The sequence below is a fragment of the Choloepus didactylus genome, chromosome 4, assembly GCF_015220235.1.
Source record: "Choloepus didactylus isolate mChoDid1 chromosome 4, mChoDid1.pri, whole genome shotgun sequence".
Lineage (NCBI taxonomy): Eukaryota > Metazoa > Chordata > Mammalia > Pilosa > Megalonychidae > Choloepus > Choloepus didactylus.
The window spans coordinates 70,200,697-70,489,054 of NC_051310.1; the positions used below are offsets into that span (position 1 = coordinate 70,200,697).

Consider the following 288,358-nt stretch of genomic DNA (forward strand, 5'->3'; position numbering starts at 1 on the left):
CCTTCATAGTCACAATTGCTTAGGAAACCTGAAATATCAATTCTCCCCTGTTGGATGAACAAAAGTAAATGGATGGAGAGTATCTAGGATGTGGCAAAATTTGCCCACCCCACTGAAGTAGTACAGCATTTTGGAAGAGCTGTCCTACCCAAACTTAAATGCACATTTCTTTTTTCTTTCCTTTTTTTTTTTTTTTTTTTTTGTCTTTGGAGTTCCTTTATTATTTTTTTAATTCAATTTTATTGAGATATATTCACATACCATGCAGTCATACAAAGCGTATATTCAATTGTTCACAGTACCATTATATAATTGTGCATTCATCACCAAAATTAATTCTTGAACATTTTCATTACCACACACACAAAAATAATAAGAATAAAAATTAAAATGAAAAAGAACAATTAAGGTAAAAAAGAACACTGGGCACCCTTTCTCCCCCCATTTTTCTACTCATCCATTCATACACTGGACAAAGGGGAGTGTGGTCCATATGGCTTTCCCAATCACATTGTCACCCCTCATAAGCTACATTTTTATACAATTGTCTTCAAGAGTCAAGGGTTCTGGGTTGTAGTTTGATAGTTTCAGGTATTTACTGCTAGCTATTCCAATTCATTAGAACCTAAAAAGGGTTGTCTATATTGTGCGTAGGAGTGTCCACCAGAGTGACCTCTTGGCTCCTTTTGGAATCTCTCAGCCACTGAAGCTTATTTCATTTCCTTTTATTTCCCCCTTTTGCTCAAGAAGATGTTCTCCATCCCACGATGCCAGATCTAGATTCCTCACCAGGAGTCATATTCCACATTGTCAGAAAGATTTACTCCCCTGGGTCAGATCCCACGTAGTGGGGAGGGCAGTGATTTCACCTTTCAAGTTGGCTTAGCTAGAGAGAGAGGGCCACATCTGAGCAACAAAGAGGAAATGCACATTACTTTTGACTGAGAATCCTGTTCCTAGGAATGTAACCTATATAAATAGGTCAATCTGTGCAAAAAGATATATGTGTAATGTCTCCTTATTGTTACATTGTTTGCTGTAAGAAACTGGTGAAGATTATCCAAATACTTATCAACATGTAAATGGTTAAATATGTTTCAGGAACTTCTTGCTAGAGCACACAATGGAGCTACTACAAAGGATAAGACGTATCACATGTCCTATGGAGATGGAACTTCCATAGCACTCTCATGTTGTTATTTGATAAGTGAAGACACAGGATAAATAACCTGACCACCATTTATGTAAGAAGACCTGACATCCTTATGGGGAAGGGCAAACCTTATAAATTCCTTTTATTGGTAGCAAACACTGAAACAATTAAGATACTTCTTCCCTTTATGTCCCGGCCCGCGGGACGATCAACCGAGGCTCCAGCTCCTGCAAGGGAAGAATGGTATGGGACAAGAGACACGAGGAATGACAGCAAGACAGGTTTCTGATCAAGCTGCAAAATTTTATTGAAGAGGCAGGGTATATATACTCTAAGGTAGAGGGAGTGGCTAGTAACAACAAGTGGCGGTCTGGGATTGGTGGCTGCTGTTGCTGGGGTGGATGGCCAATGGGCAGCTACTGTTTAGGCGCGAACTAGCTACTGCTTAGGCGGGAACTACTGTTACTTCCTTGAAGAAGGCTAATTATAGCTTAAGCTGTTCTTGCATCAGCCCTGGCGGCCATGTTGCATGTCACCGGTATCATGAAGGTGAATATTATATATGCTACCTTAATTGTCCCCAACATCTCCTCCCTTTGTTTTTCAAAAGGATGGAGGAAGAATGCTGATTGAGCATTCCTTTGGCATTAACCTGCTGGGGGAAATAGAGGCCTCATTCCCCAAGTTGTTTGTGGCTCTGTTTTTCTGGGGAGGGGAGCTTTTGCAGAGCGAACCCCTATGCAAATGAGGCATACTTCTCAAGGAGCTCAAAAACGGCCTTGATTGTTTTGGCCCTCCTTTGCAGTGCTTTGCCTTGCACCCAGCGGTACCAATCATAGCATAAGCTAGAAGCATACTTTTGAGTTATATGCTGCTCCCGTAGGAGGGGGATTCTTACCCGTCAGGGTTGGTAGCATTCAAGCAGTCTGGATTTACACCTTGGTCAGCGAGGTGGAGCCGGTGATAATGCACTTGAATCGGCTTGCCTAGGGCAGAATCAACTTGGTCCTTTACTAGCTGTATTATTCTTTTTATGGCCCAAGGAGCAAAAGATATTATAAGGATTAGGGTTATCAAGGGGCCTAATATAGGGAGGAGGTAAGGGAGGATTCCATTGAACCCCCAGGAGGGACCTCCTTGGGCCTCCCGTTCATGCTTGCAGTCTGCAATTCCTTCTCTAAGCTTGGTCATGGAATCTCTAACTAAGCCAGAATGGTCAGCGTAAAAGCAACATTCTTCACCTAGTGCAGCACAAAGCCCTCCTTGCTTAAGGAAAAGTAGATCTAAGCCTCTCCTATTTTGGAGAACAACCTCCGATAAAGATGTAAGGGATTTCTCAAGATGGGTGATGGAGGTTTCAATGCGGGCTAAATCTTCGTCTATAGCAGCTCTTAGGTGGGAGAAGCCTTGGTGTTGGGGAATGATAGAGGCGGTTCCGGTGCCTAGGCCAGCAATACCTAAAAGAGAAGCAATAGTAACAGCCGTGATAATTTCTCTTTTGTTTCTTAGCATGGTTGGAGGCTGCGCGTCCCAGAGTAGATAAAGGTCCTTTTCTTCATGGAAGAGGACACGGGGTAGCACAGCCACTAAGAGGCACATTTCCTTTGTTTCAGTGAGGGCTCTTGCTGATATGCAAGGAGTAAGCCCCGTGGAAGAGCACAGCCATTTTGCCCCTGTTGGGGGAATATAGAATTTACCTTGCGATGGAAAGGACGACTGTGCACAGACCCTTTTTAAGGAGGGGGAAACGTTACCAATACAATGCCCAGAGTGGATAACGGATTGCATAGTGAGGCCGATTTTTGTTGTATTCCAAGGACATTGGGGAGGATTGTCTTCGTCAGAAATATTAAATGAGGTATTAAGGGCTACAGCATCATAAAAAGGGGGATTAACAGAGAAACATAGCCAGCAACTACGAGTAAGGTTAAGCTGGGAGGAGTTTAGGGAGAGAAAGGTGGCTTGGAGTATTGACCAAAGTGAGTTATAGATTGGCTCTATGAAAGAGCTTGAGGGTGACAATGTTGGGTTGGTAGTGGAGGAATAACTGGCAGTTTTGCGAGGAGGAGATGTTGGGGACGGGGGAGCTAGCACTACATTTGGCCCAATGGCGAACGGCTTTTGTTGTACTGCTTCTTTTTTTATTTGGATAAGGCTCCCAGGTCGACTCCACTCTTATAGATTCTGAAGCCCCATGTTCGACCGATAAGCCAAGAGGGATCAGTAGGGAACTGCACGGTGAGATTTAGATGTATGCAGCTTCCAGCGGTTTTTCTGGCGAGCCAGTCAACAGTAGAGACTGTGCAGCCATAAGGGGCCCATTTTAGAGTTAGGTAATGATCAGTGGTGTAAGGCTTCCAAGCAGTGGCTAATGTCTCACACCCCCAATATGCACAGTAGTATTCATTGGGAGCATTGTAGTACAGCTTTCCGGGGTTTGAGGCTGGGCACATGTAATATTGGCCTTGGTCAAGGTTTAGGCGTACTCCAGCTCGGCCTCCCCTTCTAGAACTGCCAGAGCCGCTATTGGCGGGGGCAAAGGTGTCGGGGAGAAACAGATTAGTGGCGTTAACGACAAAAGAAGGCCGTCCTGCTGTAACATGGGTTTGCACAATTTTGGAATCTTCCCATCGTATTAGGGTCCATTTCCAAGGTTGGTGTGGATTTGAATTATGAAAGATAGTACTCACACTTGATAAGATAAGGTATAAAGTGGCTATTGTAGATGGCAGTAGGGTTAACAAGGCCATACCGATAGGGCTATTTAAGGATAGCAAGCTAGCAGAGTGATGCACCCTACAACGCACAAGTACGTTGTAGCAAGCAGGATTCTTTCTAACAGGTTCCAATGTTCTGGGGCAACGGCTGCCAATCCGGCTGCAAACAGTAAGGCCAGAGAGCCAATTAGTAAGAGCCAATAGTTCATGTGGCTTTAGCGATGGGGCAAACCTGTAAGTTGGGCTTCTTCTGGTTGCTGGCTGTACGCAGGTTGGGCGTATTCTGGGCAGGATACAGCAAAGTTGGCGACGTGCTGGAAGAGAAAAAGAAAGAATTTTTCTCAGGGAGGGATTTGTTCCCTGGAAAGGTTATTGTTAGAGGGAAGGGGGGATTTTGGGGCTTGTTTTGATAGTGGAGGATTAACATGTCTTATTAGTCTTTCTGGAAGCCAGCGAGGATCCTCTTTTTCTTGGTCATATATGCAAGCAGAACCTCGCCCCCAGATGATAACGGGGTCGGGCCCGTTCCAGTTTGATGTTGAGGGGTCGCGCCACATAACAGTGGCTTGCTGCGTTTGTGTTTTGGGATGCCAGTGTCTATCAGCTGCAGAGTGTCCTTCATCATCCAGAGTTAGGAAATTAAGAACAAAAAGAGCATGATGTAAAAGATCTCGAGGGCATTGTTTTGTGAGATTGACAGTGCTGTTAGCTAGACGGCACAGGGCATTTTTTAGGGTGCGATGTGCTCGTTCTACTACTCCTTGCCCCTGGGGGTTATATGGTATTCCTGTAGTATGCTTGATTTGTAATTGCTGACAGAAGGTTTGAAAATTTTTGCCAGTGTATCCAGGTCCATTGTCTGTTTTAATGATTTTAGGCTGCCCTAAAATGGTGAAGCAATGTAGCAGGTGAGAGATAACATGCTTTGAAGCTTCTCCTGATTGTAGGCTAGCTTGAATGAATCCACTATATGTGTCAACACAAACATGAATATATTTGAGTTGCCCAAAACTGGCAAAGTGGGTGACACCCATTTGCCAGATTTCATTTGGGATGAATCCTTTTGGGTTGACTCCCAAGTGAGGGACTGGCAATTGGGTTACACAATTTTTGCAGGTTTTAACAATTTCCCTTGCTTGTTCTCTTGTAATATTGAATTTTAGGCGGAGAGTGTTTGCATTTAGGTGGTGTTGAGCATGGGCTTGGGAAGCTAAGGTTAGAGAATCGCAGAGATTGGGGCATATTAACTGAGTGGCAGCGTCTGCTAGCGCATTGCCTTTTGCAAGAGGACCCGGAAGATTTTGATGGGCACGGAGGTGCCCCACGAAGAAGGGGTGCTGTCATTTGAGAATTAGTTTTTGTAGCTGTGAGAATAAGGGGACTGCATTGGAGGAAGGTTTGATAAATGGAGTTGTCTCTAATAGCGGTATAGACTGGGCTATGTATGCGCTATCAGTGTATAAATTAAAAGGTTGGTTTTGAAGGTGGGAAAAAACCTGCAGGACTGCATAGAGCTCGACAAGTTGAGCTGAAGTATAGGGAGAGCGCACGGAAAATGCTTGACCCTGGATGACGTATGCTGCGGTCCCATTTGCTGAACCGTCAGTAAAGACTAAGGTAGCAGAGTCTATGGGTTTTGCTTTAGTGACTTTTGGGAAGGTAAATTGATGGATTTTGGCGAACTGAATTAATGGATCGCCGGGGTAATGGTTATCAATATCGCCTGGAAACGAAGAGCATGCGATAGCCCACTCGTCGTCGGTTTGGGAGAGCCAATGGATTTGATCTTGAGTGTATGGGACGATAAGGGAATCGGGGTCTTTTCCAAACAATTGGCGACTAGTTTGTCGGCCTTTAATTATGAGGGCAGCTATAAGAGAAATGTATGGCGAGAGCACTTTTGATGGAGTAGTGGGGAGGTGAACCCAGAGCAAGGGTGGCCTCGCCCATTTGGCTGTTTTAAATTGGATTGCCAGAAAACCCCTGTAGGTGTGTGAGTTGTAGCAAGAATTATAAAGATTAAAGGTTGGTGGTAATTTATTTGATAGCAAGTTTGACTTTGGATAGCTTGATTTATGATGGTAAGCGCTTGCATTGCCTCTGGAGTTACGCTTCGGGGAGAGGAGGGGTTTGCGTCTCCCTTTAAGATATTATTGAGCGGCAGAAGAGTTTCAGTGGGCAGTTTTAGGTAGGGGCGAAGCCATTGAATGTCTCCCAAAAGTTTTTGGAAGTCATTTAGCGTTAATAGATGGGAGGGTCGCAGTTGAATGCGGGGTGTTAAAACTTGCTGGTGCCAAAGCTCGAACCCCAGATAGGAAAAGAGGTCCGAAGTTTGCACCTTGTCAGGAGCTATTTGAAGACCTCTTGCTGTTAAATTTTTTAGAAGGTCTTGAAAACAAGAGTGTAGGTTGGACATGTTTGGACCTGCTAATACGATATCATCCATGTAATGAAGGATGTAGATTTGTGGCCATAGGTGCCTGATGGGGTTAACAGCGTCTGCAACAAACTTTTGGCATAAAGTTGGACTATTGGCCATACCTTGTGGCAGGACCTTCCATTGAAATCGGGGCATAGGGCCTTGAAAGTTGATCTGAGGAACACTAAAGGCGAAATGTTGCCTGTCTTCCGGGTGAAGTGGTATGGAGAAAAAACAATCCTTTAAATCTATAACTATTTTGTGAAAACCAATAGGGATAGCAACTGGCGAAGGGAGACCAGGTTGTAGCGCCCCCATGGGCACCATTGCCTTGTTCACAGCTCGTAAATCCTGTAACAGTCTCCATTTGCCTGACCTTTTCTTTATGACAAAAATGGGAGTGTTCCAAGGGGACTGAGTAGGCTCAATATGTTCAGCGTTAAGTTGTTCCTGTACTAACTCTATCGCCGCTAGGGTTTTTTCCTGAGTCAGGGGCCATTGATCAACCCATACTGGTTCTACGGATTTCTAAGAGATTTTTTCAGCATGGGGTACAGGGATGTCAATGGCCACTAGGCTAAATTTTGAGAGAGCCCGAGTCCTGTTTTAGCTGTATTGGGTGTTATAGAGATGGGCTGTCTTATTCCTTGATTAGCTTTGCCTAGGCCTTTGCCAGGGAGAAAGTTCATTTTGAGCATTTGAGCAGTAACTGTATCACTAGGGCTGCACATAAAAACTTTCATTTGAGTTAGGATATCTCTACCCCAGAGATTAACGGGGAGATGGGGGATAATATATGGTATAACTGTACCAGCGTTTCCTTCCTCATCCTCCCATTTTAGGGCTTGTGAACTTTGTAGAGGATTGGTGGTTTTGCCTATTCCTTGTAAATGGGTGGCAGCGGCTGTGAGGGGCCAGGATTTTGGCCAGTGGTTTGAGGATATAACTGTGGAATCGGCCCCTGTGTCTAAGATTCCTTCAAATAGCTTGCCATTAAGTTTTAGTTTTAAGGTGGGCCGATTATGGGATATTGGTTGTGCCCAAAAAATGTCAGAGGATCCAGGGCCCTCTGTGGGGCGCTGGAGTTTTTTGAAGTTGGAGTTGATATGCTGAATGGGGAGTATTATAAGTTGTGCTATTCGAGTGCCAGAGGGAATAGGGATAAGATTGTTTGAGGTGGCTGCGATTATTTGTATTTCACCTTTAAAGTCATTATCTAGTACACCTGGGATGACTTGGACTCCACGCAGGGTGACACTAGCTCTCCCTAGAATGAGGCCAAAGGTATTTGGGGGTAAAGTTCCATAGACTCCTGTAGGTATGAGGAGAGGGCTGGTTTCTGGGGTTAATATTGATTCAGAGGTGGTACAGAGGTCCATTCCTGCGCTACCTGCTGTGGCTCTCCATAAGTCTGCGACATGGCAGCATGGTTTGTGGTTGGGAGCGCTACGACTGGAGATGGTTGAACAAACCATATTGCCCCTGGGTTCGTTCTGGTTGGGGCCTGGGGCCGGCCCCATTGGGAGTTTCCCTGGGGCTTAGGCTTAAGGGGTTGGCCATTAATGTCTGCGCGAGAGTGGCACTCAGATGCCCAATGGAACCCTTTTTTACAGTGAGGACAAATAGAGGGTGGCAATGGGGGTTTTTTAAAGATGGGTGAAGAGGAACTGGTTCTTGGCACGGGGCAATTTTTTGAAAAATGGCCAGGTTGCTGACAATTACAGCATGTCGGAGGCCTAGTTTGTGCTGCAAAATTTTGAAGGGTGGCGCCAATGGCTATTCCGAGAGTTTGAGTGGGCCCGATGCCAGAACAGAGTTTTATGTAATTATTAAGATTGGTATTGCGAAAGGGGCGGATTGCTGCTTGGCAGGCAGCGTTGGCATTTTCATAGGCCAGGTGTTTAATGAAATCACTCTCGCTTTCACTGGCCCCAAATAGACGCTCAGCCATATTTTGCAGGCGGCTGAGGAAATCGGTATATGGTTCATCGGGTCCCTGTCTTAATTTAGCGAGAGAGGCAGTGGCAGCACCCTTTCGTGGAAGTTTTTTCCATGCTCTAAGCGCGGCCGTTTGTATTTGTGCTAGGAGGCCTGGGGGGAATTGAGCTTGCTTATCATTTTGATGGTAGGGGCTTTGACCTAAAAATTTGTTTAATGTCCATTTTTTAGAGGTGGCTTTACGGGCATTACGGGTGGCATACCTTTTGCAGTGCTCTTCATAATCGGATTTCCATAACAAGAAATCACCGCCGGACAAGGCAGCTCTGGCTAATTGGGACCAATCGTTAGGAGTGAGTTCCTTTCCACTGAGGCTTTCTAATAAGGTGAGCGTGAAGGGGGCAGTAGCACCATAATCACTCACTGCCTTTTTTAATTTTTCTAAATATTTTAAACTGAGTTTTTTATATTTAGCTGTTGAGGTAGTACTAGCTTCCTGTTGCTCCTCTTCGTCAGAACTGGGGGGGTTTGATTGTTCCTCTTCCTCGCTTTCGCTACTAGAAGTGCCATTTTGGGAGCTAGCGGCACCATTTTGGGAGCTAGCGGTGCCATTTTGGGAGCCCTGACTGCGTGTGACCGGAAAGGCATAAGTGTGAGGAGTGCAATGAAGACGTGACGAGTGAGTATTCTCTGGGAGCGCAAGGGCCGCAATGCTTTGAGTTGCCGACCGGAGGCCAGCGAGCAAATTGGCGGTTCGCAGCCGCTCTTGATTAAAGGTTTCTTTAAAGTTATCGGCGTGTAGCCGGAGATTTTCTGTGGCCTCTTCTAAAGCGTGGAACTGAGGCAGAGACGTGACTGGATAAAAACGAGGCCATGGATTGGGAAAATCAGGATTATAAGGGGGTGGCTGAAACGGGGGAAGGGAATTGGTTTTAAAAGAGGAAGAGATTTTAGCCTCCGGTTTAGCCTCTGGGTTTTTCAAAAGGGGAAAGATTTTAGCCTCTGGTTCGGCTTTGGGCTGATCGGGCGATAGACTGGCCTGACTGGTTGGGGTATTTGGCCTACTTTTGTTGGGGTCTTTGTTTAAGGGGTTTTCAGGCATATTAATAATTACTGAGCTGCATGCTGAAGCGGGACGAGAGCGTTCCCTTAAAGCTTCCTCTCCTCTTTTGCAGAGTGTTTGAATGTCTGGGGCGGAAGAATGGACTTTTAAAATTTCATGAATTAAATTCCAATAAGTGAAAGCAGTGACCGGGACCTTTTCAGGACCGAAGGTTCGGTAGTAGTCTTTTAAGCAATCACCGACCCTTTGCCAGCATTGCTGGTCTATGGTACCTTCCTGGGGGAACCAAGGACAGGTTTTTAGTAGAAAATTGAAGATGTGTGTGAGATCCTTTTTCTTAACTCTAGTTCCTCATGCCTTGAGCGATTCTTTGACCTGACTAACATATAATTCGTGTTGGGAAGTTGCTTGTCCCATGATGGGGATGGGGGGCTTACCTTTCATTGTCTTCTTTCTTTTTCTCTTCTTTTTTCCTTCTTTCGCCGACACTGATGAACTGCTGAACGATCTGTCTCGCGAGCGAGTTACTTCGCGGCGATCACGGGTCTGGGTGCGGTGAGAGCGCTCTCTCCTTGAGTGCGGCGTTCTGTCCCTCACAAAGCTCGAGCCCCACGTTGGGCGCCAGTTGTCCCGGCCCGCGGGACGATCAACTGAGGCTCTGACTCCTGCGAGGGAAGAATGGTATGGGACAAGAGACACGAGGAATGACAGCAAGACAGGTTTCTGATCAAGCTGCAAAATTTTATTGAAGAGGCAGGGTATATATACTCTAAGGTAGAGGGAGTGGCTAGTAACAACAAGTGGGGGTCTGGGATTGGTGGCTGCTGTTGCTGGGGTGGATGGCCAATGGGCGGCTACTGTTTAGGCGCGAACTAGCTACTGCTTAGGCGGGAACCACTGTTACTTCCTTGAAGAAGGCTAATTATAGCTTAAGCTGTTCTTGCATCAGCCCTGGCGGCCATGTTGCATGTCACCGGTATTGCTGAAGGTGAATATTATATATGCTACCTTAATTGTCCCCAACACCTTTATATAATAATAAATTTAAAAACCCATAAAATAACTGTAAGGAAAACTCAAAAGAGTTCTTATTTTCCTTTCACCCAGAAAATTCTTGCTTTTTAACTGGAGCACTAACCATGTGCTTTGCCTTCTCACTGCTGACCCAGCACCTGGAGAAAGGGTGGCATTTCCGTGGAGCTCTAAAGTTTTCTGTAATTTTCTGTCTTGTTGGAATGCTTACGATACGCCTATGGCAATATACTTCTTTTGTAATTCAACGATATGTATTTCCATGTGTCCTGCATCCCAGCCCTGCTCTTATCTCCATCACTCCCCCACCCCAGTCTTCCCCTACCATGCTTTCATCACACACAATTCCTCACCAGCCTCAGTCTGAGTGGTGCCAGGCTGTGTCCCAACCTGTTGCCTCTGCCCATGAGCTCTCTCTTTAGAACTCCTTCTCACTCCAAGGAATCTAGAAGATGCTAAGAGGCTATGTCAGAAAAGGAAAAGTTATACACCAAGGCCAAAAAAAAAAAAGTTTAAGATATAGTTGCATTTTTGTTTTGTTTTGTTTTGTTTTTTAATTTCCAAGTATCCTCTGGCATTCAAATTGATTTCCCCTTGGTGGAAAATCACTGCTCAGTTCTGATTATGGCAAAGGACTGTTCCAATTTTTCCTCCAGTATAATTATTTTTAGTTTTATGTATACGGACTCCAAATCCACCAAACATATACTCTCTCTCCCCATTCCATCGACTGGTAAATGCTAATCTGTTTTCAGTCTCTGCAAATTTACTACTTCTAGATCTCTTATAAGAGACAGCATACAAATTTGTCCTTACACGTATGGCTTATTTCACTGATAAAAAGGTATAGATTTCAAAAACAAAAATGCAGCGGATTAAAGTTCAAATATGTCAGGCATTGGGAATGCCAAATGGCCACAATGGCAAGAAATCAAAAGAGTGATAAAAAGAGAGCCCAGGTTTCTAAAAATAAAGACAATCATTAAGAATCTTCTAACTCAGTTTAGAAAATGGGAATTTAAGAAGGGAAATTTTAGGTTGTAAATATGTTAATAGAATAAACAAAGATTATATGAAAACCACAAAAAAGGTGACAAATCTGAGTAAACACATTAAAAAATGATTAAGAGCCAATTTTAAAACCTCAACAGAAAGAAGTTTGCTTAAGGATCAGTTGTAGGCAAAGCCTGAGAACAGCCAGTACATACAAGAACAGCAAACAGACATTTGGAAAAATGACTTCAAGTAATGAGAAATGCAAATGAAGGCAACAAAGTACAAGTTTATACCCACTAAATTAGCAACTATATAATGACAAATTTCTTGGGCTAGTGAGCTCCGTAGAGGCTGGCATGCTAGTGTGTACCTGCATGGCTCCTGTGCCGTCCCCCCCTACCACAAACACTTCCCCAAGCTGGGATCCCAGGTCTTCTGGCACGGAAGAGAGAGGTTGTGCAAGACCAAGTGGGAAGGGAACAAGCCCTGGGAGGACAGGCGTGGAGGGGCTTGATCCAGAAATTGTGCCGTTGCTTCTCAGTACTCACTGACATTCTTTAACACCAACCCAACCATCCCTCCCTCCATGTGTCCCTCTAGGTTCTCTGTCTTTCCTGCTGGGTTGGGTAGAGCAAACACATTTATGACATGATATTTTGATATGAACCCAGGTATCTGCCATTCCATCTTTCCCCATGAGTGTTCTTCCATTTCAGCAATAGCACGGAAAGTCCTGGCTGGGCATCTCAGGGAAAGTTGGCTTGAAGGACAGGAAAGATCTGATGCTGAGTTCTCAGTATTTGCATCTCAAACCAGATTTCTTAAACTCTGTGGCAGAGAAAATGGGTTAAAAGAGATCCTGGAGAAGGTCATGAGAAAGAGCCATTCATCCCACCCACTCTACCCCAGACTCAACAAAGGAGCTGGAGTCCAGAGGGAGAGGACAGCGGTGGAGGATAAGCAAAGGCATCAGACGGTTGTGGGAGCAGCACCCCATCCAGGCCCCGGGGGCCAGGGCAAGGGAGAGAGGAGGGGAGAGAACCAATCCTCTTTGCATTTTCTTCTCCCTCTCCCCTAATCCCTTCTTGGCTTCTTCCTACTCTGGACTGTTTTCATTTTATTCAACACTGTGTCACATTTGTATTTTTCAGCCATCCTTTGGTCCTAGCCTACAGCTTCTCCAGTCATCTTCCTCTCTAATTCATAATAACATTATTATTATTACCCTGTTATGCTCACACAGCACACATGTGTTTATCTGCTTCTCAGTTTCACAGCCCCCTTCTCCAACTCTCCTTTACACGTTCTTCAAATATTTGAACACCTACTACGGGACCCACATTGTCCTAGGCACTGGAGCTATAGGAGTGAACAAAACAAATGCAACTTTTACTTTTACCCTCCTTTTCTCATGGGTTTGGGAGGCAGGTAGGAAAGCCCTACTGTCTTCGTTGCCCAGGGCCACCCTAAGAAAGCACCACAGACAAGGTGGCTTCCAACAGCAGAAAGTTACTGTCTCACAGTTCTGGAGGACAGAAGTCTGGAATCATGGTGTCAGCAGGGCTGTGCTCTCTCTAAGGGCTCTAGGGAAGAATCTGTTCCTTCCCTCTCTCCTGGCTTCTGGTGGTAGCAGGCGATCCCTGGTTTCCTTTGGCTATGGAAGCATAAAATCCAGTCTTCACCTCCATCATCATATGACCATTTTCTCTCTGGGCATCTGGGTCTCTCCTCCCCTCCTTTAATAGGGCACCAGTTATATTGAACTATGGCCCACCCTAATCCAGTTTGGCTTCATCTTGACTCAACATCTTCCAAGATGCTATTTCCAAATAAGGACACATTAACATTCATGTTAAAATGTGAACATGCCTTGTGGGGAGACAAAATTCAACACATAATACCTACAAGAAACAAAATCAACATATAAGCATATACCATATCAGGTGGTACTAAGTGCTTTGATGATAAGTACATCAGGGAGAGTAACCAGAGAGACAGAGAAGAAGGCACAGAGGAGTGAGCAAAAGAAGGGGGCAGAAGTGGCAAGAAATCAAAGGGCAAAAGACTTTGGACTTTGTAGACCACAGGAATGACTGTGGGTGGTCAAATGCATATCTAATAAGATCATTCTGGCTGCTGTGGAGACTCTAGTGGTGGACTCCAAGAGGAGAGTTGAAGTGGGAAGACAAAGAAGCACTATTGCAATGCTTGACGTGAAAGGTGATAGTGGCCAGGATCAATGGAGTAGTAGTAGAGATGGCAAAAAGTGGGAAGTGGTGGGTTCAGGTATATTTTGTAGGATTTGTTTATATTTTGGATGTGGGAGAAAGCAAGACATAAACTTTTCCTCTCTCTAAGTTCTTCTTACCTCTGTTTTACTTTCTCTGAGTTTTTCTTTTCTTCTTTTACTTAATAAATCATAATATGGAATTGAATTAAATGTTATGCTGTTTGCTAGTCTTTCTGATAAACTTCATACCTTCTTAATTTTAAATGCCTCCTTTGAACATATTGTAACTCACTCAGAATAAACTATAACAAATTTACTTCTGTTTGTGGTAGGATTGCTTTTTTATTTATATGTGTTGCTCAATCAGTTTTCTCAGTGTGCCAGGAAACATTTTTTTTTTCTTATTTTTAATCCTGAATAAAAAGACCTTTTTTCCTGCATGTAAATATGAAAGTCACTTTTATATCTGCATATTTAGGGAGTAAAAGCAATGGTTTCCCTAGTAGCAATGAACACCCTATCACCCAGACTGTAGTTTCTAAATACCATTTCCTACACGAAGGGATCAGGGCTTTTTGGAGAAATGGTTCATTCCAGGGCTGAGGTAGGAAACACACAAGATGAGCCTGGATCTTCATGTTATCCAAGAGATTTAAGGAAGCTGTCAAGGACAACTGGAATAGCGCCCTGAGGACACAGGACCCAGCTTAGAGACTCTCACTAGCCAACAATGGGAATGATTGGATCATCAAAACAATATCTGCTTTATATTTGTTGAAATCCATGAGTTCATTATGATACTAAAAAACAAATGCTCACCGTTGGACTTCCTATGAAACCAACTCATTATTCTGCAAACTAGTAAATAAAGGGAAATAGCAATTAAAAAAGAAATTGACTTGATTGTCAAAACACTAAGAGAGGTCGTTGGAAATTTTGATCTAGTCTGGTACACTAAAAGTAGCAGTTAAACAGAGCTATGAAGACTCACAGGACCCAAAATGGCAATGTTTACAGATCTACAGGTTATTATAGGGAAAGGAGACAAAGCATTTCATAAAGCAATGGCCTTAAAGTAAGGATATGCATCATAGCCAAAGGCCCTCTTGCAGCAAGGGGTCCAGAGAGATGAGATGCAGGCTCCTTTGTCTTCCCTCTCAAAGGTCTGTGGCCAGATGCACTTTCCCTTTCAGATCAGGAACTACACAACTGAAGAGACTCATCAGGCTGATAGATAAATGAGGAGCCAAGGTGCAGAGCCAAATTTGGGAGGTGAGGTGCAGAGAACCACAGAAACTTAAGGGAGCTGAAGCCAGCGGGAGCTAATCCTGCTGAATTCCATAAATGGTGCCAAGAGTTAATGGGCCTTTAGTGTGACTCTTAGTTTACCCTGGTGTGTCCATATGTAGTAGTGTAGCTAGAACAAGTTGGTCATTTCCACTTGGTAGTCAGAAAGTAAGATAAATAATGCCATGTTCTTACAAAGAAAATAGAGCTGAATGAGACGTTCTTGGCTTCCTTAAGCCAGTTAGACCAGTTCCTCCCCAGAAAAGCCACAACAGGGCTTACTTTTTAAGAGAATTCAAGTCAACATGTTGCAGTTTTGCCTGACAGTATTTAGCTTCGGGGAGAATTTGATCAGGAGTAGAAGACAGGCTTCAAGAGTGGCCAAAGAAATTGTCTGAACCTTACCATGCAAATTCCCCCACTGAACTACACCATCGAAAGGCAACATTAATGGGCAATAGGTCATTTAAAGAGATTTCTGATTTTAACTTATTTTAAAAATGTAATGTACATTTAGGAAAAGTGAACAAATCATAAATTTACAGTTGAAAGATTATCACAAAGTAAAATGCCCCTCGCGTCTCTTCACAATCACTGCACACCTCTCCTTCCCAAGGTAAACAAGTTAATGACATATGCAAAAAAAAAAAAAAAAAGTCACACACATTCTATCCAATTATAGAATATTTATAAAACCCTACAAAGTTCCCGTGATGTTTTCCAATCAATCCCATCACTTCAGAGGCAACTCCAGCATATTTTTTTCAAGCTGCATTACTTTTGCCTATTCTTGAACTTCATCTAAATAGAATCATGCATTATGTAGTCTTTTATATCTCACTTCTTTCAATCAACGTAGTGTTTTGACATGTTGTTGAAAATATCTTTTATAGATATAGTATCCCATAGTATCCATATACCACATTTTGCTTATTCATTCATTTTTTGATAGGCATTAGGGTGGCTTCCAGTTTTTAGCTATTTTGAACAAAGCTACAGTGGGCAAGACTTTTTGGGTCCATATATTTACATTTCCTTGGAGGAAATGCCTAGGATTAGAATTGCTGATCATAGAATAGTTGTGTTTCATTAAATAAAAAACACTACCAAATCTATTTCCAACGTGGTTTTACCATCTTTACATGCGCACCAGCAATGCATGAGAGTTTTATTTGGTCTATGTCCTTGGCAACATTGGATGTTGTCACTGTTTTTCATTTTAGCCATTTTAATGGGTTTGTAGTTGTATCTCACTGTGGCTTTAATTTGAAATTCCCTAATGACTAATGATGTGGAACATTTTGTTTTTCAGGTGTTTTTTGTCTATCTTCCTTTGTGAAGTGTTAATTCAAATCTTTTGCCCATTTTCAAAAATTGAGCTATATTTCTCTTTACCACTGACTTGCAGGAGTCCTATATAGTTTCTTGATATTAGTCTTTTGCCAGATGAAAGTTTTCCAAATATTTTCTCCCAGTTTGTTATTTTGTTACTCATTTTCTTAATGTTGTCTCTTGATGAAATGAAATTTTAAATTTTGATAAAGTATTATTTATCGATATTTTCTTTTATGGTTATTGCTTTCTTTGACTTGTCTAAGCAATCTACCTAAACCATGGTTGTGAAGATACTATATATTTTCCCCTAGAAGATTTATAGTTTTTGCTTTTATATTTAAAGTTTATGACAAATCTCTACAAATCTAATTTTTTTGTAAGGGGAGAGGTTCTTACTGCCCACTCCAACATACTGTTTAAGTACAACTTGTTGAAAGAATCTCCTTTCCTCATTGAATTCCTTTGGCCCCTTTATCAAAAATCAATCCATTGTTTAAGTATGGGTCTGGTTTGGGACTCTCCACCTGTTACATTTTTCCATTTGTCCATCCTAATATCAATAACACAATGTTTGAATGTACAGCTTTGTAATGCATTAGGTAACTTTGTTCTTCTTTTTAAAGATTGTTTTAGGCCTTCTAGTTGATTTGTATTTCCATATAAATTTTTAAATCTGCTTGCCTATTTCCATGGAAAACTTGCTGGGACTATGATGGAGATTGCATTAAATCTAGCCATCTACTTGGGGAGAAATGACATTTTATCAAATTAAGTCTTCCAGTCAATGAACATAGTATATCTGTTTATTTAAATCTTTTATAATTTCTCTTAGCAATGTTTTACAGATTTCAGCTTAAAATTTTTTAATTTTTTTAAAATTTATTCCTAAGTATTTTGACACTTTCATAAATGGAGTTGTTTTTTCATTTTATTTTCTAATTGTCTGTTGCTAGCTAAGAAAAACAACTGATTATTGTATATTGATCTTGTGTTTGCAATCTTGCTAAATTCACTTATTCAGTTATATTAATTTTTAAAATAAATGCATTAGTTTTTCCACATAAACAATCATAGTGTCATCATATGAAGACAATTATACTTCTCCTTTTCCAAACAATACGCTTTTTATTTCTTTTCCTTGCTTTATTGCAACATGCTAGGGCCTCCTGTATAATGCTGAATAGAAGAGATAAAAGAAGATATTCTTTATTTATTACTGATCTTGGGGAAATACATTCAATGTTACACCGTTATGTATGAAGTTAGCTACAGGTTTATCACAGATAACTCTTTCACATTGAGGAAGTTCCCCTGTATATCTAGTTTGTGGAGAGATTTTATTATGATTGGCTATTTAATTTTTTCAAAGTTTTTTCTATTTCTTCAGATAATCATGTGTTTTTTCTCCTCTATTTTGTTAATATGGTAAATTAAATTTATTTTTTGATGTTAAATAACTTTTTCTTTTCTTTTCTTTAAGAGTTTATAAAGATCCCTAAACATTCCAGAGAACTCACGATTGAAACGCTTGGAATTTCCTTTATGGGAAGAATCATGATCATGAATTTAATTTCTTTAATTGCTGGAAGGCTATTCATATTTACTATTTCATTAATTTAGGATAAGCTGAATTTTTCAAGGAAAGTGTCCATTCATATTATTTCTTGGATGTATTGGCGTAAAGTTATTCACAACATTTCCTCATTGTCCTTTTTATATCTGTAGGTTGTAATAATAGCTTCATTCCATTTAACTCATTTTTTGTGCTGCTGTTATCATATATTTTAAATTCACATAAGTTATAAACTTCACAATACTTTGGTATACTTTTTGCTTAAAAGTCATTTGCCTTTTAAAGATGTTAAGAAATAAAAGATAATAAAGAGTCTCATATTTTATATTTACCTTATCCAGTATTCTTCATTTCTTTCTGTTTATCTGAGTTTCCATTTGATGTCATTTCCTTCAGCTTGAAAAACTTCTTTTAGTTTTTTTATAATGCAGATCTGCTGGTGATGAATGTCTCTGTTTCTGTTTATCTATAACTGTCTTCATTTCACATTCATTTTTGCTGGATATTTTTTCTGTATATTGAATTCTAGGCAGTTTTTTTTTTCCTTTCAGTGCCTTAAAGATGCCATTCCTTTGCCTTCTGGCCTCCATTATTTCTGTACTTACTTTTCATTCTTTTTTCTCTGTATTCTTCAGATTGTATAATTTATATTTATTTATCTGCATGTTTACTGACTTCAATCTTCTATTAAGCCCATTGACTAAAACTTCCATTTCATATATTATACTTTGTTCTAGAATTTCCATATTTTTATGGTTTCTGTTTTTCTGCTGATATCCCTGTTTTTAAATTCATCATGACCATGTATGTTTCCTTCAAATCTTTGTACACATTCTTAAATAGCTAATTTAATGTCCTCATCTTCAAATTTCAATCTGGGTCATAAGGTTGGCTGCTACTGACTTTTCAATTTTTTATTGCTTGTATGTCACATTTTCCTGTCCATCTCATATTTCTCAAGGACATTGGATAGGCTGGGTTGCTGAGAGTCTTTTTTAATTTGTCTTCCTTTAGAGACTGCAGTGTTTTATTCTGGGAGGAAGTTAATTTACTGGTGGCTCAGCTTGATGGAGTAGAGACTTGATCTTAGATTTGATAATGATATTATCTACAATTACCCTCACTATTTGATGTAGATCTGCCCTTGAGGTGTGGCCTTCCTGAGGTCTCATTGGAGAGTTCAGGGGTTCAGAATAGTCTCTTTGGACACAGGAAATTCTGGTGGGTTGGAACTCTTACGACCCAAGCACTGGAATTTCTGTCCAACCTTGCAGTATTCTCTGCCAGGTCTTTTGGAGTATTGACCTACCTATGCATAACGTAATATTCAGACAAAGAACTAAGTGGACAGACACTGTGTATAGTCTGGAAAATCCTCTGCTCAGTTCCTCTTGCTTTCTGACACTCTGCCCTGCACACTACAGCTGCCCCAGAAGGCCTGAACTTCAAGCAAAGCCTCAACTACTCAGTGGAGGTCACTGCCGTGTGTGGAATCCGACTGCCTTTGTCTCCAGCTGCAGCTTGGAAATTGTCCTTAGGTAGCAAGTGAGGTGATCTTGGAGTTCACCTACGCATTCCCCAAGCCTTAGATTGCCAGGATTGCTATGACAGATAGCACCAATTGGAATTTATTGTCTCACAGTCTGGAGGTGGGGGGGAGCTGGAAGTCCAACTTCCATCAAGGTACTGGCAGGGTTTGCTTTCCCCAGTGGCTGTTGCATGCTCAGACTCTCCGTCACAGGCTCTCTCCTTGTGTCCGATCCTCTGTGTCTGCTGACTCTGCTTCTGCTTCCAGGTCTGGTTTCCTTTGCTTAGAAGGACCTCAACCATGTCAAATTAAGGCTTACCTGCATTCAGTTTGTCCTCACCTTAACTAATAATAACATCTTCAAAGGGCCTATTTACAGTGGGCTCACACCCACAGGAATGTGGCTCACAGCTTGACTATGTTTTTATAGGAACATAGCTCCAATACTCCTTTTTCAGGGGTCATAGTGTTCTGTTGTCCAGGGTTGGGAAACAGTTGCCTCCCCTTTTGTCCAGATTTATAGTTGTTTAGAATGAAAGAGCTAGCCTGGTGCCAGTTATTCCATCATGGATAGAAGTGGAAGTTGCCAAGAGATTTCTGTCTCATGCTTTTTTTGTAGTTTACATTTAATGATTTACAAACATCATCATACACACGTTAAACTTTTAAAAATTTCCCCTATACTTTAAAACAAGAAAAAATGTTTAAACAAATTTAAAGTATGAAAGCAGGCTTTGAAATAGCCTGATTTTCAAAAAATTCACTCCTAGGAAATCAGAGCAATTGAAAGGCCTTCTGCTGACTGTACTTTGAGTGCTACTTTCTGCCATGTTGGCACATGTACTCCTTGATGCTGGAATTTAGAACACAATCAGCAGACCCATATAAGAAATAGATATATAGTGTGAATGAAACCAGCTATCCATCTAATGTAATATTAAAAAAGGGCTTACCCAACTCGGCAGGTGAACTCACTGCCCTCCCCCCTACATGGGACCTGACTCCCAGGGGTGTAAATCTCCCTGGCAACATGGGATATGATTCCCGGGGATGAATCTGGACCCGGCATTGTGGGATTGAGAACATCTTCTTGTCCAAAAGGGGGATGTGCAATGAAACAAAATAAAGCTTCAGTGGCTGAGACGTTTCAAATGGAGTTGAGAGGTCACTCTGGTGGAGATTCTTACACACTATATAGATAACCCTTTTTGGGTTTTAATGCATTGGAATAGCTAGAAGTAAATACCTGAAACTATCAAAATGCAACCCAGTAGCCTTGACTCTTGAAAACGATTGTATAACAATGTAGCTTACAAGGGGTGACTGTGTGATTGTGAAAACCTTGTGGATCGCACTCCCTTTATCCAGTGTATGGATGGATGAGTATAAAAATGGGGACAAAAACTAAATGAAAAATAGGGTGGGATGGGGAAGATGATTTGGGTGTTCTTTTTTACTTTAATATATGAATGGTACTATGAACACTTGATTGCACACCATGGATGATTGTGTGGTATTTGAATATATCTCAATAAAACTGAATTTAATTAAAAAATTATGAAGCAGTATCTGGTAACTCCATTTTGTGCATGATTTTTCTGAAAACCTACAACTTCTCTAATAAAAAAAAATTTTTTTAGACAGGGTTTACAACTCAGCAGGTGAACTCACTGCCCTCCCCTCTACGTGGGACATGACTCCCAGGGGTGTAAATCTCCCTGGCAATGTGGAACGTGACTCCTGAGAATGAGCGTGGACCCTGCATTGTGTGATTGAGAAAGCCCTCTGAGCCAAAAGGGGGAAGAGAAATGAACCAAATCTCTCAGTGGCTAAGAGATTTCAAATGGAGTCAAGAGGTCATTCTGGAGGTAACTCTTACGTGTTATACAGATATCCCTTTTTACTTTTTAGTTTATTAGACTAGTTAGAAGCAAATATCTGAAACTGTTGAACTGCAATCCAGTATCCTTGATTCTTGAAGGCAATTGTATAACTATATAGCTTATATAGCGTGGCCGTGTGACTGTGAAAACCTTGTGGCTCACACTCCCTTTATCCAGTGTATGGACAAATGAGTAGAAAAATGGGGACAAAAAAAATGAATAATATGGAGGAGGGAGGTATGGGATTTTTGGGTGTTCTTTTTACTTTTATTTTTATTGTTATTTTTATTTTTTAGAGTAATGAAAATGTTCAAAAATGACTGTGGTGTTGAATGCACAACTATATGATGATACTGTGAACAACTGTTTTACACTTTGGATGATTGTATGGTATGTAAATATATTTCAATAAAATTACATTAAAAAGGGCTTAAAAATGCCTGCTTTTGTCCCATCTACACATGCATTTTTACATTGTTTGCTCCTCTCCACTATTTCCTTTGAGCTTATAAACTATTGAACTTTGCATTGTCATAATTCTGATACCAATACCAGCAGGATCTAATTGAAATTGACTGAGTTTTATTTCAAGGAAGGGAAAAGTTCAAGAAAGCCAGAAGGCAAAGACTATAGACAAAAGAAAAGAAGCACTAAATGTTCTGTTTTCACAGGTAGTTGAAGTATAAGCATGAGGACATTTGCAAACCTGGTTTTACTCAGAGTTGATTCTGTTCCATGGAAGCTGTTTCCCTTTACTTTGTTCCCTTTGCTTTATTATTCTCGTTATTTCAGTCTCTTTATTCCCTTTACTATTACTGTCTGTAACAAGGGAAGAATTTTTGATATCCAAGTTTTCTGCAGCAGAATTGTCTGCGTTTAGGATCCATATAAATCCAGTCAGAGAATAAGAGTAAAGTTGTGTTTGGGTAGCTACAGAGTAAAATAAGTTGCTAGAATCATGTTACTCTTGATCAAATACTAACAAACATGCTAATGTGACTCAAACAAGACCCTCTTTACATATGCAACTACCCCTGTCCTTGTTTCTCACCTCATCTCCCACCCCAAATTCCTGATGTGCTGAAGTTCTCACAGAGGCCCAAACACACCTGGGGATTTTACCGTTTACTTACACCACTCTTTATGCTGTCTTATTTTTAGTTTTGCTTGCAAAACTCCTACTCTCCTTTTAGGACCCAGTTCAAGGATCATATCTATGGTGGTTTCAAGCTGTATGTACCCCAGAAAACATGTTCTTAAATGTAATCCATTCCTGTGGGTGTGAACCCATTGTAAGTAGAACCTTTTGAGGAGGTGTGGGTGGCCCAGCCCCATCAGGATGGGTCTTAACCCTATTACTGGAGTCCTGTATAGACAGAATGAATGAGGTGGGGGTGCCACAGAGGGAACAGCCAGAAGCTAAAACTGGTGGAACCTGGAAGAGAGGGGAAGGACCAGGACACTGTGCCATGTCCCTCACCATGTGACAGATGAGCCAAGGATCACCAGCAGCCAGCCCCAGAACCCTGGTCTTCAGGAAGAAAGAATCGCTGCTATGACTTCTTGATTTGGACATTTTCCCTGCCCCAAAACCATCAGCCAATAAAGTCCCACTTTTTAACCTGACCCATTTCATGGTATTTGCTTACGCAGCCTAGGAAAATAAAACAGTATGTCTCTGAAGCTTTTCTCAACTACCTCTCTCCAGTAATGTTAACTTTTCTCTGGCAGAACACTATAAAGGTTTCTGTCACAGCGCTGATAACACCTTGGGACGCCTGAGTGTTTACAAGTAGAAGAGTGTAGGATCTAGAGTTATTGATTGTGGGGATTTTTTTTTCTTTTTTTTTTCTTTTTGGTCTTTTCACATATGGAAACTTCCCCTGGAATCATTTAGGAGTAGAACTGACATAGGAGGCATAAAATGAGAAAATATATTTTTCAGTTTCCTTTTTTGTTTTCACTTCCAGAACTTGCTCTTGAGAATCAAACCAGAAGGCCTGAGGTGTCATCTAATGACAGACATGGAAACGTAGTGGAGGGACAGTGAGAGCACCTGTTGCCGGGAGATGGGAGGAGGCACTTGTGCTGGGCTGGGAGGTGAGTGTGAGCTGGTGGGCCTTGGTGGAGGACCACGGTTGGCACTTGGAGCTGCCTGGCCTCATCCTGCCTACAGACAGGCTTCCCATTTGTCAGCAGCCTCGAATGCTGCCCTGGCGTTTTGTTCTTGGCACTGTAGTATGGGCTCCCCATCAATAGTTGTCATCCACGAATTTTCCAGCAGCGTTCCTTTCCCACGTCCCGATAATTAGAGCTTCCAGGGAGGCATCCCTTCTTGTTCAATGGCCCAGGGCATGGCTGCATCCTTTTAAAACAGAGTTGGGGTCCTTGACACGCAAAGGGGCAGCAGTGGGTGTGGAAGGGAAAACTTCAGTCTTGGCATTTGAGAGTGGCTGACCAGTGATAATTTATGGTCACAATATGTGTGTGTTGTCCCTCCGTCAACCATGGGTTCCTGAAGGTAGATTCAATGCCTTATATCAGTGCTACTCAAAGGAACGTGTTTGTTTTTGGTCTGTGACAAGTTAAGGAATTTACACCAAAATGTAAACCAGTGTACTGCTTCTTTCACCTAGAACTTGTCCTTGAACTTGTCCACAGATCACAATTTTAAGTAGCATTCTATGCATCCTTGCAATCCTGTTGGTTGTTACAATGCGTGACACACAGTGTGTGCGTAATGACTGTTTATTCACTTGGTGAATATTTGTTCACATAGATGGGTTGATCTTTAGCCAATCACAGGAGGACTTGGCCTTCTTGGGAAAGCAGCTCTTCTCTCTCCTCAGTGGATAAACCCTCTCCTTTCTTAATGGTTTCTTCTTCATCAGTGAAACATCACATTATCTGTCTATCCGCTTAATCTATGTCAAAAATGATTATATATTCCTTGTCAAAACATGAATTCGGTTATTCTGTGAAAGAAAATTGGATGTCTCATCTCCCCTCCACGCTGGCTCATCCTCCTACAGCTGACGACAGCCAGTATTTACTCTATACCTCATTTAATTAATTAATTAATCTCACCTATTAAGGTTGTATAGCGATACTCTGTTCATATCCCACATGTGGGATATAACACATATGATTACTACACATATGGTTTCTCCCAGCTTCCTTTCTTCACTCAGCAATGTCAGTGCACTCAGTTCTGTAGAATGGACTTATCTTTTCTCTATTGATTCTCTATTGATATGCTATTTTACCTTTAATATGTTAATGTTAGGCTTCCCAGGCACAGAAATTTAAATTTTTACGGTTGATTTTGTCCTTTTGAGCTTCTAGTGTTTGTACTTGTTTAGAAAGTTCTTCAAAACACCATTATAAAAACAGTCTGTATTTCTATGATGCTTTTTTCCTTTTTCAAAAATTTTTTCCTTTTCTAAATAGTTAATCCACCTGAAATTTATATTGCTTTCTAGTGTGAGATAATGAGTTGACTCCCCCCCACAAAGAGTCTATTTTCCCAGTACTATATATTGAACAGTATTTCCTTTCCCCTGGTGACATAAAATATCATATTTGTAGCCAACTAAATATCTGGATATATAGAAATGTTTTACTAGACTCTATTTTTGCCTCAGTTATTCATTCTTGCATGAGAACCACCAGCAATAATGGGTTTAATTGACATGCAGTGGGATATATCCCTATTGTGATTATATTTTGGTAGTGGTATTTAATGTTTTTTTTTTCATGGCCCATCTTTTAAATACATCATATGATATGCACAATCATTAAATACTAGATATATGTTAGTCATAAAGCAAAATAATAGACTTGAATTAGTTATCCATTGTTGCAAACCAAACTACCCATAAGCTTATTGGCTTAAAACAATAGCAGACATTTATTATCTCACAATTTCTGTGGGATGGCACTTTGGGAGCCACTTAGCTGGGTGGTTCTGACTTGAAGTCTTTCATGAGTTGGCATGAAGATGTCAGCCAACGTTACCATCTCCAAATGCTTGACTGGGGCTGGTGGAACAACTCTTACGTGGCTGGCCGTTGGCAGACCTCACCTTCTCACCCCATGCACCTCACACAGGGCTGCGTGAGGACCCTCACAACACAGCAGCTGGCAGGTCCCAAGGCAAGTGACGCTTGAAGAGGAGAGGCAAAACCACAATGTCTGTCATGACTAAGCCTTGGAAGGCACACACAGTCATTTCCTCAGCAGCCCAGTGCTTGCACAGATCATCTCTGTCCAGTATAGGTGGGGATGACCCATGGGCACAAACACCAGGAGATGAGGACCTTTGGGTGCCATCTTGGAAGCTGATGACCATGTTGAACACTCATGAACCCACCACCTCGGCCAAGAAATGGTACATTACCGATAACTCGTGTGTACCCATGTGCTCCGTCCTTACTCCAGGCACTTGCATCCTTCCTCTCAGAAGAAACCACTATACTAGATTTTGTGTTTATCATTCTACTGTTTTGTTAATGTATGATTTTTAAAAAATCTTTTTGCTTTGATATAATCATGGATTCATATGCAGTAGTAAGACATGATACAGAGAGAAATTCTATATGCTCTTCTCCCAGCTCTTGCCAATGGTAAAATCTTGCGTAACTAGAATACAATATTAATATTAATACTGTCCATTGACTTTAATCAGATTTCACCAAGCTCTCCTGTCTTATATGCACTCATAGGTGTGCTTAGTTCTATGAAATTTTATCACAGGTGTAGATTCTGGTGTTCAACACCACAATCAAGACAGAATATTCCATCCCCAAACTCCTCAAGCTACACTTTTATAGCCATAGCCTCCTCCCTCCCTCTCCTCTTCCTAATCATTGGCAACCACTATTCTGCACTTTATCTCTATTATTTTGTCATCTTAAGAATGTTGTATCAATGAAATCATACAGCATGTAGCCGTTTGAGATTGGCTTTTTCCTACACAGCATAATTGTATTGAGATCAATCCAAGTCATTGCTTGTATTGGCTGATAAAATAGTCCACCTTGTTCACAAAATGGTGCAACTTGTTCCTCCGTTGGCTGGATACTGTGATATAGTTGCAAAATGAAATTATTATACAGCCATGAAACTGAACAGCAACATGAACATGCAAAAACATGGAGAAAGCTTGGAAGCTGATGCTGGGTGAAAAACTAAGTCCCAGGAGACTGTGTTCAATACAAATGCTAGCAAGATTAAACAAAATATTGCTAAGTATTCATATATCTGTGATAAAGCAGTTTCATACAAAATTAAACATGTGCTTACCATGCAACTCAGTAATTGCACTCTTAGGCATTTATCCCAGAGAAATTAAAATGTATGCTCGCATAAAACCTGTACATGAATATTCAAAGCAGCTTTATTTGCAACAGCCAGAAACTGCAAATAAGCCAAATGCCTTTGACAGATGAACAGTTGAACACACTGTGGCACATCCATACCATGGAACACTATTCAGCAATAAAAATAAATTGTGTCAATAAAGGAATTCACTATTTTGAAGTTTCAACAGACTTTGTCTATACAAGGTTCTTTTGGAAAATGGGTTTCTGAGGAGGATGCTTTCCAGATCTTCTGGGGATTGTTAGTCTATTCAAAATGTTTACTTATACCTGAGACATTTGTACTTATATTTTTCCAATTGTAGAAATTAGAAAACTGATATGCATACATATATGTACCACTGATATATAAAAAGAATTTTGTTCATTGTGTAAATACACCAACACAAATAATAAGATAAATATTTTTTTCTTTCGGAAGGCAAGCATAGACCATTGACTTTCTGAGTTCTTGCATATCTGAAAATGCATTTAATTGCCATCATAGTTGCATATAGATTTGGCTAATGTAGGAGTCTACATTCAAAATTTATTTCTCTCAGAGTAATGAAGATATTTTTCCATCATGTATATACAGCCAACTTCTTTGCTTGGAGATGCAGCAGACACCAAAGCACACACAAAGCTGCCTTGTGGGGTTGGTGCTCCAGCCCCAAGGGAGAAGGGCTGATGCACAAACAAATACGTAAAATACATGGCACTTCAGATGCCTGTGTGTGCCTAGTAAAATAGAGCCCGTGAGGTGTGGTAGGTTGAATTACGTGCCCCATGTAGACATGTCCTTAATCTTACTCTGCAGTCCTGCAAGTGTGAACCCAATGTAAAAGGGATCTGTTGAAGATGTTATTTTAAGTTAAGGAGTGGCTCAGCTGAATGATGTTGGGCTTTAGTCCGGATTATTGGAGGCCTTATAAAGAGAAAGAAACTGAAGTTAGAGTGAGAGAAAGCCACAGGAAGGAGCTGGAATCTGGGTCCTGGAAGAGAAAGGAGAGGCCCTCACCATGTGACATGGGGCAGGGTAGCCAAGGAACCCCAAGGATCACCAGAACCAGAGTGTAACAGATTTGGGGGAGAAAACATCGCCTTGCTGACACCTTGATTTTGGCCTTCTCCTGGCCTCAAAACTGTGAACCAATACATTTCCGTTGTTCAAGCCAAAGCACTGTGTGGTATGTGTCATGGTAGCCTGGCACACTAAGCAGAAGGGACAGGGAGAGCTGGGTGGGGGGCGTGGTGCCTTTGGGGAATGGGCAGAGGTGCTGGGGAGTGGCAGCCCCAAGAGCTGGGCTCCTCTCTCTGGGTTTTCTCCTTCTGTGTCTTGGCCTCATCATCTTCACTGTCCCATTAGCTCCCTGATACTTTCAAATAGATTTTCTTTTCTAGAAGTCTTGGCTGCAAAGTTGGTCTGATTTACTTTGTCTCCCATTAGCACAATCTGCCCCCTTCAGAGCATGTGGATTTTAAGAGAATTTTCTATATTCATCTTCCACATTTCTAGACTCTTTGATTATATTTTCATTTCTTCATATTTATTCTCTGCATTCTCAAAGAATCTCTAAATTCATCACCAGATCACTTTTGACCTCTCTTGCATTTTTTTTTTAAAAAGTGTTACCTATCACGCTTTTTACTTCCAAGAATTCTGAAGTTTGCCTTGTTTGCATCTTTTCCAGCAATTTTACAAATGTGCTGGTCATTTGGATCTAAGGATAATAATTAGGATTTTTAAATGCTATTTTCTGTGTTCTACATTAGCTCTGTTTTTTTGTTTGTTTGTTTGTTTGTTTTTTTCCAGAGAGGAACAACTCATCTCTGTGGAGTTTGCTTTCTTTCATACTGCTAGTTCTATTAAAAAATGTGATGACTCTAACTGTAAGATCATGTTGATAATTGCAGATGTGGATCTGAAGTTCCTAACCCTGGCTGCACATTAGAGTCATCCACCTGAGAAGGTTTAAAAACCCTTGTGCTCAGGCCTCATCTCCATATATAACTGGTCTGTAAGGAGGCTTGAGCATCAGTGTGGCTTTCGAAGCTCACCACGCAGCCTAATGGGTGGCTAGGGTTGAGAGCAAAGAGTCAGAAACCTCATTGCTGGCCCTGGGGTCCCCTTCCTGGATCTGGAGAAGCAGCAGCCCCATTATTTCTCCAGCTGTCTAAACATTTCTCTACAAAGCCTGCACCTCAGATTTTGGGCTTTCTCAAGGAATTTGTTTGGAAAACTCACTTTTTTTTTCTTTAACATTCTTGCTGACTTGCTATGTAATGAGCGTCCCAATATTTGTTAGACTTCCCCATTAATCCACTTTCATTTGCTTTTTGTCTTCCAGACACCCCCTCAACACCTTCTTACCATATCTTCCTTTGTCTTTTGAAGATACTTTCCAGCACAATTATACATTTATCCTTAAATAAAAGCCTTGTTTTTTTGAGGGGAATTTGGTTTGGTGAAAAGGAAAACAAATATGCTCAGGCAGACATCCTAAAACATAAATCTTTGCTTTAATCTCTAGAATTTTACATTCTGGGATTTGGAAAATTATCATCAATTCAGCTTATTAGGATCATTAGCCAATTAATTTTACCTAATTTTTCCAGGTCCTATACTTTGGTAGTTTGGGGATGAGTTTTAAGCTCAGTTGTTAATTAATGGATGGCATCTGTGCTTAACTTTCCATATTACAAATATCAGAACCCCTCGTGCCTTTTCTAGGGACAATCACAAGAGTAAATATTAAACAGACACCACCAGTTTCCAAAGTTGTAGGCTGTGATTTTTACTCATTCCGCAGGTGTTTTTTAAGCAAGCATCATCAAAGGTGCTGAATCTTGGCATCTGGAAGCTGGAAGCAATCTTGATCATCTCATCCAATTCCCTGCATTTTTTCAGAGAGAAAAGTAAAACCCAGAGTCTCCTCTATCTACTCCATGTAATCTCCATCTCTCGGGGGAGATCTTCTCAACCCACAGCCTAAAATCCCAGGCATCTCCCAATGGCACCCCAATCTGTCTCTAGTCCTGGTTTCTCCTGTAACTGCAGACGTCCGTTATCTCACTACCTTTTTGCCACTTCCACTTGGATGACAAATAAACATCTCATATTTAACACGGCTTAAGCTGAGCTTTGTACTTTCTCCCCTGAACCTGCTCTTGCCCAAGTCATTGACTGAACTCTTGGGTGTTGAACTTGCTTCATCTCTTTTCTTCATCCAAGCATCCAATCCACTAGCCAATCAATCACAATGGCTGTACCTGGAAAGCAGAATTCCAATTTGTCCACTCCTGTCTATCCCACTACCCATGTCTAACCACCTGGATGACAGCAATAACCTCTCAGTCCATCTCCTTACCTGCTGCCACCGTGCCCCAGAATCCATCTTCTGTGTAATTAGCCAGTGTCATTTTTTAAAAGGGAAAATTGGATCATCTTACCCTCTTCCTTTGCTTGGAGCAGTACATTGCTTCCAGTTGCATTTAGAACAAAATGCCAAGGCCCGTCCTTTCCCAAAGTACTGTGAAGCCCTACATGGCTGGCCCTTCCACCATCAGCTTCACCTTGTGACAGCCCTCTGCCCACTCATGGCCATGGTCTTCTCCAGTCAAACCAGCTCTCTTAACTCCCAGACAGACACCTCCAGTTGGGCCTCTTCCCTGGACTCACACTCTGACCCCCTGCATCCCTGACTTCTGCTGTCTGAGGCCTGCTCTCCACCTCCAAATCTGCCTTACCCACTGTGTCCCTATTTCAGTCCATGGCCACTTGAGTTCTCAGATGTTCAACCATCCAACCCAACAGTAAATCCTAGCTCTAAGTGGACCACTTCTCACCACCTCCGCCATGCCCATGGTGGCCTCAGCCCACATCACCTCTCTCCAGGACAACTACAATGGCCTTTTATCAAGCATTTGCTCTGCTTTGGTGTCCACCTCTTTGCAATCCATCTTCTATGCAGTAGCTAGAGTGATCTTCAACAACCATCAGCTCAGAAGACTTCTCTGCTCAAAACCCTCCCGAGGCCTCCCTCCTCACTCATCCAAACAGCCAAAATCCTTTCCATGATCTTCAAGGACTTTGTTCATTTTGTTCAAGCCATGGTAGACTCCTTGCCTAGCCTTGAGCTCCCCAACTCTCCCTTCCCTCTCGGTAGCACCTGCTATTCTTTCTCCAGATATCCACATGGCCTGTTTCCTGGAACTTCGTAGAGATCACCTGGGAAGGCTTCCTCTGATGAAGCCCACACCTCCCTGCCCTGCCATTTCTTAAAACCCTTTAGTTCCTTGTAACTTTGTCAGTTATCTTGCACTAGAACTTGGATTTCCTGAGAGCAGGGACTTGCAGTTCTCCCTACCATATCCAGTCTCTGAGCATACTGCCTAGAAAAACACAAGCAGAAGGTATAAAGGCTTCTGGAAGAATCCAGGCCACTTGCCCCGTCTCTTAAGCATACCCTGCCTTCTCTTGCTTTGAAGACTGACAAATACCAAGAAAATAGTACATGCTGTCTTAGTTTGCCAGGGCTGCTACACCAAATACCACAGCCTGGTTGGCTTAAACACCAGGAATTTACTATTTTACAGTTTTGGAGGCTAAACGTCCAACATCAAGGTATTGGCTGGCCGTGTTTTCTCCAAAGTCTGAAGCATTCTGGTGGTGGATCAATCCCTGCCTCTATCATACAGGAATCCATCCCATCTGTCTCCTCCTCTTTGTTCTGCTTTGGTGCCCAATTTCCTTTGTTCATAAGGACTTCAGCCATATTGGATTAAGGCCCACACTCATTCAGTTTGGGCACCTTAATTAATCACACCTTCAAAGGTCTTACTTACAAAAAGGTTCACATCCACAGGACAGGAGATTAGCACTTGAAGGTCTTTTACGGGGGACATGAGTTAATCCTCAACACAGGCCATAAATCAATCCTCTTCACCCCAGTCAGAGTGGTACAGTTTTGAGGTGTGGAGGCTCAGATCAGAGAAAGGTCTGGCATTTCAGGGAAAGAAATTGGGACGAGTGACATCCCTGAGTATTAACAGTGAGTCAGGAGTATTAACAGTGAGTGAGAAACAGTACACCTGGTTTCCCGTGCTGAACATCTTGTAATTATCTTTGGTTCTGTGTTCTGGAAGGCTCTTCCAGAAGATATTGCCTCCTTCAGGTTTTAACTCATGTCCTTTCCCCGGAGAGGCCCTCCCCCACCTCTCCAGTTTCCCCCCTGGTCTCCACTCGTGGCTCTCTGAGCTATCTCGTTTACTTCTTCAGTTGCTGCCTCTTTCTGCTGGAACATGAAAACCACGAGACTGTCTGCTGCAGGTGATGATTCTCCACTGTGTTCCCAGTGCCTGGAACCGTGCCTGGCTCATGGTGGGTAATGAATAAGTACCTGCTGCACAAGGACAAGCAAAGCAATATTTCAAGATCCAGCAGCACAGAAGCCATGAGAAACCAACTGTCCAGGCTGCCAGCCCAGTCTGCAGGACCATATGAAAATATCACCCTTGTCTTGGCAGTCAAGGGTTTGAGAGTTTAGCCGGCAGAAGACATGCAAGGTCAAAACCTCTGAAGAGCAAACTGAGGGAGTTCTACACGTGATCATATGTACATAAGAAAGGAAGTCATCCAACTTAGTGTGGAATCCTTGAAGGAGGCCAGATGAGCTAAGCCCCAAAGGAAATACTGAGCTTAGATTGGCGGAGAGTGGGTGGGAAGAGATTCCAGACTTAAGGAACCGTGTGACTCACAGAATCTTGGAATCTTAGAGCGGAATGTGGATGGGGATGAACAAGGCCTGTTCTGAGAAGGGTAAGGAGACCCCGTCGCCCGGGGCTGGGCAGGGCGCAGGGAGGGGAAATTAAATCAGCAAATTGGGGCCCAGCTTTCCTCAGGGCCTTAAGGGACCTCTGTCTGAGGAGTCAGAACCTGACTTTATAAGCAACAGGGGACTTCTGTGAGCCCTAGGGTAAGGAAACATGAAGTGGTCGGGTAATTACTTTGGCAGCCCATGTGGAATGGCTGAAGTAAGGGGACTGGGAGGCTGGGGTGGCTGGGGGGCACTTGAGGCTGTCCTGGGAGGATTACAGGGACTGGGGAGGCAGCTAGCTGTGCAGATGACCAAGCTGGCAGGCCCCGAGTTTGTTGACTATACTTTTCGGTCCCAACCACCCTGGCTGGCTGCGGTCACTTCTCATTTGCTGTTAATAGTCACTTAATAGTCACTTTGGGATGATGTCACTGGTCCTGAGAGATTTGATTTCTTTCTCTGAAAATGCAGGCCCTTCAGCAGAACCCTTCTCAGATCTGGACCTCCAAACCTCAAAATTGTACCACTCTGACTGGGGGTGGGGAGCTCAACTAATGGCAGATATGACTTTTTTAGTAACTGTCACTCTGCCCTCCTTACCCTGGGTTCTGGTAAATGTCAGTTGCAGCAAGGCTCCCTGCAAAGACATGAGACTGGCCTGGCTGAGCCAGGTGCAGAGTCAGGGTGCAGGAGAGGAGGGACGTCCAGAGGGAGAAAAGGGCTTTGGTAGGTGATTGGAGCAGGGCTAGAGGAACGCCTTGTCTATAAGTTCCAGGCAGGCCCCCAGGAGGTGAGAGAGGTCCCACTGTGGGAAGTGAGACGAAGGGCTGGGTTGCAGGAGGAGGAGGAGGCCACAGCTCCCCAAATCCAGACAGGCAGGAGCCAAAAACACCCTTCTTGCCAAACACTCCCTAAGAACCTCTGTGCTTCTCAGTTGATCGGGCAAACCAGCAAGAAGCCAGCGGTTTCCATCACAGCTGTGGGACATCTGGGGGAGTCTTGATGCAGAAGTGGGGGCTCCCTAACTCACTCTGCCAGGACAAGCAGGTGCTCTCCGCTGCCTGCCTTTAACACCCCTCTTTCGCCCTCCACTCTCCACTCCACCCCCAACAACCATCCTCATCTCCCCTGCCACTTGTCTGATAAATAAGTAAACTGAACTCTCTCCCTTTGGCTCTGACTGCAGGACTGAAAAGTCTGGCCCCCCTGGGGAGGCACTTCTCTACCCAGACTTAACTAAATTAAAAATGGCCTAGGGGTTGGGCCAGGGTCTCCACCCACCCCCAGGGCCTGGATCACAGACTGCACCTCTAACAGAGCAGACAAAGGATGTTTGGGCCCTCAGGGTTTACTGGGGAGGGAAAAAGAGACTGAAATCAAAGCTTGCCTTTGATACTGAAAAACACCCCTTCCCCAATTCAAAAATTCCTATCTGGGGGCTTAAGGGAAGGGAGCAAAGACCATGGAAAAGATAAAAAGTCCGGTCCATCCAAAATTGAATCCGAAAACCGGTGGAGGCTGAGCGGGAACAGGGAAGGTTGTGGAGATCAATGCATGTGCTTTCTGGAGACCTCCAGGAAGCAGTTGTCCTGAGGAAGTAAAATGTAAAAATCCAAGCACGTGTATGCCAGGGGCTTATTTGGAATTGGGTTCCAGGTGATTCACGAGGAGGCTTCTAATTCTGGGCCCCCCAAGACCATTTCCTGGTCCCAGGGCGCCACGGGTCTGGGAAGAGCCCCCAAGCTGAACTTTTCACTGTTGAGTGTTTGCAGTGTTTTCCTCCTCCCGTCGGAGGCCGGGCGCTTCTGCAGCGCTCCGGGGCTGCACCGGCGCTTCAGGGAAACAAAACCAAAGCGGCCTCGACTCCCCAGCTCCGGCCCTTTGTGTCTCGCGCCGGCCCGGCTCGGGGGAGGGCGCAGGGCGAGGGCGTCCCCGGGGCCCGTGCGCGGAGGCGGGGCGCTGACCGCCGTCTCCGTGCGCCTTGCAGGCGGGGAGTCCGCGCCGCGGCGCCGGCCGCCGACATGATCACCTAGAGGCCGGCGCGGGCGCGGCGACACGCGGCCATGCAGCGGGAGCCGGCGGCGGCCGAGGAGCCCGAGGCGCCGGGACAGGCGCGGCGGCGGCGGCGGCGGCGGCGCCGGGAGGGCCGGACGCGCACGGTGCGCTCCAACCTGCTGCCGCCCCCCGGCCCCGAGGATCCCGCGGCGGGCGCGGCCAGGGGCGCGCGGCACCTGGCCGACAACCGCCTCAAGACCACCAAGTACACGCTGCTGTCCTTCCTGCCCAAGAACCTGTTCGAGCAGTTCCACCGCCTGGCCAACGTGTACTTCGTCTTCATCGCGCTGCTCAACTTCGTGCCGGCGGTGAACGCCTTCCAGCCCGGCCTGGCGCTGGCGCCCGTGCTCTTCATCCTGGCCGTCACGGCCTTCAAGGACCTGTGGGAGGACTACAGCCGCCACCGCTCGGACCACGAGATCAACCACCTGGGCTGCCTCGTCTTCAGCAGGTGAGCCGGCCCGGAGGGCGCGCTGACGGGCGCGGGGCGAGTGGCCCTGGGGTGGAGGTGGGGGCCTGGAGACCGGCTCCGCTTGGGGCTCGAGGAGGGCGTCGGCCTCGACTCTGCGCGGGGACCGTGGCAGCACGGGGGTCCCCAGGCCGGGGCGCCTTCCCCGGATCGTCCCTCAGACCCCCGCGTTCCAGCCGGGAGGGAGGACGCCCGAGCTGGAATCCGGCGGCCGCTGGGTCTCCTCCTCATCCCCAGGCGCTCTGTGCCTTAGGAGTGAAAAAGGAGGGAAATCCTTCCCGGGCACCCTGGCCAGGCCCCACGGGCTGGGATGTTGAGTAACCCATCCGGGACTCTAAACCCTGGCTTTAGGATGCCGGTGTCTGGGGACCACAGAGGGAAGCTGCCACCACGTTTGGAAGATAACATCTCTGAGAGGGAGTGCTGAGCCAGGAGCTGGTCTGTGGTTTCCTATTTATTTTTCTTAAAACTGACCCTTGTTTCCAGATGGAAAGTCTGAGGCTTTGAGGAGTTTGCAGACAGAGCTCACAGTTAGTAGCCAAGAGTGTGGTTGTGTGGGTCCCTCCTCCTCCCTCTGCTGCCACTTCTCCCTTGCTCTTGGCTGGAGATCCACCTGGGAGCGGGTCAGGTAGCCAAGATCACCTCAGGGACTGGTGCTGGGGAAAGCTGAGGGTTTTACCTTCCATCTCAGCTCAGCCCATTTTTCACCTTCCTTAGCTCCTGGAGTAGCAGCTGAGATAGAGCTGCAGGTGGGAAGACGATAGCCAAGTCCTACCTCCCTCTCACACGAGGGCCCCCGGGAAAGCCCCTTGTACTCAGTGGAAGATGGTTTGCCAAAAAGATGGGGGTCATGATTGCTCCTGCCTCCTAGGATGGCTAATATGGGGTCCTCAAAGGTGCATACCTGTGCTTGGAGGGCCTCTGAGCGACACTGCAATGGTTGTGTTTCCATACTTTTTGTACAGCTGAGTAAACAGAGGTTCAGCAAGGTTGAGGCACTGGCCCCAGGTCACACAGCAGCTGGGCGGTAGTGCTGGGATGTGTCCAGGTCATCTGACTCCAGTCCTTTCCTCCGTTCCTGTACTTGTGCTTCTCAAACTTAGAATCACTTGTTAAAAATAAAGTTCTCAAGCCCCAAACCCGAAGTTTCTGACTTGGCCGGTCTGGGATTGGGCCCAGGAGTCTGAATACTTGTTGAGCAGGGATGCAGTTCTTCTGTAATGCTCCACACTTCGAGTAGGGCTGCCCCATTGGCTGGGCAGCAAGCATGGTGTCCGTGGACAGGACTGAGGGCTTCCCAGCTCGTGTTCATCAGGAGCCTGTGCAGAAGTGAGGGTTAGGGGATGCCCCTTACTCAGACACCCCGGTGTCCCCACAGTGAGGCTCTAGGCGTCCATACGTCCACCCTCAACACTCGGTATGCCCCAGTGGGCCTCCAGAGGGTTGAAGGCACATATGCCACCCCCTGTTATTACTGATCCCACAGCTTCTTTAGACTCCTTTATAGAGATGATGAGGCCTCGAGGAGGAGTTATTTTCAGTTGGCAAAGTGCTTTCATTATTCCATTTGATCCTTGTAACAAGCACATGGTGGAGGGATTAGTATCTTCCACAACTTGTTGAGAAAACTGGGGTTGTGACCCTCACTCAGTCCTCCTGGCTGCAGAGCCCAGCACCTCACAAGACATCATGGGACTGGGACACATTCGGCTTCTGTCTGGACCACACTTGCCAGGGTCCTCCTCCCTTCTCCTCTTGCCCCAGCTGGGGTCCTGAAGGCTCAGTGCAGCCCTGAGATGGGTCCAGAGTTTCTTGGGATGGGAGAAGGTTGCTTTGGAGAGCAGCTCCCTGAGTCAGCCTCCTTGAATGCGTTCCTCTGTCCAGGAAGGGTCTGTGGGTTTATCTTCCTGGTGGTGGGTGTGGGGTGGGAACCCTATGTGGAGAGAGCCAGGGCCTTGACCTCACAGCTTCTTAGTGCACCCTCAGGCCTGCATCTTCTTCCTCCTTGGAGACATTGTCAGCATTTTTTCATTCCTTGACCACCCAGGTGGAGGACAGTTGTCCCCATGTCCCACTTCTACTCAGAGATCCCCAGGAAGCCAGGTCAAATTCTTGCAGCCCCAGAAAGCTTGAGATTGATGTTTCTAGGACTGTGCTATGACCGGTGTGGATTTCCTAGCCCACCCTCTCTTCCCCCACCTCCTCTGCACCTACCCTCACCTGGTGTTCCTGGTGAAACATGAGGGCCTCACGCACCACCTGTGTTCCAGGCTTTGTGTACCAGCCCCACTGGGCTCTGTACATTGGCTCAAACCCATGTCGGGCGCTGCTCCTTATTAACTCAGGCCTGGAGATGGGAAGTGGAGGAAACTGGATCCCACCTTGAGCTGACAGTGGGCATAGATGGCACCGTGGAGTATGTCCTTCTGGGCGAGGCATGGGCAGGCTCCTGGCCCAGGACTGGCTGTGATGCAGGACCTGGGAGGGTGGGTCCAGATCCTAGGGTGTGCGGTTGGGAAACCCGACCTCCTGCGTTGGAGCAGCCTTGGGGGGCTCGCTGGACAGGCCTGCAAGAGAAGCCCAGGAAGGATGGCCTTTGTGTTGGGCCACTTTATTCCGTGCCTTTGGTTACCTCGGAGAACATGGGAAGCCAAATTGTGAGCCGTGTAGGAATCTGCTGGTGGTGGGACAAGCCTCCTCCTGGGACAGTTGTCCTAGGTGATGGGCAAATGGGGCGTTCCAAGAAAAGGTCTTGGTGCACAGTCAGAGGGCGCTGTAGCCGTATAACTCTGGCTGTGGAAGTGTGACTGTCACTGTCCCTGGGCTGTGGCTTCCTAGCAGGGAGGGGATCCCTCTCAGAAGTGCCTCTGGGTTCTGACATGTGACCTGAAGCAGTTGATTATTTATAGCCTTCTTTATTTGGTGTTTCTCAATAAAATGGTCCGCCGGCCCTTTCTCCATCAGAGTCACTTATCGTGCTTGTTAGAAAACGCAGCTTCTGTTCCCCGCACAGCCCAGTCAGAGGGTCTGGAGATGGGAGAGCTGGGGTGAGGGGGAGTGGGGTTGTGACCCAATAATGACTCTCCTTCCAGAAGTTTGAGAAACAGTCCTCTGTCTCCATGTCCTGAACCCATTGTATCATCTCATGGTTTGCAGACTGTATTTCAGAAAATCCTTCCCAAATGTGCTCAGCCAGACAGAGGGAGACAGAGGGAGAGAGGTGGTGTTGGGCCTCCGGTGCAGCCCAGTGGGCCACCCCCAGTCCCTGCACCCCTGCCCCATGGGAAGGCTTCGGGTCTGAGCCTCACTCCTGCAGGGCAGGCTCCAGGAGGGTGGAGAGAGGGTAGCCACTGGTCTTAGTCTTGCTTTGTCAGTCCCTGGGAATTCCTCTCCCTCTGGACCATGGGGTGGAAAGACAAGGGGGGAGCTGGGCCTGGTCTTAGGGCTGTGCAACATGTGCATCGTGGGTCTAGGGTACCCAGTCCCAGGGGTCTCCGTCTGAGAGGCTGGACTTCGCGTTAGCTCCAGTGGAAAAGCTCCAGAGGAAAGTGAAGAGGAAACATTTCTAGAAAGTGGACGTGGCTGGGATGTTGTTCAAGAAAGGCAGATGGGAGGAGCCAGGGAACGGACCTACCGTAAAGCACCATCCCCGACCCCTGAAAAAAGAGGGTGAGTGGGGAACACTGTGCAAAGAGCAAACCTCAGCAGTGGGCCCCCAGAAGTGGAGTGAGCAGTGGGCATCCCGGGCTTGAGGTGGGCACCTTGGGCCAGATGCTCTCTGTTGGCCGTGGGACGTGGGCAGCTCACTTCCCTCGCCCACACGCTGTTCCCTGCTTTGTAAATGGAGCACCGTGTCCCAATTCCACATACCCTTTGGCTCTGATCCCGTGGCCTCGGGAAAAGGCCAGAGCTCTTGGCCAAAACCCTAGCCTGGATTAAAATACATACTTCTCTATTTTCTTCTTCCCTTTTGCTTCCACATACTTTGCAATGTTGCAGATATAATCCTTTCGTCACCTTTCAGTGTCTGTCTCTAGGATGGTGTTGGAAATAGTAGCAGTTTTGGATGAACCCGATGTAACTTTTCTCCTGAATTCTTTGGACTCCACATTTGGATTGGAGAGTGGTGTCTTCGTGTCTTTCCATCATCTTTTGGGAAAACAGGTAGTCAGGGAGTGCTTTAATGTTTATCTTGGAATTACCCTAAGTTTTGTTTCTTCCCTTTTCTTTGATTCCCATTTCATTTTTCCCAGCCAGCTAGGGTTATCTGTCTAATCTGTCTTATCTGTGCTTCATGATGTGTTGTTTCAGAAGAGCTTTGCAAGTGGCAAGGTGATGTTCTCACGAGCAAAATTCTCCTCTTGTTTTCTTTTCTCATCATGGGTCTGTTTTTCCGGTTATCTTGTCTCTGCTCTCCCTTTCCTGCCTTTGTGCTTTTTCCCTCCCTTTCCTGATAAGCCACACCCAGCTGCTTCTTGCAGGCATGGTCCTCCCCTGTCAATTCAACAGAGACCAGTGACAGAGACACCTTTCCCCTGGGAAGCACAACATCGTTTTCTTATTTGGAGTAAAAGATTTGCAAAAGCAGAGACACCAAGACAACACCCAGGAGACACTAACACGTGAGGATAATGCAAGTTTCTTTTAAGCAGGTTTGAAGTAACTTCAAATATCCTAGACCATTGGGCATTTTTTTTTTTTTTGGGAATAGTATTCCAACATTGGCACTCACATGTTTTTTTGGAAATAATTTTTCCTTTGATAACAGTTAGATATCATGTATTACTGGGTTCACGGTGTCGAGTTCTAACAGAAAAAGAATCTCTTCTTTCCTGAAAAACTTGACATCAGAGCAGTCTTGTTTGTGGGTGGTAATAGTGGTTCTTTTTTAATGTGTTAATGTGAGCCTGGTGTTTTATATGAAGTCCAGCTTCTCCTGACAGGCATATCACTTTCACATCCCATTTCACAGATAAGTAAACTGAGACTTCACGACTAAAGAAGCAGATGGCAATGCTACAATTTTAGCCCTTGTCCATTCTGCCCTGAGCCTGTTTGTAGTTATTCCCCTACTTTGCACCCTGCCCCCTCAAGAGCAGGGGGCCTCATTAAAAAAAAACAAAACGAAACAACAACAAACCAACAAACTTTTATTATAGAAAATTTCAAACACAGAAGTATACAAATAATGAACCTTTTTGTATCCATCATCCATTTTCAGTTAGCAGCTCAAGGCTAATCTGTTTTATCTGTACTGTCACCTACTCCCACCTCCCATGTCATTTTGAAGCAAATCCAGTCAACATTTCACGTCAATGTACTTCAATATTTGTCTTTAAGGAAACAGTGACTCTTTTTTAAAAGTAAACTACAATGCCATTATCATATCTAAAAAATTAATAATTCCTTCATATTATTAAATACCCAGTCTGTGTTCAAAGTGTCAGTTGACGTTACAGGTTATTTTTTTTCCAGTTTGTGTTTGAATCAGGATCCAAACACGGTCTACCTGTTGTGATTGGCTGATGTATCTTTTAGACCGCTTTTACTCAATAGATTTCCTCCTCTAAATCCCTTTCTTTCTCTTCTATTTGTCCTTGCAATTTATTTTGAAGAAACTGGATTTTTTTTGGTCCTGTAGGCTTGATTCCTTCCCTATGGGATCATTTAGCGTGTTCCTCTCTACTGTAATTCCTGTAAAGTGGTTGGTGGTAGTGCCTAGATTCAGATTTGAAATTTTTGATCAAAACTGCATTCATAAGTGGTGTTCTGCACTTTAATCAGGAAACACATAATATTCACCTCTTTTTGTGATGTTAGCAGCTGTTGATGATAATTGCCTAGATATCTTAATTTAGTAGAGTTTGCAAAAGGATTATTTTCTACATCTTTCATTTCTTTTTCATTTATTATTGCGATTACTTTTATAAAGAGACATATCCCCTCAGCTGCCATCTAGTTCCCAATGATGCAATTCATATCAGAAAAGAGGGATAAGTGCTTTGATGTTGGATTCACTAGAATCCTCCAATGAAAATCAACTGGCTTTTAATTTTTTGAAACTTTTATTCCAAGATAATTTGTCCTATGGGAAAGTTGCAAAAATAAGACAGAGTTCTCATTTAACTCCTCACTCACCTTCTTCTAATGTCAATGTTTTACTTAACTCTCCTACAATGATCCAAGCTAAGAAATTAACACTAGTACAAAACTATTAATGAAACCATACTCTTTATTCATATTTTATTAGTTTTCCATTGTGCCCTTTTTCTGTTCAATTTATTTTGTCATCACGTGTCCTTAGTCTCCTCCAATCTGTGACAGGTTCTCAGTTCTTTGTCTTTCATGACCCTGATACTTTTGAAAAGTATTGATCAGTTAATTTGTGTATTGATTTTATAGCCTGCCATCTTGTTGAACACATTCATTAGTTCAAATATTTGCTTTGCGGATTCCTTTAGGATTTTCTGTATACATGATCATGTCATTTTTAAGTAGAGGTAGTTTTACTTCTTTCTTTCCAATTTGGATGACTTTTATTTCTTTTTTTTTTTTTTTTTTTTCCCCTATTAATTTCCCTGGCTAGAATTTCCAGTATAATGTTGAATAGAAATGGTGAGAACGCATCTTGGCTTTGTTCCTGATTGTCTTAGTGTGCCAGGGCTGCCTTGATAAATACCACACAATGGGTTGGCTTAAACAATAAGAATTATTGTCTTGTGGGTTGGAGGCTAGAAGTCCCAACTCTAGGTCTCAACTGGCCATGGTTTCTTCTGGAGTCTGTAGATCTCTGGTGCTGGTTGCCATAGTCCTTGGGGTTCCTTGACTTGCATCGTTGCCTCCATCACATGACAATGTCCTTGTCCGCCTGTGGCTTTCTCTGACTTCTGGCTTCTACTGATGGATTGTGTCTGAATTTTCTCTCTTTTTAAAGCTTCCAGTAATACAGATTAAAACTCACCTTGGTGAAATTCAGCTACCCTTAAACTACAATAACATCTTCAAAAGTCCTATTTACAAATAGGTTCATGCCCACAGGAATGCAGATTAAGATTAAGAACATGTGTTTTATTGGGGTACATGATTCTGCCTCCCACACCCTGATTTTTGAGGGAAAGCATTCAGTCTTTCACCATTAAGTATGTAAGGCTCTGGGATTTTCATGGATGCCGTTTATCAGGTTGAGGACATTTCCTTTTTATTCCTAGTTCGTTGAGGGTTTTTATCAGGTACGGGTGTTGGATTTTGTCAAATGCTTTTTATGCATCAGTTGAGATGATCTTTCAGTTTTTTTCCCTTATTCATTTAATATAGTGTTATATTGATTGATTTCTGGATGTTGAACCAATCTTGCATTTGTGGGGTATATCACATTTGTTTATGGTGTAGAGTCCTTTTTATATGTTGCTAGATTCAGTTTGCTAGTATTTTGTTGAGCATATTTGCATCTGTGTTCATATGGGATATTGGTCCCTCCTTTTTTGTGTGTGTGATGTCTTTGTGTGGTTTTGTTATCAGGAAAATATAGGTTCACTGGATAGGTTGAAAGGTAGTTCTACTATTCTGTTTTTTTTTTAAGGGGTTGTGAATAATTGGTATTAATTCTTCTTTAACTCTTTGGTAGAATTCTCCAGTGAATCTCTCTGGGCTTGGGATTTTCTCCATGGGAAGGTTTTTTTAGATATAGGTCTTTTTAGATTTACTGTATTTTCCTGAGTTTTTTTGTAGATAATAGTTCTTTTTAGATTTTCTGTTTTATCCTGAGTCAGTTTTGGTAGTTGGTGTCTTTCTAGGAAATAGCCCATTTCAACTTGTTGCATACAGTTGTTCATGGTAATCTCTTATAATCCTTTTCATTTCTGTAATATTGGTAGTGATGCTCCTCTTTCACTGCTAATTGTAATTATTCGAGTCGTCTCTCTTTTGTGCTTGATGAAACTAGCTAAAAGTTTACAAATTTTGCTGGTCTCGTAAAGAAGCAACTCTTCGTTTTGATTTTTCTGTATTAATTTTCAGTTCTGTAATTTATTTATTTCTACTCTAATTTTTATTATTTCTTTCCTTCTGTTTGCTTTGCATTTAGGTTCTTCTTTTTCTTGTTTCTCAAGGTGGATTTTGAGAGATGAGGTTTTTTCCTTCTTTTTTTTTAAAGACGGATATTTACAGCTATAAATTTCCCTCTAAGAATGCTTTAGTTGCATCCCATACGTTTGAGTGTGTTATGTTTCATTCTCATTCATCTCTATTTTCTAGCTTCCTTTATGATTTCTTCTTTGACCCATAGGTTATTTATTATTGTACTTTTTAATCCCATTGTTATCTGAAAACGTGTTGCATGACTTCAATTCTTGAGTTTTATTAAGGCCCGTTTTATAGTCTGTTCTGCAGATTGTGCCATGTGGGCTTGGGAGTAGTGTGCATTCTGCTGTTGGTGGAGTATTTTACAATTGTCTGCTCTATAGATGTCTTGAGAAGGAAAGAGGTACCCAAAATACGTTTATACTGTCTTTTATGTTTTCTTATTTATCTTTTCATGTGGATTCAGTATATTGCTTAGTGTACTTTCATTTTAGCCTGAAGGACTCTCTAAAGGTAGGTCTGCTAGCAACAAATCTCTTTGTTTTAACTGGGATGTCTTAATTTCTTCTTCATTTTTTGATAGATACTTTTTCTGGATACAGAATATTTGGTTGACAATCTTTTTGTTTCAGCACTTTGAGTAAGTCATACCACTGCCTTTTGGCTTCAGTGGATTCTGATGAGAAGTGAGCTGTTAATCTTGTTGAGCACTCATTATACACATGAGTCACTTTTCTCATTTTGGATTCAAGTGTGTGTCTTTATATTTCAACAATTTCACTAAGATGTAGCTAAGTGTGGATCTCCTTGAGTTTATCTTACTTTGAATCATTCAGCTTCTTGCATATCTAGATTAATATTTTCTTGGGTTGTTACAAATATTCTTGCATACGTAGATTAGTATTTTCTTGGGTTGTCAAAATTGGGTTGTTTTCAGCCAGTATTTCTTTAAATATCCATCCTGTCTCTTTCTCTCTCTCCTCTCCTTCTGGTACCCCCATTATGTAAGTGCTGATGCATTTGATGGTGTTGCACAAATCTCAGAGGCTCTGATCAAACTTATTCATTCTTTTTTTCTTTCTTTCCTCACATTAGATAGTCTTAATTGATTTATCTTCAAATTAGCTGATTCTTTCTTCTGCCAGCTCATATCTGCTGCTGAGCCCCTTTAGTGAAATTTTCATTTCAGGCATTATACATTTCAACCCCAGAAATTCTATTTGGTTCTTTTATTTATAGTTTTTATTTTTTACTAATGCTCTTCATTGGATGAGACGTTGCCACATTTCAATTCTTTAGACATGCTTTCCTTTAGTTCTTTGAACATATTTATAATAGCTTTATTATATAAAGCCTTTATTATATTAAGTCTTTTTTCTCATAATTTTAACACCTGGCTCCCTTACAGACAGTTTCTGTTGTCTGTGCATGGGCCACACTTTACTCCTTTGCAGGTTCATAATTTTGGACATTTTATATAATGTGGCAACTCTTGGAATTAGCTCACCCCCCCTCCCCCCCAATGGTGGTGGTTGTTGCTGTTTTTGTTTATTTCTTTATTTAGTGTCTTTCCTAGATGAATCCTTTTAAGTCTATATTCCTTGTAGTATGTGGCCGCTGGAGACTGTTCACTTAACTTAGTAGTAAGCTAATGATTTGGCAGAGATTTCTTTGAATGCCTTGAAGTCTTCCACCCTTTGCTGAGGGGCTCTGTGTATAGGGGGGACAATTCTTTTTTGTTCTAGCAGTTTCCAACTCTCCCTTAGCCTTCATGTCTTGGTCATGCAGGGCCTCTTGGTCCTTCCTGGGCATGTGTGCAGCCCTACCCATGTGCATGGCCTTCTAAATCCCCAAGAATATATCAGAGCTTTTCAAAGCCCCTATGGACACTTATTTCAATAGCTTCATTCTAAGACTTTCTTTTTTTTTGGCTAGATCTAGTTTATTCCCACTGGTATTGCAGGCTCTGGTAGTTATAATGTCAAACAATTGATGCTTATTGTTTTTGGTGCACACCCTGGAGATATAACTTTTGTCACAGAGTGAGCTCCAAGTCAGGTCCCATAATGACACTGGTCTGAGGATGGGATTTTTTGAAGAACTCCTTCTTGTGGCTGAAAGTCTGCTAATTTTCACAGCTATCATGGTTGTGAATGTGCCGGTTTTCCAGGCTACCACAGAGCTCGTGAAAAGGATATGGGATTAGGTCAAGTTAAAGTGCCACACAGCCTACTGCTCACACCAAGGTTCAATAATTTTTTTTGAATAAACTCTTCTTGGATTGTTTCAAGCCTTTGGTTAATATCCAGAGTTCTGAATAAGGTGGCTTTGAAAATTTTTGCCAGTGTATTTGTTGCTTTTATGGAGGGTGGGATTGCAAAGGACCTAACTTTACCCCTCTGGCATTCTTGCCTCCTGGTCAGTTATTTTGTAGAACGTCTCTCAATTTGGGTTTGTCTGATGTTTCTCAGGATTATATTGGGGTTTTGGATTTTGGGCAGGAATACTACAGAAGTGATATGACCTTCGTAGTTCATGATTTCAGGGGGTGCATGATATCAACACATCTTCTCACTGAGATGTTAACCTCCATCATCTGGTTAAGATGGTGTCACCTCTGTATAAATGCTATTTTTTACCTTTGTAATTAATAAATATCTTGGTGTGAGATACTCTTAGACTAGGGGAATATCTTGTTTCTTCTCAAACTTTTGCCCACTAATGATAGCATCCGTTGATGGATCTTGCCTGCAGTAGTTATTGTTGTAGTGTTATAACGGTGCTTTTCTATTTCTCTCATTCCTTCTGTACATATTAATTGGAATTCTTTTGCAAGGAAGAGCTGTTCCTTCTCATTTACTTATTTATTTATCCAATTGTTTATGCATATGGACTTATGGGTATTTATTTTATCTGGTAGGTTATAACTCAGTAGTATCGTAATTTATTTTGTTGCTCACATCGTTCCAGCTTTGGTGCTGGGAACCCTTTCGAATTGTTCCTTGTGTCTCTTTGATATATTCCAATTCTTTCTCAAGCTCTTCCGTACTTTCTGGCTCCAAAAGATTCTCCAGGCTCATCTGGTATTTTCCCTGCCTCAGCTCTGGAATCAATTACTTCTGTTGGGAGCTAATTATCTTTTTTTTTTAAAGTATCATTATAAATTCATGGATTTATATATAATTGATTGGTTTTAATTCATTGTAGTTCTTATCGTTAATTGATGTTCTTAGCCAGTAGGAGACAACTGGAGTCCTCTAGGCATGACCTTTCATCATTTTCTCTGGTACATATCCAAACTCATCTTCTATACTTCCTGCCCCACTCTGGAGCCAAAAGAGGCTTCGTTATTTTTAATGAGATTCTTCTGTAGCGCTCAGTGGCCCTGAAGCCAATGTGACTTGTCCAGGTTTATGGTACGGTGACTAGCTAACACTCACCTGAGTGTCGTTCAGTAGGTCATTCTACAGCCCCTCCCCTGTACCTGGAAGAGGCCGTGGGGTCTTTTTGGGGGGAGCAGCACTGCCTCCAGGCATGTACCCCAGTGACTTCTGCTGTGTCTGGCATTTGGTGGTGTTGGAACTGGAGTGCTCAGTGGTCTGAGATGACTTTGCCCTGCTCTGGATAGCCCCACCCTGTATAGAACTGCCCTGTCCAAAGGCCAGTGAGGCCCTTGTTGGAAAGCTCTATCAGAAGAACATTTAAAGACAAGTGAATCCGCATTCCTGATTCCTTGGCTGGAGACAATTGAGAATGGACTGTTGGGCTCAAGCCCAGATAACATGGTGGCCCAGCGTTTTGTTCAGTTCCCATCATGTGGAGCCCAATGTACTTATTTGTACAAGACATTCCTTACTATATTTAGTGCATTGAGAGAACCCACAGGAAAAATGAAGAGGTTATTTTCATTTGTACTTTTTTAGGATACTCTTAGCTTGCCTCTGTTTGCTTCTTTTGCATTTTTCCAGAGTACGGTTCATATGCATTGCCCTCCCAGACCCTCTGTTTATTTTTCCACTGTGGGTACTGCATTTTGACGTACTTGGCCTACCAGACTACTTTCGTTAGGTAAGGATGAATTCTGTTACTTATTTTTCATTAATCAAAGGCATTTAAAACCCCCATCAATGAGGTTAAACCTTTGCCTGCAGTGTTATGCTGGGTAGGTTGCTTTCCTCTTTCAGGACAATTTCCTCATCTAAATACCAAGGGAGGAGAGATCCAGAAAAAGGGTGGAGTGCAATGCCCAGCAGGTAAATGTTTGACAAGGTTACTGACAACTCATTACTATTATTACTATAATCACTATTACTTTAATTATTATTGTTGTTTTTAGTATCTTTTGATCAAAACATTTGCTAACATTGTTCCTACACTGCAGTAGCTATAATTCCAGCCCAAACAAAGGGGTTTTGGTGTCATTTAACCTCTGTGGTTTTATCATGGGTAAATGAATATTTTTTTGAAAAGCGTTTTGAAATAGTGAAGATAGCTCACAAACTCGCACTGCTGACTTTATTGATCCACTGGAAGTCTGGTGGTAACTTCAATTGAATTGAGTATCTTCTTAGACATACACCTTGCTGGAGAGGAGCACTATGGGGGAAATGGTAATGTTAAGACATTATTTGCTTAAATTAATAATTTGCAAAGCCCTGCAATGTACATTATAAATCCAATTGGATTTGGTCATAACCGCTTTTTCTTTGTTTTCAAAACTTCGCAAAATGAGTTTAATTCATTGACCCATTTAATAGTGTCTTTGAAATTCTCACTTGCTTATCGACAGTTATCAAAATGGAAACCTCAGGTCAGTCTTTGGCTTTCAGAAGGACAGTCAGCCTGGGCCAGCACTGGTGGGCTTCCTCGCGGAGACACACAGGGGGAAACTTATTGGAAGGGTGCTCTCTGGGTACTTAGGAGACCTGTGATCTCAGAAGAGGGGAGAGCTTCACAGTCAGTTTTGGGATCTGCTTTATTTTTCCTTCCACACCAGTTCTGACTCTTGAGGAACTGTAAGGCCTTCCTAGAAGGGCTCTGGGTGTGAACAGTTGTTGGGGGGTGGGCCGCGTCTGACTTCACAAGGCCACTCCTTCCAGAGCTCTGCAGAGCCTCTGAGGCTCCTGCAACCCCAAGCCTCTCTCCCTGCAATTCTGTTTCCCCCCAGTACTCTTCTGAGTGGGAATTTGCACTTCCAAAGGAGCCCGGCACTAGAGGGGTTAATGAACTGGAAGGAAAACCCCAGCTGCCCCCAGACATTTGAGCTGAGTCATTGGTAGGATTTTAAGACAGTTGGATCACTCTTTTATCCTGTTGTTTAGTTGTTTTTATGAACTTCCAATAATTAAAAAAAAAATCAGTTATGTTTTCATTCCACGTTCTATCCTTGGTCAAAATATGAGCCTGCTGATCATCGTGATACTTCCAGGACATGTCTGCTGTGGATCCGAGAGGGGAATGTGGCAAATATTAGGGAGCACCCCATTTATGTTTATAAGGCCTTGTCTCCTCTTCCCATGAGCTCCCTGCACAGCTGCCCAGACTTGGAGTGGGATCCCTGGGTGAGTCACGGGCTCCTGGGTGGCGACGTAAGAACCAGCAGATGGGTCGTGTCCACGGTGCTGGGTGGGGTAGCTCAGACACTGCATCTTCCACTGCAGTTCCTGTTCTCCAGAGCTGATGAGCACTTGGAGTGTGCCAAGGAGACCGCTGTCATCCAATAGCCCCGTCCCTTCTCGGCTCTTCTGGGCACAGCAGAGACCCCAACGCACAGATGTTGGGGACTTTCCTTGCTCTTTGGGAAACTGAAAAGCATTTTTGTTTCAGTTGCAAAATCCATCCTCTCTCCATATCTTGGTCATCTTGGGTGTTGCCTCAGAGAATTCAGAACGAGCTGAATTAAAAAGACAATGCAGGAAGAGAGCAAATCAAAGTTTACTGTTCCTCTTGAGATGCCTTCTACTTTTGTTTCTCTCTGAACAAGCTATTATTTTTCCTTATACTCTTTATTTTGAAATCATTTTGAACTTCCAGGCAGTTGCAAAAATAATACAAAACCCATGCAGTGAACTCTGACATACCCCCTGCTGCCATTTTTAAACATAAATCAGAGTGACGTTTCTCAGGATGTTTCATATAGACAAACTGTTCACCATAAAAGTTCACCTCTGTGGAAACGTCTCAAGATATACGTGGCATTTATTTATCTCCTAAAAAGATAGTACTTTTATTAAACCACATGATATTTTATTATGTCTGTATTTCCTCATGACTAATTAATTGGTAAAAACCTGGGCAGTCACATTTTCTATTCTATTTGTTCTCATTGTCACTGCTTTATTTGCTTTCTTTATTCATTCTGCCCTGGTGTACTTCAGTCAAATCAGACCTGTGGTATTTTTCCTGATACTGAGTTGGCATTTTGACTTGCATTGTAACATTTTCCACTTTGAGTCATTTTTTTTTTTTTTGGAAAGAAAGCATAGCTTTTAAGGAGAACGGAAAGTTTGATTCATTCAGTCAAAATTTAGTTACTGCCGTGCATGCAGCCACCTTGGCAGCCGTGTGGGGGGCTGTGAGCCAGGACGTGTGCCCCCACGGGCCCAGCCACTGCTGGCTGCATCCAGGAGAAGCTGAGAGCGGGGTTTGCCCGCTTACAGGGCTTACTTTGGTGAGCTGTCGAGGCTCACCCCTGACCACTGCTCGCCATCCTGCTTCTGGTCTAATTTTCTTCCTTTTCACATTTTGGTCTCCCTTTCTGTCAGCTCATCAGCTGTGAAGTGTCTGGAGGGACTTTATGGGATTTCCTTTGTCAGGTGCCCCTTGGGGTGAGTGGGGAGCAGAGGTGCATCAATCTTGGCTCCCTTCCCTCCTGCTGTCTGCAGTGACATCAGAGATCAGTCCCTGCCTCGTGGTCCCCGGGGCTGCCTCAGCCCTCTTCAGCCTCCCCTGAGTCACTGACTTCACCCCTAACGTATCCTCCCACCCCTGTCAGCTCCTCGCCTCTCGTCCACCCTCCACGTCACCACCAGAGCTGTCGTTTCAGTTCAGAAATACGTCATGTCTTTCTTCTTCTTTGAATCTGGAACCTTCTAGCGAGTGTGGACTTTATCCGCACCCTGAACCCTGAGCGGCAGCCCAGGCCTCCATGCAACCCCGGGGCTGTGCCCACACCCGTAGCTCCCCTGTCCATCCCTGCTCTGCCACCCCAAGTGTGAGTGCCCTGCCCTCCCCTGGCTCCCTCCACGGGTGGCCTGTCTCTTCCTGGCTCTCTGAGGCCACCTGAGGGAGCAGCGGCCTTTCCTGGCCTAGAACAGAGGCTCAGTATCTCTGATGAACAAATAGACAAAGGAGTGAACTCGTCCTTGCTGTATCTGAGCCGCATCACAGTGAACCCCAGTTCTCCAAAGATGGCCACATCCTCATCCCGGGAGCTGTGACGATGTTGCCTTAAGGGCAAGAGGAAAGTAAAGTTGCTAATCCACTGACCTTGAGATGGAGAGAGTGTCCTGGATTCTCCAGGTGAGTGCAGTCTAGTCACCTGAATCCTTGAAAGGAGGGAGAGAGGTGCACTGAGAAAGGACTCCATCCGCTCTTGCTGGCTTGGACAGTGGAGGGAGGTGCCACAAGCCAAGGAATTCAGGCAAGCTCTAGAAGCTGGAAAAGGCAGGGAGGGGTGCTCCCCTCAGCTTCCAGAAAGAGACACAGCCCTGCTGGCACCTTGGCTTTAGCCCCGTAAGACCCATGTTGGACGTCTAACCTCCAGGACTGCAAGATAATACATTCACGTTGTTCTAGCCAATAAGATGGAGTAATTTGTTAGAGCACCCATAGGAAACGAATACATCCCTGTTTGTGGGAAGATCTAACACACAAATACCAGGTTCTGGAATGATGGCTTGGCTTTTCATGTGTTGATACTGATTGAGACAATTTCACTTGAAAACTGCTGTAGTCATATGAATTTGCTGAGAGTAAATGTAATAGCCTTAAGGAGCTGAGTGGAATCATGAAGATGTGTTGTGGTGGAAAAGAGTCTTTTTTTTTCTTTCGTGTGATTGATGTATTTAATAATAAAATATCCTGTTATTTCTCTGGCATTGTAAGCTCTTCATCAGGACTTTTACTAACTTTTAGTCATCAGGAGCTGTAGCCTGCCTCCTTTTGATCTTGGGCCTGCTCTTAGATGGGATCAAGCGGTTTAAATGTTTCTGGCTTTTGAGAAAGTGTCTAGAAGCAGACAGTCATCCCCGCTAACGCCAGGGCCCAGAATTCAACAAGGATATTGACAGAGTGGCCTTATGGTTGGCTTTCAAAAAAAAACTTAATTGCTGTGATGGCTGTGGTTTTCAGGGTCGTTGGTAGTCTTCAGACTTTTCAAAATCCCGCAACTCTCTGATTGAAAAGTATTTGTGTATGCACACCCAATGTGTATTTATTTATTTGTAAAATGTATGCATGCACTGCACAGACATATTATACCCCTTAAAACATATGCAGAATCTCAATAAGAGAGAAAGAGAAATAGAACTGCAAACACACGTTTTGGTATTTTTTGGGCAGTTTTCTCTTGGTGAACACATCCCTCTGAGGAGGCCTCGTTTGGTGCTGTGCTCTCTTGGTGAAGCCGGCACAGGGAGCCTGGGCCTATCAGCCTCTAATCATCTCATGTGCCTGTGGAGTTGTCCCATGTGCTCCCCCCACCCCCATTTTGCACCTGAGGGCCCAGGCTGTCCCTGCGAGGGTGCGGCTGGCTGCGGTGGGTGCAGCCTGGCCACGCTGTAGCAGGGAGAGTGGAGTCTGCCCCTCCTCTCTGCAGTGACTCTTGACGCCCTTGAGGGTCTCTGCCTCTAGGGATGGCCAGGTGTGGGCTTACTTGGGCACCTCCTGTGCCCTCCTGTGCTCCAGGTATGTGGGACTGGGTGAGGGGAGCTCTGTGTGGGAGCTCCAGGGGTGGAGACGCCATCTCCTTCTTCACCCTTCTCTCCCTCTGAAAGAGGCCCTTTAAACCGCAGGCATCCACGTGTGCTTACTCTGCTTACAGTTTAAAAGCGAGCAGGAAAACAGAAATTATTTTGAAAGGAAAGCAACTTCAATTATTTAATTCACTTTTGGTTACCTGAGGAATTCATCTATCCCTTTATTTAAAAATATGACATCGTAAAATGAATAAGTAGGAATGTGGTGATAGGTAGAAAAAAACATCTCTTAAGTTTCATTACTCAAAACAGGACCCATGGTTTAGAAAGGTCCATAAAACTGCCTTTTATTTGAATCGTAATTCAACTTGAGATGGGCAATTTATTAATCTTTCCTTTTGTAGAGGTTCCCGCTGACCCAAAGATATAACGTGGAGAGAAACCTAAGACTTGTTATCTCAAGATCATTTCCACTGAATGGCAAATTGTCTACACCCTTCACTAAAACTTTCAAATTGAAATGGTATGATATACAACCAATTTTAAATAGTAAAGATGTTATTAAAATACATGTTGTTAAAGTATTACAGTAGTGTAAAGGAACCCAGGCCCATTAGCTCCTGCCCACCCCTCCCATGTAGCAGAGGGGGCCCGGGAAACTGCCTTCTGCCCCACGCTGCATTAACCGGGATCCGATGGGAGCCCCAGCAGGGCCGAGGAATGAAGCACACCAGAATAGAATTGCATGGGGCAGAAAACTAAACTGTCATTGGAGCCACAGTCCACAGAAGTAGGCCAGAACCTGTGTGCTTAAGCTAAACAGGCTGGCTGCCTGCTAAAAGGGAAGATTTAAATAGAAGCCAGAGACTTCCAGTGTCCCAACCAAAATGTTCAGAATGTGAACAAAAGGATTTCAGCCAATGATGTGGGAGGAATCAAGCATCCATGGGCAAAAAAGAACCTAGACTTAAATCTTATACCTTATATAAAAATTAAGTCTAAAAGGATCATAGATTTAAATGTAAAATGTAAAACTATGAACCATCTAGGAAAAGAAAGCATAAAAAGTCTTGGGTACTGAGGATGAGGCGGAGTTCTTAGCTTTGACTCCAAAACTCAATCCAGGAAAAGAAAATTGATAAATTGGACCTCATCAAAATTAAAAATTTTTGCTCCATGAATGACCCTGTTAAAAGGATGAAAAGACAAATTACAGACTGGGAGGAATTTTTCCAACCACATATCCGACGGAACGTTTGTGTCGATAATATGTAAAGAGCACTCAAAATTGAACATTAATGAAACAATCTAGTTTGAAAACTGGCCAAGAATATGAGGACACATTTCATACAAGAGGAAATGACAACCACAAATAAGCACATGGAAAGGTGCTAGACATCATTAGCCATTAGGGAAATGCAAATTAAAACCACAATGAGACATCATTACTTATCTAAATAGCTAAAATAAAAGTAGTGATAACACCAGCTGCTGCTGAGGGTATGCAGAAACTGGATTTCCCATGCATTGCTGTTGGGGTTGTAAAACACACACCTTCTCTAAAAAGAGTTTGGAGGTTCCTTTTAAAACTAAAAGTAGACTTACTATATGATTCACCAATTGCACTCTTGGGCATTTATCGTGGAGAAATGAAAATTTATTTTCACCCAGAAATATATACATGTATGTATATAGCTTTATTTTTAATAGCTAAAAACTGGAAACCACCGTGTGCAATTCCAGTTGATGAATGGATAAACAAAATGTGACACGCACAGACAATGGAATATTATTCAGCCATAAGAAGGAATGACATTCTGAGGCTGGCTGCAATGTGAGTGAACCTTGAGAACATGATGTGCTCATTCTGTGAAATAAGAAGGCACATGCCACGTGTCCCTCAGTGAGCGAATGGTTAGACAAATCCATATTGTGGAATAGTACGCAGCACTGAAAAGGATTGTGTGATTGATACACTTAACAACTTGGATGGGCCTCAAGGAAATTTTGCTGAATGAAAAATCCCAATTCCAAAAGGATACATGCTGCGTGATTCCATTTATTTAACATTGGTAAAATAACAATTATAGAGATGGAGAACATCTCTATAACAAGGTAGCACCTAAGAGCCTTGTCCTGATGGTACAGTTACATATCTTGATTATTACTGTGTCTACATGAAGTTACACGAGATAAAAATGCATAGAAGCACAAACACAGAGATGCACATCAGTGCATGTATAACTTGTGAAATCTGAATAAGCTCTGCGATTGTACCAGTGTCAGTTTCCTGGTTGTGCTAATGTGCTCTTGTCATTTAGAATTTTAACATTGGGGGTGACTGGCAAAAGGGTACCTTGAACCTCCCTGTACATTTCTTTGCAATTTGCTGTGAATCTTTACAGGCATACTTCGCTTTATTGTGCTTCATTTTATCATGCCTCACAGGTACTGCATTTTTTTTTTTTTTTTTTTTTTTTTACAAATTGAAGGTTTGTGGTGACCCTGTGTTGAGCAGGTCTTTCGGTGCCATTTTTTTCAACAGCGTGTGCTCATTTCATGTCTCTGTATCCCATTTTAATTAATGTGCACACTTTGCTTTTTAGACATAATGCTATTACATACTTAATAGAGTACACTGTGGTGTAAACATAACTTTTATATGTACTGCAAAACCAAAGAATTGGTGTGACTTGCTTTATTGTGATATTTGCTTTACTGTGGTGGTCTGGAACTGACCCCAGGATATCTCTGAGGTTTGCCTGTAATGATTTCAAAATAAAAGTTAAAAATGTTCATTTTAACAAGTGTTGGAGAGAATGCAGAGGAATTGGAACACTGTGCCTTGTTGATGGGAATATAGAATGGCACAGCTGCTGTGGTAAGCAGTGTGGCGGCCACTCAAAAATTTAAATATGGAATTATCATCTGACTCAGCAATTCCACTCCTGGATATACCCACAGTAAACAGTGACCGGAACAGATACTTATACAACAGTGTTGGTAGCAGAGTTATTCACAGCAGCCAAAAGGAGGTGACAACCCAAGTATCCAAAAGTTGAGGAATAGATAAACAAAATGCAGTACATACACTCAATGGAATATTACTTAGCTATAAGAAGGAATGAAGTTCTGAAACTTGCTGCAACATGGGTGAGCCTTGAGAACATTGTGCTCTGTGAAATAAGCACGGTACATAAGGACAAATATTTTATGGTTCCACTTATATGAATTATCTAGAAATAGCAAATTTGTAGAGAGAAAAAGTAGATTAGAAGTACCAAGGGATGGGGTGAAGAGGAAGGGAGAGTGGTGGTTTGGTGAGTATTGTGTTGGCATATTTGGGAAATTTTTGAATTAAAAAAAGGTCACTTTGTCACTAAGTATCATAATTATTAACTACTAAAAAGAGAAGAAGTTTGGTGTGCCTATGCACCCATCCAGTGGAAGAGCCTGAAAGGGGTGACCTGATGTGGGAGTGGAAGGCTGCCCAGACTACTCAACAGCCATCACAAGCAAGATCAGGAGGAAGTAGCATCAGAGATTTACACTCTTCCAGTAGAGATGAAGGCTTTGGGTAGCATCATCTCTTATGGATGTGGACATAAGAATATAAGATATGTGCATAACTGTATTTAAGGGCAAACAGACATGACATTTATAGAGACTTGGTTCACTGGTTATGAGTGATAGATAAAATCCTCGAGAATGTTAGCTTATGTCAGTGCCTGTAATCTCTGCCTATACTTCATTTTAAAGCACATTTATTTTATTTTTATGAGTGTACAGATCATTATGACCAGAAGGGATGCACTAACCTAATGCATGCACCTTGCAGTTATTTATTCCCTCTCCCTGTCTTAAATCCAGGGAGTGTCACAGTTCTTCGCCATCAAAATAGGAATTGTAACGGATGCTAAGGGCTAGCCAGTGTCTTCTAGAAAGAATGAGTATTGGATGAAAATACATTTTTAAGTAATAGTTGATACATGGGTGAATGTTTTAGTATACCAGGTCTGCAATAATAAAATTATGCATACTTATTGGCTTAAACAAGAGGAATTTATTGTCTCTCAGCTTTGAAGGCTCAAAGTCCAAAAGTATTGGCTGGCCATGTTTTCTCCAAAGCCTGTAGAGTTCCGGAGGTGGCTTGCTAGCAATCTATAGCTCAATTTCTGCCTCCGTCATGTGGCCACATGTCTTCTTTTGTATTTCCTATTCCTTCTACTCCTCCCATTCTGTGGACTCCATGTCTGTCGAGATTTCCTCTGCTTATAAGGACTCTAGTCATACTGGGTTATGGCACCCCCAATTCAATTTGGCCTCATCCAAATAGGATCTTTGAAGATCCTATTTATAAATGAGTACTCACCTGCAGGACAGGGAGTTAGGACTTGAACATGACTGTGGGGACGTGACTCATCTACCACAGTGAATACGCATTTTCAAGAGCTTTATAAGTGAATACTGCAGAGAAAGGCTGCGTTGCTCCTGCATGCCCCTGAAATAAATAAGTTGGGTTGAGACAAATTTATGGACAGGAGACCAGTGCACACTGAGCAGGGTGTAGGTGTTTTGCAACTACATAGAAAGGTGAGGGTTTTCTTAATGGGAAAGGCCCCTGAAAACATGCAGTTTGCTAACCGTAAAGAAAGGATGCTCCTATAAATGAGTTGTGCCTGCCCTTTCCCCTTTCCCTCAAGGGAAACAGGCTTCAAGGAAATGCCCAATGTGATATTGTTGAGAGCCTTAACTCTCAAATTGATGCTTCATTTAAAAAGCAACTAGGGAGTCCATTGAAGAGTCAGTTTAAGAGTGCAGAAAATCGAAACTTGACCTGCATTTGAGTAATAAAGCCCAATTGTTGCATTAATTAAATATTCTCCCTCCTTGAATAGAGAAATGCAAGGGTAACGTTCAAGCCTCTGAGGTTGTAAATTGGATGCTGTCCCAAAGCTTTCACACTAGCAGTGTGGATGGGAAGTCTACATCAAGTGGGTGACTTTCCTTAGGTGGTAATTTGCCAATGTCACCCTTTCTGGGGGAGCAAGACATGTCACTTCACAGGCTGGTTTGGAACTACCCATTTCGGTGCTTTCAGCCCTGCCTCTCTGAAGGAAACAAACGCAGGGTGGGCCATGAGCCTACGCTGCTTCCTGTCTTAAGCCTGCCTTCTGCAGACAGATAACCTGAACTGAGAAGTTCATTTTGAAGTGTGAGGTTTCCCAAGTTCCTGCTTCTGGGTAATAAGAACTTTGTGTCTTCTTTGAATGTGCTGGTTTCACATTGAAAATCATAGGACCACAGTTTGTCTTAGGTTTGAGTCAGATCAAACACGTGCCCTCTGAACCTCAGGGACACTCTGTATCTCGACGGAGTATTCTTCTCTGAAGGGGCTGCCCACGTCGTTGGCTCTTCTGCTCTGTGGGACACTGATTTCCATTAGGCACAGATGTGCATATCTCCCGTGTGTGCATTCAGAATGGGATGCGTTGTCTGTCCTGCCTCCCTTCCGTTCACTGGCTACCGTCCGTCCTGTGGCATCTCCACCCAGCAGATTCTCACGTAGCTGAAGGGTACCCTTATGACAAAATACATCTGCTCTACAATCACTGTTTCTCTAAAAGTTGAAGACTGTTTCATAGTGAAACATATTAACATTAAAATTCCAGTATGTCTGAGTTTTTAGTAAATCAATGAGTCTTACAATCATATGAGTCCATTAATCTATTCAAATTAGAAAGGTTGATTTTGCTTTCCTAGGGAGACCAGATCAGAATTGCATGGGGGTGCTGGGTGGGGTGTGTACTTTTTCAAAGTGTATTTGTTTTCCTGTGTGAGTACTCCCTCAAATCCTATCTGCCCTCCACCCCCCCAGCACTTTGCCTCAGTTGGCAACCATTGCAAGGGTAGCACTGTTGGACAGATTCACAATGGGATGGACAACGTGCTTGCTTCCTGCGGGTTCATTCTTCCACCAACAGAGTAGAACAGGGCCTATCCCAGAAGGCAGGCAGGCAACAACAGGGAGCGTGCATCTTCTTTGGAAATCAGTGGAAGCTGTTGCTCTCTGTTTTCGGAAACCCAAGCAGACCCTATTATAACCAGCCTAGATTGGGGTGGGCTGTCCGGGGAGCTTCGCAGTAACCAGAGCACGGATTCTGCCAACGTCACAACCAGAGCTGCTAAGGGTGGGGGATCAGAATCAGTGGCGTCAGACTCACCTGGACCTTTGTCAGAAATGCACGTCCTGAAGCCCCATATCGGGAAGTGGCGTGGTGCAGCAGGCTGTCTGAGCAGGCTGATCCCAGCTAGAGGTGGAGACCCCAGCCCAAGAGCACAGCGCCACTGGGTCTTTTCTTTTTCCTCCCCAGCCAGGGTGTTCCTTCCGAGGGTGTTTTCCCTTGTTCAGCCTCCCCCCCATCTGCCCCTGGCCGGTTTCCCTTTTATCCTAGTCTGCCCATCTTCCCCATGAAGTTGACTGAAAGCCAGCCCACATCCTCACTCTTTCCTGGGGCCCTTCTAGTAGCAGGTAGGTGGGTGATTTGCTCTTAGTTTGTGCTATGTAAATGAGCATGTTTTTTGGTCTCTTTCCCATTGACACTTATTTGTGTTAGATAGCAAGTGCTTAGAGCTGAAAGACTTTGGTTTTGTACATTTAAGAGTGTGCCGGCTACTTTCAAAGTGCTGGATGCCTTGTGGGCATGAAGGTGAAACCCTGGGCTGTGCCTTCAGGAGCTCACAGCCCAGTGGGAGGGATGGTCACTCACACGGATGGCCTAAAATGGGCACCTTGCTTTGCTTCCTTGGGAAATGAGGATCGGAGGGTACCCCTGTGGTGGTTTGAAGCTGTTATGTACCCTAGAAAAGGCCATGTTCTTTTAATCCATCCCTGTGGGTGCAGACCTGTTGTGGGTGGGACCTTTAGATTTGGTTATTTCAATTGAGATGTGACCCAGCCCAGTAAAGGTGGGTCTTCATCCCTTACTGGAGTCCTTTACGAGAGGAATAAAGGACATGCAGAAAAGCCCAGAGAGCTTAAGGAAAAGCGCCGGAGAAGCTAACAGAAGACCCACAGATGCTCGGAGAGGAGGCCACTGGAACCAGAAGCCGAAAGCTATGAAACCAGGGAGCAAAGGATCAGCAGACGCCGGGCACACGCCTTCCCATGTGACAGAGGAGTCCGTATGCCAGCAGCCTGCCTTCAGTGTCCAGGATTGTCCTATTGATGTATTGAGTTGGTCATTTTCATGGCCTGAGAACTGTATATTTGTGCTGGTTTTAATGTATTATGTCCCCCAAAATGCCATTATGTTTGATACAATCTTGTGTGGGCAGATGTATTGGTGTTGATTAGATTGTAATTCTTTGAGTGTTTCCATGGAGATGTGCCCCACCCAACTGTGGGTGATAACTCTAATTAGATAATTTCCATGGAGGTGTGGCTCCGCCCATTCAGCGTGGGCCTTGATGAGTTTACTGGAGCACTATAGAAGTTCAGACAGAAGGAATGAGCTTGCTACAGCCAAGAGGGACACTTTGAAGAATGCACAGGAGATGAGAGAGGAGCTTCAGCTTACAGAGACATTTTGGAGATGGCCTTTGAAAGCAGTCTTTTGCTCCAGAAAAGCTGAGAAAGGACAAATGCCCCAAGAGCAACTAAGAGTGAGATTTTGAAGAGGATCTGTGGCTTAGAGAGGAACATCCTGGAAGAAAGCCATTTTGAAACCAGAACTCCGGAACAGACACCAGCCATGTGTCTTCCCAGCTAACAGAGGTTTTCTGGATGCCATTGGCCATCCTCCAGTGAAGACACCTGATTGTTGATAACTTACCTTGGACACTTTATGGCCTCAAGACTGTAACTGTGTAACCAAATAAACACCCTTTTATAAAAGCCAATCTGTTTCTGGTGTTTTGCAAAAAGGCAGTGTTGGCAAACCGGAACAGTATTGCAAGTTCATAAATCCCCATTGTAAAAGCCAATCCATTTCTGGTATATTGCATTTTGTCAGCTTTACCAAACCGAAACAGCCACCTTCCTAAAGGCGATGTGAGGGCCAGGGCACAAAAGAATCCAGTAGTGCCCATGTCCTAGGGGGCCTGCAGGGACCAAAGCACAGGAGCCAGTCCCTGTGAAATACTTAGAATGTTTCCTGGCATTATGTGCTTTTTCTGGCATTATGTGCTTTTTGTTGAATTAAAGTAGTGGAAGAGATAATGCTCAAGGAGAGAACAGGGAGGATGGTCAGTTTGGGCTGTGCCTATCCGGGAAGGCTTCCTGGAGGAGGTGAGGTTTATGCTGGGCCTTGACAAAGTCTTAGTGTTTGAGTTAAATACATTAAATCAGCATGTACCTGCAGCCTTGTTGCCTACAGCAAGTCATGTCCATCTGTGAGGCTTAAATACTTCTTACTGCGATGTTGGCACTGCCGCTTCCTTCTTCAGGGAATGCTTCTTTTGCCAGCCCAGCCTTATAGAGTATTTGGCCCAGACACCTGGAGGATAGCAAGTACGAAAGGGAAGAGAGTTAACAAAGAGATAGGTATAAAGAAAAAGAAAGCAATGAGGAGGTATACCTGGAAAATGTGGAGCAGCAGCAGTGTAAGGCCTGAGGGAAGAGAAAGTGGGATAAAGATTGGGAAGTTGTATCCCCCGAGAGTACATTATGGCTAAATGAATAACAGCCAATAGGCCCAGTGGAGCGACTTGCAGGGCTGGTGCCGCATGTCACTGGGATGTTTGCAACCCTCACCAGGGGCTTTCATCAGCCAGGGCAACCTCGGCATAAGTGCATCTTTCAGAAACCTTGAAGTACAGTTTCCCCTACAAGAATAGCTTTCAACTTACTTACTGAACACCGGTATAATAGAAGGGAAGACTCCCCGAACTTTGAGAGCTGTCCCGGGGCCGGGCTGTCAGTGCCCACGGCACCAGCTGTGCCTTCTGCTGCTCTCGTAAGAACACTGCTTGAGCAAACCTGCCCAAGCATGGGACAGTGCCTGGGCCTCATCTCCGACGCGGATCAAACTCACAGGAAGCATCACCTTGGAGACTCGGCCACCTGAGTGTCCCTAACACGACAGTGCTTCAGCCCAGTGGCACAGCTCCCTGTGGCCTGGCGTCTGGAAGGCTGTGCCCTGATCTCCGCATGACAGGCAGTGACACCCGGGGCCTAGAAAGCAGCCGCCAGTGCCTCTGCCTGCAGTGGGTAGGGGGTCACTTCGGTGGGAGATTTCCCCTGTGGCCATCAGATTATTATTTTTTTATTTTTGACTTCAAAGTGTAGGGCATTGTTTGGTAGCAGTACTCAACTGTTAAAGGACTCTTTAAAAATAAAAATGATGGTTACCAAAAGATATTCAGCATGAACTGGCCTCAAACAGAGCAGATTTGGCTCTGCAGAACTAGGTTTCACTTCTGCTGGTTGGTTCCTTAGTGATATTAATATTAAAGAATTTTGGTGAGGTCTTCTGGGTGCCTGACCAATGTGCATATATGGCTTTTACTCTTTTAATTTCCTCTTTTTAGCCAGAAAGCTCCCTGCCTCCTTTTTTTGTTTGTTTTTTTTAGCTAGGGTGACCGTGAAATTTATTATTCAATTCAGCACAGTTTTGAGTGCGAAAGGGTGTGTAGTAATGATTGCACTAACACAACAATCATAAAATGGGAGTGTTATGACTATAAAACATGGTAAAAATATTTCACAGTTTTACTATGAAAATCTACATTTTATCCCTTTGTCTATTTTTTTATAATTCATATTTATTGAGATATATTCACATACCATGCAGTCATACAAAACAAAGCATACATTCAGTTGTTCACAGTACCATTATATAGTTGTACATTCATCACCAAAATTAATTTTTGACATTTTCATTACCACACATACAAAAATAATAAGAATAAAAATTAAAGTGAAAAAGAACAATTAAGGTAAAAAAGAACACTGGGTGCCCTTTTTATTTTTGCCCGCATTTTTCTACTCATCCATCCATACACTGGACAAAGGGGAGTGTGGTCCATATGGCTTTCCCAATCACATTGTCACCCCTCATGAGCTACATTTTTATACAATCGTCTTCAAGATTCATGAGTTCTGGGTTGTAGTTTGATATTTTCTACCTGCCTCCTTTTTATAAAAAAATTTCTACTTTGTATATAGTGCAGGAGGGTAGTGTATCATCATCATATGCACAGGAAATATGTTTGAAAAACAAAGAAGCAAGTTTTAAATAGGACCCATAATCATAAAACAAAAATGGAATGTGCTCATTGGCAACCTTGGATGTAAACCTTGGAAGTAAAGATGGTAGTTTGGAATTCCTGTTATGTGTCCAGAACATCAGCAATCTTAGAGATGAGCCTTGAACAGAACACCTTGCGGCAACTCAAATGAGGCCTGTGTCTGCACAAGAAAAAGTAGCAGTTGTGTTCTCTATGCACTGCTGTTGCCACTTATTGCCCCTTAAAAGCCTTGATGGGGAGGTGGCTTCTTTTTTTTTGAAGGATTCCTTTTTTTTTTATTAGAAAAGTTTTGGGTTTACAGAACAACCATGCATACAATACTGGATTCCCATATGCTGTCCCACCACCAACACCTTGCTTGGTGTGGAACATTTGTTACGATTGATGATCGCACTTTTTTAAAATAGTTGTGCTATATCTTTTCTAACAGTTGATACTTTGTTACAGTTGATGAAAGATTATTAAAATAGTACTATTAACTATCGTCCATAATTTACATTAGGTGTGTTTTTTCCCATTTACCACCCTATTATTAATACCTTGTATTAGTATTATACATTTGTTATAATTCATGAAAGAACATTCTTATGCTATTAACTATCGTCATCTATAATAGGGTTTACTGTATTGTACAGTCCTATATTTTAAAAATCTTCAATTTTTATTCTAGTAACATAATCTAAAATTTTCCCCTTTAACCACATTCACATATATAATTCAGCACTGTTAATTACACTCACAATAATGTGCTACCATTATCACCATCTATTTCCAAAACTTTATGATTAACCTAAATAGAAATTCTTTACAACTTAAACATCAACTCCACATTCTCTACCCCAATCTATCCCCTGGTAACCTATATTCTAGATTCCAACTCTGTGAATTTGCTTCTTATAATTAGTTCATATCTGTGAGATCATACAATATTTGTCCTTTTGTATCTGGCTTATTTCACTCAGTATAATGTCCTCCAGTTCATCCATGTTATTGCATGCTGAAAGACTTCATTCCTTTCCATGGTTGAATAATATTCCATTATATGTATGTACTGTGTTTTGTTTATCCATTCTTCGGTTGATGGGCACTTGAGTTGCTTCCGTCTTTTGGCAATTGTGACTAATGTCACTATGAATGTCGGTGTGCACATATTTGTTTGAGTCCCTACTTATAGTTCTGGGATTATCAGTGGGATTGCTGGATCGTATGGTTAATTCTATATCTAGCTTTCTGAGGAACCACTAAACTGTCTTCCATAGCAGTTGCACCATTTTACATTCTCACCAGCAGTGAATGAGTGTTCCCTTTTCTCCACATCCTCTCCAACACTTGTAGTTTTCTTCAACAGCTGCCATTCTAGTGGGTGCTAAATGATACCTCATTGTGGTTTTGATTTGCATTTTCCTAATAGCTAGTGATGTTGAGGATCTTTTCAGGTGCTCTTTAGCCATTTGTATATCCTCTTTGGAGAAATGTCTGTTCAAGTCTTTTGCCTATTTTTTTTTTTTTTATCTTCATTTTATTGAGATATATTCACATACCACGCAGTCATACAAAACAAATAGTACTTTTGATTGTTCACAGTACCATTACATAGTTGTACATTCATCACCTAAATCAATCCCTGACACCTTCATTAGCACACACACAAAAATAACAAGAATAATAATTAGAGTGAAAAAGAGCAATTGAAGTAAAAAAGAACACTGGGTACCTTTGTCTGTTTGTTTCCTTCCCCTATTTTTCTACTGATCCATCCATAAACTAGACAAAGTGGAGTGTGGTCCTTATGGCTTTCCCAATCCCATTGTCACCCCTCATAAGCTACATTTTTATACAATTGTCTTCGAGATTCATGGGTTCTGGGTTGTAGTTTGATAGTTTCAGGTATCCACCACCAGCTACCCCAATTCTTTAGAACCTAAAAAGGGTTGTCTAAAGTGTGCATAAGAGTGCCCACCAGAGTGACCTCTCGGCTCCTTTTGGAATCCCTCTGCCACTGAAGCTTATTTCATTTCCTTTCACATCCCCCTTTTGGTCAAGAAGATGTTCTCCGTCCCATGATGCCAGGTCTACATTCCTCCCCGGGAGTCATATTCCACGTTGCCAGGGAGATTCACTCCCCTGGGTGTCTGATCCCACGTAGGGGAGAGGGCAGTGATTTCACCTTTCAAGTTGGCTTAGCCAGAGAGAGAGGGCCACATCTGAGCAACAAAGAGGCATTCGGGAGGAGGCTCTTAGGCACAACCATATGGAGGCCTAGCCTCTCCTTTGCAGCAACCGTCTTCCCAAGGGTAAAACCTATGGTAGAGGGCTCAACCCATCAAACCACCAGTCCCCTATGTCTGTGGTCATGTTAGCAACCATCGAGGTGGGGTAGGCCAATACCCCTGCATTCTCCACAGGCTCCTCAAGGGGGCACTACATTTTTTTTCCCTTGTTTTTCTTTTTTTTTTTTTTTTTAACTTTCCCTTCTTTTTTAAATCAACTGTATGAAAAAAAAGTTAAAAAGAAAACAAACATACAATAAAAGAACATTTCAAAGAGACCATAACAAGGGAGTAAGAAAAAGACAACTAACCTAAGATAACTGCTTAACTTCCAACATGTTCCTACTTTACCCCAAGAAAGTTACCTAATATAGCAACATTTCTGTGAACTTCTTCCTACTATATCCATCAGAAATTAACAGACCATAGTCATTCCTGGGCATCCCCAGAACGTTAAATGGCTTATCTGTTCTTCTTGGATTATTGTTCCCCCTTCCTTAATTGCTCTCTATTGCTAGTTCCCCTACATTCTACATTATAAACCATTTGTTTTACATTTTTCAAAGTTCACATTAGTGGTAGCATATAATATTTCTCTTTTTGTGACTGGCTTATTTCGCTCAGCGTTATGTCTTCAAGGTTCATCTATGTTGTCATATGTTTCACGAGATCGTTCCTTCTTACTGCCGTGTAGTATTCCATCGTGTGTATATACCACATTTTATTTATCCACTCATCTGTTGAAGGACATTTGGGTTGTTTCCATCTCTTGGCAATTGTGAATAATGCTGCTATGAACATTGGCGTGCAGATATCTGTTCGTGTCACTGCTTTCTGATCTTCCAGGTATATACCGAGAAGTGCAATCGCTGGATCGAATGGTAACTCTATATCTAGTTTTCTAAGGAACTGCCAGACTGACTTCCAGAGTGGCTGAACCATTATACAGTCCCACCAACAATGAATAAGAGTTCCAATTTCTCCACATCCCCTCCAGCATTTGTAGTTTCCTGTTTGTTTAATGGCAGCCATTCTAACCGGTGTTAGATGGTATCTCATTGTGTTCTTAATTTGCATCTCTCTAATAGCTAGTGAAGCTGAACATTTTTTCATGTGTTTCTTGGCCATTTGTATTTCCTCTTCAGAGAACTGTCTTTTCATATCTTTTGCCCATTTTATAATTGGGCTGTCTGTACTATTGTCATTGAGTTGTAGGATTTCTTTATATATGCAAGATATCAGTCTTTTGTCAGATACATGGTTTCCAAAAATTTTTTCCCATTGAGTTGGCTGCCTCTTTACCTTTTTGAGAAATTCCTTTGAGGTGCAGAAACTTCTAAGCTTGAGGAGTTCCCATTTATCTATTTTTTCTTTTGTTGCTTGTGCTTTGGGTGTAAAGTCTAGGAAGTGGCCGCCTAATACAAGGTCTTGAAGATGTTTTCCTACATTATCTTCTAGGAGTTTTATGGTACTTTCTTTTATATTGAGATCTTTGGTCCATTTTGAGTTAATTTTTGTGTAGGGGGTGAGATAGGGGTCCTCTTTCATTCTTTTGGATATGGATATCCAACTCTCCCAGCCCCATTTGTTGAAAAGACCATTATGACTGAGTTCAGTGACTTTGGGGGCCTTATCAAAGATCAGTCGGCCATAGATCTGAGGATCTATCTCTGAATTCTCAATTCGATTCCATTGATCTATATGTCTATCTTTGTGCCAGTACCATGCTGTTTTGGCAACTGTGGCTTTATAATAAGCTTCAAAGTCAGGGAGTGTAAGTCCTCCCACTTCGTTTTTCTTTTTTAGAGTGTCTTTAGCAATTCGAGGCATCTTCCCTTTCCAAATAAATTTGATAAGTAGCTTTTCCAAGTCTGCAAAGTAGGTTGTTGGAATTTTGATTGGGATTGCATTGAATCTGTAGATGAGTTTGGGTAGAATTGACATCTTAATGACATTTAGTCTTCCTATCCATGAACATGGAATATTTTTCCATCTTTTAAGGTCCCCTTCTATTTCTTTTAGTAGAGTTATGTAGTTTTCTTTGTATAGGTCTTTTACATCTTTGGTTAAGTTTATTCCTAGGTACTTGATTTTTTTAGTTGCTATTGAAAATGGTATCTTTTTCTTGAGTGTCTCTTCAGTTTGTTCATTTCTAGCATATAGAAACATTACTGACTTATGTGCATTAATCTTGTATCCTGCTACTTTGCTAAATTTGTTTATTAGCTCTAGTAGCTGTATTGTCGATTTCTCAGGGTTTTCTAGATATAAGATCATATCATCTGCAAACAATGACAGTTTTAATTCCTCTTTTCCAATTTGGATGCCTTTTATTTCTTTGTCTTGCTGGATTGCCCTGGCTAGCACTTCCAGCACAATGTTGAATAACAGTGGTGATAGCGGGCGTCCTTGTCTTGTTCCTGATCTTAGAGGGAAGGCTTTCAGTCTCTCACCATTGAGTACTATGCTGGCTGTGGGGTTTTCATATATGCTCTTTATCATGTTGAGGAAGTTTCCTTCAATTCCTACCTTTTGAAGTGTTTTTATCAAAAACGGATGTTGGATTTTGTCAAATGCTTTTTCAGCATCTATTGAGATGATCAATTGATTTTTCCCTTTTGACTTGTTAATGTGTTGTAATACATTGATTGATTTTCTTATGTTGAACCATCCTTGCATGCCTGGAATGAACCCCACTTGGTCATGGTGTATGATTTTTTTAATGTGTCTTTGGATTCGATTTGCAAGTATTTTGTCGAGGATTTTTGCATCTATATTCATTAGGGAGATTGGCCGGTAGTTTTCCTTTTTTGTAGCATCTTTGCCTGGTTTTGGTATTAGATTGATGTTAGCTTCATAAAATGAGTTAGGTAGTGTTCCATTTTCTTCAATGTTTTGAAAGAGTTTGAGTAAGATTGGTGTCAGTTCTTTCTGGAAAGTTTGGTAGAATTCCCCTGTGAAGCCATCTGGCCCTGGGCATTTATTTGTGGGAAGATTTTTGATGACTGATTGGATCTCTTTGCTTGTGATGGGTTGGTTGAGGTCTTCTATTTCTTCTCTGGTCAGTCTAGGTTGTTCATATGTTTCCAGGAAATTGTCCATTTCCTCTACATTATCCAGTTTGTTGCCATACAGTTGTTCATAGTATCCTCTTATAATTTTTTTAATTTCTTCAGGATCTGCAGTTATGTCACCTTTTTCATTCATTATTTTGTTTATATGGGTCTTCTCTCTTTTTGATTTTGTCAGTCTAGCTAGGGGCTTGTCAATCTTGTTGATCTTCTCAAAGAACCAACTTTTGGTGATATTTATCCTCTCTATTGTTTTTTTGTTCTCTATGTCATTTATTTCTGCTTTAATCCTTGTTATTTCTTTTGTTCTACTTGGTTTAGGATTGGTTTGCTGTTCATTTTCTAGCTTCTTCAGTTGATCCGTTAGTTCTTTGATTTTGGCTCTTTCTTCCTTTTTAATATATGCATTTAGTGCTATAAATTTCCCCCTTAGCACTGCTTTTGCTGCATCCCATAGGTTTTGGTATGTTGTGTTCTCATTTTCATTCGTCTCTATATATTTAGCAATTTCTCTTGCTATTTCTTCTTTAACCCACTGATTGTTTAGGAGTGTGTTGTTTAACCTCCAGGTATTTGTGAATTTTCTAAGTCTCTGATGGTTATTGACTTCTAATTGTATTCCATTGTGGTCAGAGAATGTGCTTTGAATAATTTCAATCTTTTTAAATTTATTGAGGCTTGTTTTATGTCCCAGCGTATGATCTATTCTGGAGAAAGTTCCGTGAGCACTAGAAAAGTATGTGTATCCTGGTGATTTGGGATGTAATGTCGTGTATATGTCTGTTAAATCTAATTTATTTATCAGATTGTTTAGGTTTTCAATTTCCTTATTGGTCTTCTGTCTGGTTGATCTATCTATAGGAGAGAGTGATGTGTTGAAGTCTCCCACAATTATTGTGGAAACATCAGTTGCTTCCTTTAGTTTTGCCAGTGTTTCTCTCATGTATTTTGTGGCACCTTGATTGGGTGCATAGACATTTACGATTGTTATTTCTTCTTGTTGAAGTGCCCCTTTTATTAGTATGTAGTGGCCTTCTTTGTGTCTCAAAACATCCCTGCATTTGAAGTCTATTTTATCTGAGATTAATATTGCTACACCTGCTGTCTTTTGGCTGTAGCTTGCATGAAATATTTTTTTCCATCCTTTCACTTTCAGTTTCTTTGTGTCCCTGTGTCTAAGATGAGTGTCTTGTATGCAACATATTGATGGTTCATTTTTTTTGATCCATTCTGCGAATCTATATCTTTTAATTGGGGAGTTTAATCCATTTACATTCAACATTATAACCGTGAAGGCATTTCTTGAATCAGCCATCTTATCCTTTGGTTTATGTTTGTCATATTTTTCCCCTCTGTCTATTATTATCCTTTATTGTACCCATACCGAATCTCTTTAGTACTGAACCTTTCTCCAAGTCTCTCTGTCCTTTCTTTGTTTCTCTGTGTGTAGGGCTCCCTTTAGTATCTCCAGTAGGGCAGGTCTCTTGTTAGCAAATTCTCTCAGCATTTGTTTGTCTGTGAAAAATTTCAGCTCTCCCTCAAATTTGAAGGAGAGCTTTGCTGGATAAAGTATTCTTGGCTGGAAATTTTTCTCACTCAGAATTTTAAATATATCGTGCCACTGCCTTCTTGCCTCCATGGTGGCTGCTGAGTAGTCGCTACTTAGTCTTATGCTGTTTCCTTTGTATGTGGTGAATTGCTTTTCTCTTGCTGCTCCTTCTCTTCTGTGTTTGACAGTGTGATCAGAATATGTCTCGGAGTGGGTTTATTTGGATTTATTCTATTTGGAGTTCGCTGAGCATTTATGATTTGTGTATTTATGTTGTTTAGAAGATTTGGGAAGTTTTCCCCAACAATTTCTTTGAATATTCTTCCTAGACCTTTACCCTTTTCTTCCCCTTCTGGAACACCAGTGAGTCTTATATTCGGACGTTTCATATTATCTATCATATCCCTGAGGTCCATTTCGATTTTTTCAATTTTTTTCCCCATTCTTTCTTTTATGCTTTCATTTTCCATTCTGTCATCTTCCAGGTCACTGATTCGTTGTTCAACTTCCTCTAGTCTTGTACTATGAGTGTCCAGAATCTTTTTAATTTGGTCCACAGTTTCTTTAATTTCCATAAGATCATCCATTTTTTTTATTTAGTCTTGCAATGTCTTCTTTATGCTCTTCTAGGGTCTTCTTGATATCCTTTGTATCCCGTACTATGGTCTCATTGTTCATCTTTAGTTCTTTGAGTAGCTGCTCTAGGTGCTGTGTCTCTTCTGATCGTTTGATTTGGGTGCTTGGGCTTGGGTTATCCATACCGTCTGGTTTTTTCATATGCTTTATAATTTTCTGTTGTTTTTGGCCTCTTGGCATTTGCTGAACTTGATAGGGTTCTTTTAGGATTTGTAGACCAATTGAAGTCCTTATCTCTAATTTATCAGATCTACAGCTTCATGGAGTACACTTTCTCTAACTAACCAGCAGGTGGCGTCCACGAGCCACCTGTTCTCCACAAGCCAGTTCTCCCCTGCTTAGCCTTTTTGGTGAGTGGGGGAGTGAGTCTTGTGGGGTCCAATTGGTGTACCAAGCTTGCGTGTGTAGTTGGTGTTACCCACCCTGTATATGGGGCGTGTTTCTGGGCAGTCAGGGAGGGGGGGTGGCTCTAACAATCAAATCTCCCTGGTGATCCTAGAGTTTTAAAGCTGCTGCAATAGTCTAATCCTTCAGTTCAGTCCTGCCACAGTTTGTCTCTGCCACTGACCCACAAGTCCTTGGTATTGGCGTATGGCTCCTGAGACTTGCAAGTGGGCCCCTCTTCCAGGCTGTGCACCCTGGGTCCTCTGTTGAGGGATGACTGTGCTATGTCACAGGTGAGTGCCGTCCCCCCAGGGCAGTTCTGGGCTGCTGGGCTGTGTAGGGAGGCTCCCAGTCTGCTGAAATGATGACTGAATGGGGCTTTGTTAATTCACACTGCTCCACGTTCCCAGCTCTGGGACAATCAGCTGAGGTTGCAGGGAAGGCTAATGTCCACGCCCAGTTTTGTGGTTTGTGCCTGTTATTTGAAGCGCTTCTGTCACACTGGGTTGTGTGGGGGAGCTCTGGGCTATGGGGCTGGCGATGGGCAGGAGTGTTTCCTGTCCACCAGGATGATGGCTGTGAGCAGACACCCCCCTTTTCTTGGGAAGTTGTGGTGTTTAGTGAATTTTCTCGGCCACTGGATTATTGCCTTTTGTCTCAGAGCTCCCTTAGTTCTGCTGTTGTCTTGACCTGCCCAAATTGCAAGTCTTTGAAGCTTTCTGTATTGGGCTTCTTAGAGTAAGTGTTTTAGAAAAAGAAAAAGGGATTAAAAAAAAAAGGGCCCTCCTCAGAGATCTAATGGGCTATTGAAATGCTAAGAGACAAAGCAATTAGGGCCATTAAGGAAAGGTCCACAGGGCAGAGAGATCAGCTTTTCTTCGGGATTTGCATATGAGCCTCAGGGCCTGAGCTCTGCCCTTCCCCTTTCTATGTTCACCAGAACTCCAAAAATCCTCCGCTTTTATTTTGGAGTCTTTCATGTTGTTTTTTTCTATGCCTGTCTCCTCTCTGCTGGGCTGGCTGCTCTCAGATTCTCTGGTGTCTGGTCTCCGTCTATCTATGGTTGGAGTTTGGATCAGCAGAATGAGTTTCCGATAAGGGCTGCCACTGCAGTTCTCCCTTCTTCTTCCCGGAGCTGACAGCTCCTCCTCCCACGGGACTGAGCCTGGCAGGGAGGGGTGCGGGTCCCCTGGCCACAAAAACTTACAGATTTCGCTGATCTCAGCAGTTCCACGTTTTCATGAGTGTTGTATGAAGTATGCCCAAAGTCAGATTGCTCTGTGGTGTCCAGTCCACGCAGTTCCTGGCTTTCTACCTACTTTCCTGGAGGAGTAACTAAAACATACAGCTCACCAGTCCGCCATCTTGCCCCACCCTCGACCTTGCCTATTTTTAAATTGAGTTGTTTGCTTTTTATTGTTGAGTTGTAGAATTTCTTTGTATATACTATATTAAACCCTTATTGGATATGTGCTTTCCAAATATTTTCTCCCATTGAGTTGGTTATCTTTTTACTTTCATGACAAAGTCCTTTGATGTGCAAAAGTTTTTAATTTGAGGAGGTTCCGTTTATCTATTTTTTTCTTCCATTGTTTGTGCTTTGGGTGTAAAGTCTAAGAAACCATTGCCTGCCACAAGATCCTCAAGATTCTTCTGTACTATTTTTTTCTAGGAGTTGTATGTTTTATAGTCCTGGTTCCTATGTTTAGGTCTCTGATATATTTCAATTTAATTTTTGTATATGGTGTGAGAGAGGGTCCTCTTTCATTCTTTTGCATATGTACATCCAATTCTCCCAGCATGATTTGTTGAAGAGACTATTCTTTCTCAATTAAGTGGATTTGGCAGCCTTATCAAAAATCAATTGGCTGGGGCCAGATGGCAGTATAGGGAGGTGTAGAATTTAGACCTTAGAGCAACTAGCAGATAGCTAGGAACAACTAGAAAATAATCTGGAACAACTGATGGGGGGACATCGCTACCAGACAACATCGTACACCAGTCTGGAGTGGGTGGAACAGCTGAGATTGCAGCATAGAACTGTATGTAAAGCTCCCCAAACTGGAGCTGGTGCCCCTCCCCCACCGGCACAGCAAAGTTGAGTTGCAAAACTTCGCTGTGGGAGAAAGAACAATCTCTGCCAGGAGCAAGGGAATGTAGCTCAACCAAGCTCCAATTGCAGTTTTAATTTAAAACTTTGGACTACTGAATACAAGCTACAAGCACAGATAAACCCAGAGTAAGCAGGAAAGGAACCTGGAGGTTTATTCTGGCAGAGAGGAGGCAGGGCTGATGAAAAACAAAATACATAAATAAAAACAGAGGCTTTTGGAGTTCACTGAGCTCAGAATACTGGAAAAGGGCTATGATCCAAGAAAAGAGGCACACAGAACTAGGTACCAACTCTATTTCTTGCCTGATGGACTGGAAGGCTGAGGACTGCCTCTGAAAAGGGGACTTCTTCCTTTTTTCCCTTTTTTTTTCCTCCTCTCTTTCTAAGAAGTTCATTAGAGGAAGCCTCAGGCAGTTCAGTTGTCAGCACTGACCCAGGCAAGGGTGGAGTTAAGATACTGCGAGTCAAAAGAAAAGTCAAGTGTAGGAGATAATTCCCTAAAGGGTATATCTTCCCTAAGAAAAGGGGGAGTGGGTCCCAGCTCAAGTGGCTGCCCCCTCAGAGAGTTCAGACCCCAGCGCCTGGGTGGGGTGGGGGAGTGGGGGACAGAAACAGCCAAAGTTTGGCTTCTGACACCCTCAGTCCCTGGCCGGGACAGGGTCACCGAAGATTAAATATACTGCACCTCTTTACCCTGGTGGGGAGCCATGGGCTGATAAATGCCACCTGCTGGGCAGGATAGGAAAACCACAGAGTCTAGAGGCCTCACAGGAAAGTCTGACAACCTGCTGGGTCTCACCCTCAGGGAAACCTCGTATTGAATACAGCCTCCTCCTGAGACCTGGGCCCCTCTAATCTGAGAAAATCTGATGGGGGTAATCGAGAAAACCCAATGCCTAGATCACAAAAAATTACAAATCATACTAGGAAAAATGAAGATATGGCCAGTTAAAGGAACAAATGTACACTTCTTCTGAGATACAAGAATTAAAACAACTAATTATTAATCAAACGAACCTCTTAAATCAATTCAAAATCAAATCAGTGATTTGAGGGAAGATATGGCAAAAGAGATGAAGGATATAAAGAAGACATTGGGCAAACATAAAGAAGAACTCGAAAGTTTGAAAGAACAACTGGCAGAACTTACGGGAATGAGAAGCACAATAGAAGAGAAGGAAAACACAATGGAGACATACAACAGGAGATTTGAAGAGGCAGAAGAAATGATTCATGAACTGGAGGATAGGACATCTGAAATTCTACACACAAAACAACAGATAGGGAAAAGAATGGGAAAATATGAGCAGGTCCTCAGTGAACTGAAGGACAACATGAAGCACATGAATATATGTGTCATGGGTGTCCCAGAAGGAGAAGAGAAGGGAAAAGGGGCAGAAAAAATAATGGAGGGACTAGTCATTGAAAATTTCCCATCTGTTATGAAAGGCAAAAAATTACAGATCCAAAAAGTGCAGGATACCCCAAACAGAATAGATCCGAGTAGACTGACTCCAAGACATTTAATAATCAGATTATCAAATGTCAAAAACAAAGAATTCTGAAAACAGCAAGAGAAAAGCAATCCATTGTGTACAAATGAAGCCTGATAAGACTATGTGTGGATTTCTCAGGAGAAACCATGGAGGCAAGAAGGCAGTGGTGTGATAAATTTAAGACACTGAAAGAGAGAAACTACCAACCAAGAATTCTATATCCAGCAAAACTATCTTTCTAAAAGGGGGGAGAGTTTAAAATATTTTCAGACAGATACTGAGAGAGTTTGTGAACAAGATACCTGCTCTACAAGAAGTACTAAAGGGAACACTACAGGCAGATAGGAAAAGGCAGGAGAGAGAAGTTTGGAGAAGAGTGTAGAAATGAAGACTATCAGTAAGGGTAAAAAGAGAGGGGAAAAAAATAAAATAAGGTATAACATGCAAAACCCAAAAGACAGAATGGTAGACAATAGACATTACATTGAGTGAAATGAGGCAGAAATAAAAGAACAGACCTTGTGTGGTCTCACTAATATGGAGTAACATTGCTAAGAAAATTTGAGAGTTGAGAACACAGGTTGTCAGGAGATAGAAAGAGGTTAGAGATTGGGCATTTGATGCTGAAGGGGTACAGAAGGTGCAACAGGATTGATTCTGTAGATCCAGAAATGGAAAGGATAGCATAGTAGTGTGTGATGGTAGCACGATATTTTAAGTACTCTGAACAAAGATGAATGTGAGTATGGTTGAAAGAGGTATGACACCAGAAGGAAAGATAGAAGTCAAAGACTGGGATTAAATAAGTTGGCAAAACCTGGCATGGTCAAGAGTGGTGATTAAATGTACAAATATATGAATAGGTTGTTAAATGAGGGAGAACAAATGAATGTCAACATTGCAAGTTGTTGAAAGTTGGATGGTATAGGGGAAAATAAAATCAATGCAAACTAAAGTCTATAGTTAACAGTAACATTGGAAGATGCTTCCATTAATTGTAACAAAGGCAATATACCAAAGCTAAGTGTCCATAGGAGGGGGATATAAAGGAGTGAGATGGGATTCTTGTTGGTGGTGATGTTGTCTGAACTTTTCATTATATTTTATTTTATTTTAATTTTTCTTCTATCTTTGTATTTTTACTCCTTTTTCCTTTTCTTCTTTCTTTGGGGGAAGAGATGGAAATGTCCTCATATATATGGTGATGGTGAATGCATAACTGTGTAATTATACTGGAAATCATTGATTGTTTACCTAGGGTGGATTGTATGGTATGTAAATAAAATTTAAAAAATAAACAGAGGGAGTCAAGTGCTGGAGAAAACGTGGAGATAGGGATGTACCTATTCCCTGTTGGTGGGGAAGTAGAGTGGTCCAGCCTATCTGGAGGACAGTGTGGTGGTTCCACAGGAAGCTAACTATGGGGTTGCCATGTGGTCCTGCAACCCCGTTATTGGGTATATACTTGGAAGACCTTGGAGCAGGGACATGAGTGGACATTGCACACTGGTGTTTATGGCAGCCACATTCATGATTCACAGTGGATGGAGGTGGCCTAAGGGTGCATCGACTGATAAATAGAATGTTGAACTGTGGTGTGTGCATACAATGGAATATTGAGTGGATACAAGAAGAAATGAAGTTGTGAGGTGTGCACCTAGGAGACTGGATCTTGAGGACAGTATGTTGAGTGAAATAAACCAGAATCAAAAAGACAAATATAATACCTCACTAGTATGGACTAACAACAATGTGCACTCCGAGAATTGAATCTGAGAGCATAAGTTTTCAGGGAAGCTTATTGTAAAGATTTCTAGACTGTAAGCTCTTACAGCAGTCACATCTATTCATGAGTTGTAATAGTTATCTCTAAATTCTGAGATGCTGAGCTGGTTGGTCCCTGTGAGACTCAGACAGAATTCGGCAGCTATAAATGTTAGCATTACCCCATAAAGCAAATGTTCAAGAAGCTACAAAAGGAGATGAGACTTCAATTAGAGATATGAATGAAATGCACTTGATTAGAACTAAGGTAAACCAGACTAAAGGGAAAAGGATGATACTGACTGTGTTTTAAAACCTCAACTTCTTTGTGAGACCAAAGAAAGAGATGTTTATTTGGTGCAAAATCTATACTTTCTGTAGCATGCTATACAATTTAACTTGTATGGTCAGTTTATTCCAACACTATAATTACATGGACACTTGAATAGAGGATAAGGTCTTATTGTTTCATACTGCTTAGCATGTACGCTGATACATCCCAGAGTAATTTGGTCAGAGAATAAAAAGTATTTGCAAAGCCCCTTTGAGGGCCTGGGGAAAAATGTGGAAACATTTAACTTCCCCACCTTGGAAATTCCTGATATTCTCATTAACACTGGGGACTACCGTTGTAGTCGGCCAAGTCTTAAATCTTGGGGCTTGCCCTCATGAAGTTTGTTACTGCAAAGGAGAGGCTAAGCCTACTCATAATTGTGCCTGAGAGTCAACCTAGAGAACCTCGTTTGTTGCTTAAATTGTGGCCTCTCTAAGCCCACTTGGCTGGTAAACTCACTGTCCTCCCCCCTACATGGGACATGACCCTGACAGACGAGCCTGGACCCAGCCTCATGGGATTGAGAAAGCCTTCCTGACCAGAAGGGGGAAGAGAAACTAAACAAAATAAAGTTTCAGTGGCTGAGAGGTCTCAAATGGAGCCAAGAGGACATTCTGGAGGTTATTCTTATGCATTATATAGATATCCCTTTTAGTTTTTAGTGTATTGCTGGAAGGAAATACCTGAAACTGTTGAACTGCAACCCAGTAGCCTTGATTCTTGAAGACGATTATATAACTATATAGCTTATATGGTGTGACAGTGTGACTGTGAAAACCTTGTGGCTCACACTCACTTTATCCAGTGTATACATAAATGAGTAGAAAAAAGGGGGACAAAAAGTAAATGAATAATAGGAAAAAGGTGTATGAGATGTTTTGGGTGTTCTTTTTTACTTTTTATTTTTATTCTTATTTTTTTGGAGTATTCAGTAAATAATGGTAATGAATGCTCAACTATGAGATGATACTGTGAACAACTGATTGAACACTTTTGATGATCGTATGCTCTGTGAATATATCTCAATAAAATTGCATAAAAATCAATTGGCCATAGATGTGAGGGTCTCTTTCTCAAGTTTCAGTTCAATTCTGTTGGCCAATGTGTCTTTCTTTGTGCTAGGACCATGGTGTTTTGACCACTGTAGCTTTGTAGTATATTTTAAAGTCAGGAAGTATGAGTCCTCCAGCCTTATTCATCTTTTTCAAGATGTTTTTGGCTATTCAGGTTCCCTCACCCTTCCAAATAGATTTGATAATTAGCTTTTCCATTTCTTCAAAATAAATTGTTGGAATTTTTTTTTTTTTTTTTTTTTTGGAAAGAAAAAGTAACTGTTGACTGCTAATCTTACCATGAAATGCGCATAAGAAATAATTACAAAACAATGCAGTATTTTTTTACACACTTCTGGTAGCATCCTGATATGATAATCCTTTCCTGGAAAGGATTATTTACAATTTATGTAGATATAAAGCTCATTGTTGCAAATACAAATGTAAATATATAGAAGCAATATATACCAAACTGGTATACTGACACTAGCAATGGATATGTAACAAATACAGAATTAATAACAGCTTTATGCTTTTCTTTTCCTGTTTTGTTTTTTAAAACAACTTCCAAATACAAAAGGGTAGATTACTCAAAATGGATTTTCATATACATATATATACTTCTGCTGCAAATAGTGGATCAGAAAGCAAAGATGTTTCTTAGCATGTTTCATTTTGAAAACCCACAAGACTATTCATAAATCCAAGTTGAAAGAGGATGTGCAAGACTACCAACAATGCTGGCAAAATCCTGAAGATCTGATTCTGGCTGAAATAGAAAAATAAAGAATAAAGCACAGTTGCTATATGTAAAGTTAAGAATGACTTTTCTCAGGTGTTTTTTGCTGTGAGTCTCAACCCTGGTTGCATAATAGAAGTATTGGGGAACTTTTAAAAAATTACTATATGTGGGTTCCACTGCAGACTAATTAAATCAGTCTCTGGTGGTGGAACCCAGATAGAATTGACTTTTCTATTTAAAGTTCCGAAATGAATCTATTGTACAACCGGATTGAAAACCACTGATCCAGAGGGTACCTTTTCGTTAATTTTTAAGTAAAAGTATACAGATAATGTTAGTGTAGCAGAAAGGGCCATTTTAAAGACAGTTACTGCCATGCTGCTGTGATGATACATAATGAAACCAAGTCAGGAGAGTGACCTTTATCAACTTTTTGATGTGCAGTAAAAATGTTGCTCGCGCTTCAGGGGAGAACTTCATAGCACAGTGTCTTTCTATGAGATGTTTTTAGTGATTTAGTATTTTACAACATTTATTTACCATATTTTGATATACCATTTTTTCTGTATTCCAGGTTTTATTGAAAAAAGCTATGTATATTATTTTCTTAAGAAGCTGTTTTATTCTTATACAAAATTACATTTTCAGAGATCAAAGAAACGGATTCAGGGTATAGCTGAATATAAGGAGTGTTACCCGTAGATGGGAGTCAGTATTATAAAACAAATGGTGTCCCCCCCTCAAAAACAAACAAAAAAATGGTGACCCCCCTCCCCCAAACATTCTCCCCTTGCTGTCCCTCGTATGCCCATGCATGGACCTTACAGGTCAGTGTGCATACAGCATACCCTTGTCAAATTAGTTAACCTGAAACTTTGAAAGAAAAAAAAAATTCTATAGATTTCTGTAAACAAGAAATTATTTTGTTTTCATCAAAGGCTTTAAAAGAACCAAAGTCCCAGATATCAGAAAGTATAAAAACATTTCAGTCTCTGTATGAAAGGATCATTTCTAATGACTGTTTTACTTATAAGTCATTAAATAATGCATCCTTTCTTACAAATGCAATTCCTGGTAAAGTGTGAACTCTGAAGGGCCCAGATCATAATGTGGTGCATTTCCTTAGCACTTGGTGTTTCTTGCAAACATAGGGGAAAAACATATCGAATGAAACAGTCTGTTGGAATTTTGATAGGAATTGTGTTGAGTCTGTAAATCAAATCATTTTGGGTAGAATTGACATCTTAATGATATTTAGTCTTCCAGTTCATGAACATGGATTGTCCTTCCATTTATTTAGGTCTTCTTTGATTTGTTTTAGTAACATTTTGCTGTTTTCTCTGTACAAGCTCTTTACATCGTTGGTTGAATTTATTCTTAGATATTTGGTTTTTTTAATTGCTATTGTAAATGGATTTTTTTCTTGATTTCCTTCTCAGATTGCTCACTCCTAGTGTATAGAAAATCTACTTATTTTTGCATGTTGACCGTGTACTCTGCCACTCAGCTGAATTTGTTTATTAGCTCTAGTGGCTTTGTTGTAGATTTTTTGGGACTCCCTAGATATAGATCATGTCATTGGCAAATAGTGCAAGTTTTTTTCTTCTTTTCAGATTTGGATGCCTTTTACTTCTTTTTCTTGCTTAACAGCTCTGGCTACAACTTAGAGTACAATGTTGAATAACAGTGGTGACAGTGGGCATCCTTATGTTGTTCCAGACCTTAGAGGGAAAGCTCTTAGTCTTTCACCATTGAGTGTGATGTTAGCTGTGGGTTTTTCATTTATGCCCTTTTATCATGTTGAGGAAGTTTCCGTCTATTCCTGTTTTTCTAAGTGATTTTATCAAGAAAGGATGCTAGATTTTGTCAAATGCCTTTTCTGTGTCAGTGGAGCTTATCGTGTGTTTTTTTCCCCCTTTGGTTTGTTAATGTGGTGTATTACATTAATTGATTTTCTTATGTTGACTCACCATTGCATACCTGGGATAAAACCCACTGGATCATGATGTATAATTCTTTTGATGTGCTATTGCATTCGATTTGCAAGAATTTTCTTGAGAATTTTTTCATCCTTATTCACAAGAGAAATTGGCATGCAATTTTCTTTTCTTTTACAATCCTTGGTATTTCTGAGGTCAGTAGTAATGTCCCCCCTCTGATTTCTGATTTTATTTATTTGCATTGTCTCTCTCCTTTCTTTGTCAGTCTAAGGGTTTGTCAATTTTATTGATCTTTTCAAAGAACCAACTTTGGGTTTTGTTAATTCTCTCTATTGTTTTTGCTCTAATCTTTGCTATTTCTTTCCCTCTTTTTGCTTTGGGTTTAGGTTGCTGTTTTTTTCTAGTTCCTCCAGGTATGGTCTTTGATTTTATCTCTTTCTTCATTTTTTAGTGTAAGCATTTAGGATGATAACCACCCCCCCACACCCCCCAGGACCATCTTCACTGCATCCCATAAGTTTTGATATGTTGTGTTTTCATTTTCATTCATCTTAAGATGCTTACTGATTTCCCTTGCAATTTATTCTTTGTCCCACTGATTGTTTTAAAGTGTGTTAACATCTGTGTATTTGCGGATTTTCCAGTTCTCTGCCTTTTATTGATTTCCAGCTTCATCCCATTATGGTCAGAGAAGATACTTTGAATAATTTCAATCTTGATAAATTTATTGAGACTTGTTTTGTGACCCAACATGTGATCTATCCTGGAGACTTACCCATGTGCCCTTGAGAAGACTCTGTATCCTGCTGATTTAGGGTGCAGTGTTCTGTATATGTTTGTTGGGTCTAGTTCATTTATCATATTATTCAAGTTCTATTTTTCCTCATTGTTCTTCAGTCTAGATGTTCTATCTATTGATGAAAGTGGTGTATCCAACTATTATTGTTGAAGTGTCTGTTTCTGTCTTCAGTTTTGCGTGTGTTTGCCTCATGTTATTTTGGGGCACTGTCATGAGGTGCATAAATACTTATGATTGTTCTTTCTTCTTGATGAATTTCCCCCTTTATTAATATACAGTGTCCTTCTTTGTCTCTTACCACAGCTTTTTGACTGAAAGTCTTATTTTATCCAGCATTAGTATAACTGTACCAGTTCTTTTTTTGGTTACTATTTGCATGGAATCTCTTTTTCCATCCTTTTCCTTTCAACTGATTTGTGTCTTTGGGTCTAAGGTGAGTCTCTCGTAAACATTCTGCCAATCTATGTGTTTTGATTGGGGAGTTTAATCCATTAACATTCAGTGTTGTTACTGTGAAGGCAGTACTTACTTCAGCCATTTTGTCCTTTGGTTTTTTGGTCATCTCTCTCTGTCTCTCTCTCTTTTTTTTTTTTTTTTTGTCTCTGTTGTCCTTTATCACAACCTCCTTTTCTGTATACATGATCTTTTGTGATATACCTGACTAAATCCCTTTCTCAATTCTGTTTATTTTAAAAATACTTTCTTTGTGGTTACCTTGGGGTTTATATTACAAAACCTGTAACTGACTAATTTGAAAAGATACCAACTTAGGTTCAATAGCATACATATTCTCTGGATCTTCGTTTCTTCACACTACTCCCAGTCACTCTTGTCTTTTCCTTTAACCCTGCAGAACTGTCTTTTGTAATTCTTGTAAGACAGGCATTTTGTTGACGTACATGTTTAGTGTCTGTTTATCTGTGGATATTTTAAGCTCCCCCTCATTTTTGGAGGACAGTTTTGCTGGATAAAAAATTGTTGGTTGGCAGATTTTCTCTCTCGATACCTTATATATATCATACCACTGCCTTCTTGCTTCCATGGTTTCTTATGTGAAATTGGCACTTAGTCTTATTAAAGATCCTTGTATGTGATGAATCACTTTTCTCTTTGATTAGTATGTGTCTCAGAGTAGGATTTATTCTGCTTGGAATGCGTTATTCTTCTTGGACATGTATAGTTAAGTCTTTCTGAAGAGTCAGGAAATTTTTGACCATTATTTCCTCAAATATTCATGTTACCCCTTTTCCATTCTCTTCTTTCTGAGACACCCTTGGTGCATATATTTGTGCACTTCATACTGTCATTTGTATCCCTGAGACACTGCTCAAGTCTTTCTATTCTTTTCTCTATCTCTTCTTCTGACCAGATGATTTAGATTGCTCTGTCTTCTAGTTCATTGATTCTTTCTTCTGCTTGTTCAAATCTACTCATGTATGCCTCTAGTGTATTTTTAATCGCTACTACTGTTCCTTTCATCCCCATAATTTCTGTTGTTTCTTTTTATACTTTCAAATTCTTTATGCTCACACATTGTCTTCTTAATATCCTTTATCTTTTTATACATATTTTCCTTCATTTCTTTGAATTGATGTAGGAGATTTATTTGCCCTTCTTTGATTACTTGTTCCCATTTCTGTGTCTTCTCTTGATCTTTAACTTGTTTCCTTGACTGAGCCACATCTTTCTGTTTCTTAGTGTGGCTTGTAATTTTTTGCTGATGTGTAGGCATCTGATTATCTTGTTGAGTTAACTCTTAAGGTCAGTTTCTCCTTCTTACCTAGAATTTTATTTTTGACTAGCTTTGTGCTAAGGGTCTTCTTTGATGTTTTTGTATAACTTACTCTTTAGAACAGCCCAAGTTTAACTGATCAGTTTATCTGATTCTTGCCTTGGATATACAGTACAGTTTTTAAGATTGCATTATTTGTGCAATTGTTGCATCACCAGGAGGAAGCTTCCTTTCCTCTGTTCCTTCTCTAGGAATCTTGATGTGTTCTGATTGTTTCTATGCAAAATTTTCTCTCCAGTTCCTGTGATTTGTTTAATTTCTCTCCCTCACTCAGAGCCATGTTTTCCTTACACTATTCATTTCTGGGATCCTTCAGTCTTACAGAAATTCAGTTTAACCTCCCCACCCCCTTTTTTTCTTTCTCTGTGATGCTTTTCTGTCTCTCATATCTTCTGCATTAGATATCCTGCCCTGGGAAGCCAGATGGGGTCACTCCAAAAAGGTGATCCCTCCAGAAAAATTCATTTTGCCTTTAGGGAGTTGAGCTGACAGTAACTGGATTGAGTGAGTGTCCCATTTGGCCTCCACCCTTCTGCTATTGTTGCTCTCTCTTTTTTTTGTTTGCTAGGCTACTGAGAACAGATACCATAAGATGAGTTGGCTTTTAGCAATGGGGATTTAGTAGCTTACAAGCTTACAGTTTCGAGGCTATGAAAATGTCCAAATCAAGGCATCGTCAAGACAATGTTTTTTCCTGAAGACCAGCTGCCGATGATCCCAGACTTCTCTGACACACGCAAGGCACATGGTGGCATCTGCTATTCTCTTCCTTCTTTTCTGGGTTTCCTTGATTTAAGCTTCTTGCTTTCATGGCTTTCCCTCTCTATGTCTGAATTTCATTCTCTTATAAAGAATTCCAGTTAAAGTATTCAGACCAACCCTGAATGAAGTGGATCTCACCTTAAGATCCTACTCACCAAAAGGTCTGCTTATAGTGGGTCCATACCCACAGGAATACATTAAATTTAAGAACATGTTTTTCTGCAGTAGCTACAGCTTCAAACCCCAAACTCTGTTTTTATTTCCTCCCTGGTACCCCGTTTGTATGCAGCACTCTTCAGATGCTTGTGTTCCACCCTGCGTCTCTGTGGACTTAGGCCCCTGTGTCTGGATATGTGTGGGGTTCTCACTTGCTGCTATGAGCTTGTCTATAATCTGTTTCCCTGGTGGGAGGGTCTGGGGCTGCCGCCTCTGGAGAACGACCTCATGAAAAGCCTTGCTTTCACATTTCTTCACTTTAAACATGTGTTTTAGGAGAGCTTACCAAAGGTGGTTCCATCCCTTGTTAGGAATTTCCTGCCCACAGCATTTCCCTGGAAAATGTTGTCGAGGAGATGAATTGTGTGCATGAATCAGTCCAGTGTTTTTCTGAGGGAGTATAAGCATGAGAATTCACAACAGTTACAGTCATTGCCTAACAATTTGTAATCGCAGCTCAGAGTTTCCTGAACAAGAAGGGATCCATGGAGGCTCCCAAGCCACACACAGCTTTTGGATAAGTTGCATTTCTTAAAGAAGGGAGGGAGTGTGGACAGTGTCTCCAGACTTCCAGAGAAAGTGGAGGGGATTTTAGGTCAGGATCAGGGCACAGCCTCTCAGCTGAGGCTGTGGCCGGGAGGGTGAGGGGAGCTTGGGTGGGTGGAGGTGCGGTGAGTGGTCATGGGTTTTGTTTGCATCTCATTGCAGATTACTCATCCATGCTGAATATAGTTTTGGCTTTGAATTATGTAGATTGGCAGTCCAGTGAAGGAGACTCTGGAATATCTTTCAGCTCTGAAGCCAATGTGTATTGATGCCTCATGATGAGAGCACTCAACTCAGTGGATTGTTTTTTGGTTTCTTCTGAAAGTCTGAGAAAAAGAATTTCTTAGATTTGAAATATAGATTCCCATTAACTGCTAAGTTTTGAAGACCTCATCAAGTGAACGAGTTTCCTAAAGCTACCTTCTTTAAAAGGGTCCAGTAGCTAAAATGAAAAGAGAGAGTCCTAATGTGCTGTGCCTTCACGGGAGAGCTCAGGTATGGAAAAGTTAGTTATCCTGTTAGTTTCCTAGGGCTCCCCTAATAAATCATCATAAACTTGGTGGCTTAAAAAAACAGAAATTTATTCTCTTAGAGTTCTGGAGACCATAAGCCTGAAATCAAGGTGTTGTTCAGGGTGGTTCCTTCTGGGGCTCTGAGAATCTGCTCCATCACTCTCTCCTAGCTTCTGGTGGTGGCCAGCAGCCCTGGGATTCCTTAGCTTGTGGATGCATCCATTCCACTCTATACTTCCATCTGCACATGGTGTCCTTCCCTGATTGCCTCCCTATGTCTTCACATGTCCTTTTTATGAAGACATGAGTCATTGGACTCAGGATGCATGCTAATCCAGTATAATCTCATTTTGACTTAACTAATTACATCTGCGAAGACTCCATTTCCAAAAATTTCCTCCTCTTCTGAGGTTCCAGGTGGGCATAAACTTTGGGGGAACACTATCCAACCCAGTACAGTTATATAGGTATAACTTAGAGTTTGGGACTCAGTACCCCCAAACCACAGTGAGAAGGAGGGAGGAAAGGATTGTGCAGAACAGGTTCATTAGTGATAATGTCAGGGGCTGCTGGGAACTTGGACTTCCCAGGAAAGGGATGATCTGAATTTCTTTTGGAGAACCATTTCTGGAATCTCTACCTCCTTGAACTGGTAGCATGATTTTCTTCAAGAAGGAAGGGAAGCATAAATAATTAAGCCCAAACCAGTATGTCACTTGAGAATGATATAGCAAAGGGATAGTGTGGTGAGCGATGCAAAATTTGTCAACTCTCCAGCAGAGAAATGTGGACCATTTTGGAGAACAATGGACTGAAATTTCAGGTGCCTGCCTCCTAACGATGCTCAACAAATGTTTTCTTGGAAAACAAATAACAGCGTCAATTTACTCAACACATTCACCCAATAAGTTAGGAAATTTTTATTGGACGACCCATGTCATACACCTTTAAAATGGAAGTAATACTCCCTCCCTAGTGTAAGGTTAGAGGAAATAAATGTGAAGCCCCCAATGGTCATTGCTCCTTGGGTGCTGGGAGAGGGATGGTCAGCATGCTGACAGCAACTGGCCATGACATACTGCGAGTCGACATCTTTCTTTACTCTCAGATGTGTGTAACCAAGCTTTTTAAAGATTTTTCTGAAAAAAGTCAAATTTTCGCCTCATCTTTGATATACTTGTGTTATTACAAGAAAAATGGGAATGGAGGTGTGGTAGGTTGAATTATGTACCCAAGAAAGAAACATGATCTTAATCGATTCCTGTGGTTGTGAACCCATTGTAAATAGGACCTTTGAAGATGTTGTTTTTCATTAAGGTGTGGTCAACTGAATCAGGCTGGGCTTTAATCTGGATTACTGGAGTCCTTTATAAGCAGCATGAAATTCAGACATAGGAGAGAAAACCATAGGAAGAGTGGAAGCTGGAAGTCAGTGGACCCAGAAGAGAAAGGGGAGGACTTTGCCTGTGACAGAAAAGCCAAGGACTCAAGGATCAGGGCTGTCAGCCCTGGAACACCACAGTCTTTCAGGGAGAACGCATCTCTGTTGACTCCAGTTTGGACTTCCTGAGCCTCACAACCATGAGCCGGTAAATTCCAATGTTTAAGCCAATCTATTTGTATGATATTTGTTTAGCAGACAGGGAAACTAAGGACAGGAGGGAATACAATTGACTTCTACTTCCTTCTCTTACCGCGTCAGTTCTCTGAAGCTGGTATCTATCATCCATCCTCTCTCACGCGTTCCCAGCATTATGTATGAATTTCAACATAGCCATCAGATTAGGTTGCCAGATGTCACCAGTCAAAACATCAACAACAACAACAACAACACAACAAAAAACACCTCTGCTTGAAAGAACAATTCCATTCCTATGAATCTAACTGGGAAAATAATCTTTAATGCATTTCAACATTAAATCTTTAAGGATTTCTGACCAAATATGGTTAATATTTATAATAGTAAAATATAATACAATCTAAAAGTTGCAAAAATCAATCTAGTAGTTAAATAAATTATAGTACATTCATTTGGTGGAATATTATGTATTTATTAAGTTATGTGCACAAATATTTTTAATGACATGGGAATGCTTAGAAGTGAATGAAACTGAATACAAATTAGATTAAATGTAGCATGTTTATAGCTATAAATTTTCCTCTGAGTACTGCTTTTGTTTCATTCCACAAATTTTTGGTACATTGTGTTTAATTTTTATTCATCTCAGATTATTTTCAATTTCCCTTGTGATTTCTTTTTTGGCCCATTGTTTATTTAGGAATTTGTGGTTTAATTTCCTGTATTTTTGTGAATTTGCTAAATTTCCTTTTATTGTTGATTAATAGTTTCATTCCCAGTTTGGAGAGGACATACTCTGATTGATTTCAACCCCTTTTAAATTTATTGAAACTTGTTTTCTGGTCTGTTGTGCAGAAGGATCCATGTATACTTGAGAATTGTGTGTATTCAGCTATTGTTGTGGGGAGTGTTAAATAGATATCTATTAGGTCTAACTGGTTTATAATGTTGTTCAAGTCCTCTGTTTCTTTGTGTCTTCTGTCTTGTTTTTCAGTCCATTAAAGAAAGTGGGATATGAAGTCTCCCCCTATGATTGTTGAATTCTGTATCGTTCCCTTCAATTCTACCAGTTTTTGCTCCATATTATTTGGGGTTCTGTTATTCAATGTCTATATGTTTATAATTATTATATATTCTTGATGGATTTTACCCTTTTATCATTATAAAATATCCTTCATTGTCTCTGGGTGCCAGTTTTTGTCTTAATGTCTATTTTATCTGACATTAATGTAGCCATTCTAGCTCTCTTTTGGATACTGTTTGCATGGTGTATCTTTTCCAACCTTTTACTTTCAAACTTTTGTGTCTTTTAGACACCATATATGTAGTTGGATCAAATTTTTAAATCATTCTTTCAATCTCTGCTTTCAGTTTGAAAGTTTAATCCATTTACCTTTGATAAAATTATTCATGAAGTTGGATTTATATATGCCATTTGGCTATTAGCTTTTCATGTACCTGTATGTTTTCTTTCTTTATTTCTCCGTGATTGTCTTGTTTTGTGTTAAATAGCTATTTTATAATGTATCATTTTAATCCCCCCTTTTTTTGCTATACATTTTGAGTTATTTTGTTAGTGATTGTCCTGAGGATAACATCTTAATTTATAGAAATATATTTCAAATTCATACTAACTAATTTCAATAGCATAGAGCAACCTTTGCTTCTATTTAGCTCCACTCACTACCTTCTCCTTGGTGCTACTGTTGTCATATAAATTACCTAGTAGTGAGATTTCTGGGTCATGTGGTATTCTCTACTTAGTTTTCTGAGGGAAATGCCAAACTATCTTCCACAGAGGCAGCTCCATTTTACATTGACACCAGCACTGAATGAGTGTTCCTATTTCTCCACAATCCTCTCCAACACTTATTGCCTTTCTATTTTTTTTAATAGCAGTCATTTTATTGGGTGTGAAGTGATGTATTCTAATAAAATTTTATTTACAAAAACTGTTTTGCCAACCCCTGCTGTACACCTGTAACTTGCAACAAGGCAGATTTACTTGTGTATGAACATAGAAGCAACAGATAATACTTTCCACTTTCAGAGAGAAAATTATTTCACTAAACCTAGTTACTGAGAAAAAAAAATTCTCAATTCATCTTTCTTTTTTACATTTTAGTAAAAGATGTTTCTCAATTCAACCTTCTTTTCCACACTTTTAGCATCCAGTGTTTAGGATGTCAATAAAAGTTCTGGAGTAAGGGCCTCCAAAATTTTTTTCTCCTCAAAGAAATGAAAACATTGGCAAAAATTGTGATAAATCAACTTTTACAGAACTCTGAAGATAACCGAAGTGTTATAGCAATCTGCAGGACATTTATTCAACAAACATAGCTAAATCCCAGTAAGAACAATGAGCTTTGTGGCATTTTAACTTTCTCTATTCCCATCCCTGCCTCCCCAGCTCCATGGAATAGCCTTGAAAACCAAACAGCCTGCAATGGTGGAAAAACCAACAGACTGGAGACACTGGAAAGGACAGAACAGAGTCGCATTCCTCAAAGCCCATCTGCAGAAAACAGTCATTATTTGTTATATCTGGTAGTTCCCCGGGGAGTCACAATCCCAGGGCTGTTCTTTTCCACCTGAACAGGAGTTTGCAAAGTGCAAAATTCCTGTTTCCTGAGGGTGTTTGTCAAAAGCAATTAGAGGCAATTATTTAGGCTGCCTGGGGTGTAGCTAGCAGTTGGGGCAAACTGTAGGCTAACCATAAAGCTTAAAGAGAAAATCTGGAAAGTGAGGTATTTACAGGGCTTTAAAAAGCTTCAGACGTATTCCTGGAATTTAGAAGAACACACACCTGCACGGGGCTGTGTGGGTGCCTATAGTTATAGGTGAGATCCGGAAGACTTGAGAAGGCCCTACCCTCTCACCTCTGGCTGACCTCGAGCCTCTGTGGAAGCAGGAAGTAAAACTCAAGCAGAGTTTACCACCTGCCTGCTGAAGTGGTTGAAGGTGTTCCAGATGATTGCACACCAATGTTTGCAACAGCATTATTCACAGTTACCAAAAGATGGAAGCAACCCAAGTATGAAAAGGTGCTTGAATAAATAAAATGTGATATACATGTGATGGAATATTATTCAGGCATAAAAGAATGTAGTTCTGATTACATGTGGACAACATGGCCGAACTTGAAGACATCATGTCAATGAAGTAAGCCAGGCACAAAAGGACACCTATTGTGTGATCTCACTGATTTGAAATAATTAGAATAAGCAAACTCAGAGTCAGAATCTAGAATACAGGTTACCAGAGGTTGGGATGGGGATAGAGAATGAGAAGTTAAGACTTAAAATGTACAGGATTCCTGTTTCGAATGATGGAAATGTTTTGGTTATGGATAGTGGTGATGTTAGCACAACAATGTGAATATAATTAACAGCACTGAAATATTTATCTAAATGTGATTCAAAGGGGAGATGTTAGGCTGTATATATGATAACAAGAAAATGTTTTTTAAAAAATCCATGGAACTGCACAACACAAACAGTGAACCCTAAGTTATACCACAGGCTACCTAGTTAACAGTGCAATTATAAAAATGTCCTGTAATTAATTGTAACAAATATTCCACACCAATGCAAGCTGTTAATAATAAGGGGGTATATGGGAATCCTGTGTTTTATGCATGATTGTTTTGTAAGCCTACAACTTCTCTATTAAAGAAAAATTATTTGAACACAGCCATACTTATTGGTGTACAGATTGTCTGTGGCTGCTTCCGTGCTCCAATGGCCGAGTTGAGTAGGTATGAAGAGATTATATTTCCTGTGAAGTCTACAGTAGTTATCTCTGGCCTCTCACAGAAAAAAATTGCCAACCCCTGGTGTATAGTAAAGTAAGTAGTTACTTTTAAGTAGTTTCTTTTTTTGGCATTATAAGTAAATTCATTTTGGAAGAAAGCTTTTAACTTAATGCTGGCCCATTACACATGATTATCTTCAAAGCTCTAATGTCAAGTATGAAATCATTAGAGCATTTTCACTGTGACCAGTGGTTTGCTGAAAGTTTTTGCTTGCCCTTTAGAAATTAAAGCTAAACAGTAGTTGAACTAATTTAAGGAATGCCATTTTTTTTTTGCACCCTGAACAAATAATAACTTCCTTTGAAAAGACTTGTGCTTAGGAAGAGTTGGCCAACCCCTTTGGCTTTGGCATTTGAAATACAGAATTGTGAATTCCCCCCAGCAGGAGGGATGGTTTTGTTTGGGCCTGCATCTGGGCCCCTCAAGCTTTCAGTCTCACCAGCTGTGCAAACTTGTGCAGGTGGCTTTACCATCCTGGTTTCTGTTTCATACTCTACTGTAGGAGCGTAGTTCAACTCTCCTGAAGGCTTTGTGCTAATTACATGAGGTCATGTGAAAATGCTTCCTTAACTGTAAAAGCGAAACAGATGTCTGTTGCTATTATTAATAGTTACATTGTTATTGATGTGTAATAGATACAGAAGAGAGGTTTTTTTTTTTTTTTTCTGTTGTAATGCCTACCATTTAAAGTAGAATTAAAAAAAAAAATAAGCCTTCCATTAATTTAAAACTATTATAGGCTTTTCCAAACTGAAAGTCCAGTTTCTCTTTCACTCTTGAGGTTTCTGAACTTTCAAGTCTGCTAGAATGTGGAATAGAGAGTTATTTCTTCAAATAGGTGGTGTCCTTCTGAGAGTTTGCATGTTGCAGAGGCTCCAAGCATTCTTATTTAGTTTAAATGGTTCATAACTTAATGAAGGTGGCATTTATAACCTGAGATGGAAAATGTGATGTAAGAAAGACATGATGTAGGCATCCAGATTTTCAGGTTGGAATTAGTAATTCAGTTTGGTTTAGATTTTTGTTAACCTTACTTGTGATTTTAAACATCTCTTTAGCTTTGAATTGTTGGCATACTATTTTGCCTCAGGCATAAAAGGTGAGGGGAAAGTGCAAGTCTGTAAGATAAATTGACCCAGTGACATTATTGTATAAGCTGTAGGTTCTGCACGTGTGTGAAAATGTGTGCTTGTATGGGAGGGACTTGATGTGATTTTGTAGTGAGACAGATTTGGTTTTTTTTGGTTTTGTTTTTGCGTCAATTCAGACTTGGTTCTTAAGCCTTGTATTTCTCCTCTGTAAAATGGGAATAATATCACCAATCTCATAGCGTTGTTGTGAGATAGGAGGAAAACGAGTCAGGTCCATGGTTCTCCATGTCTGCTGGGTCAGCAGGATCAGGAGGACAAAACCTAGGTCACGTAAATAAAATTCACACACTGTCTCAAAGTTACGTATCCAGGCTAAAATCTTAGTGTAATTCTGAAGCAAACACATTAATTGTGTTTTCAGATTTACTGTATTACAATTTAGTATCATAAAATATGTATTTATGAATATACATGTTTCTTATGATGCTAAACTGTTTACAAGTGTACCATAGATCATGTAGAAAGAAGAAAATAACAATCCCATGTAAACCCTTCTGCTACTGAGAGATACTCTTACCATTTTTGTGTATTTCCAGTTGCATATCCTGTGTTTTATCAGTCACATGCTTATTATATTTTTCTGTGTCCTGAAATATTCTGCACAAATACAATTGTTAAAGATCACAAAGTATCTCCTTTATGGATTGCCACCATTTAGTTCACTCTTCATTCATTTTTTGTTTTCCTTTCTTTTATGGTGATAACATATATAACATAAAGTGTGGCATTTTAACCATTTCTTAAATGTACAATTCAGTAACATTAGTTAAATTTATACTGCTGTGCTACCATTGCCACTATTCCTTACCAAAACCTTTTTCATCTGCAAAACAGGCTATTCACTAGTTTTTGAACTGTTCATACATCTTATAGATAATTGTACATTCCTCTAGTTATTTCCTCTGGATATTTTCCTTCAGGGGCCATAGAATAAGAAAACTTAAATGGTTCTTGGGACTGGAAAGCAAAACCTTTGCAATATAAATTGCAGCAGTTGAAACGCTCACCCAGAGAGACCTGTTTTCTCCCATCCTCATGGACCCTGGACCCCAGTCATAATTTTGATATCTGCCTAGAAGACAAGCAAAAATGGCGTCTTCTTATTTGTATCTCTTTGATAGCTAGTAAGAGTGAACATTATTTCCTTAAGGTTACTAGCGATATGCATTTTTTCTTTTGTAAATCGCTTAAAAAAAAAAGTTATGGTATATTTCCCTTCTTTAACTTATAAGGTATTTAGGAATATGTGTTAACCATAATGCATATTAATATATGTCTGGTATGTATGTGGTAAGTACTTTTCCCACTTAATCATTGCTTTCAATTTTATTTAGGGTGTTTTTGTTGACGTATAAAAGTTGAAAACTTTCATAAAGTCAAATCTATCAGTCTTTTCCTTTATATATTTTTTAAAATTAGAAGTTCTTCTCAAACCTAAAGTAACATATAAATCGTTACCTGTATATATTCATTTCCATTTGCCTTATGAATTTATATTTTAACTACCTCAGACTTCTTGTGGTATGTTTGAGGAAAGTGGGGGTATATTTTTTTCCTCTTCATACAATGTATTTTCCCAAGAAGAATTTATTGAATTCTCACTTCCTCACTAATTAAAAATTCTCCCTTTACTGTATTCATTTCTTAATCATTTTGCTGTCACACTAATTTTAACTTAAATATTGTACTAATATGTGTGGGTGAAAAATCTCTTCTCTGTTCACCACCTAAATTTTTTCTTTGGTATTGTCATCTATTTCTTTTTACATATAAACGGTTAGAATTATTTTCAAGTTCCAAAAAACAAAACTGCCTTTGAGCTTTTGGTTGGGGTTGCTTTGACATAAAGCAAATTGACATCTGTGTGGTGTTTCTTGTTTCCATGTAGGGCTATAGCTACTCTCGGTTCTAGCCAAGTCTTCCTCTTAAGTCGTTCAGAAAGTGCTGTGGTTTTCTTCTTATAGATCTGCAAGTTATGTTTTATTTCTTCACAATGTAATTTTCGTGCTGTTTTGAATGGACTACCTTCCCTGGCCAAGCCCACTTTCCTCAATGTTTGAGCTAGTTATTGCTCAAAAATTTTCATTCTGCTCATTTCATTTTTGTATGTTCATGTTTTGCATGTATAGTTTGTGTCTGTCTATTTTGAAGTTTTTTATTAGGGTCATGTTAGTTCTGCCATACTTTTATTTGTCTATACATATTTTTATTTATCATATATTATGTTCTATTCCTTAAATGGCTTCTGTTTAAAAATATTTGTTCAACATTATTGCTTTCTTTAAAATTAATTTCTCATATTTATTTTATATTATATCTTTATACATTTTAATTTTGGTTCAGTTTGCTGTAGGCGAATCTTCTGTAAATAGTTTGCATAAAAATCAAGTTAACTTGGCAATTTAAAATTACATCCCATAATCAGTTTAATGAGATTTAAAATCAAATAAATAATGGTATGACTCATTTATTTTTTCTATGTGGTGTTTTATATTTGTGAATTCATCTCTCAGGTTTTTTAAACAAATTTCATGAAAATTCTATATACTAGAATATCAAAACTAATTCTTCATGAAAACCCAAATTAGTACATCTTTATGTATTGTATCTAATGGAATGTATAATACAAATAGCATTTTAGTTTTATCATCATCATTGTCATAACACTCCACATATTATTACACATAATCCTTCAGATTCTGTGGTACATTTACTCTACGTAAGAACCCCGTGTTGCATTTTTCCCATGTTAGAGATAAGGAATCCGTCCACAGGGAAGGGAAGTGATGTGCACACAGCTAGACATCCATCTAGGAAGAGGTGAACTGATATTTGGACCTTGCTATCTCTTTTAAGTCAACATCCTCCCAGCTATAACCTCAGTAGACTCTGGGTGGTTTGGAGAAAAGAGAGTAAGAGTTTATGTGCTGTGGTTTTCACTATGCCAATTATTTTATCAATTGTATTTAGGCAGCTTTCTAAGATTATGTTAAGAGAAATTTTACTTCCGAATATTGTTCGTATTTTCATCTCACTAGTCTTTATACTATCCGATTTGGAAATTCCATTAAGTTGATCTATGTAAATAAGAATTTTACTTTCCAGCTGGATAGTTGTTATACTATTAAAATTGGAAATAAATCTATTAAATTTATCTAAGTAAATAAAAGTTTTACTCCTCAGTTGGATACAGACTGTATTGTCTGTTAAAATATAGAAAGGAAAAATTGCATTGTAGCTAATAGGTGCCATAGACTAGTTAAATTTTAGCAATTTGGGCAACATTTGTTTTCCACATATCATCAAATTCTAGGATGGGGGCTGTGCTGGTTTGTTTATTTATGTCCCCCAGAAAAAGCCATATTCTTTAATGCTTTCTTGTGGAGGCAGAGGTATTAGTGTGGCTTGGGTTGGAACCTATCGGGTCAGTGTTGATGTGACCACCCAACTGTAGGTGATGACTCTGATTGGATAATTTCCATGGAGGTGTGGCCCTGCCCATTCAGCATGGGCCTTGATTAGTTTACTGGAGCACTATATGAGCGCAGACAGAAGGAGCTCAGAGCAGGCTGGAGCTGAGATGGCTGTTGGAAGCTGATGCAGGCATTTTGGAGAGCGCCATTTTGAAACACAACCTGGAAGCAAGCAGACACCAGCCACGTGCCTTCCCAGCTACCAGAGGTTTTCCAGACGCCAATGGCCTTTCTCCAGTGAAGGTACCCTTTGTTGATGGACACTTCATGGCCTTAAGACTGTAACTGTGTAACCAAATAAACCCCCTTTATAAAAGCCAGTCCATTTCTGGTGTTTTGCAAAAGGACAGCATTAGCAAACCCAAACAGGGGTCATACCTTTCTAGCCCACTACAAGCTACATCCAGAATGCTATCTGTTCTTTTCTTTGTAAATCTTTACCTAACAAGAATAATACATACTTTAAACATAGAGATCTTGGATGTTTTCACTTTGAAGATAGGCCATACCCCAAATATGTGGCTAAGACAAAAAAAAAAAAAATGATTTTTTTCTCACTTGTTAATTCCTTGCAATATCAGCCGTCTCAGAACTGTGTAGTGTGATGCACAAACTGCCTGGTCAGGGAGAGAATTAGCCAAAATCTTAAGCATGGTTGAGGTTTACTTTTTCAAGCAATATTATAGGAATAGCAGTATTTTGGTAAATTCTAAATAAATTTGTACTCTAAAAAACTTGCACAGAATTCTGCATTTCACATATTTCTACTAGCCCATTATTTAACAGATATCTGAATTTTCAGCTTATATAAAAGCAGTTTATTCTTTAGGCAGTTAGAAAGGAAAAACTTTGAGATCATTTGGTTTTCCATGTTTTTCCATTTGTGTTTTTAAAGCAACATAAGATATGTCAGTTCATTCATAATAATTTTCATTGCTCTGCAAATTCTGTTCACTATGGTAGATACTCTACCGGGAAATACCTGGTTAAAAAGCGATTAAAGTAATTTAAATACTTTTCCTCCTTTTCTTAAAACTCTTTCCATAAGACCCAATTGTCAGATTAACCTTCAGATTATCAGACTAAAATTGGATAGGTAAAATTTTCTAATATCTGCAAAAGTTGGAACTAAAACAACAAGTCAATTAAATGTAAAAATATCCAGTTTAAAGCAAAAATGTATTCTTAGCAGGCAAGCCGGTTGCTTGGTAAAATTTCCATTTTCTCCCAAATAAAACTTTTTCTTTTTTTAACGTTTCCAACACAACATACTTTTCTTGTGAAAAGCCGTTTTCACATGTTAAAAAAATCGAATCATTAAAATAAGCTTAATAAAATAGTGTAGATTCTTGAGTTTGGTTGTAGCGCAGTTTCCTGTAATAACCAGTAGGGGCAAACTGGAATGCTGGAGAACAGGCAGAAGAGTGAATGTTATGGTCTTTTGCCTTTTAAGATTTTGCAACTTGAAAAATGCCTGCTAGTATGTACCAAAGTTGATGCATTTCCTTTTTCATCATCTTGCTGTCTGTCCCCCCTAGCAGGGAGTTGGAAGAGCTGGTGTAGGAGCTGCGAGAGGTGAGAGGTTCAGAGAAGTGGTGTCCATACTCAGAAGCCAGCCCAGAGAGTTGACATTCAGTCCCAAGGGGTTGCAATGCTGGCTGAGTCTCACAAGCCAGAAATTGGGATTTTTATAAATTTCTTTCTTATGTCTCTTTCTTTCAAGCTTCTAAGGGCTTTCAAGGGCAGTTTTGTGAGGACCACTGGGTTGGAATGTAGACAGTCCCGGGAACTAAATGCAATCTCTGTATGAACTCTGTAGGCGCTATTTTAGAACTCTTTAGAAGTGATCGTTTGGACAGGTGGCATAACCAACCCCTTCTTTATGAAACGATAAATCCTTCCCTTTATAAAACAGCAGACAGGTCTAGAGTGTGGCTTTTCTCAGGCTGCAGCATTCTGTGTTCCCTGCCTCCTCTCTGTGCCCTCTCCCCAGTTTCCCACACTTATTTCGTCTGTTCTGGAGCTTGGGGTCACCTTGATTATTTTGATCAATAACCTGAACTTATTGGATTGTTGAAATAAGTAGGTAGGTATTTCCATTTTTGTTTTGATGGGGAACGGCAGTTGAGTTTTATGAAATTTAATTTTTGAGTGTCCAGTGGCTTGATATAAACTTGATAGGGATACAAGGGGTGGGGGAATTTGAATCAAATCAAGTTGATTCTAACAACCATCAGGAAACTCAATTATCACATCATTTTCCTTTAAAAAGGACATTATGGTCCTTTGAGAGAACTTTTGTACATATTCTTCACAAGTCAGATGGACATACCGTGTTTCGGAGGTGCACACCACATACAAATAGAGCATATATTTTTGCATTTTCCCATTATTTTTAAACCATTGGTCACAGGTTCTGAGAAATGTCACAAGAACTTGTTATGTGGCTGGCTTTGCTGTTAACATCTTCTGTCCTCAGATTTGGAGATAATTTTTTTTTTTTTTTAAATCCACTTTCTGAACACAAAATGAATTCCCAAACCAAGGGAAAATCCATAGAAGCCTAATTTAAATTTCAGAGGCCTACTTCATTTATCTTTAGAAGTTACTGACTTGCATCTGCCCAGTTTTAAGACTGTGCAATCTCCAGAGACTTCCAGGAAACATGTGTTTTCCAGAATAACTTAAAAGAACCCACGTGGGACGTAAGCCCATGGATGCCATGGACAGTGCAAGGCAGCAAAGGCCAGTAAAGATTTGGATATCATCCTAAGAGTGTTGATCAGCAGGCATTATTGGGAAAATCCGACAGAGGGTCCTGTTTGCCGTTTCCTAAAGTCTTCATTCCCTGGTGCACTGGCAGATACATTTCCCATCCTGTGACGAATTCTTTCATCTTTCCTGAGTCTGAAAAATTCTTCATTTCTAACTTTTTTTTTTAATATTTTAATTTTATTGAGATATATTCACATATCATGCAGTCATACAAAGTGTACAATTGTTCACAGTACTACCACATAGTGGTGCATCCATCACCAAAATTAATTTTTGAACATTTTCATTACCACACACACAAAAGTAATAAGAATAAAAATTAAAGTGAAAAAGAACAATTAAAGTAAAAAAGAACACTGGGTGCTCTCCCCCCTCCCCATTTTTCTACTCATCCATCCATACACTGGACAAAGGGGAATGTGATCCACATGGCTTTCCCAATCACATTGACACCCCTAATAATCTACATTTTTATATAATCATCTTCATCTCCTTTGTTTTTAAAATGTGTTTTCACTGGGTATAGAATTATAGTTGTACAGGTTTGTTTTTTCATTGGGTACTTAGTTTCTCTCATGTCTTCTTGCTTCATTGTTTCTAATGAGAAGTTTGTTATCTTTCTTGTATTGGCTTCTCTGTACAAAATGTATCTTTTCTCAGGCTTTTTAAAAAAATGGTTGTCTCTGTGATTGGTTTTAGGCATTTTGAATATGATGTACCTTGGTGTAGTTTTCTTCTTGTTTCGTGTGCTTGCAGTTTATTGACCGTCTTGGATCTGCAGGTGTATGTTTTCCATCAAATTTGGAAAAAGTTTGGTCAATATTTCTTCAAACGTATTTTTCTGCTCCCCACCATCTCCCCAGTACTATAGTTATACACATATTAGTCCACTAGAAGTCATCCCTCAGTTTACTGCTTTTTTTTTTTTTTTTTTCCATTTTTCCCAAACCTTTTTTTTTTCCTGTTTCATTTTGGATAGTTCCTATTACTCCTTTAAGTTCACTATTTGTTTTTTCTTCTACACTTTCTAATCAGCCATTAATCCAAACCAGTGGAGTTTTCATCTCAGGCATTGTAGTTTTCATCTCTACGAGTTTGATTTTTTGAAAATCTTCTCCATGTCTCTAGTTAATCTAATTTTCCCACTAGCTTCTTGAATATATGAACTGCAGTTATCATAACTTCTAAATGTCCTTGACTCCTAATTTTATTACATGTGTCATTTCTGAATCTGTTTCTATTGATTATATTTTCCTGCTTCTTACATGCCTGGTACTTTTTATTACATGCCAGACATTATGAATTTTACTTTGTAGGGTGCTGGATATTTTTCTAGTCTTATAAATATACTTGAGCATTGTTCTCTGATACAGTTAAATTACTTAGAAACAGTCTGTTCCTTTCGGGAGTTGCTTGTAACCATTGTCAGGCAGGATTAGAGCAGCTCATATTTATTTTCCTTACTACGAGGATCATACCCATTAGATTACTCTCACTCATGGCCTGTGAATTAAGAGATTTTCTACTCTGGCTAGTGAGAGCAATAACTCTTCCCAGAATGGTGTGAGCTTCAGGGATTTTTTTCCTCTGCTATTTTTAGGTAGTTCTTTCCCTGGCCTCACTTGTGCATTGACCAGTACTCAGCTGCAAACACAAAGGGCACTTCCAACAGATCTCCAGAGCTTTCTCTGTTCGCTGCCCTGGCTCAGCTCCGTTTCTTCCACTCTGAGGGACCTCTGGGCTCCACCTGAGCGTCCCTCCCTGTGTGGTGGCCTGGAAACTTTCTCCTGACTGGAGCAAACACAGGGCTCTCCTCACTTCTTACCCGCTCACAGGAATCACTGCTGTGCACTTCCTGATGTCTAATGTCCAAAAACCCATTGTTGTTTTTTTTCCATGTATTTTGTCCAGTGTCAGACTTGTCTCACGTGGAAGGGTAGATCTTCTCTTTACCCCATCATGGAAGTTTACAGTCATTTTTGAAACTGAAATTTTGCTTTGTCTTTTCTAAAAATCCAGTTCAGTGATTAATAGTGTGTTTTGATGCCCTTCCACAGCCAAGAAAGAATAATAGTGCAATGTTCCAAAATAGTGTATTCCCATGTTCAAAGAAAAATAAAGACAAAAAAAAAAAAAAAATCTTGTTTTAATTTAAAGTGGAACAAAATGAGTATTTTTTTTCCCCTCTGCGTTTGTTAGTTTGATCATAGCTAAATCAAAGGACTTTGATACCATCAGCAAAACATTCGGGCCAATCGAGGAACAAATAAATGCAAGTGTTCATGGAAAAGTCTTGTGGGCAGGCATACAGCATCCTTATTTTCCTTTCCTTTGAATGAAAAAAGAAATGTGTTTATTTTTGTAGTAATGTTTCCTCAAAGTGATTGTGTAGCAACTGTAAAACATGTCCTCTACATTACAAAGCTGAGACAAATAGAGCTTTGTACTGTGCACAGGGTATGATATCCACACTCCTAAACTGTTTTCTTTTTTAGCACTGTGAGAATCTGAATGGGGTTCCTGTTTCCTGGCTTGTTATTTTTAAGTGTGATTAATACCGTTCTCTTCATCCGTGAACAGCCAGAAAGCAATGAAGCCATTTTAAAAAAACGGAAAAAAAAAAAAAAAAAGAATAAGGAAAGAACAAAACCACACAACTAAAAGTCATTTTGGTTTTGACTCCTGGGTTTCAGTTTCTTCAAGTGACAAACCAAGACCACAGCTGTCATCTGTAGGCTTCATAAATGTTCTCTTCTCTTCCCTGATTGGGTTTTGGTCCATTTTGGGGGAGCACATGGGAAGGAGCATGGAACGTATGTTGTGCAAGGGTCTTTCCCAAATTCCTGGATATTGCTGTGAGCCCCTCGAGCTGCAGCACTCCTGCTGGTTTAGCAGCGTCCAGAAATGGGCCTCGGTTTCCACGGACATCAGGGGCTGCTCTGAGTTGTCTCTGTCCTTGTTGAGAGAAGAACAGGGTTTGAACAGACAAATGCATTGGGCAGCCATGGTCTAACCAGAATGAGGAAATCCCCCGAGGCTGTGGTGGGAATGAGGCTGAACTCCCAGTGTCAGATACATGACAGTGATCGTGGCTGGATGCTGAGCAGTTGTGGTGCTTCTCGGCCACATCTTTTTCTTCCCACGATCTCGCTCATCCTTTCTTGTAAATTCCTCACTTCCTTTCTTGTAAACTTTCACATCACTTTACAACTTGTGCATTGGTCTTGAGGCAAATGCTTACAAATAAACTTAGGTTGGGCTAAGGTGCTGTCACTACTCAGGACTTATTCTCTGGATGTCCGAGGTGGGTCCAGGTTGGAACTCAGTTGTACGGTATCTACACATGGAAGTTACTGGGTGGCTTCTGGCAGGCCCTGCTCTGCTCATTTTATCGTTCCCCTGTCTCTTTCCTCTTCGTCTTCATCCCTTGTTCCTTTCTTAGTTTCTTTCTCTGCTTTCTTCTCCTAACTCTGCCTCGTATCTTAGTGGGGTCTTTTACTCTCTTGATGGCCAAGAAAGAACTGGAGAGTCAGCCAAGTTTGCCCATTTCCCTCTTCCTCTTCTTCCATCACTACTTCATCTGGGAAGAAGCTCCAAGAATGTTGGAATGTCCATTTCTTCCTGGGACTTCACCACACCAGCTCCCTTCTTTGTCCCTGTAAATATCCCAGTATGACAACTTTCTCCCACCTCGTATTTCCCATCCACCTTACCCATCTACGACTTATTTTCGCTGGACCCTATTGCCTAGTAGCTTAAGCATGTTAATGGGTTTTAATTAATCAAATGATGTAAAATCCTTGCTAAGGTGCTCTCAGTGTCCTCTGTTACTCCCTGCCAGATAACATGATTCCTTCACCTAATTAAAATTAATAAAATATAATTGCATAGATAGAAGACTTGTGCTCTCAGTTGGTCATCATTGTTTTCTCTGCTTCAGTAAGGTTGTAGTTAGCGGGACAGGATTGCAGGATGCCTTCTATTTAGCTTCTAGACATAATTTAAAGTGTTTGGGTCCTTACAGCACCCCATTTTTCTGGCTTTGAAGACGAATTACTGTCTTCAAATTAATAGGCTCTGCTCTCTGAAAACCACGTGGCCTAGTGCCTCTTTCCTGTCTCTGTGGTCACCCATGTTGCAGCTGCTACAATGACAGTGACACACGGGGAGGAAGGCCTGGGGAGGAAGACAAATTAATGTCCAGTGTCTGCCATTGGAGGCCCAGGAGTGGTATTTTGTGTATTTTGTGGAAGGTGTTTCCTCCAGGACCTGGGCAGCCCACACCCCATACGCCGGCCATGCTGTTGGCTCAGTCTTCAGACACGCCTTGTAGATCTTGCGCCCTTAGTAGGCAAGAATGAGGCAATGCTCTCTTTGACATACAGTCTGAATTTAGTTTGGCTACTGTTTTCTTTGGCCATCCTTCATCAAGTATTTTTAACTCTTTGCAAAATAGTCCATCAGCCTTGATTACACTTTGGAAACAAATGATTATATAAATGGCTGTTTCCTAGAACATCCTCAGATGTAAAGCAAGCATAGAATATGCAGGCAAGAGTGTTGGTCCACACTCAGCCTGCCTTTTAGAATGGCTTAGGAAGCCGTGAGTACTGATCCATGCTGGTTCTAACGTCCAGTTGGTACATCACCAGCCTTCCTCCCCATGTGTCACTGTCATTGTAGCAGCTGCAGAGTGGGTAACCACAGGGACAGGAATGAGTCACCAGACCACGTGGCTTTCGGACAGCAGATCCTATCAGAAGGTTCCAGATAGAGGAGGGGGTGAGTACGGATTCCCTAACCTGGCCTTCCATTCCTTGACTCCCTTCCCCTCTCATTGCCGTGGGTTGTTGGGAATCATGGTGACATCTTGAGGAAGTACCAGGGGGAAACTGAGAGTGAGCCTTCATCTCCAGTTATATGAGGCTCTAAAATAAATGCTCTGTCATTTTTTCTCAGGAAAAAAGAAAAGATTTTGTAAAAAATGTCTTATGTTCAGGCTGTTTTCCATACATGTCCTGGGTCTACCTGAATTCTTAGAGTTGTACTTTGGGTGATTCAGAATAGAGGCTGGGCCGGTTTGAAGCTGTCATGGACCCCAGAAAAGCCATGCTCTTTTAATCCAGACTTGTTGGGTGGAAGCTTTTGATTGAGTGTTTCTATGGAGATGTGATTCACTCAATTGTGGGTGAGATGTTGATTAAATTATTTCCATGGAAATGTGACCCTGCCCATTCTGGGTGGGTCTTAATTAGTTCACTGGAGCACTTAAGAGCGCTCAGGAGCCAACACTGATGCTGGCACTTGGAGATGCTTCGAGATGCAGACAGAAGGACTTTTGGAGATGCTAAGCTAAGAGATGAAACCCAGAGTTTGCCCCAGGAAAGCTGAGAGAGGACTCCCAGATGCTTAGAGAGAAACAGCCCAGGAGAACCAAGCAGAGAGCTAAGAGAAGCTAAGAGAGACAGAAGCCCAGAGACATTTTGGAGAAATCATTTTGAAATGCAACCTGAGAGAAAAGGGATAGCAGATGCCAGCCACGTGTCTTCCCAGCTGACAGAGGCGTTCTAGACGCCATCAGCCTTTCCTTAGTGAAGGTATCCTCTTGTTGATGCCTTAGTTTGGACACTTTCATGGCCTTAGAACTGTTATTTGTAATTTAATAAATTTCCTTTACAAAAGCGAATCCCTTTCTGGTATTTTGCATAATGGCAGCATTAGCAAACCAGAACAGAGGCCAAGCCAGGGGTGATAGTCATCTGTGAATGAGTTTGCAGTTTTCCCAAGAAGAAGAGGAAAATGAAACAATTAAATCAGGCATTTAATTATTTGCTACTTTAAAGTTAGACTTTATTTTAAAAAATTCTTGTATAAAGTAGTGAAACTTCCCTGTGTTTATTCTTAAAAGCTTACAGCAAATTTATTCTGAAGTGGATGCATCTCTTAAATTAAGGTTTCATGCCCCATTTGATTTCTTTTTTTTTTTCCTGTCTTTGATTTTGTCTTAGTTTCCTGTGACTGCTGCAACAAAGTACCATGAACTGGAGGGCTTAAAACCACAGAAATTTATCCTTTTGCAGTTTTGGAGTCTAGAATTCTGAAATCAAGGTGTTGATGGGGCTGTGCTCGCTCTGAAACCTGTAGGGAGGTTTGCTTTTTGTCCACAAACGGCCTTTGCTGGCCGTCCTTGGCCTTCCTTGACTTGTAGATGCGTCACTCCAGTATCTGCCTCCTTCGTCTTCACATGATGCTCTCCCCGCTGTGTCAGTCTCATTTCAAATTCCCTCTGTTTATAAGGACACTTGGATCCATTTGGCCTTGTCTTAACTAATCAGTTCTTCAAAAGAGCCTGTTTCCAAAGAGCATCACATTCACGGGACTTGGGGTTAGAACTTGAACATGTGTTTTGGGTGGGACGCAAGTCAACCCTTAAGAGATCGTAAAAGAAAATTCATTCCTTAAAGAACGTTAAGAGTAAAGTTCACATCCTCTGTGACTGAGACATGCAGTAATCTTTCTGAGTGGTTTGGGTGGTACATGCCCTCCATTTATGGTGCACCCCCCCCACACACACATTTATGTATTCTCCTGTATCCCATATCTTGGTTCGTGATGCCATGCTTGGTGACCAGTCCCCTGCCTTCTGCTTTTCCTGCCCTGAAGGCACCCATGTCCTTGCACCTCTTGATTGTGGTGTCTTTCAGGGGCCACCATCTCTATATGTAACTGGGCTCGTCTTGGTGGGTCCTCCTCGCCACCTCCCAGCATCCCACCCACGGCTGCAAGAAGGATGTTCTTGCTCAGAGTGAAGATTGTCCCATTGCTCTGGAAGCCTCTATGGCTCCCAGGCCACAGAGAACCCAGGAGAGACCCTTTCACTTAGCTTTGATGCCCTCCTCCCCACACTGTGGTCTTCTGCTTTCTATCAGTACCTTTTGGCACACCCCCCACCTCCCATCTCCAGCATCTATCTCCTGGCCAATCAGTGAATGCACCATCTTCTTACAACCACTTCTGGTCTTTCTTCAAAGCTGCCCTCCCAGCATGGGAAAGCCTTCCTGAATGCTAGCAATCGTGAGCCCTCCCACTCTTGAACCCTGAACTCAAGACATCCAAGAATCTTCTCCAGTTGCCCCCAAAGAATACCAAAGAGTGTTTAGTATACAATTGTTTAATTTTGTATAAAAAGATGGGAGTTGGGAATCAGCAGTTATAAAAGTTGTTTTCACACCTGGGAACCATGAGATAAACTGGAGGGTGTTTCACGGACAGTTGGTGATAAAATCATGGTGACGTTATCCTTTGTGGCTCATTTAGCCATCAATTTGTGTCTAGCTGCTACATTCAAGACCCCTCCAGGATGGTGATACCATAGTGGTATCTGGACAAAAAGCAAGCAGAATAATGAGAACAGAAAGTAAAACTGGAAAGTAGCCTTGAAATGCAGGAGAGGTTCATGCCATGGCAGTGTTATTTTCGTATTGTAAAATTATGGACTTTATTTATGTAGCGCAACATGGGAACAAAGAGTTAAATCAGGCAGTATGTTCTAGCAGCTTGCTGATACATTTGGCATTAGAAGAGTAAAGATGACGTATTTAACTTTAAATATTCTTCCATGATTGCTTATTGCTTTTTTTTCTATACCAGTATGTTCTAGTGTGATCTTCCTCAAAGAACTTTGTTAATCACACTTTTTACTTTCACCTCCACAAAATTCACCAGGAAGTCATTTCAGAATCCCAGTTGGTACCAATAGATGCATTTTCTCTTAAAAAAAAAAAGTTAATTGGGATTTCATTTGAAACTATTATTGTACAAGATGTGTTTTATCTTCTCAAGAACTTCCAAATCATTCGCTCAATCAGTTAGCTAAGTTTTTTCTGAGCATCTTTGGGGGCTTCCGTGGACTGGGTGTGGGGACAGACGTCCTGAAGACCTGCCGTGGCCCCAGCTACGATGGGGAGGACAAGATGGAGCAGGCAGGATATGGCCTTACCCATGACCCCCACCACCAGGCACAGAGACCCAGTCACCTCCAGCCTCCCCCAGCACCTGATGGAGGGAAGGTGCCTTCCGAGCTCACTCTAGAACCAGGTAAAGATGCCTCAAAGTGATGAAGAGTGCGCAGGGTGTTTTCCCCATCTCTCACCCACTGTAGTCACTCTTTGAAAATCTCAGGGACTTCTCATTCTTCCCTGTTTTGCTCTTTGGCTGCCTCCTGGAAAGCAAGTGGCACTGTCAGCTGCGTTGGTGACGCCTTGGTTTGAAGGAAACAGAGGGTGGGGTGAGGTGTCGGCAGTGGTCAGAACTGTTGGATTTAGATATACTCTGGGAAAATAGGTGCACTTCATTATTCTCGGGGAAGAGAATGAATTATGGTTTGGAGGAAGGAAACATTTATGCGGGGGAGGAGGAGAAGAAGATATGTGAGTGGCTGTTTAATGTCATAAATAGAATAAATGAAAAATCAGTTGATCGCTGTATGACCAAGAGAACATTTGATCTGTACTATGAAGTAATCATATTTAGCGATTTTCAGTCATGTCTTCTTAGAGCTGTAAGGGGCTATTTGTAATCACTAAGGCAAATGACTTGGGAAAACCATTCCAGATAAGTAGCAGAAGTGCCTTCTCTATTTGATTTTAAATATCTTTTTTCCAGGTCTCTGGGAATTGTGGTCTTTCTTTTCCTTCCACCCTCCTTCCCTTCTTCCCTCCTGCCCTCCCTCCCTCCCTTCCTCTCTTTTTGGGAATTGCAGTCTTTCTTCCTTCCTTCCTTCCTTCCTTCTTTCTTTCCTTTCCTTCCTTTCCTTTCCCTTTCCTTCCTTTCTTCCTTCCTTTTTTCCTTTCCTTCCTTTCCTTTCCCTTTCTTTCTTTCCTTCCTTCCTTCCTCCTTTCCTTCTTTCCTTCCTTCCATCCTTCTTTTCATAAAGGGAGGAACTTGCTTTCATGAGAAATTTTTTTTTTTACTTATTCAGCAATCCCAAGACAGATGAGTTTAGAAAGGAAGATACCCCAGTTTCATTTCTACAGATGGATTTCACAACCCCCTTGTGTTCTACCCCTGGGGGAAGATGGCCCCCCTAGAGGTGGTGCTGAGGGACCATATGCAACCCACACAGAAGAGCCCTTGTTAAATCCACGGAGTTGGTTCAAGTAAAAGCAGCATCTCCTGGCTGGGGTGTGTGCATGTGTGCAGGCAGAAGGCTGTTCACAGGCAGTGTAGACGGAGCTCCGGGTCCGGGGGCAAGGGTGGATAGTCTCTCACTGTGATGTTCCAGTCTGGAAAATGCTGTTAGATCGTGTTGTCCACACATCTTCCCTAAAGGCCTGATAATCTCAGGGACTGCAGTTGGGCGTCCCAGAGAAGGTCAGCAGACGTGAGCGAACACGGTGATCCACTGGGCTCCTGGCTAGGGTTTCCAGCAGGCATGGTTCTCTCCTGCAGGGAAGGGACGCAGACTTTCAGGAAGCCCGGCTGGCCTGGGCTGGGCCACGTCAGCACTTTGGAAGAAGCAGCATGGAAGGGGCAGGGGCATGGGTACCCTTTGGCACCCCTTGGCACCCTGTGGTCTGGTGGTGCATCTGTTCCCTGCCTCTTCCTTGGTGGCGAGGGGTCCTGGAATCCCCTGTGGCCCTTCCGTGCTCACCCTCCGTGTCCTCCACAGTGACGCCCCTCCAGGGGTCCAGCCTTGGTACAGCAGGCCACACAGTGACAAAGTCCTGGGTTTGGAGGAACCTGCGGAGCCCCTGGCCCAGCCCTCAGGCTTCCAGAGGGAGTAAAGTCTCTGTGAGGGGAGGCAGCACCCCCCAGACATACATCCGGTTACTCATTGCAGGATGGGCTCTGGGGTTCCTTCTGGCACCTCCCAAAACTGATGCCCATGGTGGCACTTCTTTCTACCGCCTCCCATCTGTAATGGAAGGGAAGTTGGGGTGGGTTGGGGTCATCATTTAGATGGAGCACGGGCATTTTCAGGGCATTGAAACTCTTCTGTATGGTACTGTCGTGGTAGATGCAGAATGCTATGCATTTGTCAAGATCCGTCGACTGCACAACACAAAGAATGAAGCTTCATGTAAACTGTAGACTTCAGAGAACAGCAATGGATTGACATTAGTTCTTCAATTGTAACAAATGTTCCGCACTCATGCAAGATGTTAATCCTAGGGGATTTGTGTGTAGTAAGAAAGGGAGTACATGGGAACTCTGTACTTTCTGCTCAATTTTTCTGTAAACCTTAAGCTGCTCAAAAAACTAAAGTCCACTAATTTAAAAATTAAACAAAACCAAAAAAAAAATTAGTGAATATAATAAATGCAAATGCATAGTAAAAGAATAAATTTGAAAAGTATGAACGGCGTGCACTTCTCTGCATATGTGGCAGATTCACAGAGCCATGTGTGGCTGCTGGGGTCACTGCTCTTGGAAGGATGTCCCCACGTGTTGCCCTTCAGCTCACCACAGCCTGCTATGTGCACCATCCTGGCAGCGGGCCTTGTATTCCAAGAGAGTTTTTCCTTTTCCTCCATTCCCGCCTTTCCATTTTCCAAACCAAGACCATCAAGCTTCCCAGGATTAATTCTCATTTAAGCAAGCCTGAAAGGCCAATATTTGGATTTCCTAATATTTTTATAACATTTTATTTTATGCTTTTAAAAAATGCTCACCTAGACTACCCTTTCAAGTATTCAAAAAATATTTGTTTGAATATACATTAAATGTTCAACAAATTCCTAATATGTGCTGGAAGAATTCTCATTGACTTCTTAAAAGTAGGTCTGAGAGGCAGGTCATTTTGCATTATTAACCCCATTTCACAGACGTGATGACTTAGGTTTGCAGACGTGCAGCGGCTTGTTCCGGCACAGCTGAGCTGTTGCTGGTAGAGATGAATGTGAACTCTGGGTGTGTCTTCTAGGTCTTGTGCTCTTTCTACTATCCTTTGCTGCTTCCCCATCCCTTGTCATTTACAGGACATGTGTATGTACCCATTGTGTGTGCACACACATCCAGCCAGCAGCGTGTGGGGTGGTATTGGGGGGCATGCATACCTGGGAGGTGCTCTCCTCTTCCCATTTTACAGTTGGGGAAACCAAGGCCCATTGAGGTTTGGGGTTGTCCAGTGTGGTGAAGCCACAGGATGGCCGAGCCACATCTTGTTCTCGGGCATTGTCCCACAACCTGCTCTTCAGTTCAGCAAGCAACAAGCCTGACTTGAGAGCCACCTGGGCCATGTCGTGGAAATGCCAACGTGGCTGCCGCATGCCTTGGGAAAGTGAGCACGTATGACCTATATGTCCTTGTAGAGCAAGTGTTGATGACCAGGTGCATTCATGAATTAGAACTAGATTCAGCCGGCCAGAGGACGGAATTCCCGGCTAAGTTATGGCCAAAATCCGGTTCATATGAACCTGCACAGACAGCGTTTGGCTGCAGCTCTGGCTTTTTCTTTGGGATGGGCCACTCTCTGTGAAGAACTTGACACTGGCTAAGTTGCTCTCGTGACACGGTGCTTGTACCTTAGAAGCTTGAGAGAAGAATATGCAGATATCCTGAGGGCATGAGGACATTGGTCCTACCCTCCTTCCTCTCAGTTGTATCCTTGAAACCTAGTGCATGCCCAGCGGAATACATAAATACTTGTGAATGCATGAATGAGTTTAGTAGTGTTTGTAATTCAAGCTCCAGAAGGGACAGTGTGGTGGAGGTGCTGGAGAGCCAGGAAGGCACAGCAGACGGCAGTATAACCAGCCACTTAACGTTCGTACTGTCTGTGCCCTTCCGCACCCCGAGATTGCTATGCCCGAGGTCATGTGTGGCTGTATTGCTGTGAACTTGCTTTGCCTTGTGTCAAGAATTGTCCCACCTTACAAAGGTATAGCACCAGTGGAATCTGGGGTTCTGGGCTGGGGTCCACTGAATCATGTTCCCCAGCAAAGGACATGTTCTTATTCTTACTCACGTTCCTGCGGGTGTGAACCCGCTGTGTGTGGGACCCTTTGAGGATGTCCTATCAGTTAAGGTGTGGACACATTTGCAAATAGGATCTCCTAAGATCCCGTGTAGGTTTTGCCCAACTGGATCCGGGTGGGCCTTAATCTGTGTACTGGAGGCCCCACAAGGAGAAGCCAGAAACCAGAGAAAGTCCTGGGAAGAAGCTGGAAGTCAGTGGAAACCAGAAGGAGAAAGAGATCACCATGTGACGGGAGGCGGAGATGCAAGGCAAGGAACCCGAGGATGGCAGCCAGCCAGCACCGGATCACTACAGACTGTGGGGAGCAAGCACGGCCTTGCTGATGCCTTAATTCTGGACTCCTTAGCTTCTGAAACCTTGAGACAATAAAGTCCTGTGGTTAAGCCAGCCCATGTGCAGTATTTGTTATAGCAGCTCTGGCAAACTGAGACATGGATCAGGTACCTGAAACGGTACACAGTGCTGGGTATTGGGCACGCCTGGCGCATGTGTGATACACAATTTAACCCAAATTCTGTTTTGATTTTCGGTGGACATAATTATGCCTCTCTCCACCCCCACAAAAAAAGATGTCCACGTCCTCCTCCTGGAACTTGTGAATACTTTAGGTTACATGGAAAATGGGGATTATCTTTGAAGGCTGGGAGAGTGCAGACTCTCCCAAATAATCCCACAGGGCAGACAAAGCTAAGGTTGCTAAGCTGGACTTCAGATGGGGAAGTGATCCTGGATTTTCCAGGTGGGCCCCATGCACTCACAGTGGTCCTTGAAGGTGGAAGAGGGAATCAGAAGGGAGAACCAGGGAGCTGCACCATTTATGGGTTTGAGGGAATGCAGGCGGCCTCTAGCAGCTGGAAATTGCCAGGAACAGATTTTCCCTTCGAGCTTCCAGAAGGAAGCACAATCTTAGCCCAGTGAGACCCGTGTCAGACTCTGACATACAGAACTGTAAAGGAACACATTTGTGGATGACAGCAACCCTAGAAAAACTAATCAATGATTCTCGTCTCTCCACATAGCCCCAGACCACAGCAAGGGAGGTTCGCAGACCCTGAGAGAATTTGTCTCAATTTAATCCACAAAAACCCAAATGGTGGATGTTTATGCACACAGGCCTTTAGGCTTCCATAGAAGAAATCCCAGCGCTCCACAGCCCAACACCGCATTTGGGGTGTGGAGGACAGCTCTGTCTATACTGTGGGGACAGGGCAGTTGCCGGTTTCCAAAGTGCACTTTTCCCAAAGTCTGTTCTGTCCTAAGAGGGAAAGCATCCAGACGGAGAGTTCCCAAATAAAGTCTTGGCCCAGAAACAGCACGTTAACTGACTTAAAACAAGAAAGTGACTTTAGAAGTTTCTCCAGTGAACAGACACGGCTTTGTATTTGGAACTGGACCTACGTAGGCCACACGCCCTCATCATCTGGGGCTTGCATGATCCCTGCGCTGTTGTAAAAATGCAGTTGATATCCTTCACTTCGGGGGTATGGGGAGGTTGCCAGCCTTCTGTCCCCAGGCACGGAACTAGCTGCTCACCCATCTGCATCCGCTAAACACATGATGAATACAGAACCGAGGAGATGCACCACTCTGTGGCTTTCATCATCCATTAGATAAATTGAGGTTCAGAGACGGGTGCCAAGGGGCTTCCAAAATTTAGACAGTGTGACATTCACAGAGCAGTGCCAAGTGAAACAAGAGCAGCTGGTAAATCATGGGTGTGGTGTTGTCAGAAGTGTTTTATGTAGCTGGAACACATATTTCCCTTAAGGCAAACCCTTTCATGGCAGATTTAACAGTTCTGCCAAACTGAGCAAATTTAGGCTCAATAACTGGGACGGCTAATGGTGCCTCACCCAGTAGTTGGATAGAGCCTGTGTTCAAAGGCTGGGAGAGCAGAGTGGTGGGAATGTAGGACTCTCACCCACCCGCTCCTCCCACCACCCAGGATGCAGGTGCTAGTTCTGCCAATGTTACCCTACAGATGGGGCCCTGAGGCTCAGAGACCGAAATGCCTACCCCAGCCAGCAAGTGCTGCCCAGGGGGTTAACCGAGGGCCTGGTCCTGCTCTGTACCACCTCCTCAGCTCCCTTGCTTCTTGGAGTGAGCTCAGGTGTGCTGAGAACCCCAGAAGACGCCACCTTCATCTCTGGGGCTTGAGGAGGAACGCTGGGGTCATGGCCTGCTCTGTGGGGGGTGCGCCTCGTCAAAATCTGGTATGCACACTACAGCATGAGCACGCAATACCTGTGGGGATGGAGACCCCAAGGCAAGCCACTTGTACCTGGGGACACTCTGCGTACACCTGTCTTAGGGTTCTCCAGAGAAGCAGAACTGACAGAGTACACACACACACACATTAAGATACTTATTGTGAGGAGTTGATTACTGAGTGTTTTAGTTTCCTGGCTGCTGAAACAAATACCATACAATGGGTTGGCTTCATAACAGGAATTGATTGGCTCACCATTCTTGGGCTAGAAGGTTGGCTTCTCCTGGGGTCAGTATCTGCTTGCTGGCCGGCAGTCTTTGGGTTTCCTTGGCATCTTCGTCACATGGTGACATGCATGTGGTGGCATCCTCTGCTTTCTCTTTTGGTCCATTGATGTCCAGCTTCTGTTTGCTCCCTGGGGCTTCTGCTTCTGTGGACAGTTTCCTCTGCTTATAAGGACTTTAGCCATATTGGATTAAGGCCCAGCCTCCTCCACTGATAACCTCTTCGAAGGCCCTGTGTACAAATGGGTTCACACTACAGGACTGGGGGTTAAGATCTGAATGTGTCTTTTGTGGGGGTGTGATTCAGTCCCCAACACTGAGCTTTTGGGTGCCCTCTTACAGTTTGCGCCGAAGCAGGAGCCTCACTTCCCTCCCCCAAGTCCGCACTCTGGTTTCTTGCCCTAAGGCCTCTCCGTGGCATCGCTAATCACCTGGGCCATGCAACCAATGATAACAATTAATAGTTCCATAAATGGAAAACTGTGGCTAACATTTTAGGTTTCCAGGCTGCTTCTTTTTCCTTTGCAGGTCAGGAAGATAGAGATGTTCCCAATCTTGTAGTTATTTATAAATGTATACACTTATCAATAGATAACTTAGAAACCAACCCATTTGGGTTGGATTTCTGCATAGTGATGTTTGTGAGCCACATGTACTTTGGGATTGTTGAATTTTATTTGTTTAAATAGAATGGACTAATGTTATTTCCTTTTGTTTCGTGGGTGTGTTTTTTCTTTTCATGAAGAATTTTGCATATCAACATTTTGTTTCACCTGAGTTGCCAGCTGCCTAAGAATCTGGTCCAGCCCTCAGTTTGTCATTGCAGTTGTTTAGGGACAGTGGGATTTTCTTGCTTACATCCATCTCCCATATCTAAAGTAGAGTATAGGGTCATTGCTATGGGGCTCAATGTTAAATTAAGCTGTGGGGCTTGTTCAGGCGAGGGTGGCCTGTTGTGCTTCTCAGGGGAGGAAGGTGTTGCGGATACCTGGCCAGACTGATCGGGAAGGTCAGACATGTCAATCCTTTCCCCCATTGCTGGAGAGAATTTGTCCTTTTGTTCAGTTTATTCTCCATTTCCCTTTGGCCAGGGAGCCTGGATGCCATTTCACCAGATTGGAGCCTGGTACTTTGCAGCAAAGAGAAAGAACTGGTTTCCCCTGCTGATTTGCATCTTCTCCTTGTTACGTGCTACCTTCTCAGCTGCTTCTGGGACATCAGCAGCTGGGCCGCAGGGTGCCGTGCAACTCACCCTGAGACTCATTTGAGGGTTGGACAGGTCTGATAAACCCATTCAGGTCACTACTGCAAGCACGTTGTCTGGCCCTCCTTTCGAAGCAGATGACCTGCCTGTCCAAGCTCTCGGGGCCTCTGCTGTAGCTGGCAGGTGTCGGGAAGCAGGCGGGCAGCTGGGGGAGCCCCACCCAGGGCTCTGTGGACACCTGCCCCTCTCTCCCAGGAGAGCTGCCTCGGGAGACAGTGTCCTTGTTTGCAATTCCAGCTTTCAAAGCAGTCACCTCACCTGGCACCAAGGTGCCTCCAGAGCGGGTCTTTGACTCCAAGCTTCTTTATTTGGAGTGGGATTGTGCTCATTTTGAGCTCCAGTTCTCCCCTCCCAGGCAGGACTGTCATTGCAAAGCGAGAGGCAGAAGTTGGTGAAGAAGCAGAAGGAGCTCATTCATGAGTTGCAAGAGGGGGAGAAGCTGGATAGGGGGAGGAGGGAGCTTCTCTCAGCCAGTTACAGGTTTGTGCCTCTGGCAGACTTTGAAAAAGTTTTATTTTTAAGGGGTTTAAGACCAACTCTCTTCTTTCAAAACTTGCAGTTGTAGTGAAAATGATCTTGCTGTGTGACCCATTTCCAGTTTACCCCTCTGCGGACGTGCCTGGAGGATGTGATGTGGATGGTGGGGCCTGGGCCCAGGATGAGATTGGGGGCAGGGGCACAGGAACAGGGGTGGGCGTTGCTGGGGAGGGTGTGGAGACCCAGCCCTGAGCTGTCCTGGGAGGAAAGGGCCCCAGCGCTGTGGCCAGGCCTCGTGCTTCGTGCAACTGTCCCTGTTGGGCCCCTCCAAGGTCACCCTCCCACACCGCAGTGCTGGTGGCCTGAGGCCCTGGGGGTGACCCTTCTCCACAAGAAGAATGTCTGTAATTTGAAAGGAAAACAACAACACAAAGTGTAAAGTGGGGCAGAAAGCAAGAGAGCCTCGTTTCCAGGGAGCACACGGCAGCCTGGAGGAGGCCAAAGAGAGCCAGCAGGGAGAGCATACAGGGCAGCCTGTCGGGGCTCCCTGCTCTCCAGGGAACGCCAGCTGGTAAAAACCAACACTGTCTCATTCCAACAGTGACTCACAACTGCAGAGGCTTGTAACTGGTGAATTCTTTTCTGAAAAAAAAAATACCATTTCTGATGTGGTAAGTTTCCAAAGGCACAGAATCCAGCCGTGGAGAAGAGGCTTCTCCGGGGCCAGCTCCGATGGCCGCCACGTGGTTGGCTGCTCGGGGTTTGTTGTCCTGCAGGCCTATCCCGAGGGACACCAGGACAGGTGCCAGGCAAGTTGCTCTTCTGGCCCTGAGGATGGCTTGTGGTGATCTGTTCCCTGGGTGGAGAGAAAGCCTTGGTGAGTGAGAGGAGATGGGTAACTGCCTCTGACAACTAGCTAACATTGAGTTGGTGCACTAACGAGCTCCCTAGCCAGCATCAGCCTGTAGGGATGTAACAGGTTCTGCATGCACAGGGGACCAGGATCAGAACTAGGTCAGTGTAGAGGAAAGAGAGCAAAGTGCAGCTTTTATTTATTTTTTAAACAGTTTTATTCATGCACCATACAGTCCTTGCAAAGCGTACAATCAGTGCCTCTTATGTAATCACAGAGTTGTGCATTCATCACCTCAATCAATTTGAGAACACTCTCACTGCTCTGAGAATGAAAAAAAAATCCTATACTCTTTTTACCCCCATATATTGATGCTTAGCTTTGGTATACTGCCTGTGTTACAACTGATGAAAGAACGTTACAATGTTGTTAACTATGGTTGTATTTTTTCCCATATACCTATCTATTATTAACATCTTGCAATAGTGTTATACATTTGTTCCAGTTCATGGAAGAACATTTTTATATTTGTTCAATTCACCACAGTCATCATCCACAACAGGGTTCACTGTGTTTACACGACCCTAGCCTTCCCCTTTCAACCATACTCACACTCAGCACTGTTAATTACACTTACAATATTGTGCTACCATCACCTCTAACCATTTTCAAACATTTACACTCAACCTTATTAAACATTTTGCACACCTTAAGCATCATCTACCCATTCTCGGCCTTCTTTCTATCTCCCAATAACTTATACTCTCGATTCTAACTCCCAGAGTTTGCTCATTATAATTCATATTAGTGAGATTGTACAATATTTGTCCTTTTGTGTCTGACTTATTTTGTTCAATATAACGTCCTCAAGGTTGATGTGTGTTGTCACATGCTTCAAGACTTAATTCCTTCTTGCAGCTGCATAATTTTCCATCGTGTGTATTTGCCACATTTTTTTAAACCACTTGTCAGTTGATGGACACTTGGACTGTTTCCATTTTTGGCAGTCATGAATAATGCCACTATAAACATCAGTGTTAAAGTGTCTATTTGTGTCGCTGCTTTCAGATCTTCTAAGTATATACCTAGTAATGGGATGGCCAGATCATATGGCAGTTCTATACTTAGCTTATATTTATTAGCTATGAAACAAACGATTTTCACAGGTGACGTTTCCCCCAGGGAAATTTATTACACAGGACTCCTGAAATAATGTCCAAAGAAATATGTCCAGGCAGAAATGCTATGCTAGTACTTCTCTGCTGCGTCTTTAGGAAAGTAAATATTACCGCTGCTAATGAAAATGATAACCCATTGCTAAAATCAGAAATCTAATTCAATGGCATTAGATTACTGTAAATGTAATTGGAAATCTAAACACATTTTGTTCCTACTCACAAACCCTTTCAATCTCAAATCACAGGGACAAATTTAGGGAAGAGTTCGTCACTCCCTCTTCTCGATAGGGTGCAGAGAAAGACCAAATTATCGTTACTCTGTGCTTAAATTTGGATCTGAGATCAGCCCTGAAGCTGGCAGGTCAGCTCAGGTATTTACAGCATGGGCCCTGGGCGAGAGTCACAAGCTCAGAACTGTGCCCTGTGCTCAGCCATGTGGCAGCGACTCGGCACCGAGGTGGTGGGAAACTACCGCCTCCCATCGTGGTCCAGGAACTGTGCATAACTGGGTGTGATCTGATCAGTTTCCCAGAGAAGAGAAAAGCTCCCCACCCACCATCACTGCCCCAAATAAAACCAGGTCAGAACCTCTCCTATTTAGCAAAGCCTGTTTCTCAGCATGGCTTCCCCTCCCTGCACTAATAATCTAAAATTGGAAAGCATGAGTTATTCTGGTTTCTGGCCTTCCTTCTGTTGGTGCATAGTTTTGGGGCTGATCTCCTGGCTGAGTCATTGGGCCCTGACTTAACCCCTCTGGTCCTCAGTATCTTTATCCTCCAAATGGGAGTGAACCTCAGGGAACAACCTGATGAGGGATGGAAGTGATGAGTCTGCGACAGCCAAGGTGGTGTCCGGGTCACCTGAGCATCCAGAAAACCATCAACTTGGCTGGCATTGTCTCATTTCACCCAAGGAGGAAACCAAAGAGTGCGCTGTTTGTTCCAAATTCTCGCATCATGGGTACTTCTCAGAAAGTTGTTTGGGTAAAGTCAGTTTCCTGAGGTTCCTGCTGCTGTTATGGGTTTACTGGAGAAAACTGGGACTTGGCTTCCAAACTGGATGACAAAGGTGTCTCGTGTCACCACACAGACTGCATCAGAAGAAACGGTGACGCCTGAGTCCATTTTGATCCATATTTGAGCATTCCTCCCATTCCAGAAGCTGCATGTTCTGAGACAGTGGAGTGCTAACCGGAGGTCTTTTGCCCATCATGCTTCAAAGCTGGCTGCAATTCAGGGACATCTGCAATGAATATTTCATGGAGAACTGTTAATCGCGTGGTAATATTTTTAGACAGTCTATGACTTCTAAATTCTTTTAATTTTTAATTTCAATTTTTTCTCCATTTCTAATTCTGCATGGTAGGAAGAAACTAATACGCAGGGTAGGATTGACCAGGTTCTGATCTGGAGGTGCATGCTTTCAATGACATTATCACAGGAGACGGACGCCTCTGGAAAATGCCCCAGGAAACTGGTGCCTCCAGCCAGTCTGTCACTCTCCAGGTGACTGAGAAAATGGCTTTACCTCTCTGGATCTTTATCCCCTCGCGTGTAAAATGAGAGGGAGGGACTTTGTAATCAATAAGTCTCTTCACTCTCAAAATTCTCGTTCGGAGAAGCAGAGGATTCTGGGAAAATGGTGGCCTGAACTCAAGCCCTTCCCTGCTGACCCCTTATTCCTTAGGAACGTGGCTGCTGGACCTCGGGGCCTGGGAGGAAGGGCGGGCCTTGGGCTCTGTGCCAGAGGTCTCGTGGAGAGGACTGGGGCAGGGGCCTTCCCCCACGGCCAGCAGGTTTTAGGGGCAGCAGTGGTGAGCCCCATGAAGCAGTGGATCATGGAAAGAGCCCAGACCTCCAGTGAGGGACTTGCAAGGGTGGGAGGAGGCCCTGGGCTCCTGGGCTGCTTTCCCCTTCCCCTTGAGTCAGGGAGACACTTCCAGGCCTCCCTGGGGGAGGTTTCGTGCTCCCCACTCTGTTGGGAGACCCTTTGCCTTCCACAACAGAGGACCTGCCTTCATTTTAGAAAGCAGACCAGAGCCCAAGGGCACTACCCAAGACTAGTGATCATTCATCCAAAGGGGCCTCACAGCCAGAGAGAGGAAGATGGTCTGAACAAACAGAACTCACACCCAATGAAGTAGAGCTGCTGGGAAGACCTGCGACCACTTAAAGACCTAATGATAGTAATTCCTTAGCAAAGCAAGTGGGGAAGATAGTCTACTAACAATAGGAACAAAACCTGTAAAATACTTAGGAAGAAATTTAACAAGCAAGTCTCAGGACCTTGATGAAGGAAACTGCAGTGTCTTTTTCTTAAAGATGTAAGCAGACACTGGGCAAACGTCAGTTCTCCCCGTGATCCTGGGTGGGAAGAGTGACTGTGATTACAGTGCCAAATCTCTCAAGGGGAGTCCATGTGTGTGCAATGCAATCGCAACTCAAGGGTTCTCTGAATTGAATAAAATGACCTGAAAGTTTATACCACCCTAAGATAACTGAGACATTTTATAGCGATTAATAAGGAGGACCTTTTCCTACCAGGGCTACATGTGAAGCTGTGTGGAGAGTGTGGGTAGGAGCCCCTGTCCAGCGGGCACCCCACTTACCAAGCCACAGCCTTGCCCGGGGACTCCTTTCACCCAAGGGGGTGCCTTTTTCGATTTGTAGGAAGGCTTTTCTCAGGCTAGTGATGGGGCTTTCAGGATCTTCTGTGGGATTAAAGCAGTACGGTATTGACGTGGAAAATAGAAGTAGATCATTGTACCATAATAGAGAACTATAAGGTAAATGACACTATACGTGAGAGTTTTACGTATAACAGAGTGTTATTTATGGTAAGTGGGGAAAGTTTATTTATTAAATGGTATTGATAAAACTGGCTATCTGGGGGGAAAAAGCATTGAACCTGTAGGTTGTCCAATATACAAATGAATTTCAATTCGTTTGAATATGTAAATGTTAAAAAATAAATAATCTGCATTCACCCCACAAAAAAACCAAGCAACATTAGAAGACAATACTGAACAATTCGGGGGCAGAGAAGACTTTCCTAACCAGGCCTAGGAATCCAGGAGGCATAAAAGAAAACTCAGACATACTTGACTGTATAAAAATTTAAAAGCATTTTATGGCAAAATAAACTACAATCAACAATTTAATTAAAAAAAAAAAAACCTTTAGAGAAAAATATTTGCCAAAAGACAGAAAAAGGGTTAATATTTATCACATGAAAGCTCTCACAAATTAACTTGATAAGAAGGTAGCAAACGATACAATAGGAAAATGAGCGAAAAGTACAGAGTTGATTCATAGAAGAACAAGGCTGTCTGCCTGGAGTGAGGGAAACACGGATTACAGGAAAGCAAGGTGTTCCTTCCTGCTTATCAGACTGGAGGGGAGGTTTGGGAGGCAAAAACGAGGAAGTGGGTATTCTTAGTTACTGATGGTAGAAATATGAATTGTTACAACCTCTTTGGAAAAATTATTAAAATCATCTGCAAATCTTAAGGATGGGGATTGTATTGCTTCTGCCCATTTTGTACGAATGTTATACAGAAGGAATGAATTAATATCTAAGAACTTACCTGGAGAACTCTAGCAGTGCCCCCAAAGTCTTTTGCATGTTTCACAAATGGGCAGTATGAATGTTTATATGACTCATCTGATCCCGTGGTCTTGATGTGTGCTGAGACTTCGAGACTGTCCCACAGAATTCAGAAAAGATGGCATGTTTTAAAATGTTTTATGCCAAAACTCACTAAAAGGTTTGTAAGTGGTCTTGGTTTTAGGCATAACTTTGCTCACACAAGCCAGTGTATTTCCTGGGGGGAAATTTGTTTATTCTGGGTATTCAGGATTTCATTATAGTGAATAATGGTGCGGTTCTGGCTTAGTACATTGCGTCCCCACCTCTGGGCTGAGAAGCTTTCCTTCCTTCTTTATTCCAAAGAAACAAGAGGCACCTGTACTCTGGGAGACGAGTTTGCTAGGAAGTAAGCGCTTTCTAACTTCATCTTTAGATAGGTCAGTATTTTATATTCACCTTGACACATTTGAACGGTCTCTTCCACATACATGTGAGCTTGCACACATTTCTGGGACATTTTTTTTCCAGCTCATGTAGCTTTTAGGGGACTTACAGAATAAATAGTATTTTAGAAAACACATTTTGTGCATACACTTTAAACTCCTGTCATTTTGATAAATTTGCTATCGGAAGATTCCCTCCAGAAAAGTCACTCCAAGCACTCTCTCTCACTTGCTCTGACTTCAGTATGAGATTCAGATCTATTAGCACATCTTCCCAAAGAAGCAGATGTTTCAGTTTATGGTGGAGGGACGACATCTGGGCATTACACAACAGACTTGGCTCCACTTCCTGCTGCATGCTTTACCGTTTCTGCTTTGGCACTGATTTCTTACTGACATGATTTGTATAATATGTTGGTCCCATAGACATTTGCTTAATAATCTGTTTTCCAAGATGTTTGTCCCACGTGCCCTAAAGCAGTGGTTCTCAACCAGGGATGATTTTGTCCCTCCAGAGGATATTTGGCAGTGTCTGGAAACATTTTTGGCTGTAATAACTGGGGGGGAAGAGGTGCTGCTATTACGTAACGTATAAAGGCCAGGGGTGCTGCTAAACCTCCTGCGTGCATGGACAGCCTCTATCCTAGACACTTACACAGTCCAAAGTGCCACCAGTGCCAAGGTGGACAAGCCCTGTCTTAGAGATGTTGATTTTCTCATTTTAGGCTTTCCACTTCCCTGCCTGCAGTATAAGGAGTGTACACTGAGTTATGGATATTTTAGAGTCTTGTGGGGTCTTTTGTAAGTGCTGTAAAAAATTCCTCTCTCACTTACACACACACACATACACACACACACACACACACATGCACTTCTTTAGTTGTTCACTCATCTGAAAGATAAATTCCAAGCAGGCCTTTCTTCTCCCCAAGGGATCAGGATTTGGCATTAATGATTATTGCTGGAGGTTCTTGGATCTCTTGCCTTGACCTTCCCCTCTTGAAGGCTTGCTCTACTGCATCCTGGTTTCTAGTTTGCTCTGTTTGTTTAAAAATATTCCATGTAGTCCTCCCCTTGGTTTGCCAAAGGAGTCTGTCAGTCTGACCTTGCTTTGGGGGCCTCGGTCTAGTTGCTTGCACATTGGTTTAGTTCAAGTGCCTTTTCCCCCGTAATAATGCATTCTGTGCGTCTTTCTAGACACTTTAATTCTGAACTTGCCTGACTTTGAAACATTTGCAGGAAAAGAATTTGCAGTCAAGTGTTTTTGTCCATAAAACCTGAGGCATATTTCTGGCTAACTATATTTCTGTTGCTTTAGTAAATATAACACAACTTTAGTTGGAACATGCCTGACTTATCTAGAGGCTATTTTAACAGCAGGGAATGCAATACATTGACAAGTAGGCCCAGAGCAATCTGATGCTCAGAAAGGAGCTTTCTCTTACAGGAATTAATTGTTCTGTGGCAGTGAATTAATAAATAATGACCCTAAACAGAGGATCATATATTTTATACAATTATACCCTCAGCAGTGCTCATGGGCTCTATTTCATTTAAATCCTCTGAACAATTTTCTAATAAAAAATAAGTAGCCACTCTCATTTTAACTCCAAACTGCAAATCAAACATAAGCTTAGCTTGCCAAGTTAACTCGTCAAAATCAGACACTTGCTTAAAAAATAATAGTGGGAGAAAAATCAAGTACAGAATACAGGACAGGTGAAGTCAAAATAGATGTGTTAGGCAGTGATAGTCTTGAGCCCACCTGGGAAGTGGGTACAGGACGTTCCAGGGGGCAGGAGTGGAGGGTGATGTGGGGAAAGCTGACGGCCGATTCTGCTCTATTGTCCCCATCCCCCCATCTTGCAAATGCAGCCCCTGAGGCACCCAAGGGTCACTCTTCTGAGCCCTGCACACCCTCTTTTTCCTGCTGCCTCTCACTTAGCAGATGTGTCACCTCATCCAGTGAGATGAGCCTTAAAGCACTGTCCACATGGAAGGCATCACCCTTAACCACTGAGAATTCTGGAACTGGCTGCTGAGTTGTGTTTATAAATAAATGCTTTCCAGGGGAGGGATTTTGTGAGAAAGGGTGGAGCAGCTTGATGCAGAAATGAACTTGGAGACAGCTTGGAGGGGTAGTGTAGGCTGCTCCTATTTGAGAACGGGCTTGTTCTTCAACAGGCTTGCTTCCAAAAGTGGTCAGGAGTGCTCTGCCCAAATTGGCAGAAGTCCTTGAGCTATTCTGTCTGAAGCCAAACCGAGGAAGCAGCATTCCTGCCCCAGTGAGAGCTCAGCCACCCTATGAGCCCAGAGGGAGGTTGCCCAGGTGAGAAGCCTCAGGAGGACAGGGTCTCCCTGTGGCCACTTTCCAAACCCTTGGCCCAGCACATTCCCAGCAGCAGATGGTTCTCAGTGAGCAGAAGAGCTGGAGGCAAAGTCCAGTTGTCTCATCCCTCCATCTGCTCAGGCCACTTGTAGCCAGAAGCACGATTTGGTGGCTTTTGACTTGGGACCAGACGCTTCTAGTTGTTTGCAAATAGGCAGGTGTTTCTGCAAATGGACTGAAATGTGGTATTCTGTGTCTGTGTCAAAAACGCATGTAAATCTGGAACTGCCTGCCTTCTAGTCCTTTTCTAGGCTTTGCGATCTCTTATTTTTGGGCCACAGTGGCCTCTGGGCTGCACGGTTTTTTGTTTTTTTTTATTTTTTTTTTTAAATACAGTTTTATTGACATTTATTCACATACCCTACAGTCATCCACAGTGTACCATCAGTTATTCACAGTACCATCATATAGTTGTGTTTTCATCACCATAATCAACTTGTGAACATAGTTCCAAAAAATAAAATAAAATAAATAAAATAAGAATAAAAATAAAAGTAAAAAAGAACACCCAAAACATTCCATCCCCCAATCCCACCCTATTTTTCATGTAGTTTTTGTCCCCATTTTTTCTACTCATCTGTCCATATTCTGGGTAAAGGGAGTGTGAGCCAGGAGGTTTTCACAATCACACGGTCACACAACGTAAGCTACATAGTTAGACAATCGTCTTCAAGAATCAAGGATACTGGCTTGAGCTGCAGAGTTTTAAAGGCTAAAAATGAAGAGTTTGGGGCTTGGAATTTTACGAAGATGTCCCAAGATGTTCCTCGGTTGGGTTATGAGGTGAGATGGGCTTTCAACACTGAAAGCCTCCCCGGGGGCTGCGTGAGGACCCGGAGTCAGGAACTTCCCCGATTCTGCCACTTCCTGGTTGTGTGACTCCCTGGGTCAATTTCTACATCTGTAAAAGGGAGCACAGTTTTAGGACTGTGTAAGGACATAGTGGGTGCCTGGCTCATAACGAATCGTGATGAACAGTGAATTGGTTATCTTGCCTGTTATTATTATCTAGATGACAATGGTGTCTCAGTATTGACAGGGATTTGGTGCCCAGACCTCTCGCTTGTGTTGGCAGAAAGACTTGCCCCATCCCTTCAGCATTTGGGAAACTTGTACAGAAGGTCCACTTGTGAAAAACATTTCTCAGTCTCTCACTTGAGGCTCGGAACACAATGTGCTTCAGTGGTTAGCAGGTCCAGAAGAAGGTAAATAAGTACAAGGAATGCTTGGAACATTGTATGCACCATCAAAGGTTACCCTTTTTAAAAAAAGAAAGAGAAAGTGTGCGATTACATGCACAGATTCCGTGACTGCTTTTCCGGATGGGCTCACTTGGCAATGCAAAGGTGAAGAGAGAGGGGCTGAGGCTGAGGGTGTGGAGCCTGGGGCCGTGGCCCCTGACCCTCCTGGGTGGTGGTGAGCCTGGGGAGGCCTGTGCACATCTCCGTTCTCTGTGGGAGCCTGGCCCCACCCCGACCTGGGTGTCCAGTGCAGCCCCCCTTGGCTGGCCAGTTGCTCTGACGCCCTGTGCCGTGACCCACCTTCTTCTCCCCCAATGTCCTCTTTTCCTAGCTCCCAGGACCTTTCCTGACTCCTTCCCAGTGTCTGCTCAGCCACCCCTACAGGCTTCACTTTAGCACTTCCATCTCTGCATCCAGCTCTCCTCTCTGCTGTTCTTTCCACTTTCTCCCTGCTCAGTGATTGTGGGCGTTCTCACTTCTATGCCAACGAGCCCCACATTTGTATCTTACCTCCCTGTGTCTTCAGTCCTGCAGATCCTAATTCCAAATCATTGTCCGTGTACCCAGCCCACCGTCCCTGCCAGCACCTCGAACTCAAAAATTCCTCAAACTTGGACTTCCTGTCCCTTCCCAAAGCACCTCACCTAGTCCCCAGGACTGGAGGCTGCAGTCACCCTCGCTCCCATTCTCCTCCTCTCCCCCTTCCTGGTGTCAAATCACATAGGCTGTACTTTCACACTCCCAAGCCCATCCTTTCTTTCCTGTGTCTACTTCAGATTCCTGTGACCAGGGTGGCTTTTGATCTCACCCTGTCTTGTCTCTGGTTTGGGTACTGCCCTTCCTAATCCCACCCCCTCTGCCTCTGCCCTGAGTCCCACTCTTGGGGTGGGCTGGACGAAGAGATTCTTTTCATCTTGGTGATCTAATTCTGATGCCACCTCTTCCAGGAAGCAGTCCCTGATTGCCTGATCAAAATAAATGTTCTTCCTCTCAGCTTGTTGACTGTACTAAAAAGAAATGGAGTGCTCCAACCTTAGAAACCTCCATCTGCTCTTTCTCTTGCTTCCTCTGTTTTCTGCTCATCCTAACCCAAGACACATCCCTGTTTTGGTTGCTCTAGCTGGAGGTGGGATAACTTTAAAGGGGAAAGCAAGGGAGGAAAGTGCCCAGTGTCACCCTGTCCCCCCATCCCCAGCACCTTAAGCAGAGTGTCTGTCTGGGGCAGATGCTGGGTCCACAGGGTGGGCAGGCTCCCTTGTGTAGTCATGAATATAATTTGGAATTAAAGCTGGCGTTTTTGGAACAGTATGCAGTAAAATATGTATAACTTTATAAACTTATAAAGTTGTTAGATAACATAAGGGTAAGAAAACCAAATGTAACCAAATGTATATACATGTTACAAACATCTTAAACTTCTCATTCACCTCCCAAATTACCAAAAAGCTGATGAAGCAAGCATCTCCAACTGGAAGATATGCTGAGGGCCACAGTGAACAGACCCCTCTGTGTGTCACACAGCGTCTCGTGAAGAGCCCTCTCAGCAGACATGGGTAAAATTCCTGGGCAAACATTAGCTGCTCTTTTGTGTTCACAGTATTAGCACTAAACTCAAATGATCGTGTTGCCTTACTGATGTTGTGCAATTTCCTCTAAGTGAAATCAGAGATGAGTGTGCCTCTTCCTCTTAGGTCTTCCCCATTTAGCCCCAAAGGAAAATTATAAATGCAGTGATTTCATTCATTACATCACAGACCAGGCTGGAGACCTGTGATAATACAGCTCATATTATTGCAGAGGCAGGGGTTCACCATTTTATCACTCTCGAGGCGAATTGTTTTCCAGGGTTGTAACTGGTTTGGGTAAAGTTGGAATCTCTTATCATCTTAAGGAAATATTTTATTCCTTTACTATTAGAGAAAACTGTAGCCAATAACCTAAATGCAAATCTACTTGAAAATAATGTATCGAAGGTCAAGTATGATTTCCTCATTTCCTGCATATTTTTTACTTTAAGAGTTTTGGTTTTAGGAAATAGATCCCTCCTTCCCCACTTTGGAGAGATTTATAAATACATTATAGTAAACCTTTAGAGATTGTAGAGATACTGTAGACATTGGAGGGGATGTGAGTTTGAAACTGAAGATTCTGATGTGCTTTGAGAAATAAAACATGGACAAAACATTTCTGAAGAGTAGTCATTAAAGACTGCATTAATAAAGTATTTAAAAAGTAGCATAGCAATCATTTCTGGGCCAAAAAAAAAAAAATGCTTTTCAACTACTTAAAGCAATTCCTTTAAATTCCGTAGGTCAAACACCTCCTCTTATGAAATTATTAGCTTCATAACCTTGAAAACATAATTAGTACAAGTGAATAGATGAATTCAGCCTAAACAAGTAACCAAGAATGATGAATTAAGGGCCCTTCACATTTTTTCTACTGCCTGTCTTTAAATAACATCTGTCATTAGTCACCCTCATGTTTCCATGTTGTTTCACACCCGCTTTTGTTGTTTTGGACAACAACAAAAAAATACAAATAAGAACTGCAAGACTTGGCATGACCAGTTATAAAATGTTAGCAGATTTCCCCAGATGAAGACAACAAATCATCCAAGCCTCACTTTAGTGTGAGGAGACATTTGAAATAATCTGTGTAACACCTTCCTTTAGAGCAAGTGAGCCAGGGGCCCAACCACCTCAGGTTCTCAGTGAAAGTGGGCCTGGCCAAATCTATCAAAGACGTACTTTTGCCCAAGGTTCCCAGGCTGTTGGATTCCTTTGAACATAAGACGTTTTTATCACTATCCCTTTCATCTCATTTGATTTTATTTAAAGACATGCAGTAGAGAAAATGTGAAGGGCCCTTAATTCATCATTCTTGGTTACTTGTTTAGGCTGAATTCATCTATTCACTTGTACCAATTATGTTTTCAAGGTTATGAAGCTAATAATTTCATAAGAGGAGGTGTTTGACCTATGGAATTTAAAGGAATTGCTTTAAGTAGTTGAAAAGCATTTTTCTGTTTGTTTGGTTTTGTTTATTTCAAAAACATCCCACATTTTCCATTAATGTTCTTTGAATTCTTGGATTAATACTCTGAGTTGAAATCATTCAGGAATTGTAAGCAGAGAACTAATCAGAAGGGACTGGTTTTCATTTCTGTGAAATAACAGTGCTCCATATTTGGAATCTTTATGAAACAGTCCCCATTTCAAACTGCACATTGTCATTGTTTCCCCACATTCTAATGCCTTATCCATATCCTCTCATGTGCTTTCACTTTGTGGGGAGAAAGAAACTCACTGGGGTTTTTAGTCAGTCTTGCTCTCCATTATTTTCTCGAGAAGCAGTTTCTTCTCCGGTGTGGATATCATAAAGTTAAGTGCTGATGGACTTTCTAGTTTGCTGCACAGTCTAGAAGTCTGAGCCAACAGGAAGGGAGAAACATCTGGCTTCTGCTTCTATGCAGAATACAGAAATGGTGGGTATTAACTTTCTATTGCTTTGTAATAAAATGCCCCTAGTTTAGCAGTGTAAACAGGACAAATTTACTATTTCATGGTTTTGTGGATCAGGAGTTGAGACATGGTTGGCTGGGTCCTCTGCTCAATGTCTCACGAGTCTGCAGTCAAGCTGTTGGCCCTGGCTTCAGTTCATCTGGGCTTAGCGTCTTCTTCCAAGCTCTTTTAGGTTCATAGCAGAATTTACTTCCTTGTGGTTGTGAGACAGAGCTCCCATTCTCTTGCAAGCCTTGGTCAGAGGTCTCTCCTGCCCTCAGGTGCTTGCCACATGGTCCCCTCCACATGCCCTGTTCCACTTTGAATCTCTGACTTCCTCTGTCCCTGACCTCTAGACCCAGATTTAGCTGGCTCGCCTGATTAGGTCAGGCCCACCCAGATACTTTCCCTTTTGACTAACTCACAGTCCACTGATTAGTAACCTTAATTATATCTGCCAGAGTGATATCCCATCATAGTCACAAGTTCACCTCACTCAAGGGAGGGGATTGTACAGGGCATAGATACCAGAAGTAGGTGGGTCTTGGGGCCAGTTTAGAATTCTGCTACCACACAAGGGTAGCTCCTGTTTTTAGAAGGAATATTATGTGTGGAAATGAAATAGTGAATTTGAAACTATTTGCTGTTTCCTAAAATTGCTCAAACAAAACCACAGTACTGAGTATGATTACTATTTTAAATGTTACTGCTTGGAAAAAATGAAGCCCATGAGTGTTGGGATAATTCTGTGGTCCCTGGACAAGTGTAGGCATTTTCCCCAGTTAGGGTTAGAAGGAGGGTGATTGCAGGAGGCTACAGAGGCCTGGGAATTCCTGGGATTTTCCCAGTAGAGGGGAAGGCTCACAATATCCTGCCCACTGTGCATATAATGCACAGTGACCTGAGGAAGCAGGCAGTCTCAAATCCTTTACACCCATCCCTGCTTATAAAAACCTAAAGAAGAGTGTTACTAACATTCCATGGTTACAGTATTGCATAAGCGGACTTATTTATATCTTCTCTGTGGTGCTTTTCCTGTGCACAGATGTGAGCGTGCATGTGTTGGGTGGGTGGGAGGAGGGTGGAGTAAACTGCTGCATGTGTGTAAATGGCTGGTGCTGCCCCTGCCCCACCCTCTTCCTGCACCCGCCCCTCCTTGTCTGTAGTTAGTGTCAGCTTGTCCTCCCTGCCAGCCAGGAGGCAGGGCAGACAGGGGAAAATAGCACACCCTCTGTGAAAAAGGAGAGAGGCGCCTTTATGTTTATAGGAGTCATAAAAAGAGGGAAAATGAGTAAGAGAGAGGCAGGGGCGGGGAGCATGTCCAGAGGTGGGACACTGGGTCTGGTGGTGGTGTCCTCCAGGGCTCTGTCTTGCTGTTCTTTCCCTGACAGTTCCTGGGATAAAGCTGTGGTACTCTTCACCCCCCCATCTCCCTGCACCCCCAGCACCACCCCATACCGCGGGGTTGTAGGAAGCCCGGCCACCCGCAGCAGCCCCGCCCTGCGGCCCCGCACCGCCGCGTGGGGAGCCCGCGCTGCCCCGAGCGCTCGCAGCGCCGCGGTCCTGGCTCCCGGAGCTCCCCGCCGGCTGATGTCGCCCTGTCGCCCCAGGCTCTGCGCGGGGCTCCGGGTTCCCAGGCGCATCCCTGCAGGAAGCTTGTCGTGATGTTCTGGTGGGCTGGGCAAGAAGGGGAAACCTATCGTGTTTGCAGGAAGTTAGCATAAATGAATGCGGGATGTGCAGCGCCACCGCAGGGAGGCCCTTTTCCTCCCCGCCCTCACCCTTCTCCCTCCTCCTCCTTCACACCTCCTCCCCTCACCCACCCTTCCTCCTCCACCCTCCCTCTCCTCTGCTGCTCCTCTCTCGTCCCTCTCTCCTTTTCCATACCTACCCACCACTCCTCCCCTCCTCCTCCCCCTCCCCCACTCTTCCTCTATCTTTTTTACCGTCCTGGGGTGAGACCCAAAGCCTGTCCAGTCCATTCATTAGCATAGGCTGCCCTCCTCAGTGACAAGGTCCTACTTATCTTTTTGGAAACTTTCTTCTGAAAGGGCAGGCCCTTTCAGATTCCTTTGTACTTCCTCTAAGAACCCCATAAATGGACGTGATAAAGAAGAAAGACTAATGCTATAAAGTCAAGGTATGACCTTTGGAAAAGGAAACGGGATCATGGTTAGAGTTTTGCTTTCATCTAGCAAACATCAAGGTCCTCCGTCTCTCCATTCTGAGACAGAAGAGGTCACCGTGTTTGGCAGTGACCAAGCAGCCAGCCCGGTGACTGGGTGCCTTTCCACTCTCTGTCCTGGCGTCGGGGATGGTGCCTGATGGGATGGGCCTTGGGGTGACCAGCTGGGCCCCTCTGTCTTCTGGGCTAACCGTGGTGGGCTCAGGTCACTGGCAGGCGGTGGGACTTGTCCCAGCCAGGAGGCAGCTTTGAAGAATTCCTTGGCATTGAAGAGGGTACTGGGTTGGCAGAGGGAGGATGTCTTTGTGGGTTACCTTAGGGGCTGGGCCCTAGGGCCCCCAATGGGTGCTGTCTCCTTGTTTAAGCCTTGCCTTGCATTTGTTTGGGAGGACAGAGGTTGGATCTAATTTGTCTTTGTTCACCCTGTAGCACCCAGAATTAGGCTTTGCACATAATTGTTCTGGCAGATCTTGAATTAGAGGCATACCTGAAAATAGAGGCTTAAAACGGAAGAGGATACTTCTCTTTCAGCATCTAGGCAATGATTTCTGGCAACCCCTACATTTGCTTTCCAGGGGCTCCCTCCAATCCAGACTATGGGACAAAATACATGGGTAAAAAATTTGTGGATGGCTTCCTAGCGCTCCAAATCCTCTGTGCTCCTTATCAAAAACTCAGGAATCAGATAAATGTGGTTCGCAGGGTCTAGCTTGAGATCCAAACTTGCCATCCAAATTCCTGCCCTTTGGGAACTTTGTTAAAGAGTGGATTTATATGAGAGGGGAGGAGATCAGTAAAAAGGTGATGGTTAAAATGAAATGTGTTTTCCTGCTTTTTTCTTTAATAATAGCACTCAGAGGATTTTCTCATGCTCTCTCCTATAACATATGTTGAAATAAATTCATGTTCCTTTGCTTATTTAAATATGGACAAAACTACCCTTAAGGAACTCTTTAAAAATGCCTTTTTTTGGATGGAATTGGTATATTTTTCCAAAGTAAAAAAAAAAAAAAAAAAAAAAATCAAACCTACAAATAATGTCTTCATCTAAATATCTATGGATAGTCACTCATGAGTTTTTGAAGGTTGACTCTTTTTGATGTTGTTGTAAGTGACGGTACATATACTATTTACTTAATCTTAAATGATGCTAAGATTTCACTTCTGCAGATGAGGAGAATGAGATGTAAGAGAGGGTAGCCTGATGGTGGAGCCAGAATCAAACCCAGACCACAGGACTCAACCCCTGTCTTCCTAAATGCCTGCGGACTCACGCTGCTAACCTGCCAGTTTAGATCCAGTTTCACAGATTTAAAATGTCTTAATAAATGTGATTTTTTTCTTTTATTTTGTTGAAACACACATAACCCACCATTTACCATTTTAACCATTTTAAAGCATACAACTCAGTGGCATTTAGTACATTTGCAAGGCTATACAACCATCACCTTTATTTAGTTCTAGAATGTTTTCATCACCCCCAAAGAAGACCTTGTACCCTTTATGCAGTCATTCTCTCGCCTCCCCTCCCCCCAGCTCCTGGCAGCCAATAATCTTCTTTCTGTCGTGATAGATTTGCCTATTCTATGTATTTCATGTATAGCCAATCCTCAGTATTTGCAGATTCCAAATTTGCAAATTCACCTACACCCTAAAATTTATCTGTAACCCCAAAATCAGTACCTACAATGTTCCCACCATCCTTCATGAGCATGCACGGAGCAGTGAATAATTTGTCACCTGACATGCACTTTTCAGCTGAGGTCGAACAAAGCGATGGTCTGTCTTCACTCCCTGTTTCAGGTCTCCTACCACAAACAAGTGTCCTTTTCGTGGTATGGTTAATGCCACTTTTTTTCTTTTTTTGCATTTTTGAGAATTTTTTTGTTGGTGATTTCACCGTTCAAAGTGGCCCCCAAGTGTAGCGCTGAAGTGCTGTCTAGCGTTCCCAGCACAGGAAGGCTGTGATGTGCGTTATGGAGAAAATGTACGTGGGGTGAGTTTTGCTCAGGCATGAGTTAGTGTTATTGTCTGTGACTTTGTTGAATGTTAATGAATCAATAATATGTATTAAATAAAGGTTTTTGAACAAAAATACACATGAAGCAAGGATATGTATTTCTCATTTGACAAAAGTGTTGTGGCCAGAGGCTCACAGGAACAGAGTTCTGTTTCTCCCGGGATCACTGGTTATCTGTTCATTGATTCAACCTTCAGGTGACTTTATAGAACGTAATTACTGCAATAACAAGAATCGGCTGTAGATGAAATCACATCATATGTGGCCTTTGTGAATTTTTTTTAAGAAAACTTTTTATGATGGACATTTTCAGCATACACAAAAGCAGAAAGTATTATTAAATGAGCCCCATCTAACTCCCACCAAGATTGGATGATCATCAACCATTTGCCAACCCTGTTAATAAAAGTCTCTTTACCAGGGAAGAAAAGAATTACGTGAACCGATACTGGAAAGACATCCGTGTGGGAGACTTTGTCCGCCTCTGCTGCAATGAAATCATCCCAGCCGACATCCTCCTGCTGTCCTCAAGTGACCCCGACGGACTGTGCCACATCGAGACTGCCAACCTGGACGGTGAGACCAACCTGAAGCGGAGGCAGGTCGTCCGCGGCTTCTCGGAGCTCGTAAGTGACTGTGCCTGGCTCATGCCTGGGAACCACACGCAGACAGCCGCCTCTGGGGCCAGCCCTTTTGGGGTTCAGGACCTTTGCTTGCCTTCTCAGGACAGGTCCTCCCAGCCTGTCCCCCCAGGCCACTCTTCCCGTTAGGTGCAGCCGGGTGAGGCTCTGAGGGGACCCTGGTTTTCCCCATGCCCGATGCATGCCGCTGTGGGAAGCAGAACTCACGTTTTATTGATTGGCAATTCCACTTTACACTTTGGAGTTTCTCGGAACTGTATTTGGAGTCCCTGTAAAGTTACAAAGAACATTTACAACCAGCAAACTGCTGACATTTAGTGAGCTGTTCCTTAAGCAAGAATTAATAGGCTCTTCCTGTCGCTGTAGCTTAGAATGTAGTCTCCCTCTGGGAATTCTTCATTTCAGCCTCGGGGTTTCTGTAACTGCATCCTTCCTTGGAGGAGTGTGCCAGCCACCTCTCCCAGCCACCACTCACAAATGCACAGCAATATCAGGAAGGAGAAATAGGAAGGGAAACCACCACCTGTTGGCCAGAAGATCTATACTTGATCAGGGTGTGTATCAGGAGTGAGTGAAACAGTCTCCCATCCTTGCCAGGCTTGCAGAGGATGCAGGTGTGCTAACTCCAGGTGAAATTAAAGCAACACGAGCCCCACGGGACTAGGAAATACCTTGGAAGGAAAATGAACATGCCTTCTGACCTCACCCTGTCCTAGGTTTTTCTGAATCATGCTGGGGTCTTGCCATCAGCGTAGACTGAAGTCTGCTTTAAGAATTGGCCCAAGGAGATGTGTTCTTTTACTGACAATTAGGCTGCCATTGGGGATTTCCTTCCCTGGGTTACACAATGCTTGCTCCATAATTTCCTATGGGGGAAAGTTTTCTCAGAACCAGATGTGCTTGACTGGAGACTGTGGCTTCCTTTTATAGCCGATGGATCTAGGCAAGTGTACTGTCAGCATTCGGGGGGTGAGGAAATTTCACTGTAGAACTTATTGGGGGTTCAAACGTTCGCTTCCCACTCATGAAATGTCGAGCCATTCACCCTCAATCTCCCTGACAACCAAAGATGCCTCTCCATACTTCTGAAAGGCCAGAGTGATCCTGCACACCATGGATTTCCCACTTTGGGCTGATAGGTGTTTCTGGGCCAGATATTCAGTGCACCTCCTACAAATAACTATCAGCATTCTGGCTTGTATTTCTACCCTTTCTCCTTTCTGCCATGATTGCCTCATTTACTTATTTTTTTTTTAACTTTCTTTTGTGCCAAGTATATTTTTGTAAGCCACCTCAAATCTTTCTTGGAATCAGGCAAAACATGCCTAAAAAATTAAAATTAGTATTTTTATTTAAAATTGGAGTGTTCTCAGCCCACATCAGGAGAGCAGATGAAAGTGGTTGTTATAGACCCTTGAGTCCCAGCGCCAGCAGTTTTCAACTTCCACAGTGACTTTGCTCCAGAGTTTGATAATCAGTGTGGGCCACATTTGGGGTGCCCTCCTGCACCCCATGCACACATGCCTGTGTGCTCTCATGTGGTCAGCCTTACGCCCAGGCCCTCCCCACCACTCCCACTGGTCCTGCCCAAGAACCCCAGCATCCCCAGTTCCCCAATTCTCCCCAGGGGAAAAATAAGTGCATTAACTAACATTGAAATCAACATGCAGGCAGCGAGTGTCTGCTTTCTCCATTCAGCTGGTCTTAGCACAGAGTTCAAGAGGAGGCTGTGGGCTACGGGGCAAACAGGCTCATTCTCACTGTCCCCCAATCCCCCAGAAGAGCTCCCAGTTTGCAAAAAGGCCAGTTTTTTTTTTTTTTTAAATTCAGTTTTGTAGAGATACATTCACATACCATACAGTCATCCATGGTGTACAATCAACTGTTCATAGTACTGTCATATAGCTGTGCATTCATCACCCCAGTCTATTTTTGAACATTTTCCTTACACCAGAAAGAATGAAAATAAGAGTAAAAAACAAAAGTGAAAAGGAACACCCAAATCACCACCCCATCCTACCCTATTTTTCATTTAGTTTTTGTCCTCATTTTTCTACTCATCCATCCATACACTGGGTAAAGGGAGTGTGAGCCACAAGGTTTTCACAATCACACTGTCACCCCTTGTAAGCTGCATTGTTATGCAGTCATCTTCAGGAGTCCAGACTGCTGGGTTGGAGTTTGATGGTTTCAGGTATTTACTTTTTGCTATTCCAATACATTAAAATCTAAAAAGTGTTATCTATATAGTGCATAAGAATGTCCACCAGAGTGACCTCTCAACTCCATTTGAAATCTCTTAGCCACTGAAGCTTTATTTTGTTTCAGTTTGCATCCCCCTTTTGGTCAAGAGGTTTTCTCAATCCCACGATGCGGGTCCAGATTCATCCCCAGGAGTCATATCCTGCGTTGCCAGGGAGATTTACACCCCTGGGAGTCAGGTCTCACGTAGCAGGGAGGGCAGCGAGATCACCTGCTGAGTTGGCTTAGCTAGAGAGAGAGGAAAAAGGCCAGTTTTTAATATAAACCAGTGTGTGTGAATATCTAATTGGTGAAACTTCCAACAGCGTGGGGAAAACTATGGTAACATTTAAGAACGAGGGTGCAAAGTGTATGTATTTGGGAGCAGGGTGGTCAGATTTGAAGAATAACTTCCTTGTTTCATATCCTTTACTCTCCTTCGATGACTGAACCCAGTAATATCTAAAGGCCTCCCCAGCCCACTTTTTCCCCAAAAAACAACTGGAAACACTAAAACAACAAATGGTGCTTTATGCAAATGAGCTGATTGTAAGGCTGATGTTTATAATTCAGGATGGCCCTGACAGATGTGTCCATACCATTCAGGGCCCCCCTGAATGCCTGTGTGAGTAAATAGAGGTGAACCATAATCAAGTCAAAATGATCAAAATTAACAACCCAAACCTGCTCAAAACAGTTTCTTTATCAGCATTCAAACTCTTCAGTATATACACACATTCTTGACTCTATGACTGGCATGTTTTTTCCACTTTCAGCTTTTGTTCTCTTTCCCCAAATGTCCTAAGACATTTTTACTGGTATTTTTATTCCTTTTCATACGTTAGTATTTTGAAATATATGAAATATCCTATGGAAAATAAAGCAGTAAGTATCTGGTTTTAAAAAGGCCAGCGGTGGAAAAACCAAGGCTCTTTGGCAACATTACAATGCCAAAAGCATTTAAGTTCTCTACATTTCAGTGTGTTTTTCATGGAATAGAGAAGTCAGGTGAAGAACTGATAATGGCATTATCATCAGTCAAGGTTTCTAGAGAAAGAGAACCAATGAACATCTCTATATCTGTATCTATAGGTAGGTCTGTATATCTATAATCTATCTCATCTGTCCACGTGTCTGGCCAGGAACTGGCTCACAGGGTTGTGGGGACTGGCAAGTCTGAATTCCGAAGGATGGGCCAGCAGACTGGAAACTCAGGCAGGAGTTGAAGTAGAATTTCGTCTTCTCTGGGAAACCTCAGTTTTTTGCTCTTAGGGTCTTTCAGCTGATTAGATAAAACCCCTTCTTGTTATTGAGGATAATCTCCTGTATGTGAAGTCAGCTGATTGCAAATATTGACCATACATCCAAAATACCTCTATAGCAACCCCTGGATTAGTGTTGGATTGAATTCCTGGGTACTGTAGCCCAGTCCCGTTGATCCAGAAGACTAATCATCACAGATCCGGACATTGATTTGTATACAAACAAAGAAATATTTCACCAGTTTGATGAATGGTCTGTTGGAAGTGATGGTCCCTAGGAAAACTTAAATTGGAAGTGATTTGGAAAATTCACATCAAGAATAAGAGATAACCTTGGACTTAATGCAGGGACTGGGTGCTGTCAGGAGATGGAAACCTCATGCATTTGAACAGGGAGAGAATTTTTAACAGGGGATGGGGCTGAGGAGGTGGGGGAGGGGTGATTAGATCAGAAGAAGTAAGGAGGAAACTAAAGAATCCAGGGAGAGCAAATGTGGGGAGCAGCCACTCTCCCTAGGACTAAGATCAAAGGAGGAAGCCCCCAGGGGTGAGTCTGACTGCATGGTAGAAGGCACTGCAGCTGTGGCTGAGGAAGTCCCTAGGGTGCCTTGCGGGCAGAACATGCCCCAGTTTGGGTGCCAGGGGAGGCTGTCCGCAGGGAGGTGCCAAACCCCAGAACTGGTTAGATACAGCTTCCTGGATGCCCTGGTCCCTGGGCACCGTTGGAGCTGGGAACTGGAGACACTGCTCCTGGCATTGGATGGACATGGGGTGTCTGGCTCACCGGCTAGCCCTCCAGCCCCATGGGGCTTCAGTCTGCAGTGTTTGGGACCTTGGAGAAGAAACCTGAAGAGCCGTCTGAGCTGGGACACAGGTCTGTCCTGTGTGGGGCTCCTGGTGATGCTGCTGCTCCCCACGGTGAGAGCTGGAGACAGCTGTACCCTGCAGATTCCTGCTGATGGAGAGACCTTGAGTGGCTGCGGTGGAGAAAGGGTCCACACGGGAACCTGGAAGCCCATCCCCATCCGGCATCCCTCCAGCGCCCTCTACTGGCAAGGCAATAACTTGGCTCCTCTCCCTTTTCAGAAATCATTTATGAAATACTCCTTTGCTTGGGGAAGGATGTCAAGAAAAAAGAAAATGGTCCAAGTACTGTAAGAGCTAATCATTTAAGGCCACAGGGACAGATTCATAGAAGGCATGGAAGAAGTGATGTAAATGTCACACCTTTTCACCAGTAGACATCCCTTTATTGAGCTGGGAGGAGTCCTGGGGATCTCCTCCTGGGGGGGCTGAGATTTGAGACTGAGAAGTAGGCATTTGAGAAGTCAAGAAAGGCTTCCAAAGAGAAGGGGCTTGAAATGTGTTCTATGCTAGAATAGAGACTGGGTGCCTTGTATTTTAGGTATATCGCATAGGTCAGACGATGTCTTAGAGGTGGAAATAGGAGTGTATTTAATAAATGGCATTGATCAAAAGTGTACCAAGTTGGGGTGGGGAGCTAAAAGAGAGAAACAGGAGGCAGCCGTGCACGGCCGTCCAGAGGGGCCCCAGACATGGCTGCTGGTGAATAGATGTGGGCCCTTAAATTGCCCAGCATCTCTCCTCTTGCAAAAAAAAACAAGATATTGGGATTTAAAAATAAACACCATCTGAGAATGAACAGAGGAACCCCGATTAGCCACTTAGCTTTCACATTCAAATGCGAGTACCTCATATTTGCTCAGGCTAACTGGGGGCCAGCCTCATCCGAAGCCTGATTTAGTTCTCATGGTGACTCTGAATGAAGAAGCTATTGGTGTCTTCCCATTTGACAGGTGAGGCAGAGAGGAGTTAAATGATCTATAACTTGTGGAACTCTCAGGTGACCCCAAGTCTTACCTGTTTTCCTAGCCCAAGCCCTTGACACTTGCTGTTTTGCTGTTTGGATCCACCCAACTTCTGAATTTCTTTCTTGAGTACGTTAAACTCATGGTGGCAGACTGGGAGCACAAACCCATGAGTGAAAAGTGCTTAGACACATGTTTGAGGTCCAGTTGGCATGGACAGAATGATGTTGCACACAGAGTGTGTGAGGGTGCAGGGCATGGGGCAGATAGTGAGGGGCTCACCAGAGGGACTTGCAGGGTGGCGTTTAAATAGCCCTCAGGGCTCCTGGCTGCCCTTACTTAAGTCACTGCAGGGGCCACCAGGTTCCTGTCAGCTGCATGGGTTGGAGATGAGTCTGGTGAGTAAGTGTGTTTAATGAAGGGGTCATCATGAGGCACGGAACTGTCCGTATAGTCTGTGCAGGACATGTGCATCCATAACTGTCAGGGGATGGAAGTTTGGGGCTGTCTTATGTTAGACCCTCACAGAGATACTCAACTGTTCCTGAAAAGCTCCTCTGCTGCAGAGAGCTGCAGACCTCAGATCTGCAGTAAATGGAGCATCACAAAAGCAGGTGCTTAAACATGTAGCTAGCCCAGCCACTTCCGTTAAGTGGCAGAAGTAGGTACAAGTTATGAAGGTCCCAGGGGCTGGCTTGGGCTCCCAAAGCAGGAAGTTGTTTACTTTGCCATCTTCCCTGGAAATCCCTGAGGTAGAACCCAGGCACCAGCCTGGAAAGAAAACTCCTAAAGAAGGAAAACCCTGATTTTAGGGACTCAGCCCCTGGGAAGAAGAAAAGACAGCACATAGAAAAGATTACAGTTGTGTCTGGGGGGGTTGCACACAGCTAGAAAACAATGAAAATCCTCATGTCTCTTATGTTTATAGCAGAGCAAATGTTTCAAAACAATTTCACACATTGTAATATAAATCTTGTGGATGACGATTATCACCTTGTTTTATAGACCTGGAACTGAAAAAGTGAAGTTGGGTGATACACCCAGAACCCCTCCCCCAAAGCCAGTTCTGCCACCCCCTGAGTGGGCATCTGGGCGAGGGGCTCTCCACACACACCAGGTCATTAGCTGTTGCATGTGTGTCCTCTTTGCACATGCATGTTAATTCAGACCTGCTGCCGTTTCCATCAAATTGCATGCATATCCTGTCTGGCCATTGTAAGGGCAACTTTTGTAACAATTAACACATAAGGGTAACATTTCACATATAAGGGTAACATACAATGTACTATTTCATCTATAAGGGTAACATATAATATAGTGTTTCACATATCCGGGTAACATCTGTATCATTTGCACAGTCATGTCTACAGAATTTGGAGTTCTCAGCCTAATCATTTTATAGAGAAATAAGTTTTTCAGAGGGCTATTTTTGCTGTGTTTCATTCATTCATCCAGTATTTATTGAACAACTACTATGCTTCAAACACTGTACTTGGCACCACATTGATTCTAAGAGGCAAACTTTTTCCCCCCATGAATTGCATAATCTGTAAATAAGTAAATCACACAGAATGTTGATTAGAGATGAATGCCAAGGATACACAACAAAACAGAGAAGTGGGGCATGGAATGTCCAGTGAGGGACTGGAATTTGAGATCCCATGGCCAGGCCAGATCTCCCTGAGAAATGCTGGGGAGCCCAAACTCCAAGGCCATGCCCCGTGAGCCACAGTAGTTTCAAGAAGGCCATCCAGGGGTGACGTCTATGTTGGTGAATGTTTCTTTGTAACACCATTTGGACCAGTAATTATTAGACTTGTAGGAAGAGCTGAAGCTATGAGCCTGCTATAAGTAACTCTTAGTTATGTGTAAGTGTGCACATGTGTTGTGTGTGTGTGTGTGTATGTGTGTGTGTGTGTGTGTGGTCTAAATAAGAAAGTAAGCCAAAGCTAGTATGGAAGATTTCCTAGTGGAAAAAGTGTGAGAACCACTACTCTAAAAGATGTGTGTCATTGGCCAGATCTGCACTGATTCTAAGACAGTGATTTGGCTTTACCTCTATTTTGCATATGTATCTTTACTAAATTCTCACCAACTTCTTGGGTATCAGGCATTTTCAGGAAGTGACAGAGCACAGTTTCCTTCAAAGGAAAGTCAGTCCTCCCCCCAAGCTACTTGACAGAATTCAGGGATCTTAAGAAAAATGACTTTAAAATTCCAAATATGTAGGAGACAAAATGAATTTCTTTTTTTTTTCTTTTGGTTTCTATCTACACATGCTTCCAAAATTATCTCTATCAGAGAAAACTAGAGGTGAAAAATACAGTTTGCAATGCAAGATACTCAGTCTTCTAGTACTAAAGTTTCCTTTTTTCTTAGATTCTCAAGTTGTTAGTCTTTAGTTAAATTAGCCCTTTTAGTATTATCAGTTTTGGAATTAAGCATGCAACATAATCTATTAGTCTAAGTAGAAAACAAAACAGGTAGCTTTGTACATTGATTGGGTTGATCAATGTTAAGCCTTTAAAAGAGGTTCAATTTTTATATACGTATATTGAAGACTAGTCTCTAAGCTCATAATTTATACTTTAGGGCATTTTTATTCTCTAATTTAACAATAAAAAGTATAAAATATGTAACAGGAAAGGCGACAAGTACTTTGAAAACACAGTAGCTTTGTTTAGTTTAAAATTTTAGTTCCAGCAAGTGCGGATATTCAAAAGAATTAGGTAGGTAAGTCTAATTATGTGAGACGTAAAATATCTTGTAATATCAACTCTGTTTACTTCACAGGAATAGGTAAGGTTGATTGTACTAAGATTTTTTTTTTTGGAGGGAGGGGTTTAGATTGTGTTGACTTCAGCACAGATGCTTTGTCTTGAATCAATGCTCTGTAAAATCACTACTAATGGGGAGAAAAGAACTGTGATTTTGAATTAATAAAATTCAAATTCAATGAAGTTGATATACTAGGCTAAACTGAAGTATTTGTCCAACAATCTTATATTAAGGGACATTTTTTTTTATGGTATACATTTAACTTCACTTCTTTTTAGTGTGGTTGGAAGTGATTATTTAGAAAAAAAGACAACCGATGCAATAAGAGTTTTTTATTTTTCTTTTGGTGGCATACAATGAGCAGTGCCATTTTTCTCCTTGACTGTGTTTTCATCATGAAAAATGAAATTTAATCAAAGTTCAACTTTTCTAGATGTTGCCTTGCATCAACATTTATAGAGGGTTTAAACTGTGTGTGTGAGTGTCTGTGGTGTTTCAGGAGCAGGGATTTCTTAGACCAGTAGGAAAATATGAGATGGATTCAGCTGACAGTCAGTTCCTTACAGGTATATGAGTGTGAGGGTATGTGTGTGTAACTATGTATGTGCATCTGTGAGTTGTGCATGAGTGTGTTGGTTTGCATGTGTGTGTTGAGTGTGCATGTGTGTGTTACTGTGTGCATATATGTGTGTATGCATGTGTGACCATATGTGTTCCAAAGAAAGAAAAACGACATGATACTGCTTTTTTAAGTTCTCATGTTCTATTATCTTTAAATTTATAAGGGGATAAATATTCTTTCCTGGACTACAACATGATGTACTTGAAACAGATTGATCTGCAAGAGAATGTCCCTGAGGACTGTGGAATTTTCAGTCTAGTCATTGAGCATCTACTGTGAGCCAGCTAAGCCCTTGGAGATGGTTGACCAGATGGTCCAGTCTCTGCTCAGTGGGCTTTGGAACATTTCCTTGCCAGATGGGGAATCTGTACCTGGTATCATTTGCTTTTCACCTCTTTTGTGAGCAAATCCCCAAGCAGGAGGAATTTTCTCTGTTTCCTCTGGTGAACAACCATCAGTTCATCAGCACCCCTTGATTTCCACTGCCATTTGGACTCTTTGAGTTATCCTAATTTTGTTTCTGAATTTGTAAGGGTCCATTTCCCCCAAAATTGTTGGGGAAGTTATATAATGCTTCTGGTTTGCATGTACTCCTCAAATGGAAGGCATTATTTTGGTTCTCATTTGGTATTAGTGTTTCTTAGAGTTTTGTCCATCCATGAGTAAGAAAGATGGAAGCAGAGATCACATGTTTTCACATTCATAAATATATTAATGTAAACCAGATCATATAAAGGAATCTACCTTGAAGGAAAGCAAGGGCTCTACTTCAGAAAACACCATTACCTTCCCAGATGAGGATGAAACTGCTTTGTGACAGCCAAGTTGGTTTAACACCATATTGAAATAAATCCACAGCTTTTTCAGCATTGTTGATGAATCATCCTTGTTGTTAAAAGGCCAAGGAAGTGATTCAACGGACCCCAGTGGGAGTTTTCATCAGGCCGAGGGCAGCCTAAAGCAAAATTCTTTAGTTTGTCTATTTTAACTAAAGTCATTTTCAGTAGCTTTATGCTTCCCTTCCTCCCTAAATATAAAAGGCAGGAATTCTGAATTGTCATTGCCAGTAATGAGAATGTTTTTTCCCTTGCATTCCAAAGAGTGGGCATTTAGGTATGTCTTGACAGGGTTTTATAACTTGAGAATTGGACCAAAGCTTAAAAATAATTATCACCCCCACACACACACAATATTTAACCAAATAAAAATGTCTATATCTGATTCTTTTGTCTGTTTGAAGAAAAAGAAAAAGAAAAGGTAGTCCTCATTCGCCTCTTATGACTGACTTTTAAGTAACTGCACCTGCTGTTGGCTAAAAAGGAACACCCCCCCCCCAAAAAAAAAAAACAAAAAAACAAAAAACGAGCCCTTTCATTTAAGTGGTAAAGAAGGCCAACTTCAAAGGATTACTAATTTAGGTTTATTTTGGAAAAATCTTCAAATAGTTGGCTTGCTTATCAAGCCTTTATCAAGAGTTTTGAAGCCCTGGTTTTCAGGCAGGAAATTTTGTGAGAACAGATTTTGTGAGATTGTTGTCTCTGCTAGGTCCCATGTTGGCACAAGAAGCCTTTATGGGTTATTTTGAGGTTTGGCGTTCCAGGGCTGAAAATGGGCCAGGGACAGGTTGTTGATGTGGGCTTGTGTTTAGTAGCTGAGATCCGTCTGTCCAGCTCAAGCATCAAAGACAGGAAGCTCTGACAGACGTTGGGGTCAGTAAGGAAGCAGCCCTTCTACCTGTCTGAGGGCTCCTGCACACGTGTGCAGCCTCAGAAGACCCGGGTCCTTGGGACAGGCTGCCTACAAACAAGCTGTAGGTCGGGGTTGTGGACTGAATCATGCCCCCAACAAAATCATGCTCAAGTCCTGGTGCCTGGCCCTGGAGGTGTGAACTCATTTGTAAATAGGATCTTAAGATGAGGTCAAACCCAGTCACAGCAGGCTTTAATCCTGGAGTTCTTATAAGAAGAGGAAATTTGGACACAGTCAGGAGAACATAGATGGGGAGAAGTGAGCATGGGATGGAATGGGTTGAAACAAGCCACCACCTGCACGCTACAGACTTCAGAGAAAGTGTGGCCCTGCCAACACCTGCATTTTGGTCTCCAGGCCTCCAAACTGAGCCAGTAAGTTCCTGTTGACTATAGAGTAAGCCTTCTGGTCTGTGGCGTTTGTTACAGCAGCCACAGCAAACTAAGACAATCGGAGATCCATGGCAGCCACAACCTAGACCCTAGAACTGGGGTGAGCTTTCTGTCGGCCGCCAGAAGGTCAGTAAGCCTGTAACCCTCTAGTGAGAATGACCACCAGCCCCACCCAGAGCTAACACTCCCAGAGCACCTGGCTTATGTCCTGGCTTCATTTAATGGTCTCAACAACAGTGTGAGAGAGGTCCTATTAACAGTCCCACTTAACATTTAACAAGTGGGAACTGAGTTGCAGAGGGAATAAGCCTAGTGTGGAGCAGGAGCGAGTGGGGGCTCAGGCTTTGAGGCAAGCAGTTGTTGGGTCTCAGAGCCTGGTTGCCACATCCACTCAGTGCCACCTCCGGGGAGTGTCACTATCACTCTGGAACATTCTGGTTGGTGTGGGTGGGGTTGAGCTAATGCACAGCTGCAGTCAAGTCTGGAAGGAATTGTGAGCAACTAAAGGTATTTCTGCAAATCGGAATTTTAACTCGTATAAGTTGCAGTAGTCTCTGGTGCTCCCAGTCACAGACTTGGGCTCTAGGGACACCTCGGGCTGTGATGTGTGGAGGACTTCCGGAAGGCCTGGAAGGTTTCATTTGTAAACGCAGTGCTTGCCTGCTTGTGCTCACTGGAGTGCCAGGGTGGGAGCTGGAGTGCCAAGTGCCCAGTTCCCTTAGGCCATATTAGGGGATCTGCTCTGGATAAGTAAATGTGCTTCCCAAAGAACACGCAGGCTCTGCAGCAGTGACACCTTGGTGCCCACGTCCAAGACAGCCCCGTGTGCTGCTGCCTCACCACGTGCACGCTGGATGCCCTGAAATCTGCTGCCCTGGGACCTGCTGGCCGCCACCCCAGCAGGACAGGCTCAGGCGAGTACATGGGGTATGCATGGGTTCAGCAGAGGGGCACGCACTGGCCATTCACCCAGGATTTCCCACACAGGTTGCTCACGTTTACAATGTCCAGTTGAAACTAATTGAAAAACTAGGGAGGAAGTGCAGGCCGTGGGTCACGCTGGGGGAAAGACGAAGGGGTGTCTGCCCCATGATGCTTCAGCTCTTGAACCCCAGCCCTGTTTGCTGCACAAACAGCCCTGGGAGGAGAGTAAATGCAGAAGCCAACTCACATTTCAGCATCGGGCTCTTGGGGTCTCCCAGACGGAATCCACAGGTGGAGATCGCAGAAGGGGATCCTGTTAAAGGTGCAGTTTCAGAGAGGGAGGAACTCTCCGGCTTGCTGGCAGCAGCATTATCATGCTGATGAGCTCAAATCCACCGGGGAGCTGCATTCCACTCTCAGGAAGAGGAAAATGCTTTCACTTCAAGATCTTCCTGCTGGGAACTTGAGAGCAAGTTTGCTGAAGGCCTGAGCCCTGCAGGAAGATGGCTTTCTCGGGCTGGCTGCAACCCTCCAGGAAGCTGACGGTGACTATCCGTGATATACATCACAGTCTCTGCAAACAACAGGAGATCAGAAAGAATGAGAATTTTACTAAGGGGCAGATTTCAAAATTTTCATTAAGGTTCCTTTAAGTGTTTTTGCTGTGCCTGTGTGTGTGTGTATAAGTGTGTGTGTGCATGTGTGAATGTGTTTAAGTCAAGGTATTAATAGTTAATGCCAGGACAGAAATCCTTTCTTCTAAATGATTTACCTTAGAATAGTGAGGAGAAAGTCTTTCAACCTTGATTAAAATCTTTTGATCTTCGAGTTTCCTATCAGGAAGAGGGAGTTTCCACTGGACATGATAATGTGTTCTTGTGCACTCTCTGTTCATCGTACGTTGTGAAAGGAACCGGGACTTGTTTTCTACCTGCAGTAGAAAGCTGGCTCCCTAATAGCTGATGTGGTACCGAGGCCCCTGACCCGGGCCTGCAGGGGTCGGGCTGTGGGGAGGGGGCCTGGCGTGTGACGGCGACCCCTGCTCCCGAGACCTGCTGACCCACCACCGGCTTGTGCTTCTGATTCCACTCCTGGGCAGTGAAGGGGTTAGGAAAGCTTTGCTTTTGTTCTAAGCAGGGGAAGCCATCCCCTCCTCCCCCTGCCCAATTAAACCTTTCACAGAAAGTCCAAATTAGGACAGTGACTTTCTTTAGCTGGAGCAGGTGGCTCGGGGGGCCCCGTTCTCCTACTGTCCGCCCACCCCCAGTGGCCCAGGAGCCCCTAACTTGCCCCCCAGTGGCCCAGGAGCCCTCTGACTGGCCCTTTTTTCCATCACAGCCACTCCTCTTCCCAACCCTTTTTTATTACTGGTCTCTCACGCCTGTCCCCATCCTCCCAGACCCAGCACTTGGAGTTACAGCACTGCTGACCCCTCCTCTTGCCCCCGTGGAGGTCACAGAAGCGGCTGCCGGGGCTTGTGAATTCTACCAGTGCAAGGCCTGGGAGCCAACGAACCCCCAGAATGGAAGGGAGAGCAGCCACCCTTTGAGCCCTTTGACCCCTGCTCCCCACTCTCGTCTGTGTGTGTGGACTCAGGCCATCAGATTCATAGGGAAGCTTTCTTCAAATACAAGAATTTAAAAGGTTTCTTCTTAGGACCACAGAGTAAATCTGAATTCCCCTCTGCAGGAGCGGACTTCAGACATGTGAGAGCTGCCTGCCCCCTGTCCGAGACCGCGATGACCACAGCAGATCTTGCCTGCCCTGAGCTGAGGGCTGGCACTGAACCCCCGCCTTGGGGGCCGCGGCTCTCTGCACCAGGCAACCTCGGGACCCACCGGGGCATTTTTGGGATTGCCCTCACCCGTGGTCACTGTGATTTTTTTGGTGTGAGGTGGGCTGGGTGTTCTGAGTCCCTGGGTGGTGCACGGCACTGAGATAAGTCAGTCATTTTCCTGTTTTACAGATAAGGGGATCTGGGTTCAGACAGATAAACAGCTGGACACACAAAGCTAGGAAGAGGCTGTGCTGGGCTGCAGACCAGGACTCCTGGCTCTGGAGCTGCTTCTTGCAACCCCTAGCCCTCCTGCCTCTTTGCTTGAGCTGCGGTTTCTGCCACCCCTCTTTGTGCATGCTGCCTGTAGCTAAGCGTGGGCTCTAGGCCCTCCTCTTCACTGCTTACACCGATGGAAGCTTGGGCCTTGCCCTCAGTGCGTCTTCTCAGGGGTGTCCCTTGTGTCTTTCCCACTCCAGGCAGCCCCATGCTGGGCTGCAGCTGCTACCAGAACAATCAACCCACATTGCAGTTCTGCTCTTGGCTCTCCCTGCTCACAGGCCTGCAGTGGTAAAGTTAAGTGATGGCTCCCCGGGCCAGACCACGCAGCAAGTAATTTGATCATGGTGCAGAAATCTGACTGCAAAGTGCTGCACGACAGAGAAACTTGGCTCAAAGAAACTGCTGATGCTGAGAAACCAGGCCTGAGATTTGTGAGGGCCAAATGCATGTATATTTAGAGAGAGAGACAGACAGAGAGAGAGGTTCCACTTAGGAGTTTGAGGAAGAACGAGTTCCACTGGTTGGAAGTGGTTGAAGATCAAGTTTTCCAGCACTGGCACTTTCCAATTCTGGGTATTCATAGGGCTTGGTTCTGGCCCCAGTGTCTACCGCCGCGTTCAGAATGTCCTGCCGAGGCTCCGTGAGCGATTGGGCATCTGGCATCATCACTAAGCTCAGGGCTTTGGGGATAGAAGGGACTGGTCTTGACTCTGCCCCATCCTGGTCCCTGAGCTGTGATCAGATGGTCTCCCTACAGCCTCCCTATCAGTAAAATTGGGATGACAGCGGTACTGCCTGGGGCTGCTGGGAGGTTAAATGAGATGTCGTCCACTTGGACTTGCAGCCCATGTCAGGAACACGTTAAGTGCTCCATCAGGGGCAATGAATGAAAGCAGACACCCTTTAGCAGCATCTCAGCTCACCCATTCCACCACTGCATTTCTTCTTTTTATCATTTTTTAAAATCTTTTTAAATCCTCTTAAAAATTTCTTGACCCCAAAATGTGTTTTTGGGCACTGTCTCCTCCGTTACTATATCCGGTCTAAGTTCACGTGTTACATTTAATTGTCATTGCCTCTGTAGTCTCTCTTTCTCTTTTTATATTGTATAGAAACATATATACAACCTAAAATGCCCAAACATACAGTTCACAATGTTGTGCTTCTCTCATCGCTATCCTTTAGCAAAACTCTTCCAACACCCCAACACAGAAACCAAGCACCCATTATGCATTTAATCCCCATTTCCCTTCCCCGATCTCTTGCTAACTTGTGCTTAACTGTTTCTTGAACTACACATATTTCTTTCTTTTGTTTTACTCTCTTGTTTTGCTGGAACACATCCTTGAGTCACTAACCTAGAAAGATGTGGGAGGTAAATGTGCTGAGTCCTTCCATGTCTTAGAATAGTTTTATTCTACCCTCAAGTTTACCTGATAATCTGATTGAATGTTGAACGACTTAAAGTCATTTTCCCTCGGAACTTTGAAGGTTGTGTTCCATTGGTTTGTTTCTGTTGTGCTTTGGGGCATCTGGCAGGGATGTGGGGAGAGGACTGGGCCCTCCCTGTGTCTTTGCCTTCCATAATCCCTTCCCCCATCCCATGAGGATACCCCATTCACGCGGAGGGGAGGGTGAGGCAGGGGAAGGAGGCTCCCTGGAGGGTGCAGCTGGGGCGGGAATGGGTACGGGTCCTTCCTTCCCAACCCTCCGTGGCCAGCAGTGCCCAAACTGGAAAGGGAGACGAGAGGCTCCGAAAGCCTTACTCATTGTGCATGTGTTTATTGAACACTTATTATGTGCCAGGCACTCTTCTAGGTGCTGTAATCAAAATGGAAAAATCCCCTCCCTCAGAGAACTCCTGGGGAAGGAATTTGGCCATGACCATAGAGCTGCTGCGTGGGGCAGAGCTGGTGCTCATGAATCTGCCTGCCACTGAGAAGAAAGTGGAGTGCTAAGAATAGGACAAGAGCCTCCTGTGCTTCATAGCACCCACTGAGTGTAAAGCCTGGCATGGCCTTACCCCAGCTCTGCCAGCCCCATTCCCTCCATCAAGACCTGGAGGAGGAAACTCCAGTTCCAGCCTAGGGAAGCCAGGCTGGTGAGCCTCATTGAACGCTGCAGCTGCCCTGTGTAAATGATGGAAATGGCGCTTTTGCCTCCTGAGCCTTGTCAAGTGGCTTCCTGCTCATGTGAGCTGCCCGCCTGGCCACAGCCTCATCCATCCCTTTTCTCTCTTATTGCTGGCTCCCAGCAGATCCATGTTTTATGGAGGAGGGGCTGGGGCATCTGGAACTGGCCCTGGAGAGGAAGACGCTGGTGGCGCAGTCAGGGTTCAGAGAAGGCACATCCCCAGGAGGGTGCAGTCTCTGCTCACAGCCCTGGAAGACGGGATCTGCTGCATTGCAGAGTTGAGAGCAGGCTTTGCATCCTGCCTCTAGCAGCTGTTAGCTTGTGACCCCACGTAGTCGTAGGGTGTCTCCAGGCCTCAGGTTCAGCATCTGCATGCTGGAAATGATGTCACAGTAACTGGTCACCAAAGGGCTGTCTTACATCAAGGAATTAGCTGCCTTGGCCTCTGGAGAATGGATGGAACCAGCATCCATGGCTGAAGCTACAGCAAAAAAAGCTTTGCTTTTTTATATGATAAGTACAACAGATCTGTCTGGAATCAGATGACCCACCTTGAATGTGCGTGGTGTGGCCGGGAGTTCCCTAGGGCCAGAAGTGTTAAAGGAGGAGCTGGAAAATGTGCCCATTAGAAGAGAATTATTGAGGATGGTGAGCTCCCAGATAAGAGTATGTGCTCTCCAAAGGGGACGAGCCTGCATTTCAGCAACCGGGTGGACTTAAGCCATCTCATCTAGGATCTATTTCTGCCCAAGAGTAGGGTGGCAGTAAAACTGCAGTAAGACAGTTTGCATCATCAGAAGTTCTGCAAATACAGAGTTTTGGGATGTTTTGGAACCCTGAGTTTGTAGTTTTATCATGAGCCTTCCTTGTGCAAGGCAACAGAGCAAATAGGACAAAGCAGATGCTTACTGGACTTTACTCCACTGCAGGGGCAGGGAGATGCTCTTTAATGGAAAGTTCTGGTGTTTAAAGGGAAGTCTTTTGTCACATATTGCCGTTATTGGCAGGCATTCCACGGAGGAATGGAGGCTATTGGCTTGAATGTACTAGCGGCTGTTAAAATCTGTTTCAGGCATCTCTGCGGCTTTGTTGAGTTCTGCAGAGCCAGTGCAGATGCAGTGGATCCAGTGTGGACTTCGTTATAAGGTGTGGCTCCCTGTCTCCCCAGAGGTCCCCACCTAGTACTGCAGGTTAAGTGACTATTGAAGCAAACTTTAATTTATGTCTAATGTTTCTCCTCCTTCAGAAGCACTCAAAAGGCACACTGCAGGGGAGGTTTACAAACAGTAATGCGTTTTGTTACCTTTCCGTAGGGTAGGTAACATTATTTTGTTTTGTTGTTTGCTTTTTGAAAAATATTTTTCTTTCTGCATAGGATTTTTTTAAAATTCAGTTTTATTGAGATATATTCACATACCATACAGTCATCCATGGTGTACAATCAGCTGTTCACAGTACCATCGTATAGTTGTGCATTCATCACCCCAAACTATTTTTGAACATTTTCCTTATACCAGAAAGAATCAGAATAAGAATAAAAAATAAAAATAAAAAAAGAACACCCAAATCATCCCCCCCATCCCACCCTATTTTTCATTTAGTTTTTGTCCCTATTTATCTACTCATCCATCCATCCATGGGATAAAGGGAGTGCAATCCACAAGGTTTTCACAATCACACTGGTTTTGCAAAATTTTCTGTGCCCAATAATGGTGTTCAGAATTACCCTTTGCCATTCGTGTGGCCAAAGCTGTTAGCACTGGCACGCTTGAATCTGAAAGCGGAGCTCATCCACTTCTAGCACCATAAGCTAAGCCATCCAGTGCAGTAAGCCCTCATGTTCCACATGAGGGTAAAGAGCTAAGAAAGCCCTGGGGATGGCGAATATGGAAATATTGTTTCCCTACTTGGGGAATTAATGATATTCTCACAAGCATTGGGGGCTACCAATTTAGAAGGCCAAGACTTTGATCTTCAGGCTTGCCTTTATGAAGCTTGTTACTGCAAAGGAGAGTCTAAGCCTACTTAAAATTGTGTGTAACAGTCACTCCCAGAGAATCTCTTTGGTTGCTTAGATGTGGCCTCTCTCTCTAAACGAACTCAGCAGGTGAACTCACTGCCCTCCCCTCTACATGGGACATGCTCCTGAGGGTATAAATCTCCCTGGAAACATGGGACATGACTCTCAAGGATGAGCTTGGTTGGCCCTGGCATCATGGGATTGGGAAAGCCTTCTTGGACCAAAAGTGGGAAGAGAAGTGAAAGTTTCAGTGGCTGCAAGATCTCAAATAGAGTCAAGAAGTCATTCTGGAGGTTATTCTTACCCTTTATATAGATATCCCTTTTTAGTTTTTAGTGTATTGGAATAGCTAGGAGGAAATACTTGAAACTGCTGAACTGCAACCCAGTCAGTAGCCTTTATTCTTGAAGATGGTTGTATAACTATATAGCTTATACTGTGTGACAGTGTGATTGTGAAAACTTTGTGGCTCCCACTCTATACAGTGTATGGACAGATGAATTGAAAAATGATGACAAAAATTAAATGAATAATAGGGAGAGATGGAGGGTAAGGGATGTTTTGGGTGTTCTTTTTACTTTAACTTTTATTCTTATTTTTTGTGTGTGTGTGGTAATGAAAATGTTCAAAAATTGATTGTGATGATGAGTGCACAACTATATAATGGTACTTGATTGTACACCATGGATGATTGTATGATATATGAATACATCTCAATAAAATTGAATTTTAAAAAAAGGCCCAGGAAGGGAACTTCCTCTGTCCTGGAAATCCACAGTGCACCATGGACCAAATGATAAAATATTTGCATACAGTTACTTGTCTTCATTAGCAACGTTTGACCCACCAAGCAGAGCACTGGCCTCACCTGGAGCCTTTGAGAAATACAGAATCTCAGATGCATTAGTAGAACCTTCTCTTTGACAAGCTTCCTGTTCTCCTTCAAGTTTGAGAAGCCCTACGCTGGGGCCTTCAAACCTGTCATAAATAGGAATGTTCTATCACTGATGTCTGTTTTCTAGAAGGTGAGTGGAAAGTTCCATAAGTCACTAATTGTGACACTTCTGTTTTAAAAAGACACAAACACAGACAGGTTTCTCCAAAGGATGTGCTCGCTAAAAACTCTGAATAAAAGCAAATTGAATAACATCCTCCCATAGATGCAATTTTAAGGAGGCTTTATTTTTATTACTTATTGGCTGATCCAAGAGGGAGGAGCTTAGGGCTGGTTTTGATATTGTCCTCCCCACACTTTATCTGCAAATAGTTCAACTGTGCTGATTTGCACTGGGCTGCAGCCTCTGGGTTGAGTTCTTTTGCAGTGGGTGCTACGGAGTCTGCACCCTGCTGTGGCCCGTCTTTGTTCACCCAGTCGTCCCTGCCCCTCAGAGCTTTCCCAGAGGCAGATGACCCTCCACCTCCCTCCTTAGAGAAGCCATTCACTCCACCCCACAATACCCCTCCCCTTTGGAACTGCTTTTCCTCACCCTGTTTGCTGTGCATCCATCCTGTGTCCCCTCAGCCACACATTTATGAAATCTCTTCAGTCCACCACCCCTGGGGTGGCCACTCTGATGAGACGTTAGTGTTTTTGAATATCCTACACACACTGCACTGGCTTTTCCCAGTGTCATGGGCCTCCTCGAGATGTGAGTTTGGACAGCTTTGGAGTTTTCCTCTATCCTTGGAGTCTGGCCTCTTTTTAAATACCACCTATTTATTACATTTTGAATGTCACACCCTTTCCCCCAAGGCTCCAGAAATATTGTTAACACAAGACTTAATTATATAATGAGTGTTAGTGTTGTTTAAAGTTTAACAAAATTTTAGGTAAGTTAGATGCATAACTCAGCCGTGGGACTGGCGTGTGTGTATGTGTGTGTGCATGTGGACATGTACATGTATGCTTTTGTGTGCATGTGTTCATGTGTTGTGCCCGTGTGTGCTTATGTGTGCACACGTGCATTGTGTGTGCTTGTGCATGAATGTGTTAATGTGTGTGTGCACACATAACTACGTGGAGACTTTTCACTTTAGGAGGCGCATGCCCCAAGAACCTTAATTTTTACCATGCAAGTCAGTTAAACTCGGACAGTATAGTTGGCAGAGTTCACCAGAGTACGGACGCTGTTTAATTCCCATTCCCTGCCCGTTTTGTACTGACTGTCCCTAGGACCATGGGGATATTTTGGGAAGGCGACTTGCTTATGTCTCCAGGGGCCAAGTGCACTCAGAAAGGGCCAGAGGCCCTAAAGGGTTACTGTGCATGGAGTTGGCACCGTGTGGTGTTTTCCTTGAAGAAAATATGAGTTACAAAGGGCAGCAGTTTTGGAACCTGTGCTTGGGGCCAGAACCCACCTTTCTGTATGGACTGTTCCTCCTGCAGGCCATCTGATGCCTTGAGCGGGTACCCCAAGGGAGCAGGAGAAGGTAAAGGGGACAGAACTGTGGGGAATCCATGAGGAGGCAGCTAGTCGGGTACCTGGTGCCTGGGACATGGGAGACGGGCCACTGTGCAGCCCTGTAACATGACCACATCCCTCTTACTCCAGAAAAAAAGGGTTCTGCACCCATAAATGGACATGGTTGGATCATAGCTTTCTGCAGCCTCTTGCCCTCTTATTCTGAGAAAGGGAATGAGGGTGCATGTTGGGGTATGGGGAGACGATGGTGGCACGTAGCTGAGCTGCAAATCTCTCTTCTGGGGTGGGCTCACTGTTGCCTGGCACCCAGGGGTCTCGGAGATCATCTCAGCAACCTTGAAGCACCCTGACAGGTTCGGTCCCATCAGTGCTCCCAGTTCACAAGTGACGCCAAGTGGCGTCTAGCTTCTTCTGGCTTCCTTTGCCCAGAAGGCCTCAAGTCGTGTGATGCAGGCCCACCCTGACTCAATTTAGCCTCCTCTAAATAGGGTCTTCAAAGGTCCATTCACCAGCGCGTGCATCCCGTAACTAATAAAAGCATCATCAGAGGTCCTATTTATAAACGGGTTCACAGCCACAGGACCAGAGGTTAGGGCTTGAACATGTCTTTGCTGGGGAGCAGGACTCAGCCCCCAACATCCGTCTCCTGCTCTGTCCTGCCCTGGGCCAGACGACTGCCAGGACTTGGCACCAGGGCACTGTCCTCACCGCGGCTGTTTCCCAGGCCACTGTCTGTCGTCCCCCGGGAAGACACGCCATCGTCCCTGCTTTACACGCGCCCGTCAGCTCTCCAAAGGGTGACATTCCTTGCTGGCTCATCTGCGGGAAACCTGGGATCCCCATCCCAATTGGTCTCCCTTCCCTCCAGTTGTCTCCCTCCCCTCCCAAGTAAGTAAGTTGTTTCCAAACTTTTTTGTCCATGCACCTAATTGGAAAACAGTGCTAGACCATGTGTCCCCACTGCAATGTATGCAAACGTATTTCCACAGACATTAGATTAAGTTTATTAGGCTGAACCAATGCTATTTATGGAGGTATACCAGCACATTAGGTACATAATAAAATATATTGAAGGGTAGAATTTTTAAAGGATGAGATTAAAAATAAATATCATCACGAACCTTGAAAACTTTATGCATAGTGAAATGAGCAAGGCACTTAAGGACAAATATTATATGATATCACTTATAAGAGATGATTAGAAATGGCAAATTCTCAGAGATAGGAAGTAGATTAGAGGTTACCAGGGTATGGGGAGAAATGAAAGGGAATGGAGGGCTTGTGTGTAGAAATAAAAGAAGATAAGGAAAGAAAATAAAAAAAGAAGGGGGTGGAGGTGGAGGTGATGTGCCAGTAGCCACTGACAATAATTTAAAAAATAAAATTAAATCCAAACAACTGTTGAAAATGGGACTACAAAATTAAATTTAAAAATCTAAAACAATTCTTAAAATACTTCGTATGGAAAAGGCAATTATCTAATCAAGAAATGGGTTCCTACCTCTAGATGAAGTGGACCATGATTAGGAAATGGAGATGGAGATGGCAGGTAAAACAAAGAAAGGTATATGGAAGTTCTTTAAAAATTTGTAAAAGGTAGGTGTCATCGGAAGTTCTGCATTTCCTTGCTATCTTGCTGACTGTGCTACACACCCACTGGGATGCCCGGGGCCCCCTTGGGAGGCCACCACCCCTCAGTGAGGTGGGTGGGTGGGCAATGGTTTCCTCCTGTCATGGGTGGTGGTGAGTCTTCGTTACAGATGTTTAGTCCTGCCCTGTAGAATGGTGGTATCTCAGAGGGCCCCTTCTGCCTTCCTCATGGCCTTCCTTTCCCTCTGCTTTGCCCAGCTGCCCACTGGAGTACGAGTGGACTCAGCAGGGCCAAGGAGAGGGGCAGGAACTAAGTCCACCCCCCCTAGGAGCGCAGAGCCCCAGCTACCGAAGACTGGAGAGGGATGCTGGGAAGTGAGCGTGTTGGGCCAGGCCTGGAAATCCTGCCTGACTTCAGATCATTGGGTAACAAAGAGGATTCCTTTATTTGCTCGGTTTTGTAGAACAGCCAGTTCTCGTGAGGATGAGGGATTTTCTCTGAGTGTCTGGCTGGTTAAGTTAAGCCTGGGATTTGGAGCATTGCTGTATGTCATTTTAAGCTGCAGAAGCCAGGATCCTTGACTCGCTTGGCAGACAAAGTGGGCAGGTACAGATGACCACAGTGCCAGCCACCAAGGGGCTGTGTGGGGCGGCGTGAGGACTCCTGTAAACGGGGTCCCCTCCCGTCACCCCTTAGCCTGCTGGGGCTGCTCTAACAAAATACAACAGACTGGTTGGTTTAAACAACAGGAACGTGTTGGCTCATGGTTTTGGAGGCTGGAAGTGCAAAGCCAGGTGTCTGCAGGCCCATGCCTTCTCCAGAGCCTGTGGAGCTCTGGTGGTGGCTGGCTGGCACTCGTAAGTCCATCTCTGCCTCCGTCACGTGGTTACCACACCCTGTCTGTCTCCTGTGTATACTGTGGATTTCCCAGGAACCAGGAGTGAGGAAGGGTTGCTGTGAGTGGGAGTGAGCTGAGCCTCTGAAGATGGTTGGGCTTGGACTGGGCACTGGGCCAGGAGAGCCGAGTGCAGCAGGCAGCGGGGCACACGGAGCACGGGACATGAAGGGACACGGAACAGCCAGCATCACCAGGAGACAGCCGTGGATGCTATGAGACAGACAGGTGCCCTCCGCGGGAACCTGGCTGTCTGCTGGGGTCTGGAATGCATCAGGTTCACCAGTTGCTAATATTCAGTAAGCAGATGCTAAATGAAGGGTCTAGAATTAAGGGGACATGGAGTCCCAGTGAACATAATTTATTTCAAGAATTCCTTCTGCAAGCAACTTAGGCTTGTACCAGTAAAGGACTCGCTTTGAGCAGGTTAATTTTGCGTTTTGCTAGGGAATGAGCAAAGTGCAGGTGGAAGAACTATTTTCTAAAAAAAATATATTTCTCATTTCCTGAGATAAAAATAGCTTTGGAAAAGTCAGATTGCAGTGTTGTTCCTAAAGGACAAGCAATTTATTAAGTTGTTTGGGGCTGCTTTGTAAGAATCGTTCAAAAACTTAAAAGTTAGGGAAAATTCATGAGCCACTAAGGAAAAAACGCCTTTGTTAGCTAATTATCTGTTGCAAACTTCATCTGCCCTTTAATTTTTAATGGCTTTTTTGAAGTATAATGGGCACACAATAAACAGAACATTGGTTAAAAGTGTATAAATTGATGGATTTTATCACCACAATCAAGAGTGAACATGTCCATCCCCACCCAAAGTTTGTAATCTCTCTCTCCCACCCCTCTCTGAGCTCCCAATCATTGATTTCTTTCAGTGACTTATAGATCATTTTGCATTTTCTAGATTTGTATATAAAAGGAATCATGCAGTATGTGATTTTTTGGTCTGGCTTCTTTTACTCAGCATTATTTTGAGACTCATCCATGTTGTTATGTGTATCAGTAGTTTTTTTTTTTTTTTTTTAATTATTGCTAGGAATATTCCATTGTATAGATGTACCACACTTGTTTACCCAATTATTTGTTGATAGTCATTTGGGTCATTTATAGTTTTTGGCTGTTAGAAACAAAGCTGCTGTGAAAATTCATATTATAAGTATTTGCTTGGGCATAGACTTTCTCTTTGATAAAATATCTAGAAGTGGAGTGCCTGCATCTGTAGGTGTGTATTTAACTTTTTATGAAACTGCCAAACTGTTTTCCAAAGTGGCTGCATCATTTTACATTCCCATAGCAGTACATGAGGGTCCCAGTTCCTCCACATTTCTCAACAGCATTCACTGTGGGTGGTCAGTTTTTTTTAATCTTTGCTAATTGAATGGGTGTGTAGTAGTATCTCACCACAGCTTTAATGTGCATTTCTCTAATGACTAATCCTCTTGAGTATCTTTTGTGCTTATTTCCCATATGTTATTTTGTTTTTGGTAAAAAGTCTGCTCAAATATTTTGCCTTTTTATTTCTTTAATTAAGTTATATATTTTGTAATTTTGAGCTTTGAGAGTTCTTTATTTATTCTGGATATAAATTCTTTATCAGATGTATGCTTTGCAAAGGTATCTCCCAGTCTGCAACATGTCTTTTTCCTTTCTTTAATAGTGTCTTTTGACAAGTCAAAGTTTTACACTTTGATGAAGTTCAATTTATTAATTTGTTCTTTGAAAGATCTTGATTTTGGTGTCATAAATAAGAGATCTTTACCTAATCCTGGGTCACAAAGATTTTTCCCCTATGTATTCTCCTGGAAGTTTTCTACCAGGATTTATGTGTAGATCCATGATCCATAGTGAGTGAATTTTTGTATATGGTGCAAGATACAGATCAAAGTTCCTTTTTTTGTATATTGATATCCTTTGTTCCAGCAACATTTGTTGAAAAGACTATCTTTTCTCACTGCACTGCCTTTGCTGATTTGTCAAACACCAGTTATAGAGATACATGGGGGGTTGTTTCTGGGCTCACTCTTCCCTCACATTGATTTGTCCATCTTTACACCAATACCACAATGTTTTGATTACTGTAACTTCATAATAACTCTTGAAGTCAGGTAGTGTTAGCACTCCAATCTCGCTGTTTTTGAACATGTTTTGGCTATTATATAAACCTTAGAATCAGCTTCTTAGTTTCTACAAAGCAGTCTGGGGAAGGTTTTGATTGGGATTGTATTGAATCTATAAATCAAGTTGAGGAGAAGAGACATCTTAATATCCAGTCTTCTGTATTACTCTCCATTTATTTAGGTTGGGTTTAATTTGTCTCAGCAGTGTTTTATAGTTTTCAGTGTACAAATCTTTTAAATGTACCTCTGTTGTAAGATTTATCCCTAAGTATTTCCCGTTTTTATGCTACTGAAATTGTCTTGTTTTTAATTTGTTTTTTATTATGTACTGTTAGTACATAGAAATACAATTGATTTTTATATGTTGATCTTGAATTCTGTATCTTGCTAAACTCACTTATTAGTTCTAGTAGATTTTTTGGTAGATTCCACTGACTTTTCTTCATAGACAATGATATGATCATCTGCAAGTAATGATGCTTTTCTTTCTTCCTTTCAATCTGAATGTCTTTTATTTCTTTTTCCTGCCTTTCTGACTTCTCTGGATAGAACTTCCAGTACAATATTGAATTGGAGTGGCAAGAGGGGGTTTCCTTGTCTACTTCCTGATCTGAGGGTAAAGCACTCTTTCACCATTTAGTACAATGTTAACTGTAGGTTTTTCATAGATGACCTTTATCGGATTGAGGGCGCTCCCTTCTCTTCCTAGTTTACTGGGAATGTTTTTCAGGAATTGGTCTCAGCATCTATCAAGATGATCACATGTTTTTTGTTTGTCTGCTTGTTTGTTAGCATGGCGAATTACATCGATGATGTTTGAATGTTAAGCCAACCCTGCACTCCTGGAATAAACACCTCTTGGTCATGATATATTATTCTTTTAATATATATTTGGGTTTGACTTACTAAAATTTTGTCTAGAATTTTTCCCTCTGTATTTATGAGGGATATTGGTCTGCAGGGTTCTTTTCTTATAATGTCTTCATCTGGTTTTGGTATCAGAGTAATACTACCCTCATAGAACGAGTTGGAAAACATTCCCTTCCCTTCAGAATTTTGGAAAAGTTTGTGTAGAATCAGTATTGTTTTTCATCCTTTCAATGTTTGGTAAAATTCACCAACAAATCCAGTTTGGCCTATTTTTATGTGGGAAGAACTTCAACTCAGATTCAGTATCTCTACTAGATATAGGGTTATTCAGTTATTTCTCTCTTTTTGCACTGAAAAAGCATGGTAGTTTGTACCTTTTAAGGAATGTTTTCTACTTTATCTGATTGGTCAAATTTATTGGCAGAAGATTGCCCAGAAGGTTCCCTTATTGCCCTTTTAATATCTTTAAAATATTCAGTGATAACACTTCTGTCAACTCTAAAATTCATCATTTGTGTCTTCCCTATTTTTTCTTTATAAGTCTGATGGGAAGTTTATCTATTTTATATATTTTCTCTGTTCTTTTGTTTTCTGTTCCATGGATTTCCACTTTGATCTTTATTATTTCTTTTCGTTTGCTTGCTTTTTAAATTTATTCTTCTTTTTTCTAGTTGCTTAAGATGGAATCTGAAGTCATTGATGTAAGACCTTTCATAGTTTGTAATACAGGCATTTATAGTGCTATGAATGTCCCCACAAATATTGCTTCAGGCGAATCCCACAGATTTGTGTTCTCATTTTCATTGAGTTCAAAATATTTTCTAATTTCCCTTTTGCTTTCTTCTTTGTACCATAGGTTATGTAGAAATGTATTATTTTGTTTTGTTTCCTTTTTGAAAAATATTTTCTTTCTGCATAGGATTTTTTAAAAATTCAGTTTTATTGAGATATATTCATATACCATACAGTCATCCATGGTGTACAATCAGCTGTTCCCAATACCATCATATAGTTGTGCATCCATCACCCCAAACTATTTTTGAACATTTTCCTTATTACAGAAAGAATCAGAATAAGAATAAAAAATAAAGAGAAAAAAGAACACCCAAATCATTCCCCCCATCCCACCCTGTTTTTCATTTAGTTTTTGTCCCTATTTATCAACTCATCCATCCATACACTGGATAAAGGGAGTGTGACCCACAAGGCTTTCACAATCACACTGTCACCCCTTGTAATCTATATTGTTATACAATCGTCTTCAAGAGTCAAGGCTATTGGGTGGGAGTTTGGTAGTTTCAGGTATTTGCTTCTAGCTATTCCAATACATTAAAACCTAGAAAGTGTTATCTATATAGTGCACAAGAATGTCCACCAGAGTGACCTCTCGACTTCATTTGAAATCTCTCAGCCACTGAAACTTTATTTCAATTCATTTCGCATCCTTCTTTTGGTCAGGAAAGATTTCCCAATCCCACGATGGCGGGTCCAGATTCATCCCTGGGAGTCACATCCTGCATGGCCAGGGAGATTTACTCCTCTGGGAGTCAGGTCCCACCTAGCGGGGAGGGCAGTGATTTCACCTGCCAAGTTGGCCTAGTTAGAGAGAGGGCCACATCTGAGCAACAAAGAGGTACTCAGGGGGAGACTCTTAGGCACAATTATAAGCAAGTTTAGTCTCTCCTTTTCTGCATAGGATTTTAAGTTGACAGTATTTTTCCTTCTGTGCTTCAAAGATGTGTTCAGCTGTCTTCTTGCTCGCATTGTTTCGAGTGAGAAATCTGTGTCACCCTTTTAATTGTCATTTTACTGTACATAATGTGGCGCCTCTTGTCATTTTCTCTTTATTGTTGGTTTTGAGCAATTTGCTTTTGATGTGCCTTGTAATTTTCTTTATAAATTTTATGTTTGGGATTTTTGTGCTTCTTGCATTTGTGGGTTTATAGTTTTCAACAAGTTCAGAAATTTTTCAGCCATTATTTCCTCAAATATTTTTTCTACTCCCTCCCTATTCTGTGGGAACTCTAATTACACAAGTATTTGGTTGCTTGAAGTCTCACAACTCACTGATGCTCTTTTCCTATTTGACACTTTTTTCTCTGTGTATTTTGGTTGGATGGTTTCTATTACTATGTTTTCAAGTTCACTGATACTTTCTTTTGCAGTTTTCAAACTGTCATTAATCTCATCCAGTACAATATTCACCCAGAAATTGTAGATTTCATCTCTAGAAGTTCATTTTAGGTCTTTTTTTATATCTTCTATGTCTCTACTCAAAGCTTTGTACATATGAAATCCAATTATAATTGCTATTTTAATGTCCTTTACTGCTAATTCTAACATCTGTATCTGTTCTGGGTCCGTTTCAGTTGGTTCCTTTTTTTCACTTTATTATATGTGCTAGTTTTCCTGCTTCATTGCATGTCTGGTTGACCTTGATTGGAGGCTAAATATTTGAATTTTACCTTATTGTGTGTCGGCTATTTTTATATCACTGTAAATTCTTGAGCTTTGTTCTGGACCACAGTTAAGATACTAGAAACAGTTTGATTTGTTAGGTGGGTCCAAAGCAATGCTTATCTAATGCTAATTATTTTCCACTACTGAGGCACGACATTCCAGAATACTCACCCAATCCCCGGTGGTTTATGAGTTTTTCCAGCATGGCTGGTGGGAACCAGCATTGTTCCAAGATTTGCGTGCATGCAGGGCATGGCTTCCTCTAATCCTTTCAGATTATTCTTTCCCAGCCTCAGGTAGTTTCCTTCCATGCTTGTGTCATCAGTCCTCTGCTGAATACCACAGGTGACCCTCCACAGATCTCCAGGTTGTCTGTGTGTGCAGCTGTCCCCTCACTGGTACTCTCTCCTTCAGTTCAGGAAGTCAGCTGCCTGAGTTCCTCTCCTTCTGAGAACCTGTGAAGTCTCTCAAAACAGCTATCTAGGACAACTGTAGGGCTCCCATCATTTGTTTTTCATTTCTCAGGTATTGCCATCCTAATGTTCAGTGTCTTGAAGGACTTTGTTTTGTATTTTATCTGTTTTGTTGTTGTTTTGGGCTGTAGGGTAAATCTGCTCCTACATCTTGACTGGTAGCAGACGTCCTGAACTTTACATTTCAGACCCTCTCCCTTATCTAGGATACCTTTCCCCATAGGTATCATCCTGTCTTTCAAGTCACTTAGTTGCACTTGACTGACTCTCTTTCCTCCAGCAAGGTACTGGGTCAAGCTTGCAAGGGAGAACACAATAAGGAGCACAGTACGTGTCTTACGACATTTATAGCCTTGGTGAATATTAAGACAAGTACATGGAGCTCTCATCCAAGCAGCAGTTAAGGGTGGAAGAGACCTCAGGAGTTGGTGACAGAAGAAAATGGTTTATTACAGAAAACAACATTTGAAAAGATTCACAAAGGATGAGTTGATAGACTCTTTTTTTATTTGTTTTTACTTTTTATTTTGAAATACTCACAAATTTACAGAACAGTTACAAAAACAATACAAACTCCATACAGAGAATTCCAATATACCTCTGTGCTCCCAGATACCCAGATCTACGAATATTAACATTTTGCCACATTTTCTGTATCATTCTATCCATGTATCTATCATTCCATCTATCTATCCAGGTATCCATGTATCTATCCATGTGTCTGTCTGTCTATATACCAATTCATTTGCTGAACATTTTAGTGTAGAGGTTGTATACATCATGCTCCTTGAACACTTAATACTGCTGTGTACATTTCCTGAGAACAAGGGCATTCATTTATATATACACTTTAAGGGCAGTTGGGAAATTTAGGAAATTTAACATTGTTATGAAGCTTACATTTCTGCATTCTTTTGCCTGTAAATGTGCAGTGCCACCTTTATCATAATTCAGATGACCATGTATATGTTCTCTAGTTTGTTCCATTTGGTCTTGTTCCAATAACCTTGCTAAATTCACTTATTCTAAAGATTTTCTGAAGATTATATTAGATGCTCTACGTAGGTAATCATTTCATTTGTAATGATGATAGCAGTATTTTCATCTTTTCAGTTGTGGGTATCTTTCTTTTTCTTGCCTTATGGCGGAGGCTAAGGACCTATAAAACAGTCTCAGATATAAGTGACGATATCAGGAATTCTTACTCTGAAATCAATCTTTAAGGAAGTATTTGAACATTTCACCATTTTATACAATGTTCAGTTAGGATTTTGGTGGATATGTATTATAAGACTAGTCATAATTCTTTTTATTCTTAGTCTGCTGTGAGTTATAATTATAAATGGGTATTGAGCTGTATCAAGTGATTTTTCTACCTCATATGAGATAATCATAAGATTTTTCTCCTTTTCTGCAAATGTGCAAATTCTACTAATTTTTCTAATATTATATCAACCCTGAATTTTTGAATATATCCACCTTGATAAGGTATTATCTTTTCTATGTATTTCTGGCTTAATTTGCTAATATTTCATTTAAAATTTTTGGAAAATTAAGATGGACTTATAATTTTCCTTACTTATTTGACTTCTTTCAGTACCAAGTTGATAATTGGCCTCCTCAAATACACTGGGAAGTGTTTGTTTCTCTCATCTTTAGATGAGTTTGAACATAGGTGTTTTTTCTTCCTTAAATATTTGGAAGAATTAACTGGTAAAACCACCTGAATTTGAAGTTTTCTTTACAGAAAGATTTAAATTTATATGTTCAATTTATTTAATGTTAAAGAATAATTAGAATTCTATTTTTCTGCTACAAATTTTGGTAACTTGTATTTTTCAAGTGATTTTTCCTTTTCATTTTAATTTCAGATTTATTGTCATAAAATTGTTCATAATACGCTCAACTTTTTAAAAACTTTTTGTTTTGAATTAATTTCTCATTTACAGGACAGTTGCAAAGAATGATACAAACCCTATACAGAGAATTCCAATATACTCCACTCCCCCAGATATCCTGATCCACCGATTTTAACATTTTGCCATCTTTGCCAAATTATTCTATCATCTGTCTGTCTGTCTATCTAATCTATCCATCCATCCATCCATCCATCCATCCTTCCATGTATTTTCTGAACATTTGAGAGCAGGTTGCACACATCATACTTCTTGAACATATAATACTTCCATGTACATTTCCTATAAACAAGGATATTCACTATTGTGTCCACCTTAACTGCAGTTATCAAGTTCAAGAAAATTAATATAAAGTTTAATTGTATATTCCAGTTTTTTTCTTAAGTCCCCAAAATGTCCTTTGAGCCTTTTCTCCTCCATTCTTAGATCCCAACCATTGTCATGTATTGCAATTGTTGTCATTATCTCTTTAGTTCTCTTTCTTCCTTTATTTTGTAATTCAGAAACAAATAGAAAACATAAATCTTTCTGAATCCCAACCCCTCCCAACCTTCTAATTTACTGGGATTAATCACATTCGCAATGGTGCAGTACCCTCACCACCATCCATTATTATAACTTACCTTTCACCTCAAACAGAAACCCTACACTCATTTTGCATTAACTCCCTATTGTCCTTGCCCCCGACCTGGTAACCTGTACTCCCACCTTCTGTCTCTATGAATTTTGCATATTCTCTGACATTTTCTTTGTGGTTAACTTGGAGCTTAAATTTAACATCCTAAATTGATAACAATCTCATTTGGTTTGCTATCAACTTAACCTCAATGGCATACATCAACTACATATTTGTATATATATAATTTGCATATATGTATTATGTATTTATAGATTATGGATTCAAAAACAGATTTATCATTAGATTTGCATTTTTTGCATTTTTCTTTTTAATCCTATAGGAAGTAAAAAGTTAGGTGAAAAATAAAAAAATACAGTAGTACTAGTATTTACCCATGTCATGATCTTTACCAGAGAACTTTATTTCTTCATGTGGCTATAGCCAATTGCCCAGTCTCCTTTCCTTTCAATCTGCACAACTCCCTTTAGCATTTCTTGTGGGGCCAGTCTACTGGTGACAAAGTCCCTCAGCTCTGTTTATCTGGGAATGTCTTAATTCCACCTTTATTTTTGAAAGACACTTTTGCTGGAGACAGAATTCTTGGATGGCCATTTTTTACTTTCAATACTTGAAATAAAATCTTCCTGCTGCTTTCTTGTTTCTGTTGTTTCCGATGAGAAATTGGTATTTCGTGTTATTGAGGGTCTCTTGTAAATGATAACGTTTCTTCTCTCTTTTGGCTCTCAGAATTCTCTCTCTTTGGCAGTTGACTGATTATAACATGGTGCAATGTAGGCCTATTTTGGTTTATCCTGTTTAAAGTTCATTGAGCATCTTGGATGTGTATATTCGGGTTTTTCGTTGAATTTAAAGTTTTCAGCCATTTAAAAAAATGTTCTCTTTCCACTTTCTCTCTTTCTTCTCCTTCTGGGACTCCCACAATGTGTATAGTCGTATGCTGATGGTGTCCCACCTGTTTCTCAGGGTCTGTTCATTTTTCTTCATTCTTTCCTCTTTCTTCTCAGACTGGATGATTTCAGTTTGCTTTAAGTTCACTGATTCTTTTTTCTTCCATCTCCAATCTGCTGTTGAACCCCTCTAGGGAATTTTAAATTTATATTACTGTGGACTTTCAGCTCTGTTTCGTTCCTTTTCATAATTTCCATTTCTCTATTGATACTCTTTTTCTGTTCATCTCTCATTTTCCTGATTTCCTTTAGTTCTTTGTCCATGTTTTCCTTTAGCTCTTTGAGCATATTTAGGGTCATTTCTTTAAAAAAAAAAGTATTTGGAATGTCCCAGGTCTGATCCTTTTCATTGATGGTTTCTAGTGCTTTAATCTCCTTTGCTTGGGCCATTACTTCCTATTTCTTTGTATGAGTTTTTAATCTTCTGTAGAAACCTGTCATTTTTATTTTTTAATGTTTTATAGCTGGAATTTAGATTATGAGACTTTGGTTCTTTAAACTTGTATCTTTCTAGTATTGTGACAGAACTTCCCTTGGATGCCAGGAATTGAAAAAAAAAAAAAAAAAAAAGGAAGAAGGAGGGGAAAAAGAAAACACCTTTCCAGGTCTTTGCAGATTGTCCTCTGTGGGTGCTCTCCTTCAGTCTAATCCATATAATGGGTTTGGAGAGTAACTACAGGCCAAAGCACAGGGGCTTCCCTTATCCTTACTGTGCATGTGTCTTATCTTGGATGTGCATGCGTGGCTTTAGGAATTCCTGCATTTACACAGATGTGAATGTCTCCTCTTCCCTAGGAAACAATTTCCTCTTGTTCTGGCTATTGCACTATGTGTTCTGCAGCCAGCAATCCCCTGTTCCAGGCAGCACAAGTTGACTGCTCTCCCACCGTGTTCTGTAGGAGAGTTTCATGAGCTGCCTTCTACATGTAAGGCAAGTAATAGGACAGTGAGTCCTTCAGGCCACCACCAGACAGATTTGGGTCAGACATGCAGGCTCCCAGTATGTGCATGAGAGTTGCTCTGCTCCCTGCAGAATTGAAACCAGGGGTCCTCACTGTTTGGAAGGTGTGCTGGCTCCGTGTGAAGTTGGTGAGGGTTGTGGAGGGGCCAGTTAGGTTGCCATGACATCCTGCCACTTTTAAGTGGCCTCTTTCTTGATTCGATGCCCATCCCGCTACTGCAGTCCTTTAACTATTTTCTAGAGCTTTTAGAAAGTTGTTTCGGCCAGTTCCAGCTCGCTGTTCAAAGCTTCTGTGAGGGGACGGAGCCCTGATGTATCTGAGCCTCCACTCTTACTTTTATGATGTATACAAGATCTGTAGGCATGTCCCCCTTTGTTTTATATTCATATTCATATTATCTTTTCTAGATCAATCTTATTGGGATTTATTGATTATTTCTATGTATTTATTTTCTGCTAGTACATTTATTGTAACCTTCCTTCACCTTTTTTAGGTTTCATTTGCTATTGTTTTCTAAGTTTTGGAAAGGATGCTTAGCTCACTGATTTTCAGCTTTTAATTTTTTATAATAATGCAAGTAGACTATTAGTTTCTCCCAAATCAACAATATCCCACAAGTTTTAACACATAGTATATTTAATATCGTTTAGATAAACATATAGGCTAATTTGCCTTCTGATTTTTGTTCAGACCATTTGTCGTTTAGGATTATAATTCATATTTTAAAACAGATTGGGTTTTAGTAATTTTCTTCTTATTAATTTCAGCTGACAAGAACTCTGTATGAGTTTAGTTTGAAATTTGCTGATGCTTACTTTATGGCCCAGTATATGGTCAATTTTTGTGAATGTTCTGTGTGTGCTCAGACACATGGTATATTCAGAAGTTTCTGGTGCAGTGTTTTATATAAGTCCATTAGGTTAAATTTTATTCCTTCTTTTATTCAAATTTTTTGTACCTTATGGATTTTTTGACTGCTCTGTCAAATACTGAGAAAGAGGTGTTTAAATCTTCCACTATATGAATTTATTTGTGTCACTTTTGTTTTAGTCAATTTTTACAATCTATATTTTGAGGCTTTTATTAGGAGTATATCTATTTAAAATTATTTTTATCTTCTCAATGAACTGAACATTTTGTCATTTTAAGTTAATGCTTTATATATAAAAATGATTTTTTATTCAAAATTCTTTTGAATAATACTAATGCAGGTATTCTAGCTTCTTTTTGTTACTTTATATCAGATAAATCTTTTTCATTCCTTTATTTTAGTTCTCTGGTATTCATATGTTCTAGATGTATTTCTTATAAATATTATATGGCTAAATTTTGTTTCTCAATTCAGTCTAAAAATGTTTGTCTTTTAATATAAATATTTTAGCCCATCTTCTTGTAAAGTTATTATGGGTATATATGATTGTGAAATTTTCATCTTATATCTCTGTTCATCTTAACTGACCTGTTTTCCCTTTTTGCCTCATTTTGCCTTCATTTAGATTGAGAGATTTTATTATTCTATTTTTTCCAAATTGGTTTGTAAATTATACTCTCCTTTACTATTATTTTAATGGTTATGGTAGAGCTTACAACATGCATCCTTAATTTATAAGTATTTAAAATGAATCAATATTTTCCCCTCTTCCTGGTCAATGCAAGGACCTTTATTTTAACATTGTTTTATTCCCTCCAATTTATATGCTTTTGTTGTCATGTATTATAATTGTACCTGTTCGTAAATCCCCTATACTTTGTTATTATTGTTTAATATAGTAATATGCACCTGTATTTACTGTTTTTGTTGCTCTTCATTGTTTCCTGCAGCTTAACCCTTTCTTTAGATTCCATTTTCCTTCTCTTTGATTCTTTACTGATTCTTTAGTTCTGGTCTGCCACTGACATGTTCTTTCCATTTTATTTTCAAGATTGTATCTTCTTTGGTTTTCAACATTTCAGTGTCATGTGCCTAGATAAAATTTCTCTTTATGTACCATTTAAGGTTCTTGAATGTGTGTTTTTGTGTTTTTCATTAGATTTACTAAATTTCAGCTACTGTTTCTTCAAATATTGCTCAGGCATGATTCTTTCTCTCCTCTCCCTTTTGTGGCTCCAATTACAGATATGTTAGACCTTCCCTCTCTATCCTCCATGTTCCTTACCTATCTTCTGTATTCCCCACTCCTTATTTTCCTTATGCTTCATTCTGAACAATTTTTTTTTTGCCTTTCTTCTAGTTTACAAATTTTCTTTTCAGATTTGACAAATATAGAGAGCCATTCATTGAGTTTTTAATGAAAATTTCCTATATTTCATCTCTACAGTTGTCATTTCATTTTTAAAAACATCTGCTAGGTCACTTTTTATAATATCTGGTTCTTCCAAAATTTCAGTCCTGTCTTTTAGCTTCATGGTCATAGTAAACATAAAAGCTTTTTAAGTAGCAACAAACTGTTTGTCTTCTTGTTTTTGTTTGATTTGTTCCATGATGCCTTATATCCTGTTATACCTGATTATATCTGAGTATGTATCTGACATTGTATTTGAATTTGTCTTTACACATAATTTTAGGCCTAGGATTTTATTATTTTCTTTCAGAGATGCTTTTGTTTGTTTTGTCAAGTGTCTGTGGATTGGGGATCACCTTAATCCTCTTTTAGGGATTCAGATTTTATGGGCCACCCAGTTGATACAAAGCTGAGTTGCAGTTTGCACAAAGGCTAGTTTACTTCTGGTTCACCCTTTGTCCTGGTGTGGAGTTCTTCATGGTTCTATCAGAAAGCATGAGACCCCTGTGTTGGTGGGCCCAGTGGTAGGCAGAATAACGGCCCCCAAAAGACACCTATGTCTTAATCCCTGAAATTTTTGAGTATGGTATGTTCCATGGCAAGAGAGGATTAAGCTTCCAATGGAATTCAGGTGGTTGATATGCTGACCTTGAAATGGGGAGATCATCCTGCATCAGTCAGGTGGGCACAGTGTAATAGCAAGGGTCCTTAAATGCAGGAGAGGCTGAAAAATCAGCCTCGAGAGTCATGAAACATGGGAAAGATTCCACCAACCGTCATTGTTTTGAAGATGGAATGGAACATGAGATGAAGAATGCAGGTAGCCTCTACAAACTAGAAAAGTCAAAGAAAAGGATTCTCCCCTAGAACCTCCAGAAGGAAGGCAGAAGGTAGCCCTGCCTGCCCCTGGATTTTAGCCCATTTCATACTTTTGTCTTCCAGCACCATAAGAATAAATTTGCATTGCTTTCAGTCATCAAGATTGTAGCAGTTGTTACATTAGCCCTTAGGAAACTTATACAGGTCTATGCTACAGCATTTGTCTCACTAGGTCTGCACAATTTCTCAACCATCTCTTTCAGAATTGTTACTCCTCTAAAGGAAAAGGAGTTCCCCAGACACCAGTCCCACCTCTCTGAATTTTAGTCTTTTCTGGATCTTGACTTGATTATACATTACCTTGTTGTGAAATCTCTGAAACCTCCGGGGAGGGGTTGGTTGGTTGTTTTGTTTTGTTTTGTTTTGTTTTTGTTTTTACATTTTTCCAGTGTCTGTATTTTCTCTCAGCTACGGGTTTGTACCAAATTTCCCAGTTCTTCAATGCAGGACAATTTTTCCTTTCAATCCAGATGATCAAGCTAATCTGGTTGGACTTTAGAGTTCCACGTTCCCAATACCAGTTCAGCCCCAGAGTGATCCCCCAGGTTAGTGTAAGTCACTTAGCTGGCCTCTAGGTGTTTAATCTCCCATCCTACTTTTCTTCTGAAACTACCAGTATGACCCCTTCCCCTGTATTGTTACCAGTGTGCCCTGTCATCCACCTGGGACCCTGGCTCCCAAGGTCAACTTCCATGTACATGAGCCACAGGCTCCAGTTTCTTCCCACTTCCTTTCCTCCAGTGAGTGTGTCTGCTCAGTGGTTTCCAAGATGGGACAGGTTTCCTCTTAATGCCTGTTGGGGACTGAGTCATGCCCCCCACAAAAGACATGTTCAAGTCTCAGTCTGTGTTTCTGTGGGTGTGCATCCATTTTGAAGATGTTATTATTGGTTAAGGTATGGCCAAATTGAATCGGGGCTGTTCTTAATCTCTATTACTTGGGGACTTATAAAGAGAAGAAATTCAGAAGCGGTCAGCAGAGAAAACCACAAGAAGAAGCCAGAGAGAAGAGAGAGATCACCATGTGATGGAAGATGGCCATCACAGAATGCATGGCCTTGCCAACATCTTGGTTTTGGTCTGCAAGCCTCAAAATTCTTATTGCTTAAGCCAGCCCATCATGTTGGTATTTGTCACTGCAGCCCTGGCAAACTAAGACACCCCTGCCTCATGCTATCACCCCCCACCTGTATTTATGGAAGGGAGAGGGGCTCTTGGCTATGAAGCACACAGGCTGACTCCTGAGCAGGTTGTGCAGATGAGCTTAGCAGCATTGCACTAGATGTTTGCATGCAGTGGCACCATTTTGGAATAAGTGCCGATTATTTTACAGAGGCTGTTTTAAAGAACAACCCTCATTTAGGTTTAGAAGTCATTCTTCTTTGAAACAGCTTGTATTACTTGCTGTCCTAATGCATCGTCATACCTTACATATTCTTTAAAAACATGATGAAAGAAAAAGCAGAGCTCTGCTGACAATCGCAGCTTGCTAAGGCAGCATGAATTCAACGGGGAACGACAGGCTTTTGATTTTGGGAATTCAGGCTCAAACCCAGCACTTTGAAACTTTGAATTTTGCCACCATCCAAACTAAAGCTTTGAGGCTTTTGTCTGTGAAGCAGCAAAAAGGCAAGAGAACAAAAGATGAAAGGGTGCATTTTCAAGTCAGATTTATGGGGTGAAAAAAGCTAGCTTTCTACTTTCAAACAAAAAGGAGGGCCACTTGATCTCCCACTAATGCTTGTACTTCTGACAGGAACATTTACAATTAGAAAAACAAGGCAGCAGACCAGATACTCCTTGATCACGTCTCTAAAAGCTGTTTTTTTGTTTTTTTTGTTTTTTTTTTTTTAATTTTGCATTAGTGAGTTAATTGTGTAAGTTGCAGTAACGTTGTTCTCTACATTAACAATACAGGTACTTCTGATAAACACATGCATACAAATCAAAATTCCAGAAGAGGAAAACCTAATTGCCAATGGAAGCAAAAGCCTGAAATATGTGACCTACAAATGATCACAAAGACCTTTGTTTTCCACAGTGACAGCATCATTTTACATTTCCACCAACCATGTACAACAGTTCTTATTTCTCCCCATCCAACACTTGCTATTTCCTGTTTTTAAAATCATTGCCATTTTATGTGGTGTGAAGTGGTACATCATTGTGTTTTTGATTTGCATTTCCCTAATGGCTAATAATGTTGAGCAACTTTTCATTTACTAATTGGCCATTTGTATATCTTCTTTGGAGAAATTTCTTTTCAAGTCTTTTGCCCATTTTTACTTGAGTTTCTTTTGTTTGTTTTGCTGGTTGGTTTTTATGTTTGCTATTGTTGAGTAGAAAGAGTTCTTTATATATTCTGGATATTAAACCTTTTTCTTATTGGAAAAATGGTTTCCAAATATTTCCCCCCATTGTGTGGGTTGTCTTTTCACTTTCTTGATAATGTCCTTTGATGTACAGAGGTTTTTAACTCTGATGAAATTCCATTTATCTGTTTTTTTCTTTTGTTCCTTGTGCTTTGGGGATCAAGTTTAAGAATCCATTGCTTGATGCAAGTCCCTGAAGATATTTCCCTATGTTTCTTCTAAAAGTTTTATGGTTTTAGTGCTTGTATTTAGATTGTTGATCCATTTTCAGTCTATTTTTGTATATGGTGTGAGGTAAGGGTCCACTTTCATTCTTTTGTATGTGGATATCCAGTTTTCCCTGGATCGTTTGTCAAAGAGACTTTTCTTTTACAACGGAAGCATATTAGCTTATAATTTTTCAGTTCTAAGGCCATGAAAGTGTCCCAATTAAGGAATCAAGAAGGAGATACCTTCTCTGAAGAATCTAAAAGCTGTTGAAGTGTGCTGAGCTTCTCTGGAAGCTTCCTCAGGGATGCACACGAAGCCTTTCCTGAGGGTCTAGGACTGTAAGAGCCCATCCCGGAGCTCTGGGATGATTTGGAAGCCTGTGGGAAAATAAATCCTTCCAAAAGAGGCATGCATGTGTGTGCCAAGCTCTTGTCCTTAGGGAGCCCGTGGCTTGGAGAAGGAGAGATGGGAACTGGCTCCAGCTGGGCTGAGGGAAAGCGCAAGGATTGACACTTGCCAGGGGGGCCTGCAAGTCCAGAGAAGCGGCTCCTTCCTTTCCTACCTGGGCAGGGGGCTGACAAGAAAGTGTTTCCAGAAAAGATGACACTGGACATCACATCCTAAAATGCAAGCAGCTGCTACCCGGGAGGGCAAAGGAAATCCATTCAGACAGGTGCAGCAGTGTTGGTGATCCCTGTGCGGCATGCGGCAGGCATGGGTGCTTCAGGAGCTGCCCCCCAGGACCCCCCAGAGCTCGGTGACCCTGGACAGTCTCCCTGCTGCATCAGGACAGGGATTTCATCCTCTAGAACCAGCAGTCATCAAGGCACCATTAAAGCAGAATACCTCCGTGATCAGATTAGTCTTTGGGTCACAGCAGTCACTCGACGTCCAGCAAAAGGCTGGGGAAGGCAGTGAGATCCCACGGGCAGGTGGACCGGTTGGAAGTATTGCCTTCATCCACATGAAAGCCTCCAAGGATGCAGGGCAGGGGTGTTGAGGCTGGAAGGGAGGAGGGGATACCTTGTATTCTTTGGGACCTAAGATGCTTATGACAGTGATGCCCAGGACGTTTCAGGACAGGTTCCTGGTGCAAAGGACAGAAGGGTCTGTGTGTGTCTATGTACCTTATCGCTGGTGCAGACAGTGGCCCTGCCCAGCTGGTGGTGGCTCTCCTGGCTCCTGTGTGACCATGCCCGCTCCAGAAACCAGGGAAGATGAAGTCTCCCTGACATTCCCACACGGGAAACCAGGCAAGTCCCTGCTGGCAGTTCACGTGCCGATGCCTTAATGTGCCCTGTGGGATTAAAGCATCACTCCTTTTATGCTTAAAAATGTCTGGTATTAGATTCAATGGACTATAAATGTCCTCTCAGACCATCACTGCTTCTGTTTTTAGATGGAGGAAGTCCACTTTTGCTTTTGCTGAATACTTCTTTGTAATTCAGATCAGTAAAAATGTGAAATGCACGGTGTAGAACGAAATCATTCCTGTAGCTCCGTCAGTCATTCATTTAACTGACAATCTGAGCACTGATGAACCTGGCACTGAGCTTCCCCTGTATAGTCTGTGGGACATGTGCCCACACCTGTATTGCAGGTGGAGTTGCAAAACACGTCCTGCAGAATTGGGGGGGTCCGTGGGATGTTTGGAGGGAGGGAGCAACTCCAGCTTGGGGACTGTGATAACAAGGCCTCTGGCCATTGCAAGTTCTAGCAGTAATGCAAGTTCAAGGGCAAGTCTGAGGAATTTCCACCTTGTCATTACCCTGCCACTGCCTTCCGACCTAATAAGTTCAAATCCCTTCATCCAAAAGAAGCTCGAGAAATATTTGGTGACAAAAGGAACCACAAGCATTGTATTGCCAGTGAGGTGCTTATTTGAAAATGCACACTGTGTTTGAACAAGGCCTCCAGTGCCGTGAGCCATGCTTCATCTGAGATGCCCGCGTGCTTGGCATGGCTGCAGAGGGTTGGTGGCTTTGCCTGGAGAGCTGACAGCCCACTTCCTTAGATCATGATCCCCCCTGCATTGCCTCCCAAGGGAGAGCCGGTGGAGCTGGTCATCAGCATCAAGGCAAATTAGAATCACATCTGCATTCCATAGAATTGTGGGTTCCTGGGGCTAGAGGGTTCTCGGAGGTCCCAGTCCAAATGCCCTCTCTTCTCACTTTCCCAAGTCTCACATTTATGAACTGGAAAAACTAAGAACTAAAACCTACAGCTCCTGATGTTTTAACCCATTTTGGGGGTAAACTCTCCTAACTCCACATCCACAGTCATTGCTGAAGATGGGAAGGGGGTATCAGCTATCACAGCAGGGGTCATTTAATCAAGGCAGATCCTTGAAAACATGAAAACTTTAAAATATGTTTAAGTTTGGGGTGTTTTCTTGGAAATATCTCTAGAATTTACTACTATCTGGTTTATTAAATGTAGTATATGTTTTTCTTATTAATGCAAGATCATCTCCGTGAGTATCAGTTGCTGAGCTTGTTGTTTTGGACATAGTGAACAGAGAGCCAGAGGGAGGCTTCGTCAGTCAAACCAAGGTCACCGTGACCTTAGGCACAGTCCATAATCACACAAAATTGGAGAAAATGCAAAAACCTACCACTTTGCAGTGTTGTAAGACAGTAGTAGAGCACTTAGCACAATGCCTGGCATTTATAAAGCTATCAAAAGAGTTGTAATCGTGTTGATGACAATGATGGTGATGCAGTATAGTGCCACTCTCAAGAATTACTTAATGTGTGAAGCTTTTGGTAGTTGTACTGACCTGAGATTTCTCAACTGTGTTTTCTCTGCATGATTAATCAGTTTCCTTACAATTAACTCTCAGTATTTGATTGTATCTGTGCTTTTTTTTTTAAATGAAGTTAAAATGCTCAACCTGAAGGATGGACTGGGCCATGTCCCGGGTGTTAGGGTTGACAGAAGGCTGGCAGACAGGTAACAAGGGCATGACCTTGAAGCTGGTTTGGAATGAAGCAGATGGATAGAGGGGTGGATGGATGGAGGAATAAATAAATGTATTTCTATATTGCCAACTCAGTTAGAAGCAGTCAATGTAAATAGAATTTTCCTCATCCAAAAGGTATGCTCCAGATGGGAAACTCTTTTTCAGTGACAAACTCTGAGATGCTCTCTAAAATCTGTGACTCCAAATGCTCCCCAAATCCAGATGAAGCAGGGGACCCGTGTTCCGTACGTACACAGCCCCCAGTCATGCAATTACTGCTCTAGAACCACAAATGCAGTTCTGAAGTCCCAAAGACAGAGCGTCCTACTGTTTCTAAACTATGTACACTACATTTTCTTAGAGAGGAAGAATAATAAACAGAGTTGGAGCATTTTAAGACTGCCCTCCTTGTCTGCCAAGAATAATCTTGTGTGTTCTGGAACTCTCTCCCTTCATGACCGTTCGGGAATCTGTATCCGCAAATGTCTGCCCTGGAAAAGGCAATAAACAGGCTTCAAGGTAACTGATGGCTTTACATAAACAGAGGACTCCTTGAAGGATGAGGCCATTTCAGGCTGAGGAGAAAGAGAAGAGACTGATTACTAATTAAGACTGTAAGACGAGCCTTTTAAAATAGCATTTTAGTTTCAGTTTTTGAACTGGGCTGCTGTTGCCAGTTGATGATCTACCAACAGTGAGTCCTTCTTTAAATGTATATAATACACTGGAAAAAAGTGAGAACCGAGTTTTTTTTTTATGCAATTTTTTTTTATTCACACACCAGATAATTATCCAATGTATATAATCAGTGGTTCACAGAATCATCATATAATTGTGCATTCATCACCACAATCAACCTTGAACATTTTCATTACTCCCCAAAAAATAAAAATAAAAATAAAAATAAAGAGGAACACCCAAAACATCCCCTACCCCTCACCCCCCATTATCTATTTATTTTTTGTCTTTGTTTTCTTATTCATCTGTCCATACACTGGACAAATGGAGTGTCGGTCACAAGGTTTTAGCAATTATGCAGTAATGCCTTAAGAGCTATATAGTTATACAGTCATCTTCAAGAGTCAAGGCTACTGGATTACAGTTCACCAGTTTCAGGTATTTCCTTCTAACTATTCCAATACACTAAAAGCTACAAAGGGATAGCTATATAATGCATAAGAATAACCTCCAGAATGACCTCTCGACTCTATTTGAAATCTCTCAGCCACTGCAACTCGATTTTGTTTCATTTCCCTTCCCCTTTTGGTCCAAGAAGTCTGTCTCAATCCCATGATTCCAGGACCAGGCTCATCCCTGGGAGTCATGTCCCACATTGCCGGGGAGATTTACACCTCTGGGAGTCATGTCCCACATAGGAGGGAGGGCAGTGAGTTTACCTGCTGAGTTGGCTTAGAGAGAGAGGCCGCCATCTGTGCAATAAAAGAGGTTCTCTGGGGGTGACTCTTAGGCACAATTTTACACAGGCTTAGCTTCTCCTTTGCAGGAATATGTTTCATAAGGGCAAGTCCCAAGATCGAAGGCTTGGCCTATTAAATTGGTAGTCACCAACTCTTGTGAGAATATCAGGTATTCCACAGGTAGGGAAGTTTACTATTTCCACATTTTTCCCCAGTCCCACAGGTGGACTTCACAAATACTTTTTTATTCTCTGCCAAAATTACTCTGGGATGAATAAGGGCATCACACTAACCTGTACAAGCCAACAAGTTCTCAGTCCTTATTCAAGGTTCCATGTAGTTATGGTGTTCAAATAAAGTGACCAAACAAGTTATGTTAGATAGTGTGCTACAGAAGATAACAAATATTGCACTAAATAAACATCTCTTCTTTGAAGCTGAAGTTTTAAAAACACCATCCATATTGAAGCTGAAGTTTTAAAAACACCATCCATATCATCCTGTACCCTTTAGTCTGATTTGCCTTAGTCCTAACCTGATCAGCTTCACTGATACCTTTAATTGAAATCTGATCTGTTTTTTCAGCTTGTTTAACAGATGCTGTATGGGGTCATACTGACTTTCATAGATGCAGAACCCTAGCTCTGAGTCTCAGGTTCACACAGATACCCAAAGTTCCAGGGAATGACCAGGTTATACACAAACAGCCAAGCATCTCAGAATTTAGAAATAACTGTAACAACTCAGGAATAGATGTAATGGCTGTAAGTGCATACAATCTAGGAACCTTTGCAGTTAGCCTTCCCCTGATAACCTATGGTCTTGAATTCAATTCTCAGAGTTTGCACATTGTATTTAGTCCATATTAGTGAGGTGTTATAATATTAGTCTTTTTGTTCTGGGTTATTTCACTCAACGTACTGTCTTTAAGGTTCATTCATCTAGTTGCATGCCTCACAACTTCATTCCTTCTTGCAGCCACTCAGTATTCCATTGTATGCATACACCTCAGTTTGCCCTTTTGTTCATCAGTTGATGTACTCATAGGCCATCTCATCCATTGCAAATCATGAATACTGCTGCAATAAACATTCATGTGCAAATGTCCATGTATGTCACTACTTTCAGTTCTTCCAAGTCTATAGCTAAAAATGGGGTTGCAGGATCATATGGCAGCCCTATACTTGGCCTCCTGTGGAACCACCACACTGCCCTCCAGTTGGGCTGCACCATTCTACTTCTCCACCAATAGTGAACAGGTATATCACTCTCTCCACATTTTCTCCAGCACCTGTATCTTTCTGTGTTTTTTTTAAACATTTATTCACACACCATACAATCCATCCTAAGTAAACAATCTTTGCTTCCTGTTATAATCACATAGTTATGAATTCACCACCGCAATCTGTATGAGACCATTTCCATTGCTTCCACAAAGAAAGAAGAGGAAAAAATTGAAGAATAAAATAAAATAAAAGGAGAAACAACAACACGAAGAACCCCATACCTTACCCCTCCCTTATATCCACCTCTTATTGACATTTAGCTTTTATATATTGCCTTTGCTATATTTCATGGAACTTTATTATAATGTTAATGTTAACTATGGACTATAGTTTCCATTCATTGTATTTTTCTGTATACCATCCCATTTTTAACACCTTGCAATGTTGACGTTTGTTCTCCCTCATGTAAACACATTCTTATATTTGTACATTTAAGCAACATCATTGTCCACTCTAGGTTTCACTAAGTTATGCAGTCCCAGTACTTACCTTCTGTCTCTCCTTTTTTGTGCCATACATGCCCCTAGCTTTCCTCGTTCAACCCTACTCACATTCAGCTTTGTTCAGTGTGCTTACAATATTGTGCTACCATCTACCATTTTGTCTTTTGGATTTTATATGTTCTATTTGATTTTGTTTTTATTTGTATCTCTCTCTTTTTACCCTTACTGATAGTCTTCATTTCTATACTCTTCTCCAAACTTCTCTCTCCTGCCTTTTCCTGTCTGCCTGTATCACTGCCTTTAGTATTTCATATAGAGCAGGTTTCTTGCTCCCAAAGTCTGTGTTTGTCTGAAAATATTTTAAACTTCCCCTCATTTTTGGAGGACAGTTTGCCAGATATAGGATTCTTGGTTGGCAGTTATTTTCTTTCATTATCTTAAATGTATCACACCACTGCCTTCTCACTTCCATGGTTTCTCCTGAGAAATTCTCAGATAGTCTTATCAAGCCTCCCTTGAATTTGATGAATTGCTTTTCTCTTGCTGCTTTCAGGATTCTCTCTTTGTCTTTGACATTTGACAGTCTGCTTAGTGAGTGTCTTGGAGTATGGCTGTTTAGGTCTATTCTGTTTGGGGCACACTGCACTTCTTGGCTCTTTAATTTTTTTTTTTTTATCATCATTTTATTGAGATATATTCACATACCACGCAGTCATACAAAACAAATCGTACTTTCGATTGTTTACAGTACCATTACATAGTTGTACATTCATCACCTAAATCAATCCCTGACACCTTCATTAGCACACACACAAAAATAACAAGAATAATAATTAGAGTGAAAAAGAGCAATTGAAGTAAAAAAGAACACTGGGTACCTTTGTCTGTTTGTTTCCTTCCCCTATTTTTCTACTCATCCATCCATAAACTAGACAAAGTGGAGTGTGGTCCTTATGGCTTTCCCAATCCCATTGTCACCCCTCATAAGCTACATTTTTATACAACTGTCTTCGAGATTCATGGGTTCTGGGTTGTAGTTTGATAGTTTCAGGTATCCACCACCAGCTACCCCAATTCTTTAGAACCTAAAAAGGGTTGTCTAAAGTGTGCATAAGAGTGCCCACCAGAGTGACCTCTCGGCTCGTTTTGGAATCTCTCTGCCACTGAAGCTTATTTCATTTCCTTTCACATCTCCCTTTTGGTCAAGAGGATGTTCTCTGTCCCACGATGCCGGGTCTACATTCCTCCCCGGGAGTCATATTCTACGTTGCCAGGGAGATTCACTCCCCTGGGTGTCTGATCCCACGTAGGGGGGAGGGCAGTGATTTCACCTTTCAAGTTGGCTTAGCCAGAGAGAGAGGGCCACATCTGAGCAACAAAGAGGCATTCAGGAGGAGACTCTTAGACACAAATATAGGGAGGCCTAGCCTCTCCTTTGCATTGGCTCTTTAATTTTATGTCTTTCATAAGAGATGGGAAATTTTCAGTGATTATTTCCTTCATTATTCCTTCTGCCCCCTTTCCCTTCTCTTCTTCTTCTGGGACACCCATGATACCTATATTCATGCAGTTCATTCAGTTCCCTGAGATCCTACTCATATTTTTCCATTCTTTTCTCAATCTGTTCTTTTGTGTGTAGGATTTCAGATTTTCTGTCCTCTAGTTCACTAATACTTTTTTCTGCCACTTCAAATCTGCTGTACATCTCCATTGTGTTTTTCATCTTTGCTGTTGTGCCTTTCATTCCCATAAGTTCTGCAAATTGTTTTTTTCAGACTCTCAAGTTTTTCCTTATGTTCACCCAATGTCTTCTTTGTATCCTTTGTCACTCTTGCCATATCTTCCTTGGATTCACTGATTTGCTCTTCGAATTGATTTAGAACATTTGTTTGAACATCTTTAATTGGTTATTTCAACTCCTGTATCTTGTTTGAAATGTTAGTTTGTTCCTTTGATTGGGCCATTTCTTCATTTTTCCTAGTGTGTCTCATAATTTTTTGTTGGTGTTCAGGCATCTGGTTTACTTGATTAGCTTATTCTAGAGGACATTTTCACTCTTTTCCCTAGGGTTCTCTTGTTGGTTGGTTGGTTCTCTATCTGTTCTTTGGTGTTCAGTTCAACTTATTCTAGACCTCCAGCATAGTGTTTGTTCAACTGGTCAGAATATTTCAGCTCTTGTTATTCTGGTTCTTGCCCTGCCTATATGGAGGCTTTTCTTTTCTTTTCTTTTTTCTTTCTTTCTTTTCTTTTCTTTTTTTTTTTATTTGGACAGTCTACCCAGATATGATTGACCCCAGGAGGAGAGTGTAATTAGTATCAAGTTTTCCTGAGGATGAGACCCAGCGGGTTGTCACACTTTTCCTGTGAGGACTCTAGACTCTGTGATTTTCCTATCCTGCCCAGCAGGATGTCAGCCTGCAGCTCCCCACTGGCATAAGGCAGTACGGTGCCTTTAATTTTCAGCAGACATTGGTCCTAGCCAGGGGTGTGGTTTTGGCCAAGGGTGTCAGAAACCAAGGTTAAGCTGTTACTGTTTTTCTTTTTTCTCCAGCCCCTGGGGTCTGAATTCTCTGAAGGTGGGCTGCCACTTGAGTTGGGCCCCACCCCCTCCCTTTTCTTGGGCAGGATATGCCCTTTTAGTGAATTATCTCCTTCAACTTCTAATTTTGTCTCTCAGACCTATTTTAACTCTACCTTTACCTGGGTCACTACTGACAATTGAAAATGCCTGAGGCTTTCTCTAATGAGCTACTTTGAATAGTTTTTGAAAAGAGAGAAAAAAGATCCCCTTTTCAGAGCCAGTCCTCAGCCCCCAAGATTTGTCAGTCAAGAGCTGGAGTTGGTACCTGGCTTTATGTGTCTGTTTTCTTGGGGCACAGCCCTGTTCCAGTATTCTGCACTCAGCTGACTCCAAAGAATCTGTTTTTATTTATTTATTCTGTTTTATTTTATTTTATTTTATTTCATTTTATGTTATTTTATTTCTATGTGCCTCACCTCCTCTTTGCCAAGAGAGGCTTCAGGGTTTTTTTTCTGCTTGCTCCAGGTTTATCTGTGCTCATAGTTTATATTCAGTAGTCCAAAGTTGTTACCTTGCTCCAAGCAGAGACCACTTCATTTTCCTACAGGGAAGTCTTCCAACTGAACCTGCCATGCCAGCAAGGGAGGGTTGCCAGCTCCTCAGCTTGGGGGCTTTACCTACAGTTCTACACTGTGGTCTCGGCCCTTTCACCCATTCCAGTCTGGTGTACGATGTGTATCCAGTCATGGATGTCCTCCAAAGAGTTGTTCCAGACTATTTATTAGTTGTTCCTGGCTGTTTACTAGCCACTCCAGAGGACTAATTAAATTCCACACCTCCCTATGCTGCCATCTTGCCCAGCCTCCTCGAGAACTGAGTTTTCAGTACTTGTATGACTGTTTTGTGCAGGGAAATGTGTTCTTGTAGTATAATAAGTTATCTGACATGGTGTCAGCAACATTTATTGCCATTTCTGTGATTCTTAACCACTTGCACTTTTTTTCATGATGATCTATTTGTGTGAACAATGGCACTTCCATTTTTGACTATGTTTTGACACTTGATAGATAAAAGAGCATGATGGGCCAGATAAATGAGCTGACTAAAAAAAAAGAATCCATTAATTGTATTCAGTTATTTATACTTAAGTCTTATTCCCTATGTTTTCTTCCTCCTCCTCCTTTCTTTTCCCTTTCTCCTTCTCTCCCCTACTCCTGAGCTCCTAATATATATCAAGCACTGTTACATCTATCAATGGTAAAATTCAAAATTAAAGACTTTCTTTGTGTTGAGTTGCCATTTTTTAAACAAACAGAATAAATGTTGACTTACACATTGTTTATTTAAACTTTTACTATCAATTTCTGTGAAGAATTTCATTGGGGAAATGGTACATTATTATAAATTCATGTTTTTCCAGATGGACTTCACTTTTCTAAGCCTGAGTAGAGAATTTGAAGGTGCTGCTCAGTCCCAGAAAACTCATTATCCCTTTCCATTATCAGTGGCTTACTTAGCTATTATCTCATAGCCTCTTAGTTTACGTTACAGCTGCAGACCTATCAGCCCAGTTACTAACCAATGCTGTTCTACTGCTTGTTATTCACTGCAAATTGTTAGTTACTAATCATAAAAAAATAAGAAAGCATGTGTTCAATACCCACGTGTGGAATTGGATTTCTTCAAAGGTTAGTGGGATAGCCCTTCTTCATGGGACTTCTCTGCGAGGCAAACACAAGCACCTTTTAGAGAGGAACCGTCTGAGCCCAGACTCCTCTAATGTATACATGCTATTATTTTAGGTCTCCGAATTCAATCCTTTGACATTCACCAGCATCATCGAGTGTGAGAAGCCAAATAATGACCTGACTAGGTTTCGCGGTTGCATGTGAGTATTGTATATCTATCTGTGTGTCCTTTTGATGGATCAGCATTTGTGTTGATATACACACACATACACATGCACACAACACATACACACATGCACATATGCACACACACACACAGAACATAAAAAATGTTAGATCACCCATGAAAGGACCCAATTCAAGGAAGGTAAAACTCATAAGCAAAATGTTAAAATATGACATAAAATTTGGGAAGCGCAGAATACTCAACTAACTGATCAGCTGTGGGTTCCCAGGTCTCTGTTGGCCCCCAGGCTGTCTTCTCCAGGCCTCCTTTTCCTTTTGCCCCCAGGAATGCATTCACATGGCACCATTCCCAGACCCATAAGGAATCCTTGGGGCCAAGCCAACTAAATGAACAGATGCGTTTCCAAAGACATTTTGACCTGAAAGAACTATTACAAAGCGAGGCCAGGGCAACCTCTAGGGATACATCTGTTCCTCTGGATGTAGCTTGATCCCGAGGTAATTTCATGGTGCTGACTGTACCAAAGAAAAAAGGCAGGCATCTATGGTGGTTAGGAACTGTATGTAGTCCAGAAAAACATGTTCTTAAATCTAATCTATTCCTGTGGGTGTGAACCCATTGGAAGTAGGACCTTTTGATGAGGCTACTTCAGTTCGGGTGTGACCCACCTCATTCAGGATCGGTCTTAATCCTATTACTGGAGTCCTTTATAAATGAAATGAATTCAGACATGAAAGAGGAAACCACAGAAGCTAGAAGGTGAAATCAAACAAAACCTGCAAGAGAAGGGAAAGCCCAGCAGACACTGCCATGTTCCTGGCCAGGTGGCTGAGTTCCCACGGATCATCGCCAGCCAGTCTGCAGGAAGAAAGTTTTGCCTTGTAAGTGCCTAGATTTGGATACTTTCCCAACCTTAAACCATGAGCAAATAAACTCCTGCTGTTTAGCCCAACCCATTTCATGGTGTTTGCTTTGAGCAGCCTAGGAAACGAAAACAACATCCATGCAACTAGGCTTGGTTTTTTGTCTTCTCCCCTATGGGGTCCCCCGTCTTCCTCCCTGAAATTTGCAGGGCTCATGTGCTCAGACTGTTGTGCAAGCTAAAAATCCCCACCCGACTGCTGAAATATCCGTTACCTGTTCTAGAATTGGATTGACACCAAAGGAATTGAATCCTAAGTCAATAGCTTCCAGTCCTACCCTTAAGAAGCTACCTTTTTTAGTAAGGGTATATATTTAGTATCATATATATATATATATATATGTACACACACACACACACACACACACACACACACATATATTTCAAAGTTTAACTGATGTAAAGCATCAAGCATTTAGAATGGTAGGTGCTTAACAAATGCTGGCCACTGTTATTATTGATGCTGTTGTTAACATTTCAAGTAATAATATAAAGTGAGGAGTGAGGAGGGTCAGGAACAATGTGTAGGTAAGCATGTGATGTTCCCGGGGGAGGAAACCAGTTGAGGAGGTGGCTGGGAAAGTGGCTTGTCTCCAGCATATACCTCGGGAGGAGCTGTAGGAGGAAAGGAGGTGTCCGCTTTTGAGGGTTCCTGACTTTGAGAATCTGGCGATTGCACCAGGTGAGGCTACCCAGCTGGCAAGGAAAAAATAAGGGGGGGGGGATCCCTATTTCAGAGGAGAGTAGGACCTGCAGATTGAGATTTAACGATCTTCTCTCTGGAGGTCATGTTAGAATTCAGGGAAGAGGTTACGTGGAGTGGAGGAAAGGAGTGAAGACCCAGAAGTCAGGAGGTGCCCCCAGTCCAAGAGCAGGTGGCCTTGGATGTGACTGGGGTGTGGTTATAGGCAGTGTCCTGTGAGGGGACACAGCAGACATTGAAGAAGGCGGGCTACTGTCCATCAGGATTCTGCAGAGAGCCTCTCTTCATCTCCCAGGGCTGCCATAACAAGCCAGGTGGCTTGAAACAACAGAAAATTATTGCCTCACAGTTCTGGAGGCTACGAGTCCAAACTCTGGGTGTCGGCAGTGCCGTGCTCCCTCTGAGGCCCATATGGGAGACACCTTCCTTGCCTCCTCCTAGCTGCCGGTGGTTGTCAGCAGTCCTGGTCACCCCTTGGGTGGCAGCCACATTCCTCCATTCTCTGCATCTGTGGTCCCATGGCCTTCTCCACGTCTGTGTCTCCCCTCCTGTTCTCACAAGGAAGAGTCATATTAGGTCAGGGCCCATTCTCATCCATTTTGGCGTCATTTCAGCTAAGCGCATCTTCGTAGACCCAGTTTCCAAGCAAGATGGCCTTCACGGAACTGGAGGTTAGAACTTGAACATGTCTTCTTGGAGGACACAATTTGGTCCTTAACAGAGCCTCAGAAAAATGGCCTCTCCGTTTTCTTCTGCGTTCCATTGATTACAGCTACTTGCTTCCGTGGCTTTTTCTCTGTGTCTGAATTTCATTGATTTCAGCTACTTTCTTCCATGTGTCTGAATTTCATTGAGTTCAGCTACTTGCTTCTGTGGCGTTCTCACTCTGTGTCTGAATTTCATTCTGCTTATAAAGGACTTCAGTAATAGGATGAAGACCCATCCTGAATGAAGTGGGTCACATCTTAACTGCAGTAGCCAGATCAGAAGGTCCTGCTTGCAGTGGTTCACACCCACCTGCAGGAATGGATGTGATTTAAGAACATGTCTGCCTGGGGTACGTACAGCTTTAAACTACCGTAGGATGCAAAATGGAGTGAGACATAAGGATCCACACACCAATGTCCATAAAGCATTTTTCACAATTGCCAAAAGGTGGAAATAACCCAAGTGTCCATTAATGGGTGAATGGATAAACAAAACGTAGTATACACATACAAGGGAATATTATTCAGCCATGAAAAGGAATGACTTTCTGATACATGTTACAACATGGATAAACCTTGCTGACATCATGTTGAGTGAACCAAGCCAGACACAAAAAGACAAATATTTTCTGGTCTCACTTATATGACATACCCAGGATAACCAAATTCATAAAGGTATAAAGCAGAATATAGGTTATCAGGACTCAAGGGGTGAGGGGACCAGGGAGTTAAGCTGAATTCGTGCAGAGTTTCTGTTTGAGGTGATAAAAAATTTGGGTAATGGATGGCAGGAAAGGTAGCATAATCTGGTGAATATGATTATTACCACTGAATTGTACACTTGAAATTGGTTAAAGTGGGATATTTTGAGTTATACATATGTTACAATAAAAAGTTAAGAAAACAGAAAGATGTAAGGAGTCCTGTTCTGGTTTGCTAATGCTGCCAGAATGCAAAATACCAGAAATGGATTGGCTTTTATAAAGGGGTTTATTTGGTTACACAGTTACAGTCTTAAGGCCATAAAGTGTCCAAGGTAAACACATCATTAATCGGGTACCTTCACTGGAGGATGGCCAATGGTGTCTGGAAAACCTCCGTTACTGAGAAGGCACATGGCTGGCATCCACTTGATCCCAGGTTGCATTTCAAAATGGCATTCTCCATTGCTCTTGGAGCGTTTTGTCCTCTCTTAGCTGCAGCTCTTCCAAAATGTCAGTCTCAGTTGTTCTTTAAAATGTCACTCACAGCTGCTCTGCATTTGGGCCTGTGTGGCTCCTTGTAAAGTACTCCACTGATTCAATAAAGACCCACCCTGAATGCATGGGGCAACACCTCCATGGAAATAATCCAATGAAAGGTCTCACCCACAGTTGATTGAGTCACATCTCCATAGAAACACTGAACCAATAGGTTCCAACCTAATCAACACCAATATATCCACCCCCATAAAATTGCATGAAAGAACTTGGTGTCTTGGGGATATAATACATCCAAAGCAGCACGAGTCCTTAAGTAGAAGTGAAGACAGGGAGCAAAGAACACTTCAAATTCTCCCTACCAGGGGGCCTGGGGGCCTCAGAACAGGAGATCTTCCTGAAGGCTGTAAAACCCGAGCTGTGACTGGAAAGCAGAGCTGCCTCCAGGCAGAGGGGTCAGCGTAAGTCAGACACAGGCACGAAGCTGCATGTGCAGGCTGGAGCAGAAATTCTGCAGTGGGTAAGGGTCCACGAAGGGGCTACAAAGAGGGGCCATGGATCAAAAGATAATCCAGAGGAAGTAAGGAACCCATGCAGAATGTTCCCAGGAGAATGTGAAGTTCAGATGTGCATCTTAAAAACTTTACATAGGGGACTGTGTAAAAAACGGGCATGAGGGTCCAAGGCCAGTGGGTTGAGGACAGCAAGGAGCATGTTGCAGGCTCCAGGAGAGGATGCAAAGAGATAGCAAGAATGAGCTGATAAAAGAAACAGCGGGGAGGTTACAATTGAGGACTGATGTTTGATTGGATGTCAAATGAGGGAGGGGGCATCAAAGAGAGCCCAGAATGCAGGCATGAGGGGTCAGCAGTGGAGGTGGCCCAGGTCTTTGTGAACTGGGGGGTGGTATGATGGGGCTTCTGTGCTCACACGTCTTCCCAGGGCCCCTCCACTTTCATGCACACCCATGGGCCTGGGGCTGAGCCGCAGGCTCCCAAACCTACACCTCGTGCATGCAACTTACACATCCACCTTTAAACAGATGGGTTTCCCTCCCTGTTGCAGGTTTTTGTCAGCAAGTCTGTGTGGCTGCTAGTACATATTTTCACATGCTGAAATCAGAGCAATGGACCCTGATGTGTGAGGTCCATTAGCAAAGGTGGCAAGGAGATGGCATCCTCACAGGAAGAGCAGACAGGGCAAGATATTCTGAAGTAGAACTTACCCATCTTCCAAAAAACCACAGTGTTGTGCATCAGTGAATGGTACATGATGTCCCCAGATGGTTTTCTTACCCAGTTGTACCTTTGAACATTTTTTTTTTAATTCAGTTTTATTGAGATACATTCACACACCATACAATCATCCATGGCTCAATCAGCCGTTCACAGCACCATCCCACAGCCGTGCATTCATCACCCCAATCCACCCCTGAATATCTTCCCTGCACCAGAAAGAACCAGAACCAGAACAAAAAACAAAAATAAAAAAAGAACAACCAGTCACCCCCCCATCCCACCCCACCTTCCATCCAGGTTCTGTCCCCACTTTTCCACTCATCCTTCCACACACTGGATAAAGGGAGTGTGATCCACAAGGTTTTCACAATCACACTGTCACACCCTGTAAGCTACATTGTTACACAATCGTCCCCAAGAGTCAAGGCTCATGGGCTGGAGCCCGGCAGCCCCAGGTATCCACCTCCAGCCACTCCTTTGGACAATTTTGCTTTAGAAGAGATTGCTTTGGTGAGTGAACAGGCCAGTGGTCCTTGAACTAGATGAGTCTTCTAAGAGGCTCAAGAGAAATGTTCAAGGATTACGTGATTCTTTTAGGTGCGAGTGTAACAACTCAACAAGCCCCTTCTCTCCTGCATCTGCATGGAATCAAACCACATGCCTACTTGGCACTTGGTGGGCTCCATCACATCTGGGATCTGCCCCTCCTCAGCAGCCCAGAGCAGCGCTCCATCCACCCGTGGGTGATGAGGTTCTCCAGCCTTCCTCCCTGGGCTTGGCCTCTGTGTCTTCTGGTCTTTGAAGCAGACACTGTTCATTCAGCAGTGGGGACCCGACTCTGTAGCATTTGCCACCTGTCCCCACAGCCATGTCCTTATAGCCCAGTGTAGCTACGGGTGATGAGTTTCAGTTTGGCCTCATTTGATTAGAAAGCACAGTAGTTAAAAACTTTGTCATGTCAAAGAATGCCAAATGTACAATGTCTTGTTTCTCTTTAGTTTATCTTTTGTTCTTTGTAAGCATGACTGGAACTTTGATCTTGATGGTTCATTCATTACGCTGTCCCAGGGAAACAGCATGTTTCCCTGCCTGCCTGTTATTAGAAGGTGTCTAAGAGAGAGACACATCCCTGTACATCCTCTCACTCTGACAGGCTGTGGAGCTGTGTTTTATGCAACGTCCTGTATGTGCTTGCCTCTCCTTTGGCTGGTGTTTTAGTTTCCTGGGCTGCTCAAGCAAATACCGTGTAATGGGTTGGCTTAAACAACAGGGATTTTTTTTAGCACATGGTTTTGAGGCTGAGGAGTCCAAATCAAGGTATCATCAAGGCAATGCTTTCTTCCCAGAGACTATGCGTTCTGAGGCTGGCTGCCGGTGATCCTTGGCTCCTCTCACTTGGCAAGGCACATGGTGGCTCTCCTGGCCCTGTCTTCTCTTACGGGTTCTGTTTACCTTCAGCCCTTGCTTCTTATAGCTTTCTCAATTCATCTGAATTCATTCTGCTTTTTTATTTATTTAAAATTACTTTATTTATCAAATGAAAAAGCATTTCCAAACAAAACAAAGCAAAGCAATGGGAAAAACAAATATCCTGAAATAACTTCATTCCTTCCAATATACTCCCACCATACCAAAAGAAAAGTAATGAACCAGGTGCACCTGAGCATTCCCGTATTATTAAGATCAGCCACAATATCTGGTCCGTTCTTATTAGATTATCATTTCCCCTTCACTGGCTGCTGTCTATCTCTAGGTCCCCTATATTGTACATATTCGACACTTATTTTACATTTCATTCTGCTTTTAAAGGACTCCAGTAATAGGATTAAGACCCCTCCTAATTGAGGTAGGACGCCTCAACTGAAGTAACCTCATTGAAAGGTCCTGTGTACAGTGGATTCACACCAACAGGAATGGATTATGTTTAAAAACATGTTTTCCTGGGGTACATACAACTCCAAACCATCACATCTGGAAACGAGGTTTTCAGTCTTAAATCTCTTTTTGAAGCAAAACCTTACTCGTACTAGACTTGCCACAGTGGGCTGTTGGTTGTCATTGAATGAGCCCTGCAGAAGAGAAGATGGCTGTTGGGTAAATAACAGGCTTGGAGAAAAGACTTCCTCACAGCATATATTTTGGACTTGACTTTAATGTTTTAGCTTCTCTTCTTCACCAAAAAATATATTCCTTACCCCGGTTGTGAAGAGCATGCTTTGTGTTTGAGGCTGTGAGACAGCACTGCCCCCTCACGCTGGGTGACCAAGGTCCAGATTTGCTAAGGTTATAGAGGCTGGAGTGGGCAGGAAGCACTGGTTCCCAGGAAAACCTCATGGACTTCCTTCTAAAGTCCACTCTGCTCAAGGGGTCAGTGGGCCCCAAGCTAGGGGCTGTTGAGAGGAGGACACCTGCAGAAGCCCTTGGTGAGCTGCTGAGAACCACGAGAAGGCATTGTAGCCAGGGGCTAGGAGGGTTTGGGTGTGGAGTGGAGAACCATGGAGGTCTGTCCATTGAAGGTGAGAGAAAGTGACCTCCTTGAATCTCCACCCTTGGAGGCACTACCTGGTCAGGTTGGCTGGCCCTGCTCCAGTTCCTGAAGCCTCCAGGGCCTTCCCTGGGGAAACCCATGGCAGACTTCCAGGACTACATCTGTCTTGCTCCCCCATGTGGTCCTGGCACAAGGCAGTCCTGGCCAGCATGGGTGGGGGGACAGAGTGGTCATTAGTGGGGCAGGAGGACATTGAAAACCAGTGGCTTAAACTCGAAATATCCTTCTGAATCTAAATAGCAATGAAACAGAATTTACAGAATTTTCTCATCGAATTTACTGCATTTCAAATTAAATATATTAATATTTCTAATATTTCTAGTCATATTTCTAATTAGTTGACTTTCTATAAGACAAAAGTTTGTCAAAAATGTTGCTGAAACCAATATTGTACTATTCCCTAGAGAAATATTTGTATTCTTGTGACAACACAAGTTATCCATCAGGATGGCAGTTTCTGTGATGAGCAGTGGGTGTCCAAGAGACCACAATCGCAAGGTCTTGCTTGGCCAGCTTCCCAAACTCAGCCCTTTGGTTCCGGGGTCTGCCCTCTACAGCTGTGGACAGTCCCTGTAGCAAAAACAAACCCATTTGCAAAGTCAAAAAATAGGTAAGCATCAGGCTCGGAGTTGCTTCTAGATGTCCAGTTACTAGGAAACACCAGCTTCTTCTCAGCCCTCTCAGAGATCCACAAAGATGAGCTGCTCACCCTTAGTGTTCCCTGCTCCCCTTTACAGTCCACCATGCAGGCACCCCTAGGCTTCAGTTGCAGGATTATTGAGATACGAGGCATATGCACACAGCTGAATGACTCATGCCAACTGCCCTTTGACAGCATACATGAAAATGGGAAGAAGGCCGCACTCTCTAAAGAAAACCTTTTGCTGCGAGGATGCACCATCCGAAATACCGAAGCGGTCGTCGGGATGGTCATTTACGCAGGTAGGCATGTGGTGGACTGTGCCATCATTTAAAGACTGTGCTGGCTTGCCCCGTGGTGCCCTATGTTCTTGTACTGTTGTCCCTAGTTATTATTCTGATGATAAAGGTAGCACGTATGCCCATTGTGGAAAATTTAGGAAACCCGGAAAATATAAAGAAGCAAAAGTGGAAATATTGTTCCTAATATTGAAGCGGATGGAATAACTGCTGGGATTTCTGGAGAAGCTATAAAATCCCAGAAGTTTGTGGATTAAGAGGCAGGAAGACGAGGAGCCATTGCCTTCTCATTTCCTCAACTGTGGCTCTTGCTGCCAAGAGGAAATGTAGGTGAAGGCGGGTCAATAAATGCCATTACTAAGGCTCAGGGATTTTAGTCATAAAATCGGGGTAGAATAGCCCCTGCGTCCCAGGATTGCTGAACGATGCCATGCGAGGATGCAGGCAGGGCTGTCGGCGCAGCATCTCTCAGGCAGTGAGCTCCCACCTGTAGCCATAGCTACTCAGGGTTGATAAAGGAGGCTCTGCAGTGTGTTTGCTAGATGGTATGTCTGTGTTAGGAGTACAGGCCTTACAATCAAAGGGTGCAAATAGGTGTAAGGAGGAAGGATCTGGCCATGTCTAGGCTTTACCTAGGCAGGCAGTAGGTGCTGGGATTCCAAGACAAAGTGGCTGCGCTTCCAGGACGATGCTTATCTAAGGCATCTGGTAGACTGGCACAAGTCTCCCGTAATGCATTTCCCCAGGGCCCCAAACTTTCCATGTGTGACTCCTTTAATTAGAGACTGAAAGTGTGGTACTTGAGTTTTGATGCCTCATCTGCTTTTTGATGATCTTACTTGTTTGGTTTACATATTTTTGTGTTCTGTGTTGTCTTGTTTTTAAATTGGAGTTGGAGATGGAGATAGATCTAAAACCTTTGTGCTTTAGTGATCGCAATATGAAATCCTTTTAGAGTGGCAAATAAAAGAACCTGTTTCTAAAAAAAACAAACAACAACAACAAAAAAACTCAACCAAACATGTTCTCTCTTGGCTTGTTAGCATATTTCTTTCAATTTGTATCTCTGTGGTATTTAGGTATTTCTGGTTAATTTCATACCCTGCTCTTTATACCATACTTTTATACCTTGCTTTTTTATACCATAATTTTATACCCTGCTTTTTCTGCTGATGTGACACACAAGTCTCATTTGATAATAGCGTTGTATTTCAGTCTGTGCAGTCAGCATAATTCATTGCATAACCATTGGACGCTCACTCTCCCATGGCAGGTCATGAAACCAAGGCCTTGCTGAACAACAACGGGCCCCGCTACAAACGCAGCCAGCTGGAGAGGCAGATGAACTGCGATGTCCTCTGGTGTGTCCTCATACTCATCTGCATGTCTCTGTTTTCGGCTATCGGTAAGTCTCCTGGACCAGTGAACAAAAACAGGTGTGGACGCTGCTGAACAACATCCAAGTGAGTAGATGGCCAATGGCCGTCGTTCTCATCCATCACCCTAAAATTAAAACACACCTTGTTCACTGACGTGACCTCAAGTGTAGTTGCATCGGCACAGACCCCACTGAGATGCCCAGTTGAATGGGCTTGCCAAAGTCATGGTATTTTTTGAATTGGCAAGTTCTTGGATGCAAGAATGGTCTACTCATGTCGGTAGTAATGATTCTAGTAGAAGAAATACTAGTGAACTGGTTACGAACTAGGAGGAGTAGCGGGAGAAACACAAACTGCTCCTACTAGAAGTGCATGAAAAGAGGAAGAATATTATTTGGATCCTAAGAAGGGGTGAGCAGTTAGGCTGTCGCATGCAGGCACGGGTACTCTACAGCTTTTGAGGGCTTCTGGAATCAGCACGATGCCTCAGGGGAGCCTCACCAGGGAGTGTGGTGAGCCCCAGAAAATAACCTTGATCATATCACTTGCTCAGCTATCATAGTGCTCCAGGTGCTGCCCAGTTGATTAAACAATGTGCATTTGCTACTGCCTTCTCAAAATCTACAATATGTGAATTTTAAATGGGACAGGAATGGACAGTATCCAGAGCCTGCTGACCATTTTCTTTTTCACATGGCATCTCATGCAACTGGCAGTTTGTGAGACCCCTATTGCGAAATTATTTTCTAGAGGTTTCATATTGTTATCTGGCAGCAAACTTATAATCCCCCCATAAGCACCAATGATGGCATTTAATACCATCAATGAGAAAGTACTGGTGTGATAAGGAATTCAGGTTTCAGCTCCTTCCAGCATCCAGTTTGATCTTGGGTTCCAAGGATACTGTGTGTTTGCTTTCCGATGTGACAAGGCAGGCCTATAAAACTGTGCTTATGCCAAGAAAGTCATCTTAATGTTTTGCTTTACTTTACACTAGCAATATTCTTATTTTTTTATTGGATGAATGATGTTTCTCTCCAAACGTTATTGCAGGGCATGGGCTGTGGATGCAGCAGTTTCAAGAGAAGAAAGCCTTGTTTGATGTCCCCGAGTCTGGTGGTGGCTCTTTGTCTCCAGTAACAGCTGCAGTTTACTCATTTTTGACAATGATAATAGTTCTGCAGGTAACGGTGCTAAGTACCAGACAGTAATTGCAGCCCGTCAATAACTTGAAGTCACTATGCTCTCCTAAGACTTTCCTATAATTCTACATCTGGAATGTTGCATTTTATTTTTCCACGTAATTTATCTGTAGCATCTTTTCCTGGGTGATTTTCAAGTTAAATTCTCCTTTGTTGTTCTTAAGATTCTTGTGTCTTTGGGGGTTTGGTTTTCATCATCATTTTGGTTTGTTTCATGGTTTTTCCATTCAATAACTTTTTTAAAAAAATAAATTTTATTTTGGAATAATTTCAGATTTACAGAAAAGTTGCAGAGTAGTATAGAGAGTTCCATTTGCCCCTTGTGCAGTTTCCCCTAATATTAACATCTTACATTACCACGGTGCATTGTCAAAACCAAGAAACAGCAGTCGTCTATTACTGTAAACTAAACTCCACCTTCACTTGAATTTCACTCGTCTTTCCATTAATGCCCTTTCTATATTCCAGGATTCAATTCAGGATGTCACATTGCATTTAGCAGTTATTGTGTTTATTATTATTGTTATTATTAATTATTCATAGCCTCTGCAACAACTCCTAATCTCTAATGAGAATCTATGCCCAGGAAGGTCTGTTAAAGAGAGGGGGCGTCTCCTAGAGCTCTGTGGGGGTGAGAAGGGCCTAGAGAGTCTTCACCAACCTTCTTGGGAACATGGAGCTAGTGTAGGATTCTGATCGCAGGGCATTTGCTCGGCCTTTGCCTGGGAGGGGAAACTCTGCTGTCTCTCATATGTGCTTTATGAAACCATAAACAGCTTTATTTAGCTTTCCAAATGCAAATTTGCACTTCTTGATATGTCATCTTGTGCTAGCTTTCAGTTTGTACTATTTGCAGAGGCTCTGTTAGCATGTTTACGTTACCAGGAAAACCCAGTTAGTCTGGATGTGGTATTATGAGCCCATAAATATCCAAACATCAGTTCAATACCATTTCTCTTAAAAACAAAATTTCATAGAGATTGTTCTTAATTACCTATGAATATTAATGTTTTTCCCAAAACCTTCTCCCCTTTGCTGTGTATTATCCAAGATCACAGGAATTGTCCTTTGACACAACACCAGCATTTGGAAAGACTTGTCCTTTCCGTTTGACCTTGGGGTGTGGGAGCACACAGAAAACTCAGGGGTTGAGGGCCCCCGTGACAGGAGATACCTTTGCTTATGAGGACTCTGACTGTTATGTGTGTTTTTTCTTCTCTCTCTCTTTCCTTTCCTAGCCTCTCTCAAGTGCAACTTAGCAATCTGAAAATGCTGGCTTCTGCCCAAGCCATGGTTATCACACCTCCAGACACGCTAGTGGATTTCCGTTCTGCAGTTGCACCATAGGCTCTCCTAATTTAGACTCTTTGCCAATATTCTAATACTCTTTCAATAGTGACTTTAAAACCAACCTCTTTAAGCTCTAAAAGGTACAGTATTGCCCCTACTTCCTTGTGGTTGTAGTCATCTGTTATTTTAAATAGACTAGACCAATTCTGCAGCTCCCGCATCCTCCCAGTGGTTCATTTCGGTGTGCCTTTTGTCTCCTAGGTTTTGATCCCAATTTCCTTATACGTTTCCATTGAAATCGTTAAAGTATGCCAAGTGTACTTCATTCACCAGGACATAGGGTTGTATGACGAAGAAACAGACTCGCAGCTGCAGTGCCGGGCTCTGAACATCACGGAAGACTTAGGGCAGATACAGTACATCTTCTCAGACAAAACGGGCACTTTGACCGAGAACAAGATGGTTTTCCGAAGATGCACTGTGTCTGGCGTTGAATACTCTCATGATGCAAATGGTGAGTCAGGGAGCAGGGGTGTGGGTTTCCACGTGGGGCTGGGCAAGAAAGCTGCTGCATTCACAGCCACACGCACACTCGCACACCCTCAGAGTCTTCAGGGTAGCTGACTTTCGAGGGAGAGAACGTGGTATCAGAGCAACTCCGGAGCCTGGCGTCATTTATAAGGAAGGTTCTTCAACATCACCGACGCTGTTTGCTCACAGTAGCGTCTCTGTGTTTTGGCAGCTATTTCTATTGAATCACTCATTTTCTGCCAGACCCGGGCATCGTCAAAGCAGGATGGCATTGAGCAGCTCACTCGTGAAGCCCCCAGTCGCTTTCCCTGCCACATCAGAGGCAAAGAGATCTTTTTATTGTCACCTGTTGGTCTTTTCATTGTCAGCCAAGAAGTCTGCCACGGGCATTGTGGACACATTGTCCATGGGAGCTGGACGGAAATGAACCACCTTGTTTCTGATGATTTGGGCACATGTGTAGAATTTGCTGAAAGATAACAGCTCATAAGAAGGGATTTTCAGGGACAGGGTGACTCTGTCCCTCTTCCACCTCCCCTCCTGTTGCTTGGCTGCCTCCTTCCTCTCTGAATACACAGGAAACCCTCAGCCTCATCAGCCGAGGGAGTGACAGGAACCAGCACCCACTCCAAGCAGCAGAGGATAGTAATGTGAGGGTCTCTGTGCCACGGTGGTGCTTCGGGGCCATACCACTTCCAAGAAGGGGCAAATCAGGAGCCACTGTCCTTCCAGAGAACAAATATAAAATGCGGGGGGCCGGGGGAGGGGGGCACGACATAAGATTAATAGGAAGCTGTTCGTCAGAGGGATTTGGTGTGAAGGATCTGTAGAAACATGAGGTTTTTGTGAGTTTCATAAAACTGATAATTATCATGGTATCCACTCACTTTTCCCATATAAATTTAAAGCAGTCATATTAAACAGAAGGAATAGGAGTGGATCCATTTTGTTTAGTTTTATTTGGCACTCAGAATGAATTGTCATGGTGTGATATATCCACTCACCTCCCTCCCTCCCACCTCTCCCTCTCTCCCTCCGTAGGTTCCTAACTGATGATTTTGTGCAGAATGGTTCATGTGTATGTTCCTTCTTGATTCTGCAGTCAGCATAGCTGTAAAGGAATTAGAAACCCAGGCAGCCAGATCAACAGCAGCCTTTAATGTTGGGGCCTGAGGCTTCCTGGGCAGAATCCCAGCCAAGAGTACAGAAATATTTTGACAGTTGTCAAAACTCTAACATAAAACTCAGGAGCCTCGTCACCTCTAGAAGACAGAGAAAAGCCGTTTTGGCTGAGACCCAAGCACCACACATCCCGAGGCATGTTTTAAAGAATGGCCTTGATCCGTCAGCAATTGAACATGATCAGGGGCCTAGAGCGTCTTTAACGGTTAAGTCAAGAATCTGGCCTCTGAAAATTGTGCCAGGAACTGAGATTGGTTTGGCTCCAAGCACTGGCTGAGTTCTGCTCACACCCAGGCGTGGTCACTGTGGGTCAGCTCTCCTCTGACCTCCCACTCCTGATGAGTTAGAGCCCACCCAGTGCCCATCTTGTGCCCCCCAAGATCTGTGCCTTGGCCCCGTTTACTCTGAGCAGAAGTCAGAAATTGTGGCACGCAGGCCACCTACACACTCCACGGGGAGAGGCCCTGAAGCAAGTGCTGCCTTTAACTCCAGCAGCCTGTCTACCCCATCAGGGGCTGGAGGCCAAGCTGCAGGGGCTCCAGGCTTGAAGTTTCCTTCTTCCTCGCCCTCCTGGGGTTGACCTCACCCAGGAGCTGGTGGTGATGCACAGAAGTGGTTTCCACCCCTGGCATGAGAGGCTCCCTGAGTTAGAATCCTGGCATTATCCAGTACCCAGCTTTGGGACCAGGGGCAGATGACATCCCCTTCCTTGTCTCCATTTGTTCTCATCCCTGAAGAAACATGCACTGAGATGGTGAACATCTGGCCTAGCCTGCACAGAGTAGGGCTGTGCATAGTAGGGCTGTTTGCTTGTCATGCCAGTGTTGCGGGTGCCGAGGGCCCCTCTCTGTGCCATCTGTGCAGGCTGCCTTGTGTTGTGACCCTTGGCTCTTCCTCCCCACCCTGGGCCTGCCCGTGGAAGCTGCCTTGGTTTCCTAGGGCTGCTGCAACAAAGCACAGCAGGCTGGGTGACTCAGAACCACAGGAATTTATTCTGTCTCAGTTCTGGAAACCAGAATTCTAACCAAGGTCTTAGCAGGGCCCTCTGCCGTCTGCAAGGAAAAGTGTTCCAGGCCTTCCTCCTGGCTTCCAGTAGCAGCTTGCCGGCAGTCCTTGGCATCCCGTGGTTTCTGGCATAGCTCAGTCTCTGCCTCCATCATCAAGGCCGTCTTCTCCCCTCTCATAAGGACACCAGGTATATGGGACCAAGGCCCCACCCTGCTCCAGTATGGCTGCATTTTAACTTGGCTGATTCCATCTGCAGTGACCCTGTTTTAACTAAACTCACATTCTGAGGTACTAGGGATTTGGACTTGAACATTTTTTTTTTGGCGGGAGTGGAGGACACAAGAATTCACAGTTGAATGCTTAGTGAAAGCTCATCTTGAATGAGTCACCCCATGAATTGTTTCCTTGTTGCTCATTTTTGCATTTGCACAAAGCCAGGAAAACTTGTTCCGATTAGCAAGAAACAGCATCCATTCTCCTTTGCCTGTGATCCTTTGAGTACCTACTGCTGAAGGGCTCAAGTGTATCCCTGTAGTGAACTCCCACTCAGTGGAGCTTTGCTAGCTGGGTCCAAACGCTGGCTCCGAGTAGGCACCAAGTATCCTAGGAAGACATGCGGAGCCTGCCACTGAAACCATCATTTCTCTGTGCCCTGACGGGAGATGCACCATGGGGAGCCCCAGGATGCGGGCATGAAGGGCAGAACCTGAACCAGAGATGTGGGGCTGATCTTTCCTGTCTGCCTTGCCCCAACCCCGATGGCACCACAGCCCCACCTGGACAGAAGAGATGGCACGTGGACCCATCTTTGCCTGAACCTGCCTTCTTGGGGAGGTGGGGCGGGTGATGTGGCCTAATGGACAGAGCCCAGCCTTTAGCAGCCCAGGGTTTAGGGTTTTCCTTGCCCCTGACCCCTCATCTGTGCAATGGGATGTTGGAGGTAACAGTTAAATGAGGATGCTACCCATCCTTTGAGGGCTGGAAACCCTCATGAAGTACAGAATATGGAAGATGGAGTTGGAATGCAAGGGTGGGATCGCCCTGGGAGGAGGCCCCACGGGGAACCTCAAGGCGCCAAATCTGCTCTCTCTCTGTTCGGCCTCCCCACAATATCTGACCTGTGTTGCTCTCCCTGCAGCCCGGCGCCTGGCCATGTACCAGGAGGCAGATTCGGAGGAGGAGGAGGTGGCATCCAGAGGGGGCTCGCTGTCCCAGCGCGGCAGCATCAGCAGCCACCAAGGCGTCCGGGTCACATACAGGAACCAAAACATCAAGTCCCACCGGCGCACTGGCAGCCGGGCTGAGGCCAAGAGGGCCAGCATGCTGTCCAGGCACACAGCCTTCAGCAGCCCCATGGTGAGTGCAGACGGGGGTTCGCTGGGAGCCTTGCCAGGGCCAGGTTGATGCTCATTGCCACCTTTCTTTTCCACTCTCGTATTTTCTCTTTTCCATTATTAGTGTCTAGTTAGTAGTAAAGTAAGTTGCTGCTGGGTGGGTTCAATTTGCTGCTTGTAGCTCAGTCAGCAGAAGAATCTCTGGCCAATACTTTCATTCTACAACAGTGCCTTTTCCAACACTTTAGCTCAGCCCCTTTGCCGTGACTTCTAGGGGAGAGTGAGGGCCGGGAAAGCTGCCCAGGATGACTGACAGAGAGGAAGCCGGCTCTGCCAAACTCAGTAAAGAAAACATCGGAACAAGATGACAGCTGGGAAGAAACAAAGGCACATAAAAGAAGTATTTTTAATTAGATGAGCCCAAATCCTATAAAACTTCTTTCTTCCTTGCCTTGTCAGCTGCCCAAATATTTAGGGACCACCGTCGTCAGGCAGGGAAATTTCCAGAAGTGAGTGACAACCCCTAGATATATCCTTTCCACTTCTAAAATGTTTTAAGAACAGATGGAGAGCATCCATTTTGCTCACTCTTCAGTGGCCTCGTTTTCTTATATTCTTCTAAATCGACAGAGAAGCTGCCGTTTAAACAGAGGGGAACTAGAATTATGGATATTGACCAGCAGGCTTGTCCAGGGCCCCTGGGAGGGACTGTTCTCACACCAGCCAGGAGAGGGGTTCCATGGGAACAAGTTTTCCTGACAGCATCTAGCAATGTGGGTCAAGAGTATTTGAAATCTTTGAACTCTTTGACCCAGGAATATAGTGATTCAGCCAAATATTTATGTATGAAGAAGTTTATCATGTGTTATTTACATCAACAAAACAAAGAAAGTTAAATATCCAGTGATAAAGAATGGTCAGATAAATTATGGTATGTCCATTTTGAGGTTGTTAAAAATTGTGTTGTCAAATAATTTCTGGTGAGAATGAAACTACCAATTTGAGTATTAAATCTTGCAATTATGTGACAGTTCAGTGTTGAGAAAAAAAGATGGGAAGGAAACACAGAAACATGTTTCTCATGAGACAGATTTGTTAAATTTTCCATATTCTTCTCTGATCTCCAATTTTTTTAGAGGAAGCTATTTCTGTAACACTGTATATTCTTCGATGTGTTATTTTGTAATATGTGTATTTTATTGTAGACAATAGGAGTATACATTTCTTTTCCTACTTGTTATATCTTCTTAGATAATTAAAATTCTCTCTGACTTATGTATTAGTTTGGGTTCTCTAGAGAAACAAAACCAACAGGAGATATCTGTAAATATGAGATTTTATAAAAGTATCTCATGCAACTGTGGGGATGCACGAGTCCAAATTCTGTAGGACAAGATGCACGAGTCCAGATTCTGTAGAGCAGGCAGCGAGTTGGCAACTCAGATGAAAATCTTCAATAAACTCCCCAGGAAAGGCTGGCTGGCTGAAGGTGAGAGTTCTCTCTCTTCTCCCTTGAAAGTCTTCAACTTACTGGATTAAATCCAGCTGATGGAATTATCCCACTGCAGAAGTCATGCCCTTCATTGATGTAATCAGCCACAGATGCAATCAATTGACTGATGATTTAATAAACCGGCCACAAATGTCCTTGCAGTAATAGTTAGGCCAGTGCTTGCTTGACCAGACACCTGGACACCATCACCTTGGCCAGGTTGACACATGAACCTAATCATCACAGCTTAGAATTATAGATGGAATATTACCCATGTCGGTGTATGTGTGAGATCAATGTCTATTTGCAGCTTATGATATAATCAAAGTCCCTTTCATAGTAAAGCACCAAGTGCGGTAGGTGAGATTCACCTCCTGGCCTCTGTTTTCTTCCCAGGAGAAAGACATTACACCCGACCCGAAGCTGCTGGAGAAGGTGAGCGAGTGTGATCGGTGCTTGGCAACCGCCAGGCACCTGGAGCACCCACTGGCCCTCCTCTCGCCCGAGCTGTCCGACGTGTTCGACTTCTTCATCGCCCTCACCATCTGCAACACGGTCGTCGTCACATCCCCCGATCAGCCACGACAAAAGGCAAGCTCTGGGCCCTCGCCATGCTGGCTGGTGGTCTGTCATCCTGAGGGAGAGCGCTTTGGACAGATGGCAACACCCAGCCCTGCAGGAGACCACCCAGCACCAAAGCGTGGGGGCTTCGCGTGGGGGCTCCAATGGGAGCTCAGGTTCTACTGTGTCCTACACAGGCTTCAGGTGGGATCAGGGCCGGGGATTGGGCCACATGGGAGGGAACACACAGGCTGCAGAAGCAGAGCAGACCCCAGGCCTGGCCTGGGATGGACAGATTCACCCAGAGGGTGATCAGGGCAGGGGCTGCGGACACAGACTCTGGGGCTAGGAGCTGGGACATGAACCTGACTGTCCCACCTACCAGCTGTGCGGCTTCAGACAGCCGCCCCCTGCCTGTGTGTTGGTCACCTCATTGTGGCGTGGGGCTGGGCTGGGGGGAGGGTTCATGGATGTGCTCAGAGTACACTTTGGCATCCAGGAAATGAAGTTGATACTCATAAAGGAGATGAACCTTGGCATTCAAAGAGAAGTGATGGAGAATCAATCTGAGGTTCCTTAGGGTGATGGGAACGTAGCAATGGCCAAGTCTGTTTATGTTTGCTTTAGCATTAAATGTCTCGAGAAGAGAGTCAGGTTGTATGTGTCAGGGACCTCTCAGACTGTCCTGCGTGGTGCCTGGCTGATGGGTGGGGGTGGTGCTGTGAGTGTGCACGTGTGCACATGCTGGGTAAAATTGCCACTGTCCTAGGGCCAGGTGTGTGCTGCAGGCCTGCTGCCTGTCACACCCTTCCCAGCCTCCCACCAGCTTCCACTGATGGTGGCATAGGCTGTGACATGGGGTGGACAAGGGGGTGGGAGCAAAGCAGAACATCCCACCCCCTCTGCACTGGCCACACTCTCTGGCCCAGTGCACATGGAGCAGGCAGGCCTGGCCACTCCACTGCCGACAAGCTCTGCCTGCCAGCCCCAGGCGAGGGCAGCTTCCTCCTGAGCTGAACTCTTTTGGCCTCAGATTTGCTCCCTGTATTAAATTCCTTCTGCTGGGCAATGCTGCAAACACTGAACGAGGCAGAGACCCCACACGTGACGGAGGCGCAAACCAGTCATGTGTGAGCTGCTCATGCCCGACCCGGGTTCCGTGTAGGGGAGAGAACCTGGAATCGCCCATCGTGAGGCTGCAAATGGAAGGGCTCTGCTGCCTTTCTGTCCCCACATCTTTGTGAGCACCTGTCGAGGGTGTTTGGAGTCAGCCAGGCCTCCTGCAGCTCTCCCACCTCCAGCCCACCCCACTGCCACCCCCTGGGTGTCCCCATTCTCTGGCCAGTAAGGGCAAGCCTTTTGTGCAATGCAGTATGACACCTGTGAAGGCACAGCCAGCACAGGGGCAGCAGCGAAGTCCACACTGCTGTGCTGCCCGTGTTGTGTTTACCTCACAGCCACATCCCAAGAGGGTTAATATGGCATCAGCTTTTTTAAGTGGAAGAGCTGAGGACGAACTGTGGTTCCATGCTCCGTGCTCCCATCGTGGACCCCCACGGAGGCAGAGCCCCCCGCCCCTTGCCCGTGGAGACCTCCCCCTCTGACCCCGCTGCTCCCCTCGCAGGTGCGGGTGCGGGTGGAGGTCAAGTCCCCCGTGAAGACCCTCGAGGACTTCCTGCGCAGGTTCACACCCAGTCGCCTGACCTCGGGCTGCAGCAGCCTGGGCAGCCTGGCCGCCGGCAAGGGCGCCCCCAAGCCCGGCGCCAGCCTCCTGGCCTCGCTGGCCGACGACGGCGCGCTGCTGCGGCTGGAGGAGCGGCTGGGCCGCGCAGCCCCGGCCCTCACCGGCAACGGCTACGGCGCCGCCTGCGCCCCTGACGGCGCCCCGCGCGGGCGCGAGCTGCGCTACGAGGCCGAGAGCCCCGACGAGGCGGCGCTGGTGTACGCGGCCCGCGCCTACCGTTGCGCGCTGGCGGCCCGGCTGCACGACCAGGTGGCGGTGGAGCTGCCGCACCTGGGCACGCTCACCTTCGAGCTGCTGCACACGCTGGGCTTTGACTCCACCCGCAAGCGGATGTCCGTGGTGATCCGACACCCGCTCACCGATGAGATCACCGTCTACACCAAGGGCGCCGATTCCGTGCTCATGGACCTCCTGCTGCCGTGCTCTTCAGGTACCTCCCCTCCCGTCTGCACGGCCTGGCGCCAGGGAACCCCAGGCAGCCACACTCTTCCCCGCCTTTCCCATCGGGCAAAGGGGTTTCTCTTAACCATTTATTTTAAAAGCATTGTCAGAGAAATGCACGGGGTCTGTGGGTCCTGATAGCTTCCCTTGAAGGGTGTGAACTAGAACACACTCAGGGGGCTTCCAGATCGGCGACCCCACTTCAGAATTCCTGAGCAGGGAGGCCCAACATCCAGTTTTGGAAGTGAAGAACCTTTGGACTGGAGGTTCTGGAGAATTCTTTCCTGCCCCTGTAATTGCGTGGACCTGGGGGCAGCTATAGGGTCTGGGCTGTCGTTTTTAGTCTCAAGCTACGGTGGGGTCTGGTTCCCCCACTTCTGGGACCAAGGACTGGGGCAGCTGGCCTCTCTCCCTCTCTCTGCCTCAGCTACACATGGGTCTCTTACATGTTCTAGAGTTCCATATATAGCTTTTGGTTTGAAAAAAGGGAGTTTGAAAACCACTGGTATGGTGGGAATAACTTTGTGTTTCAGAAGAATTTGCATCTCTTGCTGTCTAGCTATTCTTCTGGGATTTGGGAGGGGAGGGGCGTACCTCTCTGGGCCTCCACCTGGGAAGTGAACCTGGTTACCTCGCTTCCTTCTTACATGGAGGGCGGGAGGTGTGTGCATCTCATCTCAGGGGGAGAGGACTGGAGAATGGAAGTGGGGAATGCCACTGGCAGATGAAAGATGAACCAGCATGGGATACAGCTGCCTGTCCCCCTCCTCCCACCTCCAGCTTCCCAATTGGCTATATCCCAGGAATAGCTCTGGGTACAACTCACTGGGAATAATCAGTGCACTGGATAAATCCCTCCTGAACTGTGGGCCGGGGCTACGGAATAATTGACCTCCCTGCAATCCTTTTTGCCCACAGTCTCCGTGCTGAAGCCCAGGATCACTCAGTCGTGGGAAAGTGCATTGCAGGGAGGTTTGCAGACAGGAAATCCATTTTCCCATTCCAGAGCAGTTACCTGCAAAAAGCAGCTGAGCTAAATTTGCAAATGCGTCTCTGAAAATAGTTTGGATGCCCTTTCATGGTGATAACATACTCGAGGGCAGGGTTTTGCCTTTCCCCTACAGTGGTTCCTCCCAGGGTGGACACAGAGTGCAGTTAGTGGGCTGATTTTGCATTCCAAAAGGCATTGCCTGGAATCAGATTCGTGATGTACAGCCATACAAAAGAAAAACTGATATGGCAATTATCAGAGTGGATTTCATTCTCCTGCACAAACTCCTGTGTCTCTATTCTATTCCAAGCCTTGCATTAAAGACAATTTAGCGGATCCCTGAGCTTCAGGCTTTCACATGGAATGTGAAATGTGGGGCATGTGTAAGGTCAAAGGCCTGGACTAGTCAACAGAGGGGAGAAGGAGAGCCTGGGGCAGGCCTGGACTAGTCAACAGAGGGGAGAAGGAGAGCCTGGGGCAGGAGCTCTGCTGTGCTGTGCAAAAGAAGCAAAAGCCACTAAGAGGTTGTAGCAGCTGGTTGCGCTTTTGTTTTGCTAGGCAATGCATTTTTATAAATATACAAAAAAATTATCATCACTAACTCTCATCCCATTATTTCATCAAAGAGGACATTTTAACACATCTTCTTATCTCTCTCCTCCCCCTACAAAATAGACATCCCACAGTAATGGATGTCTTTAAATTGAATAGATTTAGCATGATGAACCCTCACTCTACTGTCCCTGCCTTCCTCATCATTTCTCAGACTGGGAACTCTGTCTGCTCCCCGCTACTCAGGGACAGGGCCCCTCAAATTCACTAGCAGGCAGCGAGAGGCCGGGGTGGAGGGAGCAGTCAGTGAAGGTGGAGCCTCTGTGGCTCAGAACCTTCCACGGTTTTCCATCAGCAGTGTGTGGGGCACAGAAGCCAGCCAGATGGGGTTACCAGGACCCGAGGGCACTGTGGAAAGAGGTTAACACTGCCTACCCTTCCCTGACTCAGAGTCCCTGCTAGATCTGGGAAAAAAAGAGCCACCTGCAGGCTCCAGAACCTCATAGCCCCCACCCTACCCCGCAGCCCCGGGTAGCTCTGCTCTTGTGTCACCCTCCTCTACTACATGTCCACGTGGTGTTGGAAGGAAATTACCAACAAAATGTAGATAGCTGCAAGCAAGGGCAATCATCCTGGTAAGGAGAGATAGGAAAGCAATGTTGCTGTGACTTTCACACAATCCACAGCGTGCTGTTCATGGGGACAAATTAAAAATAAGTGGTTTATTTTGATCTCTGCATTCCTCTGAGTTTTGTCAAGCAGTGTGGCAAGTCAGGGTTTTGAGAGGGAAGATCTACATAAAATTTACATAAACCCTGGGCAAGTTCAGAGTCAGGAGGTCAGGGAGCCCAGGGGTTTTCCAAAACAGACTGTAGATTGTCTCTTGGGTTGCCCTGAAGTTATGCTCTGCTGGCACCCTGGCCACAAATCATTCAACTTTTACTTTAGGGGGGAAATTATTTATCTTAAGAGATGTGTGGAGAGGGACAGGCTGGCAGGCAGCCCGTCACAGAGACAGACATACAGCTTGGGCTGCTCTACGTGTGTGCAGATGATAAAGCCGGGGGAGGAGTATCACAGTCCATGTCTAATACAGCATCTTTCTTCCAAGAACTCCCAAAACTTTTACAAAAGAGGCACAAGGACACCAAGTGGATGGAGGATGAGGCTGTGTTAGAGGGAATGTGTTGTATTAGCAGGACATGGCAGGGACTTGTGTGATAGAGAGTAGAAAGCTGGGACCCTACCGTCCCAGTACCCCACCTCAATTCCCACAGAGCTCTGTGCAGTCCCAGGTCTGTGCTGCTGGCTGGTGTGACCCTGGACACGTCACTTACTCCCTCTGTGCCTCAGTTTCCCATGTGTACAAAGGCAATCACAGTCCTGACCTCAGGTGTATTGGCAAGCAACCATACAAGCCCCTAGCATGGTGTCTGGAGTAATGCAGGCATGTGACGTACGTCAGGTTCTTTTCCCATCTCTCTGCCTCCTTCCCCTCAAGATTCATCTGCCTGGGCATTGCTGGACATGCCCCTCTCTGGGGTCTTTAAGGTACAACCCCCCAGGCTGCTCTGCCTCCCGTCCCCAAGACTGAGGCTCTGTCATCAGTGTGGCTCCCAGCCCAGCACAGGCCTTACACACCACAGCCTTGAATACTCCCGTTTGGATGAATGTACGTACGCATGAATGAAGGAGGGCATTCAGAAGCATCACTTACCTGCTTAAGAGCAAAACACTCTTTTTATTGAGGAAATATAATTTCTGAAGTAGAGAAAAAAATGGAAATTAGCCCTTAGAGCAAATTAAACACATACACAACTGAAGTCACCCTTCCCCCAAGGGCCTTTTCTCCATGTTGGGATAATTGCCAGCCCTGGCTCTCTCCCTTGGGGAACTTCTAGAACCGGCCCCTGCCAGGCCCGCCGCCCTGCTTTGTCTTGAGCTGTGCGACCGTGACACTGGTGCTGGGCCACCCGCCCCTCCAGCATCCTCCTCCAGGAGCCCAGAGGCAGCCCCGAGACCTCCTCTGGGGATCCTTCAGGCAGCTGCCACCCTTGCAGCGGAGTCTCTGGGGTAAAGATGATCCACACTCCCTGCAAAGTAGCTGAGCTCTGCTGCAGGATTTCTCTTGTTACCATGGGGAGAAAACTACAGGGGGCCTGAGCTGCCTTCCAGGATTTCAGAAGGAAAGCACTCACATTGCATGGACACTAACTAAGATGCAGTGGTAACGCTCTAATACTTGTACCCTGAGGTCAGCAACACCCAGGTCTACCAGGTTCTGGAGAGCCCGGCCGCTGAATCGTCCAGCTGGTCTACCGTCTGGTTCATAGGGCAGTGCTCCGTACAAGCTTCTCCTTGGGTCCCTGAAGCTTCTCCTTGGCTGGCTGTGTTAAGTGTGAGTGCCAGCCCCAGCAGTTCACAAGGGGCCAGCTGTCCAGAGGAGAGGCCACCTGAAAATGTGGAGCCAGGTTTTGCTTGACGGGGCTGTGTGTGTGCCCACGTGTCTGGAGAGGGGCAGAGAAGGAGCCCAGGCTCCCTTCTCTCACCCTGGGGCAGAGTCAGTGCCACTGCCACTGCTTCTGGTTCTCAAAGTCCCGCTGAAGTCGGCCCCACCTAGAGACCCCTTGAGTTCCTGGTGACCTGGGAAGCCTGCTGCAGTGGTACCTTCCACCCCTACTCGGGCCTTGGCACCCCCATGCCCCCGTCCCATGTGCCCGGTTTCCCCGGGGCTTGTGTGCACCTCCCTTTCAGTTTTGATGAACGTGGGTCCTCGCGGCTCCCCACGTTTCCCCAACACATCCCTGCTCTCTGTGCATTCCACTGAGCACCTCCTTCACCTCCCTGAAATCATGGACAGTATTTTAATTATTAATTTCAAAGTCACTCAGACACACATCTTTCCTCAAAGAACATTTGGAATCTGGAAAAGATTTTCCGCAGTTTCTGAGAGCATTATTACAATACCAGGAAATTTAAAGGGTAGTCAAAATTAGGATTACTTTGAGTGTCATTTTTTTAGGAAATTTAAGTACCTGAAGCAAAGTAACATAAGGCAGTGCTTCTTGACTTCTCTTTGTTCACTATCAACCACCCTAAGGAGCCTTTTTGAGACATTTTTCTTCTAATTGTCCCCAGTGAAATTTTAATACTGTAGGTAAGCTGAGTATCTGTTTATGTAAGAATGTGTATCTGTGCTTTATACATAACAGAGTTTGATTTTTTCACCCCGCCCCGCAAAAAAAATTTTTTTTGCCCCCCCCCCTTGGGGGAATATTACCCCAGTGGAGGAGTAAAATAGTGTTGTTCCCCAGTTCCCATTTGTCATGCGCAAACATGGAGTCATAGACAAGCCTTCCCAGATGGAGTAGCCTTATCACAGGTGACTAAGGTTGCCAGATTTAGCAAAAAAAAAAATAAAGTCCTATTAAATTTAAATTTCAGATAAACAGCGAATAATTTTTTAGCATAAAGATGTCGCATGCCATATTTGTGCATCTTTTATTTTATCTGGCAACCCTATCCATGGGGGAAGTTCTGGGACTAGAAACTGCATTTTCTATCAGTGTAGTTAACAGATTTTTATAAACAGGGGAAAAGGCGAACCTTCCTTTAAACAGGCTGGACAAAAGGATGCCGGGTCACTTTAAATGCAGTTTTGTTTTCACAAGCTTCTCATTTCAACAAAGGATGTCGGAAACAGCCAAAATGTGCATTTTGATGAGGTTCTTCTTAAAATAGAATCTCATTTTTTCTCTGGGTTTGAAACCTTGTGCTCCATTTGCAAGTGATGGAATGGACACAGGAGATGTCTGGCAGCGCCAGCGTTTCCTGAGTACCCCAACAGGATACCCTGTGGGCACACCGTGGCCCCTCGACCCTCATTGAGGGACTGTTGGAGCAAATCAGGAAAAGGATGGCCTTGTGAAGCTCGTTTAAATAATTGCAGCAAAATTCTTTGCTGCCAGCTAGAATGAGGCAGCAGTGGAAGGGCCTCTTCATCTCCACTGGCTGCTACACACTCCACTGGTAACCGTTTGCTAAAATGCACAGATACTCCCCACAGTGGAGGACCCAGGTGGTACTCAGAAGGCACGTCACCTTGCCAAGCACTCAGCCTTGGGTGAGGCTCAGAATCGTCAGCACCAGGCAACTCTGCATTCGTGTCTAGGCAAAACAGGAAAGGGTGGGTGTTTGGGGGAACTCCTAGTAGGCCACAGTGCATTTCTTAGCTAAAAGGGTTTCCTTTATTTTCTTTCTCAGCCAAACATTCAAAGAGATTGAATCGAATTAGAATGTTTGTCCCAATGCTTTGCATTTGTATTTTTCCATCAAATGGAATGAAATCCAACCTGGATTTCTGTTGTTTTGAGTATCTGTTATTTTAATGTAATAGTTTTGTTTTTAAGATTCATTAACCATTGTAGGCCTCCCGTCTTGGTGTTATTCCTTCTAGCGTCTTTGTTTGGCTCCCAACAGGGTGAGTGGCTCTTAAATAAACTTTTTTAACGTCCCCTACAGTAAATGTGTGTTACCCTTATTATGATTTTGTTTACATTGTTATTATAAAACTGTTTCTAAATGATAAATACGAGACTCTGTACGTTATACCCTGTCATTTACCACTTTTTTTTCTCTCTCAGAAAGTTTATATTTTGGTATTTCCTGAGCTTTGGTCTTACTTGTTTTTGAGAGCTACCTTTTCTGTTTATGATGACAAAAGATTATAGCAATTACAGTGTTTTAGAGTTCTACCCCATTTCCTTTCATCACCTACCCTTTGAACACACACACACACACACACTCATAGGCAAACACACATTCACACACAGGCGTATACTACACACACATACGCTTACATAAAGACACACCCAACATGTGAAGAACAGATGTGTTTTAATTGCCAAAAAATGTAAACTTTCATACTTTCAAAAATGTGGCCTTGTGCCCCTGCACAGTCCAGACAGTAGACAAAGAATTGTGTAAGCTGCCCATGCAGAATTATTTTTCAAACGAGAGCATTCACAGACCTCCCCGTAGGTTTTGGGAACAGCCTAGGGCACTTGGCTGGACTTTGTGGTCCGGAACTCACTCGCCAGTGTTTTTGCTTGCACCCCATCCTAGATGATGCCAGAGGAAGGCATCAAAAAAGAATCCAAAGCAAAACCCAGCATTACCTCAACATGTACGCGGTGGAAGGCCTGCGCACCTTGTGCATTGCCAAGAGGGTGAGTGGCAACACGGCTGACCCTATGAGGGTCTCCGTGCCTCCGTGGGACACCAGGGCTGTCTTAAGTAGGGTGCGTGGCTGTGGACCGGCATTGAACGGTGTGTTCCCAATAGGTCCTGAGCAAGGAAGAGTACGCCTGCTGGCTGCAAGGCCACTTGGAAGCAGAGTCCTCCCTGGACAACCGCGAGGAGCTCCTCTTTCAGTCCGCCATCCGCCTGGAGACCAACCTGCATCTCCTGGGTGACTATGCTGCTTGCCAGGCACTGTGTCCAGCAGGGTGGGGTTTGCAGAGACTGCCCCGGAGGGGGAGGTGCCCCGAGCCCGGGGGCTGCTTGTGGGTCAGTGGCTGCTCTGTGAAGGCTGGCCTCACCCCAGCGGGGCCCCGGCATGGGCACTGCCCTTGAGCTGATGCTTCTGTGGGGCCCTGAGCCTGGAGCCCGCATGCCCCCTCCCTACTGACAGCCTGCTCTGCAGCATCCCAGGTATCTCCTTTCCCACCAGAAGTGTCATTGATGAGCAAAGCTTATCAGCATTTGATGGTTTAAAAGAACCTTGTGACAGTTCCACATTCAACTTGGGTGAAAAGAAACAGGCTCTTTTAATGAAGACGTGTCCGTATTTCCCGCAGCGTTTGTGGTGGTGTTTATTAATACAGTTATTGAAGTGCAGCCGGAACTTCGTTCAACTTGCCTTAGGTGTTCTCACAAGAAGCAGGTAGTGAGGAGGCTGCACAGCCCGCTCTTTCCGTCTGGTTGTGCTGCATGTCAGGGGCAGTCCTGATGACACGGGGGACCAGACAGGAGCTCGTTGCTCTTCAGGAGCTCAGACAGGTCCCATTCCCTGGCAGCAGCCTCGAGGTGTCTCTCTCTATCATCATCTGTCTGCTGATCATCTTTTTTATACCTCTGTCAGTCTGTCTAGTTAGCTAGTATACTATCGATGTCATCTATCACTTTATCTATACCTGGTTTCTTTCTCTCTTTGTTTTCCATCTGTCTCTCAATCATCTCTCTAGCATCCATCTGTGTGACTTTCAATGAAACTATTTTCTATCTGTCATCCATCTATTATCTTTGTCTGTCTGTTCCTGTCTCTTTCTATCTGTTCTCTATCTATATCACCTATCTACACACAAACACATATCTACACATACATACATATTCACATACCTACATTACATATATACATATTTATATGCACTTACACACATATATACATTACACACACATACACATACCTGCATTACACTCATATACATATGCACACATTCACTTATGTGCATTACACACATACACATACACACATATACACATGCATGCTTTACACACATAACATACACACATACACATGTATGCATTACACACACACCTTTATACATATATATTCACATGCATGAATTACACACAGATACACCTACATACACACATACACCTACATGCCTTACACACACACACATATATAACACATATACACAAATGCATTACACTCATAGACATGTGAATACATACATAAATACATACATACACATATATAATATATCTAAAATATACATATATATACTAGATATATAGACATGCATATACTTTAATGTTCTGTCTTTCCTAAAGTGTCTTATAAGAGACTGTGCACTACTCAGAAAGCCCCAGGAGACAGTGGCTCATTGGTTCAATGAGCCATATCATGGGTGTCAATTAAATGAAACCCTTCAGAAGTGGCTGTGCCTCTTTTACCAGGTTTTTATTTATTGAATGAGGACTGCGCTCATCTAACTAACATGTGCTTCTCTGAAAGATGCTGTTGTGCAGATTTGCAGAACAGGAAGGGCGTACTGCCGGTTTTCTGGCCCCAGTACAGGCCTTGCCAGTCCACACTCACTGAACAGCCATTGTTTCGAGGCTAAGAAGTCCAAAATCCAGCCCTTCACGTCCTTTTGGGCAGGGAGGCAGCACTCTTCCTGGACGACTTTGGCTTCCTGGATGGGCTGAGATCTACCCCCCACTGCCCTCTCCCCCTTGGCTAGCCCCACCCTCTGGGAGCAGGCAGCCAGGATCCCTTCCCTGTCCCCATGATGGGACTGTTTGAGGACCTGTGAGCCCTCACTGTCCCTTCTCCACGGGGCCTTTTGCTATCACACCTGCGGTACAGGCACGGAGCTCAGCAATCAGCAGGTGGCCCAGTGACAGGCCTCGTGTGTTGTTTCTCCGTCCATTCCACACCTTAGTTGGCCTCTTCTGTCCAGACTCTCTCCAATGGCCAGGCAACCCTTCCCTCCCTTGGCCTGGATGCTGTATCTCTAGTAACGTGGCCTATGTTTTTTAACAGTCCAAGTGCAGACTCAACTTGTCTTTCTAGGTCTTTTTCACAGGAATTACTTCCCAGCTTGGATTCTGTAATTTTTGTTTGGGCAACTGTACAAACATCTCAAGTCAGAGGTTTATACTTTGCCCTATCTCAGTTCTTTCTGTTTGGGTTGAGTCAGTGACTTGGCTTTTAAAGTTGTTATCTTAATTTGCCAGGTGGCGGTGACACATACCACACAATGGGTTGGCTTAAACAATGGGGATTTATTGGTCACAGTTTTGAGGCTGAGAAATCCAAAATCAAGATATCGGCAAAACTTGCTTTTTCCTGGAGTCTAGTGTTCTGGGGCTGGCTGCTGGCTTTCCTCGGAGTCCCTTGGCTTGTATCTCTGCCTCCTGTCACACAGTGACATCCTCTCCTTCCTTGCTTCTCTGATTTCCAAGCTCTCTTTATAAAGCCTCCAATAATCTAGATAAGACCCCTCCTCATTCTGTTGGGCCACACCTTAACCAAAAATAACTTCTTCAAGAGGTCCTGTTTACAGTGGGTTCACTCTTCCAGGAATGCAGTTTAAGATGGAGAACATGTGTTTGGTGGGTAAATAACTCAGTCTACTGCAGTGGTCTGGAGTTCTGATTCCAGCACGTCATCCTGCAGCAGATGCTTCCCTCTGGGAGCACATTAAAATCGATCTAGGAAATTTCCAAGAATGTTACAGGTTACAGGACCATAGTTTCAGTTATTTCCTTATTGTGAAGTAGGACATATATACAAAAAGAAGATAACTTTCAAATTACAATTTAACAAGTAGCTATATAGCAAGTTTCAAAGAATGTTATGGGCTGCAGTTCCACAATTTCAGTTCTTTCCTTCTAGCTATTGTAATACCCCAGCAACTAAGAAAAAGGAAATTATATAGAGATTCAGTATTCATAACCCTTTGTTAAATTCTATCTTGTCCGTTGCTACCCCTTCCTCTAGTTTAATCACTTTCCCGATCTTCAGGGATGTCTAGGCAGTGACCACCATAACTTGTTCATGTTGAAAAGGGGTGTCGACATTATGGGAAAAGGGGACGCATCTGGTTGATGTTCTTGAAGAGGCTGTTGCCTCTGAGTTTTTGGATTTAGCTGGCAGTTATCCCCTTTTGGCATATATGTTACATTTCACAGTAAGAAATAACTGAAACTGTGAAACTGTAACCCATAACATTCTTTGAAATTTGCTCTCTAACTACTTGCTAAATTGTACTTGGAAAGTTATCACTTCTATGCATGTATGTTATATTCCACAATAAAAAAATGATTTTAAAAAATGATCTAAGGTAGGCCACTTATGGAACCACTGGATTGCTCTGGGGAGGGCTCGGTCAGTACACAGAGCCAGCTCGTGCCCTTTGCTGAATGCCTATTGGCAAATTTTCAGGAATTGTGCAAGCCTTTTGGTGCCATGTCTGTGACTTAAAATCAGCCGAGATGGGAATATTTACACCGTGGAAATGGGCAAATGCAATACATCAGTCTCCCTCCTTCAAGCCGGTTTTTAAACACTTACCATCACCTACCACCTGGAATATTTATGATTCAAATGGTGAGGCCTGAGCTGGAAAATACAAGAGCCACCATCTTCATGTCTCCCTCCACAGTTGGAGAGCTGTTGGACATTGTGTTCCAAATCCTCAGCCTCATTTTTGAGAAAAGTGAAGCCATCATTATTTTTAATCTTCCAAAACCAAATAACCCTTTCTAAATCTTTTCCTTTATGTACTTGTATGAAATGGCCTCAGAGAACCACAAATAAATATCTCCAGCAGAAAAGCTGAACATTCACACTGTGTTCTTGAAATTTTCTTTTCCATTTGTTGCAGCCAAGACTCTAAATTCAAAGGACAACGATCTGCTAACTTTTCACAGTGTTCTTGCTAATTTCTTTAAATGCCACCCGAAACTCCTCGGTTGGTGAAACCTTTTCCCTTCCCGTTAGAAGCTGCCTGAAATCTGAGTGCAGAAATACACGGCAGCCGTAGCTTGGCTCTGAACTCTCCTAAGTATCCTTGTTATGATACTTAAAAATGCTGGGCTCTTCCAAAAACCAGGTCATAAAAAGGGTAGCATTTACTCAGTCTCGTAAATTAGATGACAAACAAAGCTACCTTGGAAAGCTGAAGAAAGGCACTGTGCTTCAGATGATTTCAAAAGGGCTATTTATCCTCAGCCATATTTCATTCTAAAATTTACATACTTGCCATCACTCTTAAGTTTCTATGCTCGATCATATTCTGTCTTTGATTCAAACCCAGAGCAGATCACTGGAGTGATAGCATGGGGGTGGGCCTCTTTGCTTTGGTGAAATAGCTCCTGAAATAAAGTTATGTTTTCCAAGTCTTGGGTTTTCCCTGAAAAGGGGTACCAGTGACACCTTCCTTTCTCTCTTGGTCACTTTTACTGAGTGACCCTGGCCGAGGGTCTGGTGGTACAGAATTGGGAGTCCCAGTGTCCTTTCATGGGAACTCCCAGTCTAGTGACAGGGTGGGCGGCTGGTTTTGGTTACAAGCTAAGCAGTGGCGTGCCGGCCTTACCATAGAGGCCACCCGTGCATTTGGGGGTTTTGAGCATGAGCTTTGGAGACATATCACGCATCAAATCCTGGCCCTTCCCTTCTGTTATAGTTTGCTAATGCTGCCAGAATGCAGAACACCAGAAATGGAAAAGGAGGTTTATTTGGTTACAGGGTTACAGTCTTAAGGCCATAAAGTGTCCATCAACAAAGGGTACCCTCACTGGAAGATGGCCAATGGTGTCCGGAAAACCTCTGTTAGCTGGGAAGGCACGTGCCTGGTGTCTGCTCCAAAGTTCTGGTTTCAAAATGGCTTTCTCCCAGGATGTTCCTCTCTAAGCTGCGGTGCCTCAAAAATGTCACTCTTAGTTGCTCTTGGGATGTTTGTCCTCTCTTAGCTTCTCTGGAGCAAGAGTCTGCTTTCAACGGTCGCCTTCAAACTGCCTCTCATCTGCAGCTACTCTCTCAGCTTCTGTGCATTCTTCAAAGTGTCCCCCTTGGCTGTAGCAAGCTTACTCCCTCTGTCTGAGCTTACGTAGTTCTCCAGTGAACTAATCAAGGTCCACACTGAATGGGCAGGGCCACACCTCCATGGAAATTATCCAATCAGTTATCACAGTTGGGTGAGGCACATTTCCATGGAAACAACCTAATCCAAATGTTCCAACTTAATCCCTACTAATATGCCCCCACAAGATTGCATCAAAGAACATGGCTTTTTCTGGGGGACATAATATATACAAACCGGTACACCTTCCTAACCCCACCCCTGTCACTTTACTATCCATGTCTGTTAAATAGGGTAATTGGAGTACTTACATCTTAGGGATATTGTGAAAATTTTTGCCTGGCAAATAGTGAGTATTCAAAGTCAGCCATTATTGTTATTTCATCACCACCATTATTAAGTGTGAACTTAATCAAGTATGGAGGGGCTGCTCTCTCTTCCCTCAGGGATCAGGGAATATATTATCTAGCAGAGTTGGCATCTTTCATTTCATCCTAAGGGCCAAGCCTAAGGGTTGTCCTCAATTGGGTCAATGTCAGCTAGGTCAGCTCATCCTAATGCGTCCGTTCTTGAGGAAAGGGGTCCCCACTCTCTCCCGCTGCTAGACCCATGCCCCCCAGCTGTCTGGGTGGTCCACAGTAGGCTTGCAGTTAGCAGGAGCCTGAAATGTGCTCACGCCTAAACAGGTCTTGAGTCCCACCTTCTGCAGGGCTCCTTCCTGCAGGGACCCCAAGCAGAGGGCAGCTTGGGGAAATCCTCCCCTCCTCCTTTCTGGTCCCTTCCAAGTTCCCACTTAGCCTTCCAGTTCATTCCGCAGGATTCACACACCATGTCGCATGGGGTGGAAAAGAAGAGAAAAGCCACTTGCCCCTGAGGGGGTTTCTGGGGAGCTGGTAATGTTCAGTGTCTTGAGCTCAGGGCTGGTAACCTAAGTATGTGATCTATGAAAGTTTATTGAAAACGGTCTACTTAAGAAATGTGCACTTCCTAGCACAGAGAACAGAGGGGCACTGAAGGAAAAGGCTGAGTTGACAAGGAACGACGATCCCTCATGCTAGAGCAACACTAAAGCCCAGGAGAACAAGGCCACATGCAGGTGGGCTTGTAGGGCCAGGAAGCCAGAGGGCATCTTGCCGGGTTTTAAGCCTGTGAGAGCTGAGGCAGGCCAGAGAGTGTATTTCTGCACTGAATAGTGTGTTCTTTCCTCTCACCATAATAGTAACAATACAAGGAAAAGGCCCCCGTTATTCTTCATGTTCACAGAAAAAGCATATTCAGGATAATGTGGCGCTCCCGAAATAGCAAATGATAACAAATATGTTGGATTTCATTTACCAGAAACTTTAATACAGGGTGGGCGAGTTCTTTAAATATTTTGATGCTTCAGAATAGGATCGTTTCCACCACTTCCCCCCATGCTTTGTTGTCAAATTTTCTGTAAAGTTCTTGAAGTAGCGTGGGTTAATAACACATTGGTCAGGAAGAATTTGAGGTACTTGACTGTAAGTACAGAGAAATTATGTCCAGTGACTCACAGTCATTTCTGCATGTTCTCGAATATGTCATACCGAGAGGACTGCTTAAAGGGTCCACTGTGTCCTGAAATGATGAACGATGTAGGCGTCTTCTAAACGGGGCATCCTGTCCTCCCTGGGCGGCCAGGCACCGAGCAAGTCGGCGTGACGGAGGCCCTGCTTGAGCCCGGCTCTGGGAGCGTGGCAGGGATGGGGCTTTCTCACTCTCCTTCATCTTTCCTCAGGTGCCACTGGAATTGAAGACCGTTTGCAGGACGGGGTCCCCGAAACCATCATGAAACTGCGCCAGGCAGGCCTGCAGATCTGGGTTCTCACCGGAGACAAACAGGAGACAGCCGTCAACATCGCCTGCGCCTGCAAACTGCTGGACCACGACGAGGAAGTCCTCACCCTGAACGCTGAGTCCCAGGTGGGTGGGCGCTGGGGTGGCCTCTGCCTCGCAGGCTGCTGCCTCGCATCTGGTTTGGCTCGTGGGCTGGCAGGGGGCCTCCCCAACAGGTGGCTGCTGGGAGAAGCACCTCTGCCCTCTGGTACCCTATTTCTGGTACTTAAAACGTCCTTTTTGGTGCCGTGGAAGATGTAGTGTCTGCTGATATTTCTTAGTATCACAGGCACGCACCCCTGGGCTTCGTGAATGCAAAGCTGACCCTGCTCTGTCCTGACTTATTAGCAATGCTGACAGTGTCACGTGTGCCCAAAAAGTGAAGCCAGGGCAGCGTCCATTCAGCATTGACTTCCTCAGTACCGTCTGCTGCCTGATACATGCCCCAGTGGGCACTGAAGGTTTTGTCACCCAGTCACACATATTTATCCAAATCATTATATAAGTAGGGAGAATCTACTTAGTGTGAGGCCCTGGTCTAGCCTTGGACTCCCCATATTCGAGGGGTGGCTCGCTTGCAAAACCAAGTGTCGCCCTCACATCACGCCCAGCCGTCCCTCCCTATGTGTCTGGGGCCAGCCCAGCTCTCGGGGGCTGACACCCAGCCTTAGCTTCTCTCACCTTGGGACTCTGGGATCTTACCGGGCGTGACCCTTCTTAAGGCTGCCTGGCATGGGAACATTTCCACTCCTCTGAGTTACTGCTGGAGTCCCTCTTCATCGTCTTGTCTTGGGCCCCTCGCGCTCCTCTGCATCCTTTTGGTAAATGCACCAGCTGAGTTCTTAACCCTCCTCTCCATGTTCCCCGGGCACACAGATCAGTGGTAGTCCTCCAGCCACCCCCAGCCTGTCACTCGGACCTCACCACACCTTCTCCATCACAGGCTCCTGCCTTCCTGGGTACCGTGCTTTCTCTCACCTCCGTCTCAGCCAGCACAGCCTTCCTCTCGAGCACGTTTACTGAAAACCCTGGGGAAAACACCCTCAGATGAAACACTGACAATTATCCTTCTTCAGAATCTGCACTTTGGCCTTGGCCTTTTCTTTCTTTTTAAGTGAATTCTTCAAAGAGTTTAGAGACTTATGCTTAAGGGTTGAGCTAATGGCCAGGTAGTTGCTTTTTTATACTTTACTCTTGCTATACAGTTTTATGAATTTGGACACATGCATAAATTTGAGTAACCAGCACCTAATCTGGGATACAGAAGGGTTTCGTCACTCTAGAACTCTCCTCGTGGCCCCTTGGAAGCCATACCTTCCACCCCTAGCCTCTCTCCACCTCCAGTCTGCTCTCCATGACTGTAGTTTTGTCTTTTCCAGAATGTAATATTAACAAAATGATAGAGTTTGCAACTTTTGGAGCCTGGCTTCTTCCACTCAGAATAATGTTTTTGAGATATTTTCCAGGTTGTTTCACGATCAATAGTTTGTTCCTTTCGATTGCTGAGTAGTATTCCGTTGTATGCATGTACTCCATTTTGCCTGTCTGTTCACTCCTTGCACAACATCTGAGTTGTTTCTAGTTTGGGCGGTTATGTATAAATTTGCTCTAAACATTTGTATACAGGTTTTTGCATGAACATAAATTTTCACTTCTCTGGGGTAAATACATAGGGGTGGGATTGCTGGATGGATCATTTGATAAGTAGATGTCTGACTTTATAATTTGCCAAACTGTCTTCCAGAGTGCTGTACTTTTTGGGCCACATCCTCATTAGCACTTGCTGTTGGTGTCTTTCATGTCAGCCATTCTCATCCTGATTTTAATTGGCATTTCCCAAATTCTAATGAAATCAAACACCTTTCCATGTGCTTATTTTACATTCGTATCTTATTTAGTGAATTGTCTATTCACATCTTTTTCCATGTTTTTTGTCCCCCCTCATACACATTTAACTTTGGTATATGCCTTTGTTACATTTAATGGAAGCATATTACAATGTTACTGTTGACCATATACTCCAGTTTGCTTTGATTATGTTTTTTCCCAAATACTGTCCCTTTTTCAACACTTTGCATGGTTGACAGTCATTTGCTCTCCCACATGCAAAAACATTTTTATATTTGTACATTTAGTAACATTTTTCCATTTTTAAATTGAGCTCTTTATTTTCTTAATGTTGAGTTTGACAGTTGTTTATATATTCTCAATATAAGTTCTTTGTAGGATATGTGATTTGCAAATATTTTATCTCAGATTATGGTCCTATTGATCACATGTGTCTTTCCCTTCTCCAATACAGGCTATCTTGATTACTGTAAGCCTCAAAATCAAGTAATGTGATTTCCTCCAACTTTATTCTTCTTATTCAAAATTGTCTGTTTTTTAATTTTGTTTTTTGTTTTTTTTTGCCTTTCCATATGAATTTAAAATTCATTTGTCTCTATCTACAAATAACCCTGCTGGGATTTTTATTAAAATTGTGTTAAATCTATAAATGCATTTTGGGGAAATTGATCTTCCAATTCATGAAAATGGTATATCTCTTATTTAGGTCTCCTTTGATTCTTTTCACAGCATTTTATAGTTTTCAGCATATAAATCATATACATGTTTGTTAGATTTATACCTAAGTGTATCTTTTTTTTTGGAGACATTGTAAAGGGTATTTTTTTAGATACAATTTTCCAGTTGTTCATTGCTTATATGCAAAAATACAATTGATTTTTTGAGTGTTGATTTTGTATCCTGTGGTCCTACTAAGCACACTTATCAGTTCTAGGAATGTATTTTAGATTCTTTCAGATTCTCTATGAGACAATCATGATATCTTTAAATTGAAGTAGTTTTATTTCATCCTTTCCAATCTGCACGCCTTTTATTTCTTTTTCTTGCCTTATTACACTGGCCAGGACTTACAGTATGAGGTGGAATAGGAGTGGTGAGAGTGACCATCTTGGCCTTGTTTCTGATCATCGGGAGAAAACATTCAGTTTGTTACCATTAAGTATGATATTAGCTCTATGTGATTTATAGATGTTCTTTTTCAGCTTGAGGACATTCCTTTATCTAAGAGTTTTTATAATGAATGGATTTGGGATTTTGGCATGGCTCTTCACATGATTTTTCTTTTTTAGATTGTTAATACAATGGATTACATTGATTGATTTTTCAAATAATGAACTGGCCTTGTATTCCTGGGATAAGCCCCACTTGTTTATGATTCAGTATTCTTTTTATATATTAGTGAATATAGTTTGCTAATATTGTTGAGTTTCTTTTAAATCTCTTTTCATGAAAAATGTTGCTCTGATTTTTCTTTCTTGCAAAATCTGGTATTAGTATCAGAAAAATGTTAGCCACATAAAAAGAGTTGAGAAATATTCCGTTCTCTTCTGTCTTCTGGAATACACTCTGGTATTATTTCTTCTTTAAATCTTTGATAGAATTAGAAAAAACCATCTGACCTTGTATATTTCTTTTTCAAAAAGTTTTTAACCACAAATTCAATTTCTTTAATAGTTACAGGACTATTCAGGTTATATCTTTCACCATGGGTGAATTTTGGTAGTTAGTGGTCTTTGAGAAATTGGTCTTATTTTTTTCTAAGTCATTGAATTTATGTCTGTAGAGTTCATATTATTCCTTTGTTTTCTTTTTAATGTTTGTGGGATCTATAGTGGCATCCCTTCTTTCATTTCTGATGTTGGTAGTTTTTTCTTTGTCAGTTTTGCTAGATATTTATCAATTACATTAATCTTTTCAAAGAACAAGGTTTTGATTTCATTTATTTTTTCTCTGTTTTTCTGTTTTCAATTTTATTGATTTCTGCTCTTACCTTTATTTCCTTCTTTTTAATAGTTTTGATTTTTACTCTAGTTTCTTAAAATGGAATCAGATTATTTATAAGATAACTTTCCTTTTTTCAAATATAAGCAATATATGCTATTAAATTATCCTAATGCTTTAGCTGTATTCCATGATTTTAAAATGTTGTTTTCTCATTTTTGTAGAGTTCATGATATTTTTCTAGTCTTCCCTATGATTTCCTGTTTTACCCGTGGATTGTTTAGAAGTGTTTTGTTTAAGTTCCAAGTATTTGAAGATTTCCCTGTTTCTTTTCTGTTTTCGATTTCTAGTTTAATTCCATTATAATCAGGGAACATGCTTTTTATTATTTCAATATTTTAAATTGACTAAAATTGGTTTGTTTTTTAAATTACCTATGAAATGGTTTATTTTGGTGAATGTCCATGTGCACCTGAAAAGAATGTGTATTCTGCTTTTGTTGACTAGTGTTTTTTACACATCAATTAGAGCCAACTCACAGATGGTGTTATTCAGTTCTTTTTTAAATAAAAAAAACTTTATTTATCAAAAAATTAAAAAAGCACCTTTTCAAACAAAACAAAACAAAGGAATAAGAAAAACAAATGACCTAAAATAACTACATTGGTTCCAACATGTTCCTACCATACCCCAAGAAAATTAACAAACCATAGTCATTCCTAAGCATTCCCATAACATTAAGATTACCCTCCATAACTTATCTGTTCTTATTGGATTATCGTTCCCCCCTTTCCTTAATTGCTATCACTAGTTCCCCTATGTTCTACATTATAAACCATTTGTTTTACATTTTTCAATGTTCACATTAGTGGTAGCATATAATATTTCTCTTTTTGTGCCTGGCTTATTTCGCTCAGCATTATGTCTTCAAGGTTCATCCATGTTGTCATACGTTTCACAACATCATTCCTTCATACTGCTGCATAGTATTCCATGGTGTGTATATACCACATTTTGATTATCCACTCATCTCTTGAAGGACATTTGGATTGTTTCCATCTCTTGGCAATTGTGAACAATTCAGTTCTTAAATAATCTGGGTCAGTAAACTAAGGCCATGGGCCAAACTCAGCCCATCACCGAATTCTGTAAGTAAAGTTTTATTTGAACACAGCCTTGCCTGTTTTTTTTAAATTATCTTTGGCTGCTTTCATGCTATAATGGCATAATTGAGTGGTTGTGACAGAGATTGAATGGACCACAAATCCTATAATGGCATAATTGAGTGGTTGTGACAGAGATTGAATGGACCACAAATCCTAATATATCTAGTCTTTGACCCAACTATAGCCACTCCATGTTTGGTTTTGATTAGTGTTTTCACATACATCTTCTTCCATCCTTTTACTTTTATTCAACCTATAAAGTTAATGAGTTTCTTTTGGACACTATAAATAGGTGACTTTTTTTAATCTATTCTGACAATCTATTTTAATTGATATGTTTAGACCATTTACATTTAACATTAATCCTGTTGAACGCAACAGGATTTCCATGGTTCGTTGTGGGGAACTGACTCCTTACCCATGGACCTCCTGTCCAAGAGGAGCAGGAGCTGCCCTGACGTCCCTGGAGGACACCTGCTCCTTAAATGCACTCTGTCAGAAGCTGTCACCCTTCTGTGCCTCTGGTCCCAACTCTGTCCCTATATTGGGCTCCCCAAGAAGTGTTCCTGCTCTCCAAAATTCAGAGTCCGTCATGAGCTTTGGAAAGGCATGGTCAATTAAAAACCCTAGTAAATGATGCATTTTTAAAATTTGTTTTCTTGGTGGAATGGGACAGCTTAGAGAGAATGCTGATAATTATATTTCTTTAGGGGATAGTCATAACAAGGGCTTTTAAAAGAGCTTTGTACACTCTTGTTGGTACAATAAGAAACAAGAAGGGCCAAGTAAGGGCCTTGAAATGTAGAGAAGTGCAGATGTAGGGCTTCATCAGACTCACCACCCAGCAATTTAGCAATAATACGGCCAAGCTTGCCAAAGTGAAGACATCCATCTGAACTTCTGCTCTATGATGGGTGATAAAGGAGAACCATATGGAAACCTAGACCAGCTCATTCCTTCCTACATGTAGGAAGTCATCCCCTTATACTAAACACAGTTTGGGGAGGGAGACCTTCTGGATAGCCAGATATTGTAGCCAGTGAGAGGGGCTGGAACCACTCAATGTATATTGGGTATATTGGGAAGGGTATATTGGGGAGAGGGGCATGTGGGTCTCTAGGGTGAGGTCTGCTCATGGCCGAGCCCGCCCCGCCATGGCACACAACCCCCCTTGTGTGTTTTAGGAGACGTGCGCGGCCCTGCTGGACCAGTGTCTCCACTACGTGCAGGCCAGGCGTGCCCACGGTGCCCCAGAGAAGACCCCTGCAGCCGTGAGCGTGGAGTTCACACCCATCTACCCGCCCTACACGCCCACCGCCCCCGGCACCAGCCCGAGCCTCGTGATCGACGGCAGGAGCCTGGCCTACGCCCTCGAGAAGAACTTGGAGGACAAGTTCCTGTTCCTCGCCAAGCAGTGCCGCTCTGTGCTATGCTGCCGCTCGACGCCCCTGCAGAAGAGCATGGTGGTCAAGCTGGTCAGAAGCAAGCTCAAGGCCATGACCCTGGCCATTGGCAAGTACCCCGGCCTGCCCGCAGGGCCTCCAGGGGCAACGAGACCTCCCTATCCCCTCAGCTCTAGTCCACAGATGGGGAACTCCTGCCCTTCTGCATATAAAATCACACCCGATGTGATGAAGGGGCAGCTCATTGCAGATGCAAAGCTTATATTTGAAAACGGGGTAGCAACGGTTACAAGTACCAATTAGGAAGTCAGTAATTAAATGCCAGTTTAGGAAGATGGAACTTTGGGAGATGGGAGGCTGGGGCTATGCCAGTCCCAAATGCAGGGCCACAGAAGAAGGCACTGCTCGCTCAGCGTTAGCCTTGCCAAGTTAGAAAGAAGGAAAGCCCTGTGAAGCCGTGGGCTTTTCTCCTTGAGCCTCTTGGGGGTGCAAGGCTTTATAACACCCTAAGGACCAAAAGGCTTTAAATCCTTTTCTGCAGCCTGAAGTCAGTCTCTCCCCCCACTCCTTCCCTCCCATCCTTTCCCTCTCCCCTTCCTCCCTCCCTCCCAACCATCCTTCCCTTCCCTGCCCCCTGCTACACAACACAGCCTTATGCTCACACCTTTCCCCATTCCTACACTTCATGAGGATCAGAGTTCCCATTCCTTCATGTCAGCTGAACTTTGCTGACTATTCCAAGACAAGCGTCTAAAGAACTAAATTCATCCTAAGATATCATAGCTGCTGAATCTCATTCCATTTACTTAAAGGCATTTGCTGCTGAATAGTGGTGGTTTTCCCTTGCAGACACTTTGTCCTGGAGAGCCTTCTAGGCCCCTCTCCTGGGACACCATTGTGCTCACCTGCTTCCTTCCCATCTGTCTGAGGTTCAGGTTCAGGCTCCATCGCAGGTTCAGGACTCTGCAGCAACACCTCCTGGGGAGGTCCTTGAAAAGCTGCAGGTAGCACAGGGAAAGAGGCCATCATGGTGCAACCACTTGGTCTCCCTGAAAATAGAATTCGTACCTGGGTGAGAGTTTGCTCCAAACTAATATATCCTCGCTAATCAGTAATAATCACAGTATATTTTGCAAAAGTTCTGTGGCAGCCACCCTTTGATGAAATTGGGATTGTCTCATATCAAAATGGGGCACCCTCATCTTGCTGGTGTTGAGCCTAAGGTCCTGGATGTGGGGGTGGGGAGCCGCTGGCTGGAGCACAGGTTTCTCTTGGAGACAGGACCCTGTGCGGCCCAAAGAGTGGAGGTAGCTGCCAAGGAAAGTGCTCCGTAGGTTCAGAGCATGTGCCAGCAGTCATGAGCCACAAGTTCAGCCATGGCCTCTGGCCCAGGTTGGTGGAGGAGAGGCAGCTCCCTCGGGGAGACGGCCCTCCTGGAGTGGGCTTCAGATTTTCCTGAGCAGGTGTTGGAGGCAAAAGCTGTGGCGTCAGCAGGTTCGGTTTGGACCACTCGCCGTCCTCTTCCAAGCTGCAGTATCTTCTCTCTAAAATGAGGGTACGTCTGCCTCTTAAGGCTGGTGGGAGACGTGAGTGATCAGCCACATTCTCAGTGTCTGGTCAGTACTTGCTCACCCACTTACTCATTTAAGAAATGCAGGTAAAGCCTCAGCTGGTTAAAAAGAAAAGGGAAAAAATAATAGGATCTCAAAAGAGAAGGGGAAAGTAATGGCCCACAAAAGCTCTGGCTCATCGCTTTGAGCATGAGTTAAAGCATCAGGGTCACCACCCCTGGGTGTCCAACAATAGTGGCCTACCGTATTTCATTTTGAGTGAACATTCTGGGAAAGGAAGCAGAGATTTTCTATTGCTTCTCAGAATTTCAATTCCACAAATACTAGCTGATCCCCGATGTTGGGCCTGGCCCCGTCAGGGACACAAAAATCATGAGAGAGAGACATCCTTTAGCCACACGATGAGTCACTCTGACCTTGCCCATCTGTGCCTTTTACCGTTTTGCAACTTGGCGTATCATTTTGTACACTGTGATTTGGGCCATCCCGCTGCCCAATTCCAGGAACGGTCACTATCACTGAATGATAATTACTTTGTGTCTCTGCTTGCCTTTCCCAGAAGATGACGAGCATTCTAGCCTGTGAATTTCCCATACTCCTAAACATTTCCCATCAATAGATCGCGTGAATCAATAGAAATTCTCCTTTTTCACCCCCACAGTGGGCCCTGAGGTGAGGACATCAGCTAATAAGTTGGCGGGCGATCAGTATGCAAAAAGAGCTCTGCAGTTTTCTGGACAGAATCAAACTTCCTTTGTTTAGTTTAGAAAACCACTAATGTGAGTATGAATAAGAGCAGCTTTGGATAAGCTGTATACACGATAAGACAGTTCGGTAACTAATAACGAAGAGGATGACACTATCATCTTTCACTGTGCCAGACACCATATCAAGGGTGTTAGGCGTTCGTAAGCCAGGGATGTAGAGTGACCACCAGATAAAAAGGTAGCTCAGCACCGTCCTGCTTGCTGAAGCGTCTCTTGGTGTGGCCGGTAGATCTGTACCTCACGCCGTGGTTTGGAATCATGACTGCTCGGTCAGATTCCCCCAGGGCCGACTCCGTGCTGCCTTTCCCTTGCTCTTCTGTGACCCTCCCACAGGACTCCGTCCACTGGGGACTCCGTGAAGATTCTCCGAGTCTGTCTGATTCTGTGCATTCTTCCCGCCTGTGCTGTTTCTAGGAGACGGAGCCAATGATGTCAGCATGATCCAGGTGGCAGACGTGGGTGTGGGGATCTCGGGCCAGGAGGGCATGCAGGTGAGGATGGAACAGGGTGCCCTGGGTGACGCAGCGGTGCTCATTGACTCCCATCCCACCTCACCACCTGCCCGCTGGAGGGACCCAAAGGAGAAACCCTTGAGCTTCTTCTGGGCTCCATCCAACTAGTCTAAAGGGCTGGCCTTAAATATAACTAATGCTTGCCTTCTGCTAAGCCAGTTGGAGAAGATGGGGTGTTGTGTTTCTCTTCATGTTTATGAAGCACTGTGCAATACATTTAACTGCCTGTGTCCACAGGTGTGTTTCTGTGAAATGAGTGGTCCAGAGAAAGGTAGGATGCATTGAGCTATTGATGGTTCATCCTTGGAAGGCATGTTTTTTTTTTACTGTTCCTGAACACTAGCGATGTCATTTTGAATACCTGGCTTTTATGTATCATGTTGAAACTGGATATCCCGATAAAAATGGAATGTAGCCACATCTGAAAATGGCTACATCTCAAAATCTGGCTTTGCATTTTTTATTGATCACCGTTCTTGGTGATCTTTCATTGGTCAGTTCTTGACATCTGAACACAGACCTTGAACACATTGGTTAATTAGAAGTGCGATACTTTTGGGTGTAGTATTAACACAATGTCCAACATATGAATAAACTTGAATCATAACCTTTTTGAAATTGGTGGAGACTTTGGGGAGAAGAGGACCTAACCTAGCCTGGGGCATTTGAGTTATCACCTGGATGAAAGGAAAACTGATTTGTTAGGCATAGATTTGGCAGTGGTGAGGAGTGGCTGAAGGCTGGAGAGCTGGGAAAGGGCTTAACAAGAGGGTTTTATCTGCATTGCTCAAAGATTGGTGTTTCTCCTTCAAAGATTATCTAGAATTCTGCAATGTAGACCCGTTAACTTCTTTTTAACAACTGTCCCTTTGGATTTGAGTTTTTAGACAGACGCTTTGAGGGCAGTGACCATGTCTGATGGTCTCTGTCTCTATGTCTTTGCTCAGCAGTAGTTTCTTAATAAATGATTTTTGAGTGTATTAATAATGAAATAAATAAATTAACGAAGGGTTAAAAAATATTTCAAGCCTTTTAACCCCTATATGCTGGCAGCAAGAGGGATAGAGATGTAACTTGCTTTGAAATCCCTAACTTTGAAATCCAAAAATAGACATTAAAAGGTTTCAAACTCTTCAGTTATGTATAATGATGTTATTCCATTTCACAGAAAGGATGACATCAAAGATAATTTATTCTTCTCTAGGTGCTATTTGAATATAAGGAAATCAGTTAAACTTTAGAAGTACATCGGCATTTTGGGATGGAAACACTCTCAAAAGATAAGCAGTAATCTATCCTTTCCTGCCATTTGCTTTGATTTTTTTTCATTATCTGGTGGGTTTCCCATTATTCTAGAGACAGAAGACATACTTTCGACAGCATTTTGTCTGGGCCAGCTAGCTTAACTGCTGGAGCACGGTGCTCAGGAAGACAGATAGGGAGCTTGCAACCCAGGCATCCTCCTGGTCGTGCAGAAACGTCGCTGCCCCACTTCCTCAGGCTGCCTGTCCACAGCCTCACAGTGGGCATCTTGGTTCTGTGCCAGTCCTAGTCTGATACATCCTGATCCTGGTGTGGGTCCTGTTGTGTCCAAGCACGGGAAGCCAGTGGGTCCGTGGGCCTGCCTTTCTGACCACTGGTGGCTCCTGGGAGAAGGACCCATAAGCACCTCCGGGGACAGCTGACCGTCTTTCTCTGTTGTACACGGAAGGAGCGGCTGTTCTTTGGGTTGAGATCAGAGTATGATTTACATGAATAAAGTATCAGAGAAAGAGAGGAGAGGAGTGGAGAAAGGGAAACTATCGACCTCTGTATTGTTTGGCTTGTTAAAAAGCATGGAAGTAAAGAAAGCGAAACCTTTTTGAGTCCGTTGATTATATGATTCAAAACCTTAGATAAATCCTGTGAAATGATATTCCTTAATTGGAGTGTTCTTTCAGATTGACCTTTTTTATTTGTTAATTGAAGGAGACTCTAAGGGAGTCCATGGTGAAGCCAGCCTTTTCCAGTCACACTCCCACTGGATTTCTCCTTCCTCTTTGTGCCTTGTGTTTTGGGGAGACAAGAGAGACCTCGGTTGCGTGGAAGTGTCTCCAATAATGTGGGCTCCTCTTCCTTTCAAGGCGGTGATGGCCAGTGACTTCGCAGTGCCAAGGTTCCGATACCTGGAGAGACTCTTGATTGTTCACGGACACTGGTGCTATTCTCGACTTGCCAACATGGTGCTGTACTTCTTCTATAAAAACACAGTAGGTATTTGACGCTGGCCTTCAAATTGAAAGGCCTCAGATTCTGGGGGCCATCCCGTGCGTCAGGCCCGCGGGCCATCCACGCAGCCTCCCATTGGGTCCTTCCCTCTTGACCTTTGCCGATTTCCCCCAGTCATGTCCTGAGAACCTGTGGGCTCAGATATCTAACGCACAGGCACATGAGAGCGGCTGGGTCACAGTATGTGAGGTTGTGGGAACAGGTAAGTAAACCAGAAAGTTGATGAGGTCCAGCTACTTGCACCAGGTTGCACAGCTAGTAAGCAGTTGAGGTTGAATCAATGCCAAGTCTGTCCAAATTCAGCTCGCGAGCTCTTTTCCATTGTGTGAATGTGTTTTTCAGGAACCTGCTGCTGAGGCCTCCTCTACTCGGCACATTCCCATGTAGACAGGGAAAATCAAATGATGTGCAGAAGTGGGTGTGCTGGTACTGGAATCAGAATGGGGGGACTTAGTCACTCCGTGATTCCAATACTTAATGGCCTTTGTTGACACAGACCCACTCTGGGACCGAGGGACACGTCTGCAGGTGAGGGTGCCCATAGCCCTGGGCCAGGTGGGAAAGGTGCCCGTCAGCAGGGCCTGCCACCCTCTCTCCTGTGCTCCCAGGGCCAGCTCCAGCCATAGCTGTGCTGACCTTTTAGCCAGGTCAGGCCCTGGCCTGATGGGCAGAGGACAGTTGAATGAAGGACCCAGATCCATTTCATGTTGATCATAATGTTTAACTCTTAATTCCTTCTTTCTTGAGTCTTTAGCAGATAGGCTTTACCGTACCCTCCTTCGCCCAAGTACAGACAGCATGACCATTTCAGAGATCTGCTTATATCCCAGAGCTATTTAAAAGTGTGATTGGAACACTCAGAGCCACCACTTAGAAGTGATCTGTAAATATTCTGCTGAGAAGTTGCTGGGTTGCTACTTGTGGCTCCTGCTTCTGACATCTTGCAGTTGAATGGACAAACAAGGAGAGAAAATAAACTCTTGAGATAAGTGACCTCCCAGGGTAATCCCATAAATTTAGCTGTCTAGACACCAACATTCCAATGCCAAGATCACCCTGTACACTTCTGAAAAAGGATGAAATAAAATAAATTAGTAGATATATTTTTTTCTAAAAAAACCTTCATGCTAATTCTAAATCTGCAGCAGTACACCTCCAGTTCATTCTTTATTGTTTGTTCTAGAGGCTTAGAACCTACCTTTATTTTCCATCCTGCCCTGCCTTCTCACACTCAAGCATTTTTTTTAAACATTTGCTATCAAATGAATATAGTTACAAAGAAACAATCAGAGCATGTCTAATTTGATAGATTTGGTCCTGAAAATTAATTTAGATTAAGTTCTACTGGGACTATCTCCAAAGAAGGCTGGAACATGCTGCCCTGCCCGTGCCCACTCACTCCTCCTTTCTTCCCCCACCCGTTATTGAATCCCCAGGATGCCGGGGCCCCGTGTGCACAAGTGCAAACCTAGAGGCTCCCAGTTCTTGGAGGGGTGGTGCCTCTGTTTATTCCATACAACATACAGGACCTTTGTTAACAGGCACTTAATCTACTTAAGAGTTCAAGGATAATCACTTTGCCTCCTAAAATGAGAAATTTATTAGTTTTAGGAATAGTCTGGACTTCCTTTCCAGTGTAGAGTAGAGAAGAAAAGTTTCCATAGCAACAGCAGTTTAGAAAGAAGGCTTCTTGGTACTACAGAAAAAAATCTCAATTATCCAAGTACATTTATTTCTTCCTCTGTCTCTTGACTCCATTTGCTCACCGATGTCTCGTTAGGCTGAGACGAGGGGGTTAGTGAGAAAAAGTCAGCAGTGGAAGTGAGAAAGGGAAGAAAGTCAACAAAAATCCCAGTTCCTCAATTTTCTGTCTGAAGGGAAAAGTTTCATATTGAGATTTAAATCATAGGTTACAATAGGACTTGGAGGATGTGTGTCATTATAAGTTAGTCAATATAGACTGCCCATCATTTCTTCTAATCTTCGCAACAAACCATTTTCAGGCCAAGTAATAGAAGCTCAGGGAAGTTAACTTGGTTGGGTCAAGGTCAAAAAGGTAGATGGAGACAGCTCCAGAACCAAAACACAAGCCTGTGGTTCCCGATAGAAAATGCCCTTCCCTGTAACATATTCCCTCTTGGAAGGATCCATGGCCCCAGGGACAACCTGCAGTTGAGCAAACTGGGTTTATTATGCAAGCTGTGGGCAAATCATGGAACATCATTGGACCCTCAATTTCCTTTTCTCCAAATGGGGTAAGAACTCTGGCCATTCTTGAGCCTCAAACAAAAGAAATAATGGCATTACTTTTAACAACAGCAAATCGTAGGTGAGCTCTCACGATGTGTCAGGAACTATTGTGATCTCTTTGAATACACTAATTCATTTAATCCCCACAACAACCCCGTACATAGCTATCGTGGGCGTGCCCATTTCATGGACCAGGAAACTGAGGCAGACGGGCTAAGTGATCTGTGCCAAGTCGCAAAGCTACTAAGTGTAATAAAGCTTGGCAGTCGCAAAACTGCCATGTCCCTCTATAAATGTACGCAGTGATCTAGTAATAATGGAGAGATCAGCCCAGCTTCGCCATCTGAGCATGGCCTGGAGGAGACCCCCCCCCAACCTCCCTGAACGTTACTGTGCTATTCAGCAAAACGAGCAGCCTTACGAGCTAGCTCTGAGGACCAAAGATAACACCTATAACTCACTCGCCCAGCAGATCCCAGGGCTCAGACAAGGCAGTGAAGGTGGTACTGTCATTGGCTTCTCTGTCCTCCTTGTTTGTTTTCCCCCAATGAGAGTCAGTAATTGTCCACTGCTTCTTCTAAGGATCACTCCATCCAAAAAAGGTATGTAAAGAAAGAGGGGAGGCAGCATCAGGGATGTAGCTGCAGGTAGATTTTGCTTAGAGCCAAAAAGACAGGCTCAGCTGATGGTGTACCCAGCAAGTTCTCTTGAAATTGAGCAGCCCCAGGCTCCCTGCTGTACCTTTACATGTTTTATTTCCTTGCTAATGGTCTGAGGCTCTTCAGACACAAAACCTCCTGCCTCCAAGGACTGTTCCTGAGAATTCCCAGTTCCTACTGCAGGTCCTTTAAGCTCATGGGAATGAGGAAGGGGCCTGGGAAGAAAAGGAGGGAGAGGAAGAGGCTAGAGCAGGGCTCAAGGTTAGCACTGTCTTTGGGAAAGAAATAGCAACCCATAAATTTCATCTTTACAGTAAGACTCTGCGAAACCCTGAGAGCCCTTGGACTAGGATCTGCAAGGCCGATGGAAGAGCTCCCTGTCCTCCTTCCTAACCAGAGCCCCTTCCTTTCTGGATTGCAGATGTTTGTGGGCCTCCTGTTTTGGTTCCAGTTTTACTGCGGTTTCTCGGCCTCGGCCATGATTGACCAGTGGTACCTGATCTTCTTTAACCTGCTCTTCTCGTCGCTTCCCCAGCTCGTGACTGGGGTCCTGGACAAGGACGTGCCGGCGGATGTGCTGCTGACCGAGCCACAGCTCTACAGGAGTGGCCAGGACATGGAGGTGCATGCTGACCCCCATCTCCTCACCCTCCCCACCCCCACGTTCTGGAAAGTGCACTTCCAAGGCCGCCTTTGAGTGGACATACATGCTTAAAATTCTAGACCCGGACATGCAGAAGGAAAACCAAATCCTGTCTGCAGTAAATGAGCTGGAGTTGAAGCTTGTCTCCACACCAAGAGTCCAATGGGAAGTGCACCCAAGCTGGACTCAGGAAGGATCTAAGTCACCGGGGATTTTGCTAAAACAAGCAAAAAAGTGTGATTAATTCTGAATGGGAATTAACAAGAAGACAAGCTCATGGGAAACCATTGAAAGAACAAGCGCATACAAATACATATAAATATTTGTTTATACCAGTGCATCAAATGGATTGACACACTACTCACCAGTTGTTCTTGCCCAGCCGGTGGCAGTGCCTCTCTGTGGCTAGTTTGAATTAGTTTGAAATGCCACGTGCGTGCAAAAAGAAGAGAACCCAATTCTCTTACAATAGTCTCTAATTCAGAATTTGTTCACTTGACAGGTTAACTTCCCTAATCACCTGTTGACTTGGGGTTAACAGCCCCTCTCTGTGGGGTTTTCTGCAAACAGCTTGGGGTGGGCAAAGATGGTGGGTCAGACGGATGAGGAGGTGCCTCTGCCTTTTCCTGTCGCCCTGGGGGCAGGCCTCCGACTCTTTGGCCAGCTGCGAGCATCTCTTGTGGGGTTTGCATCACCAGGAAAGGGCCCTGGCAGCAGCTCCACACTGGCTCAGTAAATGCTTCTCCATCAGTTCATCGCTTCTCCTGGCCCAGTCCCAGGGCTTGGGAATTTAGCAGGGTGCTTCCAGTTCTAGGAACAGCCTGGCTTTCATGAAGACAAATTTGGCCACCCAAATGAAATTTGTATTCATATATATCAAATTCACTTTTGCCCATGGCATATAGTTTTTTTATTTTGACACCATGATCTAATTTTAAAAGTCAAGACCCATGTTTAAAAAATATTCAAAAAGACTCAACAACAAAGGGAGGCAAAGCCCTGACAAAATCAGAGTAGGAGGTCTCAGACTGGGGGAGAATGACCTGAATTTGAGGTGCTGTCCCTACTCTAGGGAAATGTTCCCTCACAGGGTTTTGAAAGTGTTTCGTCTATTTATTATTGACATAGAACTGCTACAGCTAGTCTAATGGCTGCAAATGCTCCCAATGAGTTACCTATTACCCAAAACTTTGGAAGTCTTGGTTGAGTTATTTTTCAACCAGCCTTTGCCTTTTGCCACCTTTGCCTCTCCAAAAATTGCAGTTTTTCCTCGGGAGCTTGAGTCGTGCATGATGGAAAAAGTCCCTTGAAGACAGGAGTGCTTCCCTGTGATCTCCTTGCCTTGTTTTTGTGTCCCAGGAGTACCGGCCACAAACGTTCTGGATAAACATGGCTGACGCCGCCTTCCAGAGCCTGGTTTGCTTTTTCCTCCCATACCTGGTAAGTCGGCACGAGGAGTGGGTGTTCCCGTCAGCTCAATCAGGAGACTCGCAGGCATCCACCTCGCTGTCTTTCAGGCCTATCACGACTCAGATGCAGACCTGTTTACCTGGGGAACCCCCATCACCGCGATCGCACTTTTTACCTTCCTCCTGCATCTGGGTATTGAAACCAAAACCTGGGTAAGAGTCACGGGGAGAGCACACGTCCAGAAATGCATGGATGGGCTGGCCCCACGCTTCCCAGCAGGTTCCGTGAGCTCTAGAGGGGTCGTGAGTAGACAGGAGGCTGCTAAGGAGCTTCACTCTTGATGAGGAGGAGAAAAGAACCACCAGCCACGGGGCACATACTTGGGCCTTTGGTGTGGACAACTGCCCCAGCCCACCACCCTGACTTCTTCTGGGCAGTACCCAACTCCGTCCACCACCCCAATTTCTCCTGGGCGGTGCTCAGCTCCTTCCAGCACCCCGACTTCTCCTAGGCAGTTCTCAGCTCCTTCCAGCACCCCAGTTTCTCCTGGGCAATGGTCAGCTCCGTCCATGACCCCAACTTCTCCTTGGCCATACTTAGCTCCTTCCCACCTCCTCCCTCTTCCTTCCCACCACATTTTCCTCTTGCCCTTTTTCTTTTTTCTCACACCCTTGATTTCCTTCTCCCCATGTGTGTCTCAAACTGGTCCACAAACTCCTGAAACTTCGCCAAGCCCCATACAGCACTCCATGCCAAAGACCCCTGCTTTGACTAAGCCGTTAGAACATCGGACTCTACTCAGTGATCATCAGATCCACTCACTGATGACCTGGGTACTTTTTTCTTATTCTTGTTGCTTTGAAATTAAAATAAAAGACCTTTTCTTTCTCTTTCCGCCCTCAGACCTGGCTCCACTGGATAGCTTGTGGCTTCAGTATCCTTTTATTTTTCGTTGTGGCTTTGATTTACAATGCCTCTTGTGCAACGTGCTATCCTCCATCCAACCCTTACCGGACTATGCAAACGTTAATGGGCGACCCCGTGTTTTACTTGACTTGTCTCATAGCACCGGTGGCTGCGCTGCTGCCCAGGTGGGTCCCGGGGATGGTATCCCCCAATCCCTGTGTGAGTTCAGAGAACATGTTCATTTCTGAGCTCTGTCACTGTGTGCTTCTCGGGAGACTCGAAGGCACCAACTGCAGTAGTATATGACTTTTTTTTTTTATATGCTTTTTCCAGATTGTTTTTCAAAGCCCTCCAGGGGTCCCTTTGCCCCACCCAACTACAGCTGGGACGCCGGTTAGCCAAGAAGTCCCCCAAGAAACTCAACACTCCCAAAGAGATCTTCACTCAGGGACACGCCCTGGGAGACCAGGACTCGCAGCACTTGGAACTGGGTAGCATGGGGACCTGTGGGTCCCTTCCCCAGGGCTGCATCTCCCAGGCCCTGCAGCCCACCCAGCAGCCAGCCTGCTCCCCAGAGACAGGCAGGGAGCAGAGTGCGGTGGACACGAGCCTGCCTTCCGGGGATGCCAGTCTGCTGGAGGGGCTAAGCGACCAGGTGACGGAGACCTCCACACCACAGAAGACTCTGCAGGAGAGGCGTCCCGGGGGCTCCGAGATGAAGCCCACCAGCACAGGCCGGGCAGCGCCCCTCTCCTCCATCTTCAACCTGCCCAACTTCAGCTCGTTCAACTGGATCTCCTCCCTGTCGCTGGTCACTGGGCTGGGAAGTGTCCTGCAGTTCTCTCGAACTAGTTTACAGTCGGACAAGCCGGAGGGCGATTTTCTGTCCGGCGCCGCTCAGCCAGAGCGGGACCTGTGTGGTTTAAGGGAACAGACAGTCGACTATTTCTAGGAGCATCAAAGGGGACTGTCGCCGATCTGGGTTGCAGGGAGACCCTTTCCTGAAATGGCCCTTTTTTTATATATAACATAGATGTTTATATTATTTATGTTTCTTATTTGCACAGAAGAGTTCTAGTGAAATGTATTTTTAAAGTTTCCAAGACTAAAACAGGAAACGAGAGGTACCAAGAAAAGAAAGTTTATTTTTTAAAGTTTTAAGTAGAGTATATTGAAAAGAAAAATAAGGCTTTAACATATATAAACGTATAAAGAAGAGTGACACTTGGAAAGTGTGTTTAAATTTATATTGTTTCATCTCATTATGTAAGAAAAATGCAGTATGATTGGTTTCCTTCAAAGTGTTTGAGGCTTTGCTTTTCCTGAAGTGTAAGTGTGTGTCTTCCCATCGGGGACTCAGGCAGGAGTGGATGGCAGACAGTGGGAATGACGGGAGGGGACAAAGGGGTGGCAGGAATGGCAGCTTCACCATTGTCTTCGGGTTCTGACAGCAAAGGAAGGCTGTCACTCCACCTCCACCCAAAAAACGGGAAGACTTCAAGAAAAATGCATGCATGAAGTTCATTCCTACTTGCAGTTCTCTGCGGGCATTTCATAAAGATGTCATTGTAGGTGCATCAGTCCCTGTGCAGTATTCTGCTGGTTGAAATCATGAGCAATAAACCACCTTCACTTTACAAAGTGAGCGTGTCCGGCTGCCACTGTTATGTGAAGTTATTAATGCATGACCTCACAAAATATGTTGCAAATGAGATGGGATGCTTCCTCACATGAGCTCTTTTAGACACCGTGAAGAAACAGCTTTGCTGAAATATAAGCCACGGTTGTGGCCCAGCGAGTTGCACCAGCCATACTCCTCTTGCCAAGAATATTGTTATGTACACATCTTCAGATGCCTCGTGTTATAAGCCATTATTTCCATCCTTCTAAAAATAAAGGGAGGAGCAGATAAAAATCCGAGACAGTTTTTAGCATTTCTCCCTCAGAACCTGCCTTTCCCGATATGGCCAGCAGTTATGAATCGCCCCCTCTGCTGGGCACGGGGATGCAAAGCCAGCAGGCAGTGCCCCCTGCACGATGGAACTCACAGCTTCTGCAGCTGCCTGTCTCAGAGAACAGTGATGTAGAGAGGGAGAAAGAAATCTGGAGACTAAGAAATCTGTGAGCGTGATATGCCAGGGTAGAATGAGTGAGGATCTCATTGCAAAATAACAGGAAACACAGTTCATGCTGGCCAGCCCGAAAGCGAAGGCATGGGCTTACTGACCCCATATCCGGAGACAGGCAGGCTTCAGGGCACTCCAAAAAGTTGGGCCCCGGCTTTTCTCCCTCACCCTTTCCCTCGGCTGCCTGGGGTCGGTCGCCTCCTAAAGCTGGCTCTGGCGAAGTGTCCGGAGTCCCACCAAGAGTAGTGTGCACACACCACACCACCCAGGAGAGAGAGGGCAGCCCTCTCCACAGCCCCGACAGAGCCTTTGTTCTCCTCAGCCTCACCCTGGGTAGCCTACGTGGCCACCTCAACACCAGTCGCTGGTAAATCTAGGGACATGTCCAGATTTGGGCTTCTGGCTGGAGCTGGGAGAGAGAGAGGTCAGCTTCCCTCAGTGTTCCTGGGCTGCACGGGGGAGGAGTGGACACTCAGAAGAACACACACCTTCCTGATGGTCCAGATGTTCAATGGCAGGAGGGAGAAGGGGGATGGGAGGCAGCTTCTGCATGCAGCCATGTCCACACTGCACCCAGAGGTGATTAACCATCTCAACCCTACCTCGCCATGCCAAGGTGCCCCATAGGCCACCCTGTCTTTCCCCTAAGCAACAAGGAGCCTTCCTTGGGAAGGCATAAAACTCTATTGTTTCTTGAATGGGGGTAACAGTTGTTAGCACCATGTAAAAGTACTAGCATGTACTTACCTGAATGTCTCGAGTTCGAAATGCCCCAGCTTCCAGATTTTCTACTTCTTGTACTTACAACCTACTTTGTTTCCAAATGGTATCTTTCCCCTGTAGAAACTTCCCCTTGGGAACTGTAATGATGCAGACTTCTGGAGTACGCATACCAAAGCCAGTTCAGAGGAATTAAATCCCTAAAGGGCATTGGTGGATGAAGAATTTAGGATGAAGAATATCTGTAGAAATCTACTAAAGTAGTCTATCACAACAAAGTTGGATCTCAAAATGAACATAATGCAGGGATGAACTCCACTGATTATCTCAAAAAAGCATTGAGTAAAATTTGTTACCCATGCCTAAGAAACAACTCTAAAATAAACAGGAAAAGAAGGCTATTTGTCATTATAAAGCCCATTTATTTCAAACCCCAAACTTGTTACTTATAAATCCTTTTATCCCCAGCACTTAGTACAGAAACTAGCACCTAGAATGTCTTCACTGTATATTTGATGAATCCAGGTATAAATTTTTATAGTAAACCACTAAAGGCACCCCTTTTAACATCAGAGCTAAATGAAAGTTGCTTGTTATAATCCATTATTAATATTTTCTGGAATTTCTGGCTAATGCAATATGATAGGAATTTTTTTAAAGAATGAATACTTAAAATGTTGAAAACAAATAACCATTTCTTACACATAATATGACTGTATATTCAGATAACCCAAATGACAGGCTCTCAGAACTGATAAAAGGGCACAATAAATTGGCTGGCTATGAGGAAAATAAACTATAGCTTTCTTATAGAGCAATGATAACTAATTATACGTCACACTGGAGGGAAAGAAAAGATCTCATTCACCAATACAACACCAATGCTAACAAAATTATAAGGTCAAAAATAATCTCAATAAGGATAAAGGCAATTCACCAGGATTGAAGAATATGTTAATGTTCTAACTACAAAGACATGCCTCATTGCTAGTTTAGAAAACTGAATATTATAAAGGTGCTCCATTCCAAACAATTTCTGTGGACTTTTTTCTTAGCTCTTTTTTTGTTTCTTTTGTTTATTTAGGCTTTTGAAACTAAAAAATGGCTCAAAAGTTTGTCTGGAAGGGTATACAGGCAAACACATCCAAGAAAATTCTAACAAAAGTAATGGAGAAGCCAGGTAGTAAAATATTTTACAAAGTGCTAATACTTAAAGTAGTGTGCTAACAATGTAATAAAAGACATATACAGAAATGACTAGAAATGACAAGATGTATCCTGTTATATAAAAGAACTTAATTTATGCTTTTAAAAAAGGATCAAGAATCAGTGAGAGAGAATATTAACTAAATGGCATTGATAACTAGTCAACAGTGTGGAAAAAATAATTCATTCTTAACTCATTTACACACCATAAATTCCAAATAAAAATTTTGAATTTCAAAAATCAACTCATTACAAAAACTAGAAGAAACTAAAATAGATTATTCATCATGCTTCTGCAACAGGTGGCCTGTCAGGCACGAGGTGTGTCTGCCCTTTGGCTCAGGGGGCCCCCCAGCTTCCCCTTCCTGCTGCTGCACCCCACACATGCTCCTTTCTCAACTATCTTGGCTTGTCACTTTGTCCCTTTTAGATATGGCAACCCTGCTCCATATTATTTTCTGGGAAGTTTCAGCCTGGACCCTCCACGACGCTCCTCCTGCAAACTTTCTGCATTAGGGTTCTCCAGAGAAACAGAACCAATGTAATGGAGACAGATACAGATACAGATATAGATATAGAGAGCAAGGCTATATATAGAGAGAGGCCATATATGTGTGTGTGTGTGTGTGTGTGTGTATACACACACACACACACACACACACACAGATTTATTGTGGAAATTGACTCAAAAGACCATGGGAATTGGCAAGCCTGAATTCTGTAGAGCAGGCTGCACATTGGAAACTCAGATGATGGTGAAGTTGTATTCCCCAGGAAAAGTGGGCTGGCTGAAGAAAAGGTAGAGATTGTTCTGAAATCCTCAGTTGTTGCTTTAAGACCTCTGACAGGATGAGGCAGCGCCTTTGTTGATTGTAAATGCATCAGCCATAGATGCAGTCAACTGCCTCGTGATGGAAACCCATCTATGAGAGATACCCTCACAGTAACAATCGGGCCAGTGCTTGTTTGACCAAACTACTGGGCACTAGAACCTCATCAAGTTGACACATGAAATTAATTCTGCACACCAGCACTCACACAGAGGGTAAGGGGCTGTGGCGGGGACCTAGCCCAGCTCTGGGACCTGCCAGTTGATCCCCTGCTGTGTTGAGGAAATCTCATGGGAGAGATGACTTTCCCCACTGGTAAATGATAGATAGAACCTCCAGAGAAGAAGTCAGCCAACTTAACTAAAAGAGATTTCAGCATGCTGTATATTAAATGACAATCAAAATTAAAAGACCAAACCCACTGGGAGAAACTGTAATAAATATGAAGAAAAGAGCTTTATGATACAAGTGGTTGTTACAAATCAGTAAGACAAATCTCAAGATACTATTTGACCAACAGGAAAAAGACTGATGAATTGAGTACTCATATATTTGGGAACATCCCTTCTGGAAAAAAACTTTGCAAGGTGTTGCAAAATATCTCAAACATATTCATTCCCTTTTTCCCAGTAATTCCACTTTGGGGAATAAAGATAAAGAAAATAAACACTTAATTACACTTAAGATATTTGATACCTGTTATAGTTAGTGCTGAAAATTTGGAAACAATTTACACAAACATTAGTGGGAGTATGAATAAATAAATTCTGGAAATCTGCAGAGATTATAATATTGAAACATGGATATTAAAATAATGCTTATGAATATTATGAGGAAATATGTATGAACCTATGATAAATGAAAAAAGCGGGATTAAAACTTGGATTAATAAAAAGATGAAATTATGGATGATTTTTTTCCCTGATTTTCAGAATTTCTATAATCTACTTAAACTACCTAAATCCTATTTAATAGAGTAAAAATTTGGTTCTCTGAATGGAGTGGATGAATGTTTATATGTTTATGTGTTTATTTCTAACCTAGGAATCTCCAGGGGTCTTTGAAAATAGAACAGGTGGAAAATCAAGTGTATCTAACATTTCAGAAAGCCTATTAAGATTGTGTACTACCCAGGGATGAAGCTGCAATGACCAGTGTCACATTGCATATATTAACTTTTTGCTTTAATTTCTAATAGACTGTTAGAGCTTTGATGAATTACAATGGGAATCAAAATTGTTGTTTTTAAAAAGAAGTCAGCTTTTGACATTATAAAGCATGTGAGTGACTTTTAACACATGGCGCCTGTTGAGGAAGATGTAATAAAAGAAGGACTCCATGGTGAAAAGGTTAAAATCTATTTACTGTGTATCTTTACAGAACATAGTCAGGTGCTTAGTACAAAAGCTGGCTCATATTTCACTCCAAATATATATTTGCTGATCCAAGATAGAAGCCCCAACACAGAGTATATACAGGCCTTGGGGGTAGTGGTACGCAAAACTATTAAAACCCTATTAGAGGATCCTCTAATTTGACACCTTCAGCTCTTTTATAACTTCTCCATCTCCATTTGTTTATGGAACCTAGCCACAGAAAAACACAAAGGCATAGAAGTGGAAACTCCAAGTATGGCTAGGGTTGCAAAACTGGAATTCTGATACTGGTTCAGCCACAGAGTAACACTGCACCCAAAAACATCACCTCCTTTTTGGAATCTTTTTTTTCTAGTTGCAAAAGAGGTCAAAGTCAATAGTCACCAAAGTGTCTTCAGTTCTAAAGTTCTATTTTAGGATAGGCCATCTCAGGTAAAAATCAAAAACAGGTGAAAACACTGAGCTCCCTTCATGGATTCTGTAGTGCATTGCCCGCACACCCTCAGGGATCCATTTACCCCCTATCCACCCCCAGCTCCTGACACCGCAGCAGCTCCCTGCAATGTCACGCTGCAGAAATCGTCCTCAGCTCAAGAGACTGCTACCAATCTTTCATTTTCTCTCTGGTCTCAGCCCACAGCTTGTTTGTTGTGGATGTGCCAGGGCCTGGCTCCCTTGCCTCGAGTCTGGACACCCGAAGGGCCATCCCCATGCCAGAGCCCCCCGGGACTGGTGGAGGCCTTGGTCATGATTTGTCACCGTCCGGTGCCCCTTCCCAGTCTTGTTTCTTCAGGCTCCCACAGATGCTGTTCCCAAGAGCATTTCCCAAGAAACCTCTCCTGCCCACCACTAACCTGGGTCTCAGAGTCCACTTCCTGGACGTCCCAGGTCAAAATATTTCCATGACATCACAATTATCTTGGAAAGTTTAATACATAACCTTATTACTTATTAAGATAGATCTGTATCTTAATAGAAATCTAAATGCAGTATTACAATTGGTCTCTATTTTCTCGAATTTGTTGTCCACTAATAGAACTAAGCGTCTCCTAGTAATTTACTGCAATTTTTTTTTGGAGGAACACACTTGCCAATGTGGCTTCTGGACACTTCATCAGTGGGCCAAATGGTTGAGCCCCAAGGACAACCTTTTCTCCAAGGTGCATTTCCTGATGTCACCTCAGCCAGAAGGGGCCTCACCCTTCTCTCACTCCCAGAGATCTCCATCCTCACTTCCTTTATGGTCTGTGTCACTTTTTCCTGGTGTTTGAACATTCCCATAAATGCCAGGCTCTTCTTTTCCCAGATAATCATCTCCAGGGGTCGGGGGTGGGGGTGGGGGTCTATAATTCTCAAGAGTAATTTGCTCAATAATTATCTACTGAATCATCTTAATACTCTTAGTTGAACTATCCATGACCTGCATCACTGAAAGAATAAGGTCACTCTTTGAGTTCATGTCCAGTTGAACTTCTGCTCTTCTCCTGCTTTCATTGTAAATTCTTGTTGTCTCCCTACCATGGAGTTTCCAAGTTTTTTGCTCATTTTATGTTGAAATACCTTGGCACTGTGACCATATTCTCCTATCTGAATCTAGGTTCTCAGTCTGGTTGCCAACAAAACAGAATGCAGTATTTGAAATGAGGATTGTATGGAGAACCATGGACCCCAGGTCAGTGATTAATGGGACAGGAGGATGTTAGCATGGTTGCATCATCTGGTCATTAGACTTGAGACAGATTCAAGCTGTTACAAGGAGACCTCTTGTTTGGGTCATGATAGCATGACTGTACTGGACATAACTTCATAACTATTTTCAGACAGAAAATTGTTGTGATCCTTAAAAGAAGGGGGGTATATGAGCTGAGCTCCAAGTTTTCCCTGTTTCCATCTGCATTTCCCCAGCATGGTATTGGACTAGAGTGAACCATGCAGGGAAGGGGGGCAAGGCTGACGGCCAGGGATTGGACTTCTCATTGCAGGACAAGACTCTGCAAAACCTCAAAGAGATTCATGCCCTGGTACCAACAACTCCCTCTCCCTTCACAGGCCTTTTGTCACTGGATTGGCCTCCAACTCTAATGCATCTTTCTCTCTTAGTTGACCTCTTATTCATCCCTCAATTCTTAGGGAGGATGCCACTTCCTTTGGGAAGATTTCTCTGGCCTTGCTGTGATTAGATAAAATCCCCCTCCTCCCACCATGTGATCCTCCTTTGTAACTGCAACCCATGACCAATGGGAGGCAGTCTTCCAGAGCTTCCCTATATGCTCCCAATATGCAGCAGTGCCACCCAGTGTAACCTTTAACAGGAGAGGGTTCTTACTCTTTCTTGTGCTCACCTTGCTCTTTCTTGTCAAAGAATGAAACATTTGTCAAAGAAAGAAGAAAAAACTATATAGGTAGCCCATGTGTTTCCATGGTATGTCACGGCCTTGGTATAAAGGCATACCCAACATTTAAAATACCCAAGGTGTAATAAAAAGGAAACAGAATGCCTTAAAGAGTATGCTTCCCTTGATTTGAAGATGTGCTAAAATAGGTTTCAGGTATACCTTGATACCATCCAGAAAACCCTAAACAGGACATGATAGGGCCTAGGGTTGCCAAAGCCATCATGTCTGACACAAGCAGGTTCAACTGTTTCCACAGCATGCCCTACAAGTATCATACTCTGTGTTTGCAATTTTGAAAATGAGGTTGAAAGCACTCACAAGAAGAATTTTGCTTTTAGGTTCCTTCCTCATGACTTTCAATGTACCAAACATCCAGGTTAGACAGATGAGGTGCATTGGCACCATGTTCCCACCAGGAATTCTTGTATGTTTCTCTTCCTTTCTTTCTCTGTTGAGCCAGCAATGTTTGTTTGTTTGTTTGTTTGTTTGTTTGTTTGTTTGTTTTTTAATGAGAAATTGTACCTTAAGGGAAAGATTCTGTACCCATTATTTTCCAAAAGGTAAAAGGGGCTCAGCGACAGCTAATGTCTGGAAGGGTTTTTGGGCCAACATCACAAAGTTTCCATAATAAATGTGGGGATGCTGTAGGGCATAAGTGCTAGTTAGATGTGTGAATAAATCCAAGCCTTATAATTTCCAGCCCAAACTGTTTCTGGCACATGCAAAGTCACTACATTGACTACTCACATAACAACTTTTAAGACATTTAGACTAAATGTGATACTTCCACTATAATATATGTGTACATTTAATAATGAAGACAATTTGCAGAAAGTGATATTTTCAGTTCTAACAGGAAATTCATTAAACGTATTTGATTTTAAATAAATATTTTTTAAAACCAGAATAACAGAGTGATTGCTGGTAGCTGAGAGCTGACTGAAGATACTACAGGTCATGCAGAGCTGACAGACACTGAATTTCTGGCCCAACCAGAAAGGAGAGACCTCTCTGAGAACCTTGAATTTCTATGCCTTAGGAGTAAAAATGTAACTAGAATAAGGGCCACACCCTAGGACTAAGAACAACATTGAAAGAGATCCAACCCAACAAAACCTAAAATCAAGACTGATAGGATCAAAGAGGATACCCACTAATTTAACTGCCTGAAAGAGCAAAACACAAAGTCCTTTAAAGGAAGATAAACTAACCCACACTCCCACTATATCCGATCAACATTTTACAGCATACAATGGAAAACTGTTAGACACATGATGCAGGAAAATATGACCCATAATCAAAAGAAAAGCAGTTAATAAAAATATCCTGAGATGACCCAAATTTTGGAAAGTACCAAGTAGAAATTTTGGAACCAAAAAAAAATGTAATAATTGAAGTGAAAAATTCACCAAATGGGCTTGACATCAGAACATTGCAGAAGAGTCAATGAACTTGAAGATGTGTCAGTAAAAAGTGCTCAAAATGAACAGGGTGAAAAACAGGAACAGAGAACTTCAGTGACCTATGGGACAATAGCTAACAGTTCAATGAACCTATAACTGAGTCCCAGAGAAGAGAGAAAAATAGAGGCAGAAAAAATGTGAATAGTATCTGAAAAATTCTTGATGTTTGGTAGAACACATTAATGAGGAGATCCTAGAATTTCAGGACACATAAACAACCCCCTCCCAGGCATATCATAAGGAAACTGCTAAAAACCAAAAATAAAGGGAAATATTTGAAAGCAGCCCAGACAAGGAACGATGATAAAAATGACAGCTGACTTCTCATCAGAAAAAAATGGAAGCCAGAAGGTCATCCAATGTTAGTTTATAAGTGCTCAACGAATAATAAATATTGTCAATCCAGAATTCTATAGCCAGCGAAAATATCCTACAAAAATTAGCGTAAAATAAAGATATTTGCAGTTAAACAAAAGCTGAGCTGATGTGTTGCCAGAAAGTGATAAAAGAATTACTTAAGGCTGACAGGAAAAGAAAACCGATGGATGCCCTCCATCATCCATCTGGAAGAAATAAAGAACACTGAAAATAATTAATGCATGGGTAAATACAAAAGATTATTTGTTTTTAATGTTTTCAAAATATTACTATTTAAAATAAGAATAATGTATTACAGAATTTATAACAAGTACAAATAAAATATGTGACAATCAAGTATGAGGTAGGTGGGTAAATGGAATTATACTGCTATAATGTTCTAACATTTAAATGAAGTGGTACAATATTAGTTTTTAGTAGAATGAGAAAAGTTAAGGATGCATATTGCAATCCCTTAAACATAAAATAACATTAAAAAGATATAGATTTTTGAAAAAAAAACAGTAGAAAATAAATTGGAATTCTAAAAATTATATATTTTCTTCACACCCTCCTGTGATATTTAAATTCATGAGACAACTTGGCTAGGTTATAATGTCCAGTTTTAACACACTCTTAACCTTGTTTCCTTTACTGAGTGAATCCCCTCTTCTGTTTGTATGTAAAAGCACTGAAACACTTTTGAACAATTTGAACTTAATTTAGGCCTAACTTGAGGCAAATGTTCTAGAACAATAGTAGCAGTGTTTCCAAGACATTTTTAATGACGCTGCTTTCCTCTGGTCTTCTTTAATAAAAACCGTAGCTGGTGGCCTTCGTGGGACAGTCTGTGACAAAGTCCAGACACGGTCTGGCACAAATTAAGCGCTGCTTTCCCAAGTCCAGCCCTGACGCCAGCATATTGTGTGCCTCCAACTTTGGCCAAAGAATGTTACTTGGTTTTATAAATTACCTGAGCCTGGGAACCCACATCTACCCACATGGGTTGGTTCACCTTCTCAACTCAAAGTGAATTCCAGCTTACTCATATGTTTTCTTCATAATTAGAATTTTCAACTTCTTCTGTGTTGTTTAAACAGCAAATAAGCCCCAGATTGTTCATGGAATAGAAAGGTTTGTGGTTTCCACCCTTTCTGGCGGGAAGATGAGGTCAACCCTGTTGAAGGGAGAGGTTGAGAAAACGGCAGAGCTCAGAAAGCAAGTTTTCCTCCTCTAGTTTCCCTCCCATTCTTTTAGCAAGGCCACCTTCTAGAACCCTCCAGGCAGATTGCTTTTTACCACAGAAATTAATGTCTCCTAGACCATAATTTAATTATTTTAGACAGGGTTCCTTTTTAGTTATACAGTTTTTAACTCTGCATTTCCCATTTCAAAGTTAAATGACCAAACTACAATTAATAAAGCAAGATACACTGTTCACACTACTCCAGCAAATAATCCACAGACTGAGAGATGAAAAATGTTCCAGGCTATTGGGACTGATCCATTTACACGTTTGTGACCAAAGCATGTGTGATGGCTAATTTTATTGTCACTGTCGCTAGGTTAAGGTGACCATTTGTTTGGTCAGACACTGGCCTAGCAGCTACTGTGGAGCCATTTCATAAATAGGATTAGCAGCTACAATTGGCTGACCTTAATTAAGGGAAGTTACCTTCTGTAATGTGGGTGGGCCTCATCCAATCAGTTGGAGGTCTTACCAGGGAGAACTGAGGGTTCCAAAAGTAGAAGAATTTTTGCCTCAAGACTTCAACTTCAACTCTCACTGGAATTCCCAGCCTGCCAGTTCCCCCTAAGGAATTCAGACTCAATACTTCAACATTGCCTCTACCGGAATCTGCAGCGTGGCCTGCCCTACGGAATTCAGACTTGCCAGACCCCACAGTCATATGAGCCAATTCCTTATAAAAAGTCATATATGTATGTATATAAATATATGACCGTTAGTTGTTTCTCAGGAGAACTCTGACTGATACACCACGAATTTGAAAGAGTCCTGAACAAGGACATGACCATTAAATAAGGCAAAAGAAGAGGACCAGCTTGATTGTCTAATTGGAGCTGGGTGGCCATTTATTATAGACCAAGTCCACAGCGAGGGTGGGCAGCTGAGTTATCCAGAGGTGCTGTGTTGACATTATTCTCTGTCTGAATTCCATTTTGCATGGGAGCTCAGAGCCTGTGCAGAGGACCCACCCTTGGCCTTTGATGAGTAAGTGGCCCTGGTGTTTGCTCTGTTCGAAGAGTGTTTCTGAGTCCTAACTCCCGTGCTGAGAACAGCGCCAGGCCTCCATGCTTGGGAGGCTCTGTGTCCTCATCCAACATCCCACTCCAGCCTCCCTGGTGAGACCCAGATGGGTGGTCTCCTTCCTTTGTCCCCCCTGACTGAGGCACAGTGCCACCATGTGGCTTTCCCCTGCATGGTCCCTTCCAGAGGACACATCATGTCGTCCGGTCACTTAACAGAGCAGCAACTGCTGAGGGGCAGAACCCCCTATCTCTCAGCCTACATCCCTGGAGCTGAGAAAGCATCAGTCTGGCCCATCACACTCCTGGGAACTGGCACCTAGAGGCACTGTGAGCCGCCCAGTGACTTCAGAAAGGACACAGAGCACAGCTCAGGCCAGAACGAGGCAGCCCAGAAAGGGCTTAAATCCAAATGAAAAGGGTGCATTTTACTGAAAGACTCACAGAGAGAATCCCCTGACCTGCCACCCTCTTTTAAGCACAACGAAAAGTCTCCATATTTTAAACATTTACCATTTTTTGAGAGTTTTAAATGCAGCAGATGCATGCACAAACCACACCCCAAAAATGGGCTAAGGCAGGGGAAGGAAGTGTGTGGGTGCTCCAATTGGGTTCCATCACACAGGGTAAAGCAAGCACAGAAAAAGGCAATGTGCCCTCCAATTTGACCTACATTTTGGAGATAAACGACACTTTATCTACCACTATTTGGAAGGTTGAAATTTTTCTCCTGTTCCTAGAATCCAGTTCATGGTGTTGAAAGTCTCACTTGTGTGGACAGAGGTACAAGGAGACCCAAGGATTGTTTGACACGTAAGAGAACATCAAGTGGAGAATGAGGACAATCTTGATAGAAACGTCTGGCTGACATTTAGCCCTAACTTGCTGGTTAACCCACTGATTGTGCGGGAGCGGAAGTCTGGCAAGCAGACCCAGAAGCTCCACCACCTTCTATTCTTATGTGTGATTTTCCACTGTGGCTTTCCTGTTCCGTGTGGAGTGGAGCCAGCCCTCCTCCCCTGCCCGCGTGTGTGCAGCCTGGGCCTTCCCTGCTCAGATGGCGTGAGCTGCTCCTGCACCGCCAGGCTGACCCCTAAACACCCTCACACCACCGACCCAGCCCTGGGCATGGCCCTTGCCTGGTGCTTACTGGCCTTGTAACTAGCCCCGTCTGTCCCCCTCCTCCTCCCACGGAGATTCTGCTGATGAGCACGTGTGTCAGGGATAGAGACCATAGACTCTTCTTAAATCTATCATCCCTCCACACAGAAGCTCTAGCTGCAACTCGTCTGCCCCAGGGACCCCTTCTTTTCCCTCAACCTACCCTTGAAAACAACTACAAAAAACAATCTGCAAGAGTTCTTTACCTTCTTTCTTTTTTTCAGTAATGCACTTTAAAATTTCATTTTACCAATAGTCAAGGGCACCTGGAGAGTAAGAATTTAGATTAAGATATTTTCAAAGTGAGAGACTAGAAGCAGAGTTCAGAGAGGCTGCCGGGGCTTGTGTTCCTGCTTGCCACACAGCTGGACTGGCCTCAAGCGATATTCACTTTTGGATGGTCTAAAGGTTCATCTTTTCCTAAAATAGACATAACAGCAAGCATGTCTGCTCTGACCTGGGAGCCCTAAATAGCTTCTTGGGACCTGGGATGGCAGTTGATCTCCATAGTGAGTTATGGCCCACAGAATCTGGAAATGCATGGGACACAGTGATCCAGATGGAAGTTGTTCTGCCATTTTTAGCTTCCACCTTCTCTAAGAGAAAAGTTGCTGCCAGCTCCAAGGCTATGGGGAGGGCTGCAAAGGGGTCCTCTGTGTCTGGCTTCCAGGTTGGGAGCACACTGCCCAGCATCAACTTCCAGAGAAATGTCACCCAGAGACATCCCCATATCCAAACCCCACACCCCACCAATGCATCCATTTTATTTCCTTTGTAGCAATTATTATGGTATGACATTACCTTGTTCATGTTTTACTTGCTTGTTGTCTGTTTCTCACATCTTATCAAACCAGGTACTGGGTGCAAACCGTGCAATTTCATTGCTGAATATAACTATATATATATTTTTAAATGAAAGTATAAAACTACATTTCACTATGTGAAAAAAAAAACATGACTCATGGCTACACATAAATATGCAGCTGCATATTTATCCCGTAAAAGGGAGCCTAATGGAATACATTCTAAGAAACGGAACTCTTTTATGGGAGGTGCTTGCATACACAGAGCCAGTCACTTTTCAGGCTCTTGGTTGAGAGGTCCTGCACCCTTCTGGCTGCAAAACCTGTCCTGGAGTCCTAGGAGACACCCCAGGGCACAGCTTGGCATTCTGCTTTTGCAAATCCCAGACTACAGCAGAAGACAGTGCAGTGAAAAGAAAGCCGAAGCATTCCATGTTTTCCACTGAGTCTCTAACATCTCCCAGTTTTGCGCTGTGCACATGGCTTGCCTCACGCCACTGCTCGCGCTGGATGGAAGTCGTGCCTTCCAGCCCAGGAGGGTGCGGCTCCAGCTATTTTCAGCTCGGATTTCTCACACGGGCTGGCCACGTGGTTCTGTGCTGCAGTCTCCCTGCTGGTGATCCTGTAAAAAGAATCAAGAAGAAAAACCTCCTCTCTGGAGTGGTTCCCTTGCTCCCTCCCCGGGCTTTGACTGGAATTCCCACAGCTGATCGGGCGTTGGAACTGGACACAGAAACCCCAACGGTCCTCAGGGATTACAAAGAAACCTCTTGAAGGATGCAGCCTCTAAGCAATTGTTCTACGTTTTCCTGAATATAAATATGATGTTACAAATATTTTAATCGCCCATTTTTTATAAATGTTTTCATAAATTTGTAACTTATTAAACATAGCAGAGTATTAAGCATATTCTAGGAAACTGGTAGAGAGGGGGTTATCCCAGGGAGAAGGTGCAAATAAGTAACTCCTGGGAAGGCTTTTAAAACTCCCACCAAGGGGATTTTGTAAATGGGATTTTGTAAAACCTATGGGGGTTTACATGCCCACCAAATTTGGCTTTCATGCACATGCACACACGTGCACACGTGGCAGTAAAGGCTCTGTGACCGTGCTTTAATTTGATTGTTTAAAGTGGAGAGAATACTAAAATGCTTCTCTTGAAGCAGAGGCACAAATGTCTGTCTGTGAAGCAGTCTGACCCTTAGTCTGGCAGGTGGTGGGGAGGGGAGGGCCCTGGATCCCTCCACTAAGGCCTTGGGTTGGGTGATGAATGCCACCTGGGCCTGCGTCTGTTTCTAGGGTGGGGCTGGGAGGACCCAGGAGGTGATATCCCAGAAGGACCCACACGTGGGAGGCAGGCAAACCACAGAGCACTCACCCTCCCGGGAACCTGAGGTAGTATATTCTACTCCACCCACTGTGGAAATCACTGGGGTCCAGGTAGGTTACACTAAGGTGTGCTCAGGTCCCACAGCCAGAAGAAGCAGAGCTGGGATTTGAACCCAGGCAGACTGGTGCAAGCATCTTAATTACTAACTGTAGACTCAACAGGCGTTAATTCCCACATGTAAGTTAAGAGTACTACTTTTATTTGTACATAGACATATCCATCTTCAGTTTCCAACTTGGATAAAGTAAATTTTAAATACTTTGCAGGCAATTTGGGGAGACAAACTTTATTTCTAGATCAAGTTTCATATGACCCCCTACTGTTTAATTCAATTAATTCATCCATTCACTCAGTCATTCAACAAACACTTCCTGAGCACCGATTATGTGCCAGGCAAAGGAGTTGCCCCACTAGGGTCCACAGTCTAGAATATGGTTTCATTCTTGGGCCCTGTTCTCAAGGAATTTGGAGTTTTACTAGGAACATATGTACCCAGCCCAGCCCACCCCAAGCTGCCAGAGAACCAGGGGAGGAAGATGATGGAGTATCAGAATGTCACTCATTTCAAAAAGGGGCTTTGAAGGGGTCAGGTGAGGGAGGGGCTGGTGTGGACCAGGGATGGGCAGGTAGACTGAAGGAAGCAGAGCTGGAGTGGGCCCAATTGTGGGTAAAGGGGTTGAGAGATGAATGTTTCTAGCTTTGACCCACAACAAAGAGACACACAGGGGGCCCGTGGTACACTGGAGCTGGGCCCATTTGTCACTGGCCTCCATGCACATCCATTCATCTGTGCACATCAGATCTCTGCACCATAACTCAACATATACACAGCTAATGTGGTAGCTTTTCTCTAGGATAATCTGTTCTTTCTCCCCATCTGCACTGCCACCTACTGTGTAGCATAAGGACATTAGCTTCTAGTCCCATCCCCACAAAAGCCATTGGATCTGGCAGTGTGAACAGTGCCGGGGGTGGGACTCGGTCTTCAGGGGTGCATGCTCCTCCAGCTTTCTGAGAAGGCATTGGGTCTGTGGGGTGGGGGTTCTCAGTCCTTGGGGAGGTGGAGGGCTCCTCACATCCTCTGTCTGGCAGGCCATGGGGCACCAGGCTGCCTTCACTGCCAGAAGTGACAGGTGGTGGACACTGTGCCGCTGAGATCTTAATCTTTCTCTGCATGGATACCCTTCACCGTCTGCTGATGACCTTCTCAGATTAATGTTTCTTAGTGTGTAAAATGACATATTTTACGGCTGGCAAAGGGAGAAAGTTACACCGAAACAGCCAACTAATTGTAGAAACAGCAACAACAGATTTGCTACATAGCAGTATATGTGTCTTATTATTGCATTCAATAATCTGGCACCTGTTTTAATAACTGCTGTAATTTTAGAGTAGTAATAAGCATAAACAATATTCAAGATTATGGCAATAACCACAATGTGAATGGAAAGAGCTGATTGTTGTTGGGGATAAAATCCTCATGACTAAGGGTGCCAGATAAAATACAGGACACTCAGTTAAATTTGAATTTCAGATAAACAACATTTCATCAATACACTAAAATGTGTTAGTTGTTTATCTGAAATTCAATTTTAACTGGACATCCTGTATTTTTATTTGCTAAATCTGGCAACTTTCCCAGTACCATAAATAATACAGTAGTTTATTGCCCATATGAGTAACTGAAGGAAATACTAAATTTTAATGACAGATCAGTGAAATTTTTTTTTTCTTCCTATTCAGGTTCACGGATCCCTAGGTTAAGAAGCTCTGGCCAACCTCCAGCTTGCCAAGAAATTACCTGCAGCACAGCTGCTCCACAGGGGACACCTGGTTCCAGTTCTCCACAGGCCCCTCAAAGGTTCCAGCCCCTCTTCCTGCTGCTTGCCCTCACCTGGGTTCTTGCTGGTACCCCAGAGCCCCAGTCCTCTTCTGATGAGGTGTTCTGGTTTGCAAAAGCTACCATTATGCAAAATACCAGAAACGGATTGGTTTTTATAAAGGGAATATATTAGGTTGCAAATTTATAGTTCCAAGGCCATGAAAGTGTCCAAGCTAAGGCATCAACAAGAGGATACATTCGCTGAAGAAAGGCTGATGGCATCTGGAACACCTCTGTCAGCTGGGAAGGCACGTGGCTGGCATCTGCTGGTCCTTTGCTCCTGGGTTCTGGTTTCAAAATGTCTTTCTCCAAAATGTCTCTGGGCTGTCTCTCTTAGCTTCTCTCTCTCAGCTACTGTGCATCCTTGCTTGTTCTCCCAGGGCGTTTCTGTCTAAGCATCTGGGAGTCTTCTCTTAGCTTCTCTGGGGCAAACTCTGGTCTTCATCTCTTAGCTTAGCATCTCCAAATGTCTTTCAGTCTGCATCTCTAAGCATTTGGGTCTGTGTCAGCTCTGAGCTCCCTTAAAGACTCCAGAAAACTAATCAAGACCCACCTTGAATGGGCAGGGTTACATCTCCATGGAAATAATCTAATCAAAAGGCCACCCACAGTTGGGTGGGTCACATCTCCATGGAAACAACCTAATTAAAGGATCCCAATCATAGTAAGTCTGCCCCTACAAGATTGCATTAAAGAACATAGTCTTTCCTGGAGTTCATAATGGTTTCACACTGGTTCATGTGGTTACCCCTGTTTGCCACAGGTTCCCCACCCTTCAGCAGGCCCACCAGCTCTGCTCACCTCCCCTGGCTTTGGTGTCTGGCAGGACCCCAGGAAAGCCAAATCTCAGGGCCCTTTGGCCTGGCCACACTCCCCCTCCAGGTGGATTTGACAAGCCTCCTGCCTGGCCAAGCCATTGGCACGGGACAGCAGAAGTAGCCTCTGCCCTTGAGCCCCTGTTGTGTATTGAAGTGATATCAATGACCTTGAATCCCCCCCAAATCACTAAAACATGCTGACCATAATTAGAGTGCAGATAATTTGAGAAGAACATGTTTTTGTAACAAGTAATAACCAGACATTTGTAGGAGAACAGGTCATGGACTGGCTCCACACCCACTAAAGGGGCGCTCAGAGCACTTCCTGTACAAACCAGAGCAAATGCCCCTCTGCTAAGTGTCAGTCGAGGCAGGTTGATGCCTGTCCCTCTGGCTCCTGGCTTCCATGCCCATGCTGTGCTGCAAAGCTCACTGTCACTCTTGCCACTGCTCTATGACCAGCACCCACCACCATTGGCTTCAGAACTTCCTTTGACACAGCGGCGATGTGCTCCAGAGGCTGTTCAGCCCAATGGGCTTTCGAGACTCTGATCTCCTCTGCCTCCTTACGTGTGGTGTGCCCTGACCAGTTTCTGGTGCATTGGTTTAATCAGCAGCGTGTGATTAAGCAAGCAAGCACATGAACTGCATTAAGCATTCAAACTCTAGTTGTGTCAGCTATGCTTTCAAGTCCTGAAGTTACTTTTGATATCAATCTGTTTTCAGTTTTATGACACCTACGTTTACAGAGCAACCTCACTTGGCTGAAATGCCCCTTTCTCTCCAGTGGAAGCCTGGGCCAGGGGAATCTACACAAAAATGACTGGGAGCTCCTCCTGCTCATCCTCCTTCCCACCATTGCTGGCTTCCTCCGGGGAGCTCCCCTCCCTTTCTCTTCCCTTGTTTCCCCTGGCATAGACTCACCCAGTGCCCCAAGACTGGCCCTGGTATACTAACAGGGTTAAAGGATTTTTTAGGGACCGTTCTCTCTTTACAACATGCCATTTCACCCTGTTGTCTGGCTAAAGAGATAAAGGGCATTCACCCAGGGGATCTAGCCTCAGAGGGGAGAGGCTGCAAGGGTAAATCAAAATGCTTAACATTTAATATTTGCAAAATGTTGGCATCACTCTGTATGTATGAAGCAAGAGATATATGGGAGAGGATAAGGGATATGGAAATATTTGTGCTGAATTAAAGGAAGGCTATTGTAATGAAAAGGGTCTTTCCTTCTTTCAGGTCTTCATTTCTCTCTTTCTCTCCTTGACCCACTATTTCAGATTTTGTGAATTATAAAATTTAGTGTAAAAGACAACCCCTTCACCTTTCATACTCTAAACTTAAACAAAAAATAGAATTTAAAGACATATCCTGAGAATGTGCTTATATAGTCACTAACCTCCCCATGAAGTTCAATAGTTTATCATAAATAAACACAATGAGCTGTGATGTAAGATGTAGATCATGATCATGTGGACATATAACATGACTAGGAATTACATTCTCATCATCTCCTCATGGAACACTAATGTCTAGAGGTGAGAATTTCCATGCAAGAACATAGACAGAAATTGCCAAGAGACTGCTTGGCTGACTACCTCTGTATCTAGCCTCCGCCTGGCTCTCCATCCCTGGAAAACGTCATCTTTGACATCTCTGAGTCCATCTGCCTATCCAGACTACCACTGGCAGGGCACTTACCCTTGATACCTTGATTCTTTTCTTGTTGGGATTCGTCACTGGACTGCAGATCCCATGAAAACTGGTTCTAGATCTATCTGGCTCACCATTGTGTTCTAGCTTCTAAAGCAGCACTGACACAGAGTGAGTGCTTCATGTTTGTTGAATGAGCAAATTCATAAAATAACAATGAGTCACAATCTACTTATTATGTTATTGATTATGATTATGTTTATCATTTGCATGTGAAATTTGCCCAAAGAGGTAAGATGAAGCCATTTGATAGAGCTTTGAAAATATACTGAGAAATTTTAATTTCATGAACTGAAAAATTCAGTCACTGTTAGTTTTGGAGAGGGAGGGATATATTTGTAGTGTTAACCGAGAAAGAATATTTTGGGCATCATTCTTGGCAAAGCAAGTGGGAAGTAGGAAGACTTCTGTAGACTAGTTCACAGTCCATTGAAACCTGTTTCAAATTCCCTTCCATATGGAAATGATGTCATAGAGACTTATTTTCTTTTCCTGGGTCTTCCTAAAATCTCCTTCAGAAGTAGCTTCTGTAATGTTCAACATAACCCTTCCTCCCAAACCTGGAAAATGAAAAGTCTGCCTCCTCCAAGACAGTAATTGACATTTCACATTAAATTGAAAACCTACCACTGTGAAGGAGAAGGCAGAAGTAGGAGTGGTCATAATATTTGAGCAGTAATTGCTACTCATGGCCCAAATTCCTTTTCAATTTTTCAAACCTCAATTAGTTTAATATATTCCACTCTGAGCCTAATACAAAACTTAGTGACTACTAATCACTATGGGATAAAAGTGCTGGAATAAATGTCAGAGGGGCCCATTGGAACGTAAAACATATTGGACATCTAAATAGAGCAACAAGCTATAACCTGGAAAAAAGAAGAGAGAAATCACCTTTCCATTTTACTCAGATAATTCCTGAACTCAGCCAGACCCTGAATCCTGGAGGCAACCATAACCCCTTCCCTTCCTGTTAGGAAATCCTGTTGGTTCAGCTTCAAAATGTGTCCAGATGGTACTCCGTCTCTCCACCTTCACCACCACCACCCTGCAAACCACCATCGTCTCCCCTGGGGCTGCACTCACTCTCCACTGTGTGTCCCAAAGCAACCACCAGTGAAGGGTCCAGTTAAAACAGAGTCAGAGTAAGTCCCTGCTCTGCTCAAAGCCCATCAGTGGCTTCCAGTTCTCTTCAAGAGCCACAGTCCTCACTTGGCCACAGGGTCTTATGTGATCTGTGCCCCCTCCCCCATGCTGCACAATACAAGCCATCTCCCCTTTCTCTGTTCTCCCTGTGGTTTTGTTTGCTAAAGCTGACAAAATGTAATATACCAGACATTTCACAATGGGGATTTGTTAATTCACAAGTTTACAATTCTAAGGCTGTGAAAATGTCCAAATTAAGGCTTCAAGGGGGACGACACCTTCTCCGAAGACCTGTTACCAGTGCGCTTGGGCTCCTCTGTCAGATATCACAGCACATGGTGACGTATGTGGTCCTTCTCTCCCAGGTTTCATTGCCTCAGCTTCTGTTTTCTTTGTGTCTTTTTCTCTAAACTTCTCTGTGTGTTTCTCTCTTTGAGCTTGTCTCTCTTTCTTTAAGAGATAAACTCTTATAAAGGATTTCAGTAAGAAGATTAAGGCCCACCTTGAATGGGGTGGGTCACATCTCATTTGAGATAACCTAATCAAAAGGTCCCATCTGCAATATGTCTGCTCCCACAGGAATGGATTAAAAGGATATGATATCTTGCGCTGAACCCTCTATCATGGGACTTGCCCTTGTGGGGCTTGTTTCTGCAAAGGAGAGGCTAAGCTTGCATATAATTGTGCCTGAGAGTCTCCCCCTGAGTACCTCTTTGTTGCTCAGATGTGGCCCTCTCTCTCTCTAACTAAGCCACCTCAGCAGGTGATCTCACTGCCCTCCCCCTTATGTGGGACCCCACTCCCTGGGGTGTAAATCTCCCTGGCAATGCAGGATATGACTCCCGGGGATGAATCTGGACCCGGCATCGTGGGATTGAGAATATCTTCTTGACCAAAAGGGGGATGCAAAATGAGATGAAATACTTTCAGTGGCTGAGAGATTTCAAGTGGAGTCGAGAGGTCACTCTGGTGGACATTCTTATGCACTATATGGATAACACCTCTTAGGTTTTAATGTATTGGAATAGCTAGAAGCAAATACCTGAAACTACCAAACTCCAACCCAGTAGTCTGGACTCCTGAAGATGACTGTATAATACTGTAGATTACAAGGAGTGACAGTGTGATTGTGAAAACCTTGTGGATCACACTCTCTTTGTCTAGTGTGTGGACGGATGTGTACAAAAGTGGGGACAAAAACTAAATGACAAATAGGGTGGGATGGGGGGGATGGTTTGGGTGTTCTTTTTTTTTTACTTTATTTTTTATTCTTATACTGATCCTTTCTGATGTAAGGAAAATGTTCAGAGATAGATTGTGGTGATGAACGCATAACTATGTTATCATACTGTGGACAGTTGATTGTATACCATGGATGATTGTATGGTATGTGAATATATTTCAATAAAACTGAATTAAAAAAAAAAGGATATGATCCTTTCTGGCGTACACTACAGCTTCAAACAACCACATCCTGACACAGTGCTCCTTATCTTAGTTTACCAGGGCTTCTATGACAAATACTGTACAATGGGATAGTTTTAAAAACAGGATTTTATTGTCTCACAGTTTGGGAGGCTAGGTATCCAAAATGAAGGTGTTGGCAAGGCTATCCTTTCCCTCAGAGTCTGCAGCCTTCTGGTACTGGCTTTCTCCAGCTTACCTCTCTGCTTCTGTCACATAGTGATGTAGTGATGTCCTGGAGCTCCTCCTGTGACTTCCTCTGACTGACCGAACCTGAAGGTCTTCTCTTCACAAGGCCTCCTGTCATACAGACCAACATGGCCACCCCTTAACTCATCAGCAAAAGGTCCTCTTTGCAAATGGGTTTACAGCCACAGGCACATGGATTCAGATTTGAACATCTCTTGTGGGGGAACCTGATTCAATCTCCACAGTATTCATTAGGGAGCTGTTCCCTCTGCTTGGATCCAGACCCAGACTCCCACTTACCTGGTTTCCTCTTTGCTTACCTTCCCCAGAAGGCCTTCTACCCCTCTATTTCATACTCATCCATCACTATAGTGCTCTCTACCTTCCTTACCCTGTTCTATCTTTATTTTCCAGAGCTCTCATCCCCCACTGATAAATTATATGCTTTATTTTTATAAAAATTATTATTGGTTCTTGTTTCTAACCCCGACCCCCCTCCACCACCACACTGTAAGTGCCACAAAGTCAAGGATAAGTACATGGTTCATAAAGGGCACTCAATAATTATTTGTGGAATGAATGAACAAGTAAGTGTGGATTAATGAATGGATCCAAACATGGCTGTTGGGGATTGACTCATGTGCCCCACCAAAGACCTTCTGCACTCCTGGGGGTTTGAACCCATTTGTCAGTGGTATCCTTGAACAGGTTAAGGTGAGTCAGGGTGTGGACTCATCTGTGAATAGGCTGCTTGAGGATTCTATTTAGATGAGGCCAAACTGGAGGAGGGTGGGACTTAACCCAATGACTGGAGTCCTTATATGCAGAGGAAGTTTAGACACTGTCCTGCCAGAAGAAGCCAGAAGAAGCCAGAGAAGAGAGAGAGAGATCACCATGTGATGGAGGACTGCCATTACCAGAAGGCTACACACTTCAGAAGAAGCACAACCCTGCCGACATCTTGATTTCGGATGTTTGGCTTCAAAACTATGAGACAATAAATGCTTGTTTTTTAAGCCAACCCATTGTGTGATATTTGTCATAGCAGCTCTGGCAAATTAAGATAACGGGCAAGATGGATGACTCAGACTTTGAGACAATGTCCTTGGGTAAATGCTGCAAACTAGATACATAAAGGACATATCCAAAGTAAAGGTGAAGACTTGGGCCACAGGGACCCCTTTTGTTCCCCAAAGAAAAGCCCCATGTTCCTTGCAAAGCCACCTGCAATGCTACCAGCCAGAGGAACTCAGCAGTGCAGGCAACTGCCTTTTCTCCCTCTTGGCCAAGGCATCATCACCCCTCAAGTTTCACACTATTATCCTTGGAGGGATTTCTAACCTCCATAGTTAGAAGCTTCTGTATCCCCCTCCACCCCCCACCCCAGCTGGTGATGGGGCCATAGGCACCACCTTGTGTTAAGTAATGGGAGGCTCCCTAGAAAACTGTTGTTAAACTGTGGGCTTGGGATCAGTCCAAGGCCAGCTCAAGGTCAAGTTCTTCCGTGGAATAAGGAATCTTTCAACAAGGGAATGAAAGTGAAGTTCTGAATTGACCCTTTTTACAATCTTCAGTTTTTTATGCATTAGGTTTGCTTAACGTGAGCTAACAATTACTCTCAATTTGCTTAATGCCCCATTTCTAGACTTTGAGCTTGACTTGGATCAGCCAGAGAGATACCAAAGGAAAGAGGGACCCCAGGGATGCAAAAAGAATGGTTTCTGATTAGAAAGCAGGGTAGCATTTGAGGAATTGATCAGAATTTGCAGAGTCATGCTGGGGGATCTGGGCAGAAAAGGCCCTGGGGTGCAGGTGAGCATGGAATCCTGAGCCCCAAGGCTGGAGGACACCCTCAGAGGGGTCAAGGAATCTCAGCAGGTGTGCTCCTTGCACATCTGACCATAGCTTTGGCTGCCCTGTAGTTGCTCCTGCAGAGGGAGGGTCTTAAGGCAAAACCCTGTACAATGTGTTCTACAATCCTCTGTTAAACATTAAGTGACAAACAAAATGGTTTGGGGACCTTATCAAAAACAAGAATATTTGGTGAATATTTCCAATAAAGCTGAATAAAAGTAAAAATAGAAAAGCCAGCAGCACGCTTTCTGTGCCCGAGGTTGGCACCACCCTTTGCACCGTCCCTCAGGCTGACTGTGTGTCTCCAGGGTTGGGCAAGTCGAAATGGCCACTTCCTTGCCTGTCAGGGGTGTCATCCCCATCCCACCCTCATCCTGCTCCCAGAGCTATGTTCCTGCAGCTTTGCTGTCACAAGATACAGCTTTGTCACAGCACAGCAGTGGAACAGCTTCATTGTGTTGGACCAATGAAAGCACAGATTTTTTCTGCTTGCAGATGCTCCTCATTGCATTAGCTTTCTTAAGGCAGAGCCTCCTCTGCAGAGGTGTTTTACCAACTGCTAATGCACCTCAGGCTACACCAATTGCTCTGCATTGGGCCAGTGCAGTGGTCATCACTGTTCTTGACCTATTCAAAAGGGAAAGGTTGGGAGTCTGCAGAGGGAAGAGAGGTGGAGGGGGAATTGAATTGAAGACAGGATGGAGCTTCAGGATGAGGGAGACTACAGGCAGGGACAAAGTATCACCCGCAACTGTATCAAACTGGCTTTTGGGGCATATCAAAATGTCTTGCCCTCTAGGGAAATGAGACATTCTTCCCAGGGGCCATCATCCTTTGGGCAGAGAGCATCCAGGGTGGGGCCTGTCAGACCATTCAGAAGGCAAAAGACAGGCCTGACAGGTCAGGGAAAAGGCAACTTGAGGGATGAGAAGGATGCCATGCTCGCTGTGCCCCCAGAAATGCTTGTATTTGCATGTGACATGCCACCATCATGCCAAGTGGGGTTGGTATAGGGATGACAATTTATTTAAAAGGCCTGTGTTCCAGTTAGTGAATGCTGCTGTTTTGAAAAACACCAGAAGTGGATTGGCTTTTATAAAGGGGGTTTATTTGGTTACACTGTTACAGTCTGAAGGCCATAAGTGTCCAAGGTAACACATCAACAATCGGGTACCTTCACTGGAGGATGGCCAATGGCATCTGGAAAACCTCTGTTAGCTGGGAAGGCACGTGGCTGGTGTCTGCTCCAAAGTTCTGGTTTCAAAATGGCTCTCTCCCAGGATGTTTCTCTCCAGGCGTTTGGGGATATTCTCTTATTTTCTCCTAGGCAAACTCTGGAGTAGCAAAAGTCTGCTTTCAATGGCCATTTTCAAAATGTCTCTCTTGGCTGTAGCCAACAGCAGGGGTCCACAACTCCAAGCTTCTCTGAGCTAAGCCAGCTAGTGTCTGGGTATGTGCCAGCATTTTTAAAGGACTCCAGTAAACTAGTGAGGACCCATGCTGAATGGCGGGGACACGCCTCCATGGAAATAATTCAGAGTTATCACCTACAGTTGGGTGGGTCACATTTCCATGGGAAAAAAAAACTAATTCAAAGAGTCCAACCTAATCAACACTAATAAGTCTGCCCACATAAGGTTGCATCACAGAACACGGCATTTTGGGGGACAAAATACATCTAAACCATCACAGCCTGCTACCGTGTAGGCACTTTGTAGATGGAATTTGGTGTTATTACCAGTCTTGAGACTTAGATCAAAGAATGTGGCTGAAATTATTTTATTTGCAAAATAATTCTGACACAGTGGGAAGAATCACTAAAACATCAGGGTGATTACAAACCTAGACAAACTACCAAGGGGAAATGTGGAGACTTTTCCTCCCAAAGCTCACTCAGATAGGCAACATCCATTCTTTTCCACCATCTAATGGAATACCCCACTTCACCTCCCCACTCTGGAAGTTGGCATCAACTTTACAAATAAATCTTTATTTGTCAATAAATAAATCAAACTGAGGATTATGTTGTTCTAGTTTGCTAATGCTGCCAGAATGCAAAACACCAGAGATGGATTGGCTTTCATAAAAGGGGGTTTATTTGGTTACACACTTACAGTTTAAGGCCATAAAGTGTCCAAAGTAACACATCAGCAATCAGGTACCTTCACTGGAGGATGGCAAATGGCATCCGGAAAACCTCTGTTAGCTGGGAAGGCACGTGGCTGGCATCTGCTCCAAAGTTCTGGTTTCAAAATGGCTTTCTCCCAGGACATTCATTTCTAGGCTGCAGTTCCTCAAAAATGTCAGTTAGTTGCTGTTGGGGTGTTTGTCCTCTCTTAGCTTCTCTGGAGCAAGAATCTGCTTTCAACGGCTGCCTTCAAACTGTCTCTCATCTGCAGCTACTCTCTCAGCTTCTGTGCATTCTTCAAAATGTCCCTCTTGGCTGTAGCTCCTCTTCAAAATGTCATTCTCAGTGGCCCTTCAAAATGTCACTCACAGCTGTGCTGAGTTTCTTCTGTTTGTCAGCTCATTTATATGGCTCCAGCGATTTAATTTAGACCCACCCTGAATGGGTGGGGTAACACCTCCATGGAAGTTATACAATCAGAGTCATCACCCACAGTTGGGTGGGGCACATCTCCATGGAAACACTCAAAGAATTACAATCTAATCAACACTGATAGGTCTGCCCACACAAGATTACATCAAAGATAATGGCGTTTGGGGGACATAATACATTCAAACCGGCACATATGTGTTCATGGTGTAAAAAGCCAAACAGTACTGAAAGCAGAAAATTTTTAAAAGGCAGTCCCTGCCCTTCTTTCATTCCACAAAGTTGACAACCTTCAACTCTGCCACCTGGGTTCCTCCAAACTCCTAAATAAAATGCTTATGCTCCTATTTATTGATCTATTATTTTTACACATTGTCTACTGACTTTCTTATTTGAAATATGAGTATTTAGCATGTGCACAGCTTATTGCCCTCCCACCTCCATCCTTCCAATATACCACCATTTTCTGTGAACTCAGTTTTCATTGTTCACATAGTATTTCCAATAGTGAACCAGTAGCTGTCCATCTCCTCTCAGATAACTTTTTGATTTTTTCTGAACTAACAAGCAATTGTTACACTCACTTTCTATGCATCTATCCCTAAATCGTCTCTTTCTAACAGGAAAAACCTCTCAATAGTATTTTCCATACAGTGGAGCACATCATATAATTTTTCAGTTCGGGGGCGCACTGGTGCCAGCTCCTACCAGCTCTGGAGAGCCAATTGTCACATTTCATGAATTGTATTGTACCCTGTAATTTTTTTCATAGGCATAATATCTCTTTAGGAATTATTATGCTTTTATAAAGTGTTGGAAGCTTGATATCAGCCATGGTGGGAGAATTTACATCACAGAAATCAGAAATTGGCATGCAATAGATGAGGGTTTATTGTTTCATTATGTTTTTATAGAGAGCCCATTTCTCTCTGCATATCACAGTTTCAGTTCCACTTTTCCCTGGAGACATTTTCTCTACATCATCCATCCTGTGCTTACAAACGGGACTGGCTCCCTACTGGGAGTCTGTACTGTCCACAGGCCAACCTTCCCATCTCTCCCTTTCCTGGATCAAATGCCTTTCTCTTTCTTTCTTCATGTGCTGTTGTGGGATGGAATCTTCTAGTAGCTTCATATGCAAAGGTATTCAGGGTGGTAAATTATTCGATCCTTTCCATGCTTTCATTCTAGCTTACAATTGATTGATAGTTTGGCTAAGCATGAAATTCTAGGTTGAAAATAATTTCCCCTCTGAATTCTGAAGAAATTCCTCCATTGCTTTCTAGCGTTCAATATTGCTGTTTATAAGTTTGAAGCATCCTTGTTCACAATCCTTTGTAAGTGACTTACTTCTTTCTCTCTGGAAGTGTTTGGGATCTTCTCTTTAAACCCAGTGGTTTAAAATTTCATGATGGCACGACTTGTGTTGGTTGGTAATTTTTCAATGTGTTTTCTGAGAAATGTAATCAATACTTTCGATCTGAAAACTCATGACCCTTCTTTTGCCAAGTTTCCTCATTCTATTGATTAATTTCTCTCCTCTATTTTCTCAATTCCCTCCTTCTAGAACACTCCCAGTCAGATATTGTTTGTACCTCTTCAATTATACCCTAGTTTTATTCTCTTTCTTCTATTTTTCATTTTTCTCTTTGTTAATAATCTATTAATACTTTATAAGATTTTTCATTGACTTTAACTTGTATTGAATTTGATACTTGTTATCTTACTTTAAATTTCTAAATGTACTTCCTTGTTCTTTATTACTTTTTATGGTATCCTCTTATTTTTCATAAGCATAATATCTCTTTAAGAATTATTATGCTTTCCCATATTTGTTTTGAGCTCTAGCTTTCTTGTTGGAGTCTTGTTCAAATGATTGATGATTCTTGTACATATTTAAGAGTAAGGTGATGAAAATCTAATTGGCAGTCACAAGGTTCCCTTTAGAGGGGTTGACCTTTGACCCAACTGCTTCAATATGGGCTCACCAAATTAGAGAAGCTGTGGGCCTTTACTTTAAACTAAACATTTCTACAGGAAAGAGACATTCAGTCCAGCCTGAAGGCAGTATCTGCCTGGGTAGCTGTGTTTGGGGAAACTCGTGAAAGAAGCAGGAGGGTATGCTCTCCATCCGCAATGCACACTGTCATCTCCTTGTCCTGTTTTGACCCCAGTTCCCGGTTCCTTCCTCCCTTCCCCGAAGTTCACAGCCTCCTGGGTCAACTTCTCCCATTGCCAGCTTGCAGTAGGTTGAATTATGTGCCACAATGAGAAACATGTTCTTAATCTTAATCCACATTGCTGTGGGTGTGAACTTATTTGTAAGTAGGACCTTTTGAAGATGTTACTAATAATTGGGGTGGGGCCAACTGAATCAGGGTTGGTCTTAATCCACATTACTGTCTGCCTTATAAAGAGAAGGCTACAAGGAGGGCAAGAAGCCAGAAGTCAGCAGGAACTTGGAAGAGCAAACCACACAGGAAGAGACTAAGACAGAGAGAGCATCATGCAACAGGAAGCAGAGATGCAAGCCAGGGAACCCCAAGGACTGCAACAAGCCAGCCCCAGAACACTACAGCCTTTGGGTAGAAAGTCTGGTCTGGTTGAAGCCTCCAGCCTCCAAAACCATGAGAGAATAATTCCAGTTGTTGAAGCCAATCCATCATGTGGTGTCTGCCCTAGCAGCCTGGCAGACTGGACCCCTTGCCCTGGCCTGCAGAGGTCCCCAGCCCCCTTGCCTTCCAGGGTTCTGCAGAGTCCCCTGATCCATGCTCCCTGGAGCTGCTCCCTTTCAGTCCTCATTCCTTGGTTGTCTCCTCCTCCGACGGACTTCAGTTGAATGCTCTTGTCATCCAAGGCCTTTCCTTCTCTCATTGTCTTCATGGATCTGTACATCTTTTCCTTCCTTTTCTATCATTTGACTAGGGTTCAGGAGGGATCTGGGATAAACTTACATAGTCCACTTACCACCTTTAACAGGAAGTAGATTTACCCATTGCTTTACTGTCTTGTCTGTGATCCCTTCTGTCTCTGGCAGGAGCATTCCTCCTCCTTTCCCTGGGATCTTACCCCATCCTCTCTGGAACCTTAATGTTCTTCTCTTTTCTACGTTCAACTTCTCCTTCACAGCTCATTCCCCTCTCACTGCCGTCTTAAAAAGTAGTGGTATATCTGATACAACATCAGAGAGTTCATACTGGAGAGAAGCCATTCCAGTGTAGTGAGTGTGGGAAAAGCTTCAGTCAAAGCTCAGGCCTCTTCCATCATCAGAGAATCCATAGTGGAGAGAAACCATATGAATGTGATGAGTGTGGGAAGGCCATCAGTCATAGTTCAGCTCTTACTGGACACCAGCGAATCCACAGTGGAGAGAGGCCTTATGAGTGTGATGTGTGTGGGAAAGCTTTCAGTTATAGCTCACATCTTCTGGGACACCGAAGAATCCATACTGGAGAGAAGCCCTACGGATGTGATGTGTGTGGGAAAGCTTTCCGGCAGAGCTCACACCTCATTGTACATCAACGAATCCACACTGGAGAGAAGCCCTGGTGATATCAAGAGTAGTGAAGAATTTTTCATCTATGCTCATTCCTATGGAACATCAGAAAAGCACAACTAGTAAAGGATGCTACCAATACAATGATGTAGGAAAAACTGCAATCACTACTACAATTTCAGCAGTCACTTATAAATGCATATGGAGGCTGAGATAGGCAAGCACCTGAAAGCTTGCCAAACAAGACTTTCTGACACTCTGCTACTAGGTGCATCTTTTAGTTCTTAAAAAATGAGTGGCATTTTATTAAGTGGACATATAGAAATTTACTTAAATTCCCAAATGATGGACATTTGGGCTTCCCAATTTAAATAAACAATGTCTCTTTAAAAAAAAAAAAAAGTAGTGGTACTCACTCAAGTGCTTTGTGCCTTTTCCTCTTTATTAAACTAAGCTTCTAAAATCTTCCCATGAGTTATTTTAAGACCAAGTTTGCAAAGACAAATACAGCACAGCCCCTCCTCGCAGGCCAGCACAGGAGACAACATATAAGGAAATGATCACAGTGCAGTGTGAAATGTGAATGGACAATGTATATGATGTATAAAGGACTCAAGAAGAAGAGATGAATTGAAGAAAAGACAGTGGACGTACTTTGGAGAGCTGGAGGAAATTGTGGAAAACCACTGAGACTGTTGCTCTTTAGGCTAATTTAGAGAATAACAAAGGGAATTTCTGAGCTAAGGGAGCAGTTTGTACAAAATTTTTGAAGGCGAATCCTCAACTGTTGGCAATGCCTGCACTGAAATTGCTTTCTCTGCCTTAAGAGTTGTGTGTGTGATTCACCATGTTCACTTTCCCTGGAATGGTGACCAAGATGCTGTAGATGGAGACTCATCAGCCTGAGATCTGAGAGAGACACCATGGAGCAGACCCACTGCCAATCAAGGCAGACATTAGCATGAGCCAAAAATAATCCCTGTTGATTTAAGTGCCTGCAATCTTGGAGCTATTTGTTACTAGGCATAGCCTACCCCATCCTGACAGAAAAATCATTCATGTCTGGAAACTTTGTTCCCTCTGTCTGGAACGCATTTTGGACTCATCTTCTTCTCCTAACAAACTGCTTCTCACCCTTCAAATTTTATCTCTCCTTGAAGTTCCCACAGTGTATGTGAGCCTTCTTTCATGCTCCCATAGCTCTTTATGCATACATATTTCAGTAATTTTCATACCAAACTGAAATATTTCCTTGTCTGTTTCCTCCTCTAAGCTGCCTTATTCATCAAGAGAGCCTGATAAATTTGCTGAGTGCAAGAAGACTCCACAATTAGTACCGTCTAATAGCCTTTTCTCAAAAGTTTGCTTTCTATCCAACCTTACTGAACTTCAACTTCTCAAGCGACTCTATTTTCATAGAATCAGCTGACAATCTAAAATTTGCCACCAAGTGGGCTGTTTCTAATTTTAAACAAATTCAAAATATAAAAATCTGGGTTTATATAAAGGATCAATTAGGGGGAGATAACATGAAGTACACAGATAACATGAAGTACACAGCTATTATTTTCTTCACCAAAAGGTTCATTCTAGAAGATTTCGAGGCTATTATAATGTATTAGCCTGAGAGCTCTGTGAAAGAAAGGGATGTATTCTATTCATTTTTATTTCCTAGAGGCTAACACAGTGCACAAGGTAAGGCTGACATTTTTTAAAAACTGAATTTAGTGAATAGGAAAAACAAGGCCCATGAAAATAAAGAAGTCCCTCTTACTTCCTAGCCTGCTGTCTCACACAGTCTTTTTTTTTCTTTTCAACTCCGTGAAACTAAATGTGACTGCACTATTTTTTTTTTTAACAATGATGGAATGAATTTGGCAACTGCACTTAAAGAAGAAAGAACAAGAAGGAGGGCAGGAATAGTGGAGAGAGGAAGGAAGAGGAGAAGGAGAAGGAAAAGAAGAAGAGGAGAAGGGAGAAGGGGAATAAGAAGAAAAAGATGACAATAATGACAACAAATACTACACAAGAGGAAACTGAGGGAAGAGCATGCAAAAAGGATCACAAAGTAATAATAAATGCAATAGCTTCCTGAGCTTCTAATTTGTGTGCATGTCACCTCATTATCCATTATCCTTACCTCAATTCAGGAGATGAGTGCTTGCACAGTGCTGGGAGGAAGGGGACAGCCAGAATGTAGTGTAACCTCAGAAACCCTCAGCTGCAGCTGGTCCAGGGCCTGGGCCAGGTCTGCCTGACTCCAGGGTCTGTGCTCTGTCCACTCCAATGCTTCCTCTACCCGTGGGATCTGAGCTGCAATGGCCTGACTCTAGTCCCCACTAGAACCCTTGTTCTAGAGTGCAGAGGGCACTGAGAAGTCCCAAGCCAGAGAGAGTGTTAGCTAAGGCACCCAGCTTGGCTCTGATGATAGGAAAAGAGGCTGGGTGGAAGGGCCTTCTATAACTTCTGTGCCTAGGTCCCCCTGACTGTGAAGTCTGCACTGGCTGGATAGGATCCCCTGCATGACCTCCATACCCAACTGCTTCCACTGCTTCAGTGGCCTCCTCCTGTGAGGTCAGGCATGGCCCAAGACCTGCCGCTATCAGTGGAACCAAGAGAGGAGCTAAATTGTCACCCCCAACTTTTATTTTTGTTGAGGCATAATTTTCATACAATAAATGCCTAGATTTAACATGCACATTTCATTGGCTTTTTTAATGTAATTTTATTTAAATATATTCACATACCCATACAATCATCTGAAGTGTACAGTTGTTCACAGTATCTTAATATAGTTGTGCATTCATCACCACAATTTTTTGAACATTTTCATTTCTCCAAAAAATGAAAATAAGAATAAAAATAAAAGTAAAAAAGAACACTCAAAACATCTCATACTGCTTCCCCCACCATTACTCATTTATTTTTTGTCACCATTTTTCGACTCATTTGTCCACACACTAGGTAAAGGAAGTGTGAACCATAAGGTTTTCACAATCACACAGTCATACCGTATGAGCTATATAGTTACACGATCATCTTCAAGAATCAAGAATACTAGACTGCAGTTAAACAGTTTCAGGTATTTCCTTCTAGCTATTCTAATAAACTAAAAAACTGAAAAAGTATATCTATATAATGTATAAGAGTAACTTCCAGAATGACCTCCTGACTCCATTTGAAATCTCTCAGCCACTGAAACTTTATTTTGTTTCATTTCTCTTCCTCCTTTTGGTCCAACAGTCTTCCTCAAAGCTATGAAGCCAAGTCCAGGCTCATCCCCAGAAGTCATGTCCCACATTGCCAGGGAGATTTACACTGCTGGGAGAAATGTCCCACATAGAGGGGTTGGCAATGAGTTAATTTGCAGTATTGTCTTAGATAGAGGCCACATTTTAGCAACAAAGAGGTTCTCTGGGGGTGACTGCTAGGCACAATTATAAGTAGGCTTAGCTTCTCCTTTGCAGTAATGAGCTTCATAAGGGCAAGCCCCAAGATGAAGGGCTAATCCTACTAAGCTGGTAGTCCCCAGTGTTTGTGAGAATATCAGAAATTCCCCAGCTGGGGAAGAGTAATGCTTCCACATTTTTCCCCAGTCCCTCAAGGGGGCTTTGCAAATACTTTTTATTCTCTGCCCATATTACTCTGGAATATATTGGGGCTTCACACTAATCTGTACAAACCAACAAGATCTCACTTCCTATTCAAGGCTCCATATAATTATGGTGGTTGTGTAAACTGACCATACAAGTTAAATTACATAGTGTGCTACAGAAAATATACATTTTGCACCAAATAAACATCTCTTCCTTGGGTCCCACACAGAAGCCATTTTAAAGCACATTTAATATCATCCTTTACCCTTTAGTCAGATCTACCCCAATCTCAACCAAGTCCATTTCATTCATATCCCCAATCTGAGTCTGATCTCCTTTTCAGCCTCTTTAACAGGTGCTGCATGGGGCAATGCTGACATTCACAGCTGCCGAATTCTGGCTCCAAGTCCCAGGCACCACACAGACACCAGAAGCTCCAGGGATCTACCAAATCACACACAAACAGCTCAGCATCTCAGAATTTAGAAATAACCATTATAACTCATGAATATATGTGTCTGCTGTAAAAGCTGACAATCTAGGAACCTTTATGTAAGCCTTCCCTGATAACCTATGCTCCCAGATTCAATTCTCAGAGTTTGCACATTGATTTTAGTCCAAATTAGTGAGGCATTATAATGTTTGTCTTTTCATTTATGGCTTATTTCATTCAACCTTTTGTCCTCAAGTTCCATTCACCTAGTTGCATACCTCACAACTTCATTCCTTCTTACCACCACTCAGTAGTCTGTTGTATGTGTACACCACAGTTCACCACTCAGTGTATGAGTTGATGTATCTTCAGGCCACCTCCGTCCATTGCAAATCATGAGTACTGCTGATACAAACACTAGTGTGCAAATATCTATGTGAGTCCCTGCTCTCAGTTCCTCCAAGTATACAACCAATAAGGGGGTTGCAGGACCATATGGCAACACCATACTTAGCTTCCTGTGGAATCACCACACTGTCCTCAAGATGGGCTGCACCATTCTACTTCCCCACCAACAGTGATTAGGTACATCCCTCTCTCCACATTTTCTCCAACACTTGTACCCCTCTCTTTATATTTTAAATAGCTTTATTCACACAGCATACAATCCATCCTTAGTAAACAATCAATAATTCCCAGTATAACCACATAGTTATGTACTTACCACTACAATCTATATGAGGACATTTCCATTTCTTCTGCAAAGAGGAAGAGGAGAGAAAAAAAGGATACAAAACAAAGAAAAAAATAAAACTCAGTTGAAAGGTCATACAACAACAACAGCAACACCAAGAATACCCCTCCCTTAATCCCCCTCGTATAGACATTTAGCTTCAGTATATTGTCTTTGTTACAATTAGTGGAACTATATTAAAATGTTACTGTTAACTACAGACTCTACCTTGCATTGATTATATTATTTCCCCCATATGATTCAGTTTTCAACATCTTGAAATGTTGACATTCATTTGTTCTCCCTCATGTAAAAACTTTCTTATATTAGTACACTTAATCACCATCACTGACCAATCTAGGCTTCACAAAGCTATACATTCCCAGTCTTTATCCTCTGTTCTAGTTTGCTAATGCTGCCGGAATGCAAAACACCAGAAATGGATTGGATTTTATAAAGGGGGTTTATTTGGTTACACAGTTACAGTCTTAAGGCCATAAAGTGTCCAAGGTAAGTCATCAACAATTGGGTACCTTCACTGGAGGATGGCCAGTAGTGTCCAGAAAAACCTCTGTTATCTGGGAAGGCATGTGGTTGGCATCTGCTCCAAATTTCTGGTTTCAAAATGGCTTTCTCCCAGGACATTCCTCCCTAGGCTTCAGCTTCTCAAAAATGTCACTCTTATCTTAGTTGCTCTTGGGGCATTTGTCCTCTCTTAGCTTCTCCAGAGTAAAAGTCTGCTTTCAAAGGCCATCTCCAAAATGTCTCTGTAAGCTGAAGCTCCTCTCTCAGCTCCTGAGCATTCTTCAGAGTGTCCCTCTTGGCTGTAGCAAGCTCGCTTCTTCTGTCTGAGCTTATATAGTGCTCCAGTGAACTAATCAAGGCCCATGCTGAATGGGTGGGGCCACACCTCCATGGAAACTATCCAATCAGAGTTATCACCCACAGTTGGGTGGGCTGCATCTCCATGGAAACACTCAAAGAATTACAATCTAATCAATAGTGATATGTCTGCCCACACAAGTTACATCAAATATAATGGTGTTTGGGGGGACATAATACATTCAAACCAGCACATCCTCTATCTTTCTTTCTGGTATCATACATGCCTAACCTTCTTCTTTCCCTGTACTCACAGTCATCTTTGTTCAGAGGATTTACAATATTGTGCCACCATCACACAGTATTGTGTTATCTATTTCTGGATCTATGCAACCAATCCTGTTGAGCATTCTGTACTCCCTCAGCATCAGATGCCTGATCTCTACCCTCTTTCTGCCTCCTGATAACCTGTGTTCTCAACTTTAACTTTCACGATTCACTCATTAATGTTAGTCCATACTAGTGAGCAGTACTTGTCCATTTCTTTCTGGCTAATTTCACTCAACATACTGTCTGCTGTCTACCATTTTCTCTTTTGGATTTTATGTGTCATATATTATTTTGTTTTTATTTTCTCTCTCTTTTTATCCTTACTGATAGTCTTCAGTTCTACCCTCTTCTGCATACCTCTCTCTCCTGTATTTTCCTATCTGCCTGTAGTGCTCCCTTTAGTATTTCTTGTAGAGCAGGTAACTTGCTCACAAACTCTCTCAGTGTCTGTTTGTATGAAAAATTTTAAACTATTCCTTATTTTTGAAAGACAGTTTTGACAGATATAGAATTCTTGATTGGCAGTTTTTCTCTTTAAGTATCTTAAATATTTCATACCACTGCCTTCTCATCTCCACGGTTTCTTCTAAGAAATCCGCACATAGTCTTATTGTACTTCCTTTGTATTTGATGGATTGCTCTTCTCTTGCTGCTTTCAGAATTCTCTCTTTGTCTTTCATATTTGACAATCTGAGTAGGAAGTGTCTGGAGTAAGTCTATTCAGATCTATTCTTTCTGGGATATGCTGCACTTCTTGGATCTGTAATTTTATGTCTTTCATAAGAGATGGGAAATTTTCAGTAATTATTTCCTCATCATTCTTTCTATCCACTTTCCCTTCTCTTCTCCTTCTGGGACACCCATTACACATATATTCATGTACATCATGTTGTAATTCAATTCCCTGAGACCCTGCTCATATTTTTCCATTCTTTATCCAATCTGTTCTTTTGCATGTAGGAATTCCAATGTCCTATCCCCTAGTCCACTAGCCTTTTCTTTTGCCTCTTCAAGTCTGCTGTTGTAAGTCTCCATTGTGTTTTTCATGTCTTCTATTGTGCCTTTCATTCCCATAAATTATGCCATTTATTTTTTAAAACTTTTGAGTTCCTCCTTATGTTCACCCAATGTCTCCTTTATATCCTTCATCTTTCTTACCATATCTTCCCTCAACTTGGGGATTTCATTTTTGAATTGATTTAGAATGCTTGTTTGAACATCTTTAATTAGTTGTCTCAACTCCTGCATCTTGTTTAAAGTGTTAGTTTGTTACTTCGACTGGGCCATATTTTTGTTTTTCCTAGTGTGATTCACAATTTTTGGGTGGTGTCTAGGCATCTGGTTTCCTTGATTAGTTTATTCTAGAGGTCGTTTTCACTTTTTTACCAAGGTTTTTTGTTGGTTGGCTTTGTTGTCTATCTGTCCTTTGACATTCATTTCAACTTATTCTAGACCTCTAGCATAGCTTCTGTTTAAGTGATCAGAATTTTTCAGCTCTTGTTATTCTGATTCTTGCCCTGCCTATACGGAATCTTTTTTGTTTTTGTTTTTTGTTTTGTTTTGTTTTTGATGAGATATGATACCCAGATATGATTGACCCCAAACACATTTTCCCTGACCAGACAGGCTCAGATCTCAGGAGGAGGGTGTAATTAGTATCAAGTTTTCCTGAGGATGAGACCCAGCAGGTTGTCAGACTTTCCTGTAGATCTTCAGTCTCTGCTTTTCCTGTCCTGCCCATCAGATGTTGCTTGTTAGCCGACAGCTCCCCACTGGCATAAAAAGGTGTGGTGCCTTTAATTCTCAGCAGACCCTGTCTCTGCCAGGGGTTTGGTTTAGACTAACAGTGAGTCAGAAACCAAGCTTCAGTTGTTTCTGTTTTTTTTCCAACCCTTGGGGTCTGAATTCTCTGAAGGAGGTCTGTCACTTGAGCTGGGCCCGACCCCCATTTTCTTAGGGAAGATAAGCCCTTAGGGGATTGTCTCCTTCACTTGACTCCTTATTTTGTCTTTCAGTCCTATTTTAACTCCACCCTTGCCTGGGTCAGCACTGACAACTGAAAATACCCGAGGCTTTCTCTAATGAGCTACTTAGAATAGTCTAATAAAAGAGACAAAGAAAAGAAATCTCCTTTTCAGAGCCAGTCCCCAGTCACTCAGTCTCACCAGTCAAGAGCCAGAGTTGGTACCTGGCTGTATGTGCCTCTTTCTTGGGGTACAGCCATTTTCCAGTAATATTGAGCTTTGACAACCCCAAAAGCCTCTGTTTTTTAATTTAATTTAATTTAATTTAATTTAATTTAATTTTTTTTTCCATCAGCCCCACCTCCTGTCTGCTGAGAGAGACCTCAGGGTTCCTTTCCTGCTTGCTTCAGGTTTATCTGTGCTCAAAGCTTTTATTCAGTAGTCCAAATTTGTTAATTAAAACCAAGCTTAGAACGTGGTTGAGCTACCTTCCCTTGTTGCTAGTAGAGACTGCATAATTTTTCCCACAGGGAATTGTTCCAACTCTGCCTGCCATGCCAGTGGCATGGGGCAACAGTCTCAGCTATTTTGGGGGCTTTACTTAGAGTTCTATGCTCTGGTCTCAGCCCTTTCACCCTTTCCAGACTGGTGTACGACGTGTGTCTGGTCACAGATGCCCCCCAAACCATTTTTCCTGTCTCTTTACTAGTTGTTCCTGGCTGTTTACTAACTGCTCTAGAGGACTAACTAAATTCCATGCCTGCTTATGTCACCATCTTGCTCTGCCTGCAGTTTTGACTTTTAAGGTTGGGTCTATGATCCATACTGATTTAATTTTTGCATATGGTGGGAGGGAGGGCTTTTGCTCCAGGGAGTGGAGTGGGCATGGGTAAATTTGTATCAGAACAGCCAGATTTTGGTAATTAACATGGTAGAACTGAGTGACATTAATTCTGTCTCTCCAGGTTTGCTAAACATAGCCAGCACTTGTTGTCTCTTAGACTCTTAGATGAGGTTTATGTTCATGACATACTGACATTCCCAAGAAGACAGAAGTCACTGGAGCAGCAGTATGTACCACAGAGCCATAAACACAGCACTGGAACAAACATCAGGATTATATAGATCAGTGCCTTAATTGTACAGATGAGAACTGGTGGCTCAGAGAGTCTAAGCATCGTGGCCAAAGTGACACAGCTTTGTAAGAATTGGGCCAAGATTCATGTCTTTGGGCTCTGTGATGGTTAGGTTCATGTGTCAACTTGGCCAGGTGATAGTATCCAGCTGTCTGATCAAGCAAGCACTGGCCTAACAATTGCTGCGAGAATGTTTGTGGCTGGTTAATAAACCAACAGGCTGGTTTATTAAATTATCAGTCAATTGGCTGCAGCTGTGACTGATGACTCACCAAAGGGCATGTCTTCTGCAATGAGAGAATGCAATTGGCTGGATTTAACCCAATTAATCAGTTGAAGACTTATAAGTGAGGCAGATAGAGGACCTTCACTTCTTCGGCTGCCCAGCGAAGCGTTTCCTGAGGAGGTCATTGAAGTTGCCGGTTCGTTCCCTGAGGAGTTCATCAAACACGTTTGTCGAAGATCCCAGTTCATTTCCCGAGGAGTTCGTCAAAGTCGCCGGTTCGTTTCCTGAGGAGTTCATCGGACATCTTCCTTGGAGTTGACAGTTTGCTGACTGCTCTACAGAATTTGGACTCGTGCATACCACAGTTGCGTGAGTCACTTTTATAAATTTATAGTCATAGATATCTCTCATTGATTCTGTTTCCCTAGAGAACCCTAACTAATACAGGCTCCTGACTTAAATTTCCTAAGAGGGGCTGGGAAAAAAAAAGGGGGGGAACAAAAAGAAATACACAAAACCATAAGCCACCACAGAGTATGTTTAATGACTAGGAAGCTGGTCAAAAAATCTGAAAACTATATATAAAATGAAATTACCTCAGAATATTCCCTCTGGAGACTACTGTCACAGTGCAGAAACCCACCCTAGTAAAGGCTGACCACTCCTACTTCTAAGCCTCTGAAATAAACTGGTGCATTTGCATTCTGAAGTTCTGAAAATTTGTCACCTGTGACATTTCTTCAAACTGTACAGGCTCATAACCCCATTGTATTTGTTTCCTGTAGCTGCTGTAACAAATTGCTGCAAATCAGGTAGCTTAAAACAACAGAGATGTATTTTCTCACAACTGTGGAGGCCAGAAGGACCATATCAAGTATCTGCAGTTCTGTGCTCCCTATAGAAGCTGCTTTGGTTTGCTAAAACTGCCAACATGCAATGTAGCAGAAATGAGTTGACTTTTACGATGGGGATTTATTAACTTACAAGTTTATAGTTCTGAGACTGTGAAAAATTCCAAATCAAAGCATCAACAGGATGATACCTTCTTCCTGAAGAAAGGCTGCTGGTGATCTGGGACTCCTCTGTCACATGGGAAGGCATATGGTGGTGTCTGCTGGTCCTTCTCTCCTGGGTTTTGTTGCCTTCAGCTTCTGGCTATTCTGTCTGTGTCTTTCTTTCCATTTTCTGTGTGTCCTGTCTCAGCTTCTCTGGCTTTCCTTTCTCAGTTTCTCTGTGTCCTTTTTCTGTCTTCTCTGTCTCTTAGTTTGAGTCTTTCTCTCTTAGCTTCTTGTAAAGGACTCCAGTAAGAGGATAAAGACCCACATGGGGCATGCCTCAACTGAAATAACCTAACAAAGAGGTCCCATCCATGATAGGTCTACACCCTCAGGAATGGATTAGCTTTTAGAACATGATCTTTTCTGGGGTCCATTCAGTTCCAAACTCCCACAGAAGCTCTAGAGGAGAATTGTTTCTTGCTTTTTGCAGCTTCTGGTAGTTACCAGCTTCCTCAGCTTGTAGCTATACCACTCCGCTCTCCATCTCTGACTTTATATCACCTCCTCTCTTTCTGTCTTCTCCTCTGTGTCTCTTTTAAGGATACTTGCCATGGATTCAGGGTTCATTCAGATTATCCAGAATGATCTCGTCTCAAAATGCTTAACTTAATTACATCTGCAAAGACCTTTTCTCCAAATAAGGTCATACACACATGTTCCAGGCAGCAGGATGTGAACATATATTTTGGGGACCACCACTCAACCCACTAAACCCCTGTTGCCTGTTACCCCATATCACCTTACTCAAGAGCAGTTCTTAGACATAGAGAAAGCTTATTACAAGAGGGCACACCCTCTAAAGAGTTAACCTGTGTCCATGCAAGAAGAGGAGCCAGTTGTCTAAGGCTGGTTTTATTTTGGAACCCACTTTTGCCTAGATCTACTTCCTGAGAGAAAAAGACATTAAATAACAGAGCATCTGTCAATGCCAGCTGCACTGCCACCAACAAGGGCTGTAAGACTTTGAGTCTGTTTCACAAGCCACACAGACTCACTGGATGTGGCACTTCAGTCCTTACAGAACAAAATCATATGGGAAGGCTTGATGGCAGAAGGCAGAGCTGGAAAGCTTGAGTGATTTCTCCTCGAAGTTTTGGATCCTTAAGCTCATTCACTGCTAGCCCCTAATATACCTGTATGTCAGGTCAGTTCTTAGAAGTCTATCAGACCATTAGCAGGCAGCTGTCAGATGGCTGCAGCAGCAGAGGGGCTACTCACTGCTGGACAGTTTACGAGTGTGCACAGTGCTAGGTGTGCTCCAGGCAGGGGAACTGCATGGCAGAGCTGGGCAGGCTGGACCACTGCAGCTTGTTGGGGGTCTGCCCAGGGGTGCACGCTGCCCCCTCCCTGAGCTTCTCAGATGGCTACTGCAGGTCAAAGGGCAGCATGTCTGAGCTGAGGCTTCTGCTGGGGCTGGGTGGCAGCTGGGCAGAAAAGAATGCTCATCTTCAAAATAACTCTTTTTTAACTTGACATATATATCCGAAAGAGGGCTTAAGGTATAAATATATAATTTTTAAAACTAATGATAAAATAAACTGTTATGAACCCATGTTTCAAACTTTAGAAAGAACATTTCCAACATCCTTGACCCCCATCCCTTGTGCCCTTTCCTTCCCCTGCCCCAGCAGCAAATACTTTGAAATTTGATATTCATTTCCTTGGCTTTCTTGGTAGCTGTGCCACAAGTGGGTGCAAATTCCCAGGCAAGATAATGTTCAGTTTTGCCAACTTTTGAACTTTACTTAATTCCAGTCGTATTTTGTGGTCCCTCTGCAGCCTGTTAAGTTTTGCTCAGTATTGTTCCTCAGATTCCTCTGTGTTTGTGGGTGGGGATGTGGTTTGTGTATTTACACTGCCATAGAGGGCCCCCAGTATGAATCCATCTCATTGTTTTTGTCCATTCTATGGCTGTTAGACATTTGGGTCTCTGCTGCTATGAATATTCTAATGTGCTGTTTTAGTTCCTGGCTGCTAAAACAAATACAATACTTAAACAATGGGAACTTATTTGCTCACAGTTTTGAAGCTAGAAGTTCAAAACCAAGGTGTGGTCAAAGTGATGCTTTCTCCCAGAAGACTGTGGCATTCTGGGCTGGCTGCCAGAGATCCTCGGTCCTTGGCTTTTCTGTCACATGGCAGTGCAATGGCGGCCTCTCCTGGCTTCTCTGGGTTCTGTTGACTTCCCACCTCTGCCTGTGGCTTTTTCTCTCTGTTTGATTTTCATTCTGCTTATAAAGGACTCCAGTCATAGGATAAAGACACATCCTGATCCAGTAGGGTCACACCTTAACAGAAGTCACATCAGAAGTTCCTATTGTCCATAGGTTTCCACCAAAAGGAATGTATTAAGATTAAGAACATGTTTTTCTGGGGTACATAGTTCTGAGCCACCACATGTGCCTGTCCTGAGTTGCCTATCCAGGCATTTCTCTAGACCATCTGTATAGTGTTGGAATGTCTGGGTAGTAGTCAGGATTCTCCATAGAAACAGAACTAATAGGATATATGTGTTATTTGGGGAACGGCAAGTCTGAAATCTGTGAGGCAAGCCTATAGCCAGGAGTTGAAGTTTTCAGGTGTAAGGCAGAATTTCTCCTTCTTTGGGAAACCTCGGTTGTTGCTCTTAAGGGCTTGCAGTTGATTGGATGAGGCCCACTGACATTATGGAGGTTAATCTCCTTTACTTAAAATCAATGAATTTTGACATTAATCACATCTACAAAACACCTCCATGTCAACATCTAGACTAGAGCTTGACCAAACAACTGGGCACTACAACCTAACCAAGTTGACACATAAAATTTCTTTTCTTCTTTTTTAATTAGAGAAGCTGTGAGTTTACAGAGCAATCATGCAAAAAATACAGGATTTTCATACACCACCCCACCACCAACACTTGCATTGGTATGGAAAATTTGTTATGATCGATGACACTTTTTTTGTAATTATGTTTTTTAACAGTAGTAAGACATTTATCACAATTGATGAAAGATTATCAAAATAGTACTATTACTATTGTCCATAATTTACATTGGGGTATTTTTCCCCATATTCCCAACCTATTTTTTTCCATGCATGTCTTTATTTTATTACTCATCTACCCATACACTGGGTAAAAGGAGTGACATGTAAAATTAACCATTGCAGCTGTGTAGTGGGTTACGTGAGTCTTTAACTGTACGATGTCATGCCAAATTGTTTTCCAGTTTACACAGTCAGAAGAATCTTTAGGTTTTTGTAAAAGATGCTTTTCCAGGGAAGAATGGTCTTTTTGGTACAGTCCCCACTATTCCCATCCTGACTGGAAGTTGCCCAGCTCACACATTAGACTTCTAGATCTGTGCTCTTTTCATTTCACAGCACCCACAGGAGGCTCACACAGATGCACTGCCATGAGGTCTGAAATACCAACTTGGCACAGCTTCCAGGGAAAGCACTGCAGAACCCTGCTGGTAATTATTAACAGAGATGTTTTATTCATCCCTGTGTCTTTTGCATATACACCTTTAAGGATCCAAAAAAGCAATAATCCCAGTTCTAAGAAATACACATATGGACAGAGCTCTCATTTAATTTCAGAAGGTTCACAGCCCCCCAGCCCTAACTGAGTAAGTCATGTCAATCCTAGAGGAGAACTTTACATTAGCATTTGGCTCTAGCTAACATAGGGGCTATGTTTCAAAGTAAATGATGAATGAAAGAATCAGCACACATTTGTGAACATCGTATTCTTGATGGAGAAGAAATAAAGGCAGGAGAAGATGTAGGGTAGTGGTAGATTTCAACAGCAGAGCAGTCTTTGAACAGTTAATTTATTCCATAAAAAGTGACACATTCAGAAGCACAGAGCATTGTGCATGCAAACACACGCACATACATGAGGCAGAATTTCTCCTTCTTTGGGAAACCTCAGTTGTTGCTCTTAAGGGCTTTCAGTTGATTGGATGAGGAATTTTTTTTTTTAATATCTTAAGGAATGGGCTTCCATGATTATGGGAGCTAGCAAGTCCAAATTCCATCATAGGGCAGGAAAATTCTGGTAGGAATGATGTTGAAGTCTTTTTATATTTTTAATTTTTTGATGTTGAAATAGTGAATCCAAATTTTTTAGTAGCCAACAGGCTAAAAACTCAGAGAAGTAGAGGATATAGTCTTGAGGCAGAATTTCTTCTTCTCTCTGGAGCCTCAGTTCTATTTCTCTTAAGACCTCCAACTGATCAGATGAGGCCCACCCTCATTTTCAAGGGTGATCTCCTTTACTTAAAGTCAACTGACTGTACATGCTAACATCATTGACATCTAGGCCAGTGTTTCAGCCAACAACTGGACTCCATAACCTAGCCAAGTTGACACATAAAATTATTCATCACAGCATTTGTCCCTTTGCCCCCAGGTCCCTTGGGGATGACATGGAGGAAGACCCAGGAGGAAGTTGCACACACGAAGTCCCCTTATTAGGGGATTGCTAGCAAAACTGCCCAAATTTGCTCAATGAGGTGACAATATCTTTATTATCCTGGGCAGGAAACAAATATGCCCTTTATCTCTGTCTTCCAAGGCTATCTGCTGCACAAATATCTCAGAAAAGATAGCCTAGAACAACAGCTGATATATGGTGGGCACAAATGCACGGAGCATTATCTCCTAACAAAAGAGAATTGTGCTATCATCCTCATACCTAGACAAGGGATGTAGGGTGCAGAAAAGTTAGGATCTTACACAGATTTGCATCTTGGTGATGCATCCCCAGATATCAGACTGCAAAATTCAAACTCTGCCCAGGGTACTTGGTAAGCTGGGGTGATTTGGAGTTAGGTGTAAAGGATTTCACCAGGAGGAGAAGAGATTGTGGGGAGAGAAGGCACCAAGGCAGACAGAGCACGTTCCCCAGCTTCAAGGAGTCCAGGGGACTGGGGACAGTGAACTGCAGGGAAGGGGCCTGGGGGAGGGGAGTCATGGAGGCAGGCAGGAATACCTGGTGAACACAGCTTGGAGAGGTTTTCTGTGCCACTCATCAGTGCCTGGACTTCATCTTCTGTGCAGCAGAAGAGATGTTTTGGAATGCAGAGCCCTACACAAATATGCTTTGCAAGACTGCTGTCTGGGCCTCACTCTCTCCTGGAAATGCAAAACTGGAAAATAAGGGAGGCATATTAAAAGCCAGTTTTTAAAAAGCAGTTATATTCCAGAACACTTCTAAGATATAGGCAAGGAGACACCTCTTCTATCCTGCATTTCTGGTGTGCAGAGATGAAAGGATCTCAACGAATTTCTCATCAGACAGAGGGAGAAAGAGGGAGAAGGAATCAGCATCTGTCCAATTGGGAAACCATTTTACTGCTTGCCTGCTGCAGATGGAATGGACACAACTTCTCCAAGTCTTCTATGTGAATTAAAGCGCTGAACAAACCAGATTATTCAAGTTGATCGAGAACAGTAAAATCCATGTGCCTTTCATTGTGGGAAGCATGAGAGGCCTCCCCAGGAGTAGTGGGGACAGCAGAGAGCTGAGGCCTTCTTTGAGCTCTCATGAGATCTGAGCTGAGAAATTGAAACCTTCATTCATTGCAGGTGGGAAAGCGAATTGTGCAGCTGCTGCGGAGGTGTTTGGTGGCTCCTCAAAAAATCAAACAGAATTACCATATAACCTAGCAATTCCATTCCTGGGTATATATCCAAGAGAAAATGAAAACAGGTACTAAAATACTTGTACATGAGTGTTCACAGCAGCACTATTCACAACAACCAAAAATTAGAAGTCACCGAAATGTCCAAAAACAGCTGAAGGAATAAACAAAATGTGGTACAGCCATACAGTGGAATATTACTCAGCTGTAAAGAAGAATGGATTTCCGATGCATGTTACCACATGGATGAATCTTGAAAACATTATGTTGAGTGAAATAAGCCAGATACAAAAGGACAAATATTGTATGATTTCACCATTATGAAAAAATTATTATATGCAAATTCATAGAGTCAGAAAGTAGAATACAGGTTACCAGGGGCTGGGGTGAGGGTAGAGAACAGGGAGTTAATGCTAAACCTCTGTTTGGGGTGTTGGGAAGTTTTGATAATGCATGGTGGTGATAGCACAACATTGTGAATGTAATCAACACCACTGAATTGTATAGTTTTTTGAGTTTGTATTATTACTTTATTTTCCTTTTTTTAAACATAGCATTAAAGCCATCAAACATACAGATATACCCATAGCTCCTTACATGTTTTATTCATTCTAAAGTTAGGTATTTCAACTATGAGATGAAGAAAATCACCCCATTCAAATGGCAACATTTCTGAAAAATGGGTTTGGTACTTATGTGATGGGAAAGTGGTTAAAATTTTTTAGGTTTTATATATGTTACCAAGATAAACATTTTTTTAAAAAACATAGAATCATACAACACAGTGAACCCTAATAAAAGCTATGAATTAGTTAATAATAAAATTATAATAATATTGTTTCATCAAATGTAACAAAATAACTCATTAATGCACTGTTAATGGGGAAAACGGTGTGTGGGGTGAGGGGCAGGGTGGGAACTCTGCTTTCTGCATGATGCTTTTATAAACCTACAACTTACCTAATAAAAAAAAAATCCTGTGGTACTGGTGCTTTATGAGTCATACAAATGCTATCTATCCACCCATCTACTTGCCTACCTACTTATCTGTCAATCGATCCCTCTTTGATGTTGTATGTTTATGTATGTTTCTATCCATCCCTCTGTCCATCCACCCATCCATCTGCCCAGCCCTCTGCACCCAGGAAGAAGACAACAGACTCCAGCTCACAACATAAACCTGCTGCCCATTGTCGGAAAGTGGAAACAATGTGATTAATAAGCGATTTTGCAGGTCTCGAGGTGTCTTAATTTCTCTCAGAACCTGAAAGTCTTGGGGGGATTTGTCACATTGCTGAAGAACCACTTTCCAATGTTTTGTTTGCCAACAAATCCAGAGCCTACAGTGTTTTCTCCAGGTGCCTTTTGGGGAAACAGAATTGTGGTTTGATGTGGCTGACGATTTCACTAGTTTTGGGGAAGGGGTAAGATACAGATCTGTATGTGCAAGGCAGTGGTTCTGTGTCTGATGCTGAATTTGTTAAAACTACTTAAAATAAGGCCTTGTTAACATTTTTTTAAACGAAGACAAAACCCGCCAGCATTTTAAAAAATCACTAATTATCACAATAACTTTCAGCTGGGACAAGGAGGCTGTCATAAAATCGCATGATCAAAACAGGAACTTAAATATGAAATTACACCCTGAGCTTGAAAGGAAGCGAGGAATTGGTGGCTTGCGTGTGGACCTCCAGCTCCCTGGGTCACCTCCAGAATCACTGTGCAGTGCCCGGAATCTCCCTCCTCCCTCTGGATCATTTACCCTGCAGTCTCTCATTTTCTGTATTTTTTTTTTTCTTATTTCATCCTCATGGTGTCATTTAACATTACCTTTCCCTCCTAAATCCCTTGTAAACCATTAGTTACATTTATGGGCTTGGTTAGATTCTGAATCAATGGTTTGGCAAGAAAGCCTTGCAGCTGCTGCTGTGGTCCTCTGCTGCAGGCAGTGACGTCCTGTGGTCCCTCTTTGTGTGATCTCACCAGCCACCGAAGATCGTTGGCTAGATGCTTTGTTTCATTCATTCATGCAATATTTAGACATTCTAATTTTATCGTTCCTTCTTTATTTATTGGCTGGAGTACTTCTCTAAAGAAAAGGTTCCCCTCATCCACTATCGTTACCCTGACATACAGTTCATAAAGGAAAGGAACTTGAATTTTAAGTAGAAAAGATAAGACATTCATACACCCCCAAGACAATTAGGAAATGATTTGTGTCAAAAAGAAATGCATGGGTTCAAAGAGGGAGCAATTACTTGCAGGTAGGATCGCTTTACCTTAAATTTTGGGGGTTATACTTCCAAAATTTACACACAAAAAAAAATCCTCTAAAAGAGAGCATTTGTTTAGGTACAAAGTGGGTTAGTGGTTAACTGTCTCCAGCTGTTGTGATGGCGCCGTTACTCTGCGGACCAGAAGCCCTATCTCCATTGACCCCCTCCCTGATCGCATCCCTCCTTCACAAGGACGGTGTGAGATTCTCCCCGCCCCACCTGGTCCCAGCAGAGCTGTGCATTTGTTCCCATGGAGAGGTCAATTCCCCTCTCATTCCTCTTAGTAGAAGGAAAGCAGATCATTTCCACCAGCCCAACTCCCCCGTCCCCCCTTTTCTCAACTTTAAATTTTTCTCCCATAACTTTTCTTGAACCTTTGGCCTCTAATACTGTTATATGAATTTTGTGAATATAGTAAAAATACTGCACCTGATTTAGCCCACATCATGTTTTGTTATTTCACATGTTGTATGCAAAAGCTTTGGGATGTTAGGGAAACCGTCACACCTGTGGGGCCCCTGAGAGAAGACAGAGGATCTGGGTCAGTGCTGTTGGAGGCAGGAAAGGGAAAGGAGGGTGTGAATCTTGCCTTGGAGGAAGCAAGGGGTGATGGGCTGCACCATGGGGCAGGAGGCAGGTAGGGGCAGAGGAGCCTCCGCTGGGTGTCCAGCCATCTGCCTGCACCCCAAGGTGCTTTTTCCATTCTCATCTTCAGGCGCGGTTGCTGAGGTGCAAAGAAGTGAAAAGACTTGTGCAGGTGCTTTGTATCCATACCATGCATTGGAGCCAAGATTTAACCCAAGTTGACCTGCTTCCAGGTCTCTATTTTTTTCCCGTCACCCCATTCAGCCTTCCTCAAAGTGGAAGGAGAAAGAGGGTAAGAGCCCAACTTTACAGAAGCAGGGTCCTAGAGGGAGAGAGTGAAGGTGACCCAGCACTGGGACAAGCTGGCAAAGGTGTGGTATATGTGTGTTTGTGTGTGTGAATGTGTGTGTGGTGTGGGTATCTGTGTGTGTTTGTGTTGTGTGATGTAAATGTGTATGCATGTATGTATATGTGTTTGCACAGTGAGTACACATAGGTATATGTTTGTGCATAGTGTGTGTGTTTGCATGGTGTGTATGTGTGTTAAAGTGTGTGTTTCATGGTGTATGTGTATGTGTGGTTTTGTGGTATGTATGTGTGTTTGTGTTTCCATGTTATATATGTGTGCATGTGTGTGTTTGCATGGTGTATATGTGTATATGTGTGTTTGTGTAGTATGCATGTGTGTTTGCATGGTATGTACATGTGTGTTTGTGCAGTGTGTATGTGTGTTATGTGCACATGTGTGTTTGGATGGTATATGTTTGCATGGTGTGCATATGTGTGTGGCATTTATGTGTGCTGGTGTTTGGATGTATGTGTATATGTGTATGAGTGCGTGCTTGTGTGGTATGCATGTATGTGTTGGGATGTGTGTGTGTGTGTGTGTGTGTGTGTATGTTCCCATAATGAGTAGGGGGAGGTTTCGCTTGGGCAGTTGTCTTAGACTCTCCATGTTTCCCAGAATGGATAGCAGATAGTCTCTGGGATGGCTCGGGTCAGGTGATGGATGAGACTTGGGGGCCAGGTGGGATTTTCTCCCATTCATGGGCCTGTGTGTCTGGAGCACCTTGTAGTCCCCCCAGGCACCCTGGAGAACCAAGCCTCCCAACAGAGAAACCTTTCCCATGGCCTCCTCTGCCTAACCCTGCCCCACACTGGTCCTTCTGAGAGTGTCTGTTTCATTTTGTACTGTTTGTGCAGGTTGCTTGGCACTCAGATGTGCTACGTGTCCCCCAGAAGACAAGTAGCACACTCAGCACCCACAGCTTCTCACCAAGGCCCTGGATTTGGCATTGTGTGAGATTCTTCCTGAAGGAATACCGCATCTTTTCTCACTTGGGTTCAGTGGTTCAGCAAAGGAATTGATTCTTGAAGGCCAAACAAATTTATTTACCATGCCCCTACTTGCTCATATGCAGAAAGGGTTGATTGTAGTCGCAGTGAAAAGCTTTTGATTCTTCCACACTGGTGATTGTCTCTCTTATTGGAACGTCCCCAGCAAGGGTTTCCATTTCTTGCAGAGCTTCATTTCTGCTTCTCAGTTTTTGGCAAAATGCTCCTTCCCCAGATGCCTAATTGCCTCAGACAGCCTGATCAGCACACATGCCTCTACTTGGGAGCCCAGGAGAGGCCTCCCCACTCCTGCAGACACACAGAGAGTGTGATAGAGCAGTCAGCTTCTCGCAAGAAATCCCTCCATATCAGGAAAAGACAAGGAAATGCTTTTGGCTTCATGGACCCTACCCACTCTGTATTTGTCAGGGACTGCTGTATTAGTAGTACCCTACAGAAGTTGCAGCTGGCCCCTGGGTCTGCACCCAGAAACTTGCACTGGTAGAGGGAAATATTCCACTCAGATTGCCATGTAAACCAGGCTTAGGCCTTGGAATCCAGGTCATTTTTGTGGGTGTCCAGTCTTGTCTCTCTGGTCAACTGTCCTGAGTGTCATGAAGAACGGGATCTCAGACATAGGTCTATCTGTGACCTCACCAAGCCCTGAGACCCTGGACCAGATACTGAACCCCTTTGAGCCTCAGATTCCTTGTCTATAAAATGGGACTAGAAATAGCGTGACCTTAAAGGCTCACCGGGAGGAATGAAAGAATGAGCACAAGGAAAGCACTTGGGACAGGGCCTGTCTCCTGCTTGGGGCCTGATCAATGTAGCCAGAACATCGTACATGTTAAATATGTCTGAACTCCATAGTTGATTAGTTTCCCACAGACTTCCTCAATACCTAGACTCTTATATGTTCTCCATTCCTCAAGACCAGCTGAAAGGGACTGGAGAATGAGCTGGTGGTAGGCATCATGGAGAGAGCTGAGCGAGGGCATCTGGACATATTTAATTCCTGAATCCTTCTCTCCTCCACTCATGCCCCCCATTCTTCTCTAGGCTCTAGACTCTAGGACCTACTTCCTCCATATATTTGCAGAGATTTAAACTCACCTAACTCCAAAGGAGTCCCCAAGGAAGTTTGGGCTCTACGATTTGGGCTGTTTATCCAGCCCACCTTAGCTAAATGGCATAAGCATCAGGGACAGTAGAGAGAGCAGTGGCAAAGCCAGAGAACCCAGAGTCACAACCTGTCCTGGCCCTGTCATAGGGAGCTGTATGCCTTTGTGTACCCCATCTCTAAAATTGAACCCTATGGTCCCTTGCAGCTCTAAAAGTCTCTGATTCTAAGTGCCTTGCCTCCCTCAGTTGTATACATGGGGGATAGGTCAGAAACTAAACTCAGCAATAGGCATCAGCATCATCAGGTACAATTAGCATCATCGTGGTAACATCAGGGGCCATAAATACAGGAATATTTTCCCAGCAGTGTTGGTTTAGACAAAAGCCTGGGGAATACAGCAGGGGTGGAGGAGGTAGCAGATGCGATAGGAGGATAGTATGGCCAAGAACAGGTCTTCTAGAACATGCATTCCTCTTGGAGAACTCTGAGTTCTCAGGAGTAAGAAAAATTTTAAACATGCACAATTCCTCCAAGTGAGGTCTAGATGAGAGCTGAGAGTATAGACTTACCAACAGGAATTGGGAATTGTGAGAGCTGAGAACATCTTAACGTTCTTCTCCTCCAACACCAGAGGTTTAAAAGGCAAGGAAACAAGTCTAGCGATGAAAGGTTTTGCCAGGGCTGGACTCAGGCAGAGGCTGGGAGCCCAGTCCCTGATGACAAGCCCCAGCTCTAACTGCCACACTCCGGGGATGAGGAGCTCTTGGTCCACTCTGAGATGCAATTAGCTGGCTGTCAAAATTGGGTATGTCATGATTCTCCAAAAATGAGGGGCTTTTTTCCCACCTGAAATATAAAATCCCCTAACCAACCACTAGTTGCACATTGGAATCACCTGGGGAGCTCTGAAAACGCCTAACTCCTCGGTTCCACCTGGGAGATTCTGATGTAAGTAGCTGCAAGGCAGCCAGTTCCTCTAAGATTTTAAGATACCCTCTGATGATTCTACAGGCAGCCAACTCTGGGAAATGCTGGTCTGGGTGGGAAGATTGCTCCTTGGGGAAACCCAAGCCTCAGCTTGGTGGGAGCTTGCTCATCACTCAAGATCTTAGGCCCGCCCAGACCTGTGGAAGATGCACCTGCCTTTTGACAATGCAGAGCTTGAGAAAGGCGGCTCTAGTCTAGGGCAATCTTGATGCTTTTCCAGAAACAGGCAGTGATGAGGTAGAAAACAAATCAGACAATACAACTGCATTGTAAAATATCAGCAGAAACAGTAGGTAGAGCTAAGGCTACTCACTCATCAGCCATGTGTGAGCATCAAACACAGAGCCTGGCTTTCTCCTCAGTGTCCGGGACAGTGAAGGTGCTGGAACTACCCACATGTGCTTAGGATAGAGTCGGATCAGGCACCCATCATCCCCATTGTCTCCCAGCCTCTCCCTTGCTGTTGGTTTGGGGTATATTTTTATTAATTTTTAAACCATTTTACCTCCTGATTTCTAAATATGTGGCTGATAAGATGTTTTAGTTTTGGGGCTGCTAAAACAAATACCATGCAATGGGTTGGGTTAAACATTGGAAACTTATTGCCTCACAGTTTTGAGGCTAAGAGAACCCCAAATCAAGGTGTTATCAAATTGATGCTTTCTCACAAAAGACTCTGGCATTCAGGAGCTGGCTCCCAGCAATCCTTGTCCTTAGCTTTTCTGTCACATGGCAATGCACATGGTGGCTTCTGCTGGCTTCTTTGGGTTCTGTTGACTTCCCACTTCTTACTACAGCCTTCTCTCTGTTTCTAAATTTCACTCTGTTTATAAAGGACTCCAGTAATATGATTAAGACCCAGCCTGATTCAGTTGGGTCACAACTTAACTGAAGTAACCTCATCAGAAGGTCCTGTTGACCATGGATTCACACCCACGAGAATGGATCAAGATTAACAGCATGTTTTTCTGGAGTATGTGGCTCCAAGCCACCACACAAGATTTACCTCCCCTCTCTCCAATTATTATTCAGCTGTTATGATTTAGTTTATTAATTTTATGGGCATTGCTTAAATTGGGCATGTCCTTAGAGAGACTTGAGTTAACGAGGGGTGGAGGGAGGTGGAGCTAAGAGTGGCCATGGGCATGGGTTTTGTTTTTTATTTTGTTGGTGTGAACAGCAAAGCCGGTGGAGGGCAGGGGCTTGCAGTTGACAAACCTAGCTGCAGAAGTGGGGTGAAGGGAAGGCAGCAGGGAGGGAGGAGAATCACGCAGTGCTGGGGACCCCACTCAGAGCTGACCTCATCACCCCCAGTAGCATCTCCGTGACCAGGACCGCCGGAGCCTTCCCTGCCCATGTCTCCTCCCTGGAGGAGAGGCCGCACTGGAAAAAGAACAATGGAGCCTCCAAGCACGAGGCACTGGGTGGCCCTGGGCATCCTGCATGGAGAACTGCAACCAGCCCTATTTACGCAGTGGCCTTTCAGGCTCCAGTTCCCAGTTAAATGGCTGTTCCCTGGTCCTGCTGAGAATGACTCCTGCACTGAAGAAAGGACCTGCATCTTTATAAATCTAAAGCTGAGCACCTTGATGGGGACATTCAGCCTGAGGAGGGCAAATATGACCTTCCAAAGGGAGAACCCTGTCCCTAGGGCCCCTATGGCCTTGGGGGCTCCCTGGATTTGGTGGCCTCTTTGGAACATCACACTAGGGCTGCAGGGGAGATAGATGCAGCAAGTACCTTGTCCTTAGGGAAAGGTAGTCCATCTTCTGACTTTGTCATAGATGCTTTGGAGGTGACCAGGCTCGCCAGACCTGCTACGGGCTCTGGAGCAGGCAGCACCGCAGTCAAGCAGAGAGAATGTTTCCACCATGGAGCAGGGGGCTTGGCACCATGGAAAGACATCATCACAAGCATAAAGGCTCCTAGGCCCTGGAAGGGGCTGCGGGGAGGCCCAGATGGTGACTCCACCACCCCATGGCAGTGTTCTAAGATATCGGGGCTGCCTCCTGCCACAGAAGTGTGGAGGAGAAATCAGCCTCCCTTTATAGCTCAAAGAAGAAAAATAAGAGCATGTCTTTATGCCTCCATTGTCTGGCCCACACCCAACCTCACACCAGGCACAGCCACACACCCATGTCTACACCCACATCCCTGCCCACCTACATATTCACACACATCTGCTCATCTCTACCACCCACCCCCACATGCCCGCTACCCAGCACCCAGATAGTCAACTTTAGAAATCATCTGTCATCCAATCCACACACGCTTCTTGGGGACATCTGTGACTAGCTGGACAGTGAGGTAGACACTTGGAAGAATGTGGAGATGAAAATACAGGAGGATTCAGGAGGCCCTGTAGTAGACCCCATACCAGGACATGTTGTTGGGGTCTCTGTGCAGGGAAGTGGAGTGTTCTGGTTAAGAGAGAGGTTCTGGAACTGAGGGGCTCAGAGGGCAAGGAGGT

At 43.2% G+C, this 288,358-nt stretch overlaps 1 protein-coding gene across 6 annotated transcripts; it reads left to right on the plus strand.

The window, feature by feature from the left end:
- Positions 1-34,286: 34,286 nt before the first annotated feature.
- On the plus strand, positions 34,287-238,216 carry ATP10A (ATPase phospholipid transporting 10A (putative)). Of its 6 annotated transcripts, XM_037832823.1 has the most exons (22): positions 34,287-34,839; positions 130,911-131,115; positions 180,605-180,690; positions 188,830-188,936; positions 190,207-190,338; positions 191,366-191,496; positions 193,066-193,318; positions 196,664-196,881; positions 198,748-198,942; positions 200,537-201,086; positions 207,765-207,868; positions 207,984-208,110; positions 214,995-215,179; positions 221,232-221,559; positions 224,203-224,279; positions 226,424-226,549; positions 229,899-230,099; positions 231,480-231,560; positions 231,638-231,742; positions 232,434-232,464; positions 232,597-232,621; positions 232,770-238,216. In XM_037832823.1, exons 1-22 carry the CDS (start codon positions 34,397-34,399, stop codon positions 233,386-233,388), a joined length of 4,329 nt encoding a protein of 1,442 aa, XP_037688751.1. In that variant the 5' UTR covers positions 34,287-34,396; the 3' UTR covers positions 233,389-238,216. The 6 variants fall into 6 exon arrangements, with proteins under 6 accessions (XP_037688751.1, XP_037688748.1, XP_037688750.1 ...); XM_037832820.1 differs by having other exon boundaries at positions 232,434-232,621; XM_037832822.1 differs by having other exon boundaries at positions 230,013-230,099; positions 232,434-232,621.
- The last annotated feature ends 50,142 nt before the right edge of the window (positions 238,217-288,358 follow it).

Coding starts and splice junctions, on each gene's coding strand:
- ATP10A (XM_037832820.1), top strand. CDS start 34,397: ATGCAGCGGGAGCCGGCGGCGGCCGAGGAGCCCGAGGCGCCGGGACAG. Junction 193,319..196,663: donor ATACTCTCATGATGCAAATG/GTGAGTCAGGGA, acceptor CTCTCCCTGCAG/CCCGGCGCCTGGCCATGTAC. Junction 201,087..207,764: donor CCTGCTGCCGTGCTCTTCAG/GTACCTCCCCTC, acceptor ACCCCATCCTAG/ATGATGCCAGAGGAAGGCAT.